The sequence below is a fragment of the Strix aluco genome, chromosome 20 (assembly GCF_031877795.1).
Source record: "Strix aluco isolate bStrAlu1 chromosome 20, bStrAlu1.hap1, whole genome shotgun sequence".
In the NCBI taxonomy this organism is placed as follows: domain Eukaryota; kingdom Metazoa; phylum Chordata; class Aves; order Strigiformes; family Strigidae; genus Strix; species Strix aluco.
Window position 1 is genome coordinate 10639675 of NC_133950.1, and position 277600 is coordinate 10917274.

The window sequence follows — 277600 nt, forward strand, 5'->3', positions numbered from 1 at the left end:
ATGAGGTTTTCTAGGAGCAGAGGGGCATGGCTCTACAGCTGCGTACACGTTTTATTGCTTGTCGAGGAGGCGGCAGCCCCTGCTTTTAACACCCTGAACTTGTTGCTCTTCCACAACTTTCTTTGTGGCTGAATCAGTCCAGGACTCGCCCCCTGCCCTGCGCCCTCCCCACAGCCGGGGTCGCTGGAGCAGCACCGGCCCGGGGCGCCAGAGGGGTGCGGGGGGACGCGACTCCGGCCCTTCTCGGCTGTGAGATACGTTAAGGAGCAGTAACTTTTAGTTGTGTCCAGGCCAAGCTTGGCGATAACTCTAGCTCCTTCAGTGATCTGTTTCTTGTAAAATGCGAGTTTTGTGCTCCTCCAGCCTAAAATAGCGCTGTCCACCGCTCCCCAGCCAGCTGGAGGGGAGTTACGGCCGGGGGGAGGGAGGGAGGGAGGGAGGGAAGAAGATCCCATCTGCAAAGCAGGGAGCGGGAGGCTTGTTGAGAGCCGGAAGAAAAGGAGATGTAGCGTCTCTAAATATACCTCCAGAGAATCAAGAGAGACATTGAAAGATGGGATAGTAAAAGCCACTTGGAAAGAGGGAAGAGGGGGGAAAAAAGGGCTAGAGGAGGGCATAAAGGCTGCTGATGGGAATTGGGAGCGGGCATTACCGAGAAGACTTCCTTCTAATTCATCTTCCAAGCTCTGTGCCAAAACAGCATTTGGCATGGTTCACAGGGAGCAATTGTGTGATAATGAACCCTAAGGTGTCCCTTAATTGAAGACTGAGTATTACAGATTGTGCCAATAGTCGTAAATGGCACAGGATTGTGGGAGGATGCATTTTCTTAAATGTATCTGTAAGTACAGATTAGTGAGTCTCCCCAGTGAAATACCCATACTATAAATTATGGAAATATCTCTTTCTGATGCAACCTTTTATTGAGGGGGTGGGGCAGCAAAAGAAATAGTTTGCAAGCCTTTGAAATTTGGCCTGTCATTAAGATGGTGCCTGCAAAGCTGGGTTTTCATCAGCAGTCTGGTGTCCTGGAAGGCTAAAGTGCTTGAAACGTTACCAAGTTCAGCAATTTGTTTTCCATTATTGCTGCCTGCTCGGGGCGGAGGGGCCGCAGCCATTAAACTTCTTGCTGTTGTGAGTCCGCGCTGGGCTGGAGAGGGGCAGGACAGGAGTCAAAGAGCTGCCTCGGCACCTCACGAGGAGCTGATGAGCTCTGGGTTCCTCCAAACCCTGCTCCAGCCCTGCTGCCACCCTGGTCTCTGGCTGCCGGGGGGTGCTGGGCAGGGGTGATGATGGTCAGACCCTCCACAGGGCACCTCGTGTCTCCTGGCTCGGGTGGGTTGTGCAGCCCAGAAGCTGCTGTGGTGCCTTCAAGCCAAGTCTGCGACCTCAAAGAGAAGAACCAAAGTTTCCTGCTCAGCTCTGGGCAAGTTTAATCCCCGAATAAAGTGGATTAAGCACTGACTGCATTAGTTTTCTCAGCAGGGCGGGTTCGTTTGCCCCTTGGACAGGAACGTTGGACACCACAAGGTGCAGGGCAGGTCCCCAGGGCACCGTGTCGGAGCCGGCACATGGGCCGTGATGAGGGTTTTGGGGTCTGCGAACGGTGGTGGGGACAGTGCAGCCTCTTCGTCCTCGCAGGGGACCAGCGCCTGGCGCGGGGCCGTGCCCGGGTGCTAATCCTGGGGGACAGCGAGGAGCTCCCGCCAGGAGACCTTCGGTTTGGGGAGCGCTCTCCCCGGGAGCGCGGCGTTAATGGCTGTCCCAGGTGAGTGCCCCAGCGGGAGGTCCCCAGCCCCGGCTTCTTGGCTCCTGCTCTTTCCTACCTCCTACAAATAACGTTCCTTCCTTCAAGCCCGATCCCTTTCCCAAGGCCTCGGCACAGACACACGATGTCTTCACCCCCCCGCCATGAATCCATCACAGTTATATTTAGCGGCGCATCTTTCACGGGAGGACGCGGGTGTCTCGGCCCCGTGTCCCACAGAACCGCCCGGGCTGGGCGGCACCTGCCCCGCTCTTTGGGCACAGACACTTATTTCTAAGTAGAAATTTACTGCGGCCCTTCTGCAAACCACTTCTGAGCAGCAGCCTGAAAAAGCACGTCACTAAAGCACCTCGCTGGGTTCACAATGACCCTGATGCTCTCCTGTGCTCTATGCTCGGTGTGTCTGGCCAGGCAAAGGCTCTTTTGGGAGCAGAAGGGAGACTTTAAGATAATCTAAAATACTTTCTTGAATTTTGCATGATTTGAGAACAAACTACATCACGGGCATTGCGAGTTAAACCAAAATGATTATTGAAAGAGACAGGCAGGCGTGGGACTTTTTTTTCTTCCCCAAGTATTAAATATTTAATTGCATTAGAGCAACAGTGTATTTACAGTAAGCTGGGTGGGTGACGAGCGGCGTGGTCAGAGGGATTGCTCGTGGTATTTAACGTGAAGCTTTTTGACATGATGTGGATGTTCGCGAGGTCCCACCTGTGCTGCTGCTTCTGCAAACCCACTTGGTTCATCTCACTCCTGGGGGGAGTTTTGGGGCTGTTGGTGCTTGTAGGGTTGTGGCATGGGGCGAGGAATCGGGATCTCATGGTGACAGATTGTTCCTGTGCAGGTAGAGGTGTGGATGTATCCTGTCAAGCAGCACGTGGGTGTTTTATTCCGCGCAAGGAGCTGTTTAGCCTTCATTTGGCTGGTTTGGAGGTTTTTTTCCCTGGATTTGCTGTGAGTAGCAGTGGTGCAGGGTATCCATTGCAGACAGGGTGTTTCTCTGCCCTCTTAGGGCTGGAAAAGACACAAAGGGAATTTTCCACAATGTTTCATGCTGGAAATCAGCAGAAACTGGAGTTCTGTGATATGAAGATGAGTTGGAATAGCTACAGCTCCCTGGTCTGTTGGCGAGAGGAGACAGCAGCCCCCGGAGCTGAGAGCAGCGAGCGAGTGGGCACTGAGCCCCCATCCTTGTCTCGGCGGCACCTTGGCAGGTTCTGGGGATGAAGGGTGGTGGCGGGGAGGGACCAGCCACCCCTGGGATGAGGGAGACAGGGCAGCGGGTGCCCAGGTCCCCCCTGCCACCTCCTTTCAGGGCTGGGGCACCATGTTCAAGGCAGGTGACCCAAAAGAGCATCTCTGGGGTTGACAGAGGGGCAGGTACCAACAGCACCCCCAGATTATCTTCCCACCCTGCCCCTTATCACTCGAGGAAATCCTATTTCAAGGCCGCTATAAAGAAGCCTCTGATCTTTGCAGAGGCCGGCTCGCTCCCCTTTAATCCCGGCTGGGCCGGGGTGCAGGTGCCGCAGTCCCGGGGGATTAGACGGTCCCTTCCCTTTGTGTGAGCCGTCACTCACCGGCGGCCGTGCCCCGGTGAGCCGCACCGACCCGCAGGGCTCCTTGTTTGGGCCATTCACCGGGGAATATTAAACTCCGCCGCCGTGGAGTCATTACACGGGGAGGCAGGGGCCGCTGCTCTGTTTGTTTTGGAGAGAATAGGAACGGCAAAGGGCAGGAGCCACGGGAGGGCTCGTCTCTCCCGCCTGCCTCCTCAGCCCCATGGCTGGGGTCACCTGTCTGCGGGGCAGCCCCACTCCCGGCACCCATCCCTGCCCTCCGCGTCAGCCGGACACGGCCTGCGCTGCCTCCTCCAGCATGTCTGGGCACCCCCAGGGCCAGGGGACGTTGCCTGGCCGCAGTCTGAGGAGGCTGTGGCCGGACACTTGGATCCTGGCCCTGCCCAGCCTTAGCTGCCACCTCCCCAGGACGGCTCCTGTCATCCCCACCACAGCCAGCCCCTGGGTACCGCAACTGCTGGAACAGCACAGCCAGCGTGGCCCCAGCCCGGCCCTTGTGGGGAGCAGAGAGGGGCAGGAGGGAGAAATGGGGCTCAAACACACACACACACCCCCTCTCCCCCTGGACAGTTCCCCCTGGCCTGGGCACTGGCCCTCTCCAGGCTGGTGTCTTAGTGCAGTTGGTAGTGTGGGTCCCAGTCCAACAGCTGGAGCTGCTGCTGCAGGAGAGGAGGTGATGGGATGTGGGAGAGATGGTGGTGGGATGTGATGGTCCCATCCCCAAGTCACTGCCAGAGGGTACAAAAAGATGCAGAGATTTTCCTGCTTCTGCAGGCCAAATCCCCCCTCGCTCCATCCCACCCTGTGCTGTCAGGGAGGAGCCTCTAAGAGTGGGGAGCACCCAGCCTGGGTGCAGAGATGAGGGCAAGCGAGCAGGGGCTGTTTCTGGTCCCACAGCCTGACCCCGGCCTTGCCACAACCCCTGGGAGCACCCAGCCACTTCCAGGAGGTTGAACCCCCCAGTGCCTCATCCACCCCCAGCTAACACATTTGCTCTTGGGCAAAAAAGCCATCACGAGGCTCTTTCACACTCAGTGCTGGGGCTGCCTGGGCGGGCACTGGCATCCAGCCTCCCCGTGCCACCAGCCCAGCTCGCCAAGCCGCAGCACCGTGGAGGCGGCCAAGGAGTTACCGCCGCAATTTGCCACAGTCATGTTTCGTTTCAAGGCCGCCTGAGCCCCGTGAAGCAGTTGGATGCAGCCGGGAAGGTGATTTTTTTCTTTTCCTCCTGTTTGCTTTTGTGCACCGGTGACCCCCTCACCAAAATTATCCTGGATATACTACTTAAAAAAAGGCAAGGAAAAAAAAAAGGCAAGAAAGCAAGCGAGAGCGGAGAGGAGAGCACTCAACATCTCTGCTCGGCTCTGTGGCCTCCCGCAGAGTGAAATGGAGGCAAATAATGCCCTAAAGCTCCTTTTCCGAGCAGTGCAATCAGCCTGCCTGGTTCGGAGGGGCTGCAGCGCCGGAGCGCTCGCCGGGAGGGTCACGGCTTCACCACACCCAACCCCTCCCTGCCCGGAGCTGCTGGGCACCCACCGAGGGGCCGGCACCGCTCAGGGGCACCCCGAACCCTCCCTGCTGCTCCTGGCCCCCGCAGAGGAGAGCAGGGACAGAGTCTGGAGGGGGACAAGGGTCCGTCCAGCTCCATCCTGTGGATGAGGCACCTTGGGGATGGCCGCTCTCCTCCTTTTTACCCCCGAGGAGGTGGCAGCGCGTCCTCTGCACCACCCACCCCCCTGTGCCCTTGTTGGCACGGGGAGGGGGGACGCTGGGGGCTGCCCTGGAGCAAGGGGTGCACCCATGGGGACCCCCCCTCGGTTCCCCAGGCCAGCTGCAGCCCCATCGGCTAGTGATGAAGCCCCCCAAGTGATGTGGCCAGGGTGCTGCGTGGGCCCCCGGGGTGTGGGTGGAGGCGCAGGAGGGGGTCTCACTCTATGAGGGTGACACGGGGACCAGCGAGGGTCCCCGTGTCGGGGCGGGGGGCAGCCAGCCCACCGGCCCCCCCAGGCCAGGCTCAGCCCCTGCTCCGGGGCGGCGGTGGGAGCGTTGCCGGGCGCAGGTAACATTTGGGCACATTCCCATAACCGAGTGCCGCCAACTGCGGCGGCGGCAGGGCCGGAGCCCCCTCTCCAGCGCCGCTGTTTGCTTTGCAGCCTCCTTAGCCCCCATTGAGGCTTTTCAGCTCCGGCCCCTTCAGGGGGTTTAAGTAGGTAAAACCTGAGGAAGAGGCTATTTTCCTCCCTCCCTTTTGAGCCCTGCCTTGTGCCCAAAAGGCCCCCTTGTTTCACGCGTGCCAGTCACCTGGCTGGGCCCCCAGCCCCTTTCTCTCCCAGCCTCCCCTTTCTTTCTCCTTTCTCTCTTTTGACTTTTCCAGGAGCCCTCGCTCTCCAAACGAGCTTCAGATTGGATCCAGATTGAGGTCCCTTTGTCTTTCAAGGGTTGTACTAAGCTAATTAAATGTGATCCCAACAAATAAACGCAGATCTCCCCATTACATTCAGGCCTGCCTTTCAGGCAGCACCGGGCGGCCCCTCGCCCCCGCCCGCTGCGCACAGGGTCCCCCTCATTGAGTCCTGGCCATTGAAAGCACTGCCAGGATTTCTTTTGTGCCGGGGGTCTCCGAGCCCTTTTTCCATCAGAAAAGACCCCCAAACAGCAGCTCGGGCCTTTGTGAGTTTGCAAGCAAACGCCAAAGAAAAGCCCCCTGAATGCTTTAATAAATGACACATTTAGCAACTTCGGAGGCGCCTGGCTCCTGCGGCAGCCGCAGGGGTGCAACGATCCCTCCTGCCCCCTTCTTCCCTCCGGCTCCCGGGGCATTTGCAGCCCGGGGAGGTGCGGGGGAAGCCGCCGAAGCCCCTCGGCTCCCGGCCGGGCTCTGGGGGCCAAAGCCCCGTCCCCCGGCGCTCGACGGGGCGCACGGAGCCGGCGCGGGGGTCGGCCCGGCCGCGGAGCTTCTTGAACCCGGCCCCCGCGTGTCCCTTCGCCTGGCAAATCCCAAATCGTCTTTAATGACACCCAACCACCACCCCAGCCCGGACCGGGGGCTGCGCTGGACTTTTCTCAGCTCAGCTAATATCTTTTTAATGACTTTGGGAGGGGGCAGAGCCCGGCTCTGCCCTAGAGCCTGGATTGCTCCAAACAGATGTTGGGGCAGAGGGAGGGGGATGCTCTTCCCTGCCAGGGACTTTCTTCTAGAGTTCAAACGAGAGGGGAGCTTTCAATCACCGCTAAAAATGTATTTCTCCCCATTGAACAATGGGCTCCTTTCTGCGCCCGGGGGGACTCGGCTGCGATCGCGTTTCTGCTGCCGGGGAGGAGAAACCTCCGGGTTTAGGGCAGGAAAAACTCAGCTCCGAAAAGAGCTCTTCCCTGCGCCGGTTATTTCGTAGCTCCGCATCCCGTCTGCCTTCACCCCCGCCTTAGAGAAGAAAAAAAAAAAAATCGTAATAACGAAGAAATAATAATAATTTCGCGGCTGCAGCCGTTCCTCCGCCGCGCACAGGAGCCGCCCGGCGATTTTTGCGGCAAAGCCGGGCAGTTTGCAGGGTTAGAGAAACGAATATCGGCTGCCAGCGGCCCGGGGCGGCGGCGGCTCCGCGCCCCTGCGCGCCCGCGGAGGCAGCGCCCGGGCCGGCTCCATCCCCGGCGCGTCCGTCAGCGGCGGCCCCACAAGAGTTAAATTTTAAAGCAAATCAAATTCCCATTGGCCACTGTATATTATCTCAGCAGTCTTCATTTGATACCTCTTTAATACAGAAAGGAGCTTTTCAAACCCCTTTTCTCTCTTTTCTCCCCGCCACTCTTTAAGAGCAATAAATGTTCAACTGCAATAACTATAAATCAATCTCCGCTCTGTTCAAATCCTATTCATGCGAAGGGCTGGAAGAGGGGAGAGAGCTCCCCCCTCCCCCCCGCCCCCCAAAAAGCAGCTGCTGGGCTCTAATCTCCTTTCTTGCACTGTCATTCACCCTCATTTTTCCTCCATCACCCCATCCCTGCAATCTTTTCTTGTTTTGCTTTTCTTTTCTCTCTTTGCTGCATTATGATCCCATGTCTCCCCTCATCAGACCCCAACCTTGTCCAGATCCTGACCATCCCCTTGTAGGCTGTGAAAGAAAAGAAGAGTCCATGGATGTCAAATTGGTCTCAAAAAGACCATGAAAGATTGATTTGCTCCACTTTTCTTCTGCCTGACATTATTTCTGAGGGTCCTGAATGGGAAACCAGAAAGTCTGGGACTGGAATAAAGATGTTCTCTCTGTAAGGGGGAGACGGGGGGGAAAAATGCCCATTTACTCCTGGCCCATCAACCCTGCAAAACAGAGCAAAAGAAAAGAGGACTGTGGCTATTCAAAGTCAGACCAATATGTACACCTCCCAACAATATGCCAATATACTGAGGGCTTCTCTATTAACACCCATGAATATTAAAGTGCTCACTAAACGCTCAGAAGGAACTTTGGGAATATACACATGAAAATACAAGCAGCATTGTGCGGGGCTCAGAACAATGGGGCGGCGATAATGGCCCTTCTCTATTAACAGCCATGAATATTAAACTTGTTTCCTCTTAAATGTTAAAAAGGAGGGATAGCTGCGATATTAAAAAAGAGAAACGAGGAGGGGTGGGGGGGACACACACACCAAAGCACCTTCCTAGGACCGGGAAGAAGCTTTGGGAAACAGCTGGGGATATTTAAAACCACGCAGAAAATGGAAGGATTTTTTGTTGTTGTTGTTGTTGGTTTTCCACCTTTTTCCATCACCCCCCCTCCGACCCCCCCCCCCGCACTTCCCCGCAGCCGGGACCGGGGCTGCAGCGCAGCCCGCACGGGAGCCGCAGGTTTTAAAAGCATTTTTATTTTTTTAATTTTTTTTTTTTCTGTCCCGGGATAACTTGAGGGTTGATGTGTTTCCTGGGCGGGGGGGGGGGCGAAGCAATCCGAGGGTTTCGCTTGCCTCGGCGGCCGGAGGAAGACGCGTGTTGTGGAGCTTTCCACCTGATGCGTTATATTTAGCAAAGCTGAAATATTCACACGCCACGTCGGCTGACGGCTCCTGCAGCCAAAGTCCAGAAAAACAAAATAAACTTATTTTTACGCATAATTAAAACCCAAACCAAACCCTGGCAGGTTATTCACCTCCCCTTTCTAAGGCAGCGCTGCCTCTCTCCGGGCAAACGCCCTCAGTAACCGCAGGTTTGGGTTGATTCCTGACATTTGCGCCTCTTCTTAAGTGGGTTAATAGCAATAAACGATTGCGTTTGGGTTGTAACATCACTTTCGCCAGGCAGCCCCGCCAAGGGGAAAAGCCACCCGACAAGCTCACTCTATAAAATACCCACCCGGGGGGTGGGGTGGGGGGATCGGGGGACGTCTGGGTGTGCCTGCATCTTTCTCCGGGCACGATTTGGACCCAGCGGAGCTGTCCGGGGGTTTGGGGGGCAGGAGCCGGCCTTTGAGTGCCGGAGGAATTTGGGGGCCCATCCTTCTTCCCCCCCCGCCCGGCCCTTTACAGCCCCTCGTCCCCATGAAAATCAAAAGAACAAGGCTAAGGAGAGGGCTCTAAGCTCCGACACAGCAGGATTGGGTTTAAATCCAGGAAACATTAACCCTTTGCTGAGCCGGCAAAGCTGCGGGCCTTGAGGGAGGGGTGCACTGAATTTGTGGGGACCGCTCTGGTGTTACCTTCCTGGGGGACAAGGGTGGCTGCGGGGCTCCAGCGGCTCGGCGGGCGGGGGGGGTGGCGTGGGCACCGGGGCTGGTCGGGGAATATTTTTGGGTGCGGAGATGGGGATGCTGCGGCGGCAGAGCCCCAGAGATGCTGCAGCCTCCCCCGGGGTGGGGGTCCGGTCCTGGGGGGACACGGCAGGACACGGTTGCCATTGCGGGGAGGTGGGGGGGATCCACTCCGGCCCTTTTCACCCGTGGGCACCATTCTCGGCCCTTCCCAGCTTCCTGTGGGAAATGCAACGGGGATGCGGGTTTGGGGACCGGTCGGGCTGGAGGTTGCAGCCGGGAAAGCCTGGCCCTGGGTGCGAGCGGGGACCAGCCCCGGGAGCGCGTAACACCCCCCCGTCTCTGCCTGGGGACCCTCCCCGGGGTCTGGGGGGGCAGCGCCGACTCCTCCCGGGGCCGCCGGTACCGACCCACCGGGCCGGGGCTGGGGGAAACGGGGAGCCGCGGCGGCTCCGGACCCGCTGGGGGAGCCCCGGCCCGTTCCCCCGAGGCCGCGGGGGTCAAACGCCGCCGAGCAGCGGGGGCTGGCGGCGTCGGGGCCGCCGATTTCGTTGTAGAGCGCAGCGACCCCGAAGAGCCGCGTTTCAACCCCAAAACGAGCGCGGGAGCCGGGCGGGGAGAGGGACCGGGCGGGACCATGCCCGAGGGTGCGGCCCGTCCGAGGGGCACCGGCGGGGGCAGTTCTGCCCGTTTTGTTGCTTTTTCAGCCTGCCCGGGAGAAGGTGCCCGGGGTTTTGCCTTTGCCTGGGCCGGGGGGTGCGGGGGGCTGAGCCGGTGCGTGTGTGTGTGTATGTGCGCGTATATGTGTGTGCGTGTGTATATGTAGATGCGTGTGTGTGCTCGGCGTGTCCCTCCCTCCAGCCACCCCACCCCCGGGGAGGGGAGGGAAGAAAGAAGGGGGGGTGGGGGGGGCGGGGGGCTCCGACGGCTCGCCTCGCTCCGGCAGCCCCAGTCTCTCCGCCAACGTCAGGGAGGTCATTAATAACCAATTAGGAGGGTCAATGAAGCTCATATATAGCCGGGCGGGAGCCGCCGAGCGGCACGGAGCCCGGCCCGCCGCCCGCCCCGCCGAGCCCGGCCCCGCCGAGCCCGGCCCGCCCGCCGCCGCCTCGCCCCCATGATGGGCTCGGTGCTGCCCGCCGAGGCCCTGGTGCTTAAGCCCGGGCTAAAGCCCCAGGGGCTCTCGCTAGCCGAGGTGATCACCTCCGACATCCTGCACAGCTTCCTCTACGGCCGCTGGAGAAACGTCCTGGGCGAGCAGCTCTTCGAGGAGAAGAGCAGCCCCAAGACCGCCTTCACGGCGGAGGTCCTGGCTCAGTCCTTCTCCGGAGGTGAGTAGCGACACCGGACCCCCCCTCCTTCCCCAGATCCTCCCCCCCTCGGACCCCCCCATCGGCCCCGGGACGGGCCCCCGGTGCCCGGCGGCGGGATGCGGCTCCCGGCGCCCCGCTCTCCCCAGGCGTGTAATAGCAGTTGACTGGGGAAGAAGGGCTTTAAATTCATTTGGTTAACTTGGGCTTGACCTGAGAAAGTTCCCACTTAAACCGCGGGCTGGGGAGGGGGCCGGGGGGGGGCCGGGGCCGCCCCGCATTCAGCCGCCCGGGACAATATCTTTTCTCTCGCCCCGGCATCGCCGGGGCGTCCCGGCTCCCTTTTCCCCCTCTCGGATTTCTGTTCCTCTCTTAATTTACCATGAAGGCTAATTCCATTTCCATTCACGATATGTCAACCATCTCATCTCCCCATTTTGTAAGAGGAATTCCTGGGCCCTTTTAAACAAGCCCTTGCGCCATTCAGGCACAATGTACCGCTACAGCATTCCTAAAGGACTAATGAATTTAGAATTAGCAATTTCTTTCTAGTTGAGTTTAATGAATGCAGATCACTTTAACAGCATGACAAATTGCTGGATGGGCCGAAATAGACACCATTTAACCCCTTTTCTCAGTCCCGCTCCCTCGCCCAGCCCGGGCTGCTTTTCCCAGGTACCTCCTCAATGCCCCGGGGGGAACCTTGTACCGCTTTGTAGGAGCCCGGTTGGGCGTTTAAAAAGGCTCAGCCCCGGGCTTTTGGGCTGGGGCCGGGGAAGGGCTCCCCTCTGCCCCCCGCGGCGGGGCGGGAGCGGGCTGGGAGGCGGCGGGTCCGGTTTCCGAGCCCTGTCCCGCCGCCCGCAGAGGTGCAGAAGCTGTCGAGCCTGGTGCTGCCGTCGGAAGTGATCATCGCCCAGAGCTCCATCCCCGGGGAAGGGCTCGGCATCTTCTCCAAGACCTGGATCAAGGCTGGCACCGAGATGGGACCCTTCACGGGCAGGGTCATCTCGCCCGAGCATGTGGACCTGTGCAAGAACAACAACCTCATGTGGGAGGTAACGACCCCCAGCCCCGTACCCCCAGCCCCGGCAGGGACAGGGTGCTGGGGCCCGGGGGCTTTGTCCTGTGCTCGTGTGCCGCCCAGCACCCTCCCCGTGCCTCAGTTTCCCCGTTCATGCAAAGATCTGGCGTCCTCCAGGGCAGGTGGGTTTAGGAGACCCTTGGGGCAGGGGAAGGGCATCCCTCGGGGTGCAGCCAGCTCTCGGAGGAGCCCCAAAATGCTGTTGCCACACGCAGCAGCATCACACCCTGCCCTGCCCTTTCTATCTGGCAGCTGCCTGTACCCTGCACGGCAGATGAAACCAGCTCTGCCCCGTCCCTTGCTTTGTCCCAGCCCCGCTGTGGTTAACCCCGAGAAGCTGTGGGGTTTGGGGGGTCTGAGCTGCCAGGATGTCATGCATTAATGCCCAGCTAGTAGAGTGGGGTTTGTCTGTTTGTTTTGTTTCACTGAGTGTCAGACCTGTACTTTTAAATTATTATTTTTTATTATTATTATAAGTTTATGCCTAATAGAAACTTGCCTCACCTTTCCTGCCACCCTGCAAAGCACCTTCCCCCGAGGGCTGGGTCTGGCAGGCACCTTTCCCCTCCACCCAGGGATGTCCCCGCTCCTGCAGGCAGCTGCAGGACGCTGAAAAGCCCCTTTGGGGCCGAGCTGCTGGCAGGGCTCTGCCGAGACGGGGAATTGAGGCAGGGAGCTGCCTTACCCGGGTCGGCACAGGCCGGCGGGGCTGGCTGTGCCTGCCCAGCGAGAGCAGGGCAACCTTCTTCAGCCCCGCTGCGGTCCAGCACCACAAGCAGGAAGGGTTCGGGCATCTCCCGTCTGCAGGCAGCAGCTCCTGGGTCTCAGCCCCGAGGCCATGCTGGCTTTGAGCTTGTCCCTGGGTGGGGACTTTATCCCAGAGGCAGGAGGTGGATGGGCTCAGTCCGACATGGGCAGCATCGCTACCAACCGCTTCCTCCCCGGTCCAGGTCTTCAACGAAGACGGCACGGTGCGGTACTTCATCGATGCCAGCCAGGAGGACCACCGCAGCTGGATGACCTACATCAAATGTGCGCGGAATGAGCAGGAGCAGAACCTGGAGGTGGTGCAGATCGGGAACAGCATCTTCTACAAGGCCATTGAGGTAAGCGGGGCTGGGAGGCAGCCGCGGGAGGGGAGCAGGGCGCTGGGACCCCCCACCCTACTGACACTCCTTTGTTCTTCGGGGTGCCTGTGGGAGCACAGGGTGGCTTTGCCATCCCTGGTACCCAGATCTTCTGGGAAAGACCATTGCAAGGGGTTCAGGGAGACCCCAGGGAGGAGCGAGTGGCCCTTCTCTCTGTCCCTTTCTGGCAGGCTCATGGGTGACATGTGCTGAGCAGAGGGAGAGCAAATGCTGCCCAAGCTTGTTTTGGGGTGTAAAGGATGAAAAGACCTGCAATCCTGGCCCAGGCGGGGCTTCAGGCAGGAGTGGGGTTTTGATGTTCTCTTGAAAAATGGGATTTTGTGCAGAACCTGCTTTGCTGTAGCAGGGGATAGTTTGGGGGTTTCTGTGAAACCCAGGTGGGTCACAGCTTTTGCCTGTGCATCACAGGCAGCTCCGGCTGTAAACAGCATGAGAGGAGGATCGGGGCTGCGGAAGCCGGGTGGGGAGCCGCAGGGCAGGCAGGGAGCCGTGCTGGTACAGCCATGCCTCGGGCTTCCCGCAGCGGGGCTGTGGGGAAGGGACTCATCCTGCCCGGCTCATCCCCCTGCTCCCGTACAATGTGCTGGCGGGTGCTGGCCCGGCGGGGGAGCAGGGGCAGGTGCTGGGTCCCAGGGATGTCCCAGGGCACAGGCTGCCATGCTGGGCGGTGAAGGCTGGAGGTGCCCACAGCTCCCCATGGGAGATGGTGGGATGAAGGTGGGTGTCGATGCCATGCGCATACTGGTCACACAGTGCCAGTGGTGTGACGGTGGGGACCAGCCCCGCAGTGTCCCCATAACCCGATGCTGTTGCATGTAGAGGAAGGTGGTAGCTCAGGGAGGTGTCCCTGTGCAGCCGCTTCAGCTTAGAGTCACAAAAGGGAACATCTCCCAGTCCATGTCAGAGCAGCTCTGTGGCACCCTCCCTCTCCAGCACCAGGGCCAAAGTCTCACACGCTCAGGACTGTGGGGTCCTGCACTGCTCGTGGCTGGGAGAGGGTCTTACCAGGAAAGGGCGTGAGTGCCCGCCAGTACCGTGGGCAAGGGCAGCACCCCAGATCTAGCTGGGCTCCTGCGCTGGCTTACAGAGGGGCAGATGCTCAAACGCTCCATGGTGCAGGACCACAGCTTGATCCTGCACTGAGCCAGCATCAGGGCTGGGTTTGGAATTGCCGCAGTGGGATGGGAAAGGCGAGTGGGTGGGTAAGGAGAGAACACATATTTTCCGCTGGTGTGAGAGGCCCCTGTGTGCCTCTTGGGACTCTGCTGCCTTTCCTTGGGCAGTGTTGCAAGAGCCCCAAGTGCTTCTCTGCTGCTCTCCCCATCCTGGACACCCCTCTGTAGGCTTCAGCTGGACCCGCTTTTAAGACCTGATATTCTTGTGGGCAGCTGTGCCTGTTGTGACAGCAGCTTAATTGCTTTTTATTACTGTTCTTAAATTACGCAGAGAAGTAAAATAATTCCAGGTTGCCGTGGTGTAATTAGGAATACAGCCACACTTCTTGCACCTTGTGCATGCACGGATGGTGGGGCAGGTGAGCTGAGATTTGGGGAGGTGTGTGTAGAGGCCCCGTACAGTCACAGTCAATCTACAGGCTCGCTCCCGGGGCTGAAGCAGCGAGTGCCAGAGCAGGATGAGTTTCATTCTCTTGGCACAAGCAGCAAGTTGAAATATTGAGAGCTCTGAACCCCGAGTGATGGGGAGGTGAAAGTAGAGGTGAGGGGTGCCTGCTGTTGCGCTGCAGTGTGCTCCCCGGCCATGGCAGGTGCCTGGCAGAGCTCCTGCTCCCACTGCCGCCGGGTCGGCGTGGGTCCCTCTGTCCAGGAGGAGGAGAAGCGGCCGGGGCTTTCGTGTGAGAGTGCGAGGAAGGGAAGCATGGAGTGTGCGAGGAGCTGGGGCACAACTGGGCACAACAGATAGAGGATCTGCATCTTCCGTGGGCTCCCCACTCCCGCTGGTGCAACACACCTGCAGGCAGGTGGGTGCACACACACACACACACACACACGCAGTCCAAAACCAATCGCTTGTTCAAACTCACTGGAGTTTGGCACCCAAAAGGAAAAGCAAGAGAGGGTTTTCCTTTTGTGGTTCTCTCTCTGCTCATTAATCTCATAGTGCAGACTCACGGGCACACAAATGCAGCATCTGGGATCCGAGCGAGCCCCCTACTTGCTACCCACTGCTCCTGCCTTGTCACCTCCCTCGCCACAAATCCTGGACCGAGAGCGCAGCATCGGCCCAAGATCAGCTGTAACAGCTCAGCCCCGGGCAGGATGCGCCAACACCGGCCTGACCTTAGCGATGTCCTCCCTCAGCAGCGCGTGTCTGTGCATGGGCACCGTCACCCTCCATCCCTTACCCACTGTGGGGGGTCCCCCACCTCCTGCCCCCCTGTGCCCACTGCACCCCCTCCCCAGCGCTCTGCACCCACCTCTGCTGCACCATGACTCCAGCGCAGTATCGCTGAGGATGCCTTTCTCACCTACCCACCACAAAATCAGATTTATTGGGTGCCTTTTTCACTATTTGCCTTTAATATTTTCATGTGTTTTGCCTGTTTCTGCTCTTACTCACTAGTTTGTTTTTCCCCATCCTCTTCCTTGGCAATTCCAAGTTACCACTGCTGGAAAATCAAGTGAGGGCAGCAAGTTTTGGCTTTTGATCTGAAGGCCACGAGATTCTTGGAGGGCAATTTAAAATTGTTTTGGGGTGTATGCACTTGAGTGCTCACCCGCTGCTGGCATAGGTGCACCAGCTCCAGCACAATTTAAACACGCACACACACACGTACGCACACAAACAGTGTGTTTTAACCTTTTGGCAATGTTTTATTCTATTTGCTTGTATTAAAAATAACTCATTTTCTGTTAACAGAAAATGACACAGAAACAGCATCAATTTGAGATGTAAAATGACACCGGCTTCCTCCGCCTCCCAAATTCCTACTCTGCAGCCCTAGTGAGGTCTTTATGCAGACGGGTTCTTAAAAATATGAAGTCAAAATTACCACTGCTTTCAGATGCTTAAAATTAGGCACATTTTCAGTGCTCGGGTGATCTAACTTATGATCTGTGTTTCATGTGGATAATGCTTTTCTTGGATTACTCTGTGTATGGAAAGCTGTCCTCTGAAGCAGGAGACTTTCCCATTTCTAAATTAGGTTCTTAACGCTGGGGACCTGAAAGGAAAAAATCTGTGCATTTTTTTCATAAAGTGATGTTGTTATTAGTGTTGCCTGAACCGGTGTGAGAGCATCCGACTTCCCAGCCACGGCTTCTTGTGCGGGGAGGCTTGAACGGTGTTTCCTGGCTGCTCGCTCTGGCTGCCCTGGCAGGGAGCAACAGGGGAAGCAGAAGTGCCATCGTTTCAGGGAAACAGGAGCATGGGTGGTGCAAAAGCCCTTCCCTGGCCCTATTTATCTCTTCGGGCTGTTGCAGGCACCAGGGTTTTGGTGTGGGATGTAGGCAGCATCTCGCATCCCGGCCACACTGTCCTACAGCAGCCCCCGAGGTCTCCGATCCTGGGGCTGACAAACCCTTTGCTGGTGCATCTGCATTTCCACTTGCTAAAATCAGCCCCAGTGGGGTTGGGTGGGAGATGCTGCCTGTGCCCTACAGCAGGAGGGTGCTGATGGCTCTGTCCAGAGCTGAAATGCTCTGCAGGGACACTGAGCCAGGGTTCTGCATCATGGCTCCCTGCCACTTCTGCCTCGCTGCAGTTCATGGGTCCACAAATGACTTATTTCTCTGTGTGCCACCACGTCCTCATCTCCCTGAGCTGCAGGGACCTCTGGGTCCTTCACTCCAGAGACCCCAGCTCCATCTGTGTGTTCTTTAGCTGCGTGTTTGCCTGTCACCTTGTTTGTGGCCCAGCCTGGGGGAGGCTCCGCTGCAGGTTTGTGCTGGTGGTGGATGGTGCTGAGCTGTGCCATCACCTCCAGTGCTGCAGCCTGGCCATGCTGTGCCACCTGGGGGGTGCTGGGGACCACTGGCGGGTCCCAGATGGCAGCAGCATCTCACAGGAGATGGGGTATAGCCAGGGTGGATCTGAAGTAACTAGTCGAAGATGCACGAGGAGCCGTTCATTGCCCTTCCTGACACCTCCGTCTCTATCTTTGTCTCTCTCTAGATGATTCCTCCGGACCAAGAGCTGCTGGTCTGGTATGGGAACTCCCACAACACCTTCCTGGGCATCCCCGGTGTGCCGGGGCTGGAAGAGGAGCAGAAGAAGAACAAACATGGTAGGTAACATTGGAAATAGCTGTGGGTGCAGCATCCCTGCCCGTTCTCTGTTCATTCTGTCCCCAGCTGTGAGGCCGGGGGTAAGCATGGGGCATCCCAGGGGATGTGTCAGACCACCCAGCTCTCTGGGTGCAAACACTGGGACTATGAGACAGACCCACACAGCTTGAGCAGGTCCCCAGTAATCTGGGGGTTCACCTCTGTGCCAGTTTGCCCCCGGCTATTGCTGGTGCGGTGGCCAGCAGCCGTTGCCCGACCCAGCTGGGCAGGGAGGAGCAGGGCAGGCATGCGAGGGGGAGGAAGGCAGCCCTGGCGCACTGCGAAACGCCGAGTGGATGCAGCTGCCTGCGTGCCCACTCTGCGTTTAACAGATCTTTCCCCGAATCACCATCGCAGAGGCTTTTCTCTCCCTGGACTTTCACTCTCTGCTTGTCTTGGTGGTTCCCCAAGGCGCTCTTCCACACACAGGGAGCAGAGCTCTGGGGTGCTTTTGGGGATGCTGTTCTTGCAGCTCCCCACCCGTGCTCCTCTGAGCGAGCTGCATCAGAACCCAGCGGAGCAGGGAGAGAGGCTGGAACCAACACGGGGACAGCGTGCTGCTGTGAAGAGCCCGGGCTGGAAGCCAGAGCAGTGTGGCTGCGGGCTGGGGGCTCCTGTGCTCACCCCCTCCAGCTCTGCTGCCAGCCTAGGGAGCAGAAAAGTGCTTTTTGTGCCCATCTATAGCAGGGACAGGTCAGCTTGAGTTTTCCCCGTCACCTAAATTTGGGTGAGCCCATTCCCAGCTCCGGCCCTACCCCAAAGCCCTAAGTACCAGCCTGCAACCCTGCTCTGCCCGGGATGGGTGTCTCTGCCTGGCGAGCAGGGAGCCAGCAAGGGGCCATGGGCTGGTGATTTAGGGCAGTCAGCACCTTGGGGGTTTGGGGGTGAGCTGCCGCGCTGGAGGGCAGCGCCTGACTGTCCTCTGTTGTCCCCAGAGGATTTCCACGCGGTGGAGACGGGGGCCAGCACGACGGGGCGAATGCGTTGCGTCATCTGCCACCGGGGCTTCAACTCCCGCAGCAACCTGCGCTCCCACATGCGCATCCACACCCTGGACAAGCCCTTCGTGTGCCGCTTCTGCAACCGCCGCTTCAGCCAGTCCTCCACTCTCCGCAACCACGTCCGCTTGCACACCGGCGAGCGTCCCTACAAGTGCCAGGTTTGCCAAAGTGCCTACTCCCAGCTCGCCGGGCTGCGGGCACATCAGAAAAGCGCCCGCCATCGGCCCCCCAACGCCTCCCTGCAGGCTCACTCACCAGCCCTGCCTGTGCCCCATCCCGCCTCCCTGGCCCATCACATCCCCACCATGGTGCTGTGAAGCCCCGGCGGGTTTTTGGACAACAAAGACTGGAGCTGAGACATGCAATGGACTGGGGGGCAGCGGCAGGGCTGCTTTGGGTGTTGAACCATAGGGGTGCTGGTTTATTTTTGGGGCGTTGCTGTTTGCGTGGGGTTTGTCAGGCTGTTCAGCGAGCGAGGGGACCCCCCCCCCCCAGCTCTGCAAGCTGCTGGTGCAGCGGCACCGTGCGGGATCCTCCCCGGGGGGACCTGCGGTGTGGGGTGGGCTGCTGGTCCCTGGGGTTGGCAGGGGGAGAGGGGCGAAGGGACACAGCAGGATGTCCTGTGTGGGTTTGCTGGGGGAGGACTGGGCCAGCTAAAAGCTGGGCCTGGATGAGTCACGCCTGGGTTTTACAGATAATTTAATGGAAAGAAAAATTGCTTTTATCCCTCCTCCTCTGCTGCAGCACATGCCCGGAGAGATGTGTGTCTGCTGAAAGGCTGGCACAGCCCTGTTGCGGCCACTCCATTCATGCCTGTTTACCCCAGCAGCAGCTTTGGCCCTGGTGGCTCTTTCCAAGTGACATATTTCCCTTCCCGGGAGCCCTGATTTACAAATGGTCGCGTTTCCCCCCCTCCTGCCCAAATCCCCTTGCCTGCCCTCCTCCAGCCCAAGCTGTGTATTGGGGTCTGCCCGACACCCCTGAGCAATGCCATGGGCAGAGGGGACACCCCCGGCACGACGGGGACACCCCCAGCATGACGTGCCAGCTGGAAATGCCCATCCACGGGCAGGTTTGGTGGGGGACCCCGTGCTCTGCCGGGCCGTGCCTGCTCCAGACCCGGGAGCATCGGTCCCCATCGCTCCCCGCAGCCGGGAGGGATCATTTCGGCTGTTACTTCTACTGCCCTCTGGGGACAGAGAAAACCGGTCCCTGGGCCAGCTCTGTCCCCAAGGACAACTCTAAGCGCCCTCTAGAGTCCTGCCACACGCGAGAGGAGGGCTGTGTATCATAAAGCTTAAAAGAAGGTATTCTAATATTAATTATAAGTCTAAGATGTATAAAGTTCTCACAAACTGTGTTTTACTTCCAGAAAAAAAAAAAAAAACAAACAACTGTCACTTTAACTTTGTAAATATTTATGTAAACATTATTTACAAAACTTTGATATTATATATTATTTGATTGTATATGTACACAGTGTAAATACATTTGTATCTCTCTCTTGTATTCTAAATAAAAATTACTTGGAACATTTATCATTTAGAAGATGGATAGTATGGAGAGCTTTATTTTGTTATTTGCCGGAGGAAGGATGCAGTGGCAGGATGAGTGAAGGTTTCAGCTAACACAATAATAGGTGTGTAAGGAGATGCAGCATTGTCTGTCGGACCAAATAGTGCAGCTGGGAAGAGGAAAGATCAGCTTTGGGGAAAAACAAGCCCCTTTTCAGGTCTGCAAGAGAAGGGGTGAGTGCAGAGTGCAGGAGTGGGTAGTGTTATTTGGTCTGGTACCTCCATGACTCCACATGTACAGTCTCTATTTGAAGCAACAGCTGTTGATATCCTTTGATATCTTCCATGAAATAACGGTCATATTTCAGCTGTGATGGGCTACAGGTGCAAGTCTTGCTTGAAAGAATAACGTTTGATTTTGGTCTGGAGGAAGCAAAGCATTCACTGGATGTTAGCGCTGCTTCTTTTTCCTTGGTATTTTCTCGGCAGCTCTGAGAGCCTAACGGCTGTTTGAATTAAATGAATAAAACTTCCACACAAACATATTATTTACTGTTGGAACAGCTTTGCCAGGGGCAGGGGTAAATTCCTCATCTCTCAGGAGATGTTTAAGCCAAGCCTAAGTGCTGGCCTGGTGTATGCCTTCCTGCAGTCCCCAGCCGTGGGCTTGCCGGGGGGAATCCTCTGGCCCACATAATGCGGGAGGAGAGGCCACAGCCTCCTGCTCCCTCCTGCCCCGCTCCCTTCAGCCTCCTCGAACTTTGCTGGCAGGGCCGGGCGCAGCTCCAGGACCCTGCCTTTCACCTCGGAAGAGGATGAGGATTATCTTCAGACCACGGCGGGAACAATTTGTGTGTACACCCAGGTGCACAGGCACCCCCAGAAATTGGAGGTGCTGCTTCCCTCCAGGGCAAACACACCCTTTGCCCGCAGTGCTGCCCTTCAGCTGAGGGTGCCCCCCAAAGTGGGGTGCTGGGGACGCAGGGAGAGGCCCCCGTGGGCCTGGTGTCCCCCTGGTGCGGCAGGGCGGGCTCGCAGGGAGCTGGCCCCGGCTGTGGGGCTGCATTTCCCGCTCAGCCCCACAGCCCGCCCGAGGGAGGAACCCTGCCCTCACTAAACATGGCCTCTCCCTCCCTTTGATTCCCAACGCAGCGAAGCCCACGACTCCCTTTACTGCCAGGAACCAAAATGGCTACGCAGAAACCTCACCGCCGCCCTTACTTAAGATGGCGGCACCTGAACCTCAGGTGCCTTCTCGCCAGCAGCTAACATGGCGGGCGGAAGGCGCGTGTGGACGGGGTTGCGGGCGCGGCACCGCCCACACTCAAGATGGCGGCGGTCAGCATGCGGCTGCCGGTAGCTCGCAAGGCTGCGGGGCCGAGCGCGCCCCGGGGCGGCGAGAAGCACCTGGTTGCGCCGGGGGACACGATCACCACGGACACGGGCTACATGAGGTGGGGGCAGCGGCGGAGGGGAGGCGGCGTGGGCTGGCCGGCCGGCCTCGGGCTCTCCTGAGGCGGCCCCGCTGTCTCCGCAGGGGCCATGGCACCTACGTGGAGGAGGAGAAGCTCATCGCCTCGGTGGCCGGCGCCGTGGAGAGGGTGAACAAGCTGGTGTGTGTCAGAGCGCTGAAGACCAGGTGAGTACGGCTGCCTCCTGCGCGCAGGGGGTGTGAAGCCCGCCATCTGTGCCACACGAGGGCTGGCCGCCGGCTGGGTCTTCTTCTGGGGAGGATGAGGCGTTTGATGGGCTGCTTTCTCTGTCCTGCTTTCTCTATCCTGCTCCCAGGTACAACGGCGAAGTCGGTGATATCGTGGTTGGGAGGATCACGGAGGTAAAGCTGGCGTTTCGTGATGTGCCGTGGAGGAGGAGGGTGGCTTGCTGGCTGGCCACCAACATGTCATGGTCCGACCTGGAATGTCTCTGACCTTCCTGAAAGCCCATCAGTGTTCCTGCACAGAGGCACTGTCAGCACGGAGGGTTTAAACAAGATGAGGCTGGAAGTAGTCACCAGAGCTGTCTCCTCCTGTGTGCTCGGCTGGGTGCAGAACCTCCTGCTCTGCTGAAGAGCTGCTGTTCCATTTTTGAGCATATATCAACAGATTATTTTTCTTCTTCAGGTTCAGCAGAAGCGATGGAAAGTGGAAACGAATTCCAGGCTCGATTCAGTCTTGTTGCTGTCATCTATGAATTTACCTGGTGGGGAGCTGGTGAGTGTAGTTGATGCAGAGCAGTGCCAGAGCCCTGTTATCTTCTGCTTCCACGGCAGAAGCCAAGGCACTGGGAAGCTCTGGAGCCCTCCCCGGTTAGCACAAGGGTAGTGTTGGGTTTTGTGGGTGAGCCTGTGCTATCCGTCTCAGTGTTATTGGGACATAAACACATCGGTGATCTAAAGATGTGCTAGTCTGTGTGATTTTCCTTCAGTGACCAGACTGTGTTCTGCACGGCATCCTAACGTCCTCCTGCAGTGTAGGTATTAACGGATGTTTTCTCATTCTGAGCTCCATGTAACTTTTCTTGCATTGTGCGTTTCAGAGAAGGAGATCAGCAGAAGATGAGCTTGCGATGAGAGACTATCTGCAGGAAGGGGACCTCATCAGTGTATCCTTCCACTACTGCACTCGGAGAGAAGAGCCAGGGGGCACGGGGAGAACAGCCAGAGCTGGGCTAGCCTGGCTGGTAGTGGGAGCTCTCTGCCAGGGGCAGCCAGTGGCTCGTGGCACCGGGCAGCATTGGGGACCTTGTTTCCTTAAGTGGCGCTGACAGGCAGAGGTCCAGTCTGTATTTTCTGATGGGGCTGTGTCACTGCACACCCGAAGTCTGAAATACGGGAAGGTAAGTTGTTCAAAAGCACACGGTCTTGGCCTAATTCTGCTCCAGCTGACTTCTATAAGGCCTTTTAGAGGGATTTTTAAGAAGAAAGCTCTGGAGTAGAGCAGGATGTTGTTATAACCCATTCCTGCAGGTTAGGATGAATCTCAGTTCCTACGTGGGAGCACTGAGCAGGGTTTCCCCAGAGCAGAGGGAATGCCCTTGAGTTGCCCTTTGAGCTGCTGCTCTCCCTGTCCACAGTTACAGCCTGCGAGTCCTGTTTCCCCCACTAGCCGCTTGTGAATTAAACCCTGGGGAGAAAAATCTTCTGACTCAAACTCATCACACCTCTTCTGCAGGCCGTTGCCCCTGTGACTTGTCTCTCTCTCCAGGGCTCTATTTTAGGCTTTATGCCATTGGCATTTATCTCTGGTTTTGTGCATTGAAATAAACCAAGGGGCCATTGGAGCGTAGGCTGCAGTTTGGGATTACCAGACCAAGGGTATTAGCGCTTAAAAGATGAAAGCGAAGTGTGCTTATTGCACAAAGGGTGAAGGACAGGGATTGGATTAAGAGGGAAAGTGTTCTGCTAAATTGGGCCTCTCGACCCTCATTTTTCTGCAGGGATGGTTATGTGTAGTTACGATCAAGATATTATTAACATTTGTGCTAAGCACTTAGAGTATTCTTCATCTTCAAAGGACTGCACAGGCATTAGCTAATCCTCCCAGCACTCCCAGAGGCAGGCAGGTTTTATATTCACTGTTTCACAGGAAAAGGTGTAGAGGCAGGCAGGTTTTATATTCAGTTTCACAGGAAAAGGTGTTAAAATTGACTGGTTCCTAGACCAGGAGTGGAGCGCATGTCAGTGCCTTGATGTTATAGACGGTGGCTCATGTCTCATGCTGAGTCTCGTGGTCTCCTCTTCAGCTTGGCCAGGGTGTGCTCGTTCAGGTCTCGCCCTCCCTTGTGAAACGCCAGAAGACTCACTTCCACGACTTGCCCTGCGGTGCATCTGTGATTCTTGGCAACAACGGTTTCATCTGGATCTACCCAACTCCAGAGCAGAAAGATGAAGAGGCTGGGGGCTTCACCACCAACTTGGAGGTGAGGGGTCAGGCAAGATGAACCTTCTCCTACCAACAGTGTTTTGTTAGTCTAAGACAGAGGCACATGAATAACCTGAGACTTTCAAGATTTGCTATTAGGTTCAGGGCAAAGCTTTTTTTACAGTAGGCTTGCATTATTTCCCTGTGTATTCATCTCTTTTCCTCTGTCCTTCCTCAGCCAGTTCCCTTGTCTGACCGGGAGGTGATCTCACGGCTCCGAAACTGCATTGTTGCTCTGGTTACTCAGAATTTGATGCTCTTTGACACCAGCATCCTGTATTGCTATGAAGCATCCCTTTCTCATCAGGTACGGGAACCAGTGGTGTTTACTTTATTGCACACTGTGGGGAGGGAATGGAAAGGCTGCATCAGTTGCTGCTGAGGTCAGTAAGTTCGGTGGTAGGGCTTCCTTTTGGCTTTCCAAAGCATCCTGTAGTTAAGTGACAATATGAACTTCCCCCCTCCTGCATAACATAAACTGAATTGCATGTTTTCAGGGATAGTTTGAAGGGTTCTGCCTCTGGCAAAATCCAACTATTCCTATAGAGAAGTAGTTCCATTCTTTGATAGAGATGTATCCCTTGCTGGGATTATGGACTCTCTGTGATGCTTGTGAAAACAGTGTTAAATTTGAGGTTGTGTGAGGGTATGGTGCACTTTAAGAACAAATGATGAAAAAGCAAGTGTCACGTATTGTACAGAGACTGGTCTTCTGTTTGTATCCACATCCTGCACTGCTGGAAGGCTCCCTCAATTTGACCTCTTGCTGTACAGCTTTTCTCTGTCATTTCTGCCAGCACAATCACTAGCAATTCTCTTCTCATAAATGGGTAAGATCTGAATTGTCTTTGCTTTCAATCACAGTGGCAGCCTGCTCAGCTAGATGGGATGTTCTTTTTGCACTATACTTCTGTTTAAGTCATCTCTCCCCTTCCCAAACACTGGTGTGTGTCTTTCAGGAGAGATTAGGAGTTGTCGGTAGCATCTCCTTTGATTTCTCATAGTCTCTGTGTAAGAATTGTGAACTCTGGCAAAGCTGACTTTGCCTTGGACTCTCTGCCATGATTTTCTTGTTTGACCACAACCCTCTAAACTCCCTTGCTGCTCGTTGCTCTGTGCCAGGGACCCTTGTTTCCCCAGAGTGTGTGATAGTAGTAGTTGCTTTTTGTTGCCAATGTTACTCTTCTTTCCACTCCAGATCAAGGACATTCTCAAACCAGAGGTGATGGAGGAGATCGTTCTGGAAACCCGACAGAGGTTGCTGGATCTGGAGGGATAGGGCACATGGCCAGAAGCAGTCATTTGAAGTCCCAGCATGGCAGCTTTTGATTCTCAGTATTATTTATTTTCAGTGTTCTAGTCCCCAACATTCATTCCACACTTCAGAAACCACCAAAATTCCTCATTTTAACTCCTAGGATACCTCCTGAGCCCTTTTAGTACAATAGTACTAAATAGTACTTAAGTACAATAGCCTTTTAGTGCAGCAGCCTGAAAAATTGATATTTGACCTTTATGAAGATGCAGATGCAACTGGGACATATCTCATAGTACTTGTTGCTGTTAGTGCCCCTAACTTTGTGCAAAATGGTAAGAGGAAGGGATGTGTTTCATGATATTTCTCTGTCCCAAAAGGCTTTCTAAATGGGTTTGATTTTCCTTTACTGTGACGTAGATCTGCCAGTCAGTCCTCTGAGAGCTCTTGTTTTTCTCTTTAAGACTGCAGATCACAGGTACAAGTCTTAAAGGACAGGAGTATCCACACCCTTGCTAACCACATTTTGGGTCTGGCTGTTCATGGCTTCTGTGTCTCAAGGGTATGAGATTGGATGTGGCATGATGTGGCTGTTCACGTGAGCCGGGAGCCGTGGGCAAGCAGTGCCTTCTCAGTCTGTGTGCATCCTGCTGGTCTCTATTTTTTTATGCTTGATGTGGTGAGCTTCTCTGAGGAGGCTCTGATATTGTTTTCTATTATTTTACATTTCAATAAATTTTTTGAAACAGATGGGTCATTCAGGAGTGTGTGTATTAACTTGTCTTTCTCCAGAATGAATTGGGTCTAGCTTGAGAGCTGTGCTTGGCTCAAGTTTCTGTGCACCAGGACACTCAGAATGGTTGCAACGTCCTGTTACCATCTCTTGAACTGTTGCTCCTCATCCCATTCAAGCAGGACTTGACCTTCTTCAGCGTATCTTCCGTGCAGAGTTCCTCTGCCAGCAGATTGCCTGGCGTCGCTCACAATGGTGCTCTCAATGCTCCTTCCCTGCGGGACCCTGTGAAGAGTTGAGTCGTGCAGCAGCTGCGTCTGGGAAGTGACAGGGAGCCCAGTATGATACTGGTGAGGATCCTCAGGCTAGTGGTTAGAGGTGGGCATGCTGAGCCAGATGTTGGCAGTCAATATATAATATTTGTATTATATATGTATTGTGCATGTATATTGTATTAAGGCTGCTTGCACCACAGAGCTGTAATTCTTAAAAAGGATGAAAAAGCAAAATGTCTGCCCTAACTGGCCCTGAATCCAATTCTAGTGTTGCAAATTCTCATGCTTGCCCCAGGCAAAAGGAAGAAGAATTTGCTCAATCTCTTCCTGGGAACTAGAAATGCCCTTTGTTGCTTCTTACCTAGTGCAGGCTGCTCTGCTTGCTGTCCAGAGGAAGCACTAGGTGGCAGCTTCAGATCGTGTTGGTGGTATTTACCTTCCTCTGCCTCTTTGCCTTGTGAAATAGCAAAGGCTGGATGGCTGCCACCAGTGCTGCTACCTAAATACTAGAGCTTTATGGAGCTCAGTGGCTAAGGACAAGCAAGGACATGGGTAATCCGTTCTGCTGCTGCACAACTCAGACTTCTGCCCGTGCTGCCTCTGTAAAATAGTACCTAACTTCTTGGGGATATCGGTGGAATGCTCCACACAAGGCCTGGGAATTGTTATTTTTAAGTTTTATGAGGGTTCCCTAATAAATGTTGCAACAATCACATCCTCGAGGTGACTTGGGAAATTTGAAAACTAAAGCTTGATGGTGACACTTTCAGGTGTGTGCATGAGGCTGGGAGCAGCATTATCCACATCTGCATGGGCAGGAACTGTGCAAAAAGGCTGACAGCTTTAGCAGGCTGCATCTTTTAATTAGAAGAGTATTTAATTTTTTTCCCTACCAAATTGCTGTAGTTTAGAAACGGTTTATCTTATTACCATATGGGGACATGGAGGGATTTCTGCTGTGAGGCTTCTAGGTATAAGCAGATTGGGGATATACAGGCAATGAGATAATTTATCTGGTGTTCCCTTTTTTTAAAGCATTTTTAAAAGCTGATGGAGAGGTCTGTAGTTAATCCAGTAGATCTCTTTGCATCTCTGCCACTTCAATTTAAACAACTCTGTGTCAGTTAAAGGGCAAAGGCGTGAAGAGCCTGTACTTCACTACCACCCAGAGAGATGTGATGTCTGGAAATGGTTCTGCTGAACTGGTACACGAATGCAAAATGCCTCTCTGTCCTCAAGCAACCTCTCTGCAGGCACCTAACAGGTCAGAAAGGGCCTGGGGGGGTTATGAGGCTCTTGAAAGTGCTGTTGGTAATGTGACAGAAACACACTGAGGAAGCATGCTCTGGAGGTGCTTAATTTAGAGTTGGATCATGCTCATGGGTACCAAGCAGGAGCTGTCAGACCTGCAAGGTGAGACAGCGCCAGGTTCTCATAACACAGAACCTGGGAAAAGGGTGCTGGTGTCTCTGCAGCAGGCTGTCTTACTGATACTACTTTTTTTCTTTTCCTCTCTCTTTTTTTTTTTTTTTTTTTTTTTTGTTTCCCCCCTTGTTCTTTTTTTCCCCTCTACATAGCAGTCTTTGAAACTGTGGTCTATTTCCAGGCTTTTTATGCTAGCCCTCTCTCCCCATTGTGAACATTTTTTGGTTATTTTTATGCTCAGTAAATAAGTATACAACCTGAAAAACAACGAGCTCAAGATCTGGACTGCTTCAGCTCTGAGCTTTCAGATTCCTCCTTCTTGCTGCAGCATTCCTGATACTTTGGCCTTGAGGGTGTATTAAATGGGGGAGAGTATGTGATTCATCCAGTTCCTGTGCTCCCGAATACCTGGCACTTTTGTTTTTAAGCCTGAGAACAAGAGCACCAGCTGATAAGGTTTGGTTATGGATCTTTTCTGATGTGTGGGGGCAGCTGAAGGTGCCGGTATTTTCCTCCCTGGCCACGAGGGGTCATTGCTGTTCTTTGTGAATTCAGCCAGTGCTTTGCCAAGCCCAGATCTAAATTCTGTAACTGCTTCAGCGAGGGCATTGCTGGCAGCTCCTACAGCCCCGTACAAGCCAGCAGGTAACAAGAGATGAGAGTGACAAACTTGTGTGGGGAGGGAGAAACCTCCTGAGCAGTTTCAAAAGTGTCTAAGGTACCAGTCCAGCTGCCATTTACTGTCAATTTGGCTGAATTCCTGTGACTTTTTGCTCTCTTGAAGTTGAGGGCCACCAGTGCTCATCCATCTCGAAGGCAACTGGATGTGCTGCTGGGGCTGAAGTTTCCATATGGAGAGGCTTCAAGTATCACTGTTCGGTCATGACCCACAATCTAGCAAACAACTTCTCCCCAGAGGCCAGCAGAGATGAGTGAGGAGTCAGATGGGGTCTGGGGGAGGCTCTGGCATCTCGGATGGGTGGGGGTGCTGGGGCCCCTTTTTCCATAGGCAGGTCTGCATGAGAGTATGGGCAGGCTATCTAAACAATGCCTTTGAAACGGGATGTGCTCGAGATGTAAAGGAGGACTCCAGCAAAAGCAGTGTCCTCTTGAATTCTTGAAATAGTCTGTGGGATTTTGCTCTCTTGAATTCTTGAAATAGTCTGTGGGATTTTGCTAGGCAACTTCTAAGCAGGAAGGGTGAAAAAGGAAGAAACTATGACTTCTCTGGTTTAAGAAGAAAACCATCATTGAAAGCAGGGTGGGAAAAACCTAGTAAGTGTTAATTTTCATATGGGGAACTAAAATACCCATGCAGGCATTAAAACAGCCTCGACCAATCTGCTTTCTTTAGTCACCAGTGTCTGAGGGTGTGAAGCCTGTTTGTAAACCAGCTGTAGCACCTGCCTGTGCAGCTTACTCCAGGGTTAATACATGGCACAGATGTGCTGGGAAGGGGAGCTCGTAAGCAGTTCCCTTGCTGGTGAGTGCTGCCTGCAGAAACGAGAACACAAAATCACTCATCTGTAGAAATAATTTTCCTGTTTCTTGGTGGCAGTGTTTGATTCATGTTCTAACATGAAGAATGGCAGCCCCTCCCTTTATTCCCAGCAATAACCATTGGGATTTTAAATTTGTGCTAATGGGTTATTAATCCAATTACTGCTGCTTATTATGTTACTTCTGTATCATCCACGAGCACTTTTGCCATTCAGTTGAGGTGAATGGTATAAATACAAAGCTTTGAGCAGACCCTAGAAGATACTGACACCCCACTGAGATTATAGGCAGTCTTGAAATGGTCGTCTCATGTTCCTGAGGACCATTAATTAATATGCTAGGGTTTATTGCTTGGTAAAGGTGTTGAAGCTTTAAGACACTGTTATGGAGGAAACATCACTGCAGCTGTGGGCGTAACAACCCACACTTAACTGAAGGTAACCAGAAAAAGTACTGAAATTTCTTTCATGAAATATATGGGATGTACACAGGCCACATTTAAGGATTGATTGAAAGAAGGAGTCTGTAGATTTTAAAATTTATTCTGCGTTCACACAGTCTTTCTGTCTCTGTCTTCTCTAATAATTTCTGAACTCCCTGGGCAACTTTGTTGTTTGACATGTTCACAATCAAGTTCACAGGGTAGGGGGCAGAAAATATAATACCTCCAGGAAGGAAAAGAGGGCAGATACCTTGCTATGGTATTTGGGAGTGACCAGCTGGCCCATCTGCCTGTGTATAGCCCCAGGTTAACTACAGCACTGCTTTGGGAAACGGGAAATGCTTTTGGAGCAACTGCTGAGTGGAAAGAGGTTGGGGACTGCTGGCAAAGAACCTGCCCCACTTTGCTGCCTATGATTGCAAAGCATCAGGAGGAATAGCTGACTGTTGGCCTGAATGATAAATTCACCTAGTCTGTTAAATAAAAACTAAGTAAGTTCATCTGCATAGATGTGAGGCAGGGAGAAGTGTATGTACACCTTGTACTGTCCTGAACAAAAGTCCTGCTTATTTGCAATTACCTTTGCATAATTTGGTTAAGGTCTTCTGAGTATCAGGGACCTTCTGGAGTTCACTCTGTTTCAGTCCTGCTGTGGTAGGAGAGATTATCCAGGATGCTCCAGTCAGACCTAGAAGGGAATAACTTTTTCAGTAAAGGATGGTTGGTATTGGTTTTTTTGTAACAAATTGCTCTCAGGCTGCTTGGCCTGTGTTGACAGACCCTCAGTTTCCTTCAATCCATGGGAGCTGACTGTGGGGTTAGATCACTGCAGTGAGAAGCCGATCTCCATTACTGAGATTAACCTGGAGAAATTCTGCGGAGTTCAAGACCCTGGATTTGTCACAGCATAATGTACCAGAATTTCTCTCCCCTGCGTGTGTAGCACAAATAGCCTCAGTACCTGCAATTTGAGTCACTGATGGAGAAATGCAATAGAAATGGTTTGGGATCAGTCTCCTGGCTAAGAATTAGTGATGTAGGAGCAGACTGGCACAGCAGAGGTGGAGGATCCCGTAGGGCCCTATCAAGCGCTACATTTCAGATGCTATTGTTGGAAGATGAAAAATACACGTCTGCCAGGGACCTTGAATATGGTGTAGGAGACATAGAGTGTGTTTGGATTTGTCACAAGGGAGGAGTCAGTACAAACAAGCCGCTCTGTGTCCAGATGGTTACCCTGAGCAGGAGTCTACTGCACAAAATTGCATTTGTGTGTTCTCTCGTTGTCAAGTGGGAGCAACCACAGACCTTTGACCAGAACACCCTGACCTCAAGCTGCTGCCTCAACCCTCTTCTATTCCCAAGGTGAAGTGGAGAACGTACGAGAAACTAAATATCTTCAGCGTCACTGTCCGTGCTCTTTAGCTCAGGGTACGCCTGTGTTGCACATCGAAGGGCACCACAGTGCAGGCTGAAGAATCTGGGGCTTAAACTTTATCTTTGTACCAAATGGTGCAGGAAAGTACATCAATAAAATATGTTTTGTTGTCACCTTCACTGGCCTCTATGGCTGTTCTTGGTATCAGGTTTTGCATATGCTCTGACAGCATTAACAGGGAAGGGAAGTCCTTTGTGCAAGCAGCGTGAGTGACCCGTGGCTGTGGAAAAGCTGATGGTTGTGCACGCAGCTGATGCAGTAAGGATCTCTTCTTCCCTGTCCATCTCTACAAGAAACCCAGGGTCCAGAGCCGGCCAGGGGCCTTGAGCCCCGTGCACAGGAGGGGTCTCTAGCTGGCTCTCATTGTCAGAGCTAGGGGAAAACAACTTGGGTAGCCCTTGCAAAGGGGTAAGGGATTTGGCATGAGCTTTCTGGGTCCTTGGCTAGCGTTTGCTAGCAGTGTTATACTAGCAAATCCCTCTTCTGCCTGTCATTTCCACCATTTTCCCCTTTGTCCCACTCCCCTTCAGTCTCCCTCATCTTCCCCCTCGTGCCCTTTCCATCCACCTTCTTCCCCTCAGACCCCTTCACGGCACCCCCCTTTCCCTCATGGCTTCACCCTGGAGATGCCTTCGTGTCCCCCAGCCCCCTGTTCCCCCATTCCCCTCACGGGATGCCTCCTCAAGGCTCCCCTCACCCTCTCCTTCACCCCCCATTCTCCTCACGGTCCCCCCCCCCAACCTCGCCCCCTCATTCCCCTCACAGGTTTTTCCCCGCCACCTCGTCAGGGGCTTCCCCCTCGGAGCCCCATCGCCCCGGCTCCCCTCACAGCCCCTCACCGCCCCATTTCCCCCCGGGGCGCCCCTTCCCCGCCCGGCAGGTTCCCGTCATGGCGGCGGGCGCGGCGCCCGCCCGGGGCCGGGAGCGGGCAGCGGCCGGGCCGGGCGGGAGGCGGGGGCGGCGGAGGAGGAGGGGCCGGAAGGGGATGTGACCGCCCGCCCCGCCGGCCGGGGACGGGGCTGCGCCGCGCCGGGGGTTCCGGGATCTCCCTCGCCGCCTGCAGCCGCCCCCCGCCAGTCTCGCTCCGCACCGCGGGTGCCCCCGGCGGCAGCCCCCGGGGTACACCACCCCCCCCCCGCCTCCCCGCCGCCGCCCTGCGGCCCTTCGTCCCCCTCCTCCTGCCAGGCCTGGCGGGCCCCCCCCCGGGCGTGCGGCCGCCCGGCCCCGCCGCCCCCCGCCCGGCCCCCTCCGCGCGTCCCGCCGCGGCCCCGCTGCCCGCCCGGGCCTTGCCCGCCGCCGCCGGCCTCCCCCGCGGGGATGCAGCCGGCCCGGTCACCCCCGCTTGACCTCTTCTGGCTGCTGTGCAGGAACCGGCCTCCCGGAGCGCGTCCCCGGCCTCGCACGCCGTCCCCGACACCCGGCTCCGCCTGAGGCGGGCAGCAGGCCGGGAGGGCGGCCACCTGCACCGGCCCGGCGGCCCCAGCCTTGCTTCGACGCCACCATGGCCCTGCTGGCCCGGTTCTCCTCCGCCGGCGTGCGGGAGAGGTAGCGGCGGTGCGGGCGGCCCGAGGCTTGCGATGGAAGAAGGCGAGGCGTTGTGAGGCCGGACCGCAGGAGCCCCCCGTCCCGCTCCCTCGCCCCAAGGAGCCTGCCAGGCCCAGAGCCGCCTCCGCTTCGCCGTGCGAGCTGACATGGTGTCGGCGTACTTGATCCTGCTAAGACTTCAGCGATACTTGAAGCCAAATACGTGGCTCTTTGGCCTTCGCTAACTCAATGCTATGCAAAAGAAAAGGAGGAAAAAAAAAGAAACCTTGACACTGGTTGCAGTGGGAATGGCTGTTTCCTGCCCTGGGTGAGCCTACATGTGGTTTCTTGCTTGTGAGATGAACTAACTCTCCTTTACCCGGTGGAAGACACACTACATACGGCAACCTGAAATTTTGGTAACTCTTGGTCATTACTAAGCAGTTGGAACTTTGACTCGTTTTTTTGTTTTTTTGCATAAAGCCACCTAAGGAGCCTTGTTGCCGTCTTCAAAAGCACTGGAGGAATCTGCGCTTGTCTTAATTCTTTGCCTCAAGTGACTTTATCACGCAGCGAGTGCAACCAACGCACCCACCTAAAATACGTTCGCCTTCAAAGCTCCTTCCCAACCTGGAATATCAGGGATCTCAGACTTCTTCAAAAACTTCTCATCCTGGGATAGGCTGCCCATCGTTACTTTATGGGGCAGCAGCCTGGAAAAGTTCTTGGGGACCAAAGGAGGCCAAGTCTGCCTGCCCTGCACTTTATCAAAGGAGCAGGGAAGAAGGAGTCATCGAGGCATGGGGGCCCACACTGTAACGTCTTTGTCGAACATGGTAAGAGGTTTCCATTGGTTTAATTTTGATTTGCCAAGATAGATGCAATACGGATTTATTCAAGGGCACGGTGCAGATACAGAGATATTGTACTTTATGGAAGTCTTTTGTTTTCTCTCCCTTGCTTCTTAATGCAAATCTTCTGTGATTGTTTGTTAAGAAAATACTTGGGTCAGATTGCTTGGAACCTGGGGAGAGGTTATTGTACAGCTAAATGTGAAATACAAGGAAGTAACTTTTTAACGTTGTACGTGTTTATCATTTCTGCCTTAGGTATGTTCTGGTTTACAGTCTGGGAAAGTTTCATCCTTTTCGAGTTGTCTTTCGTAGCTATAGTCTAACCACAGCTGATGGTGATGCTGTGGTCAGCGACAAGTGTTCTTTAATTATTTTTACAACAGGGACTTTGCTACTTGGGGGGCAAAAAAGAAGACTGCTTTTGGAAAGTTTGTGGATACTGCTGTTGTGAAAACTGGTTGGAATAAAACAGTTTCTTGTTAATTTGCTTAGTGCATTTACAGCGCTTTTGGTTAGTGCTTTCTCATAGCTGGTCAAGCCTTCATCTCGTGCTGTGATGGATTTAAGTGCTAGAGGGTGAAAGTGGCTAAGTTAGGGGTACAGCAATTCTGTCACTTGCCAGTCTTCCACAAATTAAGAGGGGACTGAGAATTTCAAGAAAGAAGCCAGATAAAAAGCTCAGTAGGACTCAGAGGTAGGTTTAGTGACTGTTTCAAATGCTGCTTTTTTTTTTTTCTTTAAAAAAAAGAAAAAACAAGTGACCAAAGAAATTGTAAACTGAAGGCATCTACAAGAGCGAGGCACAGAACTTAATTGTTTCACCAAAACTTTTTGGAGTAATCCTTGCTTTTACACAATGCTTTTTTAATTCTAATGTGCTTGGAGAAAACATGCTACTGGCTGCTATCTTCAGCTGGAGAATGGGATTTTGACAAAGCTGCTTCCACAGTTTTGTCCTCTTGAGGAAGTTTATTTGTGAACAAAACAAAACTGCATCTGTAATCTTTGTATAAATGAAAATTGCGGTATTTGCTGTGGCTGAGAGCACAGTCTACTTAGTGGAAAAGTTTTGATTCAGTTTTGTTTGAGCTGGACTTTGCTTTTAAACTTTCTCCCATTCTGTGTTTCTAGAAGGGCCCAAGAAATCCTGTGCAGTGTTCAGCGAAGACACAGACAGAGATCCTGTGTATGTACTGCTGTGTTGAAATGTGTTTTGAGTTACATAGATGTTATTTCTTTTAATTTCCCATACAATGTTTGTGCACTGAGGAAACTGAAAGTAATTAAGGGAAGGTTAGAGAACATAAGGGCTGACTTGGCCCTGTGATGATAAACCTGCTGCCGGATTTTTCCAAGCCATGCTTTCAGTCCTGTGATACAGCCGCTCCTCCACCCCCAGTTTGGTTGCTGCTTTTACTACTTTGGACAGAGTTTCAAGGTCAGATGAGATACGGGGAGAGCGCTAACTGCAAGCAGTAAAGTATTCTAACTACCTTTGGTGTTTTGATGTAGCAGAAGAGCCAGAAACGCTCCTTTTTGATCATCTAACAGGAATAGGCAGATGGTAACTTCTTGCCAGTACGACCTGAGGTCAGAAGATCCTAGCACATTTGCAAAGAAAAATAGCGTCTATAATGTCCATACACCATATGTCCACAAGAGACTTCAGTGTCTTGATTTAGAAAAGAATAAACTTGAAAGGGGACATCAAGGCCAGGACATCTGTTAAGAGAACTGTGGAAGATCAGCCTCGCTTATCCACATGAGGAAAAGTTTCTTTCTGTGGGTGTATGAAATGGTTCTTCGAAGTACAGACAGTAGAAGGCTGTACCATCATTGTTTGTTGTTCAGCTCGGTTTTGAGTTTGGGCTGCTCCTATCCTGAAAAATGCTATCTTAAAATACCTGGAAAATTGCAGAGGGAACAAAGTTCATTTTAGAAAGTTCTTTTCCCTATATTTTTTTTTATATTTACCTCTATTTTTATTTCTATTTCCCTCTATTTTTTTAATTGATAATTTGTCTTTGAAATATATGGTCTGACATACTTTATAATTAATGGACAGAATAGTATTTAATGTTTTCAATCCTATTTAGATAGGGTGTCACAGTCTGTAGTTCATAAAAATAGATCGGCATTTTTTTCAGGGCTTAAATTTTTGCGTGTTTGTCTTTCAGTATTTTCATTACACAGTTTCTTCTAAATGCCAAACACCGTATCTGGTTTCTCTGTCGCATTGTGGGAACTAGTTTGTCCCAGGAAAATCACGTTTCTTGCTTTTCGTAACTAAGAAATGCTTAAGGAGAAATTCCAGGGTGGGCTGCTTAAAGTAAACCCCTTGAGATAGTTGAATTCTTAAAGGTACTTGTTTGAAGTTCCTGTGTATTAAAACATACGAGAAAAAAAAAAAAAAACGGAGTTGGTAGTAGCATGGCTCTGCTGTTATGGTTGCATTTTGGTAAAACTGTTTCCTGATCCTGTTTCAGTGGGACCACTAGCTGCTAAGTTCTAAGGCTCATTCAGCAAATGCTTAGCAGTGATTTTCAGAGCACTGAAGACCTTAATTGCTTCAGTGATATCGAATCTTAGCTGAAAGGGTTAAGTGAATATTATCAGATACTAACGGTGTAAAGCAAAATAACTTTCAGGGAAGTAATTCCATTTCTCAGTTGTCACGCTCTCTGCAGCACTCAAAGCAACGCATCCAGAGGCTTCTGAAAAGCAAGGAGGCAACTGGCCAGAAATCAGCTCTGCTGGTGGTCGAATGTTCTGTGAGAGTAATGCAGAAAGGCTCTAAATTTTGTCATGAGTTGACAATTGAGAAGTGCATTAAGGGGAAAAAATAAAATCTATGGGCAAGTTTTGGGCTTCTTTCTTTTGTGTTGCTGCTTTCTCTACTAAGGGTGTTTTACAAGCTAGAGTTCATGCTGCTACGGTTACCCTGGGCAGCAGAGTAGCCCTTGACAGGATTTTACAGATTTCATTTTGACGCAGATTACTCCATCTCTTAGACTGCTTGCAAGCTTGAAATTGAGAGAAGGTATAAAAGGCAACATTTGTCTCTTCCCCTGTGCTTTTCTCAGCTGAGAACTGAGTCTATAGTGACTGCTTTTTGGGAATATCCAACTGCGAGAAAAGCTGTGGTCAGTAGGCAGTTAATAGGAAAGACTTTATCAATGCATTTCGAAGTTTACATGCTAGTGTGTCTTGTGGCTTTACAGCACATTCATCTTGGCAAAACTCAAACTTCTGAAAGGAACAGCGTGTTCCCACAGGGCTCAAGTCTGATCCCAGAGTTGGCAGTAGTTCACTGGAGCGATCGGCAAACACCCCACCTTCTACAGCTGTCTTGAGTAGGTGTTGCTGTGCTGAATGATGAGCAGATCCCTTGAAGCATCTTGGTAGAACAGTATCTCCAAGCAAAAGCAGCACCTGAAGGCTTAAAAAATGAATTCTAATCATTAGACCTGTGATGCTGAGGTGAGGAAGAGGTGCTAGGAGAACTCGTTAGCGAGAGGGTGGATTTGGTCCACAGCTTTGAATTCCATTTACTGCGCAGTTGACTGTTGTGATGCTGCTTGGTCGGCAGCAGAGCGGTGTTCTGAGGGGTGAGACCCTGAGCGGTGTCTCCACTTGTGCGAGCGTGAAGGGTTGAGTTTTATATATAGTCTTTGCTGTGGAAATTGTGACAGTGACTGGAAACAGCGACCATCCTTCTATGGGCATGTTGGTGGGAGCTTGAGTGTGATTTTTAGATTTAACAATGCAAAATTATGGTAATTAATATCTTGAAATATAGGTCTTTCAGATGATGCTACGGTTTGATGTACATATTTGCTGTCATTGGTTCCAGTCTTGCTGTGGCAGTCAGAGAAACGATTGATTTGTGAGGAAGAAGAAACCTTCTGAAGGGGTTTTGAGTATGAGACTTTCTTATACTCTGCTTCTTGTTACATAGAACGGATCACTGACAGGTATCAGCTTGGTCTTAAAACTTTTTCATTCTGCAAAGCAATGCAAATATGGCTAACCGTAAAGTTGGTAGAAAGAGAACTTTCTTTTTGAATCTGTGTTACACCTTTACACTACCAGGGAGTGATAGTTGTTCAGCTTTGAGCTTTATTTTAAGTATCTTTAGAATATAGTTGATAAAGCATTCACACAAGAATGTTCTTTTCTTGGTCTCTTGTAGTGATAAAATGTGGTCTTTCTGATAGTTTCTCTTGCAGCAGATAAGTGATAGGGAAGTTTAATGGAGCTGTTCACCTTACTGTAAAGAGCCAAAACTCCAGGAACTGGATCCGTTTTTCTAATACCTTTGATGCTGAATATAGCTGAAGTCAGCCTACTACAGTCTCTTTCATATTGGCTCTGAACTTTTTTTCTTACAAGGGTGCTGAAAGCTTTAGTGCTTTAATTAGGGAGTAATTGTACAAAACAGATCCATAGCATAAGCTTGTCACAGCTGCCAGTTGGAGACATGCCCTATGAAATTCACTATTAGAAAAAAACCCACTCAAAAGTATCTTTTTCTATATTATTGATTTCAAATTGATTTTTAAGAGTCTTTAGGTTTAATAATCTATCTTGTTTTATACTACTAAATTTCATGTTTGAATTGTGAAAATAAGTAGATTACTTTGTAATTGGTTCCTTCCTCAGGGCTTGGTGATTGACCAGCATATGAGTATATACTACAATATATACTGTTATAATTGTATTGGTGTTTATTATTTTAATGAAATGCTGGTAACTTTCATACCATGTAGGAAAATGCATAATTCCAGGGAGGTTGGTGTTTTGTTTTTTTTTTTTTGTAAAATATTATTAATAACTGTATGGCTTTGGAATATACTTTTATCAGCTGGGTAGTCCAGAGCAGGTCGTGCTCAAGCAATAATACATGATTTTTTACTCGTTATCCTTTATCCTACAGGTGAGCTCAATATATCTTCTTTATATGCAATATACATTTATTAGACAGTCAATTGCCCATACATGGAAATGATTTAAATGAGATTCCTTCCATACTAGAACTCTGTTTCTTTAAACCCATGTAGTTACAAACCGTGCATTTATCTCTTTCCATTGTTCCTTGGGGCATTTTTATACTTCATCTCTGCTTCACTAACTGCAAAACCTGAGACTTGGAAGATGCTACTCCTGATTCCGCTTTAGACCATTCACCTGAAATTGTATCATTAGCATCGGCCTAATAGGAGTCCATAATTTAGAGCCTGCCTTCAGTGTCTCAGGTCTGCATTCTAAACTGACAAAACTTTCTCCGTTGTTAGGCTGGAGATTTGGCAGCTCCCAAACTTTAATTCCATCTCTATTAGGAGACTTATCCCCAGCTTTTGAGATCATTGCTTATGTATCCAACTTCGATGTGCTCCAGTATTAGTCTGGTTAATGCTGACATCTGCTGCACACCAAATGCAGATTTGTTTACTGCCTCTGACTATATCCCTTCTCATCATACAAAGCTATTGCTATATTTTTTCCTGCTCCAATTATCAAATACCGGTAGGTTTTGTTAAGAAGCTCCTCCACAAAACTCGATCTAGGGTTGGAATATGTTAGGAAAGAGACCTAAGACTTGCTAAACTGCTTTTCCACATGCTGAGGTGGAAGATGATGTTGGGGAAAGGCTAATCCTTTTCTGGGGCAAAAGCAGTTCTGTTTTGTGCACTGACTAATCTTTGATAACTTGCCATGTTTAAGCAGTTCATCTCCTTCACGACGAATGGGTTGTGGTTGCTCGTATGCCAGACTTTCATTAACAGACGGTGCTGGTTCTGCATTCTTATGTACAAATTTTAATAGGAATGCTATGTGAGAAGATCAGGACAGGGAGGCAAGAGAAGGCTGCAGGGTATTAGAATAGAAATTGTTGCTTGTAAGCAATCATCTCATTGAGCACACTTTAACATTTACCAACAAACTCTCAGTATTTTAAATTGAAGAGTTTAAATCTTAAGCTTGAAAGTGAGAAGTTGACACAGTCCAATTGCTGAGAGTTGGGAATCCTGAGTTTCATCCCCGGTGCTCTCTGTGACAGGCTCAGTGGCATATAGCAAATCACGAGGGTGCAGAAAGGTGAAAATGGCCTTGGAACGTCTTGTCGGGCAGATTGTTGTTTTAGGGTGGGGATGCTGTTGTGTTGTGTCTTGGAACAACAGGGCTGAGTTTCCAGCTGTGCTTATAGGAACTGTGATAAAGCAGACTAGAAATAAATGGGTGAGTATTGTCAGTTCTGGACAGTTCCGCTCCGTTTACTCACGCAGATGCGACTGTAACTGTCATCTTCAGAAGGTGTCAGGTAGGGAATGCTGTTAACTGATACCAGGCAGTCTGGATGCGTGGCCGCAGTAGTTAGTCTATCTCTTAACATCCAGCTGATACCAGTGGCGTGTTCAGTAAAGGTTCAGAGCGCCCTGCCTTAAGCCTTGGTCCCTGTTTGGAGTATTTTAGCATCCCCAGATTTCCCAGACTAGTGCAGCTCCATCGGTGCACTCGATCCACACTGTAAGGTTTAAAACGTGTGGGTGTGAACGTTCGGTATGTTATAGGTGTCATCTCTTTCGGCTATATAAAATGCTCTGGTTGATTTGCCTTCATGTAGACTGAAGGAAGTGTTTAAAATACTACTGTCCTTCTGGAGTTATTGTTGCAGATGGACTTCGCTTTCCTTTTTTTTTTTTTTTTTTTTTTTGGCAGGGGGAGGGGGCTGCCTTCTATCTGCAGTGTCTGTTGATGGCTGTATAAAGAGCGCTAGTGTCTTCACCCAGCAGTCTCTTGTCATTTCAGATGTACTGTGCCATTCTGGTGAGGAGTAGTAAGTCTTCTTATAAAAAGGTCTGTTGTGAATCGCAGAAGTCCATTACTGTAGAAACGTGCAGAGCAGTTTCAGCAGAAGCAAGAGGGACTCTTGTTACTTTGCTTTCATTGACTGTCACCTTGGTCAACTCTTATCCTGCTCTATGCTGATTTAAGATCAATCTAAACAACCTATAGAGGTTATTAATCTGCTTACCAGAGTATCCATTTTATCAGTTTAAAGAGGAATCTTGGACAAAAAGGGTAATGAACACCCAGACAATGTTAATAAGTAAAGCTAAGGCAGTGTATTTCCTTTGTTCTTTCTTTAAACTTGCATGTTTAATCCCAGTTCTGAGCTTAGATATTAAGCATAACTTTTTGTGAAATAGCTGGAAGTTACACCACCCTGATAGCAGATTCGTATCAAATTTTGCCAAAACTGTGGTTTATGCTCTGGGAGGGATGGGTTGCCCATTGTAATGACAGGGCAAGCATGTCCTGAACACCAGCTTGCTTTAGTTTTTGTCTAAAGTACTTTCTGAAGTTAGGCTTGAAGTTAGATTTGGGGTTTTTTTTTTTTTGTTCTTTCCCAGAATTTCTTCTTGCTGTTACCAGTCAGGTTGTGAAAGCATGAGCTTGCTTTTCTGCAGAGTGATTGCTGCTAATTTACATGGGCACAAGCAAGATCATCATTCTTTCATGAGTGAGGAGACTGCCTGATTTATGTTGTGTCATCTCCATGTTCTGTTTTTACCTAATGAATAGAATTTCACAACAGATTATTAATCATTAAGACTTTGGTTTCATTGTGTGTATTAAAGAATCAATATTGCTAGACGTTGCCTGCCTTGAGAAGCTTCTTATCCATTAGTGCCGCTTTTCTAAGGCATTTTGGTGCATTTATCTTTTAGACTGACTTCAGTTCCTACCTTACTCCTACCATATCAACTCGGTACTTCTCGCATGCTTTTCCAGGGCGAGTTGTGTCCAGTCTGCCCCTCGGTAAGCTCATCCTTTGAAGTGCTGCCTGATCAGTAGCAAATCCTGTCTGGTCCAGTCTCTCTTTAAAGCTCATAAAGGAGTATGTAAAAATAGTAAAATGCTGAACCTTATTCTGCTGTGGTTTGCACTCCATATTTGCATCAAAGAGGGAATGGTGAACTCGGAAGCTGGGAATAATGTGTAATGAAGACAATATGGAATTCCATATTCCACTGCCTGTTAAATGCCTGGGTTTGGGGATGGCAAAGCTTGCTGAAGTACAGAGTCCCCCCTTCACTGAGTTGCTGGTTGTTCCCGGTTCGATGTCCATTGTTATTGGAAGTACAGAGTGACCTGGGCATGTTCCCTGTGTTTCCCATCACACTGACACTATCTAGGAGGAAATTTCACTTAACTCTACACATCCAGAATTTACCAACACACACAAGGACTCCATCAGGTTGTTGCTGTGAACCCAATGAGCTGATCAGCTGCCGGTCTACACCTGGCATAACTGAAGGCTTTTTCATGGCTTTTTTTTTTTTTCTTTAGTGTGTGTTCCCAGAATAAATAATGTTGTTTTTCCAGAGGCTGAATGTGTGCATGGTAGTGGGATAAGGATGTGGAAAGTTTAAATAGGAAATTGTTTGGGCTTTCAGGAAATGTTTGCGATTTCATTTGTGTTCAAGTTGCCCAGTTTCAAAAGCTGCTTTTTAGGTGCTGTCTCATTTAATGTAACTGGGGAAGGGCTGTTCCTGACTACTCAGGTTTCTCAGTTTCTGGCCTGACCACAGTGGATTATCAACAGGGCTGTTATGCAGTGAAGTCCACTGTTTTCACTTGGATTTTTGTGATACCTTTGTAATAAACCTTGAGGAAAGTGTCGTTTGACGCACTGGCCACCAGGTGTCTTCTTTGAATCTTTTTAATAACTTGCTGTGGTTAAAACAAACGCCCTGCAGTAAGGAGTGTCCTGGAAATGAGCAAAAGTTAATAGCAAGAACCAGGGTCGGAAGTGACAACCATGATTTTCAGGAATAGTGGCTGTCAAGTCTTTTTAGTTACTTTTAGAGCCTGTAATCTTTCTGAGCTTGCTTGCTGATGAAAAAGAGGTTGGTACGTGATGTTTGCTTTGCTGTTAATGGGAAAATCTTGCTCCCTCGCCACTTCAAGCTCCATTTCAGCCCATTCTTTATTTTCTTAAAACAACAGAAATAGTTTTCAGTGCTGTATTCCTTTTCACTTCTTGCTGTCTTCTACATTTGATCTCATTCCCCTACGCCTTTTGTATGCCACACTGACTTTTAAAAATTATATACATATTTTATATTTTTTTATATTAAATTGTGTGGTACTCCTAGGATAGAAATTGATTCTGTAAATCCTCTTGCAGCATTGTCCGACATTTCTAAAGATGTGAGCTATTCCTGGCAAGGATGCTCGGAGAAAACTGAAAACAGTATTCAGCCTGTTACAGCTATTTACACAGTTGGTGTTGTCTGAATGTCAGAATTGCTATCACAGAGCTAATTGTGGAGTTATACTTTTATGAAGTCGTAACAATGCTAACAAAAGCAAAGTTGTAATCTAGTAGTACTCTATTTCACTAAAATCTCTTTTGAGTGGGACAATTTTATAATAATGAATAAGATTTAGTGCATCTAGCAAAATAGTTTAAGCCATAAATATGTATGCTTGAATGGGTTTGTATTATTTTTATTAGGTCTAAGCTCTCTTCATATCCTCTGTAAATCTGACAACGCATAATGTTCGTTTAAAAGGTACATTCTAGTTTAGTCAGAATTACTGGAACAGCTATTAGAGCTACTGTTGTCTGGCTACACCTAATGTTTGCAAATAACTTAGGAAAGCTCAAATGAAATATTTTGAATTAATACCAAGCTGTTATTTCTTCTTAAATATATTTAACTTCATGCTTAAGAAGATGCATTTAAAATTCTCTGCAATCAAACCTTTACTTCTTTTAAGACTATTGATGGACTGCATTAAATGTGTTTGCTATAATAATTTTTTTTTTCCAAATGTGCAGCTATTTAATACAAAATAGATGTCCTTTACTGGAAATGAACTGGAGGCAAGACAAAGCTATTCCCATCATTTGATACTGTTGATGTTCATGCAGAAGCTGCAATTTTTTCAGGTTCTGTGGATTGTCTGTCTAAACAGTGCCTCCCACACAGAGGTTTGGATGTCAAGGTGCTACAGCGTTTCAGGTTTTAAGTAGTAATTATTGTTATGAGGTGATCACAGACAGTGTAAGTGTTGCTCAACCCTTCACATTCCATATCATTAGGAAAAAAATCTGTTGGGGAAACTTCAGTCTAATTAGACCTCGCTGCAAGAATTACTGGTGCTTTTTACCTAGCTCTTGCTAGAGAGTGAGGCTTTGTATGGTGACAAGTACAATGCCAGATGCACTGTGTGTTTTACATTGCTTGCTAAATACAACTTGCAGGCGTATTCTAGGAGTTCATTCTGGAATGGCTGCAGTGATGGGTCTGGAGAAGGCCAAATCCTAAAGGCTGTTACTGGTTTGCAAAATGCACAGAGCTAATAACACCTCTTAAATAAGTAGGTGATATTTTGAGCCAAGCAAAAGGATGAATTAGGCTAATAAAGGTTGGATTTTTGGAGGCAAATACTAGCTTTAAATGCTAATATAATCATCTCGGTTACTGCGGTTTTGCCTCTGCAAAGCACAGGTACTGCATGACATTTCATTGAAGACCTGCCGCAATGTTGATAAGCAGACCTCTCCTGAGAGTAATTGCGAACTTCACTGAGCAGTAACATGGCTTTGTAATCCTGGTAAAAACACAGGATTTGAAGAACATTAAATGAAAATAGCGATCAGTGCTGCATTTAGTGTCGGGTAAGGATTCAAAGAACCATGAAATGTTAACATGAAATATTTGCATTCCACTCTTTGGGATAAGTAGCACAAATCCAGTGAGGTGTTTTTGTTCTAATTATGTTACTTTTCCCCAGAAAAGTGAATGTTACAGTGTATTGGCCATGTTCACATCATTTAGTCCTGCCTAGCTACAGAGGCATTAAAAGCATCAAGGTGAAGGACGCAGACGCTTTCCAGCTCAGACATCTCCCTCATCTGCACCGTTTCCAAATTAGGAAGCGGAGGGCTTCAGCTGGACTTGGAACCTGATGATCTGGAGCCCCTGGTATGAGACACATTTCATGGCCACCAGAGAGTCTTGAATCACCCGGTGTTGAGGGTGCCTCATCACCCCGGTGTCGGTGAGTCACGGCAGCGATGGTGGAACGCTGTCTGCCGCTTGATAAAGGGGGGATGTTGTGGCTGAAATGGGGAGATTGCTGGTGAGCTGCATCTGGAATAATTATACCGTGTGGTATCTGAAGTGCTTGGTTGGGCTGAAGTATTTTGGCCGTTCTACCTTTAAATTAGTTTAAATAGCTCCGTGGATGTCACCGTTTTTAAATTCCAGAATTAGAAGGGCGGCAGCTCATCTGTGGTTATGAGGCTTTCATCTGCTGAAGTTGTATTTCGGAAAGTTGGTGTGCTGCTTGTGAAATGCTCCCCTAAGGCAAATCATGCCCTTTGGGGAGGGGGCCTGAGGACTGGAGCAAACCAGACAGGCATTTTACATTTCAATTATTAATATAGTACTTTTTATGATTCTCAAATTGGAATTGCTAGCAGCTGAATTTTAAAAATGTACTACTTCTAAAAATTTTAGAAGTAAAACTAATCCCATGCAAGTAAAGGTGCTCTCTTCTACTTCAGAGACCTCTTTACTACAGTCTTGCACAATCACACATGGATTTGAGTTCTCTTTATCCCTGCTTCGGTGTGTACTGTGGTCGTAGCCAGGCGCCGTGGAGGTACCCATTTGTGTAGTGTGCGTAAGGGATGAGTCCATGAGAGCTTTGGAGAGTAAGGCCTTACCTAAGGGGAGATGCGCTGAAAAGGTAATTGTAGGGTGCCTTTCTGACTTGTAAAGAAATTCTGATATATTTAAGAGGATACAAATATGCAGTACAATTAAAAATTATTATCACGGTTCTTGAATGCAAAGCTGAAAAATGGATTTCTTTAGACTACAACAAATGGGAAGAGAGTGGGTTGATGGACACTTTTCCCTTTTTCCTCTTTCCCCATCCAAATGTATTAAAAAAAAAAAAAATCAGATTAATACTTTAGGCAAAGTACTATCAAAAAAAAAAAAGGTGTGGGGGAGGGAGATCTGCTGTCAGTGCACCTACACCCTGACACTGTATCGCTGGGGACCAGCTGCCTGGTGAAGCTCTGTGAATGCAGGTCCTGCCCGAACGAAGCCCCACCAGCGCCAGGGATGTTGGTGCTGGCAGCTGCCTGGACTCATCTCCTCGCACCGTGTAGCACCTCTGACTCCTCCTGAGTACAAATCACCTGTCCTGGCTCTGGATTTCAGAGGCTAACGCGTCAGTCTGAGCATCCCGGGGTTGCTGCTGTGGTGAGGGAATTGCTTTCAGCCCAGGATCATACCAGGAACATTTTATAAAGGAGCTAGCCTCGCCAAGGGTTGGCCTGGGGGTGTTTTATGAGATGCACAAGTAAAAGCAGATAACGGGGACGGGGGGAGGAGGACGACGGAAATGTGCACGGCTTCTCCAGGGCTCTTCTGCCGCTTCCTGCTGCGGGGGCGGTTATGAGCCAGCCTGGATGACAGAGCTCCTGTTATTTTGAAACGTAGTGTACCACAGATAAACCACGACAAGGACCTTCATTCCTACTTTCCCTTATGCCACCTACGCTTTTCCTCCCACATCTGGCTCTTGCACACAGTAGAAATGAAAACTCTTGCTACCAAACCCAAACCAAATAAAACGGGGAAAAAAAGCAGTTTTTTCTTTATGCCTGACATCAGCTAGTGTTATGTTTGAAAGAACAGTTGAGATTTTTTTTTTTTTTTCAATCATTTCCCCTCAGTGCAGGGATTGTCCTTGGATTTATATTTTCAGGCTGGGTAATTGAGGTTTGTGCAGGTAGTGATTCCAGGGCGTGCCAGCACTGAGGTAAATCAAACACCGTCTTCCTGGTAGCGGGGAACAGCCCTGCACATCACAGGTAGTTAACAAGTACCTGCTTGGTTTGTTCCGAAGTCGAAAAACAGATCCTTTGTCTTTATGTTTTTTATCATCATATCTTGCTCTATAAGCCCATATAAATAGGTAATAAGCCTTGTTCATAGGAGTGGAAGAGGGTTAAGAAAAGTGTGGAAGTGCTTACTCAGGGATGGGATAATTTGTGTTTGCTGGTTTAAATTAGAAGTGTTGCCTTTTGTACAGGTAATAGTGTCAATACACAGAATGCTATGCACATTAATTTTCCTTTAATTCTTCATTGGAATAGGAGAAGACTAAATTCTTCTTGTGGAACACTCTCCAGTAGATGTCTATCCGATAGCCACCTATCCTTTGCAAATTTGTGTAATATCTCCCCTGACATTTCACACTCATCTTGTAGCAGCTTACCTTTTGTCTTCCAGTACGCTAAAGCTGATTTTTTGTTTGTTTGTTTGTTTTGATTTTTTGTTATTGTTTTTTGTCTCTACCAGATTGTTGCTTTTCCTCTCAGAGAAGCAACTGTCCATCTTCAGATTGGATGCTCTTGCAGGTTGGCTGATTGCTTTGTATTCCACTGGACTATGAAAATCCTGCTGTTGAGCTGAAGGAACTGAAATCCTTGTTTAGAAAAGAAAATTATAATTTCTTACTGCCTGCTAGAAAAAGCTGTTGGACTGCACTTGCAGGTGACCTGCCAAGGATTTAAAAAAGAAAAATTGGACTTTATCCTCTTTTTTTCTGGTTTTAAGATGGTCAAAGCTGGCATGAAAAATGGTGCTTTTCTGAGAGGGGCTTTGTCTGCCCTAAGCAGCAAAAAGGAGCAAACCTAATCTTGTTTTTCTTCTTGGGTCAACTTTCAAGCTCTTGGATATATTAGCTTGCCACTGAAAATAGTATTTCTTTCTTTCTGCCCCTTTATGTAAAGGGAAATAGATGCCTTGCCCACTCAGTTTGCTATTTTGACATCTTCTTTCTATAGTCTGCGTAGTTGTTCTTTCCTGCTGCATTTTGGTGCTTAGAGACCTACAGTGTCCTTTCTGGGGCAGCTGTACTTGAAATGTCGGTGGCACTCGGGTACGTTGATGTGCAGACATCCCTGCTCTGCTCTCCCACCGCAGCCTCGAGCTATTGCTCTAATCACAAGAGTGTTGCAATCTCATTGCTGCTTCTGTAATTAAAGTTCATGTAACTCATGAATAGTCTGATTTTTAGTCAATACTTTGGCAGTTTCTAATGTGCAAAATATTGCCTCCAACTGCTTAGTGGAAACAAAGAATCAGACCCGTTCTTGGGAAACTTGTTTTTCAGCTTTCTTGATGAGACTGATCAAAGTTTTTACCCAAACTCATCTGTATGACTGAATCATACTGTCTGAGTGAAGCCTGACGGATTATGTAGACAGAAGATTGTTGTGCATTATAATAAAAAGCTTTGTTTTCAAAATCTATATTTTTCTCTTAGATTGCGATTACATGGGATGAGTCTTTGATTTCCACTTTGTTCTTGCCTGTGTTGAGGTCTGACCTGGAGCTTGCTGGGAGGCTGGCAGTGTGATTGCAGCACTTTGGTGTAGGACAGACACTCACGACTTCCAGTTCAGACACTTTCTTTCTCCTTCAGCCTGCTGATTTTTATTTATTTTAACAAACAGTAGCAGAAATTGAAGAAACAACGCAGAGGTCTGCCTCTCGGTAATTTCCCTTCTTCCATCAGCCCTGACCAAAACAGCGATGGGAAAGAAGAAACATAATTGTAGCAAAATGTTATGTGTCTCCTTCATACCATAAACCCTGTACTTTAGGAAAGATTGTATTGCTGGACTCAATAGTCCAGAAACATTGTCCTTCCATTTTTTCCATGTTGTCCCTTTCTTGCAAATAATATCTTCATAAGATGCTGTCTGAATTAATGCCTTTTTTTTTTTTTATATGAACAGTTGTATTTCTAGTGTCCTAAAATAATCCTTGCAGCTGAGATTGAGTTCATCATTCAGCATCCATGTTCAAAGAAAATGTCTTAAGGACTACAAAAAGCTAAAAGTCAGGAGGAGGCCATCTTGCTTTTGCGATCCTTCGGGCTTTGAGATTTTGGTTCATAGGACTTGGTATTTTTTTTTACCTCATGTCTAGGGACATTTTATCATCCTCCTCTTTCCTGTTCCAAGCAATTACCATTTATTTTATCTTCAAGCAGCAGCCTGTGGCAATAAATTTTAGGAAATTCCTTCCCGCCCTTTATTAAGCCCTACATAATAGCTTCCGCTACTCACTCATACATTCATTAAGAAGAATTAAATGAGTGCTGGCGGCCATTAGCAGAGCGTTTAATAACCTCTCCAAGGGAAGGTGCAGTAGATTGGAATAAATGAACAGGAGCAAAAACAAATGAAATAACTTCACAGAATATGCTCAACTAATTTGTTCTTAAAAACCCGACTTATTTACATGAGTGTAGCACTTTAAAAGGTGCTGGTTTGAGACCCCTGGCAGAAGAGTCCCCAGTTCAGAAGATCTGCAGGCAGTGACAGCGCTTGGCTGTGGTGTCTGATGGAAGGGTTGTGGGCTTTTTAGGGAGAGAAAGGGCATTTCAGTATATCCTGCCCACTTCCCCAGCTGCTGATGCTGTCAGCAAGGCTGATGGCTGTGCTTACGGATTGCAGTGAGGACTTCTGTCTCGTAGGAACTGGGCCATAGCTAGTAGTTCATCTCATCTGCTCTGAGCCACGCAGCAGTCTTTGGGTGCTAGTGATGGCTGATCCCTGCCAGGCTGGGTTACCTGAACTGCTGAGACCTGTTGCCAGTAAGCAAATTACCCCCTCCTCCCTTGGTTCTTAACTTCTGTTTTAAAGAAGATTCACTCTCAGCTGACATTTGGCATGTGAGGGAGTCTAAGTACCCCTGAATGGCTTTTCTGAAATAAAGGTAATTTAGCAGGTGTCACTGCAAGCAGTTTGCTTAGGAGATCTCAACATGTGAAGCACCGGGACTGCTGATAGACATGGAGCTGCCTGTTTCAGCATGTGGAGGGGCTGAAGAGTTCTGCCACCAGCTCTAGTCCTTCCCACTATTTACAGTATTTTAATGTCCATGTGCATAGTCTGATCTGTGCAGATGAAGGAAAGTCACTGAGACTCGCGTGGATTAAAGTGCTCTTTTAATAGCTTGTGAGGGGGCTTAGCTGGATATATGCTTCCTCATGTCTTGGTGGAAAATAAACAGAGCTTTAAGATGATACCAGCTACTGTTTCACCGGTCTACTCCTGTGTGTAAATTGTGATAGCTGGGCACAGCAGCCTAAAGCAAACACTGTTCACGTGTTACTATGCTGCTGGAAGTCTATCTCAAGCCTTTGCTCAGTAGCCTTTAGTGCTCGAGGACCTAATACTGCCACATTGTTTTAGCGCGCTTCAAACTGACTTTTACTTGAAAAATAGAAAAATTCTAGTAAATAAAAAATGCAAAGACTGTACAGTAGTAGTTTTTATGGCTAGCGTTTCATAATGGAAATGCTGACAACCTTAATTTCATTTCACTGTTACCTGTTCTAGAGGTAAAAATATCATGATTCAAATGTCATTCAGGTATTGTGGATGACAGATTTTTTTGTTGAGATTTTGTGGGGTTTTTTGCTGTAGTCAGTTCTGATCTCATTTGAGGAGCTCAACGAGTTGAGAACAATGACACAATAATTGCTGTTATTGAACTGAAGATGCAGTTTAAGACTCTTACCTGGATCACTACATTTGATTGATATTTTAATTTGTTTTTTTGGCAGATGAAAGATAATGAGAATCAGTTTGTAGTTGGAAATATTTGCACTGGAGAATTCCCAATATTTTTTATTATTATTTTTTCTCTACTTCCTAGCACATATGCAGGTTTCCTGTTTTAAATTCTTTGTTATATTTTAAGCATCAACAGTATATGAATGGAGCAAATCTGCACAAATCGTTTCAATATGTGATATGCTGCTAATATGCTCAGAATATCTTATTCTAGTCTCTATGCCAGATAATATCTTAGATAATAGCTTTCAGACACGTTGTAAATAACATTGGAGAGAGATGGTACGGACATTTGTTTTTAATGCACAAATGTATATACGAACCTGGTTATTTGCATTGTTCTTTGAACGGTCTAATCACCTTTCGTCTAAGGGAAGAAGTAACTGGGAGAGGGAAAGGTTTTGACTGAGCAGATTGGTTTTGGATCTGTCTCGTGCTGTGATACATGGACAACAAAGTGTTACTTGCAGCAGAAATGAGCCTTCAGCTTAGCCGAAGAGCAGGATGAAATACTGATGATGAGCTAATGTATTCTTATGGGGTCACTCCCCTGCTAGTAAATAACAGTGTTGGTAATTCTTGCTATTTTCTTGCAAGTTTGCAGTATTTCACAGTTGAGCCTTTGCTTCTGAATGCAGGCAGTAAAAGCATTAAACACAACCAAGGAGCAGCCCTACCTCCGTCTCCAGTTCTCCTTCTCCCCCCACCGCTTTCCTTGTGGTGTGAGTTGGTGGTCCCCGAGCAGATCTCTCTCCATTTTAATTATGCTGGAAGCTTTTGTCCCAGATTTGAGAAACTTAGTTAAAGGGACAATGAAAATTGCAAATGGTTGCCCTCATGCTAATAAAAGCTAAAAATTGTAATAATATCTTTATCAGTTTGAAACAATTCCCCGATCCTTCCCTGCTCTCAAGTAATACAAGCTGAATAGCGCTCTGACATTTGATCGGGAGTTCAGGCAGCCGCAGCGGCGAGCGGCAGCTTGCTAATGGATTTCTGATTGTTCTCCTGGTCCATTCTCCTCTTGATGAATGGTGCAGAGTCGGCTCTCGCAGTCTGGGGAACTGATAAAAACACTTTGCCATCATGTCATTACGTTTCTCCGGGAGAGAAGAAGAGCAGATTTCCTCTGCTGTCCTGATGGCTTGCTATCCTGCTCAATTAGAGAGAGATATATATGGAGGAGCAGCCTCCCTATTTGAAGCTGAAATTAGTTTTACAGCTTATATTAGGTCTTTCCTGGGCAGCTGGTGGAATCCCTGCTTGCTCTGGGGAGGGTTGACCAGGCTTTCCCACTGCTCTTTCGCTTTGTGCATGCCTTAAAGCACTGATATTCCATAGCTGATTGACGTGGGGCTTTTTGTGGGGAGGTGTGTTGGGGGAGGGTGTTTCCTCTGCCTCCTGGACAAAACACCTTTTTGTGCCAGATCTCTATATTTCAGGCAAATGTAGCTATGTCTGCCTGGGGTCAACATGCAGAGTCCCCCCCTGAACAGCCTTCAATAGGGCTATTATGCAAGGAGCTCTTAAATGTGCTGCGACTGTTGGTTTAATAACTCAGGTTATATGGGTTTGGGATGCCTGTTCTAGGACTTGTGGGTGCTAGTGGGGAAACTCAGGACGATCTTTTTCAGTTGTTACGGGATAACAAGCATCTTGAAAATGAAATAGCAGTGTCGAAAACCCCCTTAATCTAATGAATGATTCATTAAAATGTTTTTATCAACTTAAAACCAGCATTTGTGGCCCTTTTACCATCCCTAACAACTTTAACCAGCTCATTCCTTTCCCTTGAAGGATTGATTCCCTTCCCACTACTCCTGGTGAGCTGTGAAAGTGAATTTTGGGCTTCGTAATTAAGATATCTTGAGTTATTTCTGATTTGTCAACATGACTAATGAAAAGGGTTATGCATTACGGCTTCTTTCACTGCTGTGCTCTTGCGTGTGGAGGCATTTTGGGGGCTTTGTGGGTGTAAATCAGTGGTTTGCCAGCCTGCAGACTTCGATTGCTGGAGTAATGGCACGGCTTAGCCCAGTGAGATCCCCTTCAGGCTGTGCACCCGCGTTTTTTGTTTTCTGTAAAACTCCAGGGTAATTTAGGCATGGGTTTTGAGCTTGTTGAAGATAGCTGGTGATAAACTGTGTTGTAACAGACCTGCATGATAAACATTAATAATGCCTTGCAATACGTTTTATTCCCATGCATCTGAGAAATACCTGCTGTGTGATTTAGCTTGTATTTCTGTAGATATATCTTCTCCCCTTCCCAGTTTTAGAAAAAATAACTCATGAATTGTTGGCTTAGCGCTATTTTGTGGCTTAAAAGTTCAGGCTGTGTGTTTCTTTCCATCACAATCTCATTATATTCCACAGTTACCTCAGTTGGCCTAGTTCAGATAAACAGTATTAACTTGTATTAAAACCCAAACCCTGTATGCATAGACTGTGTTGCCTTTCCCTTGCACAGATAAATTGTACCAAGTCCTTCCCATGCAGGCATTTGCCTCTAGGGAGAGCTGATGTACAATACAGGAGCACCCTGTGCTCGGTGGGTTTTCAGAAACAGTATTTATTTGGACTCACCTTCTTGTGAGGGGAGCATCATTTGCTCAGCACATGCTGTAGGATTTCCTACATTTGGTAGGATTTTGAAATGATAACTCCCATAGTTGTAAGAAGCTTTTAAGCGAGATCTTCATGCTTCTCTAGAAAGAAGGCCAGTTTCTCTTTTTCTCTTGCTATTACTCACTTGTTTTGACTGGTATTCTCACCATTCCCATTTTTCCTATTTTCGTGATCTTTCTGCCTCTTTGTTTAATCTCTAGTCACTTCAGAAAATGCAAGCTGGCATGATTTCCTGCAAACGTAGTACAGCTCGTGGATCAGTTTCAAAGTCATCGAATCTGGACCTACTGAGCGCTCGTCACAGGAGGGCTAATGTTCAGGACGTAATATCTGACGGTGTCACGTTGCCCAGTCCAGTCCCTGCTGAGATATGCAGCTGGAGCTCTCCTCTCTGCTCTTTTGTTTGACTTCTCGATAAAAGCAAGTTGATTATTTTAACTTGTAATAGTTATACCCCTGTCCTGTGGACAGGCTAATGCTAGGTATCTGTACAGGCTTCCATTATCTCTTCATTCGTAGTGCAAATAATGTGAAGAAATGTGGTGCTTTTTCCTGGGGATCCATAACACTTTGGTTTAGTAACTGGTTTGGGGCCTTGTTTGCTGCCTGAACTCTAGCCATTTGGGTGTTTTCTCCTTTTTTTGAAAGCATGCCAGCAAAAGGCATATTCAGATGTTTCCAAACTTTCCCAATTGCGTAGAAAATAATCACTGTGCCAGAACCACCAGGAATCTTGCTTATCATACATGTGTTTTTTCTTTGATTACAGTCTTGCTGAAAGGCAGTGTTTAGGCAAACATTCCTCTTTGTGTTCCCTGGGATGGGTTGTCAGTTTGTTAGACTTCCAGCAGTCCTGTTTATTCACGTGTGCATTTGGAAGAGTTGGGACGCAGCAGGTCGTTTTCTGCCTTTGTTCACTGCTAAGCAATTAGAAAATAATTTATGGCTTTGTTTCTGCTTTCGAATCCCTTAAGAAAATGATGGCATATTCTTAACCCAAGAACTACAGCACTGAGACCTCTGCATCAGAGAGAAGCTGTTCCTTGTCTGTGTTAGCACAGCACTGGGGCACTCTGCTGCTGGTTGGGCCCTTTGGCTGTTATTTAAAATTAAATGAATAATGAATTTTCCCATTCAACCAGAACTGGGTAAGTGGTAGAAGTGATGTACGTCCTAGATCCCTGCCTGGAAGCAGCAATGTGACTGAAAAATCAAATGGAGTTCAGGCATGTTGGCTGATGTGCACGAGTACTTGTGAGTACGTGACATCATTAGTCTGTCTGCCCCCCACTAGCAGGTAGTTGCTGCATGTAACAAGCAGCTGAGATTTTATCCTAACTTAATAAAACATTTGTGTTGTGGGTATGGAATTAGTGCCTATGTCTATTGATTATCTGATAGCATGGTCTTCAGCTGTTTAACCTGTTGAAGGTTAATTAAAAAAAGGAATGGCCAACATAGCAACTTTATTGCTAATCTGAGTATGACTGGGCAGAAGTGAGAAGTGCTTTGTGCACTGAAATTGGTTTATAAGCCTTTTCTAGATTGCCTTTCCTCCGCCCCCTGCTCTGTGCCTGGCATTTTTTTCCCAGCTTGACATAAATATTTGGCTAAGGCTAAAGGGATGAACAGAATTACATACTATCAGCAGAATTAGAGGGGAAAAAAAAGTTCTTCTGCCAATCACATCATGTGCTGGGTAGAGCAAAGAGTTGACTTAATGCATCTTATTGTATTTGGCATATGCTAAGCAGGATGAAGATACAGTGGGTGCAGGTCATCGCCCACTGCGCGTTTCCCAGGCTTTGGGAGAGCCCTCCGTCCAGGAGTTTCAGCAAGCCGCGGGCTGGAACGAGTGGCATGTGTCGGTACCCGCTCTGCAATGTGACCTCTGCTGCATTCCCCAGGCTCATTCCTGGCATAACTTGGCCTCTCCATCCCCACCCCCTGTCCTGGCTGGTTCACGGTCAGGCTGGAGAACGGAGGTAACCCCAGCAGCATGACTGCTTCATGGTAGAGCCAGACCTGAGGCACACTTAACTGTTTGCTTGGAGGCTGGAGATCAACTCAGGGAGCTCAGGGTCTGAGCCCACCATGGCACAACAGAAATGCTGTGACAGGAGGGGCTGGCACGTAGAGAAGGCTCTCATCCTGTGGCTGGTGTGTATGGAGTGTGCTGAGCCAGCATGCCAGCACTACTGTCCCAGCGACACAGAGCTCGTGTAGCAGGAGAGGGGGACAACACCTGAACACTGCCTGGCTTAGGCAATGACTGACGTTAAATTTTATTTATGTGGAAGAAAACAGCCAACTGTAGCTTTGTTGGCTTGCCAAGCTTTAGCCCTGTGCAACCTCACCATGTGAGGATGCTTATCCTTGTTAAGAGTAGGGTAATCTCTTCCAAAGTAATTTAAACTAAACAGAAGAAGAAATCCATAATGCTGGAGTAAGTGTCAGATAATGGATTATGCATCTTTACGTGTGACCTTTAGATTGTAGCAAAATGTCTAACAGGCAAGACCTTTTGCCTTGGGTTTTCTTCTAGAGTGTGCTCATCAACCTGAGAACAGCTGTTGGTATGAGACATAATTAAGGTTTAATTGGTGATGTCCCTTAGGAGGATGGAGAGAGTAGCTGGGAGAAAATAAAGATGAGAATAAACTGTGAAGGTCTGAAAGAAGAAGAAAGCTTAAAGAAGAATAAACTGGTAAATGGAAGCTGATGCAATATTGGTGCACTGGAGGAGCAAAAAAAGGGCTGAGGATCCATGGTGGAGCCAAAGGGCATTAGAAGAGCTGAGCTGGTGGATCAGATCTCAGAAGTACAATTGTCTGAATTATTCTGGGACAGAAGAGAAGAGGAGCTGAGGAATATCAGGACATGAATTTGAAGACCTTGGAAGTGAAAAGGAGTGGTTTTTGGATGACAGAAGTATAAATGGAGAAGGGCAGGAGGCCTGTTGGGGGAAAGTGGTTTGCTGGAGGGCCCTGCAGTTCTTGGAGGTTGTATGGTAATGCTCATGCCCTGATGAATGGGAGTGGGTGTTGAATTACTAGCAAAAATGCCTTTTCTCCAAAATATCATTGTTAATCTCTCTTAGTGCTGTGTTTAAATAGAAGTTTACGGCCCTTGCTTTTGTCATGTTGGAGTTTCAAGGGGTTTTGTTTATGTCAAGCATATTTGCAGTGGCACAAGGGAGGTAAATTGCTCTTCAAGTGGTACATGTCCCTGGTGCTGCTCTGGGAAAACAAACCAAAACCCCACAAATCAAAAGCCCCGCAGCTGATCCAGAAAATATGCTCCCGAGCCCTGCTTAGCAGACCAGTTTGTCCTGGTGGAATTGTAGAGGTGGGAATACCTGAGTGAAAGCTCCTTATCTTCCTTGTAGCTCTGCAGAAGCCAAGGCATTGGGGAGTGCAGTGGATTGTCCTTGGCTGTGCGGGTAGTCCAGAGTGAGACGAATTGAAGACTGACAGCCATTGCAGATTGCTTAGGATGTTTTGCCCTATAAATTCTAGCCAAAATGAAAATAGTTCCCTTAAACAAAATATTTAGGCAGACTCTATTTAAACATCCCCTGGAGTTTCCTTTCTTTTAAATTGCGTGCCAAAATACGTTTGAAAATTCTGCTGTTGAAAGTGGAAAACTGCACGTTAGCAGTTTCCATTGAATTTTGTAATTATGAGCATGTGCATTTAGTGCCTTCAGGTTTTCATCACGCCCTTTAGCTGACTTGTTTCAAACTCTTTATGGAGGGAAGTGCCTTTTCCTAAGAATCTGGGAATGTTTGAAATGTTGAGAACAGATTTAGTATCTTTTGATGAGAGGGTTAGCCTGGTGCTTAGAGCAAAGTCCTGGGAGCTGTAAAAGTGCAGGGCTATTATGCTAGTGGAGCCAACTGACTTTCCTCTCTGTATGACCTCCAGCAAGTCCTCAGACCTCTTTGCATATCATTCAACCCAGCTGGAAAACCTAAGTAAACAGCAGGAACCTTGCTGGAAGCCAGAAGCCTCAACTGACTGAGTTATTCTGGGGAAATGGAATAAGTCATGAATTAGAATCAGGTAAACAACATGTAGATTGGATTGTTTTAAAGAGAAAATAATTCTGTAAATGTCCAAAACCGCTGTAATTGGGCTTAGTTTGAATGGGTGAAGTGATTGCTCTGTCCTACTTTACAACAAAGGAAAAAAAATTATACTTGCAGTTTCCCTTTTCATCAGACTGTTTACAGAGTCTGTAGAAATTGAGTTAATCAATATTTCTATTAGACACATGCTTGGGCCCCATGCCACAAGCACTCATTTTTAAACCCTTCAATCTTGTATCATTTATGGAGATTGTATTGTCAGAAATAGTGCTGTAAATAATTTATTTTGCTGCCAGTGCTTTTCTAAAGGTCTCTAGGCGTGATGCAAGATTTCCTCCAGGAGCTGTAAAGCTTCCAGATCAGTTTGCTATGGCAAAGGGATTTTTTTTTGAGAGAGAGACAAGTAGGATGGTGGAAATGATTGGTTATTTCAAGGAGTGGCTGGCGGCTGTTTCTTTTGCATCATTATTGTAATCTAGAGTAGAGCAATTATTGAGCAGTGAAATTATTGCCATCTCATTGTTTCATGGGTGTGTGGGATGAGTCAAGTTTCTCTCTGCACGACCTCCTGACACCACAGATGTCTCTGTCCACGTCGGTGCCCCTGAGAGCGGGTTTGGGGGGTACATGCATGGCCAGGGTAGCACGTACCCCACGTTTGTGCCGGCTAGCTGGGCTGCTGGTGGCGGCCGAGGGGCAGCCTGTGGTGGGAGCTAGGCCAGCTGCTTTCGGCCCTGCGGGGCTGGGCTGGGGGAATGTCAGTGCTCTAATAGGTAACATGCTGCGGCGTAGCAGATTGCCTTTTTCAAATTGTGTTGTGCAGCTACAGCAGAAGCGTAGAGACTCCGGTTTGCATATTTGATGTTTTCCTCTCTCTCAAGTGACACCGTTTCTAACTAGACTGTCAGTTGTAGGAGAAATGTGGCACCGTCTTCGCTTTGCATTGTTCAGTGCAAATCCTTTGTGGGCTGCCTGGGTCCCCTCTCCTCCAGGCAACCAGTGAACATCCATCCCCAGTCATCCGGACCGACTGCAGCAGGGTCTTCCAGCCTGCAGCAGGAGATGGAAATCTGTCGAATTTCTGTAACTTCTCAGAGACAAGAAACTTCGCTGATTGAAGAGAAAACCCTATAGCAAGCCTAAATAAACATCAGCTATATACTGGGAGGCTTGCAAGAAAGTCACTATTTCCAATTTACTCTTGAAAACCTTCCCAGATCTTTAACACTGTTATGGATTTCTGCATAATGAGTGGAGACTGCAAAGAAAGTGTCATGTAAACTAACTTGGTTTACTCCCCAAACAAATAATTTGAAGGCAAGTATCTCAGAGGAAGGCAGGCACAGGTAGCCTAAATGATCTCCACAAGCTTCATTTGCTGAAAGTTTAGACCCAGGGAGCTGATCTGGCTTTAGCTATGGTATATCAAAGCTCTTTCTAAAGCATTGACAGCCAGTCGTCCAGAGAGTACTTGGGTATTACGTGCTCCATCAGTGTGCTCTGCTAGTCTATATCCAGCAACGACCTGCAGAGATTGGTTGTTGCTGATGTAAATCTTAGTGATTCCTGGAATTGCCCTTGCCTCTCCTCACTCACCTTCAATTATGTGTAGAGAAGTCAACAACTTCAATGAATTAAGGCTATAAGCAATTTAAAAGAGAAACTCTGGCTTTTTGCTTGGCAGGAATAACAAAAAGCACAGCCTAGCTACTGTTGTATTGCAGATGGCGATTTACAGGTGTCGGATGGAACGAAGTGATCCTGTACTTCCTACGTGGATGGTGCTGTGCCTGATGCAGCTGAGGAGCCTCCTGTCCCGGTGGGCAACGATGTCAGTGCCGTTTGCTAACAGCTTAGCCAGCCAGGCTCCGGCTGGATCAATAGATGAATCCTCAAACGCCTGTTTTGTGTAGATGTATGTATTCTTAAAAATTGCCTTTTTTAGTGCTTTGGGAAAACACTAAGTATAATAGTTAAAAATAACTTATATCACTTCATGTCAGGTATAAAACATTGGATTTTGATTCAAGTTGTAGATTAAAGTGGGAGGCTGTGTCTTTCCTTCTTTTTGTTTTAAACAAGCTGCATCCTTTATTGGCCTCTCCTGTGTGCCTCTATTTAGCCCCCAAGGTGGCTCTTTCATATGAAACAGTATTGTTAGACTTTGTTGTTAATGATTTTCGTGCTTCAAAGGAAAGGATCAGAAACTGAATTTATCAGTTTTTATACTGAAAGAACAAACTTCACAGTATTTGAAGTTTCCTTCTGAGATATTTTTTTTCATGGCTTATTTTGGTTTTGCTGCATGATCTATCCCGACGTTTCCATCAGTGTGTTTAGGTGCACAGGCTGTCTCGGGACAGTGGGTTTTTTGGTCGTGTCACTTCGGCTGATGGTGTATTTGTGGCTCTGCTTTTCCATACGCCGCAGCGTGGTCCACTGACCCCAGCCAGCACAGCGGTTCGTAGCTCTGCCACTTGGTGACAGTCTTTCAAAATAAAACCATCACCGGTGAAATGAAGGTTTGAACTTGACTGACTAGCATCTGCTTCTCCACAGCATATTTCGGTGTAAGTACTGGTGTGTAAGAACTTATTTGTATGTGAAGTAAGGTGTAGATATCCAGTTCTCTGATGCTAATTTGCTCTAAATTTCACGTTATCAGTTCCCATTAAATCACTACCTGGAACGCCATGTGTTGGCAGGACTTTTTTGTGGAGCAAACCCAGTAAATAGGTCTCCATTGCCGGAGCAGGGGTGACACAAACCCACATGTTCACACCTTGTGAGTAGCCTCTTAAAGGCCAGTCAGGCCACCTTGCTCATCCCTCCATAGATGCGTACGAAGGCACAATCCAGGTGCCAGTGAGGTTTTTGCTAATTAGTTCTAGGCAGTGAATTTCTTAGCTGGTGTTTTTTTTCAAGTGACGGAAATATCTTTCAGGAAGGTTTCCTGGGTGGTGTCTTTCTGTCCATGTGCTAGCTGGTCCGTAGCTAATAGCTTGCAGCCAAATTTAATCCAGGAATAGAGGGAGAAGCAGGGAAAACTCATCTGTCAGCCGTCCTGCCCAGTAAGAGCTAGTCAGTACAGCATATATGTCGTGCTGGATTAACCGCGGCGTATCTTCCTGAAGTGGAAGGCCAAAAAGTAATGAGTGTTGGGGGAAGCTTTACGTCTTGCGCTGTGGAGAGAAGAGCCTGCCAGGGAGCTGAGGGATGGGTGTGCAGAGAGACTGAAAGCAGTCGCTCTCCATTTCTCATGTCTTTGTACAGCGCATTGCACAGCCCCAGACAGCTGCTTTTTCCATGTGGCAGACAGGTCTGGAGCTGTTAATTTTTTTGGTGGGGAAAGTATAGATATGTCTCTGCAGGGCAGGACTTGGGCAGTGCTTGCCCTCCTGGTCAGGCTTTCTGCAAGCTTTCCATCTTCCCGTTCCCCTTCCCACCCCCTCATCTCCCTTTCTCCCCTCTTCTGGTGAGCCAGGCACACAGGTCCTTACTTAAACTTTGAAATCTTTTCACAGCCTGGTTTGAATTTCCTGGTAGTGCTCAGAAACTGTGTTTTCTGTACTCTCTATCTAAGGTTAAAGAATAAAAAAGGATGAAGTTTTTTTTTTCTTTGAAAAATTGTATGGTGACCATTATCTAGGTTTCAAATACAGTTCCTAATAAAGGGCAGTAGGTACAATTACTGTGATGGTAATTGCTGTTGGAGTTGTGGAAGTGCTGAGGTCCCACTTTGTAGGTCTTTTTTGCATTTATCTTCTGTGATCAAGAAAAGCTGGTGCAAATGTTTGAATGAATCACTGTAAACTCACAAAATGTGTCTTGCAAGGTATCCTTTGCTTTGAGGGGCTTGTATTTTGAAAAGGACTGCCATCATGTCTGTCTGTGCTGGGATTTATTTTGGCCACCAAAATTGCACATATTTATTTTCCACCTTCCTTCTGTTTAATCACATGTTTAACCCTTTCATTCCACTGTATTTTATCTTCTCTTTCCATTCAACTCTGATAAAATTCTCCCAGAATATCAGAGCAGGAGAGGAAAATAAAAAATTAGCAGTTTGCTCTTTTTGTGCTTCTGTATGGCAACACTTTGGCTGTTGAAACATTCATGAACCTAGTATATCATCTAGTATTGAGCTCTTTTAGTCAATTTTGTGCTGCTGGTGCCAGGAGAACCCTTCTAGCAGATACAGTCCTGGGGCAAATCAGTAATCTCAAAAATTTGGGATCAACTTTACTGGGTTTCTGAAATCTGGTGTGTTACAAAGTGAGAGAATTTGTGTTGTGTTCAGTTCAGTGCAGAATTGTGGTGCCACACAGTAAAGTCAAAGCACTATTGCTTTTAGTGTTTTGTTTGCTTTTTTTTTTTTTTTTAGCTTGCAGCTGTATCCCAGGACTATAAGAAAGACAAAGAACACCTGATAAAGACAAGAGTTTCCTCTAGAATAAACCAGCTTAATGGGATTGTTGAAGGCAACAGAGAGATTCTGATGTAGGGCCTGCTCCTCACCTAATACAAGCTTTTAATGAAAACATAGATGTCACAGTGGCAGTTTCCTTGCTGGATTTCATTTGTTTCTTAAATTCCCAGGGCGGGAACATTGGTGTTATAGACAATTATTTTCCATTTTCAGCTTCGTGAGACCTTCTCTGTGCCAGGGGAGTGCAGGTGCACGCACACCACTGGCTGGTTGAGCAAGATCTCTCACTTAGCTGAGGGCTGAATGGCAGGTGAGCGGGAGAGGATTTCTCCTGCTTCTGCAAACCGCAGGAGCAATCCCCTTATGTTTCCCCCTTGCTCAGTTCCAGACAAAAGGTCATTCCCGACACAAACTGAGGGATGCTTGCTTTAAACAACTTGAGATGCATCAGCCTCTGCTCGTGGCGTGCATGCCTGCTTGTCTCTGACACTGGAGGACAGCAGTCTCTCTAAGCCATCGTTATGTCTCTAGCAGTAGTATATCCTCTGGCTGGGCAAAGAATACTGTCTGCAATGCTGCTTTCAGACAGTGACAGCTCTCGGCTTCTGATTCTGAATAGTATGGAGAGGACAGAAGGGGGAGGTGGGGCAGAAATCCTCCCTATTCTCGATTTTTGACATGGCACCAGTGATATAGGTTGGTTTTCATGCTGTATGTTTAAGGCAGCACACAGTTCCCTTCTGTAAATCTTCTGATGCAGAGAGAAATAGTCAGAAAACAGACCTTTGTTGTTGAAGGTGTAGGATGCTTTAGAGTTATCTTGTTGAGCTCAGAGCTTCCAACACAATAAAGTATATTTCTGAGAGCTGTGGCTTAGCAGCACCAAGGGCACAGTCTGGCCCTCTTTCAGTAGGCTGGTATCTAACTTTAGATTGTGTAAGTCATTAGTTTGGGACACTTGGCACATGACCTCAGCCAGAGGACAGTATGTTGGATTGTTTAGATGGCTTGAAGTGCCAGGGAGCTGAATTTTGATTCCATTCCTTTCAATCTCACTCATACACTGGAGGAGCAGGGGAGCAGCTTCTGCAGCTCAAAGCTGGTCTACGCCAGCTGACCCAAAAAAGCCCTCGGTCATGTCAACACTGGAGACTCAACCCTCTGGAACCCAGGTCATGAAGGATAACACGATGCCATTTTTTCTGTGTTCTTCCTCTTTTCTGCGTTTCCTGAAATATTAATAAGCCGTTTTGGAGTAATTGACATCGGTTTCTAATCACCGGTGTCCATGAAGCAGCGCTCCGTCGCTAGCCGTGATGACGTTGTTTGGCACGAGCGGCTGCCAGGTGAGTGAAAGTCGATCTGGAGTTGTGGAGTGAGTGGAAATAATGTGGCCTGGGACATGTGTATGTAATTTGTTCAGATGATTCAAGTGAGAGCCATGGCAACTGAGATAAACAGAGGAAAAGATACTGGAAAACCAGCAGCGGCTTCATTTTAATAGCACAGCCTTTATTCCAGACAGCTCAGATGTTTACTATAAGAGCTCCATCTTCCTGCGTGTCTCTTCCTCCCCACCACCCCCATCGTTTTGCATGCACTTAGTCATGAGATCGGATGGCTTCTTGGGTAAAGCACCGCAGGCCAAATTCCACAGTTTCTACTTGAGCAAAAAGCCATCGTCCGTCTTGAAATATGGGCTGCAGAATTTCTCTCCCTGTTTGCACATTCATGATTCAAAGGACCCTAATAAAAACACATCTTATTTGAGTTTCCTGTGGATCAAAATGCACTTTCTGAAAGCGTTATGGATTATTTGGCCAAGTGTGATGTCTGAGCTCGGGATGTGCTTTTGCTAGAGATAAAATTATTGGGCAAGCACAAAGTCTGTGCTCTATAAAGGTAATGTCTGAAATGGAAAGAGTGGAGTAAAGCACACCACTGCCGTTCTTCCCGTGTGAAGTTAGAGTAAAGTTGGCCAATCTGCGGCTGTTGAATAACAAACAGCTCTTGAGAAGATCAAGTGCAACTTCCATGCCAGGGCTCTATCACGTGCTTGGCAGCGGGGCTGTGCTGGTGTGTGGGCTTCTGGGCAACCGAAACCTCAAGATGCAAGTGGAAACAACCCAGCAAGAGCAGCAGACGCCTTGTGCCGTGCTGTGGAGAGAGGATTGGGAACGAGGACCTGAGTTTTCTCTCCAAGTAAATGATTCTGATGGCTGTGCTTGCTGCCCGGGGTTGTGTAATCTTGCGTAGGGCTACAGTTGGGTATGCTTATCCCAAATCCCACCCCCCAGGAGAGCTGGTGGTGATTCACCGCTCTGAATCACAATTCCTGACACTTTTCTAATCACTGTCCTTAGTGCGTCCTTGCTTCATGGGCTGTAAATCCTGCCTGATTGGAAGAAACAAGCTTTCAAGCAGTATAAAGCTGGCCAATTTCCTATACCAATACATTAATCCTGCATCAGAGTTCTGTCTTTGTGGCTCATTTCTCTGTTGCTTTAAGAGTGAACTAGGAGACACAAAAATTTAGAAAGAGAAATCTAGTTAGCTGTAGAAAGGTGATAAATATTCAGTAATTTGATTGTGAGAAAAAGCATGCCGTGTATACAGTTTTCAGTTCACAGTTTAAAACTGAATGTATTTATCTCTTTAGAAAATCTGCTCTTTTTGTCATGAATTGGCAGGATCCTTGATTCTCTGTCGTTCCAAGATCCTGCAAATACCAATTAAAAAAAATCTAAATCTAAATGAAGTTGTTTGACTATACTTACACTCTAGATACCTTTTTCACATATGGTTCAATATAAAACTCCCAATGTCTATACAGAGAATGCTAAGCTGTTTGTGCTTTTTTTTTGAATGACTGAAAATAAGGATTAAAGCTAATTTTGCAAATATCCATCATTTTGCAGTAGGAATGGAGCCAGGGCACTGGTTGCTGAACTCTCAGCTAACTAACCATCTGAAGCCATCCCGCATTTTTTAACACATACATGCTCCAGTCCCTCTGCCTGCTTGCTGCCTGCTCTTCTCTTGGTGGCTTCAAGCTGCCTGTCTGCTCCATAGTCTTGGTCACAGATACTGCAATGTCTGTGATAACACGGGTTGTGTTACTCTGCAATGTGAGAAATGAATGTTAGATGCTGCCTGTACATCCCGTCCCAACCTAGGTGTAGGTCTGGCGATGCTGCCTTCACCGTGACTGCCTGCGTTGAGCCTGCAAGCTGATAGTCAGGAACCCTCTGCTAGCAAAAGATTTTGCCAGCGTGTTGCACGCTGTAGAGAGTGAAGTGTGAACAGGTTTGTCTTAGACATTTATCTTACTTAACTTGGCTTGACGGGAATAAGCAGGCTCTCTAGCGAGGATGCCTTTTTCCCAAGATGTGTGTTACTGATGTTAGTGTAGATGGTAAAACAAGACACTCTCATCTTTCTGAATTTTTTTCTCCACTTCATTATTCAGTTTTACATTTTTATGTCATTTCCAGTTCTCTTATCACGGTGAAATCTTTCAGAGAGGATAAAAGCTGAAAGCTACAAGGAGAAACCAAAATTTTTCAGCTGCCTTTGCTATCAAGCAGCAAACATAAGTCAGAAGCCCAGTGTTTATTTTGCTTTTGTTACCATTCCTGTACGAAAAAAATGTACATAAAAGGTCTGTTTGCTGACTTGCAGTGATTGGGGGAGCACGAAGAGCTGAGTGAAGAGATTCAGAGGGAAGAGATAGAGAGTTCAGTCTTTGAGTCATGGAAGATGCTTTCCCCAATCCAGTGTTTTTGTATGCATCTGTCCCCGTGGCGGCTTCAGGTATCTTCATAGAGTCCACCCACTGGCACAAGTGCTCGGCCTGTTTGAGTGTTCCCTAAACGTTCTTTCCTGGAACAGATTATCTCTTTCTTTACCTGCCCTTGCTGGCAGGTAGAATTGAGAAACTGGGAACCAGTGTGGTTGGGAGGGATTTTAAATTTGCAGGGTGCTTTGAAAGGGTGCAGCTTGAGAGCAGAGGTCTGCATCAACACTCAACAACAGAACTAGAACCACAAATCAACAGGGAGAAGGGGCTGGGCTGGGTGGGTTGGAGGAAGCGGTGGGCCCGCTCTTGTAGGTGTTCAGACAGGAGCAAACTGTTTTCCACCAGATTTCAGAGCGGAAACTGAAGCTTTCCTAGAAGTATTCCCGAGGAGCAGAAGTGCCAGTGATTAATACATTTCCAATAAGGATAGAACTGAAGTTTGCTCCCTGCTTCATGGGGGTGATGCCTGCTCAGGAAGAACACCTGATTTATGTGGTTCTTTGGTGGCCAGTTTCTGACTGGAAACGTTTGGAGCCTGTTTTGAAGCTGTGCAGAAGAGCGTGCTTGCGTCATCCAGAAAATGCAGTGAGTCAGTGGAGTCCTGAGGGAGCTGTAACGGCTCAAACAGAAACTTGGAAAATGAAATGGGAACGGATTTAAAGATACAGCATTTGCGACCGCTGCTCCGTTTAGAGATGGTCTGCATTTGTCGAAGGCGTTGGTGATGAAGGGGTTCAGTAAGGACTTTGCTGCTGTAAATACAAGTGGAGCTTTATAAGAGTGATCCACCCGGGGCAGGGTGTGGAACTGGAAGAGGGTGTTAAGCTAGTTCTGCTTGCCATTATACTCAGTATTTTGGTATTCAGGGAATCTCCATGAATTCTTCATTGATATGTGTGTTTTGGTATGTTAATGAATAACTTATTGGGAGGGACAGGAAGGAAGGGGGGGCGGCCTCTTGGTTTGGCCCCCCGCTCATCCTTTTCCTCAATGTTTTCAACCGCCTTCGGATTTGGGATGGTTTCTACAGTGTCACAAGCTATGCCATTGCTGCAGTGCAGCTGTGTTGGGATTGCTCTTGGCCATTTCATCTGTCCTGGGAAGCCAAGGTCCTGTTAAGGAACCACCGTGTGGTCTGTAAACACATGCCCAGATCCTGGCCGGGTTGTAGGGGGTGTTGGAAGCACTTGCTGGTACCACCACCATGGGGAGTTTTGCTGTTAATGGCTGCTGCTCTTTCTTGTCACATTCACTCACAGCTACACAAAATGGATATGGAATACCTCCTTCCTTCAAACCACGTGTTGATTCACAGGAGGTTGTTTCAGGGATTAGGTGTGCTCTTCTTGAAATGTTTTCAGTTCCTATCACAGGTGAAATAGCCAAGATCTGTTGTGATACCGTGGGTGCATTGGTTGTTTTACTTGAAAACTTTGTGATGCTAATGACTGTAGTATTTGAGCACCTCAAAACCACAGATGAATTAACCTATGATATACACATAGGTTAAGGCAATTCCAAGCACAAACACAGGCTGGGTGATGAGTGGATTGAGAGCAGCCCTGCAGAGAAGGACTTGGGGGTATTAGTGGATGGAAAACTGACTGTGAGCCAGCAACATGTGCTCGCAGACCAGAAAGCCAACCGTGTCCTGGGCTGCATCAGGAGAAGTGTGGCCAGCAGGTCGAGGGAGGGGATTCTCCCCCTCTGCTCCGCTCTCGGGAGACCCCCTGCAGTGTGTGTCCAGCTCAGGGGGCACCAACATCAGAAGGATGTGGACATGCTCGAGTGAGTCCAGAGGAGGCCACAAAGATGTTCGGGGGACTGGAGCACCTTCCCTGTGAGGACAGGCTGAGAGAGTTGGGGGTGTTCAGCTGGAGAAGAGAAGGCTCTGGGAAGACCTTAGAGTGGCCTCCCAGGACTTAAAGGGGCTACAGGAAAGGTGGGGAGGGACTCTGGATCAGGGGGTGTAGGGATAGAACAGGGGGGAGCCGTTGTAAACTGAAGGAGGGTAGATTTAGATTAGATATAAGGAAGATATTCTTTACTGTGAGAGTGGTGAGACATTGGCACAGGTTGCCCAGAGAAGCTGTGGCTGCCCCCTCCCTGGAAGGGTTCAAGGCCAGGTTGGACGGGGCTTTGGGCAACCTGGGCTAGTGGAAGGTGTCCCTGCCTGTGGCAGGGGGGTGGGACTGGATGATCTTTAAGGTCCCTTCCAACCCAAACCCTTCTGTGATTCTGTATATTTCTGGAGGGAAAAAGCATCCATACAGTGGCATAATAGTGAAGTTAATAAAGGCTTGTGCTTCCTATATTCCCTATTGAATCGCTATTATTTTTGCTTCAGAATTGATAGTTTGCTTTCCTCGTTTACAAGGCCAACAGACTGATGCTGTTCCTCCCAGCAGAGGTAGCAGAACATAACAAAAAGCCCTGACAAACCTCCCCTCCGGGTAGGCTTTACCCTGCCGGGACAGAGCACTTGTACTGCAACTTCAGGTGCTGAACTTTGTTGATTTTATCTGAGCACAACAGAGTAAGATGCATCAAAGCCTGCTGTCCCTTACGGGTAAGGTGATCCTCCAGAGTGACTTTTCTGTAAAGAAAAGAGCCAGCTTCTGGAGAGCCAAGAATGATGAAAAATGAGAAAACCTGGCTTTTCCTGTTTGTTCAGGTTTTTTGAGCGGGGCAGCTCAATCTCTGGGCGCCCTCCTGGGGTGGCTCAGTAGCTGCGTTACCTAACAGGGTGCTGAAGTGTTTTGAATGAATGTTCCTGTCTGTCCTGTCAGCCCTGTCAGCCTGGCTTCAGCCTGCTCTGCAAAGCTAAATCAAAAATCTTCCAGCTCCCCAGGTCTGCTGCTGAGTCTCTGTGGTTAGCTCATTTCAAACTGTGGATCGTCTGGATGAGTGCCAGTGGGATTTTTTTGCTGGGCCTTCAGTTCCGCCGTACTTGCTAATTCTCTGCCCATTCCTTGAGTGTTCTTCCATTGGGTTGTATATTGGCCTATGTATTCTTCTCTCTGTGTAGGCTATTCTGACACTTTATTATCAGGAATATAAAAACGTTTTGTGACTGGAATGTGCATGCACTTCAGTGTTACAGTTTAGCTTTAACTCTCTTGCTATTATATTCAGACCATGAAAGCTTCATTAGTTCGCTTTGATTGAAGAGTGATATGGTCCCTAGCAATGCTTATGCAAATTGATGACTCATTTATATCTTTAGAGTTGAATTTAAATATCTATAAAATTTTAGACTTAGGCAAGTAATTGCATTAATTTTGCAACTTCTGTGAAAGATTTTTTTTTTACACCTAAGGCCATATTTCAAACCTGTGACCTCATTCCCATAAAGCAAAGCTATTTCATTACATCATAGCTGTGCAATTTGACTTTTGATAGCTGACATTTGCATTTATGTTAGATCCATTAAATATTTGTCTGCTTAAAAAGCTGCCAGGCATTTACATGTTAGCATGTAAATGTTAATTAAAAAAAATTTAAACATTGGTATTCTTTGAGCCTTCTTGCTGGCAGTTTTGCTGAAAATAAATGAATTGTAATCTTCCCTTCCATCGTCACCCTCTGCTTGGTTTCCAGAAAAAATGATTAATGATTTTTTTTGCCTTTGCAGCTGCAATATTTGATTGCAGTCTGACTTCACTAGTGATACATACGGAAATATTTCTGCAGTTAATTGGACGTTATCAAATTCACAGCAGGTGACTAAGACCATACTCAGATGTAGTTGTTCTCCATCTGTTGCAGTGAGCAGGATCTCTCAGGGCAGGCTCCCTTCCATGGCACTTTCCCTCTCTGTATAGTGATATAAGTTCACAATTTACATTATCTAAATAAATACACGAAGAGCTCAGTGTTCGAGATCTGCTGCTGTTCATTTTGCTTTCAGGCACTGTGGTTTCCATGCTGCTCTGATTAAAGTTAGATTTCAGATAAGTTGGATGAGACTTGTATGAATCCTTTGAGATGGGAAAGGATCAACATATATTTGAAACAGTACAATGTGTCAGTCTCTTACAAGGTGCCTGTCTGCAGGCTTCATATAAACGTTGAATATTTTAACTCAATATTTATTATCCTTAGCAATGGCCAACCATCTTTGAATCCTACTGAATTCCAGCCTTAGCTTCCCTTGCTGAAACGGGTTAAAACACATCTTTGATCACTCTGTAACTTTAAATTGCCTTTTTTCCTTCCCCAAACCTCTTCTATCACCTATCTTTTGCCAGCAAGTCTTGTGAAAGCAGCATCCCTTGTGATTCAGATCAACTGACTGTCTGGCACCAGGGACTGACGCAGAGCTAGGGAGGACCCCTCCTGCGGGGAGCCAGCCAGGGACGATTGCCTAACCCCCTGCTCCGGACCGCACGTTGCTTGGTAGTAGGATGCTCAGTCAATGGGATTGAGAAAACCTTCCTCTAAGCATGCTGGAGAGGGTAGCACCAAGATTAATAGGAATGTTTTCCAGGCACTGTAGGCTCTGGAGCTGCGGAGTTAATTCCTTGCTGAAGCTTACCCCCTTGGTAACACCTCCATGCCACTGATTAGTCGTATTAAAACCAACAAAGGGATAATTGCCCAAATTTTGTAAAATGGCTATTTTTGCACATTCAGCCTCAGATGGTGTTTGACCCTCAATACAGATGGTTTCACTTAATGTATTTTGTTTAAACAATCCCTGTTCCTGGAAGTGGTTTCAGAATAGGCTGTTCCTCCTTGCTGTTCATGTTTGCTTTTTCTTAAGATATTAAAAGAAGCTTGAAGAGATCACATTCAGAAAAGGGCAGTAATCGGTGTTAACAGGCATTTGTGGAAGCCTATGTATTTTCCAGTCAAGGTACTGGAACTTTGTTGACTCCTTGCAGCTTTTCAAGACTGAAGTGGTTTGGAGCACTTTTGTCATTCGGTTGTAGAGCTCGCTACATTTCTGTTATTCCTCCGTCTGTGTTAGAGACCTCAGGGAGTCCCAAGCACATTTCTGTGGAACAGTTTGTCATCTGAGATACCTGCTTTCCCCTGGTTTTCCCCCATGGGATAGGCCTCTTGGTGCTCCAACACATGGAAACCACCTCTTTCTCTTGGATACAAATGAAGTGTTTTGGGGTGGGGGGGTGGGGGGGGGGGAAATTGTCTGTTATCCTTGGATCTAGCTCCTTTTCATCTCTGTTAGAATTTCTGCATGTGCAGGCTTTTCGCAGATTGTGCAGGATGTGTTGTTGATATTGAACACACCCTGGGTGAGCTGTGAAAAGTCTGCATCAAGTTCAACGTCAGGAGTCTTTATATCCTGCCCTCTGCCATAGCCACGCTACCGCAAGGCAGCTCCACTTGATGGAAAGAATGCGAGTGCCCTCAAAGTATATGAGAAATGTGTTTTATAGACTGGAAGTTGGTGTTTCGGGTGTGTTACTGAACATTTCACATTCGCATAGTACCTTCTAGCAGTGGATCTCAAGGCTGGGATCTGATTTGTAGTTAGCTTGTCCAGAAGCCAGGTGGCATGAAAACCTTTTATGCTTGGAAAAAATGGGGATAAAGTCAGGTAATTGGTTTATCTACAATTACAGGAGAAGTCTAAAGGAGAGTTAGAAATAAAACTGTGACGTCTATTCCTAGAGCAAATGATTAAGCTGAATGGTTAATTCTCCCTTTATTTTTTTTCCTAAAATGGTTTTCATCGTAAAATCCAGAAGCCATTTGAGGGGTTGTCAGTGTAAGCAAAAGTGAACCAAGCTATTATCAGCTCTTTCGAAAACAATAACCTGCTAATCCTCCCAATGACCTTGTGACATCCTGTATATAACAGCTCAGGTACAATTCAAAAATGAGAGATCGCATAGTCTGTGGAGTTTTTCCTCTGTGCTTTTTTTTGATCTTATAAATGGTATGTTATATGGCTTAAAATTCTTTTGCTTTACCTCTTCAGTATCTTCTATTACCCATGCAATATGGAGTGATGCATTGGCTTCATCCCCGCCTGGACTCCAGAGCTGCTGGAGATTTCTAGTCATGCTTCTCCAAACCTTCCTCTGCTTTGAGATTAATTTTAAAATAGGTTCTCCTGGCACTCTAACTGCAGTGCATGTTGGGGGGAGGGATTGGGGGAACACAGCAGCTCTTTCACCCTGTGAAAATCCTCTGGCCACGTTCCAGGCAAGAGACTTGCAAAGACTGAGCTGAACCAAGAGAAGGGAGGAAATCTGGATGTGTGGCCTAACAAAAACCAGTTGGCTTTTGCTCTGGGTTTTCCCGCCTCTTGATGGTTCAAGCCAGAGCATGCCTTCTCCTTTAGTCGTACATGTTCTAGGCTGCTTTTGTTTGTTCACTTATTTTGTAGGCTTTAGTCTTTATTCTTGTAATAACTTGATATAATGTATGTAACTTGGCTGGGCAGACAGAGGAACTTGCACAGGGAGTCCTGAATACACCATGGACTAGTGAAGTTAAGCCTGGGCTTTCTGCACTACATTTCAGGTATTATCCAGGTAAACCCAAATTTTTATGTCAGATACCATCTAGTAAAGTCAAATGAAGGAGTGTCCATTGTATCCTACCTGGGCAGTATGTGGTATTTTCCTTGCTTCTTGCAACATGTTAGAAGAGAGATCCAACACTTCAGAAAGTGTTGGATATTGTTTATTTTTACTGGGAGCATTGCATGACTTTTCCTTCACAGAGAAAATAAGAGCAAGAAAAATACAATAAGAGATTGTATCAGAGACTCACAATCTGTAGAAATAACATGAATTTTAGCTGATCCATATATCACTGACATGAGACTTCAATATGGAGTTGGATCAGAAATAGGAAAAGCTGTGAATTTAATTACAGGGTGGTGGTGGTACCTTCTACTTGGGACTTCATGGAACACCCCCAGAATCAGGAGAGGCTTACAGAGGAGCTACAGAGGAACATCCTACCCAAGAAATGGTTTCTTGCAAAGCTGTATTTTCAGAGAGTGTTGGCTTTATTGCAGCACTGTTGCATATCTGGGTATCTGTCAGCTTTCTAGGAATTTGAGGCATTGCCTTCCCTAGATCCAGACTGGAGCACAGCCAGTTACTCGAGGCTGGCTGAAATACTTCCATTTCAGGTGGAAGCAAGTCTCCCAGTGGTGAATGACTCTGGGGTCTGTTTGATGGTCTCTGAATGATTAATGATGAAATGCATCTATGTCTGGTCCACTCCTACATTCACATTTATTTCTTCTGGCTTTGTTTGTAGATCTTTCAGTAGGAAAGGTCGGTAAGATTAAACTGTCCATACAACTCAGTACTTGCCAGTACAGATGATTTTCTCAGTATTTTGAATTAAGAAACAGCTCTTCTGGCCCTTTCATTGTATCAGCACTGTTATTTGTATGCACATGTAGTGAGGAGAGTCTTCACATTCCTGAACTGGGTTGCCACACAGTTGTGTCAGCACTGGTGCCAGCAAAAGGGAGAAGATGGCAAAGGTGGGACTGAGACACTCTGGATTTAGATGGGGCTAAGTGGCTGAGGACCCTCACTTCATGTCAGTGGGATCTCTTCCCAACTTAGATGTTTGCCCGTAGCATTTTTCTGCATCCTGCCCTCGTGCTCCATTGTGCAAATTTTGAGGGCAGTGGCAGGTATTTTACTTTGTATTTAATCATTTGTGCAGGTCTTCAAAATCTACTTTTCTCCCTGTGAACAGTGAAGTGACTCAGCTGAGCCTGAAATGAAAGATGTGGCACCTATAGGGCCAGTGTGGAGCAGGGTCAGATAGCTTGCAGGGTACCGGCTGTTGCTATTCATTTATGCTTCCGCACTTTTCTTATTTTCTGTCTGGTATGTGGGCAGACAGAATCTACAATCTTTATTCACGCCAACAGCTGTAAACCTCAGACCACATGTAATATATCTGCTCTGTGAATGGCTCTGATTAATGATGGGCAGGTAGCATAGAGAGGGAATGAATAGAAAGGAACTTTGGATTTCTCAAAATGCATGGAGAGGCAGTTTGGGGTTACTGGAAATCAGTAGCACTGATTTATTTTTTACACCTTCCTTCTTTATCTTCCCTCTTTTGCCTGGAAAGGCAAAGAACATGGAGGTACTCCACAGTCTCATGCCGTTTTCTAAATCTAATGACAAGAATTATACTCTAAGCATACCGAGGAAACTCATCCTGAAAGGGTTTAATTTAAGAACTTTTGCCCCTGATGAATTCAGCATCAGACTTTTGCTTTGTCTTAATGGTGCAACCTAGAGGGAATGTTTCCTAGCTGTTCCAAAAAAGTTAAAATTAAAATGCTTCTTTCAATGTGTTTTTAGGAATTGAAAAAAGTGTTTTAAACCCTTGTGAAAGTTTAGCATTAGGTGTACCACTTGAACTGCATCTGTCTACGCTCAGCAGTGCATGAGGAAAATGGATACATCTTTCTGCATCCTTGCTCCAGCTGGACCAGGACGGAGGTGTATATATACATTTTTACATTTGCCTTTCTTCACAGTGAAATAGCTTATTTCTGTCTGAAGTTTCTGCCTGTTGGCCCCAGTCTTCACAAGAGAAAATACTGGTGCTGCCTTTACGTCATAGTCCCAGCAGGACTCTTAAAACTTCTTATGTTGTGTCCTGACAACAAAATAAAATGCTGAACAGTTTTGAGGGAACCATTGCTGCAGGCAGTTCTAATTAACTGGAAGCTTTTCCTTTCTGGGAGCGTGTATTTAATTTCTTACACTGGGAATAATAAGCAATTAGTGCTGCGGAGCACCAGGCACTTCACCTGCATATCTAAGGGAGGCTGAGAGTAGATACTGAGAGTGGATAAATACTGTAGTTCAAATCAAGTGATTGTAGATGTTTTTATATAGAGTCTTTTATACTTGTATAGATGCTTTTTCATTTACATAGTTACAAAAGGCTTCTACTTTCTCAAAATAATATGTACTTCCCTGTGGATGAATTAGTGAATTCCTGATCGTAAGGCACTGGGTTTTTTGGGGGTTTGGGTTTTTTTTTAATTGAAAAGACAGACATTCATTACAGTGTCAGGAAATGTGTGTGCTGTGATCTTGTAAAGGTTTCTGTCCATCGATACTGATAATGTTCAAAAGCATAACTGTTAGGATTTGCAGTTCAATTCAATTTGCAGTTGAATTTATCTTAGTCTCTTGTTGCTGTGTGTTACTTGAAATTTTCTGCATTTCAGAAAATGATTGTAATCTTTGCTGAATTCACTGCTGAAACAGTTTAGGTGAGCAAGGACTAGCGGAGGGGTGTATGGCTGGGTAGGGAGCCCTCACTTGCCCTGAAAGAGCTGTGAAAATGTTAGTACTGCTGTGAGACCTCCTTTGCGTGATCAACTTCAAGGCAAAGGGCTTGAATTGCTGCTAGGTTTCATGGATTAGTTGTTTACTGATGGATTATTATTTGTGTCTGCTATGCATGATTTTTTTTTTTTCCTTTGCTTTTCAAGTACTTTGGTGATTCCTATACCTGTGGCAACAGCGAGCGTGCTGGACGCCTTCACAGAGCTGTGCCCCAAGTTAAACTCTCCACTTGGGACGGAAAATGCAGCACAACTGCATAGGCTGGGTGGAGAGAGCAAGTGGAAGAAGGAAGTTTCAGCTGTTCCAGTACTATTAATTCAATAGCTGATGCACAAAAGGTTTTTCATGTTGGCCAGAGTGAAGGTGCTCAGTACAGGTGGGTGCTCCCGAAAGGTGAACGATGAGATGTGGGTGCTGGCAGGCCCCGGGCTGCGGGAGTGCTGGGTGAACCTCCCTGCTCCGTGTTCCTCCTAATCCCTGCTGGGTCTAATGCAGCAGTGGTTCAGTAATACTTGTTTTCTTTTCTTCTTCTCCCCTTCCACCCCCTCCTCATGTGTAATTTGATCTCTTAGGCCTGGTCTTCTGCTTTGGCAGATTTTTCAGCTCTTGAATGGAAGAAATTAACCACTTAGTTACTGCCAGGACTAAAACATGTTTTGCTGGTCCTCCTGGCTCTTCCTGCGGACGTGCTCGGAATTACACAAGATAGCCCATGAAGTCATCAGCTTTGAGCTCCCCGTTTTAACCTCTTGTATTAACTTTACTTTTTCATCTGCATTTCCCTGCCTTTCCATTTAAAAGAAATACGGAAATGCTCCCACTCAAGATCTGAGTCAGTATTTGGCAAAGAAACTTCTCTAAAATTTATTTTCTGATACTTTCCAAGTATGTATCTTTTCTGATTGTGTCCTGGCTGTCTGTAAGCCCTCTCTTCTCTGGTCTGGCAAAAAATACTGAACTTCAGTAGGATCCCTAAACTGATGTGACTCTACCCATCACACAGAAATTCTCAGTCCCCGCTCCCTCTTTCATAACTTTAATAAATTGCCCAGGCAATGGAAGTTAAGTAATTATAGTAAGTTTGTGTGATTTTTTTTTTTTTTTCTTTTTTTGGTGTCTTTAAGGTAAGCTGCTATTTTTTTCAGATCTGAAAAGTACAAGATGCCTTTTTCTTTTTCTTTGCCTGCAGATGTTTCAAAAAGCTTTTAATGGAAGAGGCCCCAAACTTTTTTCAGTGATATGTGAAGAGCCCCTTTGGACTTGGATTTAACCTTGCAGGCTTCAAATGCTAATGCCCCAGGCAATTCCCTGTGGAGCTCAAAACCCATCTTGCTTTTTTGCATGAGTAAGGTGAAGACAGACCACTGTTGCAGGAATTTACTAGTACCCTCTGCCTTGTTACTACCTTAAAAGAAGGATTCTGCCCTGTTGCTTGAAAGGAATTTCAAGTACTTGAACATCCCCTCTCAAATCCCACCACTTCTCAGCCGCCTCCTTCACTCATGAAAATTGCAAATAACAAACATCTGTTAAATCATGGAGAAAAAAACAACAAATGCACATGCTGTATTGCAAAATCTTTTTCTGTTGATGTGTACAGTGGACTTTTTGTAACCTGGCTTTTTTTCTTTAAGTTTCTTCCTGTGAGAGCAGGATTTGCTAAGTCCAAGTGCCAGAAGTATTAATATTTCATTGTATGTGCAGATATCTCTCTGTGCTCTTGCAGGGCCATTCATGCTGTGCTAGATGGTTTCTGAAGGAAGGAAAACACTCTTTGCCCTCAGGTGTTAACTAGCCTTTGTTCAAGCTCATGTGTGGGTTGGTTGTTTTTTTATTTATAATAATGTCTATTGTAGAATGGTCAGAATAGTAGCAAGAGGCTTTTGTTTTTAACATGCTATTTTAACTAGCTATTGTAAACACATCGGCTGAATTTTGAGACGAGCTTAAATGGCAAGGTAGAATAATGGTCTCTAAAAATGTTTTGTACATGAAATGAAAAAGGAAAGGCAGAGATGTCTAAAAAGCTGGAAGAAAACAGACAATGGCAGCACAAGGCGGAGTGGTTCTGAGGTAGAGCAGTGCTGGAGAAACTCGGGGTGGCATTACACGGATCACTGAAGGCACGGAGGTTCATCTGAGCAAGGTATCTGGGCAGAGCAGTAAAACCACTTGAGCCCTGTTTGGGTATACATTACTAATGCCAGTGGTATTACTGATTCCTTGTGATCACCAGATTAAGTGGTAGTCAGAGATCCTTCAGTATCTTGGTCACTTGGTCTTTCTCCTTAGGTGTGTGAACAAACTTGGAAAGTTTTACAGGGCTGATGTAGTCATTCCATGTGCAAACACCAAGGACTTTTCTCACCCTCTGCCTGTTACGTGACAGGTATTACAAATAACTCACAAACGTAATCGCCTTTTGTGTAGTGCTGTCACTGCCAAGTAAGCAGAGAAGGTCAGAGTATCCTGAAGACTTGTTTTCACTTGTCCTTTGAAGTAGTTACAAGGTGTCAATGAACAATTACTAAGACTAAGAGGTGACTGACTCAAGAGGCAGTTGTTTAAATCTGAGGTGGTTTATATCAGACTGGGTGTGGGATGTGGGCTCAGCTCTAACCCTGACAATCTGGGACTCACATTCTGCCCTGCTTTCTTTGGCACACCACAGTAAAGCTCTCACAGCTTCTTTGATAATTTTCATATACACATATATTTTTAATCAGGTAATGGTATTAGAATGTGTTATTTCACTATGAAAGATGTCATCAGAGCTACATAGTATGGCAGTGCTCTGTGGTACAGACCCATTTTTAATCATAAAGCCAGTGACCTGTGAATGCCCAAAATCACGTGTAACCATATCACTTACTAATAAAAATACATCTTACAGATTATGTGATTCTACACTTTGTTGCTCCATACATCCAGAGACAGATTTACAGGCAGCATTGAGTTGGTCTTTAACACCTGTGGGGAAATTCTCAGCTGTATTTACAGAAGAGCAAGGCACAGGTAACTTGTAACTGTAAGCAAGAATCTGCTCTTTTTCTGGCGGGCTCCTTTACTTCTTTTCTTTAACCACTAGCTTGCGCTGCTTCTGTTTCAAGTGACTTTTCCATCCCGAAACACCTGAATGTGCCTATCAAGAAATGCCAGTGTTTGGGGCTTCAAACTCTTTCCATGTTTCAGAAGAGGATTTAGAAATAAAATTAAGCTCTGCTTTTAAATGGGTGACGAGCACTCAAGCTGTTTTTAATGGTATCGCAACAAAATTCACTCCAGCTGCTAACGTGGTGGGATCATGCCAAAACTCACTTTCTGTTCATGGAGTCCAGTCCTTTCGCTGCTGCTGTCATACATGTGTGTGATCGTTCTCTTTTCGAAAAATCCATCCTCAAATTTTGGGTAGCTGTAAGAAAATAAAGAAATAGCTGTCTGCTAGAAGAAGCTCCAACATGAAGGCAGTTGGCTAAATAGGTTTATGCTCTTGTATGAGCATGAACAATAAAGGCTAATGGATACTGGATTGCATTAGCAAGAGCAGAGCCAGCAGGTCGAAGGAAGTGATTATTTCCCTCTTTTTGGCGCTTGTGACGCCACATCTGGAGTACGGCGTCCAGCTCCCTCCTTCCCCCATAGCAGATGCTGACAGGCTGGAGGGAGTCTGGTGGGGGCTGGAGCAAGCGGTGCCCCCGGGGCCAAGTGAGCTGCCTTCACCCAGTCAGGGAACAGGGTCCCAGTGCTCCCATAACCACCCAGCTGGTGGCTGGAGAGACTCTTCTCAGAGGTGCACAACAAAATGGGGAGAAGCAACACTTACAACTTGCAGCAGGGCAAAGCTGGATAGTTGTAAGAGGGTAAAAAGTGTTTCACACTGCCCAGCAGAGTTGGTTAAAGTTTAGCTGTAAAAAGCCTGGAACAACCTGTTCTAGATAGATAGCTGCCCTCTGAGCAGGAGGTTGAACTGTGGAGACCTTCCGAGTCTGCTCCCAACCAAAATTGTTTTGCCATTCTGCAACAGAGAGCCTGAGCTGAAGGTTGCATCAGTCACTCTGTAGTCCAAAAGTCTGCACGCTTTTCATGACTGATTTTGTTCTAAGATGTGTCTATGACAAACAAACATGAAAGGGATTAATAGATGTCAGCCGTAAGAGTAGCAGGGTTTGTGTGACACTACCAATATGGCTTTTATTTCTGTATCGCCAGTTAATTTCATGGCATGCAGGAAAGGCAGAGGGTATTTGCTCAAAGTATTTACAGCCTAGTTTGCCATGACACAAAAGAGGAAACATTGAAGGATGACGTTTGTAGCAGAGGGACCACACAAGCTTGTCTGTGTGGAAACATAAAGGGAATTAATTTGTTTATCTACAGAGGAAGTTATCCCAGGATAGCTCTTTGTGTTTAACTCCCCAAGTGGATGCCTTTCTCCTACAGTGAGGTGGTTCTACAAGCGGGTTAATTTAAATTGAGATGAGGCTTTCTTCTTCTGGAATAAGAACCCCAGGAGTTCATCAGGAATGTAATCCGCATTAATTCTGCCGGTGCTCATTGTATTAACCTTAATTGTAATGGCTGGGTGGTGTTCATGGGGGGCAGCCTTTGTACTGCCGGGGGATGCTATGGGGATTCTGCATTCCTACAGCTGCAGTTGGAGGAGAAGCCGGATAGGGATGCTCCTCACATGGAAAAGAAGTTGCGTGCAACATGCCTGGTCTGCTCTTACAATGTTACTTCATCCCGGTTCCCTAAACATGACACTAGGCCTAAACATGTGATGACGGAGCTCCTCCTGTAATTTGTATAAACTTTCTCCTCCAAATCTGCTTTTAACTCCCCTCCCCATGCAGTTCTGCACAAGTTCTCTGTTGCGGTCTCATCTGAAGTTGGCCAGGCAGGGAACACGTAGATAGGTGTTGATTTCTCTTGAAACTCTCGTGTTTCCATAAAATAGAAATTTTCCTCCAGAAATAGAGGGAGGAAGGGACGCTGTGGGGAGAACTGCATAGTTGTCTTTCTAATGCACGTGCAGGCTCTCAGAGGTGGGGGATCGCATCTGTAGCCTCATCTCTTCTCTGGACTAAGTTGAGGAAATGTTTTAGTTCTCTTGCTGTTTCTTGGTTTATTAAATGGGGATATCCATGTTCGTCTTTTCTGAGAAAACCCAGGGAATCACTTTGAACATCACGCTGTCCTTGCCTTGATTATTTCTCCTCTAGAAATGTTGCAACTTGTGGTATTTAAAAAAACGCAAATGCTATAATTGCAGTTCAGTATGGGTTGAGAGACCAAGGATTTCTTTCCAAGCCGTCTTTCACACGTACACCCCATGGATCAGAAGGCTGAGGCAACGTAATGCTGCAAAATAATGTTGAAAGAGCCTGAGCAATGTTTGCTGTTTCAGAGGCATGGTCCTCAGATGCTGGAAGCATGCAGAGTTTCCCCTAAAGTATTAAATGTTTGAAAACGTTGGAGGGCAAAAGAGCACTAGCTAGTCAGTAACCTTGCCAAAATAAACTGTCAGATGTGGAGGGAAGTTTTCAGGGACAAAAATGAAGATTTGCTGCTTTGTTGATCCTGTGTGTGACACACCAAGCACTCCACACGTTGCGGTGGAGTTTGTGATAGGGTTGGCTTCCCAGGCCATTTTCCACAGCCCCTCTATCCTGCTTCCCAGATGAACTCTGCACCCTTGAGCACCTCTTGTTCCAAGCAGCAAAGCACCCCAGTGTTTGAGAAATGAAAGGGGATTTTTGAGTGGAGAAAAATGCAATTGTAGGCAAGCCCAATTTGCCTATAAAAATGTATAAATATATATGTATAGAATATAAATATATATGACAAAAGTGATGGTTGTTTTAAAAAGGGGACACATAATAATGCTAGAAGGTAATCTATAAAAAATGCAAAACGGGAGAGCAGTAATTAACGTGTAGCCTTGAGAAACCTGCAAGGGAAAGGCACGGTTTGCAGGGGAAAAGAATAGTAGGTAGTGGGACAGAGAAAACTTTTGGCCCCTTTTGCAAGAGGAGTAGTATCCTGTGAGCGTAATTGCATCAGCTGTGATTTGAATGCGTTTGCCTGTGATTTTCAGAGATGCTAGGACTGCATCTTCTGGGGAGGACCTCCAGCCCCCCTCAAGTTTTTGCGCTGGTTTACGAACGGGCATAGCTCTGGGTTTGCTTTGCAGTATTTAAACAATTCCCTTAATACGCTGTGAAGTGACAACGCTTTTAAGACTTTGGCTGTTGCCTACAATTCACTTGGTTTAACAGAGCCGTGCACAAAGCAGCAGCGTTAGTCCTTAGTCCTGCCTTTGCCCCCTTCCCAAACCCAGGAGGGCTCTCCCAGCCAGGGGAAACTTGTTGATTTTCTCTCTGGCGTTGGGAGAGGAGGCAGGCAGGGTGCAGGCAGGCAGGCAGGAGGAGGGTTAAGGAGCGAGGGCGTTGCTCGGCTGCCTGATGTCATGGAGGCAGGCAGCGGCTGAAGGGGGCCCTTTGTTGGCAGCGGAGCCCCAGCAGCCCTGCCTGCACCCAGCGCCCGGCGGCGTGCGGGCAGCTGCCGCCGAGTGCGGGCAGGAGTGGCTCTGCCCAACTTGGTTGGCTTTGCTTTTTTTTTCCTTCTTTTTTATTTTCCTTCCCCCCACCCCCACCCCCTCCTCTCTCCCGCCAAAAGAGTTGGGAAGGAGGGAAGATGGCTGGAGTTAACTCCCCGGGAGAGGAGATGCGGGGCCCCAGGATTTTCCGCCTCTCGGGCTCGCCCTTGTAATGGTTTTCAGAGCGCTGGATTTCTTAGACTTTTCCTGGATGTTTTGTTTTAGATTTTTCCTGGGTATTTTGTTTTAGACTTTTCCTGGATTCTTTTAGACTTTTCCTGGATTTTTTTAGACTCTTACCGGATTTTTTTAGACTCTTTTTTTAGACTTTTACCGGATAATTCGACAGTGCGAGAAGAAGTTGAAGGGGGAAGGGAAACCAGACAGCCGAAGCCAAACTCTAACAAATGAAAATGTTGGAGATTTGCTTGAAATTGGTGGGTTGCAAATCGAAGAAAGGGCTTTCCTCCTCCTCCAGCTGCTACCTGGAAGGTGAGTACCCAAGGGGCTGGGGTCGGGCCGTGCCCCCCAGGACCCCGGGCTGGGACTCTGGCTGCTGCGCTCCCGGGGAACACGGCCCGACCCCACCGCCATCCCAGACACCAGTTTTATCCCTTGCTTGCAAGTTGGGGCCAGGCTTGGGGAAGTGTTTGGTCCAGGCCAGCTTTAGGCTAGGCTTTCGCATATGGGGGCAAAGGAACCGGGTGGTGTACGCGGCATCCAGACCCCAGGTGACTTTCATTAAATGCAGTATACAAAGGGAGCGCGGCTCTACCATTTATGGTTGTAAAATGTCAAGTGATCTTATTGCCGAGCCCATAAAAAAAGCTGTATCTTCAGGCCTTGGCTTTATTTTTTTTTTTGCGCGGGGAAGGATCTCCCTTATTTTGGACGTGAGAGGAGGATGGTAAAACCAACTCCAGGCTCAGGAAGAAAATTTAGATGAGTCCATCAGTAAAATATTTTCAGCATGCGTTAACCAAAATGAACTAAGAGATTATGTATTATCCCCTTGGAAGTTTGCTTTCCACAGGCATTCATTTCACTGAATTTTCTTGCGTGTTTGCTATTAAAAGGTGATTTTTTCAGTCACACCCATAATCATTTGTAGATACTGAGATGTTAAACACATGGACCTGACTAGTTCAGATTGAAGGCCTTGGCAACAGAGGCACCGTGCTGGGCTGGGGGACTTTGGGCTGAGGTCTTGCGTGACCTCGAGCAAGTGCTTCACCCTGGCCTGGCTTCACACCCGGCCTGCGGGGTCGCCCCCCTGCAGCCCCGGCCCCTTTGCTGCGCTAGCGGGGCTGCGTCCATCCCACTGGGGCTGTTCGGGCTTCTTCAACTTCTTTTGTGTTGCTGGATGTTGCTTCAGTAAAAATAATCCCCATGCCAGGAGGACCGTGCTAACTCATCAAATCAGAGGCACGAAAGGCAGCAGCTGATTTCCCGGGGCCTATCGCAAGGCGCTGTTGCTCAACTCTCGAATATTCAGTGGAGAAATGGTCCTTGGAAATTCATAGGTTAGGAATCTCAAAATGTACAAATGGCTTCTCCTGGCAAACCCATTTGAAGACATTTCAGATCAAGAGTCTGTATTTATCAGATGCGTTTAGGGGCTCTGAAGAATTTTTTTATTTCAGTTTCCAGAGGACTTTTTAAAGTTTCAGAAACCTAATGATGGGCGGATGCATATGAGTAATTTTCATCTTTCCTGTGCAGCTGAATTCTCCTGTGATCTTTTAGGTCTATAAAACCTCTGTCTGTGTCCCCTGCCTCTGGTATTGCTCCGGCACAGCCAGGCTGCGTGTTGAGGAACTCCGAGCTGTGCTGGGCCTCTCCTTTTTGTGCTGTTGGATCTTTCAACACAGCCCTGGGAGAACAGGCAGAGCATCTGGGGCCTCTCTTCCCTGCAGAAATGAATGCTAAAGGATGATGTTACAAGGGTGTTACCCTGCAAGTTTTCTCTTTTGTGTGTGTTACAACCACTCCCCCCCCCTCCCCAATTTGCAATGCAGTTGCATAATAGGATTAGAGCATAGTTTGACTGGTGCCATATAGGCAGTATGGAGTTAGGAACATGATCATTGATGCAATAAATATTGTAGTATTTCTACCTTCTGCTTCCCTGAGACTGTGGCTGCATATTTATTTTTTATGATGGGATGGGAAATAAGCATTCAAACATCTTTTAAACAATTTCTATCAAAGTAGCTCAGTCTTCTCAGCTCAGCATGGGGCAAAACCAAAGCCAGCATCCAAGTGGCCTGTTAAAGGTGAAGAGATGTGGCAACTGCAACCTTAACGCTGTGACAGTCCAGACAGGGCAGCCCAGGACCCACCAGAATCGACTGTGGGTCTCTTGGACAGCAGGGTGAGAAGCAAGAATCTATACTCATCTGGAGAAAGAAAAAAAGTTTTTAAAAAAAACTAGGCTTTTCTGTTACTGCTTTCTAAAGCTGGAGGTCCCCACGTGGTATTCCTGGACAGCTTTCTTATTAAAACTGTGCGGCTGAAAGCGCTGTTGAGGACTCTTCAAAAGAGTAGTGGTGGCTTGCCCCAAGCCCCCGTACTCCAAGGGCACAAGTGAAAACCATTTGCTTGCATTACCCTTAAGAAGATAACAAGTTTTTACATACACATTTGTTAAGTTTGATAGAAACCACTTAAGCTTGGCAGATTGTGTCAAGGGGGCAAGTTTGTGTCAAGGGTTGAAAATTAGGGACCCTCGCTCCTGGATCCCTATGAGCAGCGTGTGATGGCCAGTGCATTCCCATGCGCAGCCCACAGCCTCAGTGAAGCTTCTGAAAGGATTAAGGAGATAATGGTGATATCATTGGAGAATTTAACTCTGCTCTTGTTATCTTAGTTGTATGGGAAGCTGTTGAGGGCATGAGGGGAAAGCTGAGAGCTTTTTTGCTATAGTAGACTATGAAACCTTAAATGTAACTGCTTAAAGGATGAAAGGTCCATTAGTTGTGTGGAAACCAGTTGCAGCCAGGAGGATAGATTAAATTTTACCTAATTCAATTTCTTATTTTGGTTTTCATGTGTTAACAAAAACTCAACGGTGTTTGGTTGATGGATAGCATGGGACTGTAACAAAATCAAATCTGTTTGTTTTATTTTTAAACACACTTTTTGAAAATGGTGTATTGAGGTTGGGTTTGATAAGGCTGACTTAAAGTCAAGCACAGGTGTAGGTGTACACGTCTTTTGACCAAGTAATCAGAAATGGGTTTTTTTCATGGTGATCCTCTTCTGAAAGGCTTTTATGCTCTATTAGTTTGCAGGAACGAGGATGGTTTGTAGAGTCCTCTGTGGTGGTGTGGAGGGATGGCAGGTGCTGTGTCCCATTGCTGTGCGCTTTGCTGTGTACAGGCAGGCTTGTCTGCTGGCTGAAAGAGTTGAGACCTTTTCTTAACTTGATCAAAAATAACTTTAAACTGTTTCTAACAATTACTGAGATTTCATATTGATGTTTGAGCTAGCCTTTTTTTTTCCTCTTGTTTCTATTCCCACTAGTAAATATTATTTTAAAATGTGAGAGATCTGGATTTCTGTCATCTGCTTTCTCCTTTCTGCCTTTGCCAAACTGGATAATTCCTCACCCACTTCACACCAAGAAAGGGTAAAGAGTAGAAGGAAGAGGCACAGCAAGTACTGCTGCCAATCTGATCTGGAAAACAGAACGTGTCCATGTCCCAAATAGGGGCTGAAATAGTCTTGCTGCCTTTTTGGGCTTGCTCTACCACTGGAAGGCAGAAGCCTTGTTTAAAACCTGTCAGTGTTCTCTGTAAAGTTTAAAAACCATTTTGGGGACACTAGTGAAGTCCATTGTTTTCTAACTGAAATGATTTCTGGGCTGCCAGCTGTCAGATTGTGGGGATTTTTTTCTGGTGGGTTGTTTGGGTTTTTTTTGCGTGTCTTGTTACAGCTAGAGTAGATAAGCCTAGGGAGGAGCAGCGGCCTGTCACCATTGCCCCATTCCTGGAGAGTTTCTTTCTATGTGTTTGGGCACGTATTGAGCCAGACCCAAATCTGCACTGCCAGGGACTCATCCTGCCCTGGTGTCGCTGGGACCAGCAGGCAGGTCTTTGGCCGATCTGCTGGGAAGAGCGAGTATGTTAAGACAGTATTGCTGCCTCCCAGGAAAGAGCCTTCTATTTGTTTCCTCTCTTCCTTGGCTATTTTCTGCTCCTCACCTCTTGGCCTCTCATCTACCATCACTCAGTAGAGTTCTTGCTTATAAATATGTTTCTGGTTTTGTAATGGCTTGCTAGTTATGTGCTTGTTCCAGTGGTTCTCGCCTGTCCCATCCTTATTAAAAAAATCTGGCTGATGGTGCTACCATTTCCCATGGGTTGTGGTGAGAAAAGGATTATCATTTCATAGAAAAAGCTGTAACTGTCTTCAGAGCTAAAACTGATCATCCACAGACCTGTTAGTGCTTCCCTGAGCAGTCTGGGACTGCTTAGTAAAACAGGGAAATAGTAAATCTTCATGACTCTTGCTTGGTGCTTTCCCTCCCTAGGGCTCAGAAATGGGCAAAATTTGCTGCTTCTGTTCCCTTAATAAGGAAACAAACCCCAAAATTGTAAAGGTAAAGTTTTCAGAAATACGCAACTGTCATTGAAGCTCCCTTGGATCTTTCCCCTTTCTCTCCCAGAGTTTATAATCTAAGGTCAGGCAGCAGTTTAGTAGCAGATTTGGGAATAAAATCCAAATTTCTGCCATACCCACTATTCCACTCCATACATCTACAGTTACGATTAGCTGGCTGGAGAAAGATGATATTGACCATGTCACTAAGGAGTTATAAATGGAATAAACTCACTGAATGAACTCGAGTGGAACCTGCAGGCTAATATGAGAGTGAACTTTCAAAAAAACCCAGCAAAACCCACAACCAACCAAACAAAAAAAACCAAACAACAACAAAAGCCCCAAGATGACACAGGTCATCTCTTGGAGTGGGAGAAGCCACATCATCAGGGGTGCTTAGTGTTAGACAAGATAAAACACTGCACTTGACTGTGAGGGCCTGTTTGTGCATGGACCGTGCAGCAGGAGCCATGGGTGGCCTTGTTCACTCCCGTTTGCATTCAGCAGACTTGATTTTCGGTATTCAGAGTGCCGGAGGTTCCTGGTGGCCATGCGAGAAGGAGCTCAGCCAGCCTGCAGGGCCAAGGCACAGCGCTGGGGGTGGAAATAGGGTGACACAGTTGGGGAGACTGGCCCAGCCCAGGGTAGAGCGGGTTTGATTGAGAGAGGCTGCATCTGTTTTTGCACTTCTTCATCTCTGTATAGAAACACAGAATATTTAAGAAGTGATCATTTGTCCTCATGCTGACTGTAAGAACGTGGACTTTCCAAGTATCAGCCAAGAGCAGAAGTGACAGTGATAGCCTTTGTTACAGAAGATTATATGGCCTGTGCTATGGAGCGGGTGACAGGAGAGGCTGACCATGATCTCACTAAAGGGATGAGTCTGAAATAAAATGTGAAACCTTCCTTCTTTTTGGAAAAATCTGGTTTAAGGATTATTTATTTTTTTTTAAATCCATATTCCTCCAGGCATAGGGAATCCGTGAGGGCCACTAAGGAAATAATTGGGACAGAGAGGCAGCTGCTCCATCGAATGTGCTCAGAGTTGGGAACATTTGGATGTATTAAATCTGTATAGCTATTCTGCTATTTATCATCATTTCTTCCAGGGGAAAAGGAGAGTAGAGGGAACGTAGGGAAAGGGAAAGCTTTAGATAACATGTGCTGTACCTCCAAAGAGATTATTAGATGTGTTCTGCACTCTCTTGCTCTAGAAACCTCGTGGAAAAAAATGCCAGCACAGTTTGTTAAGACCACAGGATGTTTGTTTTGTAGGGAGACAGAAGGTCTCCTCCTTCCCTCGGGACTGCCCCACAGTCAGCTGTGGAGGAGCCGAGTGTAATTCTGTGCTGCTGCCTGTTTTCCAACCCTTCCCTTAAATTACTAAGGAAATTTGCTTGCGTTGGTCTAGACCAGAATTGTTCATATCTGAGAACTTCTCACACAGTTGCTAACAATGATTCATGACTTGATATAAACAGTAATTAGCAGGAGATAGTTACACTTATGAAACCTTTTAGTGTGCAAACATAAATATCTCCTGGTAAAAACTTAATTTAGGGGGGGAAATGAAGACATTCTTATGGCTAATGCCTCAAAATAAAAGCTGCTGTTGTCTTATTTCGAAGTCTGCTCCGCTTTAATTAAGAGAGTCATCATTTAGTTGGTGTTAGTGGAGAACTGAATTACAGCATTGCCTTGGGACTCCTTCCAGGAATCCAGGTGTCATCTGGAGCATGGTTCTGATCAAAGTAGTAAATTACAGTCTTGCTGGGACGCAGCAGAAGACAAAGTGGATGCGTGGAAGGAATCAGAGCGCAGAGATAACATTGAACTACGCTCACTTCCTTCCCCATCGCCATGCCAGGATACCCTCCTGTAGGTATAGCAGCCGGGTTGATTTGTTAGGAGGAATCTGGCCCATTGAAGAGGTCAGCAGTGCTTTAAAATTGTATTTAAAACCAGCAGTAGGAGGTAAAGAAGCTGTAGTGTGTTGGAAAAGACCCTCAGTATGTATGAACAGCAATATCTATTCCTGCTCTGAAGGACTATAATGTCTGGGCAGATTTACTAGAGAATAGCTCAGAGGGATAAATACCACTGACGGCCGGCTGTACGTGGCTCCCAGATGGACATGGCCTGTCTGCTTCTCTTGCTTCATGGCTTGTGTCCTGAGTCTGCTGACAGCCTCCTCTGGGGGCCCAGACCTTTAAAAGTGTGTTTTGTCACGGTCTATCAAGCTTCTGCTACACTCAGGTCATCACAATTCTGCTCTTCCCTTTATGCTCTTCTCTGTGTTGACTCAGGGCTTTATCCTCCCTTTCTTGCTGCCCTTCAAGCTTCATTCAGTCACCGCCTTCCCCACTCCAGTTCTTAATTTGGGGTTCCTAGCTTCTGGAAACACCAGCCCTAATGCAACCCAAGGGTTGGGTCTTGCATCTCCCCGTCGTGCTGTCCTGCACGGCAGCCTTCACACACGCCGTGCACCTCCGTTGGGGTGCCAGCGACTGAGCGGGGGGGTCAGCTTGGAAGATACAGCGGATACGAGCCCATCTGTGCATAGCATCCTATGTGGTCACCAGGGGCACTTGTGTGGTTTTCCAGCTTGGCAAATTCTCATATGCTTTATTTAACAGCCCTTGCTCTTGCCAGTCCTTGGGTTTGCCGACAGTTATCACTGAGTCAGTGTTTGTAGGAATGTCATGGAACAAAACTTGACTTTCGCACCACAGCTTGCGGGTGTTTTCGGTGTTTGACACAGTGTTGTCTCATGGTCTGAATCGAAGCGCATACCTTGGCATCCGTGTGTAATGAGTCAGTCCCAGCACCGCCGCAGCCTGGGCACGAGGGAGGGATTCTTGCGGAGCGCTTGGCTTTCCTCCTGCATCCCCATCCGTGGCTGTGCATGAGCCGTCCTTCGCTGGGCTGCGATCGCGCTGGAGTTGGAGGGGAGCCTGCCTTGGATTTCCTGCCTTCCTGACGAATCAGTCCCCCACGGGGGAGGCATTTTCCTTCCTAATGGAGGTTACGGTCCATCCCACTGTGCAGCATGTACTGGTTTGTGCCATATTTGGGGGAGAGCATCACAGCGTCACTCCTCGCTGAGGTTGTGTACCTGCTACTTGCAGCTCTCTGCTGTCTGTCTGTTCCAGGTGTTCACTGATGGTGTAACTCCTTGGAGTATCTCCAGTCACTGCAGCGCCCTGTGTTTGATAAGGGAGCTTAATGGGCTTGACAGGATCAAAGCGTTTTCATGGTAAAATGATTATAGCTTAATTTTCTGAAAGTGGATTTTCTGTTTCTTTTCTCATTGTCCCTCATGAAGCAAACCCAGGCTACTAAATGTATCCTCCCGAAGGAATCAGGAGGGTGAAGCAAGTGTGTCAAGGTGCTTTAAAAAACCACCCAACCGCCTTTTCTGGCTGTGGAATTGTTTAGAAAGCAGAATTATTTCACTCTTCTGATTCACTGTAAAAATATATCTCCCTGCAGATATGGTTTGGCTAGGAAAATAGGCCCGACAGTGTGTATCCTTGCTGTTTTACTCTCTGCCCACATATACGATATTACCTTTTCCAAAGAATACGCTAGTGCTCGTGTTCATAAATAATCACGAGAGAACCTTTATCAGTGGTGATCTGGCCAACACATTGAGGATACAAGATTGTCTGTGGGTGAATAGTGGCACTTTCACCACCAAAGTTTAAAAAATAATGGGATTTGTTATTGTTTGTAGGGTTGGGATTTCTTTTTTTGTTTGTTTTTTTTTTTTTTTTTAGCATTTCCTCATTGGGAAATGTATTTTGAACCTGTCCCAATCCACACTTGACATCCATATGTTTTCTGGTGTCAGTTGTATCAGTTCTTCACTGGTTTACTGGTACAGCTTATACTGGCTTTCCAGATCAAACAAGCAATAGTATTAAAAGCATATTTTGGTGTGATTGCATCTACATAGCAGCCCCTTGCTAGTGAGTATTACAAGTATAAAGAGAGAACTGTGCTCCCAGGTGACATGATAATGTAGAAGACACTTGGCCTGGGATTTCTCCCTCCAAAGCCCTGCTGCATTCGCCTCTGCAGAAGAGGGATTCAGTGGTGAGTGGGGGAGCAGGCAGGGGCTGATGCTGAGTAATGAAGAACAATATCATGGCACGAGGGGCCGGGTGTGATAGTGCCGTGTTTCCTGTCCCCATAGCTGCGCTGACGCAATGGTTTGTCTGTGGTGCTGTGACCTCGTTCAGCGAACTCATCCAGTGGAAAATAACCCTCAAAACCCAAGATTTTTCACAAGTTACTGTCCTGGGTTTGTGCCAGCACCGTCACCCGCAGGGCTGCCAGCACAGCTGGAGGTGGCACATTAAGAGTGAGGGGACACAACTACCTGGAGAATCACTGCCCCAAACTCTTGAATCATCAACCAGAGGGGAGGGTTTGCAGGAGCAACTGCAGTAAAATTCCGTGATGTACTTGGACTTGCCTGATACTGAATATTACAGGCCTAATGTGCTTCAGTGTACAAAAACTTTGGTGGTTGGTATTTACTCACCTGTGAAGCTCAGTTTTTAGAAATCTCTTTTTCTGGAGGTGTCTCAAGGTGCCTAGAAAACTCCTTGTGCGAAGTACGCTCACCGCTGCACTCTGATTTCAAGAGTGGCGCACAGGAGAGAGGGCAACAAAAAAGGCACAGCCTTGTACTCGAATAAGAAGAGAAATTATTAAAAATACTGTGAAGAATGGAAGTACGTATCCCATTCTTAAATACCATGTCTTAGAAATCTTGCCCTGCCTGGCTCTCTGTGCTGCACATTCTGGCGATTTCATTTATAGGATAATTAAGGGATTTACCTTTTAAAGGTCTTGGGTTTGTTTTCAAATCTAACCATTCCAGCAGTTAGGCATGAGCCAAAGGATTTACAAGCAGCAAACAGCCTACGTGAGCAGCATTTACTGGAGGGAGGGAGAGGGGCTTTCCCTCTCCTGCGTGCGGTGGGAGGCAGGAGCTGGGGGCTCAGGCCAGGATGGGGACAGCTCTGGAACAAGGGTGTCCTGCCTATGTGGCAGGAGATAAGCATTAAAGAGCTGCCCGTATCTGTCCTCTGACGCATGAGGAGCACACATGTCAAGAAACAATGCAAATTAGAAAATCCGAGTGCGTGGGTTAACCAGATGGCTTTTATCAGCAAAAATGAACCTGCTTTTTCCTCTCTCTCTCTCTCTCTCTCTCTCTTTCTCCTCCAGAAGCCCTTCAGAGACCGGTAGTGTCAGACTTTGAGCCCCAGGGTCTGAGCGAAGCAGCTCGCTGGAACTCCAAGGAAAACCTTCTGTCCTGTCCTAGTGAAAATGACCCCCATCTCTTTGTTGCACTGTATGATTTTGTGGCGAGTGGGGACAACACTCTCAGCATAACTAAAGGTAAGGTAGCTGCACAGAATGGTACTGGGAGTGTGTGAGAAGGCGTAGAAGTCACTGAGTTATACACTAAACCCTATGGAATTTTTTTTACTGTGGGAATTCTTCTTAAACAAATAGAAATATTTCAGAAAGTCATAACCTTTTAAAAGGTTAAAACTGTCTGAAGTTTTTGCATTGGGCAAGAAACTGTTTGCCAAAACTAAGGTCTCCATTAGGAGCAAGAATTTGAACTGAGAAATTAAACTAAGCGCATTTTAGAGGCTGGCCTCTATCATTTTCATAGTTCTCCAAAACACAGTCCCTGTATGAAAAATGACTGTGCGGATACAGTGTTTTCTTACTCAGTCTTTCTGTTCCTTATGTGTACTCCAAGTCAAATCTGTTTACCTTGCTAATTGAAATTATTTTTTTATTGTTTATCCACTCCTGTTCTCTCCTAGCCCCATCAAGCCAATTCAGTTCAAATAAAACTTGCTTCATTTGATTAATTTTTTAAGCTCAAGCAGTATCAGAGCTGGGCAGAACTGCACGAGAGCCTAACAAACTCCTGAAGCGTGCATGTGACTTTATTTGGCTTTGAAGGGTCCACTCAAGCTTAAAGAAACACACATGCTCCCTGCTCAGTCAGATAATCTTTCTTATAGGAGATTATTTAATGATCTGCTAGCCAGAACGAACCTATCTTTGTCCTCAGCTCCCAGGTTTGCCGTGTCTAAATATATTTTCTTCTTGCGCTAAGGTGAAAAGCTCCGTGTCTTGGGCTACAATCATAATGGGGAATGGTGTGAGGCCCAAACGAAGAATGGACAAGGCTGGGTGCCCAGCAACTACATCACCCCAGTGAATAGTTTGGAGAAGCATTCCTGGTATCACGGACCAGTGTCACGTAACGCTGCTGAGTACCTTCTGAGCAGCGGTATCAACGGCAGCTTTCTTGTGCGAGAGAGTGAGAGCAGTCCAGGACAGAGATCTATTTCGCTGCGATACGAAGGAAGGGTGTACCACTACAGAATAAACACTGCATCTGACGGAAAGGTAGGCTGCAGGCAATCCAAACCATGCAAGAAAACCTTGTTGGTATACTTTGTCCACTGACTGCGCAAGGTCAAGTAGTAGCACTTGAATTGAGCAATTCTGAACCCTGATCACTGTGTTCGTCATCTGTAGTTTCAGTAAACGCTGAGGTTCCGACACGGCTGTGACAAAACAATTTTACTCCTTTAGCAAACTTCTGGTGAGGTATCATACAGCTCAGTAGTGAAACTCTCTAAAGGTAGGAGATACTAGAGTTACATCGGAGCTGAAAGTAGTAGATATCATTAACAAGAGATTCTGAGGATCAGTTCTTGTCCCATACGTTCAGAAGATAATCTCTTCAACTGCCAAATCAGAAAAGGTATCGCCTGTTGCTAATAATCGTGTAAATACTAAGGACAGAATGCTTTTTGAGCTATTCTGCAGTATTTTTAACTCCTGTTTTGATTTCTCTACAGTATTTCAGCGTGATCATTGGAGACGGGTAGGCACTTTCACTTTTATATGGGCCCTGTCTCTAGTTTCTTCGTTTTTTCCCCCTAGATCGTTGTGTGCTGTAGCAGTGTTGCAATGCCGTGCTTTGTGGATGCCGCAGAGAAATGTTAGCATAAAAGTGTAGTTTTCCACAGATTTTTTTGTCTGAATTTCATGGAAACATTTCTACTGGCATTAGATTTCAGAAAAATCTTGTTTTTTAACAAATCTGTTTTAAGCAGTGTCTCTTTAGATCCTGTGCAGAAGTTGAAGTGTGGCTCTAGAGCATGGCTGCTGAGGCTCTTCTTGCCAGCATCTAGTAGATGACAGATTCTGTGCCATTAAAGTACTTCAAAAGAAAAAAAAATTAAAAAATCAAGTATAGTAGTGGCCCACCATGTCCAGTTTTCCTTTGTCCTGTGAGAACTTTATTCTTCTTACAGCAATGTTGCCTGCAAAATCTTTAGTATGAAAATCTTTAGTATGAAAACAGGGAACCAGTACATAGTGTTTCCTACTCATCAGACTCATCACTCTAAAACCTTTAATAAGATAAGCAGATTTAATTCAATAATTAAGTACTTTTTGTCTGCTTTAGCAAACAGTTTGTAATTGAGACAGTTCTAACCCGTGTTATTTAAGGCAACGTATTTCCAAGTTACAGCGCTTTGATTCTTCTCTTTTCCTCCCATGTAGACACACTCTGTGGTCAAGATCAGCACTGTGAAATGCTGACGTGCAGCATACTTGAAGGACTACACGGCAATCTGAAATATTATTCCTCCTGCTGTCTCTGTAGTTGATGTTCCTTGTATTCACCTTGATGCTGGCAGATGAGCAATGTTCACATGTGAACATTTTGAACTCGGGCGTCCTTCAGTTGGTGTAAATAAGCATGTGTCCATGATGCGATAGCACATGTTCTCCATTTTAGCTGTAAAAGGGTTTGACATATGAAGGCCTTCACCCCAGCAGAGCTGGTTTTATCCCAAAAAACAGTTCTGCAGAGCTACAATAATCCGTTCAGGTCTATATTAGCCAGGTTAACTGTTCATTTTCCACAAAGTTGCTTGAATTGGTGTTTTTGAGAAAAGGTGCAGGTCAGCACAATCCACTAAAGCAGATCTGCATCTGATGGTTGGAAATACAAAATTGAGAAGGGGCAGTGACCAAGAGCTGTAGCTCCTGGGCTTTGGCTGTTCATGCAGGGGCGAACGAAGAAGTAGCCACAGTCCTCCCCGTTGCCATGCCAAGGGCCATCATCCCTGCAGAAGGGGCAGTTTGCCACGTCCATGCATCAGGCGCTGCAGTTTGCAATCTGGCGTGGTTAAACCACATCGGTTTCAGTTGTGTTGATGAGCTGGGCAGTGAATTGCGACAGCTTAGCAGCAGACGTGCTGCCCGCTCCACTTCTGCTGCTGGGCTGGGGGATGCTGTGTTCGTCCAGCACCCTGTTCCCAGCTGTAAAAGCTGAGGAGCTAGGAAGAGAAACAGCGAATATCCCTGCTTTTTTCTCTGTGAAATGGAGACTGCTGGAGCAGATTCCCCACTCTGAGCTGCTCGTGTCGTACTCTATTACCCGCTTTGCAGCAGAGCGTGGCTCTGCCAAAGTAAAGCTCTTACCTTCAACTCCCTGAGCACCTGGGGCCTTCCCAGCCCCCCGTATCACTAGTCAGCCTGTCTGGGGAATTTAATATCTGCAAGTGCTGGTGAATGGCTTTGGTGGGATCATAATCCTGTGACCGAGAGAACATGCTATCAGGAGAAAAAGGTATTAGAGAAATATGTGGAACAACTGCTGCTTGGCACAGAGGTGTGGCGTGCATCACACAGCCCTGCCCAGGCTTTCTCCTGGGAAAAATTGAAGGCTCTAGGAAGAAGATCAGAGAGGGGGGTGTGTCTTAATTTTAGGACCATTCATACTGAATGCATTGGAGTTCAACAACTTTAAAAAAGAAATTATTCCTCAGGGGATTTTTTTCCCAGATTAATGGATCATATTCTTCCAGACCACCTTTTAATGTTTGTTTTGTTTTGTTTTTAAGGAAGGCATTAAAAGTGACCTTTCTTGATTTGGCTGGCACAGTGCAGCTAGTCATCTGGTAAACCACTTCCGTGGTACACAGGACTTGGTTTTCCTGACTTGATAGTACTTGAGGCAAAGTCTCCTGTTGAGTAACCCAACTGAATAAACAGTGTTGTCCATCCAGTTCTTCAAATCCTGCTATCCTCAGCATTAGGGACTCAGGACACGGGTCCTGCTTGAGTCTCTTGGAGCCTCCAGTGGCTGAACTGGATGTAGACTCGCTCCTTTATCATGGATCTTTGTGGATTTTTTGTGTAGGCGTTCAGTTTTGTCTGCTGACTGGGGAGGGGGAATCCCATCAGGTCAAGGATGCGTTGGAGGTTAGCTTGGGCAAGTTTCACCACCCTTGGACAATATACTAGCCAGGAAAAGGATATGTGGTCTGGTCGCAGAAGCTGCAGATATGTACAAGCAGAGCTGCTTGGAACAGGTTGACTGACAGTATACAAAAATTGCCCAAATAATGTGTCAACAACGTAGCTGGGAAGCAAACTGCCTGAGTCCCTGTGTAACCTCGTGCGCTGCAGAAACGCTGAGTCTGTTCCCTCTGTACGAGTACAGTTAGCAGCACCAGGCGGTTTTCTTGGGGGAAATTATCCAGCAAGCAGTTTGAGTTAAGACTTGGTAATCGGGGTCAGTGAAGAAGGGAGGTTGCAGAGTCACTGGGCTGCATCAGCAGCGTGCCATTCATAGCTGCTCCTTCATCTTCTTGTGATACACGCTTCAAATTCCAGATGGAGATTTAAACATAGCATACCTCTGACTTCCACTAGTGCTGATAGGAAGTAAGGCCTTCAGGAGTCAGTGTTGGGGATGTAATCACCGAGAGGTTAGAAAAACTCTGCCTACAGAATGAGCCCATTTAGTCAGGTCAATGTGGCGCTTTTTAATGTTAACTGAAAACATCATGTGTGTTAAGGCATGGAGTGTTGTCCTGTGGCCTGGAGTTCTGTTCCCCATCCTGCTATGGGTTTTCTGTGAAACCTTTAGCCATTTATTTAACTAAACCTTTGGCCATTTATTTAACTTCTTCCTCCATCTGTAACAAGATCATATAATCTGTCACACAAAATACAGATATCTCCAATTTCCATGAGATTTTGAGACCATGAGATATAAGCCATCATAAAAGCATGGGCAGCTTCCTCCTCTGTACTTCTCTAATACTTCCAAGTGATCCTGGTGTTCAGCATAATTTTCTACATCCATACTTTTATATTTTAGTCCTCAGTGTACCACTGCTAGCACTACAAGTTGTTCCCAAACAGGTATGGCTTGGTTTAAATTGTGGTTGTACTGGCTAATGCTTAGTGGTCCAAACCATGCAGCTGCAAAAGCCTCTCTTATGATGTCACTTTTCTGTTCTCAGAACATCTGTTTTTAAGGTGATTTCACCTCTTTTGACCATGAAAAGTGGTTGATTTGGTTGGTTGTTTTTTTTTTAAAATCATAGTGTTGAAATGAGTTTTGGTCCAGTTACTTTACAAAAAGAATATCCAACTCATTTTGGTAGAGGGTTGAGAACATGCTCCCCAGGAGGATGCCTTTATTTTCTGGAGATGAAGTTTACGTAGGAGTTTTTTTATCAGCAGCTGTAGCAAAATTAAAACAAGAGTGAAGGGAAAGTACATTTCTCCAGCCCAGGGTGTAAAACCCTCCACTCTGAATGCGCTTGCGCATCCGTGGTCACCAGAGTAGTTAATGCCGTGGTTTTAGCTCCAGTGGCTTACAGACAGGTTGGCCACTGCTCATCTTCTCCCACTCCCCCAAGCCCAGGTGCTATTGCCACCAGAGGAAATGCCATATTCACCAGGGGTTGTGATTTCCCAACACTGGAAAGGTAGGTTTCTACAGCATAGCTGCCTGTTTTGGATGACAAATGCTAGAGAACGTTCACTTCCCAGAAACTGTACGGGGGCATCATTCTGTTACAAAGGCCATAGCTTGAAAGCCAACAGCTGCTCTGTACCTGGCTTTAGTCTAACCTGTCAGTGAGTGATCTGTGGGGTCATTCACATCTCTGTGTGTTTGCCCCTTTCTGGGTTACGCTGTGTGCCTGAGCTGAGCATTTACCTTTCTGTTTTTTCAAATAAGTCCATGACATACGTGGGTCGGCGGCTTTTGCTCATTCTGACCATAATAGTTCCCATACATACACAAGCATGCGACTCATAAACTGAACTAGGGATTTGGGCAAGCAGGATGCTGAGGGGAGGGGCACTTTCGTCTATCACTCTGCCTCCCTTGGATGATATGGCTGCTCTTTTCACTCAGCTTGTCTTATATGTAGTGCTTGTGCTCTCATATGCTTCAGAATATTTGGTCTTCTCCAGTGCCTCTCGTTCTCATTTTGAGTTTATATAGTAAACAGATGCCTGCAGAGGAGGAGCATCCATATGGGAATGGCCAGTCTCCAGTCCAAAGGCTTTACTCAAGTTTGGGGGTGGTTTTGCCCCTCCCTGCAAGCATTTTTTTTTCTTTCTTTTTTTTTTTCTCTTGCAAATGTATCTTCTTTTCTGTTGGACGTATTCACTTATTGCTGGAGCTCCACAGATGCATTTTCTTTTTCCGTCCAAAAATTCTGTCTAGATGGAAGAAGCAGAATTTCACCCTAAATCTGGGATTTTTGGATGCCTGGCAGCCCCGTCAACTTCCCAGCCTCTCAGAATCCCAGACAGATGGCCACTGCACATGCACAAACTGTTGAGCGCATATCCAGCGAGTCAGAAGCATTTGGGAAGTTTGATCATAGCTATTGGCATATAATATGCACAGTAGGACCAGCGCATTGCACTCATTTCACGGTGTGGGGACTGGACAGAAATCTGGGTGGCTAACACGTGCTGCTCTTCCTGTGAGGTTGTCCCTTGCCAGACCTTGGTCCTTTGTGAGAAATGGAGCTGTTCCATCTCCTGTGTGCTGTGTCCAGCATAGGCTGTTGCAGTTTGATACAAAGAATTCTCCTCCTCCTTCAGGTGTGATCAGCATCACTTTTTTAAAAATTAAATTTCTAGCTTTTGTCACCTTGCCTAGCAGAAGACTGGACTTGAGTGTGAAAACTGGAAATACAAAGGCCTGGTGGTAGGGAGTCACTTGTCTGTTACCTTTAGTAGCCTTTTAGGCTTAAAATGGATCTTCTGTATAAATGTTAAAAAGGTAACAAATATGGGTTATCATGCCTCACAGCAGGTTTTCATTCAGTGGTAATGATTTTACTGCTGTGTTATTGATCGTTGCCCATCACAGGAAGGGAACAGGCCAACTGCCTAACTTCATGCAAAATACAATGCAGAAGCTTAGGCCAAAACTGGGGAAGCCACCAGTTTGTTAATGACACTTCAAGGAGAATTTAGGCAGGTGAAAATGTCATAAGCCAAATAGTTACAATGGAATCACGACACCAAGGTTGACAACCCCCTTACTCTCCAGGAAGTGTCCCATAATCTTTACCAACCAGCCTCTTGAAAAAAGACATTTCAAGCAACAGCATGCCAATCTAATGCTATTTGCAGTCATTCCTTCCATGTTGTTTCAGCAAAGTGCATGTATTTTCTCCTGAATCCATGCATTTCCCATGTAAGCGTTGATTGTTCTCAGCTCTGAGAGCTATTACAGAGCTTGTGGAGCTCCTAGTAGTGCAGCTCGAGTAGAAGCCATGCAACACTTCGCTTTCACAATTCTATAACGCAGTTTCTACGTATGAATTCTCTGAGGTGTGTTATGTGAATGAGCTTTCTCTTTCTCTTTGGTTTCTAGCTGTATGTCTCTTCAGAGAGCCGCTTCAACACCTTAGCAGAGTTGGTCCATCATCATTCAACTGTGGCAGATGGGCTCATCACCACTTTGCACTACCCGGCGCCCAAACGCAATAAACCCACTATCTATGGCGTGTCTCCGAACTACGACAAATGGGAGATAGAGCGAACTGACATCACCATGAAACACAAGCTGGGTGGAGGGCAGTACGGAGAGGTGTATGAAGGAGTCTGGAAGAAGTACAACCTTACAGTGGCTGTGAAGACTCTGAAGGTAGGACTCAAATCTCTCATTCCCGTTCATCTCCATTCAGCAGGAAGCGAGTTCAGGCTGGGTGCTTGCCCTCAGCCCTGGTTAGACAGTCTGGATCAGTGATGGCCCTTCCTTTGTGTGCTGTAGGCTTGGAATAGAGTATTTCTGAAAGAGCTTGATCCTATTATGGTTTTATGTGGTACCTGAAACACTTTTATCTAAAGGAGGATGTTAACAGTGCGATTTTCATTTTAGAATGGATGAAGCCATAGGAAAGTAAATAGTGCCGTGATGTTTTGCATTCAGGGTGTGGCAAAGGTGAGCTGTTCACGGATGAACACACTATAACACAAGCTGGTGTATTAAGGAAAATTGTGATTGTGAGTCAGTCAACATAAAATTCAAAGGCTGTGCTTCAGGGAGGCTTTACATGTTTTGATTTTCTGTCTTATGTGGCGTCTTTCCCAAAAGACAAGCTCCCTGTGTACCTGGAAGTCTTAAGCAATTGTTCACAGCTGCTTCTTATCAAAAGATTCAAGAGGAGGAAAAAGTGTATCCAAGCTAAGACAGATTAAAATGTGTAAGTGGCTTTATGAAGAACTGGATAATCAGTTCTGTTTCTGGCTCTGCTCCCTGATTTCTGTGTCTTGGTTTCCTTGTCTCTTGAAATGCAAATAATGCTCTATGAGTTCATAAGGTCATTGCTTAATTCATTTATGTTTATAAAAATGTCTTGAGATCTTCTGGCACCATCCACACACATTGCATTTGATTGCTTAATAAGAGTTTATGCTAACTTGACACCATGTTCTCTCTCCTCAAACGGGGATGTGGTTTGGTCTTGCAGAAACAAAACAGAACAGGGTTTATGTTTGTTTCTTTTTTGTTTTTTGCAATGGAAATTTTGAAGTGGCGAGAACTGTGTAGGTGCTTTAGTGTCAGGGGAAGAACGTTTCTTTGATTTGGGGAAAATATTTCTTCCTTACGCTCTGAGCAACGGCTACCTCAGTATTTCTGAGTTGCTATGGTTGCAGAAAGTATTTTCATTTTGGCCTTTTTTGTACTCTGGAGATTCCTGTTGCTGCTCCCCAGCGGAGGCGAGTCCAAGCGCCTGCTCGCACAGGGAGCGAGTGACACCTAGTGTTGTCCCTGCTCGGACCCGGCGCTGGGGACCACAGGGCTTACTCAGAGCGCTGGGAGCTGGGATATGACCAGGTTGCACAAAATGCCTGTTTATGATGAAAAAGGAGGGACCAGTTCTTGCCTGGAACATTGTTTGCTGTAACATCTTGTTTCCTGCTTCTGGCTGCAGTGTGAGGACATGCAACGTCTTCAGATTTCTCATTTGGCTCCAAACTGTAGTTGTTGCTTTCATTCTCTTCTCTCTAAAACCCATCAACAAAGGCAAATTGCGTGTTACCCCATAAAATCTGTTTGTGCAGAAGGAGAAACCTTAATACACACCTTGACTGTTTCAAAAACATAAAATAAATATTTAATGAAACATGACTAAAAGTGGTTCATAATGTAGCATGGAGCAGCATGTTCCACTGGGGAATGTAAGAATAACCAAGAAGAGAGTTGAGAAACACTTCAACCTGCAATTATGCACACTAAACCCATCCTTAAAAGCAAATTTATAATCCACATTCCTTAAATCCATCAGTCTACTGCCTGACAGGTGGGATTATAGCTTTCTTCAAAGTTTTGGGAAACATTTTAAAATCACATTTGTGTCCCAGTTGTGCAGGGGAAAACAAGCCCTCTGCAGCTTCTGCACACACGTTCAAGTGACTCACTTTATTTTCCTCTGAGAGAATATTTTTCAAAACTTTATATGCCTCTTCTTGTTCCTTCCCCATCTACTCCAGATATCTCTATGAGAAAGATAAAGGGGAGGGAAAACTAAAAGAGGGGGAAAAAAATCGTTCCAGCTTCTTTTTGAATAGTGGTGCTTATGAACACCCATTTGTTGTTCAGTTTTCTATCAGGTGTCGAAAGGCAGCTCGTAGCTGGCGCAGAACACTAGATCAGGCAGGAAGGCAATCAAAGCAGCACACGCTATTTCTCAGTTGCATTTAACTGGGAAGTGCTAGACAATGTTTTGGTGCTTAGATGTTTCCCATTAAAATATATCATTGGAAGCTCAGTGAGTTGCACACAACACATCAGTATTTATAAGAGTCTGTTATCATAACACAAGACTCTGTATTTGTGTTTTTACGCCTGATGTTGATGGAAAGGGGCACGAGGTAGCAGTGGCTGCAGTAACTGGGAGTGGAGCTTTGTGACCTGCGCAGCACTGGCCTGAGCGCAGCCTGCTGGCACCGTGGCCAAAGCTTGTTCCCCACCAGGGCCATTTCATGGCTGAACTGCTGTAAGCTGGTCATCGCGGGATATTTCTTACTGCACATCTCGAGTCTGCACCCATTAGGACTGCCTCTTCTCTTTTGTTTGGTTTTGTTTCTTCCCTTTTTTTCAATTTTTTCCTCGGCAGAGAAGCCTGTGCTTTAAATTAGGCAGTGTGCAACCCTGGTGTCCCTTAATGCCACGGCATGGTGCTGTGTTCTGCTAGGAGAATATTGGATAGCCAGAACTGTTTTATTTCTTCCATGGTTTTGTACAGTGGAAGATGGAAGCTACTTAAGCTTGGTCCTTTGCATGAGATCAGGTTTTTGGAGGGATCATTGTTACAGTAGTTTTCTGTATGTGTCCTTCCTATTAATTTGGTCACTGAGAGGTAAGAGATTTAAAACCGTGCAACAGCTATGCAGAGGAGCAACCTTTCACAGTTTGTATCGCATGCATAAGATAAATGCGTATTTGGGATAATTTTGCAACCTGGATTATTAACCCAGTTTCCTTTGCCAAAGAAAACGGTTTAAGGTTCTGCTCACAAGGACCTTTGGGCTATTAGTTTTGACAGAGTGTGTTCAGCAAAGCACAGCTGCCAATCAAGCTAATTGGCAACGAATAGTAAATGATTGAATGAAACTGTTGGAAAAATGTTCTCATTGCTAACTGCAAAGCAGAGAGCTGGCTGGATCTTACAGCAGCAGCCCACTGTTATCATTCTCACCAGCAGCAGTAAATCCTTTCCAATCCTTCCTTAAAACACTTCGTCCATGTAGCCTGTCAACATTAATCCATCAATGAAAAAAAATATGGATATAGAAAGAAACATTGCTTTAGGAATAGATCTGTGTTTTTGCACCACTTTGAAATGACCTTCTGGTCATTTGGGGCATATTTGCTTCAGAGAATATGTCTTTTGAGCAAGATTGTATCTTCCTCGGTTTTGTGTTGTGCTAAGCAACTTTATGGCGTTCAACAAATAGGTAGTGACACGTCTGCCCAGAACGGTTACGTCATGGGTCAGGCTCTAAATGCCAGAAATGAAATCTGTGAAACCTCAGGCTTTCAATTATGGAGTGGCTGCCATCGGTCATGCCTCCCTGTCTGAAATGGGGATTTCTTGCTCCTACCCAGTGAAACTGGGAGCCCACATTTCAGCAGCTTCTCAAGCATTTGATTGCAGCACATCCTGCCTTTTATGTTCATTCTTATTTTCTTTTCTATACTTTTTATTTCATGTTATCTTTTTTTCTGTTAGGAACAAGCACTTTTTTCCTTTTCAGCTCCTGAGTAGTCCTGTGAGAGGCCCTTCACAAAAGGGATATGGATTTTCTTGCCCCGAAAAGCTCTGTTAGAATAAGAATGATAAAAATATATATTTTTAAAATCCTACAAAAAACCACAACGTTCCTAACTCCCTGGCATTGTGATGTGGCTACAGGGAAAAATTACCTTGAAAGAACTGTGGCTTATGTTGTCACTTTGCAGTTCTTTTTGTGTCCTCATACAAAAATCTGTTCCTCCTTTGTGCATGCTGTCCTTGCCAAAGCTTTACCATTGTTCTGCAGGAGGATACCATGGAGGTGGAAGAGTTCTTGAAAGAAGCTGCAGTAATGAAGGAGATCAAGCATCCGAACTTGGTGCAATTATTAGGTAAGTGATAAATACCAAGCAGAGGGATTTGAACTAAACCCTTGTGCAGTGATATGGATGTTAAGGAGCAGATAAGCTGCTTACCATACCAAGGCTTTAAATACAGACACTTATTGTCTGGCAAAATTCACAATTTGTACCACTGATACATGATTTTTAATGATCTCGTCTCCCTAATGTTTAAGTTGCCAGAGCTTGAAGCAGGAAATTAAAACCCTCTATTAACCAATTCCAGGCAGAAGTCATTCTTGCTGTGAGCCCCATATTTCTACCTTCTAGAGGTATAAATTGCACTAGAGAACAAAACCTAAAGATTCACTGATAACTCTCGAACATTCATTGTAAACTTTACGTTGGTCCCTAGGGGTGTGCACACGGGAGCCTCCTTTCTACATCATTACGGAGTTCATGACGTACGGGAATCTGTTGGATTATCTGCGTGAGTGTAACCGGCAGGAGGTGAATGCTGTGGTGCTGCTGTACATGGCAACTCAGATCTCCTCAGCCATGGAGTACCTGGAGAAGAAAAACTTCATTCACAGGTAGGAAGGACAGTGAGCACCACTGAATCTTGAGCACAAAACACCCCTTGATTTTATTTTCCTTCCCTTCAGATTATTACAGCATTGACTTAAACGCAGTTGGTGTCCTATATTTAACACGCTAGTGCATTGTATTCTGATACAGTACATTAACCTGTCTATAGGATGGTCTCCTAATTGTTTTTCTCTTACCTTCGAAGTAGATGCAGGTGAAAGGCATATCAGTACTTCTATATTTTGGACAAGGGCCATAAATGTAAATGCTGCCCAAAGTAACGGGCTCTTAATGGACCAGATAAGCTACAGCTCTTGCTTGATTCTAACAGCCATTAACAACTGCTGCGGTTGATGTTGCTGGATGCGTGCAGGTGCTCACAGCAAAGCCACCCTCTTAGTGCCTCTTATCCCATGTTCGTTCTCGTTGTTTCACTTTTTTCTCCCTCCTCTGCAGGGATTGTTTCCCACTATTGTCCAGATTGCGTATTCACTTTAATAAGCATCTCTGCAGTTTTAAAAGTCTCACAGACTCTGACCTTTAAGCGTGCTGCAATTATGGCTGGAGCTTTGCATTCTTCATCTGTAGAAATGGCCTCCTAGCAATATAATGACATATCCTGCGTGAAGGTTTGAGAGTTGCTGAGCTTTATGCAAGATGCTCTCTGTGCCACAGCATGACCTTTCCTGCCCAATTAACTGGAATATGAAATTAGCACATGTTTTTTCATAGAGACAAATATGAAGATCCTGTGTAAAGTTCTAGGTGCTCCTCTAAGTCATACATTGCCTTTGCTGCCTGAAAGGCCTGTTTAAATGCTTCTGTCAGTCAGTAAAGTGAACGGTGATGCTGCAAATTAAAATTTCCAGCCTTTGATTTGTTCTGTTGAAAGTATTTCATCCCTTCAGCCTGTAGGAAGTGAACTTTAAAAACTGCTTTGTGTGAATTCCATTTGTCTGCTCTCCTGTTCATTTCATTTCCTCTTATTTCTGATGACCCATTTATCTAAAATAAATAGTAGCATTTTTCCTTATCAGCCACCCCCATACCCACCTACCCAATTATTTTAAGAGTGTTGTCACAATTCACATCCATGGATTCAAATGCTGGGATGTGACCTAATTTAATGAATTGGGAAGGAGGAGGAATTTGGTTATGAAGAGGAGCTTTTATTTAGACACACATTGTAGTAATCAGCATTGATAAGAAAGTATATTCAAAAACACTGTGAAAATTTAATGGGCATCTAGTAAGACATACTTTTTTTTTTAATTTATTCTGATTGAGCAGAACAACCAAAAGAAACAGCAGTGTCTGCCTCATATCTAAAGATCTCACTCGAGCTTTCTGGTAGAATCAATTTTTAGTTCAACGTGACATAATCTGGATAAGTGTTTTTAACAAAACCTAATATTAGGAGAAATGTACTTTGTGCTTTACATTTTTATACTCAAGAAGCATTTCCAAGGGTGCTAACAGCATGTATGAGCCAGGGAAGTGGCAAATGCAACGTGCACATCTCTCACCTGCCAGGGTGGAGGCAGGTGAAAAAATGGGGAGGAAAAGCTTAATTTGCTTATTCTCCAGTCCTTTAAAAATGTAAGTACTGATAGCAGAGGCTACAACAGGTTTGAAAAGGCCATGAAAAAGTTGTGTTGTAAAATGCAGTATGCTTGGGAGAGAAGAGCATAGCTGGGAGCTAAACCTGGTGCTTGAGCAAGGACTGGAAAAGGAGTTCTGGAGAGCAACTCGTGTTGGCTGGGGTGACCAAAGTGCTAGAGAGGTGGGCAAGAAGTGAAGCACTGAGACTTCGTTTATTCAGTGCTCATCCTCAGCTATTGATAACTTGAGCACTGACATTTCTTTAAATTATTTTTATCCTGAGGGTGGCAGCTTTTATTGAAAGTGAGGGGGCTTCTTGAAGCTTTCACTTCAAATTTAAAAAAAAAAAAAAAAAAAAAAAGTTTGGATGACAGTCTTACAAAGCCAGAATGGAAAATAACTTTCCTTTTTACATGTATGTGTATGACTACATAATTTCTGTGTAATACTCTGATCAAAGACAAATCACATGCAGGCCCAGGTTTCTTCGGGAACAGCAGGTTTCCGTGCTATTGCTAAAAGGGAGATGGTAAATTGCCATTTTTTATTCTTGTTCTTAGGGACCTTGCTGCCAGAAACTGCCTTGTAGGGGAGAACCACTTGGTGAAGGTGGCAGACTTCGGCCTGAGCAGGCTAATGACAGGCGACACATACACTGCCCACGCCGGAGCAAAATTCCCCATCAAGTGGACTGCACCAGAAAGCCTGGCCTACAACAAGTTCTCCATTAAATCTGACGTCTGGGGTAAGAATTTGCATGTACAAATTAATACAGATTATAGCCTTCTTTTCCAGGACTGTGAAATGAGGACATTGTGAAACATTTAATGAGGGAGCGGGTTCCCTGGTTTGAGCCATGTGGTTTTGTGAGCTTGTCAGAGTGCAGGGACTAATCTCTGCTAAGTCAGGCTTTGAGTGGAGCACTGAGGATGCCGACCTGACTTTATATGTTTGAATCATTGGCAAGTATGAAGATAAAGGATACTGTAGTGTTTGTAGAAATGTATGAAATGGGGCTGGAGGGCACCGATGCTACTGCCTTGATAGAGTTCTGTCACAGGACTCTGAAGCAATATATTGTTATATAGCCAGGACCTTTCTAACTACTTCAGTGAGGGAAGTGAGAATCTGGTTCATTTTATGTTAAAAAAAATTATGTGTGTATCTGTCTAGTGATAGCTCCAAGCTCGTCTTTCTGCATTTTAAAAGAATAATCTTTGGAATGAAATGAGGAGAAACAGAGGGAAAATTTGATGACAAAGGGTTGAAGAGCCCTGAGGTGCTGGTGATAAGAGTAGGCTTAGCTAAATGGAGCCACATTCTATTAAATCTGACCACAGAAAATCTCATTGTACTTTTTATCAGCCTTTCTTTGGGTTTTATATCTCTGACATAGCTGTTGGTGAAATTCTCAAAAGTGCCCAGTGACATGACATAGAAGTTTGTGGGACGTGGTCCCAAAGGCACTTGGAAAATGTTATCCTGAGCATCTTCTATATATTAAACAACAGATAGTAGTGAAGCAGCGATAAAGTTTTCTGGAGTTTTGACGAAACTCTGCAAGGAAAGGCTTTATTTTGAAGAAACCTTTAGGTAGATGGCTGATGCAAAATGTTTTATAGACAGGGCAGGAAAACCTGAAACAGCTTCCCAAGGAGTTGATCAAGGTGTTTCTTCTGCTTTGGACTTGCACGTGGTGTTGGCTGCTGCCCTGTATCTGCCACAGTCTCAAGGATGCTGCTGTATTGCTGTGGTGGCTGGAGGATCTCTGCTTCATTTAAATAGTAGAGTACTCAGGAAGAAAAGATCCAAAAGGAGTATTGAGTATCTTTAATTAGGGTTAGCGTAACCTTGCGTAGTGAGAGTTGGGGCGGTGGACTTGGGGATCTGATTAGAGCAAGCCGGACATCCCTGGAGGCTACGGCTGCTGCTGGGCCTGCCAGAGCTTAGACGCTTTCACCTCACTGCCTCAAGACAGCAATCAAAGAAAATTGTGCACAGAGATGTTTAATGTAAATTGCCCTTGGTGGCGTTACCATGTAATGCGATGTGATTTCCTTACTTATGCAGAATTGTAATCGCTTTCTCTTCAGGTTAAGAACAGAATAGGGTGACTGAACTAATTACATGCAGGTTGTTGAACTGGCGTTGGGTCTATTCTGCGTGCCCGACTCCTGGGTTAGCTGCCTGACCCTGGTGCTGACCTGCATCCCCACCGACTTCTGGGACTTGAATGCCTCGCCTGTTCCAAGACCCTTTTCGTGCTCTCCCTTTTCCTATTCAGCTCTCCCTGTGACCAGAATGTCTCGCCCTCACCCTGTCTTGTTGGTAGCAACTGCTGAAACTTTCCTCTCACTGCTGCCTCGCAGGTTTCCCCTCTAGACCACGCTGCAGCTAAACAAGGGCACCCCAAAAACATTGAGCTATTAAAATGTGTGAGTCCTCTAGGGAGAGGCTGCAGATGAGAGGAGCTGTCAAATTGAGGGAGAGACTGCAGTGCAGCAGTGAAATGGTTTCAGCTAATCCACTGTGAAGTCTCTTAATTGTGCCTTTAATAGGACTTGAAGGATCTCAAGGCGTTCAGGTTTGAGACAACTGATACATTGAAAATTAGTCTAATTCTACCCTGTCATATCGCAGGAGACTTGTCTGTGCTGACGAAGAGGCTTGTTACGCTTCTTTAACATTTAAGCTGCTGCTGAGCATCGGATCTGAGCCACCCAGAGCTGGTTTAAGCGTGCAGCAGTGTTTAGTGACTACTCCCACTAAACATCCTCTCAAATTTGAGATGAAGACAAAGTTTATTGATTTTCTTCTCTCTCTTTTTTTTTTTTTCCCTTTCTCCACTGCAGCCTTTGGCGTTCTGCTGTGGGAAATTGCAACCTATGGTATGTCCCCTTACCCTGGGATTGACCTGTCTCAAGTCTATGAGCTGTTGGAGAAAGACTACCGTATGGAGCGCCCTGAAGGCTGTCCTGAGAAAGTTTATGAGCTCATGAGAGCGTGTAAGTGTTCCTCAACCCTGCAAATGCTGCTTTTTAGCTCTGCAGAGGTGCAGTAAAAGTGCCAGGATCTGGCCACATACAGCAAGGCAGGAGAAAACTCCCTGCCAATTCCAGTGAAGGTGCAATGGTGTGTAGAAGTGTTTGGTTAAAACTGCTTTCCCCAGAGGATGAACATGCTATGAAACCAGCCGTTCTTCTCTATTGGGAGCACACGGGCCTGGGGGAGAGATTTGTTGTTCATCTCAATGTTTTCTTTGTCTCCTTTTCCCTGACAACTTAAAGAAAAGCTTGTGCTCTAAGGATGAAGCAGAAGCTTCATTAGGCTTCTTACAGGACTGACTGTTACTCTTCCAGTGTGGCCTTTTGGTACGTGACTTAGTGCGATACATTTTTTTCCAGCGGTGCTCAGCACCTACTGTTATATACTGACATGGAAACCTGATTTAAGGGGTGCTGGGTGTCTGCAACCATCACTGAGCCAAAGTGGTTGCAGATACACAGCACCTTACAAATCAGGTTTCCATGTCAGTGTTTTATCTCGCTCATTTTATAAAAGGGGAGCTGCAATAGCTGGCTCCTCCTGGTGCGGTGTACTGAATGTCTAATGCTGGTGGGAAGTTTTGAGTGGTGGTGGTTTTTTTTCAGGCTGGCAGTGGAGCCCTTCCGATAGACCCTCCTTTGCTGAGATCCATCAGGCCTTTGAAACGATGTTTCAGGAATCCAGCATATCAGATGGTAGGTCTGGGTCCCTCTTGGACCAGCAATTCCAGGGATGGGAAAAGGGCAGCTGCATCCATAACTCTGCACGTTGTTCATAGGCTGCTTTGCAGCGAAACTCGGTCCTAGGCTATAGTGCCTGGTGTAAACGGCGTAGAAAGCAGAGGTGCATTTACATGTGGGCTTTTTTCTGTGCATGCGTCTGATTTTAAAGGGCCAAATGGCTGAACAACCTCAAGGAACCTCTACTTTGTGTTGTTTGCTTTTCTTTTGTGCTGTTAACTCTGAACAGTGGAATAGTTTTTATCTTCTGTTGATTGTAGTGATTGTTTTTCTTCTGTGCATTGCAGAGGTGGAGAAGGAATTGGGAAAGAAGGGCATGAGGAGTGTAGTGAGCAATTTCCTCCAAGCCCCAGAGTTACCAACCAAAACACGAACATCGAGGAGAGCTGCTGAAAGCAAAGATGCCAACGAGGGCTTGGAGACTGCACATGCTCGAGGCCAGGGGGAATGTGGTAGGTTTTAATTTAAATCATTATTCCTTCAGGAAATACAGAGGAAAACAAAATGCATGTCCGGCTCCAGGTCTTCACCTAGGCAAAGCTGTGTCTTATAACAGGTGCCATCTTTCTGTACCAGTATTGTGTTTCTGGGTGACAGGCTGCTGAGTTTGCTTTCTGGGGTTCAGAACTCGTTTTATTATTTTTTGCAAAGGTAGATTGTTAATCTTGGGACCAGATACACACAGCAGCTGGGAGTGTGAATCCTTAACTGGCTGAGGGATTGGCGCTGTATCTGCCGTTGCTTAGAGAAGCCCTAGGACTTCTTTTAACTTAATGGCTGTTGCCTGCAGCTCCCTATAGACCAGAGCCTGAGCACGGAGCTCTCTGATCGTATCCTCTTCCCATTCCCTGGTAGGAGCTATCAGTGGGATCTCCCACTGCATCTGAGTGCTGGGTAATCTGCTGTGTTCAAGCCACTTTACACTACCCCGCTGCATAATTTAAAGCAGGACGATTGCTCGGGTTTAACAAGCCCCATAAGGGAGGTGTCTTCACTGTTCCATCCTGCCAGATTTGTGCTTGCAGCACTGAAGGGTATTACTCCTGGCAGGTACCAAATATAATTTCAGCAAGGGACAAAGAGGTATTTACAGAATCTTCCGTGAAATTAAACTCTCTTTCAATCAGTTTCTTCAAGAACTTATCTTCCATTCTGAGGTAATAAAAGCAGTGGTAAAATGCTGAATGTATATAGTAGATTTGTATCTAGCTCATTTGAAAAATAATAAGGTAAACCAAAATATACAGTGTTTTTTTCCAGCTCCTGTTGAGGCTGCCTTCTCTGACCATTCATGTGACTGACCTTTTTTGTGTAATGTCAGGTTCACCTAGTAGTACATGTTTCAGTAGCAGATGTACATCTAGACAAAGAGGGGAAAAAAAGAGGGGATGTAAAATGTTGGAAAAAAGGAAGTATTAGTGACTTAGAAAGGAAGGTTATGTACCATATATAGGAAATGTAATTGCCTAGTATTACAAGCTTTGAAGTAAAATAACTTCATTTAAATACTTAAGGGCTTTGAGAGAGTCAAGTGCAGCAGGAATAATATGATTTTAACGTTATGCTGGGAATCATTTCACTCTTTATTGTGAAAGAAAATATTTCACATTAAAGTTTTATTGCAGTTTCCCCTTCAATTGTCCATGTTTCCATAGCAAGTCCAGCAGCTGGCAGCTGATCCTCAGTGTGAGCTGCTAGTTTTCTCCGGATCTCTGCAGCTCCACAGTGTCTAGATGCAGTAAGGCCATGGCCTCCCAAAGTGCTGCGAGAGCTCTTCTGCTTGTCCAGGTCCCCCTAAGTTGTTGTGTGGGGATGGTTTAACTGCACGTGGTCCTGTGGAAGCGTGCTGTCTTCTCAGAGTACACAGCTATTTTTCTTCAAATTCTCTCTCCTCAACCAAAATGCTACCCATAGCATGACGATCACCTATATGTGACTAAGAAGCATCTTCCTTTTCCCCTATGACTTTTCTTCGTCTCCCTTCTTATCACCTAGTCGAGCTGTAAATGCATACGCTGCCATGAAAACGTTCCTCCTTTGAATTAGAACGCTGTCTGAGCGCCTGGCCTGCGAATGAGACCTCCTGTCAGTCAAATCAGTCAAATACAGACACCTTCAAGACTTTGTATAAATTTATTATAAACCACTATTCATTTTTAAATACCTCTTGTAAGTGGAGAAAGGGTCACCCCATCATTTCCTTCCAGAGCAATGCTGCTGAAGGAGGCCGTTACGACCACTTTACTCCACTATTGTACAAAGCTGGCCATCTTAGCGGTGGTACGACCTGAAGTGTTCAGCTGTCGAAGGGTGTCGTGATTTCTGCTTGTGAAAAAGTTATTTCCCACAAGGGATGACATCAGGAAAGGAGGTTAGGAGTATCAGAATCTAAATGAAGAAGGAGACTGGGGATGGAGGTGGGCTACAGAGATGTCTTATTAATTCAGAGGGTCAGCTATTTAAAAGACAGCAACAGCACAGGGACTAAAGCAAAGGCCTCTTAATATTTATCTTCTTCACAGTGTGAAGTTTAGACAAGTCTCCTGATGTGAGGGTGGGAATCTGAACATAAACATTTTGTGTTTGTATGTCGCTGTTTAAATCGGAAGCCTACAGGGAAAGTAGTTTGGCAGCTGAGTCCTGCAGAGGCCACCTCAGAAATGAATGTATGCAGAGTTAGGGACCACGTTCAGTCCCGGCTTGAGAGTGGCTGTTCTTGCTTTACTTCTGACAGAACCTGCACCTTTTGGAGGTGCTGCAGTGGTTTGGTTCTGGAACAAAACCGATTATTCTGGCTGTTGAAGCAATGCTCAGTTAGATTCTTTTCCTTCCCTTGCAGACCCTCTGGATCACGAACCTGCTATTTCTCCCTTGCTCCCACGGAAGGAGAGGGTGGCCCTGGAGAGCAGTTTGAATGAAGATGAGAGACTGCTTCCGAAAGACAAAAAGCACAACCTCTTCAGTGCCCTTATCAAGAAGAAGAAGAAGACCGCCCCTACCCCTCCGAAACGGAGCAGTTCCTTCAGAGAGATGGACGGCCACTCGGACCGCAGGGCTGGTGGGGAGGAGGAGTGCAGGGATGCTGGCAACGGAGCTTTCATTGCTCCCCCCGCAGACGCAGCTGACCCCTCCAAGTTTCAGAGCCCAAACAACGGGGCTGGCGTCACCAACGGGGTTGTCACTGGGAACTCTGGATTTTTATCTCCCCATTTGCGGAAGAAGTCCAGCACGATGAGCAGCAGTCGAGGGGTGGCTGCTGAAGAGGAGAGTAGTTCCAACTCCAGCAAGCGCTTCTTAAGGTCCTGCTCAGCCTCCTGTGTGCCCCACGGAGCAAAGGACACAGAGTGGAAATCTGTGACTCTGCCCCGCGATTTGCAGTCCACGGGACGCCAGTTTGATTCCTCCACTTTTGGGGGACACAAAAGCGAAAAGCCAGCACTGCCTCGGAAGCGGGCAAATGAGGCCAAGACTGACATTGCTGTCAGGGGAACAGTGACCCCTCCTCCACGGCTGCTTAAGAAAAATGAAGAGACCACTGACGATGTGTTCAAAGATGCAGAGTCGAGCCCTGGCTCCAGCCCTCCCACTCTGACGCCAAAACTTGGCCGTAGGCAACCTGCTGCCCCTCCTTCCTCCAGCGTGCTCCACAAGGACGATGGAGTCAAATCCAGTGCCTTAGGGACCACTGTGACGATGGACCAAGGTTCTGCTGCCAAACCCAACCCTGCTGGGTTCGTGGGTGCCAGCAAGGCTTCCTCTGAGGAGCCGCGACTGAGGAGGCTCAAGCAGAGCTCAGAGTCGGCGGGGAAGGACAAAGGGAAGTTATCGAAGCTGAAACCAGCCCCGCCGCTTCCGCTCTCTTCGTCCTCCATTGGCAAGCCAGGGAAGGTTTCTCACAGTCCCAGCCATGAAGCAGCAGCAGATGTGGTGTCTGGGCCGAAATCCAAACAGTTGACTCAGGTTGGAGAGGCTGCGAGCAGCGATGCTGTCAAGCCAAACCAGTCAGGGGAAGGTGTGAAAAAGCTGGGGATCCCCTCTGTACCAAAGCCACAGTCCTCTACAAAGCTGCTGATGAGCACAGCAACCCCAGCTGCCTCTTCCTCATCTGTACCCTCTGCCCCAGGCGGGGACCAGCCATCATCTACAGCCTTCATCCCTCTCATATCCACCCGGGTCTCTCTGCGGAAGACCCGGCAGCCCCCAGAGAGGATTGCCAGTGGTGCCATCACTAAAGGGGTGGTGTTGGAAAGCACCGAGGCTCTACGGATCGCCATCAGCAAGAACTCTGAACAAATGGCAAGCCACAGCGCTGTCTTGGAGGCTGGCAAGAACCTCTACACCTTCTGCGTGAGCTACGTGGACTCCATTCAGCAGATGAGGAACAAATTTGCCTTTCGGGAGGCCATCAATAAGCTGGAGAATAACCTACGGGAGCTTCAGATCTGCCCGGCAACGGCTGGCAGCGGTCCTGCAGCCACCCAGGACTTTAGCAAACTTCTCAGTTCAGTGAAAGAAATCAGCGACATTGTTCAGAGGTAGCAGAAACCAGGTTAAAAATAAATAAATCAATCAATCACAATGGGCCAAAGCCAACTGTGGAGAGAGTTAACATGTGTGGACTGACAAAGGACCGGGGCGTTCGGATTAGGGCTGTGCAAAAGATGCAGACTGTAAATGGATGCCCCAGCTCCAAAGACAGGGCTGTGTTCAAGAGGCACTTTCCACCCTCTTAACCCAGATTCCCTGTGTTTCATATACTTATAATCGTCTTATCTGTGGAGTTCTTGCCTTGTGGACTACAAGTCTAAATGCTGATGTCACACCATGCCTTTTTATTAATATTTTATTGTTCTGGACAGACCATTAAGACTGAAGCCAGACTGATGGACACTGAGATGCCATCCTCCTCAGGAGGACTTTCTACTGCATTTTCATCCCCTCTCTCTGCCCCACTGTACACAAGGATGAGTGTTTGAATAGCAATATACCCACTGTGTTTCCTGGGAGAGTTGCAGCACATATCCCTGGCCCGAGTCTTGACATTTATCTGACATTAATGCAACAGATTTGGCGCTTGGGAGGGAAGGGGGAAAACTGTTAATGTAAGGTTTTTAAATGACAGAATGCTACAAGTGATGGTTGCTCAAATTCTTCCTATGATTCCACCTGCTGCCCTTCATTTCTGTTTTTTCAGTAATTTCTTAGTTGAGCCCAGATGAATTACTTGGGTTCAAAATGTTGCAGACAGCACCCGCTAACGTGGTGGCACAGGAGCCTGTTTGCGAATCTCCCTTGGTAGCCAAAAAGGACTGGAGAAGGTCTGGCGAAGGACGTGCCGTCGCGCTCTCGTGACACCTAACGGTAGTTGGGCTGGTGTTTGGGGCGGAGGGTTGCAGAGGTCGGGGAGCAGTAGGCTGGTGCTGAGCAAGGCATCGCTCCCTGACAGACAGGAGGGTTGCAGCCGGGGGGACGTGGCTTAGGGCGAGTTCAGAGATACCAGCCTGCCTCCAGCAGTTGTTTCAGCAGAGCTTGCACATCGTAGATGGGCGAGAACTGCTCTTTCTCTAGTTGAATTTCCAGCTTTTTGTTCTGTGAACGGAGGTGGGACCTGGCTTCTGCCCTCCCGTAGAGACCTGTGCTTTGAGGGGCTGTGGTGCCTCCCTTTCCGTGCCATGGCTAACCCCCCGTGAAGAGCTCAGAAGCCAGTATTTTGGGGTTAAAACCATCACTACCTTCATGCCGGTGTGGTTCCATCCAGCATCAAACAAGGATCTGTGAAGACTGCAGACGCTTCTCTTGGGTGCATCTCCCGAGGAAACTGCCACAAAACGCTGACAGCAGGACTCCTGGGCTTCCTTTCCAAGGTCCTGTGACCTTCCCAACTAATGCAACGTGACTGGGAACTAACTGTGACTTGTGACAATAGTGAAAGAACAAGGTTTAGGGCTATTAACAGTGCAATTTAACTCCTCTTTAACAGTTCCAAACAAGAGAAAAAAGCATTTTCCATGTCCTGTTCCCCTGTAACTCTTGTGACCCCTCTTGTGTATCTTAAACACTAATTGCCTTCAATTGTATTTTATTCTGTTCTCTTTGGAACTGTTTGTTTTGTATATGATTTCTAGTAGTTCACTCGTGTGTGTTCACGCCACTTCTCGCCCTCACAAACAGCCGTGACTTAACACATGATAAATGTTAAGAAAATACACACTTCTGCCACAGGCTGCCTTTAAAAATGTAAGGAAAAAAAAAACCCAACCCTTGGACAGTCTCTTTCCTGGAGGTACTGTTTTTACTTTGATAACATATTGTGCCACTATATTATACATTTGTATCTCGTTATTACACACTTTTGTAGACTTGTCTTTTTTACAGTGTGTAAATAGCTCTGTCCTTCATCTCTGTGATACTTAAGGGGGTTGTTTCCCCTTTAATTTGGTCCAGTACAGATTGTTTCTGTACACGACTTCCAATTCTTCCTCCTTTCTCTCTCTGTTTTTAATTTTTTTGATTTATTTTTTATTCCAGTCTCTCTTGCGTAGTATATTTAAAAATAAATCAATGTTGAGGAAAACCTGTGTTTGTCTGTTAGCAAGGCTTTGCAAACCCAGTTACCTCCTCTTAGACTCCACATCCGAAAAGAGGAGTTCCCTGTTGGGGTGGTTCACGGGGGCCCTTCGGCACAGCAGGCTGGCCAGAGCCAGGCAGCAGCACCTTTCCACGTCCTTTGGATCTGGCTTTGAGAAGTCGGGAGGAAAAAAAAGATTGTGCCATTGTATTCTGTGATTCAGCTGCTGTTGTGTTTTCCTCCTCCTCTGCTATGAAAGGACCCGTGAGTTTCTCTCCTCAGATGGTTCTGGCTGCTCCCTCCCTCATTTCTGGTTGTCCAGGCTTGTTTTCTGTTTGCAGACCACCTTCAGCCTTTCCAGCAAATCTTGAGGGAGGGACGTATCCAGGCACTAAGCAGCCTCTAAAACGAAATGCTGCCTTGATTAATGAAGATGCTAAAGACCAAAAAAGGATGAGAAGAAAACAAGGGCAGGTGACAGTGAGTGCTGTGTTGCTCAGTGATGTTTTAGAGTCACAACCCAGCTTGACCGATTTCTAATCCCCTCAACCAGTCCCTGCTGAAATCTGTCAGTCCTGGCGCAGGGAACTGCTCGCTCGTGGGCCATGGGAACAAGGCTCATTGGAAGCCTTGGTGTGACAGCAATTGCATTGGGCTGCTTCTAAATGAGCCTGAAGAAGATGAAAAGAGGAGCAGGAGGTTGCTGTTGGCAAGGGTAAATGCAATTAATGGCCTGCACTTGGCAAGGCTCAGGCTACTTTTCAGCGAAGTGGTGTGGTGTCCGGTGAACGTACATGCAAGGCTACAAGGTGTTCCTGGTGGTTTTGTGACAATGCTCCTGGCCAAGATCAGTGTCCAGGCTGCTCTTTGTGTACATCTCCAGCAGAAAGGCTTCAATAGGGTGAATCGTTGTGGGCTGAGGGAAGATAGAGAAGCTTAACCTGCCCCTAAATACAATCGCTCCTGGTGATCTCCATCGCTGCTTGCTTAGGGACCAGTCCATGGTGGTGTGGGAAGGCAGAGGCCAGTTGACCTGGCTGGGGAAAGCCCCAGGATCTGCAGTGTTGGGAGTGGAAGAGAGGGGATTAAAGGCTAAATTTAGCTGAGTACAGTAGGAGTTGATTTAACAGATCAATGCATTTAACAGTTTGATTGCTCCAATTTTCAAGGCTATTGAGCTTGAAAGTGAGAGAGCTCTTGGGGAAAAATAGCTGTGTTTGTGTTTTTGTTTTGGTTTTCATGTCTTTGAAATGACAATGTTCACCCTTTTTAAGTTTTTCTTTAATGTCATCCTGCCTTTTGTTGAGAAGTTGCTTGTCACAAGATGTGGTCAGTGTTTTATGCTCACTCTTTTTCTCAAAAGAAAAGTTATTAAAGATAGGCTGGTGTGGCAGCCTGTCTTGTAGATACGCTGCTGGACCAGCAGCACTCAGGTGTGCGGGAGCGCTGCCTGCCCCCAGGGACGATCGGGGGCCAACTGACAGCCTCTTCCTTGTTTGACATCAATTCTTTCACAATTGAAAAAGGGAAAATATACCCAAGCCCTGTGTCACATCTGAAGAGTGTTCGTGGCATTGTGCGCATCTAAAAGCGGGCTGGCAGCGGAGCAGGACAGGCTCCTGGTCCGAGGGTGAGCCCTGGCCTGGGCAGGTTGCTGGGAATGATGCTCCTGGATCAGCCTGGTCAGCCCTGCCGCCTTGGCAGTAGCCTTGGTTAGCCACGGGGTTAGGGACTACAGCCCTGCAAGTCATTTGGCTGTTTAGGCTGGGCTCAAAACCGTCCTCCCTGCAGTGGATTGCTGCTCAGTGTTTTTTCAATGGTAGATCCAGCTCAGCTGAAAGCTTACCTGCAAACCAGGCCTACGCTGAACTGTTTTCCCAGCGATCACCCCCCTGTTGAAGGTTGTGTGTTTGTTCTAACATCCAGCCTGCTGATAAAGGTCCTTCCTGTGCTCCCGAAGCTGCGGTGCTGAATGACCCAGTTATGATGCATTAGCCTCTTCATGAGTCCCTTGGACGGGATTAAATCGGGCTCTTTCTCTACAGAGGACCCACTTGGGTTTCTGAGATTTGCTGCGCCCGGTGTGTGTGTTTATAGTGCTGCAGGGCTGCTCGGGGTGGAGGAAAGATGCAGAGCAGCCTGTGTGAATGGAGCGGATGAGCAGAGATGGGGCTGGGGCAAGGACGAGGGTTGTACCCTGGTCAGGGAAGGATAACGGGGCGTTTTATAGAGGGTCCCAGCAGTGGTGATGTTGGCAGCAAGTGTCTGTGTCGGTCCTTGCTGACTGGGTTGGCCTTGTGTAGAAGAATCCAGGGCCTGTTTGGTGCTGTCCCTTTGCAGGTTGGCTCGCGGGGCAGGCCGTTGGTGCCAGGGCTCGGGCAAGTCGTCCCACCGTGCCTGTGTGGCTGTACCACAGTGAATCCAGCTCCTCACGGCTGGGTGTGTGGGTGGGCTGGGAGCTCTCCAGCTCTCCAAGGTGTTGGGGGTCTGGGTGACCCCTGGGAGGGGAGGAATTGGGGGGGTGGGGTGTAGGTTCCCTTGGGAGCTGGATGGGAGACACCATGTCCAGCATGCAGGGATGGGCTTTCCAGCCTCCTGGGGTTGCCCTTGATGTGTTCCCCCCTCTGGGACAACACCCCCAAATGTCAGGCAGTTATTTTCCGTTCACTTTTACCTCCTCCTCCCCCCCAACCTCAATCACCAAGCAGCAATAGCAAAAAGCCTGGAGCGCTGCCTTTTCCCAAGCACATCAGCCATCCTAACACGTGCCAAGGGGTGCTCCGGGGCTGCTGAAGCCCCTCGCCTGCCCGCCCCCCCCGCAGCCTGTCGGGAGCCCTTTTCCTCCCGGCGGGTGATGGCATTGCCCCCATGGCACAGAGCTGCCCATCAAGGAGCCCCCTGGGCACTCGGGCTGAGCCTGGCACTGTCCCACCTGCCAGGTAAGCGCTGTGGGAAGCGCTGGCTTTTACTTTTAAATCAGTTATACAGAGGGTTATCGAGCTTCAATCAAAGCCTCATTATACGTGGGGTTTTATCATGCTGCTCTGACCCTTTTCCTCTCGTGGACTTGAGAGCAGGAGCCCAGGCCCCAGCATCGCTCAGCATGTTTCCTTTCCCTTCCCGCAGCAGACGGTGCCACTTTTCCCTGCAATGATCCATCACGGCAAAGCCAGGGATTTACCAGCCCTCACTAACCCAGCGTTGCTCCAAAACTCTTTCCCCTTTCTCCCTCCCGTCCCTCCCCCCGACTCCAGCGCAGGGTAAAATTGATCAGTGCATATTTATTGATGGTTTGAACACTCAAAAGAAAGGAGAAAAAAAAAAAAAAGAAGAGACGTTGCCATAGAAACATCGATAAAGCTCCCGTCTCCTCCGCTGCGTGATGCAAGCGCTGCGCCTGCATCCCCCGAACCAGCGGCCTTTGCTGGGGTGGGAGGCGAGAGGGATCGGAGGTGGGTTTGGGGGTGCCCAGGGGTGGGGGGGCTGCACGGGCTCAGCCACCGGGTTTGTTGGTCGCCGCTGGGGTCCCTGCGGTGCGAGATTGTTACTGCAGCAGAGATGCAGGGGAAGGAAAACGCCCTTCCTCCCCTTCGTCCTCGTGCGAGGGCCAAATCCTGGCATCAGCTGTGTCCCTGCAAAGCTGGAGTCCCTCCCGTTCTGGGCCCGTGGGGCTGGGAGGAGCCCACTCCTGTGCCTCCATCACTCCTCCCTCGACCTGCGGCCCCACGGCTGGTGTTTTCTTGCAGATTCCAGCTCGCCTCCATTCAGCCTCCAGTTACACACCGCTCCTGCTGCGAGAACAGCTCGTGCCGGCCCTGGCAGCACTGTATTAAGTGGTCTGTCTGCTTGATGGATATTACAATGCACCTCTTGGAGCCTGATTTTTTTTCTTTTTCCTTTTTTTTTTTTTTCCCTCTAACCAAGTCCTGCCACGGTCTTTGATTTTGAGAGTGCAATTTAGCGCTTGCAAATCATTGCCCTGCTTCATTTTTGTGCCTGCAATGAAATATTAGCAGTCGTTAGGTGTCTAACTTGCAGTTAGTGCCTGCAAGCCAGGTAGTTAGACCTCTGATTACTAATATCTCTGCCTGCAGTGGCAGGCACAAAAGCAAACGTCATTGTTGGCATTGGCAGAGCTAAATCTGCCCAAAGGAGGAGAAGGCAGTCGCTGAGGAGCGGGGCTTCTCCTTCGCAGCCCCGCTGTGCTGCTTTTTTGGGGCTAGCGATTCCCCAGGCTGCACCATTGGCAGCAGAGGGGACCGGAGAGCAGGAAGACACCGAGCGCCTGTTGGTGGCCCCAGGTAGGCTCAGGGGTCCTTGGTTCAGTCCCTCTGCACCCAAGTTTCTGCGGCGGCTACAGCTGGGAATAGGTGGTGATGAGGCCAGGAGGACGTTAGGAAGGGCCAGGCTTTTAGGCAAGAGCTGGGGTGATGTGACAAGGACGCTGAAGGTCAGTCATCACCATCTCACCCCTGCAAGGACGCTGGTGGCACCTGAGGACGGGTCTCGGGGTTGGGGTGTGAGCAGGGCAGCGGGACTGCAGCAGGGCTGGTGATGCCTGGGCAGGTTTCTGTGCTCATGCCAGGGATTTCTAAGGACAAGATTTTCTCGAACCCCGCTGCTCTGTCCTGGTTTGCACACAGGAGCTGGCTCTTGTAAGTGGCATCTTGACACTAAGCAGAATTTGCTGCCGGAGGGACTTTTCCTTAATAGGCAGGAGAACAGCAGCTCTGCGACTCCATGGGGAGCTCTGAGGGACCTTCTCCTCCCCGACAGCCCTGCCCTGGCTGGCAGCTGCAGTCCCCAGGGGACTGTCACCTCCAGGACTATCCGGCTGTAACCCTTCAGCCTGACTCCCTCCATCCTCGACACCTGGCCCTGCCACCTCTGCCTGTCCTGGGGTGTCATCCCTGCTCTCTGCCTGCACTGCGGCACTGGGACCCAGCGCAGGCCCTTTCCCTGGGACCCAGCAAAGGCCACGTGTGACCGGGAAGGGACAGGGTGGCTTCTTTTTAAGACACCCTCCTCTTCTTCCATTGCACCGGCTGGAAACAAGGACGTGAGATCTGGAGCAGGGCTGAAAGTGGAGCAAACGTGGTGACTCCCCTCCCCAAGGCAATCCCAGCAGCAAAACCCCCCAATACCCTTTTGTCCGAGCAAACTTAGGTGAGAGAGAAGGGAAGGATGGGATGGGGCGACCCGCAGGAAGTGGGGGATCAAGTCCAGGCCCTCATCTCCCAAAGCGGAAGGTGAAGCCCCCTTTTCTCCTGTTGTAGCCGTTGAGCTCCTCAGCCAGGTTCCCCAGCGTACTGCTGCGCTTCTCCCCTCCCGCCGGCAGCAGCTCGGAGCCCCCCTGCCTGCCCGGCCGCTGCCTGGCCCCCTCCTCGCCGTATCCCCGCAGCTCCCGGGCGATGCCCAGCAGCCTGCTCAGCTCCTCGCTTTGCCTCCGCTTTGCTCCTGCCCTCCAGTCAGCACCCGAGTCCTCGGCTGCCGCTCGCCAGCTGGGCTCAAGCAGGGTCCCTTCCCCGGGGTCTCCCAGCTCCTGCCGCTCGCTGGGGGGGAAGCAGGCCCCCAGGCTCAGGAGGAAGAGGCAGGACAGCGAGTAGGGTGCTCTCATCTGGGGGAAGCACAGGAATGGAAAGACACGTCAGTAAACGGCAGAGCATCCTCGGGCAGCAGCTAAAGCAGCAGCAAGGGCTGTCCCCAGCTAGCACGAGTTCCCCATCCCCGCTGTGGCACCCACAAACCAGCCCTGGCACCCCTACACCCTGCGAGAAAACCCCTCCAGCGCCCACAACGACTCCTGCAGCCTCTGCGCCAGCACCCGACTGCAGTGTGGGTGCTGAGCTCACTCTGCCTCTTTCAAACCTGCTCCCCTTCATCTTTAGCAACTCCGTGCTCACAAATTACAGCCTTGCAGCTACTCCCCTGGTTGGCAGCCAAAAGCTGGGCTCTGCTTGGTTGGGGCTGGCTGAGTGGGCTATTAGCCGGGCAGGCTGATGGGCTCCAGAGCTGCCTGCTCCTCTCAGAGGCACTGCGGGGAGGACTTAAGTGCATTCACCTGAGCCGGCCTTATCTTCCCAACGCGCAGGTCCTACCTGCAGTGCCTGGCTAATGCGAGTGCGGAGGAAGGTGCTCGACATTCCTCTGCTTTATGGGGCTCGGAGGTGCCCCGCCGGCAGCAGGGTCTGCTGAGCAGAGAGGGGGGGAGCACGGTCCTGGGCCGCGTGCAGCAATGCCGCAGGCACCCAGGGTGACCTTGAGCACAACCAGGGCTGCTCTGCCTCCCCTTCCTCCTCCTGCAAAGGCTCAGAAAGGGAAAATGGATTTTTTAATTATTTTTTTCTGCTGCAGATGTTGCCTTAAAAGCCCCCCTGCAGGTGATGGGGGCCAGGGGGTCTTGCAGGGTGGGGTGCTGCTGCGGGTGCTCCTTGCTCCTGTGCCAGACCCAGCTTAGCCCCAGCCCCTGCTTACCCTCCCCAGCACCCCCCCTGCCCATGGGCTTTGCTTTGGGGTGCTCCCTGCCTCATTCACACTTTGCTGCTGCTCTGCGCTCTCCCCTTTTGCACCCAGTTGCCCATCGTGGAACCAAATTGCTGGGTGCAGCCAGAGCGGGGAGCACCTTCCCAGCACCAGCGATGGGTGCTGCTGAGCCCCACTCCGGGGGTTGGGGGTGCCAGTGGGTGCCCTGCCCGGCCCTGCCTGTTGCCCTCAGCTGCCTCCTACCAGCCTTCGCCTCCTCGCTGGCTGCGCTGCCTGTCGAGGCACGGTACAAAGCAGGCACGCGGGGGAAGACAGACAGACAGACGGCCGCCAGCGACTCACCTCTCCACCTCGGGCGATGCCCCAGCGCTGCCTGCCCCGGCCCTGCTCCGTGCTGCCTCGAGCCCGTGCCCGGACTGAGCTGGCCAGCCCACCTTGCCGGCCATTAAATACCCGCCGGCGCTAATTGCCGTGTCACCCCTCGAGCGCGTGGCCAGCTCACAGGGCTGTGCTGCCCAGAGCAGAGGCTGGGATCCCTGCGGGGAGGGGGCTGGAGGGGGGGGACGGGGGCTGGCCAAGCCACCACAATGGGAGCACGTCGCCACTGCTAATTAACGCGCCTCCTTCGTTTGCCGCCTCGTTTGGAGGAGAGGCTGGGTGTGCGCCGCGCTGGAGACGGCCTTGAGTCACTGGCAGCGGTGCTGGTGGGAGGGAGGGTCTCATCTGGGGGCACGAATGTCCCCCACCCTCTTGGCGGGTGCATACTTGTGTGTGGCTGTTGGGGGTCCCAGACGTGTGTGCAGGTGTGGTGGGTGCGCAGGCACTGGCAGGGACCCCTGCACCCCCAAGCCTGCTCAGGGACTGGCCCTGCGCGCACAAGCTGGAGTGCTCCCCCCACCCTTGGCTGGTGCTGGCAGCCACCGGTGCTAAAGCGTGGGACCCCAATGCCTGGCACTCAGCTGTCCCCTCCTGGGTCTGGCCTGGCCTGGGGCAGAGTGGGGTGTGGGGTGGGCAGCACTCAGCTCAGCGGGAAGGGGCCAGGGCACCCCATCTGCCCATCAGCACAGGCACAGGGGACCAGGTCCCCTCGGCACCGAGACCTGCCACCACCCTCTGTCCTGGCCCCAGGGCCACCCGCGGTGCCTGGGTTTGGGCTGGAGCCCTGGGAAGCCTCCACTGGCCCGTTCCTGCCCCGCCGGGTCTCCCCAGCAGCTTTGCAGAGTGGTTTGGGTAGGCCAAGCCCACGATGGGCAGGTTCCTGGGGATGCCACGCCGTGAGCCTGGTGCAGGGATGGAGCCATCCCCGGCAATCTGGCGCCGCTCCCTTTGCTGTCACCGCGACAGGTTTCTCCGGCAATGTCCCAGCACGTGGGCACAGCCACTGACACGCCAGCTAACGATGAGTTCCTTTTATTAAGGAGTTTAGAAAGTCCACATATACAGCGTTGGACACCACTCACACACGACCTAGACTTCACGGCACTGCTACACAGCACGACCCAGCCCAGGGCTCCACCAGGAAGGTACGTGGCCAGGTCCCGGGCCCCCCCAGATGCCCCTGCCCACCCCTCTCCAGAGAGGTGTCACCACAGACGGGTTTAGCCTAATCTGGGGCTGCGGAGTGACGCGTCCGCTCTCGGGAATAATCCTGGGAAATCCTGCATCTTGGTGTGGATTAAATACTTCTCGCGCAAGTCAAAACAGAGTCATTAGGGAGTCCTGGGTGACACGGGCAGTTACACAAGGGCGTGCTACCAACAACCGTCCTGTCCCCAGCACGAAAAAACACCGGTGGAGGGATCCCGGGAGGGGACGAGCCTTCCCACCCGGGGCACGTGGCTCCGTGTGCCTTCTTGTCCTGAAGGCGAGTGCTAGAAAACCCAGCTACAGCTAATCCACTGAAATAAATGAACAAAAAGTAAAGACAGGCGTTGTGCTCCCCGCCTGCATGGGACCCTTTCCAGAGGGGTCTGGCGAGGCGCAGGAAGCCCCTCGGGAGCTGCCAGGGGCTCCTGCTCTTGTGCTGGCTGGGAAATGCCACCATCGAGCTCCCCCAAATCCCATTGCTTGGGAAACCCAGCCTGGCTGGCTGCTCCAGGCAGGGACAGAGCCAGACAGAGCCTGTGCTCAGAGCTCATCCTCACCCGAGGGCTCCGAGGAATGTTCTGGCAGAGGGGAAAGCTGCGGTGATCCCCAGTGCATTGTTTGTCCCCGCTTCCCCAGCAAGACAGACAGACAAGGACTTGCCCAGCAGGCAAAAGGGTGCAACCAGCACAAGGTCTGAGGTGGGGAAGGCTTAAAAAAAGAAGCACGCAGGGAAGTACAAATCTGCCACAGCCAGGAAGATGAGCCTTTGATCTCTCTGTGCCTTAAGCCTCCCGGAAACAGGAACGGCGGGAGCTTTCCTCCCCTTCTCAGGCAGTCTGTCCGTCCAACACTGTTTCTTGGGGCCAGGGCCTGGTGCAGGGGCTCTGCTCCCCATTGCTGCTGTAGCACAGGCAGAAAATCATGTAAAGGGTAGCAGGATTCCAGCTGTCCCCCTCCCTGTTCCTACACAGCCCACTCAGGCTTGGTTTTTTTGGTTTTTTTACAAAATCCCCAGGTTGAGTCCTTCAAGAGAGCCAGAGGGAGAGGTCAGCCCCACACCCCATGGCAGCTCCTCCTTGGGTTGGCTGGCACGAGGCATCGCCTGCTGCCCAGTTATCAGGGCCCTGCAGATGCTAAGCCCCACTCAGGTCTTCTTTTTGCAAAACCTTAATGGGATTTGAAGAAATGAAAGGCGTTGAATATCTGCAGGTGCCGAGCCAGAGCGCGGCTCATCCTTGGGTAAAAATGAATGCGGGTCCCCAGGCTGGGAGCGAGCAGAGGGGGCTCGCTCAGGGACATGTGGGTGTGCTGGCCAAAGCCAAGGGTTTCAGGAAAGGTCACAGCTTTTGGATTGCAAAAGTCCGTCATAAATCCAAGTGGATCTGTTTGGGAGGGAGGAGCTGCGAAATGCAGGCAGAGCTGTGCTGGGAAGCGAGCCTTCCTCACCTCCTCCTCCTTGCCGTGCTCCCCGTTTCCCCAGCTCCATGCCCTGCTCAGTTCTGGGGGTGTGTCTTTGCAGCACCATGTTGTCTTGCTTTGGGGTGTCCCAACCTGCCAGGAAGCTCCAGGAACTGGGACAATGGGGACAAAAGAGTTTATAGTTGTCCCTTTCCAGCTGCATTGCTCTCGCAGGGGCAGAGGTGAGCGTTTTGCAGACCGGAGAAGGAATCGCTGGCACGGTCAGGAATCTGCATGGGCTGCAACCCAGCCGAGCCCTCCCCATCCCCAGGGGTACCATGGGGTGAGCTGGAACCGTGGAACAGCAGCCCCATCCCTGTCCCAGGGGCTCTGCAGGGCTCAGGGGCTCCCCGTGGCGAGTGTCCTCCCATCCCTCACCAGCTCAGCCAGGCCAGTGCTGGGTGTCTGTGCCCAAAGTGGAGATGAGCGGAGGTGCCCAGCCTGCCTGGGCTGCTGCATCCCTCCCTCCCTCCCTCTAGTCCCTTCCCCTCCTTGCCAGACCCGGCTGGGCACTGCTCCCCAAATCCCCGCATCCCGCTGCCCTCTCTGCCGCAGCCATAAGCACCGGCTGTGGGTCACGCTCTGGCCAGGAGACCCGTTTTGGCTGCAGGGGAGCCATGGCAGTAGGAAGCAAAGGTCCAGTGATGTCCGTGGGTGCCCAGGAGCTAAAGCCACCCTTGCCGGGGGCAGGTGCTCTCCAGGGGCCCCTCAGAGATGGGCCAGCCCTCAGGGAGGATGGGGAGGATGGCAGCTGGGGGGTGGTGGGGAAGGGTGGGGGACTGGGCACGGGGTGGGGGGGTTCATGCCATCCAGCTAATTCTCCTCCCGGACAGGCCGGATCTTCATCTCGGTGAACTTGAGGGAGTACTGCCAGCCGGTCCAGGAGGACCACTCGATGCCGTCGGCGTAGGAGCTGTGGTGGCCCTTGAGGTACTGCCCGTTGAGGTTGGAGGTGTGGCAGTTGCGGTACCACCAGGCGCCGTGGTAGAAAGCTGCGCAGTTGTTCTCCGAGTGGTCGTTGTCCAGGTCCTTGGTGGTGAACTTCATCCCGTTGTGCTTCAGGAAGGAGTCACCTGCCACCGGGGGAAAGGAGCCATGATGGGCCCTTCCTGCCCCTCACCCTGCCCTTGGACTGTTTCCCACCCCAGGGGCCTCCTGTGGGCACCCCAATGGGGCACTTGGGGTCACGGACCCTGCAAACACCCAACTGCAGCCCCTCTCCTTCCTCCAGCTCCCTGTGGCTGCAGGGACGCAGCCGGCACTGCTGCCAGCACCGGAGGAGTCCGCTAACACCCCAGCGAGGAGATTTGGTGGCTGTGGGCTTCCCTTGCTCCATGAGACCACGCGTGTCCCCCTGCCCCATCACCCTACCTGCTGTCCCCGAGTAGTCGGCGATGGAGACAGGGTACCCGTCCTCCTCGGGGTCAACGGAGAAGAGCCCCACGCCAAAGCTGCCGTAGTGGGCGAAGGCGGTGCCGTTGTCAAAGTCCTCCAGGTCGATGCGGAGCTCGTAGCTGCCCTGCACCGTCAGCACGTGGATCCGCTTCAGCCCTGTGGCAGAGGGAGGGGGTGAGTGTGGGGACCCCGGCAGGGATGGGGTGGCCAGGGGTCCCTGGGGAGGGGTCTTGGGGCAGGACAGGGAGCGGTTCCCACCCTCAAGCCCTCACTCTGTTGTTACTGCATGGCCAAGGGCACGTGCTCAGTTTGTGGGCAAACAGCCCCATCGCTTCCCTGCCCCTGTGCAGCCACCTGGTCCCCTCCCCGCCTGCCCTGGCCATTACTCTTAGGACGTGGGTGCTGGCCAGGGGGGTCTCAGTGTCCCTTCCTTTGCAAAGGAAACCCCAGACCTCCCTGGGAGGGGGGCTGGGGAACCCCAGGCTTTGCCAGCCCGCCCAGAGTCGAGCACTGCCAGCCCCACGCACCTAACCAGTGCTCTCCTGTCAGCTTCCCGAAGCCATCCCGGTAAGCTTCCCAGCCACGGAAAAAGTTCACAGAGCCGTCCTCCCGCCGCTGAAACACCTGGGGAGACACGTGGGGCGTCAGTCGTGGGGCTGCTCCGAGCCTGTGCACCCCGAGCAGCCCCCCTGCTCCCCACCGTGCTGCCCACCCCTCCCCACCGCTGCCTTAGCAGACACGGGCACAAATTAAACCCTTTCAACTCAGTAATTACACAGGGATGCTGGCGAGCAGGTCCCCAGGGAAGGACCGGATCATTATCTGCCTGCTCCCAGGGATGGGTGCGTTGGGTCAGATAAAATCCTTCACCAGATCCTCTGCCTGGAAATGGAGGCAGAGCTCAGGAAGCCCACGGTGTGCTCCTGCGGGAAGGTGGCCGGTGCCCCTGGGAGCAGTGGGCACCCAGCACCCGGCTCGAAACAGCCTGGGCTCTGCCATTACACACAGGAACGGAGGTGAGGATGGATGGACGGACAGACAGCAGCACTCGGGGTCTGTCCCTGCAGCACGTGCTGCAAAACCGTCCTGCAGACAGCAGGATGCTCGGAGCTGTGTAAAGATAAGCAGCTGATTTCCCCCTCCCGAGTGCCCCCCAGTCTCTGCGGGGCAGCCGCCCCGTTATCAGGCATCGTTCCTGTGATGGCCTCATTAGTCATCCCAGAGAAATTAACTGTGGGGCACCGGCCGCCCCAACTCTGCCAGAGCCCCCAGATCCCAGCCAGATCACTGGGGCTCAGCGCAGCATTTTACCTTGGAGCCTTTCCCTTTTCCTCTCCCATCTGCTCATCAGCATGTCGTGCCCTGTGTGTTTCATCCCCTTTCATCCATAGTTTCGGGTTTGATTTATTGACAATGATCCAGAAAATACTGCTCCGTGTCCAACCATTTGAACTTAATTAAGCCTCCAACCCTGGATTAATTGCATTAAACTTGGCTGAGCCAGCCTGCCCAATTGCCACCAAGCCCCGCGCTCCCGTGGCCGCGGCGGCGGGAGGGGACGACGGGGCACTTGGTGATTTAGGAACAGCCGCCCTGTGCGCCGGCAGCCAAGGGGCCAGAGCACCCCGTCTGCAGGGCTGGGATGTGTTGCTGAGCCCGTTCACCCTGATTCCAGCAGCTGAGACTCAGGCAACACCACCGAGCCCCCGCGCCGGCCGGGAAGCCGCCGTGCTTTGCTCCATGGCGGGGATGCTCCTTCCCAGCCGCCCCCCAGCTGCTCCTGCCCTTCTGCATGTCCAGTGTTTCATCCCAGCATGTGGAGGAGACCCAGCTCATGAGCTTCGCGCTGGTTTGTCCCTCACCAGATGGACATTTTCGGGGCTGTGGGTGCCCGGTGCAGGCTCCAGCGCGCTCCTTGGCATGGCAGGGCTCTGATCCTGCTGTACTTACCTTCTAGAATTAGAGCCTTAATTTTTATCCCTGTGTTGAGCACTTGAGAAGCTGCAGTTAAGCCCGTTTAAAGGGGCTTTCTTTGGGCTTGCTGGGAAAGGGGGATGGATGGCGTGGCTGGATGGGGGCCCGAAGCTGATTTTCCCCAGCCAACGTCCGCTCCAGCCCTGCTGCACAGGGAAGGTGGCGGAGGCAGCACCAATGCTCCCTCTTAATCAGCTTTGACCCGCGGTTGTAAATAGGCCAGTTGCCTGAACGGTGCCCAGGGAAGCGTGCGGGGCACGTCTCCGCTGGCTGAGCCTTGGCTCGGCAATCAGCCCGGGCGCTGGAGGAGCCCTTGGTGCTCCAGTGCCTGCTGGGCTCAGCTCCAAGGGGCTGGAAACTGGGTTGGGAGGGCTGGTGGGTGCTGGAAGTCCAGTGTCCTCCTGAATCTCCTGCTCCATCCTCATCATCTCTTGTACACGGTTCCTCCTTGTGCTTCACGCGTGCACCCGCCTCTCCCGCAGGCAGGTGGGGAGGTGGGAGCCTCCTCCTCGCCCCCCACACCAGAATGCTGCAGGCACCGGGATGCTGCAGGCACCAGGATGCTGCAACACCAGTGACCCGCAGGCTCGCCGCGCGCTCCCAGCCCTGCCTCGCTGCTCTCTTCCTCCTCATCAAATATGCATCACCCCCTCTTAAGCAAAAAGGATTTCCTTCCCTTCTTTAAAGGCAAGGCTGAAATATTTATCTCCCCCGCTCTCTGCCTCCCCCGGTCGTGCTGAGCTCATGGGGCAGGGACAGGCTCCTGCAAAGGCACCAACCCAGAAAAATGGGTTAAAAAAAGAGAAAAGCGGGAGTGCTGGCCTGTGCCTGCCATGGCGTTGGTGGTGAGGGAGGGCTCTGCTCCCTCTCCCCGCAGCCCCGATGCCAGCCCCCACCAAAGCCCCATCAGGCTCAAAACCCCACCTCAGCCGCAGCCTGGGGACACACTCGGCCATCCCGTTTCTGCCACCGCAGCAGTTGAGCTCCCGGTCAGGTTTTCGGCAGCTGTGGCACAGCCGCCACAGCCCCGGCTGCCGTTTCTCTGAGCCCCCGTCACAGTGGGGAGACCATCTTCAGGTTCAGTCACGGAGAAGACAATCTCGGAGCATCGCAGGGGCCGGTCTCTGGGAAGTGCCAATCCCCTGCCATAGCCTGTAACATCGCAGCCAGCAGCGCTGCCCGTCCCGGGGACCCGGCTGCTCCTGCCTGTCCCCGCCGGCAAAATTGTCTTGTCCCATTCATGGCGACACATAAATTCCATCTTTCGGAAACAGCATGCGTTTCCCCAGGCTCGTCTCACCCACTGCCTTCGGCTTATCCCAGTCCATGTGTAAATGCATCAGCATCTGCTCAAACCCCCCAGCCCGCTCCGGGACCCCTCCGGCGGGTGGTGAGCGGGCTGGGCAAAGCTGTCCCCGTGAGCAGCCCCAGCGTGGCAGATGCCCATGGAGCTGGAAGCTGTCACTTAACATCACCACAGCCCTCGTCCTGCTGGCACAGCCTTTTCTCCCACATCCTTTGGCTTGCCCACCACTTCCCAATACATGCTGTACATGGAAAATAATGCTGAAGCGGCCGGAATTGTCACGGCACTGTTATTTATGGGGCTGAGATGCTGATCCTGGGGGGCTTTGCCCTGGCTAGGCAGTGATGGAGGCTCAGGGGCACTGGGAGGAGCGTGGGGCATTTCCAAAAACAGCACATGAAGAGGCAACTTTTTCAGGCCTCCCAGGATGCTGAGCCTCCCCCACCCCGTTATTACTTTAATAAAGTGCCGGAGGTGAGTGTCAAAGGGGGAGTCAGGGTCAGGCTGGGCAATTACAGGGCTGCAGCCTGGCACTGCGTGAGGCTCGGGTCAGCCCGGGGGAGTCACTGCAATTAAAGTTGGTGCTGAGCGCAGGACGTGGATGTTCCCGTGGGCACCGGTGGGCACCGACCCGGACCCACGCCCCAGCTGGCTGCAAACGTGGCCCCGCTGCTGGCGGGCAGGACAAGGGGGGAGACAAAATGGACTGGGGGGGTGTGCTGGGGGCTCCCCGGCTCTTCCCTCCCACATTTTGTGTCACCCTGCCCTGCCTGGACGCCGATGCTGGCTGCCCTCTCTGCCACGTTTCTGCCTTTTGACTATGCAGAATCGGCAGCAAACAGCCCCAGAGCTGCAATCGCTGGTACAGCACAGGCGACCGCGGCCGCCCTGGGCTGGATGCGGCCGTCGCAGGGAGGAGAGGTGTTAGTCTGGTGAGGGCTGTGCCTTGCTCGGTCGTCCCAACGAAAGGGATGGGGAACACCCAGGGACCTCTGGCGAGGGGACAGGGTGACACTGCAGATCACGCCGTGGGGATGGGAAGGTGCTGAGCAGCACCCGCTGACTGACCCCAGCTGGGTTTCTTCCCCACAGGGCATCAGGACAGCTCTTCCCCCTGCCCCGCTCCCTGTGGTCTCTAAGCCATCCATGCAGGCTAAGGCTTAGCTCAGCAGCTCCCAAGCTCCCGAGTCAAAATTGATTCAGCTGCTGCCATCGCTTCCACCCACCCACCCACATGCAAATAAGCCCAAATGTCAGGAGTAATCGCTCCAGAGGAGGAGGAGGAGGAGGAGGGGAGGGAAATTTCCCAGGCTCTGCACCGCGGTGCCCAGCCGTGCCACAGCTTACCTGGAGCCTGGGTATGCCAGCGCCCCAAGGACACACACACCCCCCCCCAACATCCTCAGCCCCATGGGAGATGGCTGAGACACCCCCTGCACCCCAAGAGACTGGAGGTACGTTTGGGAGCCTCTGCTGCAGAGCAGCCCTGAGACACGGGAGCCTGGGACAAGGGGCCTCGGCCCTGCTCTGGGTGCACCCATCTTCGGGACACCGGGAGTTGGCACCCAGTTGGGCTCCTCTTCTCCTGGCTGAGGTGGGGCAGAGCTGTGGTGCTGCCTGGTTGTGGTGCCGCAGGCAGGACCGTGCTGGCTGGGTGTAAAATCATTTACTTTGCCCCCTCCCCAGCTCAGCCAGAGCCCTCCTGGTTGCAGCAGCTTTAAATAAGCCTCTGAGTGTCTCGATAATCACCTTGGGCTGCTCTTCAGGCAGCGCTTGAGCACGGCTGAGGCTGGTAGAAACTGTGCACGGGGTTGCAAGGGCCCTCCTCACCCTGGGGAGCAAGTGGGTCCCCCCTTTTCCCTCTGCGAGCCCCTCAGGAGCTGGGGTCCCTGGGGCTGTGCTGTGCCTCAGTTTCCCCACTGGAGCTGCTGGTACCAACCTGTGCACGACAGGTTGCTCCAGCCTGGGGTGGGCTGTGGGCAGACCGAGGCTGAAGGCTCATCAGCCCCCCGAGGGCAGGGGGGCTAAGCTCCCTCCTGGTGCTGCTCAAAGCTGCTTAGAGGAATCAGATCGTGGGGATTTGTTTCCCAGAGTTCCCAGCTGGAGGGGTGCTGGCTGGCTCAGCTCGCCCAGCGTGTCCTTGGAGGAGAGGCTGCTGGCCCACCCCTCCCAGTGAGCCCCCCGCCATCTCCCTGGGACCCTCTCACTTTCCTGCCAGCACCCCAAGCAATGCTTTCCTGGGGAGGGGCTGCCTGCACCCAAAAAGACCCCTGAGGCAACGGGGTTCTCCAGGCTTGGGGCTGCCAGTGCCGCGTCCCCCCTGCTCCCTGCCCCCAGTACTGTGATTACGGGGCCGTCGCAGCCGCTGAGACAAAGCAAATGGGACAGGGCAGCTGGGCAGCGAGTGAATCGGTGCCACACTGGAGGTGTCCCGGGCACCCCTGCGTTAGATGAGGTGGAATGTGCTGGGTTTGGGGTTCACCCCGAGCCTCAGCGCCAGCCCACCAGGACCACCAGGACAGGGCAAAGCACAGCCATTTACCCCATGGCACAACTGCAGCTACGCTGTGCCTCAGCCAGGCATCAGCCCCGCTGAGAAGGACCAGACTTCCAGCCGTGGCATCCAACTCCCCAAAACCACCCTCTAGCTCCAGCCAAGCTCCCCCAGGGCAGGGCAGGGCCACCGGGCTCCGACGCAGGGCTGAAGCCGGCAGCTCTGCCGATGCCACCAGCACGAGTAACGCAGACAAGGCTGTTTGTTTGCTTGTTTCCCCACGGGACTGGGCACCCTGTGCACAGCCAGGCCCCGTCAGCATTCATCCCCCACCCTGATAGCACATCCGAGTGCTGAGAGTGACATCTCCCACCCCTGGCATGGGGACAGCCTGTGGCCGGCGGTGGCATCGCCCAGCGCCCCCCAGCACGGCGGCAGCTCACCGTCCAGCCGCCGCCGTCGGTCGTCATGTCGCAGTAGACCTGGAAGCCGGAGGGATAGTGCGTGGGGAAGATGGAGTAAATCCCATCCTCTTGCTGTCCGCTCGCATAGATGTCAAAGCAGTCTCGGGGCCGGGAGCCTGCAGCGTGGCATTGGGATGGGGTGGGACAGGAGGAAAGCTGGTTAATTAATGATCTAATTTAATGGCTTGCCATTTCTTTCAGGCTCTCAACCTTGCTGCCAGCTCTAGTTGGCGGCTCGGTGCTGCCTTGCTGTTTCTCTCCTTTCTCCTTCAATGCTCAGGGTGAGCAGTGCCCGGGGGGGACTCAGCCACCACGGGGACCCCCACCTTGGCAACCGTCAGGGACCGACCCCATGTCCCTGTGTGACGGCAAGGGCAGGCTGGGACCCAGCTGGGGAGGAGGGAGCCGATGCCTGGAGGCAGCTGCAGGCAGCATGTGGGCATGTGCTCGCAGCCCCAGGACAGTCTTACTCAGCTTCATCTTAACCAAACGATGATGAATGGGACTGTTTATTCCAAGTCCCGTGCAGCGCTGCCCTCTGCACCCCAGTGAAGGCGAACGGTCGCATCTCACTCTGCTTTTGCCCCAGCTACGTCTACGTGGGGAATAGGGGGGTCGGCAGGGGTGTAAAGTGGCTTTTGTGCTGGCTGGTTTATGGACAACTGGGCGCCGCACAGTGAGAAACACCCCTTCTAGGACACAACTTTCCATCTCTCTCCTGCTCCATCTCCCCCATCTCCTCACCAGCCCCCCCAGTGTATTAAATCCCTTCTCCAGACTGGTTTCCCCCATCTTGAGTGGTTTTCTCCTGCCCCTCTTCTTAGGTAGAAACCTGCTGAGAGGAGCCCCGGGTGCACCCCTCTCCTCGGGGACGCCGTCTCACCGTTGGAGCAGCCCCGGGGCCGCGCTCCCCTGGCCGGTGCTCGCTGCAGGTCGGCCTTGAGCCGGGGCCGGGCACTGCCACGCTCCTTCTGCAGCGTGTCGAGGACGTCGCTGACGGAGCTCACCAGCCGAGCCATGTTGGTCTGGCTCTCCGAGAGCAGCTGTGGGCAGGGGACATATGGGGGGACAAAGAATTGGGGTTTAATGTGGTTAAAACCCTTCCATGCCCCAGCCCCTTGACCACCCTGCCGTGAGGATGCTCTGCCCGCTCCCACGGCTCCCCAGGTGCCTGTGGGCAGCAACACTCCCCGCGAGGGTACGGGCTGGTGAGGGACAGGTGGGGACATAAAAGCCACAGCAGATCCCATATGGCATGTCCGGTGCTTTTTGGCCTGGGGTCAGGGTCCAGATAGCACCTATTGACATCAGGGCTGAGAAATCCCTGAACTTGGGTGCGTCGGTGCCGCCACCCGTGGGATAAAGAGCATTTCTGGACAAGGGATGGGATCGTGAGGTGGCAGGAATAGCTGTGTCCTGAGACAGCCACTGGCTCTCCACTGTCCCCGAGGTGACCCGGGCCAGGCGAGTGACATGGGGAGGCCATGGCAGAGCAGCAGGATGGGGAGCGAAGCGAAGCAGCAGGGATCGAGCAGCCCCATCCAAAGGGAGATGAGGGACAGGCACGGAGCTGAGCATCCAGCCGTGCCCTGGCTCTTGCTACAATGTCCGGCAGACCCCCGGCATAACCAGGTAAGTATTTCATCATCTGGGAAATTTGTGGGACTGTAAATAAAGGGGGGCTGATTGCTGCATGAACCACCCTTGGGATGGTCCTGTGCTGTGCTCGGCTCAGCTCAGAGCCCCCAAACTGGACCCAAAGCCGGCAGATCCACAACGTGGGAGGCTGCACGCCCGGCTCGTTGGCACCGGGGCGGTTCGGCAGTGAGACACAGGAGGCTGATGAGCTGGAGCTGAAGTTGTGCTTCCTAACTTGCAATTCCCAAGCACCCACCTTAAACCTCAGCTCCTTGTGCTGGAGGTCTCCCCTGGACACCGTGGGGAGATGGGAACGGGGGGGGCTGTCCCCAAGGAGCACCGTGTGGCACTCCCAGCCCCAGCTCACCTGGATGAGCCTGCCCTGCTCTCCCTGCAGGGCGCTGAGCTCCTGCCCCATGGCGCTGTGCCCCTTCTTGAGGCCATCACAGTCGGCACGCAGCTGCACAGCGTGTGTCAGCAGCTTGGCCACCTCGTCCGCCACTGTGACCAGCAGGGCCTTCTGCTGGCTCTTGGTGGCCTTGGCCTCGGCATCGTGGTCTGTGACGGCGCGCAGCAGGGAGGTCTGCAGCCCCTCCAGGCGCCCGAAGGTGCCCGCCGCGTCGGGGCAGTTGGGGTCGATGAAGATGTTGATGCGGGAGCTGTCGGCTTTCTCGATGGTGACCAGCGCGTTGGCTTCCTCGGGGTTGGTGCTGATGACGGGGGGCGACTCAGTGACGGGCGTGTGGTAGTGGTTCATGAAGAGGATGGCCCCCGTGACTGTCACTGCCAGGAGGACGGCCACCGAGAGCAGGACAGTGCACAGGATGTATCCGCAGCTCATCCTCTGCGGACAGAGAGATGGACACCATTGGGACCCGTCTAGACAGACCCATCCCGGCTCCCCTTCATCCGAGAGGTGGGTTCAAACCCTCACGGGATTCGGGGGGTCCAGCAACAAGGGAAGTGAGGTTGGACATGGCGGGTGGTGGCAGAGGAGGGGCTGTGGGGACCCCAGGGAGCCGTGCGGTTCTGTCAGGGACGTGGAGGCCACGGGCGAGCGCTCAGCAAGCAAAGCAGCTAAACCTGCCTGGGAGGCGGAGGTATGAAATAATAAAGAGAGCGAACGCGTAGCAGCCGCCTGCTCCCACTGGCATGTTTTATTTAAGGCGGTGATACTCAGCTGGAGCAGCCCAGGCTCTCGGGGAGGTGCGTGCGGGGCTCCCCACTGCCCTGGGCACGAATATGGGAAGAAAAAGGGAAAACACCCCATGTGCCCCAGAGCGGGGACGGCGGGGATAGCAAGGAGGTGAGGGAAGGCAGGGGCTGTCCCCAGCAGCAAGGGGAGGCTGTGGGTCGATGCTGGGGCATTCCCAGCTGCGGGATACCATGTGTCCCCGGCTCCCTTGTGTCCTCGCTGTGTGCCAGAGGGGAGCAGAGCTGCTCCCTAAGCCCTTGGACTTGTCCCAGAGCCTCCTGGCAAGGGGGGGGGTCACTGTGGGAAAGGTCTCCGACCCGCCCTGAGCCTTTCCAGCAGCTCTGCTGCCGCAAGCACCCATCGGCTCAGCCCATGGGAGCTGCTCCGTGCACACCAAGAGCCTTTTCTCCTTGCAAAGCATGAAGTGCCGAGGCCGTCAGTGCAGAGGGAGCGAGCTGCCACCCAGTCTCATCAGCCCCCTGTCCTCCCCGCCACCTCCCCTTCTCATTACACCTGCAGGACAGAGGCTGTGATTTTCCCCTGACCCTGGTCACGGCTGTCACAAGGAATTGCAGGGCTGCCAGAAAACTGCAGATTCGGAAAGACAAAGACTACTTTCCCCAGAAACGAGGGGAAAATTGCTGCATCTGCAAAGATTTCCCAGGCCCTGTCCCCTCCTGTGCACATCTATCTGGAGTGACACCTTCCTTCAAGCACCCTTCATTTCATTCACGCTCCCGCAACCATTTGCATTAAGGTGACCCCGGCTGCAGCGGGGCTGGCCAGCCAGGGTCTGGGGGGCCAGGGATGCCCCATCAGCCATGGGGGATGCTCCAGGTTTCTTCCTCAGCCCACGGAGTGAGGCTGGAGATGCAAACGGCGCTGGGCTGAAAGGGAAACCACCCTGCAGGGACCTCTGTAACGAGGCAGCCCCAGGCTCAGTGTGCATTAAAAGGAGATGTCAAAGGCAATACGGGGAGCTTTTGGCAAGCAGAGGGTCAGGGGAGTTTGCCCTGTGTTTGCAGACATGAAATCCTGGCCTGGGGGCACAAAGGGCACCCAGGAGCAGCAGGATGGTGGCAGATGGAGGTGGGAGTTGCCCATTGCTGACATCCTCATGGGGACACCCAGGACCTCGGCACAACTAGGCCCCTCAGCACCCTGCAAGCGCAGAAGGGACAGGAGGGATGGCTGCTGACCAGAGGCCAACGTTGGGTGGTTTGGGATCCGCAGGGTGAGCAGGGACCGTGTCCCCGTGGCTGTCCCGGCTATTGCAGCACCTTCAGCTCCCCGGCTCTCTGCCTTCCTGTCCCACCGGCTGCTGCTCCCCACCATGCTGACGTCCCCAGCCTGAACCGTGCCCGCTGGGACACCCGGATGGGCTGTGACAGCTGAGGGACCCGTCCGAGCATGAAGGGTTTCAGGAGCAGAACCGTGCACGGGCAACGCTCCGCTTCCAGTGGCCACACAAATCCCAACTGGGTGATAACACACCAAAATCCTGCAGCTCTGCCCGGGAGCTGCATCCAGCTGTTTTCCAGCCTCTGAGCCCCAGCATCGCTGCCCTCCCACCAGCACTGGGAACTGGGGCAGGAACTGGGGGACAATTCCCTTTGTAAGTGACCCCCTCTGCTTGCGACCGCTAGATCCCAAGCGGTGGCAGCTTTACGGGTCCCGTGGCATTTTTCTGGCAGGTTGTGTTACCTGGCAACCTGCGGTGGGGAGAGGAGGGAAACACTCAGCCAGCAGCACCAGCCACGCTCCAAATTGGGGTGTGGGTCCCCCCAAAGCCCCCCAGCACAGCAGCACAGCAGCTGCGTGCCCAGCTCCCAGCGTGGGGCCCTGCAGACACCTCTGCTGCAAGCTCCTGCCCCACCATGGCCACAGCCCTCATCACTCCAGGGGTTGCTGCTGTCCGTTACACGGGCCTTGGGCTTCTGGATCTTCTTGCCAAGGCTTTCAGGAAGATGCAGAACATCCCCCTGCCCCGGTTATTGGTGTCCCCCTAGGGACATCCATCAGGCTGGAGATCCTGATGTCTCCAAATCACTCCTTCCTACGGAGAGCAGAAGCTACGAGGCTGGGAGGTGCTTGGATGAGCGGAGCTTCACTTGCAAACCTGCTCTGGAGCTGGGGTTGGAGCTCGGGAAGGAGCCCCAGGCAGGAACCGAGGCACTGTTGCCTTCCCGGTGCAAAGCTGAGCCGGGCTCTCCGTGCCCTGTGCTGGCTCAGGCTGTATATTGACACTTGGCCACCGTGCCCCATGGGGGCCGGGTCCTCGGTGCCCCAGCCATGCCACATGAGCCCTGCACCCTGGGGCTGTGCGGGTCCCTGCAGCCCCCGTGTCCATCATCCCCCCACCAAGTGTCCCCCAGCTTCCTCAGCCAGCTGGACAGGCGAGTGGCTGTGCTGGGGGGAGGACACAGGAGCTCTGGCACACACAGCCTGCGGGGAGGGAAGGACACGAGCTGGCTTGTCCCCGGGGCAGCCTGAGCAGAGCCGGAGGTGCCCTGGCTCCCGGGGAGTGTGGATGGATGGAGAGCAGTGGCAGGAGAGGCTGAGCTCTGCCATGGGAGATGCTCTTCGAGGCGGAGATGCCCTTCGCTCCTGCCAAAGCTGCTGCTCTTTGCCAGCTCACCCGGCAAGCTCTGTGCTGTGGGATGGTGGGCAGCCCTGGGTGCTCTCCCCCTGAGCCATGCCCCCAGCCAGGTACGAACCAGGACCCTGGCTGTGCTTCTGAGGCGGGTGGACGCTGTGGTTTGCATCACCCAGGCTCAACTGCTGGCGCAAACTTTAGTCCAGGCACCCCCACCTTACTTCTGGTGTCCACACAGCTCCAAAGGAGCCCCACAGCAGCAGAGGCCAGTCCCTTGCCCCCCCAAGCCCTTGCTCACTCGGAGCAGCTCATTTTGCATCCCAGCCACTCGCCCTGCACTGCCCCTGTCCCTCTCCACCCTCCCTGCCTGTCCAGCTCTGCTGCTGCTCAGCTTTGCGCAGGGCTGCAGCCCCCATCCCTGCTCACCCTGGGGCAGGGGCTGTACCCCAGCCGCCCCCGCTGCACACCGCTGCTCCCCGCGCCCTCCCAGAGCTTAACGCCGCACTTCGCTCGCTCCCCGCAGACAAACGGAGGCAGATGAACTGAATCCCGCTCCCGTTACCTGCTCTCCTCTGTCATCCAAAGCCTGACTGCTGCTGCTCCTACAGCACGGCGTGTTTTGCAGCTCGGGGAGAGGAGAGGAGAGGGCTGGTGAGACCACCAGAGCCGGCTCCATGGGTGAGCAGGCAGGAGGGCTGGGATGGGTTCCCACTGGCGCTTATGGGAGCTGGGAGCCCAGCACTGGCTGCACAGCACACTCCGTCCCTCCTTTGCAACCCCCTGCATGAGCCACCAGCTCCGGGCTGTGCTGTCCAGCCCCGTACGGGTGGTGGGGCTGGATCCATCCTGCCCAGCTCATCCTCAGGCCCATGGGGGGGGGAACAGAAGCGGGTGGATAACGGCTCCAGCTGGATGGCACCGCTCGGACCCCTGGGTGGAGGGGCTGCGTGCCGGGGAGGCAGCTGTGCTGGGAAGGGGAGAGGAGAACCAGGTTTCTCTCTCGGGGGGGGTGGGTCTGGGACCTCCTGTGCTTCTCGGGGTGGGCAGCCCCTCTCCAGACAGGCGAGGAAGCCGTTCAGGCTGACCGGGGAGACGAGGGCTCAGAGAAGGGTGTGCAGGCAGCAGAAGTCAGGCAGAAGTCCCTTTCCTGCATCGCTGCGGGCAGAAGGGGGACAGGGAAGTGGCAGACTGGGGAGGGGGGTGAGTTTGTCTCACGGCTGCTCCCCCCCCCATCCTCACCCAGCACCGGGGTGCGGAGGGAGGACAGGCACTGCCAGCTCCTGGCTCCTTGACTCTGGGGCTCTGTCAGAGCTTCGCTTTCCCCCAGCTCTTCACTTGCTCCTTCCCTTCCCGCTCTGCCTGTACCCAGAGTGCAGACAGGGCAGCCGCGTGCCCTGGCCAGGCAGCCATGCCTGCTCTTCCCTGCCTGCTCGCTGGCGTTGGGCGGCCGGAGGCCGGGCAGATGGCCGCTCCTTGCACGCTGGGCCGGAGGAGCTGGCACACGTGCGGCCGGTTGTGCAAACAGGCTCCGGCACGTGCCCGATCCCCCGGCGCGTCGCCGCTGGCTCTGCCACCGCTTCGCCGCACCCCGCCGCAACGCCAGCCTCTCCCCCCTCCAAAAAAAACCACCCCAAGGCCTGGCAGCTGGGAGTCCGGGGACCAAGAGGGATGAGTCTGGCTGCAGCAGATGCCAAATCCCCTGTCGAGGGTTATTTAAGCGGTTTCGAATGGGCAGTGGTTCATCACAGACGTGTGTGGCAGCCCCGGAGCATCGCCCGCTGCCTGGCGCGGGGCAGCCCCGGCGCTGGAGCCCGAGGGGGGGCACTGACAAAATAAATAAACTCAATAATTCGAGAGGGGGGGTGAAGGGAGGCAGCCCGGAGGGCTCTGCACAGCGCGGGGGTTGCTCACCCCGCCGGGCTGCACCGGGAGAAAAACTCGCTGGGGTGAAACGCGGCGGGGGTGGGTGTCGGTGGGACCCCCGGGCTGTCCCCTGCCCCGCTGCCCCCCGCCGCCCCCCGCCCCGTACCTGCGATTTCTCCTGCTGCCCGTCCTCAAGTTGCGAGGCTCCTCCCATGGTTTTCCAGCGCTCGTTCCCCATCGCGCCGCCAACTTCCAGCCCAAGTGCCCAGACCCCCCCCACCCTCCAACTCCAGACCCCCTCCCCGGCAGCGCAGCCCCCGGCCCGCCCGCACTGCCCGGCTGGCCGCGGCGGGAGGACGGGCGGCGGCAGCGGCGGCGGCGGCGGAGGAGGAGGAGGAGGGAGGGAGGAAGAGGAGGGAGGGAGGACACGGGCACGGGGGTGGATCTTCCCTTCCCGCCCGCCCCGCTCCCCCCGGGGCTCCCCCGGCCCCGCTCCGGGGACACCGCCCGGCGATGCCCCGGGGACTCTCCCCGCCCCCCCCCCCGCCCCCCGCCCAGCACCGCCCTGCGCCCCCCCCCGGCCGCCTCAGCGGCTCCGGAGTCACTCCGGATCCGAGCCCCCTCCACTCGTTTCTGCCCCGGGGGTCTGCAGCCCCGCAGCTGCCCAGATGTGGCAGCACAGCTGGAGGAGCGGCAGCAGGTAAGGCAGGGGTTGGTGCCGGCGGGTCCAGGGGGATACAGGGGGGCGAGGGGCGGGTGGGGGGCGGGTGCCCCGGGGACACGCTCACCCCCTTTCCAAAGCTACGGTCCCCAGTTCAGCACCCCACGCTGGCAGGGCTCTGTCCCACCAGTGGGCAGGGATGGGCAGGGCGCTGGGCAGAGTGGGGGGCGTTGGCATCAACCCCCCCAAACCTTTGTGCCTAAGAGTAGTCAAAGTGCTGGGCTCTTGTTAGCAAACGCCAGTGCACGGGGGAAAGCTGGTGCTGGCTGGGGGGAGGCAGTGGCTGAGCCCCCCAGCACAGGGGGTGTCACACCGATGCCCACTGGAGCATCACTTGCCCAGACCTCAGCGTTCCCAGCCCAAAGCAGCGGTGCTGGCCCTGCGTGCCGCCAGCTCCCGCGCAGGAGTCCCTCCCCGGCCTGATTTACCGCCACCTCTCCGGGCATGGATGTGGTTTTCTTTACCGTACCTTTGCGCCACCTCCCTTAAATCTTTTATTTGCCGCTTGTCTGACCCGCAGGCAGGAATGTTGCTAAGAGGTTCAGAGAAGAATCGTGAGAGCAGCGTTAATCCGGCTGGGGGGAGGCTGCTCTCTCCATGCTGAGAAGCCCCCAGGAAACCTCCTGGGGGGGCCCTGCAGCCCCCCTGTACGCTCCCCCTCCTGCAGCACGAAGCTGTTCCCCGGGCAGGGCAGCACAACAGGGCTGGAGGTTTGTTCCGACTCTCCCTGGGTCTCTGTCCCTGGTTTGGGACCCCCCAGCAGGTCCCGTGTGGCTTTGCTGAGGTGGGGGCTGCCTCCCTGCAGCGGCAGACAAGGCGCAGGGTGGTAGGTTGTGCGTGCTGGGGGCCAGGGGGCCAAGCGGCTTCTCTCCGGGACACACACCCCATTTTGGGAAGAGTTGGGTGCGTGCTGGGGCAGCAAACAGTGCCAAAGGCCGTCGGTACGTGTGTGTGTGTGTGTGTGTGTGTGTGAGCGCGCGCGCAAATCCTGCCTTTGGCTGTGGTGTTGTGTGGATTTACCAGGCGATGCTCATGGCCGGCAGCCCAGCTCCTTCCCCACGGAAGGTTTTCAAGGACTTCCCTTTACAGCTGAGGCCGTCCAACTCATTCCACCAGTGGGGTGTTTGGCGTGCCCACGCCAGCCAGGCTCAGCCCCCACACCGCTCGGCCGCTCTGGAAGAAGGAGGCCACGGGTGCTTGGGAGGCTGTTTTAGATGAACTCCAAACAATAAAAACTTATCATTAAAAAGAAATGTATCTTGGCTTCCTGTGGCCTGGCAGCGCGGGGAGGAGTGATTCAGTGGCTTGTCAGCCCTGGGTGTTAGGCACGCCGAGCTGCACAACTGGACACTCTCCAAGTCCAGCAACTCATTTTCTGCAGATGGAGCCGGGACCGTGCAGCGGGCTGATGTTTAATTTGCAATCCAACATACCTTGACATAACCCACAGACGAATCGCGGGGGCTGGCGTGGGCCGGGATGCTGGGAAGGAGTCAGCAAGTGGGGCTGGGATGCCTCCGCTGCGCCCTGACACTGGGGTGCCCGTGAGGGTGCGGGTGCAGGGTCCAGCTCAGCGGGTCCCAGTGCCGTTCCCGGTGGCCAGGCTGGTGGGTGGCTCTCTGAGCCGTGGCGATGTGGCGGTGAGCGGGACCAAGGGTGCCTGCCTGGAGGAGGGGGGCTGTGTTTCTGGGAGCCCAGGCATTCAGGGTGAGCTCTGCCCATCAGCGCCGCTCAGGCGGGCCAGGGGCCAGTGGGGATGCTGGCCTGGCTCATCCCTGACTCATGCTGAGCCGTGTCACCTCGTGTTATCCATCATGGGGTCTGGCTGTAGTTGCAGCGCTGGGGACATGGAAAGGGGTGTCCTCGGCTGGCTGAGCACCATGGCTCCAGCCCTGCCACCCCCAGTGGCCCCACGGCCCTGGATCCAGCCCCATGGGCTGTGCCAGGAGGGATTGGGTGCTCAGGGTGCAGCCGTGCACCCCAAAGATTTAGGCACACACCGAGGCAGGGCACCATTGGGCACGGGGCCCCCCTGGGGGGCTGACAGCAGCCTGGCTGGGTGGGGAGGGGGCCTCTGCCAAGCAGCCCAGCCCAGATCTATAGGCAGATGGAGGGGATGATTCATGTCTGTGGCCCGAGGGCAAAAGCGGGAGAGAGGTTTGATGTGAGGATGCCGACAGGCCAGGCCGCTGCGGGTCCTGCCGGGAGCTGCAGTTCCTGGAGGCATTTCCCCTCCCCAAACCGGCTCTGCCCACACTGCTCAGGGGTCTCGGCATGGCCTGGGGGCAGAAAATGACTGAAGCAACATGGGATCAGATGCATGCACTAAAATGAGTCATTTTAAAAAAAAATTCAGACGCTATCTTCTCTTTTGTAGTCCAAGACAGTGAGCTGTGGTGGTGATGGGCAAGGGCTGGGCTCGGGTTGGCTCTGTGTCTCCTGCGGGGATGGGACCCTCTGGGGACCAGGACACCCTGAGATGGGGCTTTTTACCCCCCCTCATTGTGTTCAGCCAGCACTTGGTCTGCACCCCCAGGATATCATGGGGCCAGAGCTGGCGAGAGGACCGATGTCCCATGGGTCCAATCCAGCGAGGGGCTGTGCAGCGCAGAACCACTCCGCTATTTACCGTCCGAGACACAGGGATGGGGATGAGGGAAAGGCTGATGGGGGAGGACCCACGCGAGCTTTTCTTGGCAGGGTGCCACCAGAGGCAGAGAGCCGTCGCTGCGCACACACGGCGTCAAGACATCATCATCATATTAATAATGAAAGGGCAGCTCCTTCAAAGCTCTTCGCCCCTGCGCTGGCGAGAGCGCAGAATGCAGAGGAGATGCGTGAGCCTCATCCCAAGCAGCCGCGGGGAGAGCGCTGCGATGCCCGGCTGGCCGCTCCTCCGCCAGGCCACTGACCTGGCGTGACAAAAACGTGCCAGGTCCCCTCTGGTCACTCTCCCTGCCATGAGTTTGGCTGCCTGGGGGGGGGTCCGTGCAGGGGAGCAGGGCAGCCCGCAGTGTGCCCCAGCTCCTGTCCCCATCACTGCCCTGTGCAGGCCCCCCATTCCCCTGTCCGGTGGGGAAAGGCCATTTTGGCTGCCGGGGAAAGAGGCTTTCTTGCAAGGGCAGAGTGCTCTGTCCATCGTTTAGTGACACCACTCACTGTGCCAGGGCCTTTTCTTTGGAATCGATAGCTCAGACAATGAGACAAACTACCTGCAAATAGATCTTGGGCTTCAGCCAAAAGTGGGTGCCTGGCAGCAGCTCCCCGGGCATCTCTTCTGCTCATCCCTGTGCAAGAGTTTTGGGCTTCCAAAAAACCTTCTATAATGCCCAGTTTTTGTCCGGAGCATGCCCAAACCTGGTCACTTTTTGTGAGGGTCTCAGCAGGACCAGACCAGGGGCTGCGCATCTCTTCACCTCTCTTTTCTCTGCTAAACTCCCTCCTTCACATTTTGCCCCACTTGGGTGGCTGGACCCGGCAGGGTTTTGCTGCAGATGCCCTGATCAGGGGAGGAAGGAGTCAAACCCCCTGTGCTGGGTGGAGGTGGAGCACCCCATGCTCACCCTGCGCCCACCCATGCACACCCTGCTCCCACCCCATGCCCATGTGCTCTCCCTGGCATGACACGTGTTTTGGAGGGTCCCACCCCACAGCGGTGCCCCTGGTAGGGAGGGAACCTGCTGTGCCCCCCCCCTTCCTGCCCAGCCCTTTCTCAGGCTTTTTTTTCACTCCCTCCAAACTCAAACCCCCCAAATCCTCTACAACTGAGAAACCTCTTTTTGTTCCTCTTTTCCCTTTGCTTTCTGCCGCGGCAGAGTATCGATTGAAGCTGATGCGCTGTAATCCGCTGTTTCTGTGAAAAGTTGGCATCCCAGAGTCCCTGGAGGGGCCGGATCCTGCCTCCGCGTGGATCTTGCTTCTCTGCTGGGCTCAGGGCACAGCAGGAAGGCTGTGTCCCCCCCATCCCATCCCATCCCATCCCATCCCATCCCATCCCATCCCATCCCAACCCTGCAAAGCCAGGGGCTAAACGCTTGGTGGGGGGGATGGTGTGAGCAGGCGTTGGGTGGGAAAAGGCTCTCGTTTGGAGCAGAGCCAGGTCAGATCCTGCTGGGATGGATGTCCTGAGCGCCGCGCATCCAGGGAAGCCCTCCTGCCCCTCCGATGGGGCAAGGGACACTGGCACAGGGGGACATCAGCACAGGGGGACATTGAAGCTGATGAGAGGGTCTGGTTGCGGGGCTCGGCGGGGGGCTCTGCAGAGAGGAGCGATTCAGCTTCCTGGCAGCCAAGGAGGGCTGTGGAGAGCAGGGGATGATCCCCGCCTGAAAGGGGCTCATTAGGGGGTGCACGGCCACCTCTGTGGGGCAAGACCCCGGCTGGAGCCCTGCTCTGTGCCTGCAGCCCCCCCTGCACCCTCCCGCCCCGCTCTGCCCTGTGGCCGCTCCATCTATACTTAAAGACAGCAAATGGGCCAGAGCTCCGGAAAGCAACGGGGGAAAAAAAACCAGCCAAAAACACTCCAAAAAACACAGGCAAGATTTTAATTTAAAACCTTTTCCCACATGAAGAGCAGCAGCCCGGGCCATCTGGAGGAGCATATGCAGGTGAGCGGGAGGTGGTGGTGCCTCCCCCAGCTCCCTCGCAATCAGCAGCCCCCTGAAAGGGCTTTCGGCTGGTAAAAACGAACCCTGGCAGCCTGGGGGTTAGATCGGGCACCCCGCTCCCAGCTGGCAGCCTGGGGGAGCCCCGGTTTTCCCTCCTGAGCTACCAAGACCTCTCTGCTTAATTGTTATATTTGCAGGAAAAGTGATTATGAATCCGAACGCAAACTGCAATAGCGGCTGAGTTTATTGCAAGAGATTAATTCAGCGGTTTAATTGAAACTGCAGGAGCAGGACGAGAAAGCATCGGTCAGGGGCTGGGAGGAGGAGGGTCAGCCCTGCTCAGCTGTACCCACATCCACCCCTAACCCCCAGCAATCAATGAAACCCAAATTAGCAAATTTACTCCTCAGAGGACTCCTCCATTGGCTGAGCATCACATCCAGCATCCTAAAGCCCCAAGTCTCCTAGCAACTCCCCAGTGCTGCCTCTGCCCACCCATTAACCCCTTCCCGGAGCCCCCCACGCCACTTGCAGCACCCAATACTTCAAAGGCATCGCTGCCACGTCGGGCGTGAGCAGGGGGTTTATGCAGCAAATAAATCTGCAGTGATACCTGGAGGATGCTCGTGATGCTCGGCTGGGCGGGAGAGCTGAGCCAGGCTGGTTGGTCAAGCCTTGGAGTTTTTTATTCTGGGTGATACAGAGAAATCCTCAGGTTTATGTACTGATGTCAGAGGTTTAGTTTCTAAATGTCACGGTAGTTTGGAAGGTTTAAGCCTCCTGACTTGTGGAGATGATGGGAAAAGGTCAGGGAAACCCCAGATCATGCCCAGCCCGTGCAGCTCCTGGCCAGCATCGGCGTCAGGTGAGGCAGAGCACAAGCCAGCCTCTTCCTTTCATTTCAAAATGAAATCAATTATACCGTTGCTTTGGAAAGTGGATGAAGAGCGCTGAAGTCACTCTCCTAACCTCCCTGCGAAGGAAAATGTCCTTGAAAATGTAAAATCGCAGCAGGACACGGTGTGATGCCCGGGCCCGGGCTGGAGGGTGTGAAGCTGCTCTGTGATGGCTGTTATTTCAGTTTGGATGTCCAACACTTCTCTGGTTTTGCCTTTAGAGATCAGAAGGCTGGAAACAAGGGTTGGAAAAAATAGTGGGTTTGTTGGTTGAAAAATAACAGTTGACATGAAAAAAAAAAAAGTATTTAAAAAAAAAAAAAAAAGTCTTAATATTTATAGGCTGGGAAATATGTCCAAAGATCATGTGCCACTGAAAAGGATAAATCACTTCTCTTTCTTTAATGTGCTTTGTTGGGCTTTAACTGAAATGTAGTCATAAAATTACCAAATTGAAATTTTAAATGGGGGGGGGGGGGGGAGGGAATATCTGGAGGGTTTGTTGCTGCTTCTATTTTCTTATTGCCAAATAAAATACAATTAAAGCAACATTTTATATGCCAGCCAGCATAGCTAACATTGGTTTTCTGACGGCACTTTTTTCTGTCAGCCAATGAAAATAAATGATGCAGGATTACCAGCAAGCATCCAGCCTCCCTGGCTGGAGGGGGATTCGGAGCAGCAGGCAGTCGAGTACGAAACAGAGGGATTTTAGTCCCACTGTAAGTGGAAATCTCCGGAGACTTTACCCGCAGAACTCTCTGCCGCCGCCTGGAGCGATGCTCTGCCTTTGCTGCTCTCCCAGTTCCCACCAGTGCTTCCCAGTCCAACCCAGCCCATGGCACAGCCCCTGTCTGGGGGTGGCAAATTAACTCAGGACCCCCCCAGCACTTTTGGAGTGGCCCCAGCCAGATCGCCGTGGGTCTGGTCCCCCGTGGGACTCGCTCCCGTGCCGGGGGCTGCCGGCGGCTCAGCTGCTGCCGGCACCAAAATCCCCGTGGTAATTGGATGAGGGCACCGGTTTCCATGAGAATATGAAATCAGAGCCCCAGCCCCGATCCGGGGTGACACGCTTGGGAATAAAAAGACACGGTAGATCACATTGTGGGGGGGGGTGTGTGTGTGTGCTATTTCTCCTGCTTTAAAGTCAAAGGTATCACAACAACTTCTTATTTGTCACAGAGTCTATTGGACCATCTCTTATTGATGGGGGGGAGAGGAAAGGGGGGAGGTTGTTGCTGTGGAGGGGCAGCCCCTGGCAGAGGGGCTGAGCACTCGCCACTCGTCACAGCGATGGGCTCTCATAGGGCTTTGGAAAAGCAGGCTCGGAAAGCACGTTCTGAGCCTGCTTTTCCGAAGCACCCTGAGAGCCCATCGCTGTGATGAGCGGTGAGTGCTCAGCATCTCTCAGGAAAGAGCCTGGAGAGTGACTGCACCCACCGACTGTTGTGGCAACACCGATGCAGGTGTCCCGATGTTGCAAAGGTCCCGGGGGCTCTGCAGACAGGAGCTCGGTGCCACCTTCCTGAGCTCATTCCTGTCCCCTGCGGGACTGGGACAGAGAGTCACTTAGCAAATGAGGGGACTCCAGTGTCCTCCCAGTTACCGGTTTAGCCGGGTCTCCAGTTGTGGTGACCATCTGGTGGCATCTGCTGCTGCTCAGCTGCCAGCCACCCTTTCAGGGAAGGGGGTGCTCAGGGCATCTCATGGGTGGGGAACCCAGGGGACACATTCAGGGACCCAGCACAGGGGTGAGGCAGCTGTGCCAGACACATCCCATGGCTCCCGCTACGGTGGGGACAGACGGATGGACGGATAGATGGACACATAGATGGCAGATGGACTTCTCCCCACCCACAGCAGGGAGGCAGGGGAGGACGGACAGACAGACAGACAGAATCACCTTGTTTGCCAGCAAGGTGGCCTCAGGTGATGCTAACAAGCCCATTAAAGGGGTTTATCAAGGGAGGCTGCAGGCTGGCAGGAAGGCTGCCAGTTTTCTCTGAGATGCTGCTTTTGGGCTGGGAGAGCCTAAGCTCCTGCTTGTTAATTAGAAAGGCTTCGAGGAGGTTTGTACTGGTTGGCCTCACTTGTGAGCAACTGTAATATGACGAGCGATTAGGGACTCTGAAGCTTTTTAGTGGGTGTCATTAAACTACTGATGAGCTTGGGCAGGGAAAGGGCCTTTTTGTGCCTGAAACTGGCTGGTCCTGCACTGAGCCAGCTCTTCCTCATCTTGTGGTCCCTGACCTCCTGAGCCCCAAGGAGATGGGTGAAGCGTGTGTCCTGGGGACAAGGATGGCTCGGCTGTCACCCTGTGTCCTCGAGCTGTGTCAGATCTGGTGTCCTTCAGCTCATCTGTGACATAATGAGCTTGTGGTCATGCGTGAGTGAAGCTGGGATGTCCCTATTTTCACTGTCTGCCAGGTATTGAGAAAGTTTGGGGATGATTAGCTCTGAAAAGGTGGCTTCCAGACTATTTGTGCATCAGGGAGAGGATGGTGGTGCCTGTCCTGGCAATTGCTGTGGGAGCATCTTGCCCCCAGAGAGCTTGTTTCTCAGTTATGGGGTTACCCCAACTGTCCAGGTGCTGATGGTGAAGCCTTCTTGCTCAGGGGACATCCTCTTGAGGGGTGATGTCCCTGTCCCATCCTTGTCTTGCCTCCCTGAGGCCCCCAGGGGCTGGGGCAAGGCAGGGAGTAAAATCTGCTGGTTTTTCTCTGCCCTCCCTTGTCTTCTCCTGTCTGCCTTGGCAAAACTTCACGCAGCTCGGCAGCATCCTGCCCCATCATGGTCTGGTTGGCATCGCTAGCGCTGTATTTATGGCAGTGTTAATTAAATACTTTCTGCAATCAGTGCTGCACATGACCTCGCTCCCCAAGCCCAGGTTGGGCTGTAATGTGCCATCACCGAGCGAGAACATGACTGCCGCCATCCTGGGGAATTTCTAATAGAGATTTACTCATCCCAGGCCTCCCATTTCTCTGTTTCATGACATTTTGCAAAGTTCAGGTTTACAAAATAAGTCAGCGCACAGAAGAGATGCTCCAGACATTATTTACACTGCACGTACCGTTTCCCACTAGATGGGGTCTTCACCCTACGGTGAGTAGAACCGAGGGGGGGGCTGCCAGCTGCCCTCTCCTGGGCTCATCCCCTCTGCCCAAGGGGCTGCTGCTTTTGACAAGGACCACCCCACCACCCTGCCGCAGAGCCCTCGGTGCTGGAGATCTCTGCTCCTCGCACGCCTCTGTGTGCCGGGAGAGCGGCAGAGCGCCGTGGCTCTGCCGATTGAAATGCTCGTGGCGTCGTGTGGCTGAACCTGCCTCTAATCCCTGCTCCAGTCCCAGAACGAGAGAGAAGGAGTGAGTACAGCCACTGCCTTGGAGGGGCCGGGCAGGGCAGCAAGGTAGGGCTGCTGTGGTTTTGAGGAGTAATTTGGGATGCTCAGCTGCTCTGCTTTTAAAAATAAGCCTGGACTAAAAGCTGATGGGGAGCGCGGGTGCAGAGGCAGCAGGCTGCTAGCAGAATCCTGTTAGTGTGCGACAGCCTCCCAGGGTCTCAGATACAGGCAGAAAAGCCCCTTTTAGCAAATCACTGGTGGCAGGAGCTGCCTGCTCTGGGTGGGTGAGGCAGCGTGTGTGCCAAAACCCAGGGAGCGGGGAGGAAGGGTCCATCCCGGCAGCACACAGCCAGCCCCAGAGACTTGCCCCTCCTGGCATGGAGATGCACCGGCACAAAGTGGTACCTGGTGCCTTTCTGACCCACCCCCGTTGAACCCGTGCCTAGCTCCTGCAGGCTTTGGCGGTGGGACTTGGGGCAAACCACCAAGCTGGGTGACAAATCTCCTCCCTCAGGGTGGAGCTGGCCAAGGGGGACTTCATCGTACCCAGCGCTACAGCGAGGGCAGCGCACCCTTTGGGGAAGGTTCCTCTGGAACCAAGTGTGTGCCCACCTCACAACACCAGCCCAGGGTGCAGCCGGAGTCAGGGGTGCCCACCCAGCTCCCACCCCAGCCCTGTGGGTGCTGGTGGCACCTGGCACAGGGTCCGAGCATGCTGTGGAAGCCTGGTTGTGCTGCTGGCGTTGAGCTGGGCTGCGGGAGATGGGGGCTCTGGGCTCTGGCACACCTCGCTCCCACCCTGTGCCTGCCTTGTCAGGTCTGATCAGGAGGAGGATCAGTCGGCCCTGCACTCTCTCTCCAGATTTAATTAACGGGCCTTTCATCTCTACCCTAAAGGAATCTGCTATCTTCTGTCTTCTTAATTAACGTTCATTAAGCAAATCAGAAGAACGTTTTCTCCTCACTGCCTCCACGGCTCTTAACCCTTGCAGGTGCCAGGTCCATGCCAGGGTAGAAGGCGGCTCCTGGGCTGTGATGGCAGGTTGGGGTGTCATCACAGCCTTGGTCACCACATCTCGGACCAAAGTCCTGGGACACTGGGTGAAATCTCTCCAGGTACAGAGGACTTCAGCTGAAGTTGTGCCCTGCTATACAAGTGGGATCAAATCCCAGCTCTGATCACTCTTATGGACACCCTTGTTCAAGCTCGTCCCTGTCCCTGGAACACAAGGGGTTTCCTGTAACCAGCTTTAGCTCTTCATCCCATCCAGGGGTGAAGCTCGCCCATGGCAAGGTGAGGCATCTGTGAGTGAAGGTTTCGTGAGAAGCCACCATCCAAACCTGGTAGGTATTGCAGTGCAGGAAAGATGTGTCCAGCATCTTGTTGTTGAAGAAAAGGGGATTATGTGGGGCTACTCCTGTCCTTGTCTTGTGGAGTGACATTAGACGTGATGGTTTTTTCCCTTGCCCTTGGTTGACACTCATGGAGGACAGAGTTGGACCAAAGCCCTTGGCTGATCTTCCTCCTCCTGTGGGCCATATGAGGGTGGCTGCCAGTCACCAGGACAGGACTGGAGGGGGGTATGTGCAGAGATGGGGTTTCCCACCTCCCCAGTTTGCCCTCAGAGATGACCCAAGGAAACCTGATCAGAGGGAACTGCTGTGCATGGGAGAGGAGCTGAGCTTTTCCAGCCAAGTCACCAGCAGCAGCTGGTAACAGAGCAGTGCCAGACCATGAGCTAGGGCCAGATCCTGCCTGGAACACCCATCCCAGGCACAGCAAGGTCATCTCCTTGGGCAGGCCAGGGCTTGTGCTCAGCACCCAGCAGGAGCCTGGTGAGGGGCTTGGCCAGCCCAGGGTGCAGCTGAATCAGTCTGGGGACGTGCAGCTTCCACACCAGCTGTAGCAACCCCACTGCTGTGCGCATTGGTGTCACCGTCAATTCCTGTCAAGCTCTGGCCCCATGGACCGTCCCCCCATGCTGGGTGGGCTGTGCTGGAGGAGGAGGTGGGGTTGGGATATTCATCAGCTTTGCTCAAATCCACTGTGCATCCCACGAGCAGCCACCGAGCCTTGATGCAGGGTCTTATCACTCTCTAACGTGGGCCCCTCTGCAAGAGGGGATGGGCTGGGCAGGGAAATCATCTCCTGGGTGTGTGTAACATCCCAAGGAGGAGGTGGCAAACCCACGACATGAAAGAGCCTCTCCTGCCCAGAGCTTACAGCCTCGGTAGCAAGAGGGAAGCAAAACATCTGGAAAACCTCATCCCTGCAGGATGCAAATCCCCTTAAAACTAGTGGCAGAGATGTGCAGGGCAATTATTGAGCTGAAAACCCTTCTCTTTCTCCCCAGAGGTTGACAGTGGGTTTGCCACCAGCTGCCCGCTCCCAGGCAGCTGATGCACAGCTCCTCGGTGCTGGGAAATTCACCCTTCCCAGCGGAGCTGGCTCCGGCTGTCAGAGCCAGGGTCAATATATGGTAATGGGGCTTTGAAACGGCGCTGCTGCGGGAGCCGCTGCCGAAGCCTCTGATTCACAGCTTCCCTCCGGTGCTTTCTCCCCGCAGTGTGTACGGAGAAGGAGAATAAAATAAATAAGAGTAGAAGGGAAGGGGAGGAAGGGAGCTTAAATTATAAATGAGGGCTAAGTTTCCAGGGCTCCTGCGGGCAGCTCAGCTGAGCAGTGTGGGGGGCAGAGGCAGCATTCCCCTGTGCACCCCACTTTTGCAAACCTACCCCCTGTGGAGCGGGGGTCAGGGTCTGCCCAGGGGCACGGCCCCATGCCAGCCTGCCTCTCTCCCTGTTTGCTGTCACCCTCCTGTCCCCGTGGGTCAAATCTGGAGGGTGTCACAGTCCCGAGAGGGATCCCCTCTGGCACAGACTATAATTAGCATTACCTGAGAAGCTGCTAATGAGGTCTGGTGATGATCTGGTTTTGCCATCCCATGGAGGTGCCTCCACTGGGATGTGCCCTGGTCCAGGGGACTGGGCTGCCCCACGGCAGCAGGCAGGGATGGGACCCCACTCGTGGGGGTTAGTGTGGAGGCATTGGGGGTGTCACAGACCCACGAGCCAGCCAGGTTGGTGTGAGTGGGGGAGCAGCGGTCCTCAGAAATCAGTGTGGGAGGAGAAGAGGGTGCTGGACCCACACCCCGTCTTGATTTTGGGGCTGTGAGGAAAGTGGCAACCCCCACCAATTTAAGGAAAAACCCATATGTGGGGCATGTACCAGCATGAGCTCATCCCCAGGGGCTGAGAAATGAAGTAGCTCAGCTCCATCTGTGCAGCTGAAGGTGCAAATCCCCCCATCCCTGAAGCAACAGGGCTGGGGTTCATCCCACGGGAGAGGTCCTGTCCTGCCTGACCCTGCAGCCTGGGGACCAGGGTGGCCTGGGGGAAGCCCAAACCCTGCAGCTCCCGCTCAAACACGAAGCTTTTGACATTTCCAGCAGCTTCCACAAGATGGACCTCAGAGCGAGAGGAGGTGCCGGGGAGGGGGACACGTCCCATCCCATCCTGTCCCGTCCCATCCCGTCCCGCCTGCTCTCTCCATGCCATCCGGAGGAGGCTCAGAGTCTGGCCAGGCGAGCCCCAGCATGGCACGGCCTCCCGGGCTCTGCCTGCTGGCCCTGCTGGGGCTGGGGTTGGGGGTGGGGGGCTCGCCCGCCTGCTGGGACCCCCGGGGCCAACCCCGCCGCTGCATGCCCGTCTTTGAGAACGCTGCCTTTGGCCGGGCTGCCCAGGCCACCAACACGTGCGGTTCACCCCCCGAGGACTACTGCCTGCAGATGGGCGCTCGCCACGCCAGTGCCCTGTGCCACCGCTGCGATGCCACCGACCCCCAGCACCACCACAACGCCTCCTTCCTCACCGACTTCCACAGCCAGGAGGACAGCACTTGGTGGCAAAGCCAGTCCATGGCCTTCGGCATCCAGCACCCCAACTCCGTCAACATCACCCTCCACCTGGGTAAGTGCCGGCAGGACCCTGTGCTGCCAGCGAGGGGAACCAATGGTGCATTCGAGATCTGGGTGCAGAGATGGGGGGTGTGGATGCTCGTGCATCCCATAGCTCTTGGTGCCCGTTTTGGGTTAAAGGCAGGACCCTCCCCACGGGTCCTTTTAGGTCCTTTAGGACCTTTTAGGGGGTGCAAAGGAGGGAGAAGCCCTCTGCGAAGAGCTGCGGGTAGATCACTGGAAGGACCTGGGGAGGGTCTGCCCCGTCCAGCAGCCGAGCCCCGGTCCTTTGCGGGGTGAGGATACCAGTGCCTGCCTGTGCTGCTTCCCGGCCAGCTGTGCCCGGGTGTCTGCTCTCCCGTTCACCCGAGGCTGCTTTGTACCGATTATGCAAGTTTACAGAGCAGGAGGCAGGCGGGTCCCTACCCCCTGCCACCCACTGAGAGAGCCTTGCCCACGGAGGGGGGAGCACTGTGGGTGCCAAGCCCGTGCTGTTCCCCCCCTGTGCATTGCTGAGGATGCCCGGCGTGTCTCAGGGTGGGGGGCAGAGCTCTGCACACACTGTGCAGCCCCAGCTGGGATCCAACCCTCTATGTTTTAAATACATAAATACATAAAAATGTGCAAACCACCCGCTTAGAGGGTACTTAAACCCATGGGGCATGCCTGGCATTTTAAAAAGGTTTTTTAACATTTTTCCTACCATCTAAACTATCCAGTCTATTGGGCAGCACTGTAAAATCTTCATTCTCTGCAGTCTCCTGCCATCTGCATGCCGAAGGGGGGTAGCGGAGGGGCTGCGGTCGGAGCCTGTAAGGGGACAGCTGAGCACTGGTGCTGCACGGAGCCGTGCTGGTGGGACCCGGCAGCTGGGGTCGGGGTGACGGTGGAGGGTCTGTGCCTGCGGGAGCTGCCCAGCTGTGCGGAGGTCGCCGCTTTCCCAGCCCCCTGCGAGCGGGCAGACATCTGGTTTTCGTCCCCGGGCCAAGGCTGGACTCCCCACCGGGCATGAGAAGCAATGCCGGAGGAGCCTGCCATCCCCACTCCCTGCTCCCGCTCCCGCCAGCCCCGCGGGAGGCCATCTGCCAGCCTCTTGCCCATCTAAGGCACGCTGTCAGATTGCCCCAAAATCATTCGTGTTTGACCCGAGGTATAGACAACACGAATGCAACCTGTGTGGAGGAGCAAGCCGCTGCTGGGCAAGTTTGTGGCCACCAGTCCCAGCTCATGGATATGTGCAGGCTCTGGCACAGCTCGGCGTGCAGCAGCCCCTTGCCCCAGCACAAGCTCCCCAAGCCTCGGGGCTGCTTTCCCAGTCTCTTGTCTGTCCTCTGGCCTTTCCCCGGCTCCTCTGCAGACCCCACACTCGGATTTCCAGTGGAGCCTTGTCCATTCCCTGTGACCACCCTGCTGCGTCTGTCTCCCGTACGCACATCCAAGGCCATAACGCTGCACCGAGCTCATCTTCAGCCCCGGTCCCTGCGTCCCTGAGCCAGAGCATCCCTCGGCAAATGTTCCCCTCTTCCTGCATGGCTCATATATCTTGCCATGCTAAAAAGTGCCGTTGTGGTACCCGGCGCATTGCTGTCTGACCTTTTCCGTGGCCGCTGGGCCGCGTTCTCATCCCGGCTGCACACCTTTTTATTGCTACCTTAATGCTTTCACTTGGGTTATAGTGGAAAAGCCCAACTGGCCCCTGCAGCCCTCCGGGACACGATGAGTCCTCGCTTGTGAGCTCTGCTGAGTAATTGGGTTTTTTAACCCACATAGCGTGTCCCTGCCAGCCTGCTCCTCTTGCTCAGTCCTGAGTCAGACATCTTGTAGGTTCTCCAGCGTGGTTACCTGGGGAGCTTATTAAATAAGATATCAAATGAGTTGGACAAGACCTGTGTTTACCTGCATGCTGTTGATTGGCGTTAATTAGATTACCCTCCTTTAAATCTCTCTTCTCTGTGAGGTTTCAGCCATGCCATTACCATGCATCGGACTCGGAGTGGATCGATAATCCCGAGCACCCGTGGCCGTCGCATTTACCCTGTCAGACGTCAGGGAGGAACCCAAAATATCCACTTGCAAAAGCAACAGGCACTGGGGCTCCTTGGGCAGCTCTCTGAATGCCAGCGGCTCATTTCAGAGTGTCTAGATCAGGCGGTATCTGCATCTGTGAATCTGACTCTGATTTTCCTGTGGGCTGCGAGCCTGTGGCAGGTTCCCATGGCTGAGGTTCAGGGCTGCCAGAGGTGGCTGGGGACACGTAGGTGATGTGACCATTCCTGCATGTTCCTCTCTCTTCTCCGAAACCCTCCACCTGGAGCCCCTGGTGCAGCCCGAGCTGCAGTCTGGGCTCTGTGGGAGGCGGGTGAATGCTTTGCTTGGAGGATAGCACAGCTGGGAGAGCACCCAGGGGTCCTGGGGCTGTCACCCTCACCTGTCCGTGCACCCTCCCAGCATCTCTGTCCCACAGCATGCCCAGCTTTGGGACACGTCACGCCTTCCCAAGCAGGAAAGGGGAGACAACAAGCCCGGATATTTTTTTCTAAGCAGAATTTGGCCAGTTAAAACGCCTGTCTGGGAAAAACACGCGCTCCCTTGGGATGATTCCCCAGGGCAGCGACTCTCCTCCATCCCAGCCGGAGGCACCATGATGGGGCTGCCCCAGTCCAGGCACCCCCTCCCCTTGCGCGGGGCCACTTGGGCCAGGGGCTGTTTATTGACACAGCGCCGAGTTCTCTTCCTCTCCCAGAGGAAACTGCTCCAGGAGGCTACAGCCTCGACCTTGCTGTTTTGGTAGACACCTCCCTCTGGGACCTTGCTGTCTGGGAACCAGCATCCGCCAGGCGTTCCCCCCGCAGCGGGGTGCAGGGCAGGGGCACCCTTGCTGTCGCCAGCCCAGAGGGGTCCTGGAAGGAGGTGAATTGGGCGAGAGGCACAGGGGAGTGTGGCAGCTGTGGGACAGCCCGGTTGAAGCCCCTTCTCAGCCCTTGTCACCTCTAGGTGGGCTGCGAGTGGGTCTGGCCCCCACCCCGGGTGCTTGGCCTGGTGCTCTCCACATCCCTGATGGGAGGCAGCTGCTTTTCCCAGCGCCGGTAGCCAGGCTGCCTCAGCTCCCCCGCAGCAAAGTCGCAGCACATATGCGACAGTATTCATATGGGCCCAATTAAAGTCTTGTTTTCCTAGTCCCAGAATAACCCCTCTAACATTCCCAACTCATTATCTTTTCAAATAAAGCCAAAACCTTGCAGCTAATTGTTTTGTGCTGTCAGGAGCGGTGCTGTTATGGAGCAATCCAGTCTTTGAGCTGGCCCTTCATCTCTGGCAATTAAGCGGTTCTGATGTTCACTTTGGTGTTTTCTTTTCCCCCTTTTACTAATTCTTTCAAGCACTTTCAGAGCTGCGCCGGCCGCTCTGGGGATTGGTGGCCTCTCTTTGTCTTCATCCCGGCAAAGACAGCAGCAATGCTGGGTCCCAGCACGCAGCTCCCTGGGAAGGGACCAACCTTGATCTTTTCCACTTCTCCATCCCTGTGGCACCACTGCCCCGGGGATGCGGCTCAGTGCCGTGGGCCTGGGCCTTCCCTGCCTCCAGCTGCTGGTTAGAGCCTGGCTTTGCAGTGGCTCTTTGCCCGTGCAACCCGCCTGGTGCATCCGCGCAGTGGGTGGGTGGTTGCACTGGGGCAACAGCCAGTTTGGAACTGGATGGGGCTTGGGTTGCTGGAGGGTGATGGCATGGGGGGTCTGTCCCCAGGCAAAGCCTATGAGATCACCTACGTGCGGCTGAAGTTTCACACCAGCCGCCCCGAGAGCTTCGCCATCTACAAGCGCAGCCGCGCCGAGGGGCCCTGGGTGCCGTTCCAGTACTACAGCGCGTCCTGCGAGAAGACCTACGGGAAGCGGCAGCGGCACTACCTGCGGCCAGGGGAGGATGAACAGGTGGCCTTCTGCACCGACGAATTCAGCGACATCTCCCCGCTGAGCGGGGGCAACGTGGCCTTCTCCACCCTCGAGGGACGGCCCAGTGCTTACAATTTCGATGGGAGCCCCGCGCTGCAGGTGCTGCTGGGGTGGGAGTGGGGTGGGTGTGTGGTTTCCCAGGACTGGGTGCACTAATGCAGCCACCCGGGGTAAAAGCACCTGTGGTGCCCTGCATCCCTGTAAGAAAAGGTGCAGGATGTGTCCCGGTTGGGGTGGGGAGCTGTTGGCCCAGACCCCTGGCCAAGGCGCCTTCCCTGTGTCCCCGGCAGGAGTGGGTGACCGTCACCGACCTGCTCATCTCCTTGAACCGGCTCAACACGTTCGGGGATGACATCTTCAAGGACCCCAAGGTGCTGCAGTCGTACTACTACGCCATCTCCGACTTCTCCGTCGGTGGCAGGTGAGGAGCAGCCAGAAAGGGGTGAGGTCAGGAGTGGGGGGACCTTCCCGGGCCCGTGGGGCTGGGATTTGGGGAAGTTGCTCCCCACCTCAGTCTTGTTTGAATTTTGTTTTGGGGTCAAACTGCTCAGATGTGGCTTTCTCCATCTGTAAACCTGAGCTGGTGGTGCAGAGACAGGTGATGAAACCTGAAGCCCTTCCAGTGGTGGAGAACAGAGGTCTTTTCCCCACAAGCTCTCTCTATTGGATGGAGTCCCCATGCCTGGAGGTGTTTAAGAGTCGGGTTGACATAGCACTTAGGGATATGGTGTAGCTGGGAACTGTCAGTGTTAGGTTAATGGTTGGACTAGATGATCTTCAAGGTCTTTTCCAACCTTGATGATTCTGTGATTCTTATTTGCCACCAGCTGTATTTGCTTTGCCTCCTCCCAGCCCCGTGGCTTTTATTGGCACTGGGGCTTGTGTTGCTCTTCCTGTGGCCCCGCTTGGTCCCTGGGCACAGCAAAAGAGGTGTCCTGGGGTGCCAGTGGAGAGGTGCCCTGAGGGTACAGAGGCTGGTGGAGGAGCTTGGAGTCATCATGGCCACAGCCTGAGGAGCCAGAGGAGCTGCTGGTGGGCTGGGAGAGCTGATGTGGGACGGAGAGGTCGGTGGCACCCACTGGGTGCTGCCTATGGGCTGTGCTGCACATGCCCTTCCCTCACTGGGAGGAGTGGGAAATCTCCATCCTGGTGAGAGCTGCCTCCCCCAGACAGCGGGGTCAGGGCTGCTCCCAGCCAGCCGGCAGCCCCCATCGCTGTCATCTCACCCCCCAGTCCCAGCAGCTGGAGCTGGTTAGTATCTCACACAGGCCACCCTCAGTGTGTGACATCCCAGCTGTGCCTCGGGGACACGGCAGGCAGCCTCCACACCGGCACAGCCCGAGCTGCTTTCTGCCCCATTCCTCGCCCCACGGCCACACGCCGCACAGCCTGGGCACCGTCCCGCTGCCGGCTGCTGCCCACCCCGGTACTCAGAACGGGTCATCCCCACGCCGGGGTCTCGCTGCAGGTGCAAATGCAACGGCCACGCCAGCGAGTGCGCGCCGGACGAGGCCGGGCAGCTGGTCTGCGTGTGCCAGCACAACACGGCCGGCACCGACTGCGAGCGCTGCCAGCCCTTCTACCAGGACCGGCCCTGGGCTCGCGGCACCGCTGAGGCCGCCAACGAGTGTCTCCGTGAGTATCTCCCGGGCTGGCTCCATGGCCACGGTGTGTGGCCAACCCCAGCAGGCTGCGGTGGTGCCGCATTGGCTCGTCCGGCAGCTCCTGCCCATCCTGCACTGGCAGGAAGCACCTGTTTCATTCTGTAAGGCTGCTCTGGGCAGGGAGGGAGGATTTGAGCCCCAGGACACCCCTTCACAGCATCACCCTGAGGATTCCCCAACATTTCCTTACCCCATGAGTGCAGGCGGCTGCTCCATGCTTGGTGCTGCACCCACCTCCTCTCCCAATGGCAGAGGCGCTGCCAAAAGCTCTTGCTGCTGAGCCAAGCAGCTCCTCCGGCTCATCCAACCCCAAAGGGGGTTGCTTTAACCCCTGGGTGAGCCCTGTTCCCCCCAGGTGCCGACCACCCCTCCTGCCTTCCCCCCAGCCTGCAACTGCAGCGGCCGCTCAGACGAGTGTTTCTACGACCGGGAGCTGTACCGCCGTAGTGGGCACGGGGGCCGCTGCCGCAACTGCCGTGACAACACGGCCGGACCCCACTGCGAGCGCTGCCGGCAGAACCACTACCGCTGGGAGCAGCGGGCAGCCTGCCAGCCCTGCCACTGCCACCCTGCAGGTGCGTGAGGTCAGGCCGAGCTGGGGTCTGGCTGCAAAACCCCTGCCTGAGCCAGGGCTTGGCTTGGGGGGATGGTTTTGGGGGGTTGTCCCTTGCCTGGGGTTTCTCCATCTCCCCCCGTGCCATGTCTCACCCCGGCTGGGGTTGAGCCTCAGGGCTGGCCGGGGTCCCCGCAGGCTCCCTGCAGCCCCAGTGCGATGACTCGGGGACCTGCCTCTGCAAAGCCAACGTGACGGGCTGGAAGTGCGAGCGCTGCAAGGATGGCTACCACAGCCTCAGCGAAGGCGGCTGCAGGTGAGGAGGAGCCTGGCCCTGGGTAGGAGCAGTGGGATGGGATTGGGGCTCATCTCGTGCCTTGGTCTCGCCCCATCCAGACCCTGTGCCTGCGACCCCGCGGGCAGCGTGGGCACCTGCGACCCCAACACGGGGCATTGCACCTGTAAGGAGAGGGTGGAGGGGCACTTGTGCAACAGGTAAGCACCACAGCCCCAGGATGGGGATGGGACCACTGTCCTCCTTCCAGCTATGTCCTGATCCCACTGGGATCAGTGCTAAGGCTCAGTGGTCGGTGCAGGGCGGGCATCTTCACCCCTGTGGGACATTGCTGCTTCCCCAGCCCCTACACACAATCCCTCACAGGGGCTTTGCGATGGGAATCCTGCAGGGTCACCCCCTGCAGAGGCCCTGGCTGGCTGGCACGGCCATGGGGCTGCACCCCTCTGGGCCCCTGGGACTGGGTGCACTCAGAGGTGCCACCAGTGTCCCTCCCGGGATGGTGCTGTGGTCCCCTGCGGCTCTGCCTGCCCTGTGCTACCTGCTTCTGTTTCCTCCCTGTGCCCAGGTGCCAGCCGGGCTGGTTTAACCTGCAGCCCCACAACCCCGCCGGCTGCACCAGCTGCTTCTGCTACGGCCACTCCACCGCCTGCACGGCAGCAGACGGCTACGAGGTGACCCATGTCCGCTCCGACTTCAGCCAAGGTACCAACTGAAACGGGGCACGGCTGCACCAACTCCATCCAAAACACCCGGGCAGTTTGGGAAGGCTGGGGCTGAGCATCCCCCCTTTGGGGCTAACTGGTAGTGAAGGTTGGAGGGGGTTTTCTCTGGCTTGCCCCTAATCTGTTAAACCTCTGCTTCTGCCCCCAGCTCCGTGGGGACGGGTTCTCCCTGGCTCCCCATGGCATCCCAACCTGTTCCTGGGGCTGTGCCTGGCTCAGGGAGGGCTGCAGGGCTGGGCACGGCCATCCCACCACACCAGGGACTTGCAGGAGTGCTAAAAATCAGCTCACAAAGATAAAAACTAAAAGGATGGAGCCCGGTGGGAACCTCCTCTCCCCATCCTCAGGGGCTGGGAGCGCAGGATAGGGTGCTCTTGCCCAGCTGTGGCCAGGGCTGTGTGTGGCAGGGCTGGATGTGTGCGGGATGCTCAGGAAAACCCTGCCATCCCACCCGACATGTGCAGCCCTGGCTGCGGGCACACCGCAGCTCCCACCACAGCCCCCGCTCGCTGGGACCCCCGCCTGCACCCCAGCAGGGTACAGGCACCCATCACAGGCAGTCCTGCTCTCTGCCTCGCCTGCACCCCAACGAGTGTGCACGCCAGCGAGCAGATGGATATGAACATGTCCAGGCGCGGGGTTTATCCTGACTGCCTTTAAACCACGCTGCCAATTGCTGTACTTCTGTAATGTCTTCTATGGCCTTGAAACAGAGCCAGCCTTTAAACCGAGGCTTTTTTCCACCCTTCATGCAGCCAGTTTGGGGCTGCTCCTTTAGGGACAGGCTTGGCAGAGCCCTGGGCTGGGTTGCAAAAGGCTCAGCAGCACGGAGCAGGATGCAGCCACCCACCCTCCCAAAGGCCCCCTCCCCAAAGCGCTCCCCGATCTGCAGTTGAGCTGGATCAGCTGGAAGTTTCCTGTGTTGGGTGAAAGGGTCCAAATTTGGGATGATTTAGTACTCAAGCACAGCCCATTTGAGAGCTAGGGAGGGATTTCCAAGTGTTCATCCTGTGGGCACCCAGGCCTGGAAGAAATAACTAACCCTGGGGTGTGGGGGGGGAGTTTAACTGATTTCCAAAGGAAATAACTGAATGCAGTTACACCCCGTCTCACCCTGGGCTTCCTGCGCTCTCCAGCCCACAGTAATGTTGGAACCACAGCACAGGCAGGGGGGCAAAAGTTTAAAGATAATAATTTCCTCCAAATCTAAGAAAATAAACAGATGGGGGGGGATGGCTAGGGCCACTCTCCGGCACATTAGAGCACAGAGCCGGAGCAGAGCAGGGTCTTACAAAGCACTGGCCTCTTCCAAGACCCTGGAGAGTCTCTGGAGGAAGGACAGAGCCCCTGAAAGCTGCACCCCGCTGGTGCTGGGCTGGTGAGGACTCGCTGCTCCCCTCACCCCTGCACCGCTGCTCTGTGCTGTCACCAGGGCTGGAGGGCTGGGCTGCTGCAGCTCCAGGCACCGGGGACCTGCCTCTGCGTTGGGCTGATGGGGAGATTGTCACCGAGTGGGATGGAGAGGAGCCGGTGGATATTCTTGCACCAGGTATCACGTATGCCGGGTCCCTGGGGCCCTGCTCTGCTGTGGGGACCCCACGGTGCTCTCGTGGGACATCCCACTGCTACACTGGTGCTGGGCTCCATCCCAGAGCGGAGTGTGTTTCAATAACACAAGGTGTGGGGGGATTGGAGGGGTGGACCAGGACCCTGGGAGGGCAGGTTGGAGCTGGCCCTGCTCTCGGGGGGTGGCCATGGCTCCTGGGGATGCTGTTGGGAACAGGATTGCACTGACAGCCCTGGCAGAGATGGTACCTCCATGTTCTACAGACTTTGCTCCTCTCTTCCCTCAGAGAAGTTTCTGCAGAACCAGCGCCTCAGTTATGGGCAGCTCCTGTCCCTGCTGCTGGGAGTGGAGGGGAACAGGACAGGGACGGAGGCTGAGGTGCCGCTGCTCCGGGTCCAACTGGTGTTGGAGGGCGAGGGGATGGAGATCACCATGTCCAGCAGCACGAGCCAGCCCCAGCATGGAAAGCAGGCTGTTACCTTCAGGTACCCATCACGGTGCTTTGGGGACCCTCAGCTGGGCTTAGGACACAGCGTGTCTGATCTTGCCTGGGCTGCCCTGTGCTGTGGGGCTCAGCCCCACTCCCTGCCCCCCTCGGGGATTTAACTGTGCCCCCATCACTGCACTCACGTGCCGTTGGGGAGCCGAGCTGTCCTGCGGTGTGTGGCTGTCAGACTGGCCCTGCCCTTCCTCACATCCTCCTTCAACAGGCTGCACGAGGCAGAGGAGGGTGTGGAGCCTTCACTGTCGGCCTTCAGCTTCCAGCGCGTGCTCTCCAACCTGACCGCCTTCCGCCTCCGTGTGAGCCACATCCCTGTGCAAGGTGGGTGGCTCCGTGCAATATCCCCATGGGGACCAAGCTGGAATGGGGCTGGGGACATCGAAGCAGAATCAGGCTCTCAGGGATGAGAGGCGTTGCAAGGGGTGTGTTGGGGCAGGCGTTGGCTTCTCTCTGTGAACACCCCGTGGCTCTCCAGGAGGTGTTTTGGGGTGTCCTACGCCTGTTTGGAGCATTTCCAAGCAGGATGGAGAGAGCAGGGCTGGGGGACATGCCCCCCCCCCCCCATTCTCACGCTGCTCTCTCCTCTCGCAGGCAGGCTGTCCCTGAGTGAGGTCCAGCTCACGTCCGCTCGCCCTGGGCCGGGGACGCAGGCGGGCTGGGTGGAGGAGTGCACGTGTCCCCCGGGCTACGCCGGGCAGTTCTGCCAGGCCTGTGCACCCGGCTTCAAGAGGGAGATCCCCTTCGGTGGCCCCTTCGTCCGCTGCGTGCCCTGCACCTGCAACCAGCACGGGGACTGTCACCCCCTCACAGGTGTGTACCCCCCGGCCCCTCCACTCGCTCCATGCGTGGGTGACAAATCCACGTCTCCTTGTTTCTGGCAGATGCTGGAAACCATCTGTGAGGTTGCGGTACCCAAAACTTGCAAGTTGAATTGCTTGGCTGGTTGTAGGGACTGGGTTCATAACTGCAAAGACAGAGATAATTAATGAAGTGCAATAATAGTGGTAATTTATACTAAGAGAGGCATCTTTCATGGTACTTTATGACCTTAAAGGAGGAGAAAGGAAGAGTGCTGGTCCTCAGGGGAGTGAGGAGGCAGGGGTACGGGCAGGAGAGAGGCAGAGGGTTTTGCCAGGACAGGTCTTGCAGGCAGCATCACTGGCTGAGGAGCAGAGCAGGACTGGACACAGCTCTAGTGTCGACAAACTGGGAGCAAATCTGAGCAGAGAAACAAGTAAAAGAGCAGGAAAATACAGCAGTGCCAGCTTGCGGGAAGGCACTAGAGGAGCCAACTCTCATGCTGCCAGCCTAAGCCCTGCTCTGCCTCCAGATCCAGCTCAGAGGTGCATGACGGCAGCAGGGACTGTGGCTTGAAGGGAGGAAAAAAGCAAAAGCAAAGTCTTCAGGGCAGCGTGGCTGTGTCTGGCGTGGTTTGCGGGGTGTTGGCTCTTCCCTCTCCTGCCAGGCAAAGTGTCTGCATGACTTCAGTCAGGGAAGGGGGGCAGGATTGCAAACTGCTGCCCTTGAGCTTGAGGTGGCTGCGTGAATCCAGCACCAGGCTCGCTGCTGTCAGCCCTGGGGAAAGACAGATCAGAGCCTTGAGAGGCTTGTGAGATGCTGCCCTGATCCCCGTCCACCCCTGCAGAAAGCAGCAGCTCTGATCCGTGCTGAGAAGAGCTTGGAAATAAGATGATGCATTTGGTACCCCGACAGAGCCCCTGGGGGTCCTCGCTGGCCGGCTCCCCTCAGTGAGGCACAGCAGCAGTGTATGGCTGGGATGGAAAGGGCTGGAAGAGGCGTTGTGCTCAGCCAGTGCCCCTGCCCTGCCGGCGGAAACGTGGCAGCAGCTCTGCAAACTCGCCCCTCGTCTCGCAGAGCCGGGGCTGGTGTTGCCAACTGCACAATCCCAGGGATGCGGCCAGGCTTTTGATGTCCAGGCCCTGTGCTGCCAGCCCCAGCCAGCCTGCATGCTTCCTTTTGTTTATTTTTCCACTCCTTCCTGCCACCCACTTTTCCTTTCTTTTCCATTGTCCGGCTCTGCCTGGATGTGGGGAAAATGGAAAAATGCCCATTCCCTCCTGTGCAACCCAACTCCACGAATCACAGGGAAAAAATCCTCCCCCTGGCTCTTTCTCTCGCTCCAGTCAAGCATCTGCCTGGAGGTGGGGGGTTCCTTGAGCATCCTTCCTCCTCCTCCTCCTCCTCTCAGCTGATTTTGGAAGGCCGTGACTCACTGGCTCGGCTCGCGAGGAGACGCTCGCTCCCCGCTGAGTGCCGGCCGGCTGCTTGTTTTCCATGACAGGCTGGAAACGATGCGCCTCGTCGCTGAGAAATGTGTTGTCGATTATCAAAGGCGCCGAGAGACTCCATGCACGTTGATGGTGCTGCCTGTGTGCGCCAGCGCTGCCTCGTCCCTGTGCTGCAGGGGAGCATGGGGCTGGTGCTGGGGCCCTGGTGTCCTCTCCAAAACATTCTTCCTTGAGCAAGGATGGAGCAGGGAGGGAAAATGTTCTGAGTTCTGGTTGGGGATGTGCAATTCCAGTGCAATCCCTTGGCTGGAGTTGCGCATCCCTCTTGGCACCCACAGTGTGCCCCGTTCCGCACTTGGCTCTCCATCCCTCCCGTGGTCCCCACTGTTATTTGGGGCTGGGTTTTGGCAGACCTTCAGCTCCATTTTCCTCCTTGCAGGGCGCTGCCAGTGCTTGCACAACACAGAAGGTCCCTCCTGTGAGCGCTGCAGCCCCGGGTTTTATGGCAACCCCTTCGTAGGGCGCTTTGATGACTGCAAACCATGCCCCTGCCCTGGCCGCTCGCCCTGCACAGAGGTGCCCAGCAGCGGGGAGGTGGTCTGCACCCACTGCCCCCCAGGGCAGAGAGGTGAGGCTGGTGGTGGGCAGGTGAGGGGGCTGTGGGCAGCACTGGCATGGCCAGACCCTCCCCACCTTTTCACCTTCCCCAGGAAAACGCTGTGAGCTCTGCGACGATGGGTTTTTTGGGGACCCCCTGGGGCAGAGGGGCCCTGTGAGTCCCTGTGTCCCCTGCCAGTGTCACGGGAACGTGGATCTCAATGCCGTGGGGAACTGTGACCCCATGTCCGGCCGGTGCCTGCGCTGCCTGTACAACACGACGGGCGAGCACTGCGAGAGGTGTCAGCCGGGCTTCTACGGGGACGCGCTGGCTCCCAACCCTGCCGGGAAGTGTGCACGTACGTATGGCCCCGGGGGGCGGCCCTGCTCCCCTGGGTCCCACTGCAACCAAAACCCTCCCAGCAGTGGGAGCACAGGGTAGAAAGGGGATGACCAGTGGGTTTAGGGGCTGATTGATGGTCCAGGTTGGCCCCAAATGCTCAGGAACGGCCTTTGCCACCTTCCTCCACTGCTGTGATATCCTGGTCTGTGGAGGCTCAGCCCTGTTTGATGGGGAGGATGTGGCATGACGTTGTGGGGGCACACCCCAGCTCTCCATTCCCACTGTCCCACCTGCCAGCCCCGTGCTGGGATGTAAGCGGTATTTTGTCTCCCGTAGCTTGTGACTGCAACCCCGACGGCTCAGCCCCGGGGCTGGGGGGCTGCGATCCCGGCACAGGCCAGTGCCACTGCCTCCCGCACGTGACAGGCAGAGCCTGTGGGCTCTGCCAGCCCGGCTACTATGGCCTGCAGCCCGCTGTGGGGTGCAAGAGGTATGTGGGGCAGGGCATGGGGCTGCGAGGGGACAGCCGCGACTCTGCGTCCCCGGCTCTAGTCTCTGTTCTTTGCACCCGGTGCTCGCTCATCCCCCTCCACTCTCGGTGCCAGCTGCGAGTGCCACCCCACGGGGTCACAAGAGAGTGGGTGCCACACACTGACGGGGCAGTGCTCCTGCCAGCCCGGCGTCGCGGGGAAGCAATGCGACCGATGCCACCACGGCTTCTTCGGCTTCTCTGCCAGGGGCTGCCGAGGTAACGGGGATGGGGACGGCGCCTCAATCCCTAAACCAGTGCTGGCAGCCGTGGTGTGACACCTTCCTGCCACTGTTGTAGCCTGCAACTGCTCCCCGCTGGGCTCCATCACCCCACAGTGCCACGAGAACAGCACCTGCCTCTGCCGCCCCGGCTTCGTGGGCTACAAGTGCGACCGGTGCCAGGCCAACTTCTTCCCCGACCCGCCGAGCTCCCGCTGCCAGCAGTGTCCTGCCTGCTACGGGCTGGTGAAGGATGAGGTACAACCCGGGCCCTGCTGAGGTGGGTGCAGCACCCCGGCCCCTGTGCTGCCTCACTGTCCCCCCATTTCTCACCCGCAGGCCGACCGGCTGAAGGCCAGGCTGCAGGAGATGGAGGAATGGCTGCAAAAACCAGGCTGTGACACCCACCTGGGCCAGTCCCCCATGCTGGGAGATGCACCCCGGGGAGATGGACTGCCCAGTCCTCACCTCCTGCAAGGTACAGGGGATGGGTGTCCCTTCCCAAGGTCATGGGGGGGAGCCCCATGTCACCCCTCCAGGGACTCTCTGCTCCTACAGGGTGCTGTGAGACGCTGGGTGGGTGCAAGGAGGTCCCAGGTCAGTGCTAGGCTCAGCATGGGCAAAGGGGTTGGCTGAGAAGAGCAGGGCAGCTGGGGGCGACGTGCCTTTTTGAGGAGAACAGAGCACCACAGGGACACTTGCAGGTTTTGGAGCAGCTGGTGATGGGCATTATCGGGGACTGAGCGTCGGCATATGGAGTGCCCTTGGGGTGCTGCATCCCTGGGTCCCTCCTGAGAGCCCGGGACTATTTTCCCCCTTCATTAGTAGGGGTGCTCAGACATGGGGCAGCCCCACAGGCAAGTGGGGAGCCCCGAGCACCTCCGTGGGCAACAAGCAGCTGCCTGTGCTGCCCACAGGTGCCCGGGCCACCCTCTTGGCACAGGTGGGGCGGCTGGCAGGGGCGCTGGGCACCGCGCGGGGCCATCTCAGCAATGCCAGCAGGGCCACCAGCTGCTCCAGCCATGGACCCCCCAAGACCTGCACCCTGCTGTCAGAGATTGGGACCGTGCTGCAGACGGCGCAGCGGGAGATCCTGCACGCTGCAGACACCCTGGCTACCACGGTGCGGGCTCCCACTGGCCCGGGGCTCCTGTGGGGGCTTGTGGCCATCCTGGGGGGCAGTGGGATGTGCAGGACTAGTGGGGTGGGATGTGACCAGCACCATGGGTGAGTGGGAAGGCCTGGGATCCATGTGGGTATAGCCCTCCTTGCTGCTGAGTCAAGAGGAGCTATTTCCCTCATTCACTCCCATTTGCAAACCTCCTCCAGCCCTTCGGGAGGTTCTTGTTGGTGCTGGGGTCTGGGCGTCCCTGCTCCCCACTGGGGTCTCACTGCTGCTGTTTGTGTTTCAAGGAGATTCCCCAGGAAATCCCTCAGCAGCCCACGAACTGGAGCCGCCGGGCGCTGGAGGCGCGGGCGCTGGCCCAGAGGTACGCCTGCGAGTCTGATCCCGGCGTGCGCAGGCAGAGGAGGCTGCCCGCCCAGCTCGGGGTGCAGGATGGCTACTCCTTCCGAGGAGGCCCATCCTAACATCATCTCTCTGGATGTCCTTGTCCCTGCAGCCACGAGGACACCCTGGCGCAGGTGGAGGCGGTGGTCAGGAGAGCGCTGCGTGCCTCCAAGGCCAGCTCTGAGCTCCTGCAGAGCCTGCTGGAGGGGAATGCGATGTGGGATGTGCAGCGTGAGCTGGAGGCCGGGTGAGGGGCTGGCAGCAAGGGGGGCTGGCAGGGCACCACAGCTGCTTGCCTCTGGCCAGGTCCCTGTTACAGGACTCGGTCACGGTGATTTGCATCTGCCCAACAGGATCATGCTGAGTCCTTTCAAACTCATTGCACCGCAGCGTTGCAAAGCAGAAAGCCAGGGCTCTCTGTGCTGGGGGTGTTTCAGGGAAAGCCCCCAATGTTTCCCCCTACATCCCTGTCTGGGGCCAGGTCTCAAAGTGTCATCTCCATCTTTCAATGGACCTGAGGGCTCTGGGTGATGGCGGCGTCCTGTCCACGTAGGTACGAGGAAATGCAGCAGGCGCGGGAGGAGCTGGGCGCTGGCGTGGCAGAGGCGGCAGTGGAGGCCGGGAGAGCTTTCGCAGCCGTGCAGCAGGCAAAGGCAGACATGGCCGAGAAACTTCTGCAGGTGGCTGCACTGGGGCAGGTGAGCAGCATCCAAGCTAAGGCTCCTGCTTGCAGCCCTACCCCCTGCGTTGCCCACTGGGCAGCGCTGCCTCCCAGGCTGGGAGATGCTCTCATGGAGCCTTCGGCATCCCTGACCCCGCAGCAGGCGCTGCCAGCGCAGGCTGGAGCCCTGGCACAGGACGTGGCAGCGCTGGGGCGGACAGCGGAGGCACAGGAGCCATCAGCTCAGCAGGCTGTCGAGGCGTCCCGTGCTCTGGCAGCTGGATTGCGCCAGGAGCTGCAGAAGACTCGTGGCTTCGAGCAGGTAATTCCTGCTCGCTTGCATGGGGTGTCCCTGCAAAACAGCTGATGGGAACCTGCTGTTCCAGCTGGAGCTGTGGGCATGCTGGGCACATCCCTCTCCTGCCTCCCACCCAGGGCATAGCGGGTGGGTGAGCCCCATCCCTGCTGCTCCAGTGGCCACAGGGGCCATGCCTGCAGCCAGGGTGTTGGGAGTGGATGTTTTGGGAGACATCTCTCCTTGGGCTCCTGGACCTCCCAAGAAGCTCGCCTGCCAAGCAGGAGCAGGCTAGGACTCACATCTCCCAGCTGGGTGCAGCTCTTCACCCCCTCCCCAGCCTCACTCCTCTCTTCTCCCCAGCTGCGGGACCGGGCTGGCTGTGCCCATGGCACAGCCACCTCGGCTGTCTCACATGGAAAAGCTGTGCTCTCTGAAGCAGAATCCCTCCTGGCCAGCCTGGAAGGTAAAAGGCACTGGCCAGAGCATCTCCAGCCACAGCTCAGCTCTCATCATGCTGGCTCTGTGTGCCAAGGGGAGAAAGGGACAGTTTGGTGACAGGTGGATTGTCCCTGCAGGCATGAAGAAGGTGCTGGGGCATCGGAAGGGCCAGGCTGCCCTGAGCAGGAAGATGGCACTTGTACGGGACAGGACAATGGTGGAGGCCCAGAGGAAGATTAAACAGGCAGAGAAGATGCTGGGAAACTCCTTGTCCATCTCCACTGCAGCTCAGAGGACAGCCGGGGAGGCTGAGCGAGTCTCTGGGGAGAGTGCCAAGGTCCGAGCAGAGGGATGTGGGGTGTGGGGATCCCACACCAGGCTGCAGGGCACGGCTGGGCTGGCAGCCATCACAGGCAGAGCCCAGCCTGTTGCAGGCAGGGCTGCAGAGCTCCCAGATAGAGCTTCTGCTGCCCACCCAGCACAGCCCACCCTTGTCTGCGTGCAGACCAGGGGGATGCACCCAACCAGGGCTCCAGCCTAGGAGCCAGCTTGCAGTCCCCCTGCGCGTCCCCAGGTGACTGTCCCCATCTCCATCCCTTTGCAGAGGGCACAGGCTATGCTGCAGGAGAGCAAGCGGGCCCGCAAGCACGTCAGACAGCTTGCCACACGTGCCAATGAGACCCAGAGGGAGCTCTCCCGGCAAGAGCATGTGGCTGAGGAGCTCAGGGGGGATCTGGAGGAAGCACACCAGGTGGGTCGAGTCCCCTCGGGCAGGTTGTGCCCTCCAGAGCCTGGAAGGGGCTTTGCCCACAGCCCAAAGCATAGGCAGCAACCTGGCTTTTGGGCTTCACTGTATGGGGAATGCCTTGGAGATGTTCTTGGGATGCCCTCCCCTCTCCTGTCCAGCCAAGGGTCAACTCTGTCACTGATCTGGGTGTCTCTCTGTGTTGGAAGGTGGGGACATCAGTGAATGAGATGGCAAAAAGTCTCCAGGAAGCCCAGGGTTCGCTCATCTCGGACATCGAGACCCTGAACAACCTGCTGAGCAGTCTAGGTGAGACCCAGGTGGGAGCGGGGTGCAGGGACCCAGGGAAAGGCTGGGCTGTCGGGGCCTGGGGCTCTCCTGCTCACTGGCCATCCAGGCTGAGCTGGGTGCCCTTTTGCTGAGCTCGCTCAGGGTCTTGGCAAAGCTTCCTGAGGGCTCATGCCTTGAGGATGAATTTGGCTTTGCTGAATGTGTGTGCTCCTGTCTGGTGTGGAGACACTGATCTCCCTTTGGCATCTCCAGGACGAGCAGGGTTGGGCCAAGGGCTCAGTCCCTCTGGGGCTGAGGGATGTGCTGGGCTGGGTTCACTCCTTGTTGCTGGTTGGTTTTGCTCCAGCTTCTGCTTTGATCATCTGGGTACATTTCTGAGCGCTCCAGGACTTTTGCATCCGAGAAGTTTTGCAAAGGGTGGAAATCATCACCCATCTGTAAGAGAAATGTGCCCAGGCCCTGCCTGGAGCCACAGTTCAATTTGCTTATCTGTGATCGCTGGGAAGCTGCAATGCCTCCGTGCCCCACTGCACCCACTATAGTTTGCCTGGTGCCGAGGGTCTGAGCCCCTGAAGCACGTCCAGAACCAATCCTGCCCAGCTCTCTGCCTCTCATCCATGTCCTCTCCCCTTGCCCAGGCAATCTGGAGCAGGCCGCAGAGGTGGAGGCAGTGCTGAGTGCCGGGCGGCTGGAGCTGGAGCGGCTGTGGCTGCGCCTGGCCACGCCGGGCACCCTGGCCGGGCAGCTCAGCCTGCTGCAGCAGGAAGCGGTGCGGCAGCGGGAGAAGATCCAGGCGTTCGAGAGTGACTTGGCTGAGATCCGGGCCGGCAAGAAGAACCTGGAGGAGATTTTGCGGAGCCTCCCCGAGGGCTGCTCAAAGTGGCAGTGACAGGTCCCTGGCCGCTAGCCCATCACCTCTGTGCCCCCCTGCACAGGGAACAGCAGAGCGAAGGACACCCCATGTTCGCCAGCATCGATCCCTCCCGCTGCTCTCCACATGCCCTCTGTAAAATATCACACCCCTGGTCCTTATCCAGACCAGTTCAGGCTCAGCGTCCTGAGTGCTCTGCGACATGACATCAGCCACCAGCTCTGTCCTCGGGGCAGGGGGACAACCAGCCACCAGGGACCACCAACACTTCTGTGCAGGAGACGGAGCCATCACGGGGTTGATCTCTCACCATGGAGCGAATGAAGAACCATCACAGACCTCCTCCATCCCAGACACGTCCCTCCATCCCTCCTTTCCCACCGCAGCACAGCGCACCAGGGAGGGACAGCTTATCAAGTATGTAACGTACGAAAGCTGTAACACCCGGCGGGCACTCCTGCCCCAGGAGATGAGAGAGGCTGTTGCACACATGCTGAAAGCTGGTCCTGCTGCACAGCACCCTGCAGTGTGATTTCATGTGCTGTGGTTACAGAAGTGCAGAGATGAATCTTGGTGAAGCCAGGCAGAGAGCTGCTCGCTGGAGGGCATACAGCTTGCCTGCTTCCCCAGGGAAGGGAGTTCACAGCAATGAGGGCTAAACTGGGGCCAAGCAGAAGCAAAGCCAGACCTTTAAGTAGCTCCTGGCAGGCAGGTGGGGCATTCCCCGCCTGCTGCAGGGCAAGAGCAGCTCTGATCCTGCTGTTCGCCTGCTCTGGGGTAGTGCAAGGTTGCTCTGGTCTTCATGACCTGTCCCAGCTCCGCTTGGCTCACTGGATGTCACCAGTTCTGGCTACAAACCAGCCCAATTGCCAGCAGTCCCAGGGGCTGGGTGGCATAGCGATGTGCCGGGCAGGGAGGTGGGAGAGCTGCTGCTTGCAGCTGCGTCACCCCACAGCCCCACACCAGCACCCATGCACCCTCCCCACTGGGGAGGAGCTGGCTGGTGGCATCAGGCTGTGCAGCCAGCACAGGCTGGATGGGGAACACAGCCAGCTCCTGCCAGTGTCACTCCCTTGGGGTGGCAGAGGTTGGTGGCTGTATCTCCTTTAAAGGAAAGGCATGTGCGTCCACCCCCAGCACCCCCAGCTCCCACGTGGGCCCATCTGTGGGGCCACACAGGCGACAGAGCCAGGTCCTTTTTCAGCCCACCCTGTGCTGGCTGCCCCACGACTCCAGGTAGCAGCTGAAGTCACTCTCATCAGACCAGAAACGAGTCCCCAAGCTGGAGCCCACTTCACTTTTTCACCTGTTTTACCTGTGTTGTTCTGCTCGCAGTGCTGGAAATCAGGTTTGCTGAAGTCTATAACACTATATGTAAAACTGCTGCCTCAGACATTGGACTCCCTCAACTTTATCTCTGGTGGGTCCAGTGGTCTGGAAGGGACACAGGGTTTTCTGATCACAAACAAACCCACCTCCCACCTAATTCTGCACAAAAACTGCCCCAGGAGTGGGATGCCAGAGCTGTGGTGCTGCAGGAGTGTAATGGCCAGGGCTCCCCTCTTGCTGCCCAAGGAGAGCTCTGCAAAAGCAAAACCGTGTAGCAGTGAGAGCGCAGCACAATTCGGCTTGGCTGAGAGGCAGGGAGCCACAGCCACTTACCATCTCCCTGGGAAGACAATTATACGTCTCCAATCAACACACAAATTTGCTGCTGTTACAGAAATGTCAAGCCTCTGCCTTGTGCTGCTGCTGAAGATGTGGTTCATCCTCCCTCCTGCTCTCCCTGGAACTCTGTTTTTTTAGCTGGTGACAATTGCCTAGAGCTGTATCCATTAAAAATTCTTAATATAATACATAGCTGCCCATCCGCCTGAGTGCCTGGCGGCAGGAGGGGCACACGCGGTACCTGTGCTTGCTGCTTTCTCAAAGAGCAGGGGTAGCTGCACCGGGGGGTGACAGGCGGCTGGGTCTGGGGTGGTGTGGGGCAACTGTCAGACATTCCTACTAAAAACCACTTTAGTACATTTATTTTTTTTTTAAAAAAAAGGTGTCTCGCTGAGATGGCAGGGTGAGTGAGGGGGCTGAGGGCAACCTCCCACAGATCCTGGCCAGGACACGCATCAGCTCGGTCCTGCCTGTCCTGGGGCGACGCCTTTTCCTGCTGTCCGTGCCCCGGGGCTTCTCCAGCACCGACTTACAAGCGGTTGTGCTTTATCACCCCACGGAGCTGCGCCCAAACAGCACCCAGAGCTGCCTCGGTAACCCGAGCGGGGACCCCCGAGGCGGCGGGGGTGCACCTGCCCCGGGGTGGCTCCGGAGCGGATCCCCGGGGTGCCCCTTCCCACCCCACCGCCTCCCTCCCGTCCAGAGCCCGGCACCAGCTCCGCTGCTTCCCCCTCCTCGCTCCGGACTTTGCACTTTTCCTGCAAAACCCCCGCCGAGGGGCTGCACCCCGCGGGTACCCGGCTTCACCCCCCCACACCACACCCCCCGGGAGGAGCAGCCGGGGGCGGGGAAGGGGTTAAAGGCGGGGGCGGGGGGCCCGGCCCGGCCCGGCCCTACTTAAGGCGGCGGCGGGCGCGGGGCGGCTCCGGGAGATGGCGGCTCGGCGCCGGCCGAGCGGCGGGGGGCTGCGGCGGGCCCCCCAGGACGGGCGGCTGGAGGAGATCAACAAGGTGGGGCTGGGGACACCCCCCAAACAACCCCCCAGCCGAGCAGACCCGAGGGCTCCCGGGACCGCGGGGTGGGGATGGGGCTCCTCCGGCGGGGATGGGGCTGCGGCGGGGCCGGGGAGAGGAGGGAGAAGGTAGGGGCAGGTGGAGCTCTGGGGTAGTTTGTGTGTGTGTCCCTTCTCTGTGAACCCCTCGGAGGGGAATCTCGGCGGTGGGTGCAGGGGGTGGCTATCTATCCCCTCCGCCCGTGGTGTTGCCCCTCACCCCCGGGCTGTGCCGGCCGGCTGCTGCGAAAAGTCCCTTTGGGAACTTGCTCGAGCAAGAACAGGAGTTACTGTTCTCCCGGAGGGCTTCTGCGTCCCCTCCGCTGTATCGAGCACTTTGATTTCTTCTCCCAGGACTGAGGAGTTTCTGCTGCTCAGAAGAGCTGACTCAAGCTTTTTTAGTTTTTAATTGTGGTGGGTGACTGGGGAGCCCGGGCTGGTTGGACGTCCCACAAGCCTTGGGCAGGGGGAATGGCAGCTCCTGGATTAGTGCAAAGTACGCTGGGCTGCGCGCCCTTCATGCTGGGGTCAGGTGAGGTCCTCTCCCCAGAGCTTCAGGCTTGCCCCATCCCTCGCTTGGCATGGCCCGTGGGGCAGCTCTCTTGGCATCCCTCCCAGCCGAGAGCAGTTCTGAGGGTGAAAAGAAGGTTTTAACCTTGAAACAATCAACGATGGGGTTTCTAGGTGGGTTTGGGGGTCACTTGCTGGTACACAGCCAGCGGCCCCTTGGTGTTGTAGGTGGAGAAATCAAAGAGCTTCACAAGATGAGAACCTGGAAGAGATGGTGGGCTTGCCTTCCCCTCGCAGTGACTGGGCTGTGAAAAGTGCCAATATGTTCCTCCAGGCGGGGGTGAAGTTTATGTAGGTTGCTGGAGAAGGAATTAAGTCATTAGAAACCAGGAGGTGCTGAGGAATAAGTGTGGAAAAAGAGGTGCTGGGGCATAAGGTGTAAAATAAGAGCACTTGGCTAAAAGGAACGTTTGAAATGTGCTGTTGGAGGGCAGGCACGGCACACCCTGCGCCCAGGGGACGCGTAGGTGGGTCTGACACATCCCCCATAGCCGAGGTGGTGTTGACCCTCGGGTTGGGGAGGAAGGGAGTGTGTTGTACCTATTGCTGCAGTTTCTGTTGCTTTCAGAGCCGTCCTCCAGCATCGCTCAGGCACGGGGGGGATCCATGATCCTTCAGCTGGTAGGAGCTGTAGGGCTGAGTCTGGGAAGCTGTGCTTTCCAGGACACTGCTGATGGGACACCGCTGTGCCCCAGGGCTGGGGGCTCTTCCACGCAGGGGACAGGCTCCTACCTGCCCCCTAAGCAGCCATTGCTTCTGGCAGGCTTTTTCTCTGGGTGAGGTTTAGATGACAAAAATGAAACAAGCTACATAGCTTCCCACTGACGGAGGTGGGAGCTGCTTGTTCGTGTCCTTGCTGCCCCGCGTGTTGGCTCAGTGCTAGGAGAAGGGATTTGAGCAGCTAGAAATCAAGCTGCAGATAGCACGGGTAGTGGCAGCCCACGGATCTTGAGCAGCTGTTGCGCTGCAGCAGCTCTGGGCAACAAATGCCATGCTGCTGTGCTTTGCTCGCTCTGCCAGCTCTCTGTGGCAGCGGGGCGGGGGGGGGGCGGTGGGGGAGTTTGCTGTGAGCAGGCATGCAAGTGAAGTGGCTCACACCTCCTTCTGACACAGAGCTGATAGGTAAACCTGTGACTGGAGCCAGGGAGGGGGTTTCCCAAGCCTGAGGAGCCCCAGGGCTGCAACCCAGTAAAGTGCTCCTAATAAAACCTATCAGGCCAAATTCCTATCAGGCTTAATCTCATTCTCTCATCCTAACACTTAGCTCCCTCCCAGCCCTGTTTTCTTGGCTGGTTTCTACTCCAGAACTCTCGCTGGGATACGGGTCTTTGGCAGGCAGCATCCTGCGTGCACACGTGCTGCTGAAGGACAGCTGAGTCCTAGTATTGAATTCTCTCTTCCAGCCTGGGATCCCCTCTTGGCCATTCCCCTCTTCCTGGGGAATGGCAATCACATTGTTCAGCCTCGTGCATCAAGGTGGCAAGTCTAATCCAGCAGAGATTAGTTGCAACCCAGTTTTACCTTCTAATGCGCGGGTCTGCGGGGAAGGAATTCAGCCTGCTGGAGAGCAGGTGCCTGCTGCTCCCATCCAGGGCAGGCAGGAGCATCCCTCAGCCCCGTCCCGGCCCCAGCAGGCAGGATGGCTGGTGTCGAGCACTTAAGCAGCCCAGTGAGAGCTTGGCCTGCTGGTTGGAGATGCCTTTTTGGAAAGGGAGGAAGGATCTGGCTTTGCTCAGGTTGTCATGCAGGTAGCTGGGACTTGTGTGGCTGAATTTATTGGCTTAGAAAAGCCTCTCTGCCCAAGGAAGGCTGTTCAGGGCAGGAGCGGGGGAGAGGCTGGGGCTTATTAAGCACTTCTTATTAATAGAACGTGCCCCTTAAAATGAGAGCTTTAGCGAAGGGCTCTAGGAGGAACTTCAGCCATTTGGCCGAGTCTGAGTCACTGGCCCTGGGGACTGAATTCCTGTGTGCTATTGTGAGTGTTTGCCTTATCGCAGTCACAGCCCGGCTTGCATACAATGTGGAGGGTGGAATGCCTTTGAAATATGCTCCCCTCTTGCTTCCTTCCATCTGGAGCAGAGCTGTGACACTGGTGGGCTGTCCCATTCCCCTCCAGTTGAAATGCAAGGGTGCGAGGTGTGTGCAGGGTCACCCATCCTGCTCTCCTACCATGCTGCTGGGGCTGTTGCACCCCTGGGCACATGTCCCTCAGCCATCGTCCCTTTGGTCTTCACCATTTCTGTGCTGCTTCTTGCTCCCAGAGAAGTACAGGGCTCTGCTCTCACGTCCCCTGTTCTGCTTGTAGCTGCAATGGCCTGCTGCTCCTGCAGGGGAGGAATGAGGCTGTGACCTGGTGGACAGGAGGTGTTTTGGTTCTTAGTGATGTTTGGCAAGTTCCTTCTACAGAGGCTATTCAGTGGCAATGGCAGTAGGTAACACTACTCTGCTCTCTGGTGACTTCTGCTGCTGGCTGAGCCCAGGTCTCAAAGCTGAATTGGGCCCTTTGTGTTGGGCTGGCAAACGATACCCCTGGGTAGAAATAACAGATAAATGAAACTGAGTTGGCAAAGGAGAGCGAAAGAAGGAACTGGGAGCATTGCTTTTCACCACAGCTCTCACTTTGAGTTGGTGTCCATGGTGATAAGGGAAGTCTGTGTCACGCTGGTTTAGTGGGCATGGTCTCTGGTGTCCCATCTGGAGTTTGAGAGATGGGAGGAGGGGATGACAGTCACTTCTGTCCTAGTGGGCTTCCTGCGAAACCTTAGTTCAGCTGCAGATAAGACTTGTCAAAGCAGTGGTTAACTGGCAGTGAAGGTTTGAGGCATTTGGACTCCCTGGGCAGGTCCAGGCTCCCCTGTCCCGGTGAGGAAGGAGGGAGCAACTCCAGGTGTGTGGGCTGGAGGGGCCCAGAGCATGTGCTGTGGGGTCAGGGTGGCAGGCAGCGATCGAGCGTGAAAGGCTCAGGGCTGTCTGTGGCAGCAGGAACCAAGCATCGGCTGCAGTGCTTCCAGAGCTGGCCCAGCAGCCAGACTGGCCCAGCTCGTCACGTCTGGACATAGCTGGTTTCAGTCCTCCCTCTGGAAGAAATGAGAACGTGCTCTAGAGGGCATTTGGGTTAGTGATGGCTCTGTGGACCTCCTGCAGTCCTGATGCCCCAGTGCCTGCAGATGGGGCTTCTTTAGGGGGGGTGGTCTCATTAATCACAAGTGATGCTGCCCCAGTACTACCAGTGCTGGAGGACTTAGTTTCTTGGCGACCCACTCCTGCCTTCCTCGTGAGCATGGAGAACAGTGGTGAGGAACACATGCCCAGAGTAGGGAACAGCCTCAGCCCTCTATCCACTCTAACCCCTGGAGGGGTTTTATCCTGGACAGGCCATGCATAAGCTGTGCAGATGTTAATGATTTCTACACTGAAGAATGTGGTGTTGTTGCTGAACACAGATTGAGTCATTAAGCTGTGCTGGGCTCGCTGGAGCTAGGCGGTGTGGGAGGGTAGAGGCAGGAGCAAGACCCTGCTGCTCACAGCTGCGGGGGGGTGTTGCTGGCAGGGCATTGCGGTGGAGCTGGCTGTGCAAGTTGGGGTTTGTTCTCCAGGGTACCTGAAGGTTTTTGAGGTGGGGCTAGGGACAAGTGACCAGAAGTGACCCAGGATTTCCTCTTCAGCCTGAGCAGGGCAGGGGGGAAATGGATAGGCAGTCTGAGAGAGTGAGAGCCTGTTCCTTACCCCAAAATACCTGTCCTCTGTTGGGTGCACGATGTTCTGCAAACTTTGCCTGTTCTATTTGCTTAGCCCTCAGAGTTTATCCAAGAGTTTGAAATCTGAGATCAGAGTGTTTTTTGCAAGGACTAGAAGCCCTTGCTGGCAATAGGTGCCCAATCCATGTGCTGTGTGTGCATAAGCAGAGATGTGGGGAGCTGAAACCTTGGGTGAGCAAGAAGAGGGGGTTTCATGCAGTTAGTCCAAAGGCACATGGGGTCCAGTCCTCTCTCAAGCTGCTGGTGAGAAATCTGAGACACCAGAAGTATTCCCCTTGCACTGGAATGTTAATGACAAGGTGTGGAGGGATTCAACCCATTTTCAAGCCTCCTGGCACTGTTGCTCAGATGTGGCTCTCTGGGAATTGCATAGGTCTTCTGGGTAATGCTGCATTTGTACATGCCCTCTAGGGTGTTTTCCTTTGCATCTTTAACCTTGGGGATATTCTTTTTTTTCCTCTTTTAGGAATTTCTCTGTGACCCAAAGTTCAGTGATGAAGAAGACCTGGAGGAGAAGTTGGCAGTGTTCAAAGGTGAGAACCGGAGGGTTTCCCTGTCCTTTCAACCTGACTCCTTGCTCTGAACAGATTATTTTCCTCAGTACTTGGATCTTACCAGCCTGAGATTCTCTGCCAAATACAAGTGACTGAGTTGGGATGGATACCTCCCCCTTGCTTGTGGGACTCGGTGAACTCCCTGGAGAGGTGGTTTTCCCACATGAGCCTTTGTGCTTCCCCCACTTGCAGGGCAGGGACATGTCACCCTGCAGACATCCTGCCTGGCAGCTGCTATTATTGCAAAACCTGCTGCGTGGGCAAAAGCCCGGGGAGCAGCAAAGGAGGATGGTTTCTGTCTAGTTATCTAGACAAGCTAGCTGGTATAATGGACGATGCAGTAGCTGGACTCTTTTTTTTCAGTGAGTAGGAGGACCTCTTCCCACAGATCAGCTGCTTCCTGAAGAAGTTGGGGACTTTCTCTTCTCAAAAGTTTTTTCAGTCTGATCTGGCCCTTCCTGAGCCCCTTGGTACTGGAGGCAACAGTAGTAATGTGTCTCTGGTCCTGGCCAAAGCCTCTCTCCAGTGGCTCAGCAGATCTGGAGCTTAGGTTTGGGCCGTTTGCTGGGATGGGATGTAGAGAGACAGCTCAAAAGCCTGGGGTCCTCTGGAGCTTGTTCCCAAAGTGGTAACAGGACAAGATTTGGCAGGGCTGTTCTGGGTGCATCCACTTCCTTTCCAAGCAGCAGCTGAAGACAGTTGAGAAAACATGCCTTCTGTGTTGCACTGCCCTCAGGGTTTGTCCTCAGCCTGGCTGTAACCAAATAAAAACCTGACCTTGCTTCCATTTCAGGCATTGTCTGCTATGCCCCTTTGAATTCTGGCTTTGCAATCCAGCGTGGAAGAAGCTGGCTGGGGTTTTGTGATCCCTTACCCTGCTGAGCACAGAGGAGCCTCCTGTGCTCCCCGTTCTTTTTCTGTTGCCTTTTGTATGGCTTTGGCTTTTGGCTGCAGGCCCGCATTATTTTTCCCATCACAATTGGGGCTCTTCAAACATTGCAACTATAGGTCACAGGCGCAGAATTCCCTGTAACGAGAGCCTTTGGCATCTCCCTCCGCTGCCTCGTGAGTTTGCCTCCGTGGCCTGTCCCGCTCTCCAATGCCTCCTCCGGCTCCTCCAACAATCAGTTCATTGTGTGATGATGGGGGGAGTGTTTCTTCTCTGCCATCCTTCCCTCTGCCCTCCCCAGCCAGGCCAGGGGAGCCCTTGTGCAGTGTTTGTGTAAATGCATTTGTGAGGGGAGGGACCACGCCAGGTTTTGCCCCACCAAATCCCTGCAGCTGGGATGGGAGGGAAAGATGAATTTGCGAGCCGAGGCTCAGAGCGTGATGATGTCAAGCTGCCTCTGTTCTCTGCGCTTTTGGCCAAGTGTCAGCTGAGAAGAAAAGAAAACATGTGCTGGGCACAGACACAGCAGAGCAGGGTTTGTGTCCCCGAGCGCATGCTGGGGTGCCTGACCCCCGCCCAGGGAGGTGGCAGTTCATTTGCACAAGGTCATTGTGGTGGGGCAGGGTGTGGAGAGAGCCAGTTCCACATCAAGCATCGCTTTGGTCCCTAAGCACATGTGTGACAGCCCCGATTTCATCTGGGATGAGTTGCTTAATGCTTGAAGGGAGATGTTTATTCCTGCCTGAAGCATGAACAGCTTGGGTTTGTATGTGGTGTTCCTGTAGATCTGTCCTGGTCAGCTTGTGACAGGGGTGATCCACCAGCTGAGACCCAGGTGAAGACATGCCGAGCCATTCCTCTGCCTCCTGCCCATCAGTCCAGTTTACCCAGCACTTTCCTTCAGAAGCACAGGTCCTGGGAAAGCTCTGATGTGTGAAATACCCACTCTTCCCTTTGGCTCCTTAAATGAGCCTGCTGCTTCTCTGTTCATGTTCATCTGCTTGCTGGTGTCCCTGGAGCAGAGGCAAAAGGTCTTTTCCCTTTGGGGAGGAGCAGCCTGGGAGCTCTCACTTAATTTGAGCCCTCCGAGGCTGTTCCAGGGAGTGAGTGCTAACTGCAAGGCAAGTGGAGACTTCTTCAGCTCAGCGTGGATGGATGGTGGCAGCAGGCATCTTGCTCTTCTCATTTAGCAGAACTTGAGATGATGGGGGGCCCCCTGCAGTGCCAGGAGCTGTATTATCTGTAAGACAAACAAATCCTTGCCTGAAGAGCTTAGAGTCTAAATGGGGAACAGCTAGCAAGGGAGGGGGTGGGTAGGAAGCACGCAGGTGTGCCACTCCGAAGGTCAGAAGCAGCACAGGACTGAAATCCTGATTTTTTTCTAACTCAAATCATTGCTCAGTCTGTTATAGCATGTGTGCTTTTGTCCTGCAAAGAGAACCAGACCTTCTAGAGCAGGCTCTGCCTTCCTCTGAGGATGCTGGAGTTGCCCGATTCAGCAATGTTTGACAGCAGGCTGGAAGGGCAAACAACCTGCTCCAGTATTACTGCTCCTAGGCATGTTCTTGACTTTGCTCTCTTGCTGTGGTCCTTGAGCATCTCTCCTGGCAGGTGCTGCTCTGGGAGTGCAGCACAGTGTTGGGAGAACTATAGAGTCTGTCCCTTGCTATTGCAGGCAACTATGTCATTTAATCCCCCTCCTAATCCGATCAAACTTCATTTTGGGAGTGCTCAGTGTTTTGTTTTCCCTGCTACTCCTTCTGGGAGGCTGTTCCAGAGCTTTGTTTTTCTGGCTGGAAACCTTTTAACACTATCCATGGATAGCTGATACCTTGTTCTCATGCCAGTGTTTTCCTTCAGCTTAAAGAAAAGCAGCCACAATTAAAGAGCATTTATCTCAATTCTAGGGCTTTGGAGTTAAGGGTGTTAAAACCAGGTCTTGAGATGGTCTCCCTCTCTGAACTGTTTGCATTTGACAGTATATCAATCTTTTGTTTCATTGCTCTAAGCAGGCAGCACTCCAAAACCCTGCGTACTCCCTTCTCTAGTGTCCTTCTAACTTGCTTCTGTGTCTCTTCCAGAGAAGTACATGGAGTTTGACCTAAACAACCAAGGCGAGATTGGTGAGTGACTCGGGGATGCTGATGCTGGGCTGGAAGAGCAACAGCCTGCTGAGGTGGTGTCCACTGCTATATCTGCAGCTTCCTTCTGTACTGGTGTGGCTGAGGAGGAGAACCTGTGGGCTGCTCCTCTGTCCAGCCTTGCTTGGCTCTTGATCCCTGGTGAGGAGCTTCCTTGACTCTCCAGCCCCCGCTTCTCAGCTTCCTCAGTCTCTCCTCACCTGCTTCAAGACCTAAGCTCTTAGTCCTGTTCTCCTCCCGAGTCTCTGCTTAGCTCCTCCACTTCTTTCTGCTCTAAACACTTTTTTTCTTCTTCCTTTTTCTCCACTGAGGCCTCCTCAATCCTCAGCATTTCCAGAGCTGGGAAGCTGCAGGGCTTGGACAATCCTGGGTTTTGCCTGACTTGAGGCAGAAGGTGTTTAAAACCATGAGCACTTCTGGTGCAGAGCAGCTCTCTGCTTTGCTGGAAGGGGAGCGGAGGGAAGCAGGGGACTTGGGTATGAGTCTGGCTCAGCTGAGCAGCCCTGGGCCCAGAAAGCACCAGTTATGTAAAGATCCAGCCTTCTGCAGGCCAGGAGCTGACACCAAAGTGTTATCGCTCGCATGCTGTGCCCTCCCAGGAGGCTGCTGCCTCGCTCCCCTCCTCCACCAGTCCTCGAGCTGAAGTAAAGCCTGTGGGGAGCTGGAGGAGGCCCGGCTCAGGGCTGCGCTGCCATTTCCGGGAGGGAAGGGGCCGCAGCAGAGCAATGGAAGGAAATGTCCTGTGGCGATGGGCAGGGACGCCTCCTCCCCACAGCCTGTTTGTCTCCAGTTTTAACCCAGTGTTGCTTCCCTCCTCCCCATCCTTGTGATTCTTGGCGCCACACTCTGAGCCAGAGAGCAGTGTCCCCACGTGTCTCTGGAGCACTTGGAGAGTTGTCCCTCTTCTCTGTGTGTGGTGCTTGAGCTGCACAGAAGGGAAGTGATGCTCTGTACTGGGCAGCACAGCAGTGGACTGTACTGGAAGGCTTCTCTTGGCTTTCAGCAACAGCTTAATGCTGTCAGCCCCGGAGTGTGCAGATGAAGTGGTCTGAGGTGGGAACTCATGCCTGTGTCCTTAGGGTTGGTCTGTGCTCAGTGTGGTCACCTCTCGACAGCACAGCTTGCCTTGCTCTTGCAGATTTGATGTCTGTCAAAAGGATGATGGAGAAGATGGGGGCTCCGAAGACCCACCTAGAACTGAAGAAGATGATCTCTGAGGTGACCGGCGGGGTTAGCGAGACCATCTCGTACCAGGACTTTGTCAATGTGATGCTTGGGAAACGCTCTGCTGTGCTTAAACTGTGAGTGTCCCTGGGAGGGAGCTGGGGAGACGTGGGACCTGAGCTGGCATGTTGGGGAGCTGGGAAGCAGAAGTTGTTCTGTGGGGGTGGAGCGGTGCATGCTTGGTGTTCGTGGGGGTGAGACGAGGACCCTTGTGAAGGGGGAGTTTGCAGAGAGACATGAGAGGGTGTATAAGCCCGTGTCTGGGCTGAGCAGTGGCGAGTGCTCACAGCAGAGCTGCCTGCTGCGTGTTAGCACAGGCTTCCTCCCACGTGCTCCGTGTGGAGCGATTCTCTCCCTTTCCTGAGGGTGTGCAGGCACTCAGCACTGCAGGACTTCTTCCCATCTCTCCTCTGTGGCTCCTGCTGGCTTCGGGGACACAGGCTTCCCCTGTGAATGGTGGCAGGACTTGAGCAGTGAATGATGGTCCTGCCAACACCAGCAGTGCTGTCTCCCAGTTCCCACAGGATGCTCCCTCCCTGCCTGATTTGGAGAGAGAGGCAGTAGGTGGAGAGAGGACACATGCTTGAAACAGCTGGCTTGTGCTGGGAGAGGTTTTCTGCAGTGCAGGCTGCCAGCACCAGCCTCCCACGGCCCCCTCTGCCCTCTCGACGGGGCTCTGAAAGTCCTGCTGTAACAAATGGCTTCCGAACACTTGCTTGGCTCCATGTCCACCCCATTGAAGCCTGGCTTTTCCTTTCACAGCCACAGAGGCTGGCCCTGCTTTTGCGTCTGTAACCACCATGAATAGGAGCTGCTCCTCTCCATCCCCCTTGCCCCCTTCTGAAGGCAGCTTTAGAAATGCAGCCAGCTTTCAAGGCAGGTTGGGAGGATCTTGCTCCCATGTCTCACGTGGTCCCTCTAAGCTGGTATGTGCTTGCTGGCGATGAGTCTCTGCTCTCCCCACTGAGTGCCCTGTGTCTGCATGTTGGGATGTTCCTTTTCCAAGCATGCACAGACTTCTGACACCCCTGCTCCTCCTTTCTTTCTCCATGGAAGCAGGCTGAGCCTGCAGCCTGTCCCGTATCTCCCATCCTTCCTCCAAACTACAGCAGCTTTCACAGATGGGTCCCTTCTTTTGCTAACAGACGCCCCATTGTCTGTTGGACTCTTCAGAGCAGGAGCAGAAATGTAAAACTCATCCCAAGAGAAGTGCAGTCCTTTGATCCAGTGTGGCAGCTGGCATTCCCAGCGTAGCTACAGTCCTCAGGGAGGAAGACAGTGCTAGTGGTTGCAAAATGGTTGGGATTCTTCTAGCCAGTGCCTTGCTCCTTGTCTCTGCCCTCTTCTCTGCCTGTAATTGCTGTTGTTTGCTCAATGTTGGCTTTTGAATGTTCTGCTGTGTGGTTTTGTACAAGGTGGGCCAGGGACGGTATTTGCTTTCACGCATCAGGAGAACTTGGCGTGCAGTGTGTGCCCAGAGGATTTCGGAAGTGGCTGTCTAAATAAACCGTGCTAATCCTCTGGGCTCTGAGAGGAAAACCAGCAGAGGCTTTGGGAACCCATTCCTGGAGGCTGCTGGAAAAGCAAAGCAGCCTGCCAGGCTGGCAGCACTGCCCTCTCATGGCTTTCCCTCCTCTATTCATATCGGATGCCCTTTGCACAGAAGGCAGATGCTATTTTTCAGCAGATAAATAACCCCACCCCCAGTGATGGGTAAAGATGCACCTGCTTTTTTCATTGGTATTATCTGTTGTGTTTTGCAGGGTCATGATGTTTGAAGGAAAAGCCCATGAAAGCAACCCAAAACCTTCTGGTCCGCCTCCAGAGAGAGACATAGCCAGCCTCCCTTGAAGAGGACAGGCTGAAAATTTGGCACTGTTTGCTTTGCTGTCTGTAACAGAGGTTACCTGTGCTTTGTTACTCTTTACTGTGGACAGTCCTAGTTTTCAACTAACCTGCCTTAGAGGAACAGCAAGGGAAGCTGGAGACCCTTCCAGCTTGCATTTTTCCGCTGCATCCCTTAGCCAACTCTATTTGTTAGACACAAGCTGTAGCACCAATTGTGAGACCAAAAAAAAAATCCTGTGATCTTACCTCCCTCTGCCCTTCCTGCATTTCTCAGACAAGGAGCTATTTTCCTCCCAGTGTATGGATTCAGAGCTGTGCTTGTCACGACAGGTTCCTAAAGGGCCTTGCTGCCAGACACTGAGCACTTCTCTGGCAGAGCCCCTGACAGCAGCTTCATGGGTGCAAAGAAATTAAGTGCCTTCTCTCCTCTGTCCTACACTTCCTGACTCTAGACTAGTTCTTTCCCTCCTGATCTCAACAAAACACAAGTCAGGCTCCCAGCTCTGTGGCCTAGTTGCATGCTAGGTGAACGTGGGAAGGGGCATGACACAGGTCTGCCTGCCTGCAGGGCCTTTAGGCTTGGTGGTGGGCACAGCTCACTGCAGGGACAGCTTCTATCCCTCGGTGGGTTCATCCTGCAGTCAGATCTCAGTGGGTCCAACACCAGTGAGGATGATTAAAGCTACCTTAGGGGCCCCCTTCCTGACAAATCTCCACTTGGATCTGATCAGGAGCATAACCTCTGAACGGGTGGGTGTCTGTCCTGTCCGCCCAGTGCAGAAACAAGCCTGCTGTTAGGCTTTTTCAGCCCCTCAGGAAGGCCATGGGGAAATTAAACCTTCAGGTGAAAGGAAGCTGGGTGACTAAACTGAGAGCCCTGCCAGACCAGTTGCAGCTGAGGATCTGTCTTCACGCAGCTGCTCTGTGTCTGATTTTTGCAGACCTCCCTGTATGCGTTTCAGCTTGGTCCCCTGGAGCTATCAGGTACATTTCCCTGATGGATAAGCCCTCAAGTCTGCAAAATAAGAATGGCTGTAAGTGTGGAGTATGAGCTGGGATCCAGACGTAGCTGGGACTGTGCTATCCACGCTCTGGTTACTGCAGTGATTCTTGCTCCATGCACAATTTCTGGAATCCAGATGTTTGCTCTTTGCTCTTTCCCTACTCTCTTCTTAAATGTTCTTGGCAGCTTTTAACTTTTTTAAAATCATGGTTTAATAAATTTTTAAAAGGAAATACAGATGATTAACTCTACTAGGCTGATTGTTCCTGCCAAAGGCTGCACTTTTAAATAAAACAAAAATATTCTCACTACTGTTTGCATGAAAACCAAAACTGTAATGGAGAGAAAAAATTATAAGCAAAAGCAGCACCAGTCTTCTTTAAGGACTGAAAATAAATCTTCTGAAGCTACACTGTGTGTCAGTGTATTTAGTTTAGCTCCTCTGAAGCTTGGTCCACATGATTGGTTGCGGATTAAGTGAGCTGGTTTCCAAGTCTGTTAATATAAACCCTTAAACAGATCCTAGAGATAGGTTTGGACTCTCTTGATCTGATCTTTATCTGTAATAACTGACCAAATGCCATGAAGTTTGTTATGAAATGCAGAGGCCACCTCCTGAAAGCTGCCTTTTTTTTTTTTTTTTGACTTACTGAAAGAAAGCAGGTGGCAGTGCTTGTTTTAAGGAATAACTTGTTTATCAAGAGCAGACACTTTTAATGCTTCTCTTGAAAGAGTGGTTTGTTGGGGTTTTTTTGTTTCATCCTCTCTGCTCTTGAAGCACTTGCCTGGGGTTCTTGTCTGATGCGAGTTATCAAAATGATTTCCGGGGGGAATGACTGGGTACACTTTTTCCATGTGTTCTGCAAAGGACAGAATTGCCCTTAGATCAGAGCCCTGTGTCTGCTTTCTGCTGCCTGTTAGCCTCTGGGAATGCACCTGCTTTTCTGGGCTGTGTGTGTTAAAGCTGTTGTTCAGTTAGAAAATAAAGGGAGTGTATTACACTAGGGAAATTTAGATGTGGTTTGCCACAGTTCAGGTCACTACCCAAAGCCATCATTGCTTTTGTCTCTGAGGAAATCCTTGTCCTTCTGGTCCTGGAAAAGAGAGGTACAACCTGCCAGAGCTGGCTACAGCCCTTCTCAAGATGTCCTTGTCCCCACAGAGCTAAGTGCTAAGGTGATACACACCATGCTGGCACTGTGAGTGGGGGCTGAACCCCCCACACTTGAGGCAGGAGGGGGAAAGGAAAGAAACCCAGGTCCTCCTGTGTCTGAAAACACACATGCTGCTTTTGTGGGGCCCTGGAGCACAGCGAGGCCACCCCAGCTCACAGAACTTCCATGTTTCCAGCTCATCACATGTAACTGGAGGTGTACAGGGACCAACCCCGAGCATCGGACCATGTGCTCCCGCTGCAGCCCACGCTAAGGGAGCAGGATTTGCTTAGAGCTGCAGCAACACCAAGATCTCTGCTGTGGAAAACGCCTCGAAAGCCTTTACCGAGAGTTGACGGACAGAGTGGAAGCTGCTGCCTGCCAGCACCTGTGGGCCGGATCTCCTCAGGGCAGAGGGGCCGGCGGGTGCGGCCTGCAGCACCCTCTGCGACCGGGTCAGGCCCCACCTCAGAACATAAAGGGTTTATTAAACACAGCTGCTTGCTAGGCCTCGCCGTGCGGGCAGGCTCTCCGCCGGGAGGGGCAGGCATTTATCCTCCCAGCTTTTAGCCCCCCCCGGGAGCCGAGCACGGCCGCAGCTGCCATAAGGCGGAACCCGCTGGAGGACTCAGGCCGCCGCGGACCATCGAGAGCTGTGGCTCGAGCGGCCCCGCCGGAAGCGGAAGTGAGCGCACCGGCGGGCGCGCGGGGGTTTCCCGGCTGGGCGCAGGGGACCGCGGGCCTCGGGGCTGCCGGCGCCGCCATGGGGGACGATATGGACGTGATCCCGGAGCGGGAGATGAAGGTGAGGGGTGAAGGAAGAGCAGGCGGGTTGTGAAGGGGCAGCCTGCGGTGGTGGGGGGTTGCCTGGGGCGGTGCGGGAGGTGGCAGGCGCGTTGGCTCGGGCCGGGGCTGTTGGCTTGGGCCCGGAGCGGGGGTGACAGGCCGTGGAGGGGGGCGGACTCGGGCCCTGAGGGGAGCGGGGCTTAGGGAGGGCTTGGCCTGGGCTGTGAGGGGTGGTAGGCAATGGGAGGGACTTGGCTTGGGCCGTGGGGCTGGCAGGCCGGTGTGTGGGGGGTGGTGGTGGCTCGGGTGATGGTGGGGGCCTTTGGAGGCAGCCTCGCAGGGTTTGTGAAGCACTTTAAGACTTTTCAGCAGAGTGGTACAAAGCCTGTGGTGTGGAAGAGAGAGGGACTGGTATGGCCTGTGGTGGAGGGGAGCCTTGGTAAAGCCTAGGGGAGGAGAGGCAGAATGTGAGAGTTGGAACCTTATTTTGGGAGAGGGGTGATGTGTTTCTATGTTCTGTAAATATGCCTTGTGCTGGGGATCTGCTTTTAGGAACAGCATGTGTGGTTGTCTGCTATGGTACAGTGTAAACTGGAGTCTTGCTGCATGGTGCCAGCCCAGCCCATCGCTGTGTCTCCCAGAATGTTACCGTGAGGCTGTATAAGCAGGGACATGACAGGATGGATTCTTGAAACCCATACGGATCTTTGTGCAGCTGCTTTCTGCTCAGGCACCTTCAAAAACAAGGGAGTGGGCTGTTTGTTTTGCAGAAGGTTCTGAGTTCCCACAGCCTCCTCAGGTTGCAGGAATGTACTTACTCAGTGCTTTGGCAATAATTTGGAAATAAAACTCAGATGCTTGACTCTTGTTCCTGGTGTTAGATTCAGTGCTCTGTTCACCAATTGGCACCTTGGGAAGAGAGACTTATTCCTAGGGGGAACCTCAGGTTTTGCATGGTAATAGTGCAACTGCTGTTTCTTAATTCAGTTTGTGTGTTGGGGGTTTTTATCTCTCACTCTGCTTTTCTTTTCCCCCTTTTACAAAAGGACAATATAAATTGTGAGAGAAATGAATGCAAAAAATAAGTCTGATTATACAAAGTAATTACTGGGGTGGCTGGAAGGAGTAACTGTATCTGTTCTGTGTGTCATAAATTACAGTAGCAAGCAAAGACACATCTAGGCAGATGTGTGCTTTATAGCTTTGCGGCAACAAGTTTTGTTCGGTTGTGTTGTATCTCTGCTTTGTTCCTTTCTCTTTGTTTTTTTCTTCTGTATCCATTGGCTAGTTTTGGTACATTTCTGAGAAGGTTAGATGTCCTGGACAGATGCAACTCCTGCAGTTTTTTATGAACTGTAGGCACTGGGTAGAAGAGAAATTCAGCCAATGGAAAAAATGTGCTGTGATCACAGTCTTTCTTAGATGAGACAGAAAATGTGATGGGATGGCCAGTGACAGTGTCGGTGTGGACTCTGCCTTGACAGGTGTTTTGCAGCTCTCCTGGAGAGGCTTTTCAATTTACTGTCTTAGAGAAACTGAAGCAAACTATTTCTCTTTGCCAGCATATGTACAGCTCCTTCCCAACTCTCTTACAACAGGATTTTCAGTTCAGAGCTCTGAAGAAGGTCCGCATCTTTGATGCTCCAGATGATCTTCCCAAAGAACGCTCAAGTCTCCTTGCGGTGTCTAACAAATACGGGCTGGTGTTTGCTGGTGGAGGAACCAGCCTGCAGATCTTTCACACTAGAAATCTTCTCATGCAAAACCAGCTGGGAGAAGATCCCAATAAAATTGGTAAGTCATGCTCATGTCTTTGCAGAGGCAGCTTTATACAGGTTTTTATGATATGGAACTCTTGGTTTCTGGTATAGTCCTTGTCATGGTCTTCTGTGCACTTGAAATTACAACATTTTCTTGCATGAGAAGGCAGGAACAATATTTGCTGTACCTCTACCTGAAATGAAGTACAGTTGTTGGGGAGACGTCACCAGGATGCTCTGTGCTAGTTCCTGTTCAGGTGTCATTCAGGTTTGGTCACCTGTGTCAGTGCCATACAGTGAGGTTGACTTTTCCTACTTCAGAATTTACTCCTTTCCTTGCAGCCACACACTGTCTTGGTAGCCAGTCTTTGAGCTGTGATCCTGTGCATGCCTCAGGGATGTGTGCGAGTGGAGGGACAGAGCTCTCGTGCTGAGTTATCCACTCTGACTAAACGACTGCAAGAGAGGAAGCAATTGCTGTTCCACCACCTAAGAGCAAAATGGTTTTTGTTCTCCTGTTGTCCTTAGTAACCGTACCACTCGAGGTATTCATGTGCGTACATAAGTAAAACAGAAAATCTGTCCACTTACTTTTTTTTCAGGTTACTGAGGAAGGAAAGTAGAATTTCTTTCTCTTAGGAATTTGGCAACTCTAGAGGCTGTATTGATAGTGATGAAAGGGTTTGCTTTCACTCTGTTTTTTCCTACATGTTAGCTTTGACAGCAGCTGTTAATAGGACTGGTGATTTTTGCATAAGCTTGTTCTAACTGTTTACAAGAACAGTTCCTGCTATTTAAATTTGTTCCCTTCATTCTATCTTCCTTTCCTTTTGTGTTTCAAGTGGAGAATGTTCAGAGTACCTTAGTTCCCATGAAGTTTCCTGTGCAGCACCTGGCTCTAAGCTGTGATAATCTCACGCTGTCTGTCTGTATGATGTCCAGTGAGATCGGTTCCTTCATTGGCTTTTTTGATGTCCGCACGTTCTTAAATCAGGTAAAGCATATGCAAAGTGGGTTGGTTTGGTTTTGTTTTTTTTTCAGAATACAGCAGGAGGAGAGACATAGTTTAGGTGGAATTTTCTGTCTTTCTGTGGGAGATGTCTTGTAAAGGAATTGTTCAGTAACCTCAAAATCTGCTTCTTAGTTTTATCAGTCATTAATTTATAGGAAGGTCGAAACTGCTTTGAATTACAGCTTTGGGAGAACTTGATTTTGTGCTCAGCTTTTGACTGTCATTCGTGTATGTGTCTTTCCTAAAAGGCAAAACAGCAGAAACGTGCGTTTGCTTACCACAAACTGGCCAAGGACTCGGGAAGCGCAGCAATGGTCAATGACCTGAAGTGGAACCCTGCCAGCCCCGCCATGGTGGCCATCTGCCTCTCCGATGGCAGCATCTCCGTCCTGCAGGTCACAGACTCTGTGAAGGTGTATGCCACACTGCCTTCCTCCGTAGCTGTGACATCTGGTGAGTGGCAGCCTCGGACAGCATACAGAAAGCCAGACACTGACAAGTAGAAGCAGATTGATAGGTGTAAAAAGACACTGTTTGTCTAGGGAGGAGTTTTCTTAAAAAAAAAAAAAAAAAATTCATAGAAAGGAAGGATTTAAACTCCTGAGACTCGTAAAGTGTGTTGCAATGTAACTGCTCTTTCCTGGTTGATTGGAAGAGCTGCATCTTGTGAATTAGTCAAATGTGCCCACCTGTGGTTTGTGCTGTCTCAGGTTTGACTGTCATTTCCAAGGAAGCATGTGACTAAGAGTCATCATCTGTTGGGTTTTGATCTGTGCAGTCTTGCTTTCTCTGTGACCGGATGGCTCCCTGTTTAATTCAGATTAATGATTTTTTTGCAGGGGAAAAAAATGTGGCTTAAATTTATTGGTTCTGCTTTTGCAGGGCCTTTGTAACTCTTCAGTTCCTTAGTGCTAATGAAATTCTCTTTTTTGCTTAGTGTGTTGGAGCCCAAAGGGAAAACAACTGGCTGTGGGGAGGCAAAATGGCACCGTGGTGCAATATCTGCCTGTAAGTATTGTTGCTAGTAAAGCCTCATGTCTCATCACTAGTTTGCAATATGCTTTATTTGCATCACAAGCTCCAGAATTTGGTCAGTTGGCACATAGTGTGAACCATGTGAAGCTGCCCAAGCACTTCAGAAATATTAAAGTGTCTTAGACCAATGTTGGGTTTAGTTTAAGGTTTGCATCTATGACTGAGAAGTCACGATTTCAGAGTGGTGCATGATCAGTGTTAAAAAGTGGGTGAATTGCTCTAAACCAGTTCTCTGGGCTTTCTCCAAAACTTGCAATGGGCTTTGTTTGTTGGCTTTTTCTTTGTATTTAAGAGTATTTTTATTTGCAGAATCTGCAGGAGAAGAAAGTAATTCCTTGTCCTCCCTTTTATGACTCGGACAATCCTGTTAAAGGTACATCTTTTTACTCCTTTTTAACTTGTTTTCTCTTTTAACATATTTTCACTTATTCCTCCTCACATTGTTTTAGTTATAGTAGCTGTATATTGTACTGGTTATGTAATTACAGTGTGACTTTTAAATATTTGGAAAAAAATAATTATATGCTTTATCTCTGTGTTGCACAGAAAAATTACCAGTCAGCCAGAGTCCTTGTCTATTTCTAGAATGTTTTAAATAGGCGTTCTACAAGCTATTTTTTGCTCATTGATCTGATAGACAGTACTGTCACAAGTAATTTCCTTTTAGCGTGAAGATTCCTGGATATAAATCCCATTCTCGTGTTTCCTGTGAGTTTCATCTCATCATTTTGACTCTTCAATAAAATGTCAAAGCAGTAAGCTTAGAAAAACAGAAACACTTCATTTGGATATGCCAAAACATCATCCATGTTTGGCAACACTGCTGTTATCTTGCTTGTGATATCATGAAGCAAATCAAATACATTCTTTTGGTTTGTGTTTGAAATTTCTGGGATCAAATAGCTTTTCCCCCCTAATAAGATTGATGTTCTGCAGACAAAGAATTGGAATTCTTTATCTTGGTAGTTTAGAAGTTAGTGATTGTTTATTTGTTATTTTGTGTGCTATGCACAATTAAAATCGATATACAAGGAATGTCATTCTGATGTGTTTCTGGCTGAGGTATTTGTTTCCTTCTCTTTCAGTGTTGGATGTGCTGTGGATTGGCACATATGTCTTTACTATTGTATATGCAGCAGCTGATGGGACACTGGAAACACCTCCAGAAGTGGTCATAGCCATAATGCCTGTAAGTGCCAGCAAGTCACAATGACAGAAGTGTTTGTTGCTTGTTCGTGACTTGTTTATTACAATGGCAAGTTGTAATATTATTTATTTATTAGTAGTTGTTTTTATTATTCACATTGGCATCATGTAGAATTTGAGATTGGCGCTACTGCGAATCATGGTTTGGGGGATTGAGTGGAGGGAGTAGTATCCACTCAAAACCCAGTCGGTCATCTATTCTCTGCTGAGATCAAATTTATGACATGAAGACTCCTGGCCTCTGAAGTAAACACTTGGGAAGAAAACCTTACCTCATGTAGAGTCCTGATACATTTTGTGTGTGTATATGTGTATTTTTTTGTTTAGGTTAAGGAGACTTTCAGGCCTGTTGATATGCTCTTACTTAGTATCAGGTTTTTCATTGCAGGGTGGGGGTGGTGAGACCTAAATTCCCTGGTAACCCCTTTATTTTTCCTTTATCTTTTGGAGGAGGGTTTTGCTTTGTTTGCTTTGTTCTTTGTTTTTCAAGTGGTGTCATGATGCCTGTTCTCTCTTGAAGTATGTGGCAATTATTGGTGTACCCTGGTGCAGTCATATTTATGGGAGGTTACTTGGTTTCTGTATTGGAAGGTAAATTACCAATGTTGGTCTTACAGAAAAAGGAAGAGAGGCGACCAGAGAAGTTTGTGAATTTCATGGAGCCTTGCTATGGGAGCTGCACGGAGAGACAGCATCATTACTTCCTCAACTATGTTGAGGAATGGTGAGTGGTGGGAATCATGGCAAGGTCTTTCCGTTGTTATGCATATCTGAGTGGGCAGTGCTTCATATATTGTATTCCTCTTTTTTGTAAAGTACATAATACCTGAATATGAGAGAAATGAAATAAAATTGTTATTTTGAAAATGCTTTCTGAAAGTACAGCTAATTTCTCCTGCATGCTTTATCTCCATGCCAACATACTCGTTTATCTGGTGAGAATTAATATGATTTCATGGAGGTATAAAAGATTGTTTAAGATCTGTCATAACCATTTCCCTTGAAGGTTGTAAGTCATAGCTTGGGTAAAGCACAACCTTTTGTCTCACTTAATTGTGTCTCTGTGTGAAGAAGCTGTTCCTAACTTTTCAACTACCTGTCTTGGACCATGATTATTTATAATGATACAGTGTCTGTCAAATCATTGGTTGGCAAGGGGATTCAGCCCCTGGTGACTAGTTTTAAATGAAAAATAAAAAGTTCTATGGTGATGTAGCAATCATGTTTCCCTCATATTGGGAGGAAAAGTCAGATTTATATTTTTATAACTGCATTCCTAGTTATGAATTTGTGTAGATGATAATGAATTGTGGAGCTGGGGACCTCGCCATGGATTGTCATGTTGATTTTAACCTATTTGTGTCCATGCTTACAGGGATCTAGTTCTGGCAGCTTCGGCAGCTTCCACAGAAGTCAGCATTCTTGCCAGGCAAGGGGATCAGGTAATATTTTTGTTTGTGTTGCATTTGTGCGTATGTACCTCCTCTATCTCAAACATCTAAGCGAGTATAACCTATATAAGACCTGCAATACAATGAGATGGTATATTTTTTAAAAACACCCCGAAACCAAACAAAACCCCTTTCTTTTTACATCTGAGTTGTACAGAATCTTAAGATAAATTTAATTCTTGGATGAACAGGAGATCTGGGTGACACCAAAGAGAAGGGATAAACAGAAGCATGGTGTGTTGTGAACCAAGTATCATAAATCTATTTTTCATGATTCATGTGGCAGTCTCAAAACTTTTCAAGCTCACTATAATAAAGTGATGCATGTGAGGTCATCAGTTGAAGTCAAACGTTAAAACTGGCTGTAACTGATGAGCAATGATGTGTGAGAAATCACACACGAATCTGTGAAGGGCCCTGATAGTTCTGGCATTTGGTAATCTGACAAATTTAAGTAGATGTCCTCTAGCTTTTTTGCTGTCTTATCTTTCAACTGTAGTAGACTAGAGTTCTGAAGAAGGCTGATCACAGGAAAGCAGTAGTCAATATAATAATCTTAACTGTTTGCAGAACTGGGAATCATGGGTTTTGGAGGACTCCAGCAGAGCAGAACTCCCTGTGACAGATAAGAGCGATGACACGCTGCCTGTTGGCGTTGCTGTAGACTACACCAGTAACATGCCTATCCCGATCAGTAAGTCTTGTCAATCTTTCTTGTGGAATAGTCCAATAATAGCAATATATGAGATACATTTGAGGGGCAGCCCGATGCTCAGGGTTCTGGGAGATCGTTCTGAAAGGGAGACCAACACACATCTTGCCCTTTTACACCAAGCACACAGCTTGCTTCTGTGTAAGGATTCAAATGGCTAAGCGTTAAATGCAGTTCTTCCTCAAAGCTTTCAGCAGCCTGGGATACTCCGCTGACAGATGTGGCAAACAAAGCACCTGAGTTATGTCTGTGTTTCACAGAGCCAGGATAACAGTGAGTTTAAAGGAGTCATAGTCTAACACCAGGGATTTCGGACTGCCTGTGAGGTTTTCTTTATTCTTGTAGCTTATATCATTTTGCAGAACTGTTTTGTATGAAGTACATCTGTGCTGATCTAAAGGGAAAGTGGGTTAGTTTAAAAGCCAGAAAAAGCAAAGATCATTGAGGTGAATGCGTAGGTTTTAATTCTGCACTAAAGCACAGGGCCAGTACTGACTGAACCCTGCTGTGCTCTACATCTAGCCAGTTGCATTATTGCTGTACCTTCTGCGCTGCCTGAAGGCTCTTTAAAGCACCTTGTCAGAGGCTGGAGCTGAAGGTACATCTGAGCTATTGTGTTGTACCTTAGTGAATTCTGAAAACTCTCCCTTGAAACCTAGAGAAAGACTGAAATAGAGATGCCTTCAGGCAGAGTGGAAGGTACTGCAGTCAGGAGTTCCTGAAGAGCACAGGAGGGTGCCGATTAACTGAGAACTTTACCTGAATGGAAACCTACAGAAGGGAATTGAGGTCATACTTTGTACTTGAATGCAAAATTGAATTTGAAGCATTTTCTCTGTTAATCTATACAGTTATTGGATTAAAGAATTTGCCAGGACAGCTTTTTTTTTAAGCCCAGGTTGTGCTACTTTAGAAGTTTTTAGAAAGGTTTTTGGAGAAGCTTTTTGCTAACGCATTCTCTGTGTTCTCACAGAGTGCAATCAGCTTGGTTTTGGCTGCACATTAATTGGCTTTGCAGTTCACAGCAAGTTTGGATTGCAAAGAAACCTCATTTGTCCTGGAGCTTGTTCCCAGATGGAAACTGCCCTTCCCTAGCGTGCTTTTCCTGAAGAACCAATAGGTAGAGAAACATGGCCACCCACTGCACTGCCTGACAAACAAAGCACCGTGATTATAGCAGATTTTTCCTGCATCCTAGATCTGTTGGGTTTTGTTGTTTAAGCACAGTTAAAACATTATAGAAGGTTTTTTAGGTTTTTTTAGAAGTACAGGGAGTGGTTTGGGGCCTTTAACTGTGCTGAGAATATATGGACTCTAGGCTCAAAGCTGCAGCTGCACAAAATGCAGGTATTTCATATTGGAGGTTCAGATCATCAGGATGTTTGTCTGATGTTGGATTTCTTTAAATTTAAAAAGTTTCCTAAGTAGCAATTCTCTTTCATACTTTATGTATGTGAATGTTAATGATGTGACAGGACCCAATGGAACGTGGGGACTGCTGAAAGGCATAGAGGATTGAAGGAGGGAGCGCTGTACAGGTGAAGAAAAAGGACTGCTTCAAAATATGAAGAAGCTTGGTACAGGAATTCATGGTTGAACGTTGGGCTTTGTCATTCAGGAGATGACATTGGATTGTCAAAATAACCCTCTGAATTTATGAAACATGAAGTCAGGAATAGGAAGGAATAAAGAAGTAAAAAAAGAGAATTGGACATTCACAGAGAAGCAAGGGAACAAAGATGCAAGTGAAAGCAAGAAGGGAGAAATGTAAGGAATACTGTGCTAAGCAAGTCACATGAAGGTGCCAATGCCAGTAGGAACAGGACAGGAAACTTTGGCTGCAGGACTTACATATGTGGTCTCTTGCAGGTGACGAGAAGACCCTTGCTCCAGCTCCAGTTCTCATCTTGCTCTCTACGGATGGTGTGCTCTGCCCGTTTTACATGATCAATCAAAACCCGGGGGTCAGATCGCTTATTGTGACCCCAGAGCCCTTGCTGTTGGTAGGGGAGAGAGTTCCAAAGTCAGCAGGTAAGTGCTCTGGTGGGTTAGGGAAACACTTGCATTTGTAGATCTTTGTCATCTTCATCTGTAAGTTTGGTAGTCAGACATGTATGTGGTCACAGAAAAGATATATTTTTCTTTATAATGATAATGGGGAGAAATTCTTGGGTGTTTTGTGTTCCCAGAACTGTTCTCTGTCTTTTGCACATCAGTGTGAAATTATCTAGTCCTGTTCATTGTGTGGGATCTCAAGCACTCTGCAGTCTGCACACTTAGACTCTACTGTGCAATCAACCTTTGGGGAGCGGGGCCAAAGCAATTCTGGGAGGCCCTTGGCCCAGCTTTGGGGTATACGACTGGAGCTGCAGCAGTGACTTCAGGCTCTGCCTGGGGACAGGGATCAAGCACTGTTCAGACCCAGAGCATGGTCTGTATGCTGCAGAGGTGTGATGGTTTTCCTCCATATGTTTTGCCACAGGAGGCCATGATATGAACTAAGGTGTTAGTTTGGCTGCAGCAAAAGTTTATTTAAACAATAGCTTTCTGCAGCACTGTGGAATTGTGTTAGCAGGTGAAGAGTAATAGTTTTATCTGAGTTACATATGCATTTCTATATGCAGTGTGAAGTAGGCAGTTTCCTACGCTGGGGTAGGCAGGTAAGCTGATTGTTTTGCTTGCCTGCATGCAGGCAGTAATAGTTGCAAACCCACACTTTTCTAAGCCCAAATTTGCTTCTCCTTCCCCAAACAATGCTTTTGTTCGGCAGCCTGCCTCTCTGCAGCACTGGCTGACTTGCGTGCTGACAGCCTGTTTTATTTGAGATGGCAGGAACCTCATCAAAATCAATGGAGAAAGGTGAAGCATTTTCACAGGAAATTCCAGACAACATTAATCTAGACAGACTGTAGTATTGATCGTGACTTGGACTTTGTGCAGTTTCTGTATCACTTCCTGGGTTTGGGGACTGGAAGCCCGTCTCTGCCATCTCTTTTCCTCACTGCACTGTCTGCCTGGTGAGCGAGATAGTGCTGAACTGTCCCCATCAAACAGCGTTTGGCCTTGCAGTACCTTCTGCCATTAGTCAGTGCAGCCAAATGAGTCTCTACCTTCCCCATTTGTCTTTCTGCAGGAAGCACTGCCACAACTCCAACAACTCCTCCAACTGCTTTAAAGCCTGACACGGTACCAGGTGTTGCTGCTGCTGCTGTGCCTGCCTCAAGTCAGCCTCCTGCAGGGAGCGGAGCAGCTGCTTTTTCCTTTATGCCTTCAGCTGTGAAGATGCCTGGCTCTGCGGGCAGTGATCCTCCGCCTTACCCCTTTGGCACGGATGCCTCCACACAAGCCCTGGCTCCCAGTCTGACTGGAGCAGCAACGTTCTCTTTCTCCTCTGCTTCTCCAAAGGCATCTGTGACTCCTGCTCCTTCTGTGGGCACCACTACAACCACGGCCAGCTCCTTTTCCTTTGGATCCATGAACTTTAAACCAGCTGCAGACAGCTCACCTGCACCACCACTCTCTACAACACCTGTTGCACAGAAGTCATCTTTTGCCCCTTCAGCTTCTTCAGTCAAAGTGAACCTCAATGAGAAGTAAATAGATGCAGTAGTTAATGCAGTGGCTGGATACTTGTTAAATTGCTCCAGGCATGGACAGTGTATGGTAGTTCTGAAGATGGTTTCTGGCTTTTTGCCCTGGCAGCTGTTTCCCATGATCCCAAGAAAGCACTGAGGAAGCCTCTCTTTATCTAAAACATAGCTGTCTTGACTGTGAAAACCCTCAGTGCTTCCCATGCTAGGTGTTATTTTCATGGGCAAAATACTAGTCAAGGGACAATGCCAAAAATTAGAGTGATAATTTGCCAAATTGCCAGAGAACTAGTTTTTTTATATCTTTGCTTCATAGGCATCAAACTCTAATTCCGTGCCTTGGTTGGATTCAAATCAGGCTTAAAGACTCTTGGGGAACACTGGGATTTGAAATCCTTTATGTCTGGGACTGTTTTAGTGTGTTAGTGCTAGCACAAGTTTCTTTGACTGTTTGGTGAAGGTTCCTTATCTCCAACCTAAAGAGTAACTTGCGGAGCAGAGAGGAAGCTGTATCCATAGCAGATGGATTTCTTTTCCATTCCTGTGTTCAGTGGAGAAGGTGTCAGACCTTTTGGTTTTGTTCTTAAATGGATGCTTGGTCACTGAACACAGGATCTGAAGTCTTGAAAGCTTGTTCATGCCAGCTGAAAGAAAACTAACATTGATTAGAAACTATGCAAAATGGATTTGAGTGATGAGTGTTCTCAGATTTCTTCCCTCTGACTGCTGAGACTTGCTCTCTGTTTTTAGAAAGAATGGTTTAAAACACAGAGCTATGTAATTGGAGCTGTTTTCTGTGGAGAGCAATTTTCACATAAATTTCTGATGGTTTAAATGATTATTTTTTAATTAGAAAAGTCTTTGCTACAGCAGGATTTGATGGTAGCTCTTATGGCTTTTTAAATTTTATGTTTTGTGTATAAAGCAAATGATACGCTTGTGAATGGCTGAATATTTAAATTGGCTGCCTTGAGGAGCTGAGTTTGCAGATGAATAGAAATTCGTATTTTCTTGCAGAATTTCTGTTTGAGCCTTGCTGCAAGGATGACACTGAAGGGCAGCTCAGATTTGCTCTAGTTGGTGCAAAATGATGAGGTGCATTTTGAAGCAGGGCAGTACTTTTTGCTCACTGGGTTGGGTCTATGGCAGCAGTCTTTGTGGTTCCACATATTCAGAAATGATCCTGAATGGCTCCTTCCCACTATCCCCAGAAGCTACACTTGTAATTTTCTATCTGGAGCTTGAGTTGTTGCTGATCCCAGAGGATGCTAATTCATTAGAACTTAGTGCTTTGTTTTGAATGGGGGAAACAGCCAGGACCAGTTCAGAGCTGAAAGATGTTCTGCTTTCTGTTGCAGGTTCACTGCTGTAGACACCTCTTCTCCCACTAGCAGCAGTGGCCAATGCACTTCCACAATGTTTTCATTCTCAACCACTTCAAAAACTGCTTCTGGAGGTCCTCTGAGCCAGTCCACACCCCTCGCAGCCTCTCCTACCACACCACTGAAGGCTTCGACCCCTGTGCCTGCCGCAGGTAGGAGTTTGATGCATATAGTTGCGAATAATGCATTATAAACAATGTTCTAACAGTTTTAGGACATAGTGAGCTTCGTTTGGCTTCTTTCTTTCTTGTTTTTCCTGCTGCTTTTACTGATGCAGCAGACCTCCTGATTTGCACCCTGTAAATGGACTTAGTCCTGAAACTGAGAAGTTTTTCCATTTGTGCACTTCGGTCCCCAGAGAGCCATATGTGAAATGAATATATTCAGCTGCTTAAGTTCATGCAGAATTTCTGGCATTTTCAGTGTTCTGTAATACAGCTCTGATTTATGAATGTTTCTGGGCAGTCACACAAATCAGTGCCTTATCTTGCATCTGGAGTGACTAGAGTTCAAAATGGTCACAAATGAGTTTAAATGAGACAGCACTCATTTGTTAACAGAATAATATTCTCTCTCTCGAATGACCGTGTGACTGGGGGTCTTGAGGTCCTTCAGGAGTGGTACAGCTGGATATTGGATAGTGACAGTTGTTATCATTAGCAGAGAAGTTGGATGGGAGTAAAACAGCACCTAAGGAAAGTGTGTTTTTGCGCTGGGGCCCATGCCACTATTGCTTTTGGATTGACAGCGGTGATTACGGTTGTGTCTGGTCACAACCTGTTTTTTCAAGCTTATTTTTCAATAAGTTCATAAATTTCTGTTCCTCTTTTTAAATTCCAGTGTCACGTCCTGCTCAAAATATCCCTTCAGCTTCTTTACTACAGAAGACAGCCAAAATCACCCCATCTGCAGCAAAACCGAGCTCTACTCAGGTAATGGCAACTTGAGTGGATTCTTTAGAGGGTGAATGCTTTACATGGCCCGTGAATTGCTTGGAATTTGTTGGACTGAATGACTATTCTTAGGTCAGAGAACTAGCTAGCTTTTGACATTTAAAATACTAGCAGATCTGCAGGACTAAAACTGTTCTATGCATGTCTTTAGAGAGCTGTGTTTTGATGTATGTTGCCTAATCAGAGTTGTAGAAGCTAGTTCTTCCTGTTGTTACGGAAATGAGGTATCACAGCTTTCCTAGATAATAAGCACTCAAGAGATGTCTTGGATGTGTATTAAGACACCAAGTTTGTCAGACATTAAAATCGAAGCAGCAATACAGAGCAGCACACAGATTTCCTTTTCTTTCATAAAGCTTTAGCCATATATCTCCAGGTAGTCCACAGTCCAACTTCAAACATGCACATACCTTAGTTTACTGTGGAACTAGTATTTATGGTTATGACAGTTGTCTCCCTCATGACTGGTGTCTGAATGGCATTTCTAACAGCAGGCATTTTTTAATATCCTTAGTTCCCTGTTGCTAAGGATATATCCCTAATATTGGTTTTGGGTTTGGTGTTTTGTTTTTTTTTTTTTTTTCAGGGCAAATCAGCACTCCCCAGTACAACTTCAGAGAAACAGGCCCACCAGTGGAAGGATTCAGACCCTGTCATAGCAGGAATCAGAGAGGAGGTGAGATTTTTTTCAAGCAGTTTTCCTCACTTTAGAAACTGTAAGACCAATGTATAGGCCTGCAGACACGTTCTGATGGTGTCTGTCTGGTGTGTGGTTTAGGAATCGGAATGGAAATTTTTCCCAAGATAATCAGCCTGGTTTGTAATTGTTGTTTGTGTGTCCTGTTCAGTCATCTTTAATTTCAGCTGCTGTGCTAGAAAAATTAAGTATTCTTTCCTGTTAATGTTCAAAAGAATTTCCTGTTTTGGCTGCAAAGTGACAGGTGTTTACGGTGTATTAGAAACATTATTCAAGAACTGTGACATTTGTTCCAGACCCTGCAATGTTTCAGTGGCTGCCCTTTCTTCTGCTTGGCTTTGTAGATTGCACATTTTCAAAAGGAAGTGGAGGAACTGAAGGCCCGGACTTCCAAGGCCTGTTTCCAAGTTGGTACTCCAGAGGAAATGAAGATGTTGCGAACTGAGTCAGATGATCTTCACACCTTCCTCTTGGAAATTAAAGAGACAACAGAGGTGAGCAGAGTATCTTCAAACTGTTTAACTCCTCCACAATGACTGTTCCTCACCTGATGTTCCTACTTAACCTGCTAAAGCTGGTCTGATGTAGATGGAACATCTGACTATGCTGCTTTAATGTGAGGGTGACATTTGCATTTGTGCTTTCAGGCAGATGCTTGCAGAAGCCCCTGTGCTAGAGACGGCAATGAAAAACTGTTACTTTGAACCTTGTCCCATCTGTTCTATTTCTATTTGCAGTCACTTCATGGAGATATCAGTATTCTGAAGACAACCTTGCTGGAGGGATTTGCAGGGGTAGAAGAGGCTAGAGAACAGAATGAACGGAATCATAGCTCGGGGTATTTACACTTGCTTTATAAGAAACCTTTGGATCCCAAGAGTGAAGCGCAGCTTCAGGTATGAAGCATGTCAGTCAACTTCTAATCTAGAGTTTTAAATGAAATAATACTGATGCTTGTGTGTGCAAGTGCCCAGCAGTTTTGTTCTGCCCTAGGTATTTGCTGTTTCAACATAGTCTAGTAAAAGTGTGGTGAGCTTTTTTTTCCATGAGTTTGCAAGACACGCTGACAATCCTCTCCTAAAGCTTCTCTATGTGGCTGCCATTTGCAGTGATGATTCAAAACTCCTGCTGAAGGGAAGTAGTTCACCTGAGATCCAAGTCTATTCTAAGCTCAGAATGTTACTCTTGACATCCTGTTCCTTCTCAGCCTGTAGTGTTTGCTCAGGGATTTCAGTTAAAAGAATATTTTTTTTCCAACACTTTGTAGAAGAGTTCTTGGAATTATTTTTATCTTCAGCAAATGCCTTATGGAACAATTTGATGATTTATTATGACTTACAGAATTGTGTGGTTAATTTCATGGATGGCAGAGCATAAAGCTAAATGATATTCTAAGAGCTGGGGCACAAAGGAAAATAACCAGCAGTACATAAAGAGGCTTTCAAAGACATGAAAGAAACTGGGGGTGAAGCACTCTTTTTGTTACAGCTCTGATGAGAGGGCTATTTAACTGTAAGCAAAACAGACTGAATGTGCCCTTCAAATGATACTTGGTCTTTATACACTGATAAGTTCCCCTCAAGAAATTTGTCTAGCAGGCTGAAGATGTGAGTGAGTGTTGTATTTGTTGCAGTAGGTGTCAAGAGCATGCACACAGACAGTTGCTAGAAATCAGCTGATGACATGAAGTAACTTCTTTTAGGTCTGATCTCTCGTCTTCACCTGGATTTGGTAGATTGATTCACAGTCTTAATTGTATGCCTGCTTTGATGTCCAGTATGTCTGTGACATTTCAAGCTTATGCTTATGACTTCAGAGAGATGATAATCTTGAAGTGCTTGTTTCACTGATCTAGAGAGAGGATCATGAGGAAAGAATAAGAGAGTGGGAGAGAAGCGGAAGTGGATTGGAATGTAAGGAGAGAGCTTTCAGGTCAATGAATTTATGAGAAAGACAGCTCTAGTCTGACTCTTAAATTTTGTTCAGTCTACATCATCCCCATTCTCCTGGGTGAGAAAAGCTCACTTAATCAACTTCGTGTATTAGTTCTAAATGAAGTTTTAAAGATCCTGAGGCTTTTCTGATGTCCAGCCATATTGATTTGCTGTCCAGAGAGTTGCTGCTGTATAATGCTCATAGCTGCTGGAGAGAGGAAACCCGTGCTTGGTAGTGTGTAACACTAAGCCCACAGCAGGACTGGATTTGGTTTCAGGTTGGATATATCACATTAGAATTTCATGCTGTATCTTGAAAACAGTTGCAGTGGAATTTTTCCCAAGCTGTGTTACTTGGCTGCTTCATCATTGTATTTAAGTGAGCATTCTGTTGAGATGAGCTGAAACCAACTGCAGTTTCCATTTCCATTTTACAAGATCAGAGTTCAGGACATGCACATCTATGACAGGCTGGAGGGATGACAATAATGAGATGGAGCACTGGTTTTGTTTAGGGAGCAGGGCTTGTAGCCAGAGGTCTCTGGCTTAGTTGTACCAGTTGTGCAATTATGTGGTTGTGGATAAGTCACTTTACTCTCTCTCTGCTTTTTTTTTTCTTTCCTACCTATAAAAATCAAGTTAATTCCTTGCCTTAATGTGGGAGTTGTGAGCATTTGTGAGTGTTTTCATGAATCATAGTCTGTGAACGCTGGTATCTTAGAGCCATGTGAATAGCCTGCAAAGCTTTGATCACCTATAATTGTTAGAAGTTTCAACATTGTAAAATGGGAGCAAATGACTCATTCTGGAAATGAGATTTGAAATAAGGTTTGTTTTGTATAATGCCTGATGTTTGTAAAACCCTTTCTCTAAAGACCTGGCAATGTTTTGCAAACATTATGGAAAGTATTATTTCTAGTTGAGAGCTGGGATAAAATGTCCAAGCCAAGCCCTGTGGGTACTCCATTGATATAATTAGATTTTCACTATGTTGGGTTCTGTTGTGCTGATTAAAACTTTCCAGGCAGAAATAGGGGAGAGTGCCGCATGTCTTGGGCTGGCTGAAGACCCTTTGGGCTCATTTTCTTCAACTGAAACTGAGATTTCTGAAGTGAATTAAAAGCTAGCTTTATTTTGCACGGTAGGAAATTCGACGCTTGCACCAGTACGTGAAGTTTGCTGTTCAGGATGTGAATGACGTTCTGGATTTGGAGTGGGATCGGCACCTGGAACAGAAGAGGAAGCAAAAGTAAGTAACTGAAGTTGGAATACAGAATGGCTGTAAGGAACATGTCAGTGAATCAGGCATTAGTCTCTAATCAACAGACAAAAGCCTTTTTCCATTTAACAGCGTGATCTTTTTCAAGGGGTCTAGGAGTAAAGCTCGACTGAAACACCTAATGGGAGCTATAGGTTCAGACTGTTTGGCTTCAGACGCGTTACAAGCTTGCTTCATGTCTGTGTACAGTGAAAATAGTGCTTATAGAAAAAAATACAAAATAAAGTTTGTGGAAACCAAATGCATTCATTGGTGGTAGCTAATGAAACCTTTCTAGTAAATAAACCATCTTGAAGTAAATGAGCTAAGGGAGAAATATGCACTTGAGATGAACTGAACTGCTTTGGTGTTCAAACCAAACCATGTTTGACCTCATGGAGTTCAAGTAGCTAGAACCACTGAACTGCCTTGTGTGTTCATGCCTGCTTGTGGCCAGATATATAGAATGGTCCTTATCCCTGTCTCTTAAGGCGTCTGATAGTTCCTGAGCGAGAGACTTTGTTTAACACGCTGGCTAATAACCGGGAAATAATCAATCAGCAGAGGAAGAGACTAAATCAGCTTGTGAACAGCCTGCAGCAGCTCCGACTGTATAATCAGACATCTCAGTGGAGTGTTCCCGGAGATACATCTTCTCTTAGCAGTGCTCAGAGGTATGTGAAACACGAATTCCTGAGTGGTGTTGACACTCCTTCTCTCTTGCCCCCAGCAATGTGCAAGGGTGCATCCTCCAAAGAATGATGTTTTGTGGACATGGTATAGGAGGACAGGATGTTCTAAAAATGATACTAAACTATGCCCACGTAATACAGAAGCTCATTGGGTATAATCAGTGACACGCTGTTCGGTGCTTATCAGAAATTTCCCCTGAAAGTTACAGGTTTTTTTATAGTAAACAGGGTAATAGAGCCTCTAGGCTGAGGTACTGCTGGTTGTCTGAATTGAGGGGAAGAAATAAATGGCTCTTAAGAGTTTCCAAAATAATTAAGATGCATGTGTTTAAATAGCACAGTTTCTAGAGGAGCCAGTTGTTCTTCCAGATAAGCCAATGGTTCTAGTGGCTCCTTTGGCCCTCTCTTGTTCCTGATTTGGTTGATTTCTTTCGGCTGATCATGGTTTTTCACTGCTCTGCCTTGTCCCAGTTTTGACAGTGACCTTGAAAGCCTGCGCAGTGCCTTGATGAAAACTACCTTGGAATCACATGCCAAACCTCTGCCTAAAGTACCTGGTAATTTATTCTTTCTTCCTGGCATTCACACCATGAATGTGAATTATTTTTTTGACTTGGAGTTTGATTATAGACTAATAACTGTCTTTGGTTTTCCAGCTAAATTATCCCCCGTGAAACAAACACAGTTGAGGAATTTCCTAGCCAAGAGGAAAACTCCACCAATTAGGTCTACAGCTCCAGGTAAACCTTTGGTTACCATAGAAGCATGAAATGCTTTCCAGGAGGGTGAGTTACTTGCTCTGGGAATCAGTCCTGAAGTTGGCTTTTGGCTTCTCACTCCTCAACTCATGCTTCTCATTTCCTGCTCCCCCATCTGCTCTCAGTAAGAATTTCCTTCAGTTATCATCTTGTTGAAGGCTGCCTTTCCTTGCAGTCAAGAAGTCAAATCCTATCAGCACAGGATTAAAACAAGCCAGTAGAAGAGCATCCTAAAATAGGATGACTGTCTTGGCTGTTAGGCTGGATGGTTCCCTCAACTTAATACACACACTTGATTTTGTTTCTGATATTGCAGCAAGTTTGTCTCGATCTGCCTTCTTGTCCACAAGATATTATGAAGATTTGGATGAAGTCAGTTCAACATCCTCAGTTTCTCAGTCTCTGGAAAATGATGATTCACAGGCAGTGGACCAGGAAGAAGAGGCTGCTCCAGTCCAAGTCCCTCGTCATGCTCCTGTGGTCCGGACTCCCTCTATCCAGCCTGGTTTGATGGCTCAGTCTCCGTCCTTTGGCAAACAGCACCTCTCCCTGGGTACCTTGCGTGAGTTGTTTTTGCAATGTCTCTCCTACTCTGTCTGTGTTCTTGTCGGTATCTTTAACGGCTGTGTCCATTGCCAGTGCTTCAGGTCCTGGAGAAATGAGATTGCAGCGTGCAGATGTACATTGCCAAGTTTCCAGAAGCAGTTAGCAGAGTGGCATTGTAACCTCAGGAACTTGAGTTAAAAGTGCTAAAATATCTTGACCTATTAACTGTTTTTTTTTTTTTCTGATAGCCTGTTTCTTTCAGATAGTAGGACTGTATGTAGCATTGTCTTCCTTTAATAACTTGCCTTAAGTGTGTGCCATTATTAAAATAATGCCCAAAGACCAGGAAACTGAAGTACTAGTGCATTTGATTGGTGTGGCCAAAGTTAGGAGTTCTGAGCCCAGTGAGTCACAGTAAGAACTATATTTGCATATGTGCAGTTTTCTTTGTGTGAGAGGGGTTTTACCATCTCTGTAGCCAGAGAGAAAAATAGGGTGTCAGCAGAAGTGTCTGTAACAGCAAACTGAAAGTCATCTAATGTGTTGAAATGTTGGTTATTGAAATTTACTTGCTGAATTCATTGGGATATACAGAAACTGCCAGGGTCAGATTGTGTTGATTATTTAAAAAGCCTGTGCATCACTCTTGTCAGAAGGAAGCTGTGTACTTAGAGGAACTGTAGTTCAGCAAAGGCTTTCAAGTCTCCCTGGTTTGTAGACATACAATAAACTGTAATATTTTTGTTCGTTTGTTTTTTAGTGCCTACATCTTCAAACAGAATCATACCACAAGGGGCAGACAGTACAATGCTTGCAACAAAGACTGTGAAACATGGGGCCCCTGCTCCCACTGTCACTGTTCCAGCACCACAAGCGGCAGCTGCTGCAGCTCTGCGGAGGCAGATGGCTAACCAGTCCCCAGGTAAAAGGATGGCTAATTGCCCAAGTGACCTCTGAGTAGTTGAATGTGGCTTTCACAGGAATTTAGTGCTCTCAAAGGAGAGATCATCAAACAAAATGGGACACAGACCTGTATTTGTTGCACCTTTGAGCTATCCAGTGTTTTTTTGTCTTCCTTCTTCCTGTAAGCTACTAGCACAAAATGCCTGAGAAACTCCCACCTCAGGTTTCTTTGTACCCAGTCTTATCTGTGCAGTGGCAGAAATGTCAGTGACTCTTAGGAGATCCTGGCATGGCAATTGATTTGTGTGCAAGAAGGTCTGTTGGAGAGCAGAGAAAGGATGTTGCTGGCCTATATTAGTAACTCTTCATTATTAGCTATGCAATTAAAGATCTGAATTGTAAAACAATTTTAATATTGAAAAGTTAAAGGTGAACTGTTGAGTTAAGCCTTGGATCTGCTTGTAAGGTTTTGAGATGACAGGAGAAAGGTTTCCTAATTTAAGCTTTTCTTGTTTGGTTTTAGACATTTCTCAGTGCTTCCGCAGTACTGTAGCATCAGTGCAGAAAAGAAACAAAATTCAGTTACTGGTAGAGGAATTGGATTCGTTCATTTTCCTTGCCCAAGGAGAGCATAAATGCAGAAAGGTGATGTAATGATGTGAATTTTAGGAGAGGCTGGGGTGTAACTACACAGGTAATTTCTGTTAACCTAAGAAGTTACAATGTAGGTAAAGGGAAAGGGTGTAAGAATAATCAGATTTGGTCAGCTAACAATGAGAAATGTACCAACTATATAGAAAGCTGTCCACTTCTTTGGTGTCCTTGTTGAAGGCTGAGATACCAAACTTTTTGGCCAGATATACCACATACCTTCTAGAAACTTGGATGGATTTCTTCTGGAGTTACTCATAGGCACCATATTGAATGAAATGCTTAATATGGAGATCATCTTTACCTCTTCTTTATTTTTATTTTTTTTCTTAAAGCTGTAAGCACCTCCTTGACTGAATCAACTCTGAAAAACGTTCCTCAGGTGGTGAATGTGCGAGAACTCAAGACGGGTGCATTGACTCCAGCTGTCTCTGCAGTAATAGGGTGAGTGGGTGCTCCCCTTCTTTCTGGTAGCCTTTGGTAGTACTTGCAATAGAACATGTCTGCCGGTGGGGAGCAGCAGTAGTATTTTGCATAGTCTGACTATGTAAGACCTAAAGCAGATGCATTTAGAGAAGAGTATTGGGTTTGTGGAATGGAAGCAAGAAATGCTTTCTTTCCAGGTCATTCAAGGATTTGCTAATGGCTTGTCCTGAACAAACGACGAGACCAGTATTAACCTCCTTTTCCACTGGTCTGTGAAATGCATTTTAGTGCATCTTCTCCTTTTGGGATCCGGTGGTTTTGCTGTTAGTATGTACTTTGGATCTGGTATCTCTCCAGTCACTACCTCTGTTCTGCCTCTTCCTGCGAGGGAAGTGCACCCCTCTGTTGCTGAGTGTGGACTGTGGCCTTAAGTGGTCCAGATGTTGATTCTACTACTTTGTCATCCACTACAGAGAAAACCTTCTCTGGAGTTAAGCCTCTTCTGTCTGTTCTCAGAATCGCCCCTGAGGAAGGGAGAACTGTGTTCTGGCTTTTCTGGAAACTTGTCTCAAATTTTTTGATGTTCGAATTTTGACTGAAGGGTTGGGTGTTGGTAGGGGTCAGTCATTTTGGAAAAATACAGAGCTGCAAGTCTGTCTTCCTCATAAGCAAATTATGAATATTGTCTTCTGGTATTTAGCCTTGAATTTGTTAAGATTTCTCGTGAGTTAGCTGTAACACTTGGCTTTCCTACTTCTCTGCCTCCTACAGACAACAGCCAGCTCAGCTCATTCCAGAGATTTCTGTCTTATCACCAGGCTCTGTCACCAGGCACAGAACTAGTCCTTTTCCCTGTCATCATAATGACCTTGAAACTGTCTGCTTTAAGTTCCTGCTATTGCTTGTGACCAAGATAACACATGGCTGTTTCTGGGCTGGGGAGGCAAGGCCACTACTGGAAAGTCTGAGCAAAGTTGGGCTTACTGCATAAAGCAGGATAAACTCACCACCTACATCTGAATACAAGTCCACATGGAGCTGCAGATGCTTTATCCATATAACTGTGGGCTATACGTGCTGCTCCTGGGACACTTCCTGTTGTTGCATCGCTTCTGGTTTTCATACATGTGTGTATACCCTTCACTGTCAAAGAAAAATAGTGAAATTCCTGTGATGCAGCTTTTCAAAAAGGGAACAGTCTTACAGTGGTGGTACTCAGCTGCTGACCTGGAAATTTACTTAATGGTTTCTTCTGCATTTTAATTGGGAAACCATTTGGGAGCTTTTTACTATTTTATTGATAAACTGAGATGGGGGAAGGGCAATGCTACATCTTTTGAAAATAAAATTTGCAAACAGCTCTGCTTGGGAAATTTTGCTAAAAGCAGTGTTATGACTGGGAGGAGTTCTCCACCCTTTTTTCGTCATAGTTTTGATGAAACAAAGTAAAGAGTACTGGCTGTACATAGACAAGGACATGAGCAAGCGATACATATCTGAGGCTGGTTTTCACTTGAACTGTAGTTAAAGACCTGTCTTACTTTCAAGTAGTTTTAGACGGGCAGTATTGATTGATTGATCTCTCTAATTTATAGAGAACCAGCTAGCTTGATATCTTGAAGGCTTTTTACAGTCTTATTTTATAGCTGACCTCATAAAAATGTACTCTCTAAAAATTCTACCCAAATGAACCATGGCTGCCAGTCAGATTCCACACCAAAATAAAGAGCATTCACCCAGCAAAGTTAAGTCATCAATTTTTGCTACTTCAGGCATCCTGGCTTCCTTTTGCCGCCACAGCACACTCTTCGGGTTGTTAAGCAGTAATGATTTTTCAGTTGTTACCACTTGTTCAATGGCCTATAGCTAGGTGTGTTGGTGGTCCCAGTCCAGTTACTTCTATATATGTTTTCAGTGCAAAAAAAACCCTCTTTCAATAACTAAAGTCAAAACCAGCATTTTCATAGCCTTGTCAGAGAAGCTATAGATCAAGTGATCTTGAGACTTTTCTGGGGAAAAGGTCCCACCCTATCATGAATTTCACAGACCTTCCGTTGTTTTCTTTGTTCAGGGTTTGTATGAACTTGAAATTTACAGCTGTGCTATCCCAACATGGACTCTTTCCAGTGCTAATCTGAAGTTTTCCTTGTTTGCTTTACTTTTGCTCTGGGCAGAGGGCAAATCCAAGCCATGCAACATAGAGAGCGAGCGCTCATTGCTGGAAGGAAGGACTTAGTAGTAATGCAAAGCTGTTGAAGGCACAAAACCCTGTCCAAGACCAAACGGCTATGCGAAATTATGGTTTCATGTGTGTCCCCTTCCTTTGGAATATAGTAGGAAGTTTCTGTGAGTTGGTCTGTAGCTGACCATATAGTAAATGCGGTTTAGAAGTCCTCATGCTTTAGGAGATATACAACTTCTGATGCCCAGATGCTCCTACTGTCTGGAATTTGCAGCCTCAGCCCTTTCTATAGTGTAGAGAGAGTATAAGGCTTATTGCCTTAGGGAACACCTGGCCTGAGTCAGGATGGAAAGAGCCTGCTAGGGTAAGAGAAGGCTGGCCTTTGCCACCAGGAGAATGCAACCAGTGTTGAATTTAAGCTTCTGAAAGCTTCTGGTATTGTCCACTTAAGCTGCTGAACCTGGTGAGCCACAGACTTGAGGAGGTGCTAAAACTGGATGGCTGTTCCCAAGTCAGGGTGATTTGGTGTGTTAATGGCCCACAGCATGTAAGGTAGGATGCTTCACCCCAGAAGTAACTGCCATTGTGCAGCAATTGTCTGTGGGCTCTGATGTCCAATTTATTTCGTGGTCAGAATTCCCAAACCAAATGTAGAATATAGGTTAATTTTATCACAGTTCTTGCCGTGACTTCATTAATATTTATACTACACTTCAAAGACATGAAGTGCTTCCCCCCACCCCCCCCACTCCCAGCTTTGTCTCCTTGCTCAGCATTTCTGAGAGTTGCATGTATTTGTCTGGGCTCCACACTATAAAGGAAGCTGCTTAAATTTGTTATCCACTAGGCATAAAATTGTAATCCCCTTACCTGCTGATTTTTCATCAACTCCCTGTAAAATAGAAAGGCCTGACTCTTCAGAGACAAGAGTGTGTGAAAAAGACTTGATCGTTTAAGTCTAGAGCTTTAAACACATTTGCAGACTTCCTTTGTTAAATGTGGTTGATTCATTTAAGAGGTTTATTCCCTAATCAGATTTGTTCGTTTGGAGTTGTGTGTGGAATCTTTAATAGTGGCGGTTGTTCAAGACTTCCGGAAGCTGTGCATTTTGAGAGGCGAGGAAGTCCTCTTTTAGACTAGTCATTCATTTAACGTTTTAATTTTTCTTTTTAAGATCATCTGTACCCCACTCTGCAGCCCAGGCAGTCCACCAAGTTTTGGCAACTGTTGCTACAAATCAAGCTAAACAGGTATCTTGATATAGAACCCTTTCCCTGTGGAATACTGTAACGGGGCATGTTCAGCAAAGTTGGGGGTTTAATTGTTTGTGGATGGGTCATCTAAAAATCTCTTTTCACAGCTTGCCCTGCATTCTTGGCAAACCTTTTATCTGTGATCTTGACAGTGTGATGCCAGGCATATCTTTGTTATGTCTTGCCTTTTCCCCCCTTTTGAAGACTTGCAGCTTTCTAATGGCCACAGCCTTGCAGCAGTAAGGGTTCCAGCTAACAACAACATCAACGTATTAGATAGATCTACTTAAATTTCACCTCCAAAAAATGGGCTAGGCAATCAAGGGAGAGAGTAGTTTACCCATCCTGTTATTCTACTGAAAACATTTCTTATTGGTCAGTAAGCTGCTAGGTGTTATGTCCACACATCAAAAAACCACGCAGCAGTTTTGTCCCCTGCAATCATTGAGCTGTTGCCAATGGAGGCTTACTGGCCTCTGCAGGAGACTTGTTGAAAAAGTTGAATATTGACCCTGTATCTAAGTGGCAAGACATAATGGGCCCAGGATTGAAGGGCACTTTCAAGTGCTTTGACTACCTTCCTCTAGTTTGTTCTGAAGTCACTGCATGACTCTTATGATACCAGACCAAGGTCAGAAGGACCTTTGTTAATGGACAGACTGCACTGACCTGAAGTGGGTTTGTGTTTTTTAGACACCTCTAACAAGCTCGCTTAAGGGACAGACCCCACCTTCCTCTGTGTGTGCACCCTGTCCTATGGCATCTACATCTGGTCCAACGTCATCTGGCAACAAAATCTCAGGTAAATTGTCTTTGGTGGAGATGGAAATAAGGCCTGGATGTCTCTTGCCACCTGTCACAGTGCACAATCCAGAAAATAAGGACACGGAGCCCCCACTGAGAGGCTGCTGTGTCAGTCTTGAGGGAGAGAATTTGAAAAACTGAAGTACAGAAGAGCGGGAGAGTGGTTTTGTATACAGCCCTCTGTTTTGTCTCTGTGCCTGCATCTAGAATTCAGTGATGCAGTTCCTCATTCAAAGTGGATTCAGAATGTATAACCCTAAACAAGAAATGTTGAAAGCACATCTACCAAAGGCTACTGTGGTTTGACAGCAAATCAAGAGCAGACATTGTTGCTGCTTTGTTTTTTAAACAAGAAAAGTTGTTGCATTTGTGCAGGAAAGGGATTACATCCTGAAGTAACAAGAATAGTTTTTTCCATACATTGATGTCTGACTTAAGTATTTCTATCCTATAGGCTGCAGCACCGTAGAATTACCTGAACTAGCTTGAAATGAGCTAATTCAGGTACTGGGTCTGTTGAGCACTGGGCTGTATGACCAATTTCAAAGCTAGTTCAGATACTGTGATCTGTTGTGCACAGTTTAGAAGCTTCTAAGGAAAGGAATGCTCAGTTTACATCATTCTGTGCAAATTGGGGAAGAGGAAACTCTTGGGGAAGGAAGGAATTGATTTTTCATGTGTATTAGATAATAATGCTGGCATTGGATGTGGTTTTATAAGCCTCTTGCATAAATGTCTGAAATCCATCTCTATTGCTCTTGTGCCTTTAATCCGTGGATGTAGGTTGCCTCTTAGCCAGGGGTAAGAAGCAGTAAAAATAGCTAGGATAAAAATCATATTTGACTTGGCAAATGCTTCTTAAATTTTGGTTTATTGAAAATGTCAGCTCCTGAGTTTGATAGCGCTTCCTCTTTATTTTGAACGTGTTTTGATATGTTGATGAGAGACTATACTGAGGATTTCTTCGGTTTTGGGGTTTTCTTAATTGTTTAATTTTTATTGTCAAGATGGTGACACCTGTCTTTGTTCTAATAGGGTATATATTTATTGCCTTAAATCTTTGAAATAATTCATGTATTCTCTGACATTGTAACAGTAGCAGGAATGCTTCTGTGCACAAATATCAGATGTTGTATAAGTGACAAAAAAGCTTTGTTTTCAACTGATAAAATCACAGACTGTGTGTGCTTTTTTGATAGTTGGATGGCAAGGTGCTCTTTTCTTACTTGTAATGCTAGTTCTTGTAACTTACAGGACAAGGGACAGTAAAAACAGTTACAGCTGTGACGTCTTCTACAGTGACATCAGTACCAGCAACAACTGCACAGCTTAACAAAGCATTCTCGTTTTCTTCTGTGGGGTCTGTATGAACATGAAGATTTCCTTGTAATTGACATTATAAGTATCAGCTGTTAGAGCAAGTGTTACCTACAAGCTGCATAATACTCTAAAATGGCACCTGCAAGTGTTAGATTGCACCAGAGTTCTTGGAAGACCTAGTTTGTGGGAGCCTACCTGAGTGAGGTCTGAAGGTCTGAGAGAATTTGACACAATATCGTGTAGCTTTGAGATTTTTCAGTCTGTAATTAATCAAGAGTAAATAATGACTGGCTTTCTGTTCAGGTTTATCTGTAGCGGGCTATTGAACAAATCATACACTGTGTGTACTGGTATTTCTCATCATCAGGTGATCATTTGAAATTAGAGCAGTGTGACTGTGGTTAAAGCACCCACTCATGGTCTGATGCACCAGGTTCCCTGACTGAGTGCACGTCACCACTTCTCATAGAGACAGAGAAGAATATTTAAGCTGTATTTTGTATGTTGGGGTTAAGGAAGAGGAAAAAGAGGCAGATCATAGCTAGTTTTAAATCACATGCTTTATTTAGTGAACGAAGAGCAGTAGCAGGAAAATCATCCCTAGCAAGTTGTACAGAGGCACGTGGGAATGAACTTTAGCTTTACAGCAGCAGGAGAAGAGGTTGAACACTGGAAGCTTCTGCTCCCAGAGAAGAATTGTCATATTAACGCTGGTCAGCTCTGAAGATGAATTCCAAAGAGAATGATGTTGGGTTTTCTAACCTGGGCATACATATACAGGTTTCAAATGCTGGCAGATGTTTGAGAGACAGAAGTGCTAGAATTCCCAGTTAGAAGTTGAAATTTGTGCTAATGGTCAAACTTGCTGAATTATTTATTTTAGTACAACAATAAATTTTATGTTTTGGCTCAAAGTGGTCTGTTCATGAAGGTGACTAGAGAGTCCCCATGCCATCTGGTGATTTCTGTTACATAACAATAACACAAAGCAAAGTGCATGTTACGAACATATAGTTGTTCTGAAATCTCTCTTACAGAGTGTTTTTTCAGGGATGACAAAAATATTTCTTTGATCATATCTTACGTTTGGGGGAGAGGGACAACTCCTTAGAAATGATTGTTTGAAATTCTGCATGTTTATCTATTTAATACTCAAGTGAATTTTTTCTTGATGAAGTGGGTAACATTAAGTATTTCAGAACAGGCATACTTTCAAATGGCTGGTTTCTTCCAGTCTTAACCATTTCTCTGCAAGTTTGTCAAGTGGATGTTATCCAAACGCCTTGCTGTGCTCTTCAAAGGGCTAAAATAGTCCTTTTGAGAGATGGAAATTCAGATTCAAAAAGCAAACAAACCCTGCCTTTGTCCCAGGCTGCAGTGCCTCCGTCTGTAAACCATATGCTAAATACAGTGCCATTGTCACTGATGTCTTAGTTACACAGCCTGACTTCTATCTCAGCAGCTGGTCTTTGAGAATTAGAGAAAGCTTAAAAGGCCTCAGGGAATGAAGGTCTTTAGAGGACCCCAGTGCTCATTATGAAAGATCACAGTATTTTTGCAAGACAGAATATTCTTAGTGTGAAATAGTCATGGAAACTTTTAATTTCTGTCTTGCTATGAGTGATCTACTTTTTGACAGGTGGTAGTATCCAGTTATTCCCTTTTGTACATGCACTGTCTCTTACCTTTTAGCTCTTTTAAATAAACTCTAGTTGCCACTGTGGCTTCTGCTCTTGCTAGTCTCCCAAAAGCAATGAAGATTTGGTGCATTGTGTTCAGCTGCTGAGCTGAATGGGGAAGAAATATACAGCAGAAAGGAAAGAATATGGGAGGATGAGGGCTGGTCAGAACTTTGACTCTCTTTAACCCTCTAGAAGCCTTTTCAGAGGGAAGCACATGGAGCCCAGTCTGTGTGCATGCTTCTCTTTGCCTGTTTATTTGTTGGAGAAACTGTTCTTGTGCCTGTGTGGCTGACTTTGTGCAAGTCTGTACTGGAAATGTGACTCTCAAAGTTATGTTCATCATGGGGTTGGAAGTTTCAACACTTCGAGCTAAGTGTCGTTCTTTCTTTCTCCTCTTTGCTCCTAGGTCTGGATTTAATTTTGGTGTTGTCACATCAGCTGCTTCATCACCGACGCTGCCCAGCCTTGCTTCTTCACAAGGTTAGTTTGGAAGAGTGTGCAAACAGCATCTCTACCCTGTTAAGAGAACACTTATTCTTCCTAATTTGTGTGGTTCTTGTTTTATGTTGCAGTTCTATTATTAAAATTGCAGTAGCTGCAATAATATTTTATATATATGTTGGATTATGCCCTGTAATGCACAGAAATCTAGGCCACCTGCCTTTCAATTAAGAGTAAGCAAACTATTTGCTGCCAAGAATATCTAGGAGGTATTAGTTTATGAAAAGGGTAACATCTGTAGTCATTTCCTCTGCTGTCTTTAATCTGTAGATTTAAAGTTGCCGAGGTGGTCTGACACAGCTGTCATTAAACAGAATGAGCATTTAGTAATGGGAGGGGAATGCTTGGGATGGGTTTGTGTTGCTTCTAAAATTGACTTGACAATATATATGCTGCCTTTCCATTTCATAGGTAGACCATATTTGTCTGGTCTGGAAAAAGGGGACTGATACATCTGCTTTATAATATTCTTGAAGTTTTCTGCCTCTAATTTCAGTCTTTCAAAAGAGATTGTCTGGTCAGAATCTCACTTCCAATGTTACTGGTTGCTCTAATAAAAGATATCACCTCTTCTTACAAATCCTGGCTTGCTTAGATCCTTAGTTCATCACAGCCACAGCAATGCTACTAATACTCTGTTGACCTTAAGCAGAGAGAACTAACTTGGTTTAAAACTTGAAGATTCAGTTAACGTAAAAACTTAGGTAAATAACACTGATTAAAGGAAGAGTGGGAGGTGCAGGAGGCAGATTTGTAAACCACGAAGTTGTGTGAGGGCAGTTACTCAGCGCTGCTCCGTGAAATGGTAGGAGCACCTTTGCCTCTGTTAGCTGGTGATAGAAGAAGAACAGAAGGAATTTCAGTGCCTGAGGAGGAAACAGATGCTACATTATTCAGCGTCAGTTACTAATATACTTAAATATACTTAATATACTTACAGAGTAAAAGACAAGGATAATACCAGCTGTGCTAAGAAGCTTTTGCTCTTTGTTATTTGATCTCCATGCAGATTTTCTGTACCTTGTCCAAAACAACCTGTAGTCCAAACACCAACGCAGTGTCTTCAAGTCAGAATTTGTGTGTATTTGGTGCTCAGAAATGAAATTACAATACATCAAATAAAACTAGTCCAGTCTCCCTTAAATCTTCAGTAGTTTCACACTGTCAGACAGCAGTATGTCTTATAAGTGGAGCTGCTTTAACAATTACATTTGAGAGCTTTTCTGTAGTCTTTCAAAGCTGAAAACAGGCTGTATAGAAGCTGGTCGGTGGTCTATAAATAGTTGAATTTCTAAAGAAAGATTTGATTCTGTAGAAGACTTTTCAAGTGCCAGAAAGTGTTTTTATGACCCAAACTCTGTTCTGAGCCATTGGTTTAAACAGAGTTCTGTAGTGAATGTCAGGAATTGTTTAGCTGAACCAAGTAAGAAGGGGTGGAAATGGTGTTAACAGCAAATGGTCTGTAGTAACCAGGTCTTTTATGTTTTCATCAAACTGAAAAAGAGATGGGAGCTGAAGGCAGAGAGAAGGATGGTTAAGTGGAGTACTTTGACAGGAAAGTAACAGTATTTGTCACTGCAACCCTATCCATAAATGCTTCAGATGTCATCACTGTTGTCTCCTGAATGCACATGGAAGTGGCAGTTACCTGATGGTCAGAGGCTTTATAGTTTTGAGGCAAGAGCACTGTCTAACAATCTGTGAAGCGCTAAAGCACGCTAGTATTGTATGAATGATAAATGAGCTTTGCATACCATAACTCAACTTGTAACTTCTGTCTCTCTCACTGACAGCCCCTGCTAAAGAGTCCACCCAGACTGATTCATTTTCACTTGCTGGGAGTTCCAAATTTGGAGTAGTCCCTGAGAGCTCCTTTGCTTTTGGATCCCTCAAGCCAGCAAGTGCTCCGGGAGCCTTAGTAGGAAATAGCTCCTCAGCAGATGGCACCCAGTCAAACAAACCTGCTGCACCAACATCTTCTGCTCCCTCCACAGCCTCTGGCAAGTTGGATATCCCTCCATCTAAACCAGCAGATCACTTGTTTCAGGGCAACCTAGCTGGGGAAACTCTTGGGAGCTTCTCAGGACTTCGGGTTGGTCAAGTAGAGGATAATGCCAAGACCACCACTAAAGCACCGTCTACCACTGTTGCAGGAGCACAGTCAACTAAAGTATCTACAATACCTTCTGGGTTTACTTTTAGTGCTCCCCTGTCATTAGGAAAAGCTGGAGAAGCTGCTTCAACATCATCCACGTCGGCTAGCACGGCATCCCCGTCCATCAGCACTAGTGCCACAGGCAATCTCTTTGGCAATGTCCAGATAACCAACACAGGGTCTTCTGGGGTATTTAATCTTGGAGGCTCTAGTGGCAGCAAACCCACCTTTTCATTTGGTATTCAGCAAGCAAACAGTATGAGCACATCCACCTCTACCCCTTCTACTCTCTCTACTTCAACATCCCTCTCATTTGGAAGTTTCTTGAGTTCTTCACAAACTGCTGTCCCTGCTGCAACTTCTAATAAGGGTGCAGGGGATGCCAAATTACCGTCTGTGTCGGAAAAGCCATCTGAAAATGAAGCTGTAGCAGCCGGGTCTTCACCTCCAATGACACAGCCACCGCAGCCGCAGGTACAGCTTTCAGAGTCCGGTAAAGAACCCGCTTTACCCCAGGCCACGGCCGGCGACACCGTCTCTGCGGGCTCTGGCACCACCTTAGCAGCACCTCCTCCTGATGCCATTGCTGCTCCTGCCTCCACAAGTGATTTGAAGGCACCGGTGCCTCCCGCCGTCTCTGCATCTGCCCCACCAGATCAGAATGTCTCAGCGACCACCTCTACAGCAAACATTGCCTCTCCTGCAGAAGCCACAGGTGTGTTGGCTGCTACCTCTGACGTTACTACATGTGTTCAGAGTCCAGCTGTCAGTGCCTCTGTGTTTGCCCCCACCTCTGCAGGCTCCTCAGTCTTCTCTCAGCCTCCAAGCTCCAGCTCTTCTGGCTCAGCATTTAGCCAGCCTGCTGGTGATACAACCGCCACTCCTTCCACACCACCTGTTTTTGGACAACTACCAGCAGGTACCACTGCATCCTCTCCGTTTGGGCAGCTCACCACCAGTACCTTGTCCACCGCCACCGCTACCACACAGGCTGCCAGCTCAGGTTTTGGTACTTCTGCTTTCGGCACCACCACTACCGGGGGCTTTGGGCAGCCAGCCTTTGGACAAGCACCGACCTTTGGGCAGCCAGCAAGCAGTTCTTCAGGTGGTTTTACCTTTAGCCAGTCTGGGTTTGGGACGATGCCAGCCTTTGGCCAGCCAGCGGCCTCCACAGCAGCCTCGAGCAGTGGCAGTGTTTTTGGAGCGCCGGCTAGCACCAACACCGCCAGCTCCTTTTCCTTTGGACAGCCACCTGCCAGCACTGGAGGTGGGTTGTTTGGACAAAGCAGCTCTCCAGTGTTCGGGCAGAACACTGGCTTTGGGCAAGGGGGATCCGTCTTTGGTAGCCCTGCCGCAGTTACTACTACAACGTCATCTGCTGGGTTCAGCTTCTGCCAAGCTTCAGGTAAGAACAAACTGCAGGGAAATGCGATCTCCCAGCGGTGCTGTCTGGCTGAAGTACAGAGAGCAGTGTATCACTGGGGAAAGTAGGACGCTTTTTAATGCCTTTTTTTTTCCACTTATGGCACTTGATGGTTTGGGGTTTTTTTTGTTTTCAATTAGTAAGAATAGGAGCTGCAGTGTGTGTGAGGGGGAGGCTACTGTTGGAGATCAAAGAATCTTTTGCTCTTCTTTGCTATTCATCAGTAGGCCTCCGAATGTAGCCTTTTCAAGTCAATCTTGCATTCATTTTATACTTACAAGTCTACCTTGACTTAATTTTGAATTATGTATTCTCCTGCCTGTTGCACAATAAGTGGGTTGGGTTCAGCCTAGTGTGAAAGATCTTAAACTAGTGTGTTGTTGTAAATTGTTACACTGAAGGTGAGGCAGCTCTGAGACCCTAATCAAGGCAATGAATACAGATGCAGCACTTCCTTCAGTGGGCTGCATTGAGTACGTGCAACAGTGGATGTATAGCCAGGTATAGTACTGCTATTGTGATCTGGGATGGCAAAAAAAATTTAAGCCCTTGAAGTGATGGGTTAGCAAGGAACTAATCTGTTAAATCCGCTTTTTCATTTGGAAACATCTCAAAATTAAATATAGTGGTAACATGACCATCAGCTACTTGTCTACACAGTTAAACTGAGTACTTGCACAGACCAAACCTTCTTTGTCAGTCTCCTTTTGTTCTCCACGTTACTGTAATGTAGTGTTATTTTTTTCTTCCCAAAGCTTTGTCTGTACAATCTTCAGAGAGCTCCCAGGGAAAAGTGAAAAGTACACAGCAGTAATAGAGAACATGTATTTCTAAGGAAGAAAAACTAATTAGGCTCATTTAATTAAAAATGATGGCACTGTAGGCAAATGGCTTGCACGTTTTAACTACAGTAACAGAGAATAGTTAAATTGGGGAAGTGTGCTCTGCTTGAGCAAGGTGTTCCTAATTATAGAAATGGAAGTTTTATTACAAAATGCATATTTAAGTGAACTAGGAAATGGAATGAGGAGTTGGGTTTTTTTTTTAATCAAAACATTTAATTATCTATAACAGGAATCTTTAGGTAAGAAATCTCAGATCCTCCCTACACAAGGGCAATCAGAATGCTACCATGCTTGTTCATGACTTGCAGCATTATTATAGCAATGTTAACAGAAATCCAGTTCTCTTACATTGTTACCAACAATTCCACAAGTGAAAAGGCCCTTTATTTTCTGCTTATTTTTAAGTTGGCTGAAGAGAAAAGGAGAATGACTTACAAATAAACTTTCAATGGAATTTATTATTTGTGTGTTGGCACATACTTTAAATTTGTCCAACCTAGATACATTTTGTAATATCATTTGTATCCCTGTGTTTTGGCATGGGAGACTTGTCCCTTCCCTGTTCTGCACTCGTGTCACCTCCCTGAATTGTCTTATACCCTAGTAGTAGTTCTGGTGGTTTATTTTCCTTTTTTTTTTTTTCTTAGCAGGTTTTGGTTCTAGTAACACAGGTTCTGTGTTTGGGCAAGCAGCTAATACTGGAGGCACTGTCTTTGGCCAGGCAAGTATTTATTACTTTTGTAGAAACAAGGGACTGTTATGTATAGTGGGCTTGTTCAGGATTCCCTACCTATTTCTGATATATTTTTAAAAAAAAAAAAGATACAGTTTGACATACTCAGTAAAAAGTGTGCCAGTCTGTGCTGAAGATATTTGCTATTCTAGTGGGCATCAAAGCAGCTTCTGCATGAATGTTTTCCAAGGGGTATGGAGAGACAAAAGTTTTATCACATGCAAGATAAGATAGAGATGCAGTAAGTCACCTGCCTTTATTCCATGGAAAGTGGACAGTGTAGGGCAAGTTTCAAAGGCATTATTCTGTACCATAGACAAGGTTTAAGATGGATTTAAATAAGATTTCATTGCATTATGTGTTGGAAGGTAATTCCTTGCTGGTTCATCAACCCCTTTGTACATCCAGAGGAAGAGGCCAGACAGTAAAATCAGCCTTGGGAGTGTGTACTGCTTTGACCTCACTTAAATCCCTTTTTTTTTGGTCCTTTTTGTGTTCTAGCAGCCATCTTCTTCCAGTGGAGGCTTGTTTGGAGCTGGAAGTGGTGGGAGAGGTGGAGGCTTCTTCAGTGGTTTGGGAGGAAAGCCAAGTCAGGATGCAGCCAATAAGAATCCCTTCAGTTCCTCCAGTGGAGGATTTGGATCTGCAGCTTCCCAGAGTAGGTGAACCAAGCAAGAATACAAAATGTGCTGTGATTTCCATCTGCTTTTGTGATCCCATCTGCTTTTCTGCTGTTAGTTGTCTTTGAGTAAATTCTGTGTTAACATGAAAGACTTCTAGGGGGTAATGGAGACAGAGAGTATGCGTGATGTGTAATCCAGAATTTTTCTTTTAGGTTTATGGAAAACAAGTAGGGAAGTCATTGAAACAAACAAGCAGATGCAAGAAGCGTGAAGAGTATCTGTGTTCTGTAGAGAATTCTTGGCCAAATTCTTCTTTAAAATTGAACACTCTGAATTCTTGTCACTGAATTTCTACTTCTAACTTGGTTGGAAGTTAGAACCTTTTAATTATTTCTTATCTGCCCTAACGCTGTAAAAATTGTTGAGAATCCCATCCTCAGGAGAAACCAAGGTAGCAAGTATGTGATGAATAGCAGTTTCCTCAGCTTTGTCCTAAAAATGGCTATCTTTATGCAGCACATGCAAATTTTGGTAAAATATCTTGCTATAATATATGGATAAGCTCTCGGTCATTTTTCATGTCTGGAGGAGATGTGATTTTTTTTTTTCTTCCCCCCCCCCCCCCCCCCCCCCCCCCAGTCACATGGATGTAGTAAAGAAAAATAAATATGCTTAGTGATTGGTTTGGGGATGTAGACTGTTTTGGTAAGGAAGCAGAATTATAAAGTTCCTTTTATATTTTATCCAGATTTGGTAGATGGGGTGGGGGTCTCACAGATAAACTCCTATGAGCATCATGAAATCTGGGTAGATGAGAGGAATTGTGTTAAAGTCCTCCTTGGGAGGAGGGATTCAGCACTTGTCCTTTCCTTTGCTCCAGTTGTCAGCTAAAAGGATCAGTCCACATGTGTGTGTTAGCTAAATCAATCTGTACATGAGGTGCCACACCAACCCTCCCACGTGTTGCTTCTTGCTCAGCCAACCAACCTAACAAAAGCAGACAAGAAAAGTAGTTAAGAATACGTTAAAGCTACCTGCAGGTTCCTCTGCACCAGGGACTTTAAGGGACTATCAGAAATTTTTTCTAGAAGCTATAAACTGTAAAGGCAAGAATCAATCACTGTCTATTAGTGTAAAGATTTTTTTCCTTAATGCCAGAGTCAAGTTAAAAACACATTAGTCTTGAGTTTTCTGGGCTAACAGGTTTGGTAATACTCTAAAATTTGAGCTGAGGTGCCTGTATGCTACTGTCTGCGGTAGCAATCAGTTTGAAATATTAGCAGGCTTTCTTGTGCCTTTTGTGTGCAGCTTTTGCAGATCTGTGATTGTTATGTGCATTTTATGGCACAAAAGCTATTCATAATGATTTCCTAAGTATGGCTTTTATTTAATGAGACTGCCCAGCTTTGTTATTTCATCACTTGTTACCTGGGTTTGTCAGAAAGGGAAAAAAGAAGGGGTGGAGTCCAGCAGGTAGAAAGCACAGAGAAGGGAAAACAGTGTCTAAGATGTAAAAGTACGGGAAGAAAGGAGAGCTGTAGAATTAGCTGCAAGTGGCTAGAAGTAGCACATCAGGTCATGGGAGAGCAAATCCATTTATTTTATTACACCTTTAATGATCCATTGGGATTAATGGTTGAGGTCAGTTCTCTAACCTCGCTACTTTAGTCCTCCTTTATTGTAGTGCTGGTTTTTGTGATGAAATAAAACAGATGGTTCACGTGAGAAAAGCGTTGGTTATTCTGTGTCCTGCCACTAGATGCTAAAACTCTGTAGCCTTGTGAAAGATGAAAAATTGAGTTACTTCTCAGTAAGGCTGGAAAAGTTTGGCTCCTACTTTAAGGTCCCGTCAGATAGTCATGTTAAGAAATACTGACCATTGCCAAAATAGCTGAGAATCTTTAATTTGTGGTGGACTTGTGTTGTCCTGAGAGACTGATTCTAGCTGTTCTCACTTGAGGGATTGTCTTTTAGTGACTGCAGTACAGGATGCAACTAAACAAATCATCCATCACTGTGATTTGCTAGATTGAAGCAGTAAAGGGTTGTTAGTGATCCATCAGATCCAAAGTGGATCTTGGTGGAACTACAAAGCCCTGTGGGGATAAGGAAAAACTTGGCTTCTCTCTGCAGAGTGCTGTTTTCAGTGTGGTGTTCTTTGTGTGCTTGGGGGTTGGGGAAGTAAAAGGCACTTCCCTTTCTCCTGATCCAGTTAATGAAGTGTAACGTAGAATATTGTCTATTATGAGCTTCACAAGTATTCTTCATCTCCCCAGATTCTTCTAGCTTATTTGGAAACAGCGGAGCAAAGACGTTTGGATTTGGCAGCTCATCTTTCGGAGAGCAGAAGCCTACGGGCACTTTCAGCTCTGGTGGTGGAAGCGTGGCATCTCAAGGCTTTGGGTTCTCCAGTCCAAACAAAGCAGGTACTTTGTTAATCCACCCACTATGAACACCCACACTTCCCTGTGAGATATTTAGTATTCTATCATTTAGATGTCTGCAGCCTGGACTCAGTACATCTACAGGAATTATCTCTGAACAATAAATAAAAAATAACTACTGGCTTAGTGAATGAAACTTGAGCTGGTGGATTCAAGGCAGAGATTTACAATCTCTTGTGCAGAAAAGCATCCAGTAAACTACATTTTCAGGTGTTCATTCCAGAAATTTCCATTGCAGTTTAAGAGCAGAGAGCTGTGTGAATCAGTTCTGGTCTTGTGTACCATAAAATGAAGAGTACAGAGTATGGAACTGAATAAATATTTCCTATTTTAGATGCTTCCTTGGAATATTATCTTCCAAACTTCACTCTGGGTTTTGTAAGCCTTTTTGTCCCCATTTCTTCATGTGAGTGAAAGCGCAGGTGTCTACAGTGGGAATGCTTCCTCATAAAATTCTTATCAGACATGCCACAGGTCCTTCTCTTTTGAAATCAGTCTGACCTGTCATCATACTTTTTTCTGTGGTTCTCTGTCAGTTAATTGAATTACATATTGGAAATGTCACAAAACCTCTTTTCTTTTTACTGTCATCTGCCCAAAGAAAGAGCCACAAAAGTAGTGGTGACTGATACGTTCAGTAGAACTGAATGGCAAAATGTTCAGTGTGTTAATTACCAGGCAAAAGTGGAGGTCCAAAGGGTCAGGCAGAGCAAAGGTTTTCTCCTCCATCCTCAGGCCATCCTTACAGTGAACACCGATGAAGATAGGTGTTCTGCTCCAAGTGTGCCTCTTGAAGCTTCATCACTGGGGGAAGTAGGAGAGGCTTGGTCTTCCTTGAAGTTGTCTTGAGACAGCGCTGCTCGAGAGCTCCCTTGGGAGATGCAACGCTTTGGGAGGAAGCGCTCTCTGCTTTGAGAGTGGCTGTGCTCTCGTGTTAGTGAAGTGGCTGAGAGCATCAGGATGATGCTATCAGATCCAGCAGCCATTTGTAAGATGTCTCAAGTATTGCTTTCTGCTTGGTAGCGGACTGAGTTTCTTGTCTCGGGCATACCTCCCATCTGTTATTTTGCTAGAGGAGGAGAAAGGCCTTGCCGAAGGAAGTTCTTCTTTCATTCACTCAGTGACTCTTTCCTTGCTTTTGACTATTTTGGTTTCAAAATTCTTCTTGTGATGAGATTTTCAAGAGGTTTCTGCAGAAGGCACATCCACTCACACAGAGCTCCTCAGATCTGTCCCTCCTCTGGTTATATTTGCTAAATATTGAAACGAATGGTATGTCTTCCTCTCCCAACTGCAGTGGAAGGATTTATTTGATTTGAATTCCCCTTTGTCCTGGTTACACTACTTACAAATAGTGGAGAAAGGAAAGTGAAACGTGTTAATATGCACTGCAAAAGTGGGTGTGTGCTGAGCAAAGCTTCAGCCCCTGTGATAAATACTTTAACTTCCTAGAGATAGAGGTAACAAGATATCTGATCTGTGTTTAAATAATTCAGGCCTAGCATTTATTTTTTCCAGACCTTTTGTGTTTACAGCCAAACAGTATCCATTACCTTGACACGGACTGGAATTTCACCCAGGGTATTAAAATGTGTGGTGGTATCCCATCCTCATCTCTAGTCAAACGAAAGAGCAGGTGTCCTTCACGTTCCACAGTGTCAGTTAGAAACAGGCCAATAATATCAGCAGATGAACACAGAATAAAATAATCTGGGTAGAAATCCATTCAGAGCTGCAGAAGGCAGCTAAACCCTGAACAGAAATTGCCAAGAGCAGAGTTCAGTTCTTGATTCCCTGCAGGAATCGTGCAGTTCCACTGACCTGGCATTTAATCATTACATCTTAGTTTCCACCACTTAAACCAGGATAATACCCTACCTCCCGAATCTTTTTGCATCACTGAAACACCTAAAAAACAAGCTTGCTATCTACTATCTGGTCTTAAGAGATGGGGAAAGCTTGCCCATTGCACCGGGGAGTTCTTCCAGTTTAAGCACTTCCATGCATGAAGTTCTGTCCACAAGACACTCATATGTCCTTCCAGAGCTTTAGATTAGAAGCCAGAGTAAACCACTGCACCAAACCACAGCAGTGAATGCTCACGGAGCCGACAGGAGACTTTCCATTCTGTGTTGTTATATGCAGTTCCTTTGCATAATAACTTGTTTAAATGGTGATGAGCAGAGCTTTACTTTAAAACTGACTGCATAAGCTAAGCTTTTTTTTTTCTGGTAAGGAGTGCTAGTTTTATGATGAAGGATGGCTATGTCTTTTTTTATAATAATAAAAGCATCAGTCTAGCACCTGTTGTATGCATTTTTACTATAACTTGGTTATTGTGCATGCTTGCTATCTCACAATTAAGATACTGGCCTTTTTTTATATAAAGCAAGGAGAAATTTCTTCACAGTGTGCAAGCATGTACGAGATATTACCACCTTCTAGCCCAGCTCTAGGGACTGAGTTGATCTTGTGCTAAACTGTTCAAGAGGCCCAGAATGTGGTTTTCTTCTGGATAGTCTCTTAAATCAGTTGCAGATTTTGCATGCGTTTAGGCACTTTTCCTTATATATGTCTTTTGTAACAAAATACCCTGCAGTTTGGAAGCTTTATGGCAGTTAGTTTTATAAATAATGCTGTGTCCACATTATAAGATGAACAGTCCCATTATGGAGATTGTCTGCTTGGAAATCTAGTTTTTGTTTTCTCTCTGTGCATTATTGTTTACGTGATGTTCTTGTCCCTTTTTTGCCTCTGTGTTGCTCAGGTGGCTTCGGTGCTGCTCCAGTGTTTGGCAGCCCTCCCACTTTTGGGGGATCCCCTGGGTTCGGAGGGGTGCCAGCATTCGGTTCAGCCCCAACCTTTTCAAGCCCTCTGGGCTCAACGGGAGGCAAAGTGTTCGGCGAGGGTACGGCAGCAGCCAGCGCTGGAGGATTTGGGTAAGCCAACCAGGGTCCAGGGTTGGGAAAACAATATTCTTGCATGACAAACTACTACACGTAGTTACCTCTGCATTAACATAAAGAATATATTCTGTGTTTGATTGCTAAGCTCTAAGTTTCCTTGGTTGGTTTGTTTTTGTTTTTTTAATTTTTAAAAAGTATAAAACTAAGACTTTAACCCCAAAGGAAATAATGTCTATGATCTCATTTTAATGCTGAAACTACTATATTGAATCTTTAGCTTTAGAGATGGGGGGGGGGGGGGGGGGGGATGGATGTGGGTCGTCTTGCAAGCGTCTAAGGAAATGCAGGAGTATTTTCTGTGTGCACACTTAATGAGTTCAAATCTATGCCTAGCAAAGAAAATAATAAATATTATCTGTGACTCTGTCTAGCCACCTTATCCACTTGTCAGATTTGAGCTAGAGATACTAATGAGAATCCAGTCTCTTCTCTCACCTTTGGGGGTGGGACGAAGTGCCTGAGCTCCCAGAGCGATTTGTGTTTATCCCACCCTGATTGTTTTTACTTGTTTCTTTGCCCCTTAAGCCTGTGCCTGGCACCAGAGCAGACAGCACTTTTTGCCTTGTTTTGTTCAGGAAGTACAGAATTTCAAACCTTGCAAAGCAGCTTCTGCAATAGGCAGCAAATGCGCTTCTTCAACATTGTACTACCAGCAAGCAACTCTCCTTCACACCCTACAATTATATTCAGACTGAATAGACCCGACTGAAAAAAGAAAAACTTCCAGAGAAAAGAGGAAACTGGATGTCTTCCCAATCTTAGCGTTTACATGTTTCACAAGCGTTTGTCTTCAGTTTCAGGAGGAACTGCCTTTACGTAAGGCACATTGGAACATCCAGAAGTGTAACTTGTTAATTCCCCATGAGGTTAGGCAGATACCCATCTGCCAGGGCGGCACCCCTGAGCTGTGGGAGGCTTCAGCTGCTTTCTTCTGCCATGTCCTGAACTCCAGTGCAGCAAATTGGAGAGTCCCTTTGGAAAGGGTAAAAACAGAGGCAGCTTAATTAAATCTCTGCAAAGAAGGATGCGCTTTGGGATGACTTACCTTCAACTCGGCTGATGTTTTGTTCAGTTCCAACTTTCAGCCATTGTGCTGCAGGATTTCGTACTGGAACTGGATGCATTCAGTGCTCAGCGTTGGAAGTTTAAAGATAAAATGGGATTCAGAACAAGCAGCATGGTGATGCAAACGGAGGTCTTGCATAAGCAGTCTGGAGACTCAAGAAAGATAATTCAGTGGCTTAACTTGTGGGAAGTTTTGAGAATTTCTTCTCTGTGAAAAAGGTGCAGACTCAGTCTGATATTTTCAGAGTTGCCTGAGGAATTCGATTTTGATTTTAGAAATTTTTAAAAGAGTGTGCAAAATTCCAAGGCAGCTTTACAAAACTCCAAATCCCACCACAAAATTTTGAGCAATAGTTTAATTCTGCAGTATAGTGTAGCACTTGTGCAGGACTTCCTTTCTGCCTTTCTCTTGAAGTGAAACTAAAAATCCCAAATCCAGAGAAGTTACTTGCCAGTACATTATGCAGCATTAGCTCTAGGTTCATGTGATTCATTGCTGCTTCAATTCTGAAAAGTCTGCATTGCTTGATAAATGACTTAAGTATCAAAAATAGAAACTACTACACTTCTTCAAAGCCTGCAATTCCAACTGTTTGTGAGCAAATAATGTTTTGCTTTCATAAACTAACCTCAAGTGCCTCTCAATTCTGTTTTGCATAGGAGCTTTACAAAAGACCTGGAAATGTGGGCAAGATAGGTTTGATTAAATTGTTACCAGGCAATGACTGTATCTCATGTCTTTTTAGGTGTTTAAAAAAAAAATCTGTCCATAGTTTAAGCTGTTTCTCTACTCATACTATGCTTAGCCTTTTTCAACAGGCATGTTCTTCTAGTTGCAACTGAAAGAAGCAGTTTGAACCACAAGTTTCCTTGTCACTATTTTCACCCCCACTTCCTTTTACTAGGTAGACATGATTTGTGTGTTTAGTGGCATAGTCCTGAGGAAATGCAGCACTGTAAAAATCTCTTGTTCTAAAACGCATCACCCCATCTTGCTTCTTTAAAAAGAACTACAAAACCTGTTCTACCCTTCCTGAGAAAACCACCTTTGTGGGTCTGAGATGAAGTTGTGTGCAAGATACGTGGGTCAAGAGCCAAACCAGAGGCACAGGGGATGGTTAGCAGGGCCAAAGATGCAAAGTCACTGAACTGCCTGTTGTATCTAATGGTGTGTATGGAAGTGTAGTGTGTGCAGTGACAGCCTCTGGGATAGGAGAGGTGATGTCCTTTACCAGGTGAATTGCTTGTCACACTGCTCCAAGGGTTGTCTTTTATCTGGAGAGATATGGTTTGATGTAGTTTGGTTTTGGTTTTTTTTTTTTTTAAAGTCTGCTAGATCTGGATGGATGGAGAGGTGGGTTAATGTGCTGTCAGTTCATATTTTAAGTCAGAAACGACAGGAGCTTGTGTGAGACACAGCCTTGCAAAACTGGCACACTATTTAACTTGACTAACTGTCTGCTCAGGGGAGAACTGTTGCTGGGTTAGTACTAGTAGCATTGTGCACTTGCATTTTGCCCAGTTTAAGTTAAAGAAACAGTTGAAGCTCGTGTTTTGAGTATGCCTCTTACATTCAGAATTAGGAGAAGTGTACTGGGGGGGGGCAGAGAACCATAATGCATATTGAGGTCTCATTAGTGTGTCATGCTGATAGCTCTACAATGCCTGGTTGGACGGAGTGGGTGGAGAAAGGAGACCAATTTTCATATATAAAAGTGTTTCTTATTTCAGTCCCCAAAAGCAATTAGAGAAGTAATCCAAAGGTGGTGGGGAGAAGTGCCAGGTAGGTGCAGATCTTCAGGAAAGCACTGGAGCTGTGTGTGGTTCAAAATGGGCTGGAGAGAGAAAGGAATTGAGAAATCTGCAAACGGTTTATGTGGGCGGTGGTAAGGTACCATCTGAAAGTTGGGAGCCTGGGTTCTGTATCTGGGCTCTGCTTTGTGCTCTGGCTGTGAGCAGCTCATACCAATTCTGTGTTTGCTGCCCTGTTTGTGAAACAAAATGATGCTGTACTTTTGAGCTTAAAAGGTGAAAACTACACACAGGGGTGAGTTAATATATTCCATTTGATGGCTGGTGTTGGCATTTCCAAGCACTTGAAAACATAACCCTTTGTAAGCATGAACATTATCTGCCTTTGTGCCTGGTGTACACTCAGAATGGGAGATGAACAGATGCTTGTATGTACAATAGTCTTTCCCAAACCAGAAAATCTGTTTCCAGAAAGAACAATTATAATTATTCATATCAGGTGGTCTCACTCTTTTGATGTATCCTCGTTTAAGGAGTGCGCTGTTATCCTTGGGAGTATGGGGACAAACTTCCAGTGTAAGTGAGAAGATGCTTTCAAACACAATTTTTCTCTTTAAACTGCAGGTTTGGTGGTACCAGTAATAACACAGCATCATTTGGCACGCTAGCAAATCAAAATACTCCGACATTTGGATCGCTGTCACAACAGGGTACCGGTTTTGGCACACAAAGCAGTGGATTCTCAGCTTTTGGAACAGGTGGAGGAGGTAGGAGAAATTAAAATATAATGAACCTAACAGGCCCCATGTCTCCAGTTTTCCCTGGAACTTGGGCGTGACTCCTCAGCTCCCTGGCAAAAATCTGCCTGGTCCTGGTCCTGTTATAGGGAATGTCCTGGAGAATTGAGCTGCAGGGTGGGGAGTAGAGTCTTCTCAGGCTTTAGCTCATAATTTCATCACTGATTTGCTGTGTGGCATGTCAATAAATCACTCTTCTTCTGCACACCTCATTAGATTATTCTTTTTCACCCCTTTTTGTGGAATTGTTCTTTCTTCTCAAAGGAAAATACTGAGAAATAATATCTCTTCAGTACCATATGCATGGGTACCTATATGTAAGTACTTAGTGTCAAAAGAATATGCACTGCAAAATTGAGCTGGAACACCAATAGCCAAATTTTTATCTGATGTAATTCAGTGAAGCTGCAGTGATTTAGGCAGGGCTGAGAACAGCCTTTGAGAGAGGAGGTGTTCCGCAGTGGTCTGCCTGTGACCATTGGCTTGCATTAACCACAAACTCCATCTTCAGAAAGCAGCCCTCTATTTTCATGGAGAGGTGAATAAACCAGGCACATTGTGTGCAGTTGCTGCTAATGAATGGACCTAGCTGATAAGCAGTGAAAGCAAAGCCCTCTTAGGAACCGAGCAAGTCACTTTTCTTCTAGATGGAGATTTGACTTTCATTGTTTGCCCATTGCTCTTTCCCTGGCCTAAGGCAGGAAAGAAATGTTTTCAATCTGTGTGTGGGAAGGGACATTTACTACAAACCTTAAGCATTCATTTTACCTTTTAATAATTATTTTTCTAATCTTGCATTTCTTTCAGGGTTCAGTTTTGGCTCATCTAACACGTAAGTACCATTTTGTGTCTAACTCTTCATTAAAAATACAAATAGAATCAGAACAGAGGAGTTGAATGGTTTACAAGAGCAAGCTTTGAAAGTAGCAGTAAAATACTAGTTCTGATTTCCTTTTTAGTGGCACTGCATAGAGCTCAAAGCCCAGGCTCTGAATGTGTGCTTTCCAGTGAGGTTAATCTTTCATATAAGAGAGAATTTTCAGTTTAGATCATGCTCTTTGTCCACCTCTCAGGCACTGATGTGTGTGCTCAAGCTGTGTGTGTGAACCTAGTATCTACTCCATTTATCAGGTTGAAACAAGGAATGAAATAAATCGGTACTTTTCTGGCTGAGTTGAGATGGTGATTTACAGTTAAAGAATGGGACTAAGAGCTGAAGTTAACTCTGTCATCCACTCTGCCGCTTTCAGCAAGTTTCTTAAATTTTGTTTCCCTGTCAAGTAGAGAGAGCATGTACCTCGCCAGATGGTAGGCTCTAGAATAAGCTTAATTATATCTAGTTAGTATGTGTTGATTCAGTCTCAGGTAAAAGATGAGGGAAATACCAATATGTTTCATAATAAGCTTCTGATTCTAGGGAGACTGGAAGTTTGAGAGATCTGCTGAACTAACACTGCCTGAGGGAGACTCTAGCACTCATTGCTGTGTTGTTTGGTTTTTTTTTTTTTCTTTCTCGCTCCACAGATCTTCCTCTGGATTTAGTGGATGGAGAAGCTAGGAACATCCTGACCTGTGCCGTAGCTCCTGCATTCATGAGTCACCTACATGATCAATATCCAAACAGATTTTCCTTTAAATACGAGTTCTCAGACTTTTTTTTTTTAAGAAAAAGATTTTGCTTATTTTTATGCAACACTTGTTCTTGCTCTATATTAAACTATTTTATCTTCCTTGATGTTATTTGTGTTGGAAGGGTTTATCTCCCTGCATCTAGAAGAAATAGATGTATGCTGTGGTTACCAGCCCTGTACTGGACTTAGCTTTCTGTTGTTCATCCCTTGCGTAGACAAGGGAGTAGCTCAAGCTGGTTCCTGATATAAACCAGCACATTTTTCATTGAAGAGAATGACTGATTATCCTAGGCTCTTAAGAAGGGGCTGCAGTTTGCCCTGCTAATTTTAAGTATAGGATGGGGCACATGCTTATCTCACTGAAGTGCTAAAACTGAGTCATGTATGAGCCAGAGGCTTAGTGGAGAAATAGGAAATTATCTGAGAAGAAGCTGGCAGCATGCAGAACACGTTCCCATGGCAGTAACATTCAGCAAAGGGGTGGGAGGTAAAAGCTCTCCTATTTTTACCTTTCTGTAAATTTTACAGAACTCAGAAAATGGCACTCAGGTTATAGGGAAAACTTCTGGCCCTTGAATTAGAAGTGTGACCTCCATCCAGAGGCATTAGTGATTTTGCAGCTTATGGATGTTGGATTCCACTGTCAGCCACATTTTTTTCTATCACATGTATGATATTGTCCTCTCTCCCTGTAGCTCTTAACTTTAGTCGATATCGTTTGTGAAATTCTCATATGTTTATACTTGAACATACTGAGCAAATGTTTGAAAGAATGCCCTGAAGGCACTCTGGACAAACACTTTTTCTATTTAATGCATCTGACCTCCATGAAACCTCTAAATGATGTAATGAGTTTTTGTTGCTCTGTAAAAAATGCATTTGAAATAACAGTTTATGTATTAGTTGAATACATGCAGATTGGATGGTTTTATTTTGTTGGTCCTATTAGGACATTTTGGGGTACTTCTGCTTTTTCGATTTTCAGCAGAAACATTCTAACACTACTTTTTTTTTTTTTTTAAATACCACACAATATGATGACAAGTGTCATTTTTCTGGTTTGGTGGGCGTGTGGTCACTTTTTGGAATTGTAAATAGTTGATAACTGCTTGTTTTCATGTCGAGTGTTATAAACTAAATACTTATATCTATCAACAGTTCCTGAAGAAATTGCTTTTTTTTAAGTCAACCAAAAATGTTAGTGTTCATCCTAACACCTGTCCCAGCTGTGGAAAGTGTCTTTCCTGTCTCTGCACCTGGGAATGACATCAGGTATGTTCCCTTTAAAAAGGAAGACCACTGAAATATAGGAAATAGAGTACAAGGAAGGCTTCCTTTCAGATAGGAAGAACTTTGCAAGGCTGTAGGCTCTAAGGATTTCTGAGCCCTGCCACTCCTTGCTAGAGGCAGCCCTGTTGGGGGGTTTTCTGTAACCTCCCTGTCCCTCTACAGGCAAGAGCGAGGCTCTAACGGTGCTGGGGCCACAGCACGAGAACAGAGGAGAAAATTTTCTGAAATTGGCTGGTTTAGAGATGGAAGAAAAAGCTGAAGATGGGTTGAATTGTGCCCTCCCAGTATGTTCTCCTTGACTATATAACATTTCTTAAGGCCTAGAGGTGATACTGCTGTTCTGCTTTCCTTCCTCTTTATAAATAGCAGCTGGCCCAAACCATTGACCTTAAATTCTTTGCATTAATCTCCCCTCGCTGTGGCATGCGACACCTCCTAGCAAGGCTGTATCAGCTGTGCTCCCCCAGATAGCTAATAAACCTCTTGCTAGGGAGAGGTTTGGCTGGGTAAGAATGCGATGTTGGCATGTCGAGCCATTTTAAGTTGCTTTTTTGGAATGATGGGAGCAGTTGGGGGCTGTCCCTGCTGTGCTGCTTGGTACCTGTTTTCCTTTACCCTCTGCAAGTGAAGGGCCATTAGAATTACTCCAAATCCGGATTGAACACACGTTTTCTTGCAATGCTTCCAAAATCATGGCTGAAACAACCCAACCCCCTGAACTATCTGCCCTTGAGAAAATGGATGCTGCTCCTGGTTTCCATAGTAGCTGCTGGAGGAGCTGAGCAGCGTAGAGGCTGATCGTGACCACAAGCCTACAGGAATATACACAAAACCTAGCAAAGTCGACTTTGAAAAATCTGCATTTTTATTAGATGACTCAAGGACTTGGCAAGTGTGTGTGGCGCTGGGTTGGTGGTTGCCAGGAGCTGTTATAGTCTGTCATCTGTGCTAAGTGGCCTGTGATCTCATGGCCTCTGTCCAGTTTTTTTGTGGACAGATGTCCACCAAAAAATAAAACTACTAACACACATAGCCCCTGTCTTGGCAGAGCTGGTAAAGAAGCCAATGACTAGCTGGGCTTGGAGACCTTGTTTCAGTGAAGTGCTGGTTAATCCTCAAATAACTAATAGCAGTGGTTCCACAACTACTCTGAAAGAGCTTATCATTTTGTCTGGGCTAGTGGGGTTGTGCCTGACGCCTTTTCCTGCCATTTCAGTATGAGAAGAAATCTCCTAAGGCTTTTATCAAAGGTGGATTCTCAATTATTTCTAATGAAAGAACATGCTTATTTTTTCCCTCCCCTGAGACTAGGCCATGGCCTCGAGGCAGTGGCGAGGCGGGTGCTGAGCACTAAATGACGGTGTTACAGACTTGGTGGGTGGAGGAGAGCCTGAGGCACGGAGAGGATCTCCCCAAACCCATGGAAACACCAGATGGGGGTTTTCTGCTTCCTCAAAGGCTAAAAGAGCCTTTTTCTAGAAAAGGGGCCAAATGTAGCTTTGTCACAAAGAGGCACAAAAAGAAAGAATTATTCTTTAATCTCCCATTTTAAAGGTTTTTACTGTCTAGTACTTGGTATTCCAGAATATAGGTTTCTTGCAGAATACCAGTGGTCTCTTGGCTCTTCTGTGCCGCAGTGCCCTGCTGCAGGCAGGCGACCAGAGGACCCATGCTGGTGGCATCCCTCTGCAGTCGAACCGAGGAGGGGTCACAGGGCTGAAGTTCATCCCACGCTGCCGGGTTATATCCCTCAGCTTGCCTTGTCCCTCGTGGCCACCTGCCTGCCCAGGCAGGCCCCGGGGGCAGAGCCAAAACCCTGGTGATGCTCCGTGGGAGAAACTGGGATGGTTTGAGGGGAGCATCCTGCTTAGGACGGGCTTATCGGCCTCAACAGCGAGCGGCTGGGGTGTGTGTGGCGGGGTGAGTCTCAGGGATGAGTAGGATTGGAAAAGTGCTGCTGAACATCTCAGCCCTTGCTCCAGCTGCTCGGAAAGGCGAAGACAGGCCCTGGCACTACCTCTCCTCCCACACCTTTGACCAGGAACCAGGGGCCTGGTCTCAGCGGGTGCTGGTCTCTGCCCCTTGCCCGCAGTCCTGTGTGGAGCCGCCTCGCTTTGCCCCCTCAACCCATGTACGTGGTCCTGCCGCTGCAGACCCAGAGGCTGAAGTGACATTTTATTTATCCCTTCTTAGTTTTCATGTGTCCTGCCCTTGTGCATTGCTTTCAGCATTGCTTACAAGGAAAAATAATCCTGCATGAGGCTTTGGCATGAGCGTGTGTGGTAGTGCCGAGGGTTTTCGTTCCTAGATAAATGTCACGTTGAGCCCCAGGGACCCGCAGCTTGGCGGGGATGAGCCACCCTCGCTCAGCAGCGAGATGAGCCCTGTCCTTTCTCCTTCTCACAGCAGCAGTGAGGCCCCAGGGTCTTGCAGCCATCGACAAGACTGACTCTTCCTCACCAAGGGATGAGCTTGGACATGTCAGCATGTTTTTTGAGTCTGCACCCCGACGTGTGCCTGTTGCTTCTGTCTCAGCCCCCCGAGGGCCCCACGGTTATGTTCAGCACGTTCTCTGTCTCGCACCATCCCCACCTCATTTTTCTGCAACTTCCAGTAAGTCACAAAGCTTCTCTGCAAGCATGTCTCTGGCTCCCGCTGCAGCGCTGAGACTTCTCCATATGTGCCTTTATCACAGACGGGCACACTTTGTGCTGCCAGTGCCCGTATCTGAACTCGTACTGTTCCCTGAGCACGAGATAAAAAAAATGAAGTTGCGTATTGCCAGCAAGCGCATTGCTCGAACAATAACGGTGGGGCTGTCACTCAGCCTTGGTGCTGTGGCACCGTTCCTGGGCACACACAGCTGTGGGCGATGCTCTGGCTTGGGGCTGCAGCCCTGCCTCCTCACAGCGTCCTCTTCCAGCGCTGGAAGGGACCCCCCATCTTACACCACCCTCTCTCGGCACAGGGTGCTGAGTCGCTCCCAGGTCCGTGCTCCTTGCAGAGCATCTCTGCAGGTGCTAGGAGCTTCAGCCCTTCCACTGTGCTGTGCTTAAATGATGTCAGAACGGCTCCTCCATCAAAGGGGAAAATAGCTGGTACTCTAGGGTTGTCCTACCTTTCCTCCTCAAAATAAAGTTATGAATTGTGGTAGGGTAGGACCTGACTCTCCAGGGCTGCTCTTCTGTGTTTGGGCTTGTTGCCAGGACCCTGTACCCCCTGTAGGTTTGTGGGGACTGATTCACAAAGGTGTTACCAAAGGCAGCCTTGGAAATCTCAATGCAGATTGTTTGAGGAGCTCTGTTATAATTACGTGCATGCAACCCATGACACAGTATTTTTATTTTTTTTAATGGATGCTTCAAGGCTCTTTTAGTGCATTGCTAAAAATATTTTGCTTTAAAACTTGAAAACATAAAGGAATAAAATGAGTGTTTGCAGCTGCTGCACATGAACAGCTTAACGAGATGTGAGATAGAAGAAATAGGAAATAAAACCTGATTTGCATCAGCAGAGGGAAGTCCCTGCAAAAAGTTTTGAGCAGGGACTGTGAAGGCCAAGGGGTATTTCTTCAAATGAAGGAACTGTTGCCTCAGTCTGCCTAAAACTGAGGTTAGAAAATCACAAAGCCGAGTGACAAAACCTCTAGAAAGGTGAAGTTTGATTCCTGACCTCAGCATTGACAAATGCACTGCACTAAAGGATGGACGTTGGTGTTACCTGAAGCACCAGAACTGTCCTCCACCATCACCCGAGCTCTGCTGGGTTCAGCAGCCGACGTCCTTCCCACCATCCTCCTGATCCTTCTCAGGGGCTTTTCTAATGTCTCTGTGCAGACAGTAAGTGACTGGGCACTTTCGGCTTTTTCAGGGTGTCACCTAAAACAGCTGTGAGTTGGCTGGTGTCCCCTCTCCACTCCTCCCTCCCTCCAAAACTAGGACATCTAAATTTAACCTGCTATCAGCAGACAAGGCTGGAGAGTTTCCACTGTGGAAAGGAATCCCACTCAGAACCTGTCCTCTCCTCTGCTCAGGCTCCATCCATGCACATGCCTTTCCTCGAGCTGTGACCTCCCGTATGTTTCGTTCCTCCCCTTCCCCTCCTACACTTGGGTTTGTGTCACTGCTACGTGCTGGTGGAGCTTCCCAAACTATGTGGCTGTTTGTGTTTTACGCGGGCACACGCCTTGGTGGTCTGTGTGTGATGGTACCAGCTCTCCCTGCTGCACGGCAGCAGCGTGCAAAAGGCTCTCAAGCAGCAAAGGTTGGCTACAACCTTTAAGGGGCATAACAGGCTTGTGACAAGCTCTCATTCGCTCTGTGCAGGACCCAGGGAGATGCAGCAAAGGGGAGACATCGGTGTGAGGTGCACCTTGCTGGGGGGTGCCCCACAGGTGATGGTCCAGCCCCGTGCTCGGGGCACACGCCGGGAAAGCTCTGAGTGTGGTGTGGCTCCACCAGCCCTGCGGGGCAGGAGGGTCCCGTGGGTGCTGGGTGGGAGCCAATGCAGCAGCATGATCTTGCAGCAGACAGGGCAAGTCTTTCCTCAGCTGCTTTTTGAGAAGCCTTGCTGCTTCTTAGGTTGCCCAGAGAAGCTGTGGCTGCCCCCTCCCTGGAAGGGTTCAAGGCCAGGTTGGACGGGGCTTTGAGCAACCTGGGCTAGTGGAAGGTGTCCCTGCCCGTGGCAGGGGGGTGGGACTGGATGATCTTTAAGGTCCCTTCCAACCCAAACTGTTCTATGATTCTTTACAGGCTGGATCAGAGAGCAGCAAAACTACTGAGAGAACAAAAAAAAAAAAAGAGAGAAACCTGCGTCTGCCGTGGGGCACAGCTGGTGGGAAGGGAGCCCATGGTGGGATCGGCCCATGGCAAGAGGAGCTGGAGTACAGACCTGGAAGGTGCCGGGGCTGGGCGCTGGGGAGTAAGGGGTTAGCACAGGAGCTGTACTGGCCACTCGGCCCGGCACCCCCTGCTCTCTGAAAATAAATTTGAGAGTTTCCTTTACTGAAAAGCAAGCAGAACCTAAATATGAAAAACGTGGGGGAAAACAGTGAAATGAATACAGCGTGGTATTTGAAAACCGGTCATCTACTGCAGCAGCTTTTAGCCTCTCGTTTGCCCGGGTCTGAAAGGGCAGGGCTGCTCGCGGCTGCCCGGGGTACCGGAGCCTGGCTGAGAGGCTGCCTCTCTCCAGATGCGGTATTTACAGCTAACATCAGAGCGGGCTTTTGCTAAATAAGCAAACAGCGTCAGGAAACTGAACTGTGCGGAAGTTCAGCTGCTGCCTGCGCCAACCGGCTCGGCTCTGTCCTGCTGTCACAAGTTGCACAGCAGCCTGGTAATGAAAAATGCAGGATGTCGGCTGGTATTTTTAACCAGAAACCTCCACACTCTATCTGATGCGGTGTAAGAGCTGAAACGGAGAGAAAAGGCATTCGTGGTAAATGGGATATTTATCGCTGCCTTGAAACGTGAGTGCAGAGGTGGTGGAGCTGTTCATTTAAAAACAGCCACCGCCCAAACGACTCCAGGCAGACGCGTTTGAAAATTCCACTTTATTTCTGTTATAAAAGCAGGGTTTTGTTTTTTACATCTCTGTAAGTTTCCAGACTCGGTACATCTTGGTTTTGTTTTCACAGTATCTCTGCAAGACCAAGGACGATTCTTATTGCTGTGCCAGGAGCCAGGGCAGGAGGGACGGCGGCGCAGAGGCTGGGGCAGCCCTCGCCTCACCCCCCCGCCGCTGGACCCAGCCTTGCTCTCCGCTGCGCCAGCTCAACAGGTCTACCCCTCCCCAACGCTGCTTAATATCTTAGTTGACTCTCCGAGGGGCTGCCCCTCTCTCGCCACGCTCGTCTCAGTGTCAAGGGTAGGAAACGAGAACCAAACGGTGCACGAGGCCGCTCGGCGCGTTGGCCCTGCTCGACTGCCTGCTGGCCCCGGCCCCGCTGCTGGCTGGGGGAGAGAGGGTGCAGGTGAGGGTCTCGGCCAGGGCTCTCCCTGCTGCGTCCCACCCTGGACCACTACAGGATTCTGGCAGGGATGGTCAGGCTTCGTTCTCAGCTCCTGCAGTGATTTGGGGCCATAAAGAGCTGAGCACCATTGATGGGAGAGGTGAGGCAGGGACAAGCTCATGTACATCAGCAGCCCGCGTTGGTGCCCCATCACCTTCCCAGTGCATCCTTTGTGCATTCCTGGTTCTGCAAAAAGCTGCCAGAGAAGGAGCTTTATTTATCTCTGCTTATTTACCACCTTACTTGGTGCAGGATGCCCCAGGTCCCCAGACATTTAAGTCCCCACAGGGACCCTGTCAATCCCCACTCTAACCATATGGCTATTAACCAGCCGTATCGGTAGCGATGGCTATAGCACCTGTTACTTCCAGCCATCGTTTCTTTTATATTTGATCTGTCCCTGTCAGTTTTGTAATGAAGCAGCATTGGAAAAACATCACTTTTAATCACAACGCATGAAATCTCAGAAGAGGCAGCATCACTTTTCTGTGCCGTGTCTGGTGATGCAAATGGAGGTGGAGGGGCTCGTTTCAACCTAGGCACGGGATAAAGGCATTCTTTGGGAAGGGAGAAGTCCATGCAAAGCCGACCCCAACGTGAAATCTGAATTTCATATTTGCTGCTTAGCTGGGTCTGTTCAGTGCAACAGGACGAATTAGCCAGGAGGTTACTATCAAATTGCATGGATGCATCCAAGTCCACCAGGTAGAGGGATCAGGAGGAACCAGATTTACTTAATGCACTGGGAGACTAAGTCCAACACAAAGCTAAGTGGAAAAGGACGTAGGTGTTCCCTGAATGTGGTTTTTGGTGACTGAGAAGAAATCTTTCCGTGGAATTCCTTCGTGCAGCTAATTAAGACAACTGGGTACGGTTTCTTTGACCCATGCTGACATCAGTGAGAACTGTAAGTACTCAGCACCTGGAGACAAAGTGAATACCAGACATAAATACCCCTTCTGCTCCCACCCGTGGGACTGCCCAGAAGCGCATCTAAGCGGTAGCTGAGATGTGTGCAATTGTTATCAGCTATTCACCCACAGCTCACATTTTGTCCTCTTCTGCGTGTATTGCCTAGGAGAAAATACAGACAAGTCCCAAAGGGCTGTGCCAGTAGAGCTGTAGTTAGGATCTGAATCCATGTAAGAAAATGGAGTTTAATACAGAGAGTGACTGTGCAAGTCAAAGTCTCCCTAGCTTCATCCTTTATAGTCCCAAAGCCTGGATTTAGGCAACCTTTGGCTCATGGATTTAGGTTTGATGCAGTCCATTCGTTTGCAAGCTGCTTGTAATGCTGGACTTCCTCCCTCAGAGATCTGCCAGCTGAAGAATGCAGCTCTGTGGCTGAGCATCTCTGAAAACCAGTGCGTGGAGGAGGGCGGTCTCCCCTGGAAACGGGGGTACGGTTGCAGGGACCCAGGATCCTTGTTTGCTGGTTTGAGACTGTCATGGTGGGGGGCGTATCTTCTGGGTGTGCTTTCCCCAGGCATGTGGTGATGTTGAACCTGTTGCTGAAGTAGATGGTGTGGCTTTGGAGAAGCGAGGAAGGAGAATTTCTTGCTGGTAATGTCCTGTGTGGAAGATGAAGATGGCAATAGCAGCTAATTGGTGTCTCTCCAAGGGGAGAGCCTTTTTGAGCAGCGTGTGTGTGGTTGTGAGACCTGTTCAGACCAGCTCAGCAGGGCCAGGCTTGTATCTGGCACGCTGAGCTCTCTTCAGTCCTAGCTCTTGAGGCAGATTGTTAATAAGGGGAAGAAATGTTATCTAGGGGAAGGAGCTGCAGAGGGAAGGGGAAGTGATCTGCCTCAGGCCATGTGCTGGAGCAAGAGAGCAGATCCTCTGCGCCCCATCCTGTGCCCTGCCCTCCAGATGCCATCTCTACTGCAGAACTTCCTCTGCTGGCAAACTGTGCCCCCCCACCCCCACCCCCTTCAAACGGCTCCTCCGTGCCGCCTTCCTCCGCAGAAGTGCAGCTGGTTATCTCTGAAGCCATCTGGACAAGCTCCTTATTAAAATCTACTGGTTCCACCTCCTGCTTCAAATCCACCTTACTCACTGGAGGATCTACACCCAAGGCTCAGGTGTTGCCCTGCTTGTACCTTCTCATTACCCTTTGCTGCACAGATGTTTGTGCCATAACCAGACAGGCACAGAACCACCCGGGGTCCTGTCTGTACCCCATTCCTGACAGTCGTGTAGATCACGAGGTCATCTGGAAGAAAACGATCTACTAAGCCCAACATGATTTGTTATCATGGGAAGAAGAGAGTTTTTCGTAGCTTTTGCTTCTAGTGTTTGTTAGGAATGGGCGCCTGTTATTTTCAGACGTGGCTGTTCCTGAATTATGGATATTGCTGGGTAGACTCAGTAGATAAGATCTGCCCTCGCTTACACCCATGCATCTCCAATGACTTCAGAAGGATCCTTTTTATATCCTGCTCTTCTTACAGCACCATCATTTGGATTTCATGGGAAAACGGGGCAACAGAGTTTCACCCAACAACAGCTGCTGCATGAGCCGTGGGCTCTTACGCCACAAGAAGGTGAGACCATGGGCTAGCTGGGCAAACATCTGCCTAGTGGGACATCCTCCCCCTCTCAATTTATGTTGACTCCCAGGGCCACAATTCCAGCTGTCAGATTATCCCATATTATAATGCTAACGGGAGACTGAGATCGCCAAGTGTAAGCAGCGCAGGCTTGCTTGCTACCCGTCCGCGAAGCAGGGAGATGGCCTAGTAGCTCCCACTCAAGAGACATCCTACAGCAGGTTTATTATTTGCATTGCTTTGAAACTGAGATTATTTCCATGCTTCCTTATTCCAGGTTTTAAAACCAGGAAGATTTTCTTTTTATCACACTTCTTCCAATTTCATGCCCTTTTCATCCATCAGCCCGTGACACACTGACAATCTATTCCTTGTTCCAAAACTTTCTCCCAGAAATTGTGTAGAAAGGACATTCTGCCTGGTGGTATTTTTGTTGGTTTTTTTTCAAACATAGCTTTAAGGCAAAAGTTTGGCAATGCAAAGCAAAGTCTACATAAGGCCGCGTGACTTGGATTTGCAACTCAGAACCTTGCAGCTTAAAAAAAAAAAAAAAAAAAAAAAATCATCCTTATCTTAAATAGTCAACTTTTTGCTCCAGGAACTTGTTTCGTTCTCAACAAAAAACAAATAAAAAGACAAAATCCCAAATAAAATGTTCTTATTGTTCTGGGCAGTCTGGACAAGCTAATGAGACTGAAGTTCAAACAGTAACTAAAGTAGGGAAGAAAAAAAAAGAAAAGCTATACGGGTAGACATCAGTGTTAGTTTCTTCCCTTAGGAATCCAGTGATGAGACAGACCCCAGTCAAAGGTCTCCTCTTTAGCTTTAGCACAGTGAAATCCGTCCCAATGGGAGAAGGTAGAATGGTTGCATTTGTTGAATGAATAAAAAGTGCATTTTGATTTTGCTCAGATTATACATGTGTATTCTAATACCTAAGTGATTGTTTTGCTTTGTTGTTTGTTTGTTTGATTGTTTGTTCTCTCCCTTTCGGTGCCGGGACGCCAGGTTTATATTATCGATGTTTTGGAGGTATCACCACAAGTGGTGGTCCATCCTTTGGCCTCCACATGAGTACCTGAGCATCATTGGCATTGGGTTTGACAAGGGCACTGGGTGGTATTGGCTCATTCTTGCTAAGGACCTGGGGCTGCTCTTGAGCAGAGGGCTCCTGCAGCTTGGCACGCTGCCCCAAGGGTCTGCTGGGGTTCACCTCGATGCCCAGCCTCATGCGCCATTTGATAGTCTGCAAGGTCACCATTTCGTTGGTAGCCGTGTTGGTTGCCACCAGCCAGGTGGTGAAGCTTTGATCCCGGTGAATGCTTGTGAGTTTGGCCACGTTGCTCTCGCTGACGGGCACTGCCCACGTCACGCTCGGGTAAAAGTTGTCGTTCATGCTGATGTTGAACTTGGACTCCTTCTTTGTGGGACCCACGATGGTGCAGGTTTCTGTCGTGTTTCCGTACCAGGGATAGTTCACTCCATCCGAGTCACTGATGGCCTGGATTTTACCGTCCAGTAGATCTGGAAGCTCCCAACTTGACCTGCCATAATCAACAACAAATTATGGATATTGCATTAATTAATCAGTTTAGAAACATGCTGGATTTCAAGGAAGGAGAGGAAGTAGTTGTGAACGCATTCCCCCTCTAGCTTTTACTGGAATTTGTGCCTTTCGTGCCATCCTGCCGCAAAAGCTCATCCCTGTCATTAAAAATATGTCTGCAAACTTCCAGGTCACGGCAGTCTGTCCTGCTGTTAAACACCACTGAGGAACCATCACCCTGCAGGGCCAGGGCTTTCCCTGCAGGAAATGGTGGCTACCTGGACTGGTTCAAAATAAGGTAAGGCTGCAAAGGGTAGGTGCTCAGGAAAGCTCCAGTGGTGGAGAAAATCCAGTGCTGCAGGTATCTTCTTGCAGCTCCTTGGCTGCCTGAGCACAGCTGAACACAAGGACTCGCTCCAGCACCGCGTTCAGGATCTCAGTTCTTGTGCCAGTGAGAGCAGGGCTCAGGGCTGAGTTTCTTCCTCTCAATAGCACAAAATGTCCCATGTTGGCAAAAGAATGGGCAAGCTCAGAGCTGGCCCTGGGGCTGAGGTGACAGAAAACCTAAGCAGAGGAAGATCAAGGACTCAACTGGACCATAAAGCTTCCCATTGCCCCATTCTGTTCTTTCTTCTCAGTCCCTACCTGCAAACACTCATTTTCTCTCTGGAGAAGCCACTGTCCCTCCGCACTGTCTGCCTGGCGCTGGCAGTGTAACCCATCCTTCTCCAGCCCCAGGAAGGACCCGGTTCAAAGGCTGCACACCAGGCTCGGGGCTGGGGATGGTGTTACAGTAATCAGAGAAACCGAGGTCAGCCAGCTTGTAAAACTGCCTGAGCCGGTCGTCTGTGCGCTGTGCGCTCTGCTTGCGAGGCTGACAAAAAGGTCAGTCTTTCTAGCAAGAAAGTAAGTGAAAATGGTCCTCTGTCAACTTGTAATGCTGATGCACAACTTGGATTTTTTATTAACTTCCAATTTAATTTTTAAGATTAGATTTGCCAATAGAAGCAAACTCCTGTAAATGTCTCAGGAAAAGGGTTAGGTACTTGCAAAGTAAAGGCAGTAAGATGGCATAACCATAGACCATGTGCCCAGTGAAAGTATATTAACGACAGTCTTTTAAAAACCAGGCTGGTAGAGGTGGCTCTAATGTACCTTCTCCCTCTTGCTTATGAATCAGACCTCCCCGCCACCCAGAGACTCTGTCCCTGCCGTCGAGGTGTCAGAAGGGGCCGTGTGGCAGCAGGGTGGCACTTGCACTTGACCCCGTCGTGGGGCCAGGACGCTGAGCTGTGCACCAGCCCCCCAAGCTCTGTGGCTCCCTGCTGCGGGCTGTGCCACGGGACGTGGTTTATCTTGGGAGGGAGACAGAGGGGACACGCTGAGGCTGGTCAGGGTAACTGTCCCAGCCCTCAATAAGTCCGGTGCTGCCGCTTAAAATAGCCCCTGGACTGAAGCGGGGGCTGCGCTGGGTGCAGGCAGGCGGGGGGGGCAGCCATCAGGCTCGGCCGGCTCTGATGCAGCTTTGGGACAAGCTGCTCCTCTCCACTGGCCAGGACTAATGTGACCATCTCACAAGGCTGTTCTGATTGTTAATTAGTTAATGACCGTGAAGTGCCTCCATGTTTGTAACCACTGGATCAGTCAGCAGTTAGCTGTAAATGTCTGGCTGTAGCTAGAAAATACCATGGGGGATTTAAAGATCTCCTTTATCTTTTTTCATGCCAGTGGGGGGGGGGGTCCTAGCAAAAATCCCCCCTGTGCCATGGCAGGCGTTGGGCGAAGGGCCACATCACGCCGGAGGCGGCTGGTTTGCAGGTCAGATGGTCTGGCAGGAACCTGGGAGGTTAAGGGCAAGGCAGGACGCGGCTGCGCCGGGGGATGCGGGGATGCTCCGAGCAGCAGGACCGGGGGTTATGCAAGTGTGACATCTCCTCGCACAGATTTACGGGCCGCTGTCAGCTACGGCACCACGGCTGCAGCAATCCTCTCCTCCTCAGCTCATAGCCAGCAGGCAGAGGGAGTCCTTTCCCTGGAAGAAAATTTTTAGCAAAGGCAGCCAAAATGAGATCCCTGAGCGGTCCTGCCAGGACCCCCATCCACTAGAGAGATGTTTATACGCTCTGCTCTCTAAACTGGACTCATCCTGGCTCACCATCCCCCACGCTCTTCAGGGAGAAATGAGCAGGGAAAGGCTCTGGGGATGCTGGATGAACTCAGCCCTCGGCAGGCAGGGAAGTGGACATTGTGCCCTATAGCCCCCCACCACAGCCCAACTCTGAAACACCATCTGAGGGTTCTTTCTCTCCCTTTCATCAGGTGGTTTAGGATTACTTTCCATTCAGACAGTGGCCCAGGTGACTTGGCTGTCAACTGGGGGTGAGATGTGACAATTTCCTAGAGGTTTAGCCTGTGACAGGTCTGGTACTAAGGTGCAACCACAGCATCTCTGCGGGTACAGAGGTGCCAAACCGGGACCTGAGGTACTACAAGAGGCTGATAACCCCACCCCGGGTTTCTCCAGCCTACTCAGATCAGAGGCTGGTGGGCAAATGGCAGGAGAATCAGGTAGAGGATGCTCAGAAACTGCTTGTCCCCATCTTCATTCCCAGCAGATGTATCTGACCCCAGCCCAGTACAGAATTGCAGAACCTTACCAGAATTTGCCCAGAGTTTAAATGAGAGCAAAAAGGTGGAACTGTGTCAGGGCCCGGGCAGGTTGCTGAAGGCAGGATGCTGCCTGCAGAGCCTGAGAAACCCCACCGCAAAGCCGAGCACGTTTGTGAGCAGTGTGGCTGCGCTCAGGGTGGCTCAGAAGTGCACCCTGCTTATGAAAAGGCGTGGGCAGGAACGGGGAAGAAGAAACTGGCCTGTGTTTCTTCATGGAGCACGCTGTGCCTAATTCTAGCGAGTGTGGTTAACCCTGGGGTTTCAAAACCATCACGCTTTATCTGTGCAGCTTAGTAACAAGAAGAAAAACGAGGCCTTATGAAGATCCCATGACTGGAGCAAAAGCAGAGGCTGCACGATGGTTGCTGCTGCTGGTGGTTGCCCCTCGCCTGCTGCTAGAGCAAAGCCTGTGTGCCAGCCAGCCTGGTAGCCTTTGCTTGCATAGTGTGTCCATGTTAAATAATATGCCAACAACTGGCCTGTTGGATGATTTTGGAAAGAACGCTGTGGAATGATCTTTGGCTGCATCAGCATCTTTCTGTGGTGGTGCCGAGCCAAGGGAAGACCAGAAAGTGCCCAGTAAACATTTTGCTGACAATAGCAGGGAAGAGGCATGAAAAGAAACCAGCCTATCTGGTTTCATGGATTCACTATAGCTGATCAGCTCCAAAATCAGTAGATTCTGGCTTGTAATACTGACAAGCTTGTTTCTGCTGCTTCTGAAACCTTCAGAGTCAGTATGGGCATTGCTAGGGATTAGAGCTGCCAACAAACCTCTCTTAACAAATGTCTTCTTGCTACCAGGAGAAGGAACTCTGAGCTATTTCTTGTGGCACAACTGTAGCCTTGCTGCTGACAGCCAAGCAGCTTTATGTAGGTTTTAGCCTCCTATTCCTCATTCAGATACATTTCTTCCTATTCTGTCACACGTAAGGAAGCCCTCAGCTTACCCCGAGCCCTCCAGATGGCTGCCCCACCGCACAAACCAAAGCAATCACTGCGGTGGCCTGTGCAGTGACAGCAAACCCCAGCGCACAGCCTCCAGCCCTGTGCACCCAGCAGTGACACGGATACATTCAGTTAACCTTTTCAGACAGGCATCAGGCACTATCGCATCCTCAGCCCCAATTCCTTAAAGCCAGCTCCTAATTAGTCACAGGCCAGATGGACTTGCATAACCTTGTGCTTTCCAACACCCTTCCTCTTCACCAGCTCCCTAAGGCAGAGGAGCCCCGCTCATTCGCAGACTGTGCTCGGTGCAGGTACCAGGGCGATGTGTGGGCGCAGTGAAAAGCCGACTCGGGTGTTTCACATCCCTGCTCCTACCTGCCTCCCTCTGCCACTGCGCCTGTGCTGGTGACTAGCTGAAAGAAAGAAAACCTGACAGTCAGAGCTGTTTAATTTTAAACTGTCCTGTACAGTGCCTCTCTCACCTACACCAGCACATCAAGCAATTCAAGCCAGGGTTGTAGCAAACAGGAAGGGAATTTAAGATGCTCCCCAGCTGTCAGAGCCACGCTGCTGTGGTTCCTCTTCCCCCCATCCTCCAGCTGCATGTTCCTGCCTCGTCGCTTGAACTGGCAGCAATGTTTGATGCACTCTGGTTGGGGGAGTAAAACTAGCAGAAAACTGGTATTAAGAAAAAGGGATGGATTGCTGCTGGTTTAACTGAGCAGGCTCAAATCAGACTGGATAACTTATTTAACTGGGCTACGGTGCGTGCTCACAGCACAGGTAAGGGACAGGGGCCACACAAGGGCAGTGAAGCCTTTTCCTCTAAACCCCTGGAGGGGTAAGTTCCCATGGACCTCCCCTCACTTCCCATGGAAAGGATAATCTTTTTTTTCTTTGGTGAATCTGTTTTTGATTGTGTTTTTCCTCCTGAGGACTGGGGGTTTATTCTCTTGACAAGTTGATTTCTCAAGTTCATTGTGTCTCTGCTTCAGGGCACAGAAGATTTAATCTCACAAGAGAGAGATGCCTGGTAATGTAAAGTGATGATGTAATGGTGCCCAGCTGCCCCATTGGGTCCTCCAGGGGAGAAATATCTACCTGAAACTTCTCCAGATTCTTGGCTGATCGTATTCAAACTCCAATTTATTTATCTCTCTGTTTTGCATATCTCCATCTGCACTGCTTCTCGCACATCTCCATGGAGATGAAGAAACAAGGCTGGATAATGCCATTCCGGCGTTGCCCAGCCGCTGACACGGGTCCCACCAGGTGCTGCACGACCAGGCGCAGAAACCAGCACCCCCCCAGTACATCCCAGCAGGGACCTGGTCCAGCTGCTCCTGCACAGGTCGGAGCTCTGTGGCCTGATCCTGACACCCCCCACTGCACAGTGGCATCCTTCCCTACGGGCACAGGGTAAAACCCTGCTCGGAGGGGAGCAGTAATGCCAGCCATGGGTCCCAGTTCTGCATGGAGTGGGGTCAGAGAGCACGCCCACATCCTCACACCGGGGGTTTTCACGATCCCAGCAGCATCTACTGCCTTACATGTAAAATAATGCCAGCATTTATGTGTTATCTGAGCTTTAATTATTTTCCTTTACATTTAAAAATGCAGCATCTAGCCTCAAAATTGTCAGTGCCGCTTTAAACGCGTGTGTCTAAATTATCCCCTCTGTAGCTAACATCCCTACAGAAGCGTTATGCACAGCTCCATCTGCTCCAGTATTTCTCAGCTGTTTCTGTCCTCAATGGCCAGCTTATACACAGCTAACAACTCCAGAGCATAAAAGTGAAACATTAATCCAAAGCGTGCTGTAAGTATTGATGCTCTGGTTGACCAACTGATTGTTGATTATTTGGAGTTTTCTGTTTGCCTGTCACCAGAGTGATTAAAAATATGCACGTTGCAGTCGTCTCTCTTCATCATGGAAAGTTGGGACAAATACTCTGTTGGCATAAATCAGTGCAGCTCCGTGGAGGTCAGTGGGATTACTTTGAGTTACACCAGCTAAAGGCTTGGCCCATCCTTTCAGCTAGGTTTGTGTCCTGTCTCTCTCTATATAAAGGTCTTCCAGGACCATGTTTCAACGGCATTGAAGGAGGCCTTTCCTCCCAAACGCCTTTATTTATAGCTTTCAGATGGCGACGGGTCTATAGAAAGAGAGTGGAGGAGCAGACCAATTCCTACTTATGTTTGGGTAACTCTTTTTATATCAGTTAAATGTCAGTGAACCTCCTAGGGAAAAATCTTTGTTGCCATGATTTTCTGGCTAATAGCTCTCCTGCATAGCTGCAATGTTTAATTCTGGCTACCTGTTTACAGCACTTAGCTTGTAGATACAACTTTTTTTTTTTGTCTCAAAGCATTCCAGCAAGGGAAGACTGTACCAAATCCTCATTTTAAACACAGGGAAACTCAGGTGCAGAGAAATAAAAGGACACATCGAGGTTTGCAGCCCACAGCAGCACTGGCAGAATAGCTCTCTGCCCAGTCCTCTTTATTTCCGTGGATGTGAGCTGTATTTATATACAGTGGACTTTTCTGTTTCCCTTTGCAGCTGGTCGCTAAAGACAGGATTTCTAAATGAGCCTGAGAATTACACATGCGAATCCCAAAGGCCTGGAATTGGGAACATCTGAACAACAAATTGTCCTTGCTAAAGATATTGTTGGGGCCAAAAAGCCTGCAGATTTCGGGCCTGTTGTAAGTACTTTTAAAACCAAGGTAAGCTGGTCTTCTCCTTTGCTGAGCCTCACTGCTGGTGTTTGTCAGATGCTAGTTTGCTTCTCAAGGCACTTTCTGCTTGAGCAGAGAGGGGACGTGGGGACAGAAGGGGGGGACAGTCTGTGACTTACAGCTGCTCCTCGGCATGCCCTTCCCTCGGGCCCACATCTTACAACACGTATGCGCTTTATGTCTGAGGTGCCGAACCTGTGTCCTCATTTGGGCTTACAGGCAGAAGGGAGGGAAGAAGGGCCGGGGTGTGCGTGCAGAGGTTCAGGCCTTCAGGAAGGCACTGCATTAAGTCAGAGTTTGTCCTGTTCTCCAGCCCTACTCCGTGTTCCCACCCTCCCTCAGCCCTACTCATTCACCATTTTTTAAGCCACCCAGAATGACCCTTGAGGGGCTGAGCCGGCATCCCCCGCACACAGGGCACTTCGGATGAGCAGATGGGGGGGTTGCTTAGACCTGACCTTCCCGTCCCTTCTCCCTTGCCACCAGAGACTGGGCAGCATCAGCGCCTCCAGCCACCGAATCATCTGCCAACACCGGGCTCTGCGGTCAGGTTTTGTGCCCGTGACTGGACAGACAGATTTCTGCTGCACCAGGAGGCTGCACCTGGGGCTGCCCAGCACCGTGAGTTGCAGAATTGCTGTTCTGTGCAGGCATTTGGAGATCGGGTGCTGTGGCTGATTTAAACTACGGGCCAAAGCCTGCAACAACATTTGGTGAACAAACTGGTGGGGGACTGGGAAGAGATGACTTTTCTCAGTAGGGAGGTGACATTTTAATTTGACTCATTCCTGTCTCACTATGACTGTCTGACCAGTAACACTGGGGTTTTGGTGTGCAAACAGCCCCTAGATTCCCCTTACCTAACATATATCTATATACTCCCACTCTCACATTACCCAAAAGAAGGGATAATGTGAAATTTTCACCCTGCTCCAAGGTAATACAAAGGGTTTAATGATCAGTGGGTTAAATCCAGCTTGTTCTTTCCCTGTAGGCTGCCTGCTACCGTGGGCAAAGCAAGCAGGATTCCTCCTGTGACGTTAAAGTCTGCTCCCAGAGCTGGTGGGCTACTGAGCTCACAGCCATGGCCCACTGCAGCAGCAGTACAGCACACTGGGGACGGCACCGTGCCACAAGTGTCAGCCCTCGGGTTCCCCTGGGGCTTGGCAGTGCGCAGTTTTACCCCGAAAGGGATGGGGGGGGATGCTGAAGAGAGGAGCTGGTGGTCAGGGGAACCCCTCCCGTAAACCACGTCTCAAAACAGGGGTGCCTGTGGCGGCAGGGCTGCCCTGGGACTTCAGGATCTCCAGTGCTGCTCAAGAGCTGTTGTGAAATACGGTATTGCTTTTGGGTGCCCAGCAGAACGAGTGGGTTTTGGTCAGGGCTTGGGCACATTCCCATTAGAGGAGAAGAAGACCTACTCCTTGAAAGGGCAGGGACAAGCTCTCCTGTATTTTAAATGTATGAGAAAGTCCTGTTAAGTTTCAGAAGCACTGGATTTTAAAATCAAACCAACTGGATTATAATTTTTGGTTTAACCCAGTATTTCCCAGCCAGGCCACAGCCCTCCCTCTCTTTCTTCCCGCTAGGCAAACGCACCCGCACGCGCTCTTGGAAATACTTACATTCCCTGTTCCCCGTAGTGATTGTAAAATTCCATGTGGCTGCAAGCCTGGATCCAGCCCACAATCCAGGTCTCCTTCTTGGGAATGGGGGGCACCAACACTTGCGCAGAGGCTCGGAAGTGAGGGGTCCGGTAGCGCAGGACCACACTGGAGGACTCGTCGATGCTGGTGGGAATGGGATCGATGGAGGCTTTGACTTCAATCACTGAAATACTTTCCCGGAAAACTTTGGATTTGCAGCTAATACTCTGAATACAGCCCATGGCATACCCCGAGTACAGTCCGACGCAGCTCCTAGGGTACTCCAGCAATCCTGGGGAATATTAGGCATTGAAATTATCTGGTGCTAGATCAATTACAGATCTTCTTGGTTTGTAATCTCAAAACTGATATCCATAGGATAGAAAATTCATCATGTAAAGCCTTAATTTGAGTATCTGTTTTACAAGTACTGCTCCTATTTTTGAGGTTAGCTGCACTTCAGAAGCAAAAGGGCCTTTAAATTTTTTTTCCCCTTTTTAATGACCCATTAAATCTCTCGCTCAAACAGTCTTTGGGTTAAAAAAAAGGTCTCTTGAGTTCAATAAATAACGGTGGTGTTCTTAGCTGATATATTTAGTCCTTCCTTTCCTCAGATGCGGTCTGTCATTCACCGTCAAACATAGGACTAGCCGGTATTTCCCTTTATTCTTTGGATGAAAAGCAGAATGTTGATAGACACATCTATATAAATAATGAAATAGTTTTTAGCCCCAGCTTGTCACAACCGGTGTGGATTTCCACTTCCTGACTTGCAGTTGTTCATAACTTCCTTTCGCACAAAATTACAATAATAACAGAAAGAAACGACGGGTGGAAAATGCAAAAAGTAGCCAAATCTCCGATTTTGGAGGCTCCTCCGCCAGCGATGTCAGGGCTTTGGGGATTTTTTTTTTTTTTTCTTTCCTTAGAAATAGCCGAAACCATCAAGAATAAAGCGGAGGTCCTGGTCACGCCGGCGGGCTCCGGGGGCTGCGCAGCGGGGCAGGAGGCGGCGGCGGCGGCGGCGAACCTCCCCCGCTCCGCGCCCGCGGCCGCGCCGCTCCGCGCCCGCTCAGCGCCGCGGAACCACCGCCCGTGCCATCCCGCCGCCACGCACCGGCCCGGGGGGCGCCGGCCCCGCGGCTGCCCTTCTTCTTCCTCCTCCTCCTCCTCCTCCTCCTCCTCGGCGAGCAGGTCTCCGCAGGGGTGTCCGACCTTCCTCCTCCTCCTCCTCCTCCCGCTGGGGCTCACCCGGCGGGGCTGCCCCGCACACGCGTGGGTCCTGCGGGGCGTCACAGCATCCCGCGGCGGCGGGGAGCAGCGCCGGGCTCCCCTGCGCTGCGCGGGGGCGAGGTGCGGCGGGGGGGGGGGGGTGTGGGGGGGGGAGGCTCCTTTTCTCGCTCTTTTTTTTTTCCCCTTCGCCTCCCTGCTAGATGCCCGCGGAGGTGAGAGGAGCAGGATCGGTGCCTCCGCCCCCCGGCTGCCGCAAGCTTCCTCTCTCGCAATACATTCATGCACACGGGGACGGCGCCGGGTCTCAGCCTCGCCGGTGGAGCAGGGGGGTGCGGGGGGGCTCCCGCTCTGCTCGTCGCCGCAGCAGCAGCATCAAAAAGGCAACCGGGTTAAACTTTGCAGAAACTCGCTCCTCGCCTTTCCGTGCCCCCGCCGGCTGCCCGGGCAGGGGACACCCCCCCCCCCCCGCCACGGCATGACAGCGGCTCCCCCGCCCCGGCCAGCCCGGCGGCGGGACCAGCAGCGGGGCCGAGCCCCCCCCCCCCCCCCCCCCCCCCCGCCTCCCGGTCCTCCCTCCTTCGCCCAGTCCCATCCCTCCCCCTGTATTTCGCTTTTAAACTGCAGCTGTTGAAGCTAAACCTCCTTCGCAAAAAAACCCAGCATTTCCTCCCACATGGCCGTGAATTGTGGGTAATGTAGTTTTTTTTAGAAAAGCCTTTTTTTCCTTTCTCTTTCTTTTTTTTTTTTTTTTTTTTTAATTTAACTGCAGTGTATTTTCTCTTGGGTTTTCAGATTAAGGTTTTCCTCTCCCGGCTGGACCTTGGTTGGTAGATTTAGCAAAGGGGTGGTCTCCGTATTTGCAAAACCTGTGGCCCTGGGCTGGATGGGCTGTGATTCAAGCAACTAGAACCGCAAAGCTCTCCATAGCAGCAGAGGAGCTGCGGAGTAGCTGGAATAGAGAGCGAGAAGCATCTGAGGCAGCAGCGGCCTGTGGGAAAGTTGCAAACTTCTATTACAGTTTTAGGAGTAACGTTGCTGGCTGGTCCTGCTGACCATCAGCCAGCTGAGGATCCCAATTTTGAGAGCTGAGCACCGGGCGAGGTGCGTGTGTGCAGCTTTGCAGTAAGAGCTGCTGTACGTCGAGCGTTACGCAGAGCTCCGGCTGCGCCTGTCCTCCGCCACTTGTTTCTAGACAGGAAACCTGAGGGACTGAGAGGTCAAAATTGCTTTGCTGGTGCCACTTGCGGTATGGTACAGCAGCTCAGGGCTAAGTAAATGTCTTTTAGTCCTTCCCGGCCCGCACTCGCAGCAGGATTGGTTAGCTCACGCTGTGCCTGGTGTTTTCCAGGCTGCGCGCTTGCTGTCTGCCCTCCGGCAGGTAGGAGAGACCGGAGCTACGGGGTGATCCTGACAAGTGAATGCCACAGGACGAGGGGAGGCAGATTCGCTCCCTTCCACCCACAGCGGGTGGAAAAAACGCGGTATGTCACAGAAAAAAACCAATATGTTATGTTTTTCTTCTGCACGTTTCTCAAAATATTGGCTAAGTATTTATTTTAAACTTCCCAGTCCCTGTGAAGGGCACAATTATAGTCACTACTCCTGCAACAGATATAAAAACTAGAAACGCACTCAAGTTACAAGCAAGCAACTTACTATCACATAGTACAAGAAAGAATGAAATGAGCATCTCCAAATGAAATATCCAGTTGCTTCAGCAGCCTCCAGAAGGTGCTGAAATCCTTTGACATTTCCAAGACTCTTTCACACTTTTCAAACAAGCTTGTCACAGTTTCTCAGAGCACCATGAGTCTGGTGAAACGGCTTATTCTGTGACTCTAGTTTCACTGAAGCTTCAGCCAGGTCTTGCTTCAACTTGGCTGTCTCCAGTGTTCTGGTCAACTAGGAAATTGCATTGTCTCATTCTAATTAAATCAGCTTTTCATCTTCAGCTGGAGTTTTCTCTGGGTTTCAGTCGTGCCTGTCTCCATCGCGCTGCTGTGAGTGATAAAGGCATTAGCACACTCCATCCCAGGGTGGCTGCATGCCATGAGCAGAACAGTTCCTGTGCCCGAGAGCGTGGTGCTCGCTGATGGAACCGCTGGAGATGTGAGGCCACGCTGTGATAAGTAAGAATTAGGAGTGTCTGGCGATGCTGTGAGTTGCGTTTCCTTCTGCTGCTTGTCTGATGCACATATCCATGTTTCATGGTAGCATGGCCACGCTCCATTCCTGCTGTTCCTCCCTGGGGGAGGCATCATGGCCTGCACTGTGTCTCCGTGTCCTTCCAGCACGTTTTCCAGGTTTACTGAAAGGCAGGATCTCCCCTTCACCATCTGAGCCGCGGCAAATAAAAGCAGCCCACCAGAGGCTTTGCTGTGCTGTGCTGATGGGCCTGACTGACACTGCTGCGTGCGCCATAAATACTGCAGGATATCATATTTTATTTTGACCAAGCTTGCTTTTTCACCCCTAGAAGCATCCTGCCCAGGAACACTGCAGGTTTGCTTGCAAGCACTTTGAGTGCAAACGCTGCTTCTTGGCCAGCCGCTGCCAGAGGCTGGGATGCACCAAAGCTGCCAGCGAACTGTGACAAAAGGGGATTTTCTGTCCCTCCAGTCCCACCCGCACCTCCAGCGCGGTCTGTGTGGCCATGCCAGCAGCTGACGCCGTGTGTGGCCGCAGCTATGTGGGGAGTTGTGGCCGGCAGCCCCCAGCCCCAGGGCAGGCAGCACCGCAGGCAGGCAGGGGCGGGCAGGCAGGCAGGGAGCACAGCCGAGGCTGAGCAGACTGGGCGTGTGGAGCATGCCAGATTTGTCTGTCCGGATTTGTCTGTCTGGGCGTTCTCCGAGGTGCTTGATGACCCGTGTGGATTGAGTGTCAGGCCTGGAATAGCCCCGCTGGAGCAGGGAGTGTGTCTACAGGTTTAGCTGGGATATTTATAAACCCCTGGTTTTGTGGCTGTTTTGTGAGCAGTGCAGCGGGACAGTGCTCGTCATGGCCCCAGTGCAGGGATTGGGGATTTTTCCCTCCTGAACTCAGTTTCTCCGGCTGGGACCAGCAGTGACAGCCTGCCTGGCTGCAGGAGAGACCAAATTGCTTTCCTTTCCCGCTGCACTTTTGACAGGGGTCTGGTGACACTGAGTCCATCCCGCACTGCCCTTCCTCCTCCCTCCCCTTCCCGCTGGGGACTCGTGCTGGGGTGTGAGGCTGGATTCTCGTGGGGAGGCCGGGGCAGCTCTGTGTGTAAGGCAGAGAAATTCTCTCATTGTCATTCTGTGTGTCTGAATGTGTGTCAGCAGAAGAGACCAACACCAGATTAAATTAACTCCCAGGGCTTTCAAGGTATTTTTTAACCCGTGACAGCTCCTGAGGAACATGCTCAGTAATAGCTCAGCATCCCCGGCACAGGGCTGGACGGGAGGGAGAGATGAGTCTCCCTATTTCTGCAGGCTCCTGGCCACCAGCGTTTTAACCCTCTGCCCACTGATGTCCACAGAGAGCCCCACACAGCTACAGCCCTGCACGGAGCAGGAGAAACAGGGAGGCCGTGCAGCGGGGAGGTGACAGCTATAGCCAAGTTAATGCAGTGATGACGGTAATTTCCCCGGCTGGTGTCAGGTGGGCTGAGATTTTCCACATGCCTCGGAGCTGGGCGGCGGGATGAGGGCAGGCAGATAGGGACGGGGCGCTGACTTCTGCGATAGCGTGAGAATGCTGCTGCACGGCCGGTGATCGGACGGGAGCTGGTGGGTGTCGGTGATGTGGTGGCGTCTGTGCACGCTCCCGAATGGTACTTGAGCTGGACAGGGTTGTGGTTTAAGGGTGCCTGAGGAGGGGACGAGCTCTTCCTCCAGCTAGGATCATCATCGCAGATTCAGGGTAGGTTCCTGGAGGGTGTGATTCAGAAATAAATTGATGTATATTATTTTCCTTTGATTCACTAGGGAGGGAAATATGAGCAAAGCTCAAGAGCGAGGACTCCTCAGGACCTCTGGCACTTGCTTGGCCGAGCATTGCCCTCGCCTCTGGCCAGCCTGGGCACAGGCTGAATGCATAGATCATCTAAAGGATTTTAAGAACTATGGATAAAAAGTGCGAAGAAAGCGCAAAATTTTTCTTCTTATCTTAGAAAGCCAAGAACCACCTTTCTTTTAGCACTTAAGCTCTTCAGTGCATTTTGGGCAAGACTTTTAAAGATACCTGGGGGCCTGATTCCCAGGGTTACCTGTACAAATACTGACCTCTGTAACTGGACATTTGTGTAGGTAAATGTCACTGGCACCAAGAGACGTGCCTGTTCTGCTCCTCGGTGCAATATTCATATTCTCCACTTCTCTGTCTATGGGGGATTTCCAGCCTATTTGCATTGGAATAATCCCGTTTCTTGAGCATGTGGGTGGTATGGGGCCATGGCAGCCCATTAACCAGGGAAGGTATCTGGGTGATGGCAGCCTGGTGGATCCGGCTCAGGTGGTCGCTGCAGCGGGCTGCCGTCCTTCGGGCAGGAGGAGCTGAGATGGATGGTCTCTCCCAGCAGTGCTCAAGCCTTAGATCCACACAGCTGCAGGTCAGGGACTATAGCAATGTTGTTCAGACCTGTAAATTGGAGCTGTGAGCACAGACAGGATGTTCTCAGGGGCTCACCAGCACTGGTGGGGAGCTGGGAGGCTGACGGTAGCCATCCATGGACAAAGTGATGGAGCACAGTGTGCCACGGCAGGGCAGGTCTTCCCTCTCCTCTGGAGGAGGACTCCCCAGCACCTGGCATGAGCCCACGGCATCCAGCCCACACTGCAAGAAGCCTTCCTCCTCCCCATCCCGTGATGCCCACCCCCCTGGGGTGGGTACCTGTGCTGCTGATCGCATCGGCGGCTCCGGGACGCGGGCGCTGCCTGTCACCTGCTCTCAGTGTGGGATCTGCGGTGCTGGATCACACGGCAGGAACATGTGTGGTATCGAGGCCATGCTCAGTGCTGGGGGCAGGGAGATGGGAATTCATTAGCAGTGTCTCTTTTAATCAGGAGGCAGGGCTGCTTCTCCTTGGGTCCAGGGACGAGGTGAGTGATGGAAGTCGCTACAGGGAAGCACCCTGAGTGGGGAGAGAGGATGGGGCTAGTGATGTCTGAAGGTACCGCTACCAGGGAGAGGAAGGTGGTATTTAGGGTGCCCTCACAGGGGGTGAGATGTTGCAGAACAGACAAATCGAGAAGATACCCAGGGAAAGCCCCTTGGGGGGAAGCCTCTGAGCAACGCCCAGCCTTGGAGCTTGCAAAGCCAGGCGGCACAGCCCGCTGTAGGAGCAACACCAGCTGCCGTGGGGTGGGGGGATGCCGCGATCTCCTCCAGCTCTGACTTGCCGATACTGAAATGTGAATTGCAGTGCAAAAAAACTACATTTCCCAGTTTCCCTTGCAGCCCAGGGGAATAAGCAATTGGAAGATTTAAATAGACCAGGCCAGAAGCAACCAACCTTTGGCACAACGCTTTTCCCTCCTCTTCTTCCAATCTATTGGCTGTTTAACCTTTTTCCCTGGCACTGGAGTGGCTGCCAAGCCTGGCATTAATTTTCCTTCCAAGCTTGCTAGGCCCATGAAGTAAACAGCCATGTGCATTCCTTACTCTATATTTAACAGCTGCAGTCTGTGCTGGGGGCAACTGCAACACAGGGGAACCTTTGTAGCTTCCCAAATTCACGGCTCGTGACGGTGGGAGTGGGGGAAGCTCTCTGCAGGGATAAGAGGAATTTCTCTCCTTCTTGGTATCTGCAAAGCAGGTTGCGCTAAAGAGAGACTGCAATGCCAGCATCCCAGCCGCGGTCCAGGGCAAGAGACAGGAACAATGTCCTCAACAGGGCTGAGTTCCTCTCCCTGAATCAGCCCTTGAAGGGGAACCAGGAGAGCAGGAGCTCCAGCAGAAAGCAGAGCGGCCAGGCCGGGGCAGCTGGTGCCCAGAACAGCAACCCCAAGGAGCGGAGGCAGTCGCAGCAGCTGCCCGAAGAGGACTGCATGCAGCTCAACCCCTCCTTCAAGGGAATCGCCTTCAACTCCCTGCTGGCCATCGATATCTGCATGTCCAAGAGGCTGGGAGTGTGTGCCAACAGAGCCTCCTCCTGGGGTGGTGCCCGCTCCATGATTAACCTCCTGGGGATAACGGGGCACGGGATCCCCTGGATTGCGGGTACACTCATCTGCCTGGTGAAGAGCAGCACGCTGGCAGGTCAAGAGGTCCTCATGAACCTGCTGCTAGGTGAGTGGCAAACCTCCCTCCCCACCGGGAAAGCCCAGCCCTGGTCACAAGGGACAGCGGCACTGGGACTCCTCCTCTGACTGCTCCCAGCTGCCGATGTGGTCAGGAAGCAGCGAGTGACCTTTAGGGTGAATACCGCACTTATCGGCCGTCTCGGTCCTGGGTAATATGGGTGATGGATGTAGCAAAAAGTTGTCTAAGAGGAATGGAGTAGTTCTGGTAGCTGGTGACACCCACGGAGTAGGGGCAGGTGCCCGGCCGGTCCTGCATGGGGCAGGGTTGTCCAGTCAGCCCAATGAAGTGTGTGTGATGTGCAGGTAGATACCAGCAGTGATGTCTTTTATTTAATCTATAGTCATCTGCTTTGGTGGTTTGATAGGTGGGGAATACATAAATATTTTAATTTTTGATATCTGGATCAATTCCTGAGGAAATCCTTGAAAAAAAAAGATTTCCATCCCTTCACCACCTTCTTGAACAGACCCTGGCTCCACATCTCAGCCGCCGCGTGATGGAGTCCTGTCTCCTTCCCTGCTGCGGTTTGATCTCGCATCCTCCTTCCCTTGAGGACCTTCCTTGATGCTGTCCCCATTTCCATGCGCTAATTTGACCCAGAGGCTGTGCAGACGGACTGGGATCTTTCTGTCTCTCCTGCTAGTCCTTGTGCCGTGGTCGGTGTCCTTGTTTCTGGAGGTTGGGACGTGTTAAAGGAGTTTCCTTCTCAGTTGAGCAGGGCCCATCCCAGCCATGTGGACTGATGTCCCACCAGTGCCCAGGCTGAGCTCTGGCTGTGACTTGCCTTAGATCCTGGCCCCAACCTGAGGACCTTGCTCTTCTCGCTCTTCTGCCTTTGGCATGGGGCCCAGTTATCATATTTTTCCTTGTGACTAATTACTTTCTCTTCTGGCCGTGATCCACCCTAGTGTTTCACCCTCCCCCAAAAAACAGCCATTGGGACTCCCGCTTTTGGTTGGTAAGAGAAACTGAAAACATTGGATTTAGGCCTTTGCTTCTCAGGGAGCCTTTTGAGCAGATGTAGGGACATTTTATTTCAGAGGCACCTCAGGAGAGGGATGTCCTGTCCGCAGGGGCCGACTGCGACGCATTACGGGCTCTGCAACATGGCCCCAGTTTGTTTTTTTTCACAAGTTCATCCTTTAGAGAAGGCGAAGATTGCACTGAACTGGCTTGAAAAGCACAGTGGTAGCTGCCTTTTCTCCCCTCGGCCTTTGAAAGAGACTGTCCTCATGCTGTGACATCTAATGAAGGGAGGCCATTGCAGGGAAGAAGCCAGAATAGCATCGGCGTGATGCGGAGCCTGCCGACGTCAGCAGTTCTTCCAGGGGCTCCTCAGGGCGCTGGGTCAACCTCTCACTGAGAAAAGAAACTCTGTTTAAAAGGGCACAAGGATGAAATAGTAGGTGACTAACATCAACCAGCACAGTTTCCAGATGTCTCTTGACCCAAGAGCCTTTGACAGTTTTGGAGCCTGAAAACTGACCTCTTTGACTCCAAAATATTTGAGATCCTTATAAAGAGATAATGCCACCTTTGACTTAAAAACAGGAAAGGTTTTCTCGCCCTTCTGTTGCCATGGGAGGAGGCCAAATGCAAAGCCACCTTCAGGTTGCGTTAAAATTTTGAGTATCAGGTGGTCACTGTGAGAGCTCAGCCCTGCACCACTACCTGCATCTCCAGGTCTCCTGAGCTCAAATGCCCGGGGACAACTCATGGGGTTTCTGAAGTCTTGCTTCCTTGCCTAGACACGCTACTCCCATCCCTCTTCTCCGCCTGCCAAGAAAGAAAATAGTTAAATTGTGTGAAGGAGTAATTCACAACATGACTTGATAGCTCTGTAGGGTCTGGCAGCCTCCAAAAAGCTCCACTTTGCCCTCTGAGTAGACAACGCTGACTGTGGGACTGACCAAGGTGCCCTGAGCCTCTCTTGCCAGAGCTTCCGCAGCAGGACTTGTGTCACCCCACGGAGCAGATCTCTGCTGTGAGCGTGGCCTTGGTTTGATATTTAAGATTGCAGTCAGGAACGGCGAATATCCGAGCAGCTACTGCCATGATACCTGCATTGCTGATGGAGGAGGGCGTCTGCTGGGGAGTGGGGGGCTGGAGACAGATCCCGTGAGAAGTGGGGTCTCATGAGTAAATAGGAAGGGTATGGCATGACTGCTGCGTCTGGCATCCTTGGTCCCTCTTGCTGCTCTTTTCCACTGGATCAAATCCATCAGGATGTGGTGTAAAGCCCCCTGGGTAGGGACAGTTCAAAGGGAAGGGAACCTCCTGGTGCTTTCCCGGTCTCCTGGGAAGAGGGAAGCTGGGGTTGTCTGTGGTACCCCTTCCCTACCTCCCCTGGATCTCCTCCCTTCCCCCTGCTTGCTGAGAGTTTGATACATCAAGCAGAATTTCTGATGCAGTCTCTGGGCAGGGAGCCAGCCCATTATAGAGCACTTGTTTAGGATTTGCAATCAGGCTTTCAAGGCGAGGAGACAGGAGACTGCTGAAATGGGACTGGGAACCTGGCAGAAGCACCACTGCAGATGGGGGGGGGGGCACTTGCGCCTGAGGAGCTTTTGGCAGGAGTTTTGCCAACACATGTGGGAGCATTTTGGGTGAGGGGGTCTGACCCTGGGATGCTCCATCCATCCCAACCGCAGATGTTGATTAGCGCCCCCAAGCAATGTTTTCCCTCCATGTTTGTCATCTGTGATGGAATTTATTGATTCTTCTTCTCATCATAATCTTTTCCAGCGAATGCCAAACAGCCAGAGAAGCACGCTCAGTCTGTTACTGAAAAGATAGAAGAAATCAGCTATCTGTGCCCACTGTAAAAATCCCGCTGCCAGAATGTGCTTTCAGGAAGACTATCTCAGCATTGCCAGCCCTGTCTGGTGAAGAGTCAGGAAGAAAGTCTGCACCCCCCAGCCAAATTGAGAAAATCAAAACTCAGGAAACCCCCCAGTTTTAGAGTACATTTTATTTGTCTGTCAGTGTTGGAACTCTTAGGACCCTTCAAGCTTTTCTGTGCAATCATAAGGATTTCCTGAAAACTGAGGTGCTTAGAAAATCATTTGAACCTTGCAATTGGGCCTTCAGGGGAAAAGCAGATATAAAACTTTCACTAAAATTCCCAGATCTGCTTCAAAACCAGACAGAAACTCCATTAAACCCTGGGGGAAGCAGTACCTCAGTTTCTGGTTCTGATCCATCTGGTGAGGATGTGGATCCAAATTTAGTGATTCATTGACTGCAAAGCCAGCAAAGAACATTTGGATCATTGATCTAACCCACGGCAAAAAACAGGCTGTAGCACATCCCTTAATTTATTCCTGTTCAATTTGTTAAGGGAAAAAACCCAAACACTCAATTTGATGTACAATTACAAGTGAGGGTGAACTTGTCAGAACCGTTTCTATATTACTGCAGTGGTAGGTATTCCCACAAGTGACTTGCCTTTAGTTTGACTCTTCCCTTCATTGCATCTGCATACCCTTGTCTCTTCAACCTAATAGCTCTTTTAGCCAACATCTCTTCTGCCTTTCAATATTTTGGATAGTGCTCAAGTCATTTCTTCACCTCCTATTTATTAAGCTAAACAGATTGATGTCGTTAGGCTGATGGTCTTTCCAGGTCCAGGCACCTTCTTACTGCGATGGGGATGGAATATGGTCAGCTACCCAAAGTTGTCTCTCTGGTAAAGTCCATTTATTGCATTTAGAGCCAAATCACCACCTTCTTTAGTTGTCTGCAGTCCAGCAGTGTGCCTTTGCTGTCAGAAGGTATCTGCTTGGTTAACCCTTGCACATAAAATATATATCTGTGCTTGGTTTGAAATAGCAGCCATTAACTGGTTCTGCTTTGGTCATAGCTTTCTGAAACAGTTATTCAGACTAGGAGAAGAGAAAACCCTGGTCTCCTCTTTGCCTGCTGTCTTAGTGACACAGGTCCCAGTCCTCATCCACCATCAGCTGGCTCTGCATCCCGCTTCTGAGGCGCGGGTTGGCTCTTTGGTGCTGTCACTAAGCATTTATTGCCGTCGAGTAAAGCAGTGCCACGGGCTGTGGCTGTATCGTCGCGAGCAGGGTGGCAGGCTGAGGATGGGTGGCTTGTCACAGGAGGAGGAAAGGAGGGGAGCCCAGGGTCACTTCTCCACTCCTGAAGGTCAGCAAGAAGGCAGTTCTTGCTCTCTCCAACCTTCTCCCTGAATACTGCCCTAGCTTTAGTCTGACTGGGAACCAAGCCATGTTATTCTGAGGCATAGTCCCCTGCAGGGCTGTGACTTTATCCTGAGCCATATATATATATTACATATATATATTTATATATTTATAAATCTATATATGTGGCCAGGACTCTGCAGTCCCACCCCGGGAGCTTCCAAGCAAGACCAGATTGGCAGGAAAGTGGTAGATTGGGAAGGAAAGAGAGCGAGAAATGCCTCCACCAGGCCCCTCGAGACCCCGCTGACCCTGCTCTAACAGTACAGAGGTGCTGCAGGTATTGTCATGCTTTGCTTTGGAGTCCATGTGGTGAAGATCCAGATAGTACAGTCCACTGCTGGTAAAGGTCACTGAGTAGATTAAATGCCCAGGCAGTCCAGACAAGCTCATCCTGTGGAGCCTCAGGGCTCGGCAGCCCAGACCCAGCAGAGAGGCTGGGGAGTTGCATGGCAGATGGATCAGTCTGTATGCAGCAGAGCTTGCTAAGCCGAGAGCTCCAGAGATGGTTTGGGGCCAGATGTGATGATTTTTTCCCTTTCATTTTCCCACTGTGAGGCTGGGGATTTTCTGAGCTAGACAGGACAGATGATGTTTCAGCAGGGAAGGGGAGAGCAGCTCAGGAGCTGGTGCCCTGTGTGAACCATCCCCTCCTTGGAAAACCTGGCACATGGAGGAGGCTCAGCCCCTGTCCTGCTCCCCTCCCAGCCCTGCCAGTGCCCACTGAGATCTCAGCACATCTGCCCAGTGAGGCACAAATGTTTAAATGTCAAGTAACCCAACATGACTGACCCATGGCGGGTGCCAGGCAGAGGGAAGAACACAGATGCCCACTCCCTGCATCCAGCATCTAGACACAGGTCCAGCCTGGCATTAAGTATTCCTCTTCATCACACCAGGCTATTAATCTGCCTCTTGTCCTGCCCAGATACAGCAGTTAAAGCCCCTAGTCCTTCAGTGGGTGCCATCCTCTCCCTCCCTTTACAGCTGATGAGCTCAGGCATCTCTGAACAGCAAGCGATGCCCAACTCCCCTGGCTTCCCTGCCCCCCCTTCCCTTCCTTGCCTGCTTCCTCTGTAGCAAGTGTGTGCTGTTCCCTGCAGGGCAGGCTCGCAAGTCTGCAGTGTCCCTTCAGATAAAGGACAGTCAGTGACAGGCTGGGACCCATTTGTCTGACTGGAGCAGGCGGGGGAGTATTTCCAGAGACCCACACAGGGTCTGAACCTGTGGTCGGATCAGCTCCCTGGTACCGGGCAGCATCGAGGAGCTCAGGTCCTGGCCAGCTGCTTGGTGCTGAGGATGCTGCGAGCCCTGCAGCCATCATTGTGCAGCCCTAGGGGAAACTGCAGTAAGCTGAAATCCAACCCTCGTGCAGAGCGAGCAGGCAAAATGTTCCAGAGCCTGAATGCAGAGTGAAAGAGAAAAGAAGTGCGAGGGTTGTTGAATGGGAAGAGGGGGAATAAACGTGGGAAATGAGTCATCCTTATGTCTGTCACTCTGGGAACAGCTTCCAGGTGCCCCTGCCTGTAGCTCGAAGGGGACAGTAGCTGTTTCACTCAGGCAGAGCCAGCCCTGCAGAGAAGCTGAGCGAGGCTCTGGCCCTAAGGGAGATCTCAAGAGATGGGTGAGTGTGTTTGCCTCTAACGCACCTTGACAGGAGCAATGGTTGGGAAGAGGAAGGTGGAGGAGCGTTGGGCAGTGAGGTGAGTCGCTGGGGGAGCAGTGGGCCTGGAGACCCCATCGGGTATCCTGCTCCGGGCCGGGCTTGGTGGAGGATGGGGGTGGCAGCAGGGAATCAGATATCTCTTTTTCCTTCCCTTGAAGAAATCTCCATGTTTTCACCTGGAACGCAGTTCTGGTCTCGCTCTCCATTTCTGTTTATACAGGGATGCCGGCAGACATACCTGATCTGGGTCTAACACACTGTGAGGTGCAGTGGTTGGAGGCCCTTTGAGCACCACAGAATCAGCCCCAATTCGGTTTTTTTGGCCAATCTGCCTTATTGAAGGCAGCGGGGTGTAAACACAAGCCTAAGCAGCCCAGAGTCTGAGCGAGGAGCCCAGCGTTTGTGGGCTGGCACGTGCTGTTGGTCATCAGCCCAAGACTGTTTTCTTCCTCCAGCTCATCCCATACGGTGCCGGTGCCATTGTGCTTGTGCACGTTGCAGCGCGTGGTGCTGGGACGTGCTGACGTTGCCTGCGTTGCTACCATAGCGTACAGGGGCATTGTGAGCTATCGGAGCCCTGCTGGGAGGCAGCTGAGCTGTCCTGGGGGCTGCTCAGCTCATTTTCCCCATCAGCATGAGCCCTTTTCACTGCGCTCACCCTCTCACCTGTGTCTCATCCCCAGCCCGAGCAGACCCCCAGTGAGGCAGCCCCGCTCAGTAACTTGATGTACAAACTGCCCAGCTCCCAGGGGCACAGTATTTCCAAGGGGAGAGCTCCAGGCAGCCTGTGTTTGCACTCAGGGCTGTTTCTAATCATCTAGGATGTAGCAGGTCTATATTTAGTTGTTGGTTGGGTTTTTTTAAATTAATTGCACAACGCTGCTTTCCACCATTTTTTCACCTCCCCGTGGCCACTTACCCCACGCTGCTGCTTGTTCAGCCAAAAAATAAGCTCCCCCCAAAACACCGTAGTGTCTGATTCATTGGTTCTTCAATGTGTCATGCCATCTGTGCCTTTTGTCAGCTCTTACACCTAATAGCACCACATTTGGGGAAGAAAATGGAGTAGAGGAGTTCACTTCCAGAGGAGTGGACCTCTTCCAGCTGCCACCAGCTCCACTGGAGAGAGGGTGAAGATGCTTTTGAAACCTGCATCTTTCATTAATGTCAACTAGTCAAGGCTGCAGACAGCTCATTTTCCAGGTCAGGGAGCCTAATGCCTGCAGGAGATTTGGGAAGTTCAGAAGCAGTAGGAAGGGCCATGTAAGTAAAAAGAAAAATGGAAAACAAATTATGAATTCTAATTATGAAGAAAAAGAAACTGTTTCCTGGGAACAGTGACGTTTGTCCGGGGTTCACTCCTGAGTGGGGTTGGCTAATCTGGGAAATACAGGACCATCAAAGCCAGCCTTGGCCCTACACGTGGCCTCGGTGGCTGTGGCAGGGAGCATGTGCCACCTCAGCGGGGTTGGTGTGGCCTCCAGCATGGTGGGACCCAGATCAGAGCAGGCTACGGGCTCTGAAACCCAGGCGATGAGTTATCGCCAACTCGGCTCTGCCTTGTAACCGTGCCGGGGCTGGGCAGAGGGGGTTGTACAATGCACATCTGCTCCCACGCTTGGGTGCCTCCTGAGCTCATGAGGTGGGCTTGCTCTTTGTTCCTGGGCATTTACCTCCCCTTTGTCCTCTCCCTGTGTGTTCAGCCACAGCTCGGGGAAGCTGAGTCCAGCTTGTGACTCTGTTTCTGATCCCAATCTCGCAGGCTGGGCTCTGGAGAGCAGCCTTGTCTCATCCCAGCAGCCCCATGTGCGTGAAGTCATGTGAATCATGGCTGCAGGAGCAGATGAGGCCAAGGGCTTTTTTGGCTTTCTCCATTTTTCCTCCCCCGCCCTGCCCCCAGCACTGCACCCAGGTTGTTTTTCAGCTGCGGTTTTGATAACATGTTTACATAAACATCTCGGCTGGAATCTGCCTCTGTCCCTGGAGACGCTGCCTGGCTCTGACCTGGGGCAGGCGATGCCCCCCGAGGGTGCTCACCCCATCCTCACCCTCTTTCAGCCCCCCCTCCGTAAGGGATGGCAGCAGAGATGGCACCTCAGGCGCTGGGACAGAAAGGACCTTACTGTGACGGGGGATGTCCAACTGTTTTGGCTTCTCTATATATACGAGCTTTGGGGTTTGACTTGTTTCTGCTGCGACGGTGCTTCAGATTTGTCCTTGTGCCTTGCCTGCACAGTGCTGCCTCTCTGCTCTTAATGGGCCTCTAACATTAGGTGGTAGGAGCAAGGCAGATAATTGTTTTCCTTTTCTTATTAATAGATATAAAGCGTCTGCCCAGGGGGCTCACTTTCAGCTCATTTACTGTGCATCTGATGCCAGATGTTGGCTATTTACAATACCAAGGTGATCTCTGATGCTAAAATTGTCGCAGGCAGACAAGACTTGCTCTTTGGGTTTGCGCTTTAAGGAAGTTTTAGATGTTAAGAGAGCTTTTTGCAATCGGATGGCTTTGCAGTGGATATCTGAAGGATTGTCTCCCTTAACACCAGGTCAAGGGGGAAATTCTGGATCTTTTTCAGAAAAATGTGCAAGGAGTGATGGGCAAGAGCTAATCCTTCCTTTGCTCTTTTAAATCCAGCGCTACCTGGATTTTACAACCAATGCTGCCTCTGTTTTAAATCCAATGCTACCTGGATCTGGGGGAGAGGAAAGGCATGATGAAAAAATGCTTAAAATTAAAATTTCTTGCTCCTCTCATCTCACCCCTCGGTCAGGTGGCACTCTGCCATCACTGCTATGCCTCTGACAGCCCCGTCTGTCTGTCTCCAGAGAGCAGCGTTGGGCAAGTGCGGGCTGGTAAATCAGCTCCAGGCTCCTTCTGCGGTCTCTCCTGGGGCTGTATTTCCTCCAGCCTTCAGTCGGGTCAGCCTGAAGGATTTGCACGTCTCTGTGGAAGGGACAGGGGAAGGGCAGACGGAAGGTGACAGTGCCGGTTTGCAGGTGGCTGGGGCTGCACTGGCAGGTGCAAGGCTAAGGGGCTTCAGATGAAACCGTTTTGGTAGCCAGCAGGCACCCTTCCCAGTGCAGAGACACCCACCTGCAGCTGGACCCACCAAGGATGCCTATAAGAAAGTTAACCCCTTAACAGCATAACGCTGGTGTGGATGTACCCGCCTGAGGAGGGAGGGTTTGGTTTGCATTAAGGGGGAAAAAGCAAGCGAGCCAAAGTCCGCATGGGTATGTAGATGAAGAAATTGCAAGGGAATAGGGCCCGGGCTGGGGTTGCTGAGGATGCATGGTCTGTATCCGTTTCTGAAGGATGAGCTGCTGGCAGCCGTGCCGCGTGCTGATTCACTCTGACAGCGCCTGGTTGCAGCAGCAGCAGCAGCAGGAGAGAGAGGGCAGGGGCACGGGGCTTTGCAGGGGCTCTGCTGAGACCCAGAGCTGGGCGAGGGTGCTGGGACCCCCCGTGCCTTGGGGGCCGGGCCAGGGCAGGCTGCGGGGGCTGTCTCATAAATAAGTTGCTTTATGGAAGGAACAGAAAGTGCAGGGGGAAGTGACAGAAGAAGCACCAGACGGATGGATCTTTGTTTTTTTTCTTTTAACGGCAAATTAACCCCCGGTTTTAATGCTGTCATGCCTTCAGATCTTGAAATGTGGGCAAACGAGGCTTTCTGCTTTGTGTGCATCATTTGACAAAAATCAAACCTAGCAGTACTGAAGGCCTATTTTATTCATCTTTTGAATGAGAGGATTATTAAAACAGCTCTTTGGCTTGTTCTCCATGCCCTGAACACCTCCGTGCACACAGGCCTGCATCCCTCAAGTTGCCCTGACATCACCTTTGACCGTAAAAAAATCTTGTTAAGTGCAAAATACTGACGGCAATGGTGAACACCACGTGTCACTAAGGCACATGACATTTGTGCTACTAATCTACAGGCAGATTTGTTGGGGAATAGTCTACAGTGGTTATATTGAACACCATGGAGGAGATACTGGGGATTCTTCAGGGTGCCTAGGCTGATTCCTGAGCCCTGGCTGGGCTCTTCAGCAATGCAATAAACTGCTGACTTCAGCAGGAGCAGCTTGGGCCAGAGTTTTCTCTTGGCAGTGCTGGTGTATCATCTCTCAGAAACGAATGCGCGAGTCTGGGCTCCCAGGATTGCGTCCCAGAGCTTTGGCTCTCGCCCAGCTCTTGTCTGGGGTGAGATGGGATTGATGGGCAATGCAGCTGATGAGCGCTGAAAATCAGCTCCCCAAGCACTTTGCTGAATCGGGGCCGCTGGGGGTCACCTTGGTGAGGTGACAAGTCAGGCTGGGGGTGATTTAGGAAGCCCAGCATGAGCAGAGCCGTGCAGCTGCCCGGCCGCAGCGAGATGACCCCATCATGGCCGGCCAGCCCCAGCGCTTCGTTACCCTCAAGCCGTGCTGACGACATTCGGCCTTAACAGGAAACCGGGGCGAGTGGCTGCTCCAGGGTTCTGCAGCCTGTGTCTGAAATATCTCCCTCCCTTTTTCCCCCCCTAGGCCAGCCCCTTAAAAAAAATACCAGCAAATCTCAAAATACAGAGAACTGCTTTGCTGGGTGCTGGGGTCCCCCGGTGTGGGCTGTGGACATCTCCCTGCTCTCTCCCCGTCTGCTGGGCACATCCGGCAGGCTCTGTGCGGAGTCCCTGCCTGTCCTTGTCCTCCTAAGCCCATTGCTGCTGCTACAGGGCTGTCATTGTGACCAGCCTCCGTGCATCCCCCCGCCACCTGCAGCGTCACCACCTCATTTTGGGTGCCACCTATGAGCCTTCCCTTTGTGTCAGTGCTTCTTGTTATGTTTGAGCTGGAGTCCCGCTGCTGCCTGGGCTGCTGTTCCCAGTAGTGAGGAGCCGCTGCCCAGACCTTTTCCTCTGCTCCATCCCCCCTCCGCAGCTCTAAGAGCCCAGAGTGGCTCCGGTCAGACCTGGTGGGCAAGAGGTCCAGGGAGGTCCTGCTGTCCCTGTTCCCCATGCAAGATGCTCTTCAGATAAGAAAAAAAAATAGCCCTCCCATAAGGAGAGAGTTTGGCCAGGATAAATATCATCTCCTTCCCAAAGCGATGCCGGGGGCTGGCTGCACAGAGGTGGCACGCTGTGGGAAGCAGGCGAGCAGAGCCGCCGTGACAGCTCCTCACTTCCCAGCTCCTGCCAGGAGGAGCTGCCTGCCTTCGATGAGCTGCCGTCTCATTTCCCATCCCTGCTGCCGCCACACTCCCATCCATCCTCCTGAAACCTTGTCAGCTCTCAAGGAACGGTCTTTGTCAGGGCCCAGGAACCAGGCAACTGGCCCCTCGCCTTCCTGCCGAGGGAGCAGGCTGTGCTCATGATGGTATATATTTCCTTGTCATTGCTGCAAGGAGCTGAAATCAGCACTCTGACTAATTAGGAGGGCTGGGGAAAAGCAGATGAGGGGATTATAGAAAAATAAAATCAATGCTAGGAAATAGAAATGACAGTACCTGTCAGCTAGGGCAAAGGGGGTGGGATGAAGAGGAGGATGATGAAGACAAGTGCTGATGGGTTTCACTCCCAAAGCAGTTAGGGAAGAAAGGTGATTTGGTGTTGAGATCTGCAGCTGCAGGGATGGTCCCTCTGCTGCCACAAGGCTGGGTTTGCTCAGGCTGGGAGGTGTGTTCCCCCCAGCCATGTTTGTGCAGGGAAGGGGGTGCATGGGGTGACTCGCAGGGAGAAAGCGAGAGGCAAGTAGAAACTAGAAATGGCTCGTGGGTGTTCAGCGCTTCAGCAAAGGGAGAGGGACAGGTGGGAGACATCTAGGAGGATGTTGCCTGCCCTCTGCTTCAACACACCGAGGTGCTGTTTCTAACGCAGAAGCCCTTTTTCTTTATTGCATGACTTTCTCCTTGGCTCACCGCTCTTTTCTTCGTGAAAGCTGCCAGTGCGGTGAGATCCTGCTGGCTGGCTCTGGGCAGGAGGGAGGTGGTGGGCTTGGGAGAGGACAAGGGACAACACCAGAAAGTGCTGTGGGGCACCTTTCCTCCCACCAACTGCTCACTGCAGCCTGGTCATGCCAGCACAGAGCCACTCCAGGCAGGGATACGTCCTTGCTGCATGAGGTTTCTAAAGCATGGCGTGGAAGACAGAAACAGAGACACCCAGTCCAGTGGTTTGAGGGCCAAAAGAGTTTTAATTTTAGCTTTGCCAGTTGCTTTCTTCCTCCCCAGGCGGATCACTTGCCTCTGCAGTTTGGGTTTCTCCTCTGTGAGATGGTGATAATGGTACTTGTCTTCTCCGTGGGTGAACTGGGAGGGTTAATTAACATTTGGGTGATCTGAGGATGGGTGGTCTGTGTGCAGATGAACTGTGGACACCCGGCTGGAACTGAACCCAAACCTTTATTTAAAGACAGCGACAATCCTTGAATGTTCTGCCTTGAAAATTGCCCTTGACTCTGCTTCTGGCTCTGACCTTTCCCTCTTCCTCTCTCCCTTTGTAGCCCTGCTTCTGGACATCATGATTGTGGCTGGTTTACAGAAGCTGGCCAAGCGGAAGGGCCCGTACGACATCAACCCTGGCTTGTTGGACTACCTGACCATGGACACCTATGCGTTTCCAGCCGGGCACGCCAGCCGAGCGGCCATGCTCTCCAAGTTCTTCCTCAACCACCTGGTCTTGGCCATCCCTCTCCGGATCCTGCTGGTCCTCTGGGCCCTCTGCGTGGGCTTTTCCCGCGTCATGATCGGACGGCACCACATCACAGATGTCCTGTCTGGCTTTGTTTTTGGCTACTTACAGTTCAGGCTGGTGGAGTTGATATGGATGTCTTCCAACACGTGTCAGATGTTGATATCCATCTGGTGAACATGGGAGACTTGATGCCTTTCCACTGGAAACTAGTAGATACTTTAAGAGTCTCCCTCTCAGTATTTTTTACATGTTTTTTGTTGGAAGCAGTTGTAACTTCCATGAGTAGTGGCGTTTTTTAATGTTGCTTCCCCACCTGAAAAAAAAATGTTTCTTGTAATGGATTGGGTTTTAGCAATCAAGGGCCATACCTGTGTTTTGGCCATATTCTCAAACTGTGTTTGGACAGCTACTAATTAAGCTTTACAGGTGAAAGAAATGAGCTACATGTCTGCCTAGTTTGGGTGGTTCACACTGGCACCTTGATATGTCCTCAGGATGGGCAGTGCCTGAGAGCTTCCTGAGAACACGTTTGTTAACTTTTTTGAGGCTGAATTATTTTGGCCACAGCGCTTTTTCTTTTTGTAAGCCCAGCAGTCGTGTCTTGTACAGAGTCAGGACACTGCCGGCACTTCACAGATAATAAATAATCATAAAAATCCTGCCCTGTTTGGTTCTTATCATGAGGGAAGGGACACACGCCAGTTCAGTGTAGCTTTGAGATAGGCAGGTCCTGCAGTCTTGCTGACCCAGCGGATGCAAATGATCACTTGAATGGTTTGCTTTGGATGGGGTGGACCTCGATGGGTGCTCAGGACGCTGAAGGTGGCATACTGGAGCCGGCCTTTCAGCTGCTGCTCAAAAATCTGGTCTGTGAGGATGTGTGGGAGGTTTTTGGTCTGGTAAAGGACAAATACAAGTTGCCCATTTTCATCCTCATAGAAGGTAACTGAATAGACATTGTGCTGGATCATGGTGATTTTGCAAAGCAGGTCTAGATACACAGGTCTTTTTCTATCTCTTCATGGCCATGATTTTATAATTATGCCAAACGATGCTGTAGATGGGAATTTCCAAGGTAAGTCTCGTACAGCATTGGCTGTTTTCTGGTACACCCAGCAATGTCGGTGAGCTAGAGAGCAGGGAGGCAGGACTGCCCGTACCCCGCCTCTGCTCGCTTGGCTGTAACCTCATTACAGAGGTAAATTCTGAATGTTTCTGTGTCTCACCCCATATGCAATGAGGAGAGCACTCCTGACCTTCCTTGACTGCAAGGCTGAGCTTATTGATGGCTGTGAACCAATCTGAGATTACTGAATATAGAGTTTGATGCCTAACGGTGCCGTTACTTTCCATTATTGACAAGTGGCCACCTTGAAAGCTGGCTGATCTTTACCCAGGTGATGGCCATGCTCGACGTGGTGTCTCTGAAACAGATCACCCCTCACAACTGTCTGAGAAAATCCCATATTTTGCACAGAACCTTCCAGTTCTCTGTGGTTTCTCTGTCTTTAGAAAAGAGTTTGATGTTTGGCAGGTGATGGACACTACCAGACTCAGCACCTTCCCTGGTTGGATGCATCCTGCAGAAAGAAGGGATCCCGTCATTCCTGCCCTCCTGTCTATCCCAAGTGAGCACAATGAATCTGGCTTGCAAGGCCAGGGAGCAACCAGCCGGGTCTTGTGCTCTCATCTATCCGGGCCTGTTGGGGAGCCTCTTCCTACAGGGGCTGCTGGTGAGAAGGAGGAGACATTCAGATAATGACTGTTGCAAGCTGCTAACATTTGTTGCTCTTTGATAATTAATACAAAAAGAAGCTAAACAGAAAATCTATCCCTGGCACACGTCTCCAGCTGGGATGTCAGCGCAGAGCTCTGGCAGCCGCTGACTTTCCGTGCTGCCTGCTCCGAGGCTGGAGCAGAAGCATGGTAAGGAGGGCTACTGTGTCCTTTAAAGAGGAGCCTCCCGCAGAGCTCCCGAGGGGTCCCTCGGGAAGGGCCGTCACCGAGTGTGTTCAGGAAAGGGGAGAGCTCTGGGTCTTGCCGGTTATCCCCGCAGGCTGGCGGGTTGATGCAGCAGCCGGCAGAGCAGCGGGGGGTGGTCGGCTGCCCCGCTCCCCTGCTGCTGCTTGTTTAAACGGGCAGTGCTGCTGCGGGTGGGAGCAGAGATGTGCTACTGTGCCTGGCCTCTGCCAGGGCTTTTCTTCACCAACATCCTTCTCCTGCAAAGACTCATGTGAAGAAGCAAACTATGGTGCTTTCTCTTTCTTCCAGGCATTATTACACTTGGCAGAGTTTATCCTCACCCCTAGGAAGGATGGAGGCACGTTACTACAGCTCCGATGGTGTGTGTATGCACCTGTGTGTAGCTGGAGATGGTACCTGAAGAGGCGGGGAGCAGGGGAAGACTTTGCCCTGACTACTTTGTGAAAAGCCCTCACTTTGTAGCTCCAGGTTTTACTGAACCTTGGCAAATAGGCTGGATGCATCTACAGCCATGTTGCTGAGTCCAGGCCTCCTTGCACTGTCTTCTCCTGGTATATCCAGGATGGCTTTGGAGGACTTACTCTTAGTCTTTGCTGGTGTAATCAGGAGAGTGTGGCCTGGAGAAGCTGCTGTGGTGGGTAATATCAGCTGAGCCAGTCTCATCCCAGCACGTGGTTGCAAAGTGAAGGAGAGGTGAGCTGGGGTGACTCACTGGGATGAACTGGGACTTGCAGGATGGGGCTCGTTCCCACACAGGATTTCTCCTGGGAGCCTTCTGCCTCGGCACCCCCACAGCCAGCACCCCTTCACTCCCCAGTGTTTCAGTGCCCAGAGTGAGGGAGCCCCGGCGCTCATGTGCTCGCTGCAGGGAGGGTTTGGGGAGAGCTTCCACCAGCTGAGCGTGACTCTGGGCACAGGGGCACCAGGAAAGGCCCAGCAGAGCCTTGCCTCGGCTGTGTCTGGCCCTCTTGGCAAGGCAAGGGGCATGGCACCGCATGGCACCCCTTGTCCCTCTCTCCCGGCTGCCTGCCATGCCGCAGGTACCGCTCAGAAACAACCAGCATCACTGCAACGAAAACCAGCTTCTGTCTCTATAGCAACAGCGAGGGATGGTGAGGCTGCTCGGCCTGTGTCCCTTGTCCCTCCCCATCCCTGTCACCCAACAAGCAGGACAAGCTGTGCCTGGGTTACCTATTAGCTCCCAGGGGGAGGCAGGAGACCCCCAGCCTGGCCACCCTGGGGACTCAGCTGCATGAGTGGGGGGCACGTGGGGAGCAGTGACAGAACAACCCGTCCCTTTCATCAACAAGGTACAATCTGCAGGGACTGTCCTCAGCTTTCAGTCCGAGCAACGCTACCTGGGGCTGTGCTGGGGAGCCGGGAGGCAGCGTGGGGAGGGATTCGGCACCCTGTGCTGCAGTCACAGCTGGCCACGGCTGGATCCTGAGTAATTTGGCTCAGAGGCAAGGAGGGCACAGCAACACAAGGGAAAGGACAACCTCCCTGGGTTTCAGGCTTTAAATTTGCACAGATGCCATCTGCCTTCCAGCCCTCGGTTGCTGCTCGTGAGGAGGAGCATGGATGCAGCGTGCCTGTCCCTAAAGCCCTGCAGCCAGAGGAGGGTTTTCTCCCTCCTCAGAGGGTGTCAGGGGGATGGGGATGGATCTGAGCCACGGCAGCATTGCCGAACCGTGCGCTCCTGTGTAATGTGCTGGAGGCATCACCCAGTTGTGCTCTCCACTGGCCTCAGATTTAACAGTGGTCGTAAGAAACACCAGTGGGTCTTGCAAGCGTGTGTGACTTGCGGCTGTGTGTGACAAGCGTGTGTAAGGCAGCGGCTGAGGCAAATAATTTTTGTGCCTCATTCTCCACTCTCCTGGAGCTCGTGCTGATGCTCACAGAGGGGTTTGGCCCCAGCTGTCCTGGGTGAGCTGCAGCAGGATGCCAGCGCTGCTCTGTGCAGGTGCTGACCATGGCCATGTGGCTGCAGGGAGGCAAAAGGCCAAACGGTTTGAGATCCTTCAGGATTGCCCAGGAATGTGAGCATTTCCCCTGAAACTTCAGACCCCCAAATTGAGCCGTGCGAGGCTCAGCAGGAGGCTTGGGGAGGAGTGGTCCCTCCCAAGCCAGGACACCTCTCCATCCCCTTGACCAGGGCATCTTCTGCCTTTCAGTTCATCTAACAGATGAATTAAGATAATGGCCCAGAGAAGGCAAGTGCAGCACATGGGTTCGGGGGCCGCTGCCATCAGCGCTGCGTGTCTCCATGCAGCCAGGACAGTCCCAGGCTGTGGTGACAGTTATTTCATTTGTGATTCTGCTGCGTAGAGTGAAAGGCCCCTCCTTCCCTTACCCTAATACTGATTACGCTCAGCAGCAAAAAGAGATTTTAATTTATTTAAAAAAAAAAAAAAGGTGCCAGGGCAAGTAGCAAATCTGGATTATATCTTTGAGCATATGTGGGAATCACAGCTGGGGTGTTTAGTCCCTCCCTTCCCAACGTAAACTGGTGTTTTATTCCAGTGAGCTGTTTTGTGCGATAGGGGCTGGGGATGTGCTGAAATGAATGTGGGACAAATCCCTTCCCGCATCAGGGCTGCACTGCCTTCCCAGCCATGGGGCTGCCAGGGGGATCCACTCTGCTGTCCCCCAGGAAGGGGTGACTCGGGCCCCGTGTCCCCCCCCAGGATGAGGCAGGAGGGAAGCATGGGCGCTGGCTGGCACCCAGAGAGCAGGTTGGCAGATTTGAGGACTCAGGGGGAATTAGGAAGGCTGTTACACAAGGTCTCCCTGCAGTAGCACAGGTGTGGCCCTAGTTCACCCCGTGCTGGGTTTTCTTGGGCACACGCACCCCTTTTATTCACTCAGGGGTGTTTCTGATGGGGGTGAAGGGACCCATGGACTTAACGGGCTCCCAGCAGCTCGGTGCCACAGGCACAGACCCAGCACCGCTCCCTGCAGCACCAGGCCACACGGGGCGGCCCCAGCAGCAACTGACACTTTTCTGGGGCTCAAAAGTTTCTCCCCAGTTAGGGAGATTCATCTGTGTCATTTTCAGTTAAGTTTTTGTATTAAAATGATAAGTAACCATGTCATTTCCAGGTTAAAAGTTTAATATATTGGGCAAAGCCTAAAGAAATGGGAAGGTCCCTCCCTTTCACACGCGTGTACCACGGAGGGTGCTGTTGGAGCCAGTGATGCTGCAGATAGAAGATGTGTGAATACAGCCAATGCCTTTTACATCTGTCTGGCCATCTGAAATAGCAACGTGGCTTGTTCCTGCCTCGGCACGGCAGGCTGCAGGCCGGGGCATGGACACGTTGGCTGCAGGGTGGGAGCGGATGAGTGAAGAGGTGGTTTTCTCCAGTGTCAACTCAAGAGTCCCTGGCTGATGTGCCTATGTCTGAAGACAGTGCCTGAATTAAGGTGGTGCGGTGGGCTCTGCCCCCCAAGCAGGCAGGGACGGGGTTGCTTCATTCCCCGCCTCGCTGGGACTCGGAGGCAGCAAAGATCTCAGTGTTCATTCCCCAGGACACAAGAGTCAAAGCGGATTAAGGATCCCTTGGCTGATCACATTTATTTCATTATTTGAGTGAAATCCCTTGTAAATACCGCCTCCCCCCCTTTTCTTTTTATTAAAAATAGAAGGCAGGGAAGAATTGGAGATTTAGGAAAAGTTAATCACAGGCGTCGCTTGAAACTGGTTAACCTCTCACAGCCCTAGCGAGCTGGGCACTATTACAGCCGCTTTGTTTGCAGCTTGGCCATGATGAACTGCTAATTGTGGAGTTGGAACAAATTGGCTGTAGCACCCAGGCGACTCCAGGGTGCTCGCGAGTGGGGTCACATCTCGGCAGCTGGGAAGCCCTGCAGCAAATGCTGCTGGCCCTGCCTCACAGCCTCAGGGCCATT

At 50.1% G+C, this 277600-nt stretch overlaps 10 protein-coding genes and 1 long non-coding RNA gene across 27 annotated transcripts; 8 read left to right on the forward strand and 3 right to left on the reverse strand.

Moving 5' to 3' along the window:
• The first annotated feature begins 10209 nt into the window (after window positions 1-10209).
• Window positions 10210-18232, forward strand: PRDM12 (PR/SET domain 12). The gene is made up of 5 exons (XM_074846530.1): window positions 10210-10423; window positions 11267-11457; window positions 12434-12589; window positions 16763-16874; window positions 17850-18232. The coding sequence occupies exons 1-5, from the start codon at window positions 10210-10212 to the stop codon at window positions 18230-18232; spliced, it is 1056 nt and encodes a 351-aa protein (XP_074702631.1).
• Window positions 18233-20729: 2497 nt separating this feature from the next.
• On the forward strand, window positions 20730-25354 carry EXOSC2 (exosome component 2). 2 transcript variants are annotated; one of them, XM_074846452.1, is made up of 9 exons: window positions 20730-20883; window positions 20967-21068; window positions 21218-21263; window positions 21550-21639; window positions 21965-22030; window positions 22196-22264; window positions 23171-23347; window positions 23528-23656; window positions 24548-25354. In XM_074846452.1, the coding sequence occupies exons 1-9, from the start codon at window positions 20759-20761 to the stop codon at window positions 24626-24628; spliced, it is 885 nt and encodes a 294-aa protein (XP_074702553.1). In that variant the 5' UTR covers window positions 20730-20758; the 3' UTR covers window positions 24629-25354. The 2 variants fall into 2 exon arrangements, with proteins under 2 accessions (XP_074702553.1, XP_074702554.1); XM_074846453.1 differs by lacking the exon at window positions 24548-25354 and adding an exon at window positions 24051-24541 and having other exon boundaries at window positions 20747-20883.
• A 6319-nt stretch (window positions 25355-31673) lies between these two features.
• On the forward strand, window positions 31674-114483 carry ABL1 (ABL proto-oncogene 1, non-receptor tyrosine kinase). Of its 6 annotated transcripts, none has more exons than XM_074846448.1 (12): window positions 32726-32777; window positions 80665-80843; window positions 90201-90374; window positions 91114-91409; window positions 97726-97998; window positions 101901-101985; window positions 102350-102527; window positions 104685-104869; window positions 106977-107129; window positions 107775-107864; window positions 108197-108361; window positions 110749-114483. In XM_074846448.1, the coding sequence occupies exons 2-12, from the start codon at window positions 80759-80761 to the stop codon at window positions 112446-112448; spliced, it is 3384 nt and encodes a 1127-aa protein (XP_074702549.1). In that variant the 5' UTR covers window positions 32726-32777; window positions 80665-80758; the 3' UTR covers window positions 112449-114483. The 6 variants fall into 6 exon arrangements, with proteins under 6 accessions (XP_074702546.1, XP_074702552.1, XP_074702549.1 ...); XM_074846449.1 differs by lacking the exon at window positions 32726-32777 and adding an exon at window positions 88112-88215 and having other exon boundaries at window positions 80202-80843; XM_074846445.1 differs by lacking the exon at window positions 80665-80843 and having other exon boundaries at window positions 31674-32777.
• Window positions 114484-117738: 3255 nt separating this feature from the next.
• On the reverse strand, window positions 117739-121418 carry QRFP (pyroglutamylated RFamide peptide). The gene is made up of 2 exons (XM_074846121.1): window positions 121303-121418; window positions 117739-120094 (listed from the first exon to the last, which is right to left on the reverse strand). Exon 2 carries the CDS (start codon window positions 120092-120094, stop codon window positions 119708-119710), a length of 387 nt encoding a protein of 128 aa, XP_074702222.1. The 5' UTR covers window positions 121303-121418; the 3' UTR covers window positions 117739-119707.
• Window positions 121419-122354: 936 nt separating this feature from the next.
• Window positions 122355-139184, reverse strand: FIBCD1 (fibrinogen C domain containing 1). Its single transcript, XM_074846366.1, has 7 exons — window positions 139097-139184; window positions 133644-134120; window positions 132522-132681; window positions 131618-131754; window positions 125928-126024; window positions 125377-125556; window positions 122355-125078 (listed from the first exon to the last, which is right to left on the reverse strand). The coding sequence occupies exons 1-7, from the start codon at window positions 139166-139168 to the stop codon at window positions 124819-124821; spliced, it is 1383 nt and encodes a 460-aa protein (XP_074702467.1). The 5' UTR covers window positions 139169-139184; the 3' UTR covers window positions 122355-124818.
• A 390-nt stretch (window positions 139185-139574) lies between these two features.
• On the forward strand, window positions 139575-172318 carry LAMC3 (laminin subunit gamma 3). 3 transcript variants are annotated; one of them, XM_074846339.1, is made up of 29 exons: window positions 139575-139630; window positions 151947-152466; window positions 156198-156502; window positions 156694-156824; window positions 157872-158038; window positions 158454-158642; window positions 158819-158936; window positions 159017-159115; window positions 159484-159620; window positions 161073-161189; window positions 161494-161692; window positions 161918-162030; window positions 162301-162519; window positions 164398-164586; window positions 164669-164914; window positions 165235-165388; window positions 165504-165646; window positions 165728-165906; window positions 165988-166126; window positions 166566-166771; window positions 167062-167138; window positions 167271-167405; window positions 167712-167856; window positions 167980-168141; window positions 168478-168580; window positions 168693-168892; window positions 169160-169306; window positions 169510-169609; window positions 170230-172318. In XM_074846339.1, the coding sequence occupies exons 2-29, from the start codon at window positions 152049-152051 to the stop codon at window positions 170478-170480; spliced, it is 4788 nt and encodes a 1595-aa protein (XP_074702440.1). In that variant the 5' UTR covers window positions 139575-139630; window positions 151947-152048; the 3' UTR covers window positions 170481-172318. The 3 variants fall into 3 exon arrangements, with proteins under 3 accessions (XP_074702440.1, XP_074702441.1, XP_074702443.1); XM_074846340.1 differs by having other exon boundaries at window positions 167983-168141; XM_074846342.1 differs by lacking the exons at window positions 139575-139630; window positions 151947-152466 and adding an exon at window positions 155942-156108.
• A 676-nt stretch (window positions 172319-172994) lies between these two features.
• AIF1L (allograft inflammatory factor 1 like) lies at window positions 172995-185578 on the forward strand. The gene is made up of 5 exons (XM_074846378.1): window positions 172995-173140; window positions 177976-178042; window positions 181034-181075; window positions 182232-182394; window positions 184081-185578. The coding sequence occupies exons 1-5, from the start codon at window positions 173063-173065 to the stop codon at window positions 184166-184168; spliced, it is 438 nt and encodes a 145-aa protein (XP_074702479.1). The 5' UTR covers window positions 172995-173062; the 3' UTR covers window positions 184169-185578.
• Window positions 185579-187016: 1438 nt separating this feature from the next.
• NUP214 (nucleoporin 214) lies at window positions 187017-232354 on the forward strand. Of its 4 annotated transcripts, none has more exons than XM_074846441.1 (36): window positions 187017-187127; window positions 188707-188902; window positions 189711-189862; window positions 190129-190333; window positions 190818-190888; window positions 191225-191288; window positions 192001-192104; window positions 192739-192845; window positions 193497-193563; window positions 194143-194266; window positions 196154-196315; window positions 197418-197877; window positions 199233-199408; window positions 200097-200188; window positions 200796-200885; window positions 201251-201400; window positions 201644-201802; window positions 203986-204089; window positions 204590-204772; window positions 205262-205347; window positions 205447-205530; window positions 205865-206110; window positions 206855-207016; window positions 207984-208092; window positions 211431-211506; window positions 212203-212311; window positions 213568-213673; window positions 215722-215795; window positions 217610-219376; window positions 220887-220960; window positions 221474-221630; window positions 223872-224021; window positions 226807-226978; window positions 230447-230589; window positions 231427-231451; window positions 232144-232354. In XM_074846441.1, exons 1-36 carry the CDS (start codon window positions 187086-187088, stop codon window positions 232175-232177), a joined length of 6282 nt encoding a protein of 2093 aa, XP_074702542.1. In that variant the 5' UTR covers window positions 187017-187085; the 3' UTR covers window positions 232178-232354. The 4 variants fall into 4 exon arrangements, with proteins under 4 accessions (XP_074702542.1, XP_074702544.1, XP_074702543.1 ...); XM_074846443.1 differs by having other exon boundaries at window positions 221477-221630; XM_074846442.1 differs by having other exon boundaries at window positions 220890-220960.
• A 5332-nt stretch (window positions 232355-237686) lies between these two features.
• On the forward strand, window positions 237687-239272 carry LOC141932621 (uncharacterized). 2 transcript variants are annotated; one of them, XR_012625869.1, is made up of 3 exons: window positions 237687-237803; window positions 238292-238437; window positions 239179-239272. It is a non-coding gene; the product is annotated as an uncharacterized LOC141932621 (long non-coding RNA). The 2 variants fall into 2 exon arrangements; XR_012625868.1 differs by having other exon boundaries at window positions 237727-237933.
• Window positions 239080-252695, reverse strand: FAM78A (family with sequence similarity 78 member A). Its single transcript, XM_074846460.1, has 2 exons — window positions 251637-252695; window positions 239080-243646 (listed from the first exon to the last, which is right to left on the reverse strand). Exons 1-2 carry the CDS (start codon window positions 251897-251899, stop codon window positions 243118-243120), a joined length of 792 nt encoding a protein of 263 aa, XP_074702561.1. The 5' UTR covers window positions 251900-252695; the 3' UTR covers window positions 239080-243117.
• Window positions 252696-252936: 241 nt separating this feature from the next.
• PLPP7 (phospholipid phosphatase 7 (inactive)) lies at window positions 252937-272364 on the forward strand. Of its 5 annotated transcripts, XM_074846459.1 has the most exons (6): window positions 252937-253010; window positions 253683-253713; window positions 254239-254371; window positions 254866-255019; window positions 258667-259139; window positions 271515-272364. In XM_074846459.1, the coding sequence occupies exons 5-6, from the start codon at window positions 258689-258691 to the stop codon at window positions 271877-271879; spliced, it is 816 nt and encodes a 271-aa protein (XP_074702560.1). In that variant the 5' UTR covers window positions 252937-253010; window positions 253683-253713; window positions 254239-254371; window positions 254866-255019; window positions 258667-258688; the 3' UTR covers window positions 271880-272364. The 5 variants fall into 5 exon arrangements, with proteins under 5 accessions (XP_074702560.1, XP_074702555.1, XP_074702559.1 ...); XM_074846454.1 differs by having other exon boundaries at window positions 252990-253010; window positions 253683-254371; XM_074846458.1 differs by lacking the exon at window positions 252937-253010 and having other exon boundaries at window positions 253026-254136.
• The last annotated feature ends 5236 nt before the right edge of the window (window positions 272365-277600 follow it).

Excerpts from the sequence above, each read along its gene's own strand:
- PRDM12 (XM_074846530.1), top strand. The coding sequence starts at position 10,210 with ATGATGGGCTCGGTGCTGCCCGCCGAGGCCCTGGTGCTTAAGCCCGGG. Across the intron at positions 12,590-16,762 it reads TCTTCTACAAGGCCATTGAG|ATGATTCCTCCGGACCAAGA; the intron begins GTAAGCGGGGCT and ends GTCTCTCTCTAG. Across the intron at positions 16,875-17,849 it reads GCAGAAGAAGAACAAACATG|AGGATTTCCACGCGGTGGAG; the intron begins GTAGGTAACATT and ends TGTTGTCCCCAG.
- EXOSC2 (XM_074846453.1), top strand. The coding sequence starts at position 20,759 with ATGGCGGCGGTCAGCATGCGGCTGCCGGTAGCTCGCAAGGCTGCGGGG. Across the intron at positions 21,264-21,549 it reads TGGTTGGGAGGATCACGGAG|GTTCAGCAGAAGCGATGGAA; the intron begins GTAAAGCTGGCG and ends TTTCTTCTTCAG. Across the intron at positions 22,031-22,195 it reads AGGAAGGGGACCTCATCAGT|GCAGAGGTCCAGTCTGTATT; the intron begins GTATCCTTCCAC and ends TGGCGCTGACAG.
- ABL1 (XM_074846445.1), top strand. The coding sequence starts at position 32,642 with ATGGGGCAGCAGCCTGGAAAAGTTCTTGGGGACCAAAGGAGGCCAAGT. Across the intron at positions 107,865-108,196 it reads GGAATCCAGCATATCAGATG|AGGTGGAGAAGGAATTGGGA; the intron begins GTAGGTCTGGGT and ends TGTGCATTGCAG. Across the intron at positions 108,362-110,748 it reads TCGAGGCCAGGGGGAATGTG|ACCCTCTGGATCACGAACCT; the intron begins GTAGGTTTTAAT and ends CTTCCCTTGCAG.
- QRFP (XM_074846121.1), bottom strand. The coding sequence starts at position 120,094 with ATGAGAGCACCCTACTCGCTGTCCTGCCTCTTCCTCCTGAGCCTGGGG.
- FIBCD1 (XM_074846366.1), bottom strand. The coding sequence starts at position 139,168 with ATGGGGAACGAGCGCTGGAAAACCATGGGAGGAGCCTCGCAACTTGAG. Across the intron at positions 132,682-133,643 it reads AGCAGGGCAGGCTCATCCAG|CTGCTCTCGGAGAGCCAGAC; the intron begins GTGAGCTGGGGC and ends CCCTGCCCACAG. Across the intron at positions 125,557-125,927 it reads GACAGGAGAGCACTGGTTAG|GGCTGAAGCGGATCCACGTG; the intron begins GTGCGTGGGGCT and ends CCTCTGCCACAG.
- LAMC3 (XM_074846339.1), top strand. The coding sequence starts at position 152,049 with ATGCCATCCGGAGGAGGCTCAGAGTCTGGCCAGGCGAGCCCCAGCATG. Across the intron at positions 156,825-157,871 it reads GACTTCTCCGTCGGTGGCAG|GTGCAAATGCAACGGCCACG; the intron begins GTGAGGAGCAGC and ends GTCTCGCTGCAG. Across the intron at positions 158,643-158,818 it reads CTGCCACTGCCACCCTGCAG|GCTCCCTGCAGCCCCAGTGC; the intron begins GTGCGTGAGGTC and ends GGGTCCCCGCAG.
- AIF1L (XM_074846378.1), top strand. The coding sequence starts at position 173,063 with ATGGCGGCTCGGCGCCGGCCGAGCGGCGGGGGGCTGCGGCGGGCCCCC. Across the intron at positions 178,043-181,033 it reads GAAGTTGGCAGTGTTCAAAG|AGAAGTACATGGAGTTTGAC; the intron begins GTGAGAACCGGA and ends TGTCTCTTCCAG. Across the intron at positions 182,395-184,080 it reads CGCTCTGCTGTGCTTAAACT|GGTCATGATGTTTGAAGGAA; the intron begins GTGAGTGTCCCT and ends TGTGTTTTGCAG.
- NUP214 (XM_074846441.1), top strand. The coding sequence starts at position 187,086 with ATGGGGGACGATATGGACGTGATCCCGGAGCGGGAGATGAAG. Across the intron at positions 199,409-200,096 it reads GACCCCTGTGCCTGCCGCAG|TGTCACGTCCTGCTCAAAAT; the intron begins GTAGGAGTTTGA and ends TTTAAATTCCAG. Across the intron at positions 200,189-200,795 it reads CAAAACCGAGCTCTACTCAG|GGCAAATCAGCACTCCCCAG; the intron begins GTAATGGCAACT and ends TTTTTTTTTCAG.
- FAM78A (XM_074846460.1), bottom strand. The coding sequence starts at position 251,899 with ATGGGCTGTATTCAGAGTATTAGCTGCAAATCCAAAGTTTTCCGGGAA. Across the intron at positions 243,647-251,636 it reads CACTACGGGGAACAGGGAAT|GTCAAGTTGGGAGCTTCCAG; the intron begins GTAAGTATTTCC and ends TGATTATGGCAG.
- PLPP7 (XM_074846459.1), top strand. The coding sequence starts at position 258,689 with ATGCCAGCATCCCAGCCGCGGTCCAGGGCAAGAGACAGGAACAATGTC. Across the intron at positions 259,140-271,514 it reads CCTCATGAACCTGCTGCTAG|CCCTGCTTCTGGACATCATG; the intron begins GTGAGTGGCAAA and ends CTCCCTTTGTAG.